This window comes from Ranitomeya variabilis, chromosome 5, assembly GCF_051348905.1.
Source record: "Ranitomeya variabilis isolate aRanVar5 chromosome 5, aRanVar5.hap1, whole genome shotgun sequence".
Classification (NCBI taxonomy): Eukaryota; Metazoa; Chordata; class Amphibia; order Anura; family Dendrobatidae; genus Ranitomeya; species Ranitomeya variabilis.
The window spans coordinates 107,716,179-108,004,536 of record NC_135236.1 but is presented as its reverse complement, the minus strand read 5'-3'; positions in this window follow the sequence as shown (position 1 = coordinate 108,004,536).

Here is a 288,358-nt window from a genome sequence, read left to right as displayed (position 1 = left end):
CTAGAATCAACGTAGGCATGCTACCCGGCCACTGCTAGTTGTGCGTTAGGTTTAGTTCATGGTCAGCTCAGTTCCCATCTTCCAAGAGCTAGTTCCTATATATGCTTATGCTATGTTCTCTTGCCATTGAGATCATGACAGTCGCTCCTCTGTTATTGGGGTTCAGTAATGTCAGCTGTTCCCCAGCTGTGTGTGTGGCAATCCCTCCTCTCTCCTCCACCTCCTCCTCCTCCTTCTGTCCCTGGGCTCCAACACCGCTAGTTGTTGTCCGGAAGTGCTGTCCGCACAGTCAACAGTCGCTCCTCTGTTATTGGGGTTCAGTAACGTCAGCTGTTCCCCAGCTGTGTGTGTGGCAATCCCTCCTCTCTCCTCCACCTCCTCCTCCTCCTTCTGTCCCTGGGCTCCAACACCGCTAGTTGTTGTCCGGAAGTGCTGTCCGCACAGTCAACAGTCGCTCCTCTGTTATTGGGGTTCAGTAACGTCAGCTGTTCCCCAGCTGTATGTGTGGCAATCCCTCCTCTCTCCTCCACCTCCTCCTCCTCCTTCTGTCCCTGGGCTCCAACACCGCTAGTTGTTGTCCGGAAGTGCTGTCCGCACAGTCAACAGTTGCTCCTCTGTTATTGGGGTTCAGTAACGTCAGCTGTTCCCCAGCTCTGTGTGTGGCAATTCCTCCTCTCTCCTCCACCTCCTCCTCCTCCTTCTGTCCCTGGGCTCCAACACCGCTAGTTGTTGTCCGGAAGTGCTGTCCGCACAGTCAACAGTCGCTCCTCTGTTATTGGGGTTCAGTAACGTCAGCTGTTCCCCAGCTGTGTGTGTGGCAATCCCTCCTCCACCTCCTCCTCCTCCTTCTGTCCCTGGGCTCCAACACCGCTAGTTGTTGTCCGGAAGTGCTGTCCGCACAATCAACAGTCGCTCCTCTGTTATTGGGGTTCAGTAACGTCAGCTGTTCCCCAGCTGTGTGTGTGGCAATCCCTCCTCCACCTCCTCCTCCTCCTTCTGTCCCTGGGCTCCAACACCGCTAGTTGTTGTCCGGAAGTGCTGTCCGCACAGTCAACAGTCGCTCCTCTGTTATTGGGGTTCAGTAACGTCAGCTGTTCCCCAGCTGTGTGTGTGGCAATCCCTCCTCCACCTCCTCCTCCTCCTTCTGTCCCTGGGCTCCAACACCGCTAGTTGTTGTCCGGAAGTGCTGTCCGCACAGTCAACAGTCGCTCCTCTGTTATTGGGGTTCAGTAACGTCAGCTGTTCCCCAGCTGTGTGTGTGGCAATCCCTCCTCTCTCCTCCACCTCCTCCTCCTCCTTCTGTCCCTGGGCTCCAACACCGCTAGTTGTTGTCCGGAAGTGCTGTCCGCACAGTCAACAGTCGCTCCTCTGTTATTGGGGTTCAGTAACGTCAGCTGTTCCCCAGCTGTGTGTGTGGCAATCCCTCCTCTCTCCTCCACCTCCTCCTCGTCCTTCTGTCTCTGGGCTCCAACACCGCTAGTTGTTGTCCGGAAGTGCTGTCCGCACAGAGCCAAACACCTCGCCAATGTGTTAGTGGGGTTCAGTAATGCCTGCTGCTCCCCTGCTGTGTATACGGCAACGTGTCATGCGACCGCCATGCAGGCACAACAACTTAAATGTAAGGGAACCTGCCCCCCCCCCAGGCGTTTGTTACTGAAAGAGCCACCTTGTGCAGCAGTAATGATGCAAAAGGGAAAAGTGCCTCTTTTCGTGGTGCTCCTTGCATACGCTGAACCGAACACTTCTGAAATGTGTCCCCTCACACCGTTAAACCGTCCGGTCAGAGGGACTTTCCTTTGTCATGTGACACAGCACAGCCCTCATTCTTACCCCCTTGGCGATGTGCGCCGCCTCCTCAGCGTTGTTTGAATCTGTCCCGGAGCCTGCGCTGTTAGGTTAGCCCTTGGCCATGCACACATTTTGCGCTGCCCGTCTTCTGACATCATTTGGTGTCAGGCTGGCTGCGCCTGTGCAGCCGCGCTGGACGAGATCCCGCCTCGTAGTGTCTTCTGATTTAATCCCACTGCGGGCCTGTGATCCATGGACATGCGCAGTGTATATCTTAACATCCGCCTCTCACTCATCTCCCTCCGCCTTCTTCAGACTGTGCTCCGTCAGCTGATCCCTAATAGCATGCCACGGCCGTGACGCCGCACAGTCTGAAGAAGCTGGAAGGAGGGGAGTGAGAGGCGAAGATATGCACTGCGCATGCCCATGGATCCCAGGCCCGCAGTGGGATTACATTGGACGACACTGCGAGGTGGGATCTTGGCCAGCGCGGCTGCACAGGCGCAGCCAGCCTGACACCAAATGATGTCAGAAGACGGGCAGCGCAAAATGTGTGCATGGCCAAGGGCTAACCTAACAGCGCAGGCTCTGGGACACATTCAAACAACGCTGAGGAGGCGGCGCACATCGCCAAGGGGGTAAGAATGACGGCTGTGCTGCGTCACATGACAAAGGAAAGTCCCTCCAACCGGATGGTTTAACGGTGTGAGGGGACACATTTCAGAAGTGTCAAGTTCAGCGTTTGCAAGGACCATAATTAAAAGAGCTAAGTTTACCTTTTTCTGCATTAGTGCTGTACAAGATGGCTCTTTCAGCTACAAACGCCTGGGGGGGGGGGGGTTAAAGGTTCCCTTTCAACTTGCTCCAGTGCAGGCTTCGGCCTACACTCTGCTCCCCCTGCAGAGCCTGGGCTCTAACACCGCCAGTTGGTGCCCCGAAGTGCTGGCTGCACAGAGAAAAACACCCGCCAATGTGTCAGTGGGGTTCAGCACCGCCAGCTGTTCCCCTGCTGTGTAGCCGGCAACGTGTCCTGCAACAGCCACGCAGACACAAAGCTGCCGCCAGTGCAGGCTTCGGCCTACACTCTGCTCCCTCTCCTCCTGCTGACCCTGGGCTCTAACACCGCCAGTTGGTGCCCGGTACTGCTAGCTGCACAGAGAAAAACACCCGCCAATGTGTCAGTGGGGTTCAGCACCGCCAGCTGTTCCCCTGCTGTGTAGCCCGCAACGTGTCCTGCAACAGCCACGCAGACACAAAGCTGCCGCCAGTGCAGGCTTCGGCCTACACTCTGCTCCCTCTCCTCCTGCTGACCATGGGCTCTAACACCGCCAGTTGGTGCCCGGTACTGCTAGCTGCACAGAGAAAAACACCAGCCAATGTGTCAGTGGGGTTCAGCACCGCCAGCTGTTCCCCTGCTGTGTAGCCGGCATCGTGTCCTGCAAAAGCCACGCAGACACAAGAACTGAAATTGAAGGGAACCTGTCGCCCCTCCCCCAGGTGTTTGTATGTTTTACAGCCACCTTGTACAGCAGTAATGCTGCATGTGTGCAAGGTGGCTCATAAACTTATTCTCCTTGCACACGTGGAACGGAACACGTCTACAATGTGTCCCCTGAGACCATTAAAACGTCCCTGAGGTGTGACTTTCCTTTGTAATGACACGCTGCAACCCCCTTGGTAGCACAGCCCTTCTTCTGACATCATTGTTTGGCTGGCTGCGCCTCTGCGGCCGCCCTGCCCGACCCAACGCCCCTCGGTGTCTTATTTATTTTGACTGCGAGGGTGTGATTGACGGGCATGAGCAGTGCATATCTTTGCCAGGCTGTCACTCAGCTCCTTCCGCCTTCTTCAGACTGTGCGGCTTCATGGCCGTGGCATGCGATAAGGGATCAGCTGACGCCGCAGTCTGTAGCAGGTGTAAGGACACTCTGCTCCCCCTGCAGAGCCTGGGCTCTAACACCGCCAGTTGGTGCCCTGAAGTGCTGGCTGCACAGAGAAATGACAGAAAAAAGACTCGCACATCCTAACTAGTGTGAATAGATGCATACCAGGAGCAGCTACCTCCATACATAAATATACAAAAAAGGTTGCACTCTATCGTGCCAAAGCATGTCTAATATGGAATACTTGAAATTTGAATAGCAAAATGGCTTTTGAACATTAGAAAATTATTTAAGAGACGCTTAGCACAGAATTTGATATAATCAAATAGTGTGTGCCCATCAACCGACGTCAAGGTGGTCTCATAAACTGATGGGTCCCTGACCTCCCTGTCCAAATGTGAACACTTACCAAAGGCCAATGTCTGTATGCCTGGGTGAATGTGAAAACCTCTGTTCAGCACAGCCTACATATGAGTTGGCAGGGACTAAGTGTAATGAGATGCAATTAAAAACCACATGGTGATGGGAGGAGTGCTCAGTCAATAAGCTAGCATTGAAATGACAGAAAAAAGACTCGCACATCCTAACTAGTGTGAATAGGTGCATACCAGGAGCAGCTACCTCCATACATAAATATACAAAAAAGGTTGCACTCTATCGTGCCAAAGCATGTCTAATATGGAATACTTGAAATTTGAATAGCAAAATGGCTTTTGAACATTAGAAAATTATTTAAGAGACGCTTAGCACAGAATTTGATATAATCAAATAGTGTGTGCCCATCAACCGACGTCAAGGTGGTCTCATAAACTGATGGGTCCCTGACCTCCCTGTCCAAATGTGAACACTTACCAAAGGCCAATGTCTGTATGCCTGGGTGAATGTGAAAACCTCTGTTCAGCACAGCCTACATATGAGTTGGCCGGGACCAAGTGTAATGAGATGCAATTAAAAACCACATGGTGATGGGAGGAGTGCTCAGTCAATAAGCTAGCATTGAAATGACAGAAAAAAGACTTGCACATCCTAACTAGTGTGAATAGGTGCATACCAGGAGCAGCTACCTCCATACATAAATATACAAAAAAGGTTGCACTCTATCGTGCCAAAGCATGTCTAATATGGAATACTTGAAATTTGAATAGCAAAATGGCTTTTGAACATTAGAAAATTATTTAAGAGACGCTTAGCACAGAATTTGATATAATCAAATAGTGTGTGCCCATCAACCGACGTCAAGGTGGTCTCATAAAGAGAAAAACACCCGCCAATGTGTCTTCGGCCTGCACTCTGCTCCCTCTCCTCCTGCTGACCCTGGGCTCTAACACCGCCTGTTGGTGCCCGGTACTGCTAGCTGCACAGAGCCAAACACCTCGCCAATGTGTCAGTGGGGTTCAGCACCGCCAGCTGTTCCCCTGCTGTGTAGCCGGCATCGTGTCCTGCAAACGCCACGCAGACACAACAGACCTACAAATGCCTCCAGTGCAGGCTTCGGCCTACACTCTGCTCCCCCTGCTGACCCTTTGCTCCAACACCGCTAGTTGGGGCTCTAGGAAGACAAGCTTGAATAGGTCCCCATCCTGGTTCCAGCACCGTCAGCTGGTTCCGGGCAGAGCCTTTGGCTTAGGTGCCTCCCTCTGGGTATCCGAGTTCCACCAACGTCAGGTGGTCCTTGGTAGTGCTTTCAGGCACGGGTACCTCCTGCTTAGTAACCGGGTTCCAGTAACGTCAGCTGGTCCTCGGTAGTTCCATTGGCTCTTGGACCTTCGGGTAGCCATCCGAGTTCCAGTTCCATCAGCTGTTTCTCGGCATTTTCTCAGCCTTCTTGTACCTTCTGCTACATTTCCAAGTTCAAGACCCTAAAGACGACGACCCGGAAGACCACCCTTAAGATGACGACGACACCAGAGACGACAACCACTGAGATGACGACGACCCTGGAGACGATGACCCTGAAGACCACCCCGATGACGACGACCCCGGAGACGACGATCCTGGAGACGACGACCTCGCCAATGTGTCAGTGGGGTTCAGCACCGCCAGCTGTTCCCCTGCTGTGTAGCCGGCATCGTGTCCTGCAAACGCCACGCAGACACAACAGACCTACAAATGCCTCCAGTGCAGGCTTCGGCCTACACTCTGCTCCCCCTGCTGACCCTTTGCTCCAACACCGCTAGTTGGGGCTCTAGGAAGACAAGCTTGAATAGGTCCCCATCCTGGTTCCAGCACCGTCAGCTGGTTCCGGGCAGAGCCTTTGGCTTAGGTGCCTCCCTCTGGGTATCCGAGTTCCACCAACGTCAGGTGGTCCTTGGTAGTGCTTTCAGGCACGGGTACCTCCTGCTTAGTAACCGGGTTCCAGTAACGTCAGCTGGTCCTCGGTAGTTCCATTGGCTCTTGGACCTTCGGCTACCCATCCGGGTTCCAGTACCGTCAGCTGGTTCTCGGCAGTGTCTTTTGCTCTTGTACCTTCTGCTCCCCATCCTGGTTCCAGTACCGTCAGCTGGTTCCAGGCAGAGCCTTTGGCTTAGGTGCCTCCCTCTGGGTATCCGAGTTCCACCATCGTCAGGTGGTCCTTGGTAGTGCTTTCAGGCACGGGTACCTCCTGCTTAGTAACCGGGTTCCAGTTTCGTCAGCTGGTCCTCGGTAGTTCCATTGGCTCTTGGACCTTCGGCTACCCATCCGGGTTCCAGTACCGTCAGCTGGTTCTCGGCAGTGTCTTTTGCTCTTGTACCTTCTGCTCCCCATCCTGGTTCCAGTACCGTCAGCTGGTTCCGGGCAGAGCCTTTGGCTTAGGTGCCCCCACTGCCGCAGGGCCGAGGGGTACCCGGTACCGGGCCTCTGAGTCTCTGCTCTGGGGTTGTCACGGTGGCTAGGCCCAGTCCGTGACCCTGCCGAGGGGTGTACAGTGAATGAAGTGGATAGATAAGTATGACAGATGATGGTGGTGGAGCTGTAGTGGTGCGGTGCAATAAATAACGAGGACACCAGGTTGCAGTCTCTTTACCTCTTTACTGAAGATCTCTGGGTCCTCAGTCCGGAATCCGGATAACCAGGCTGCGCAAGTCCGGCCGACCCAATGGCACCTCCGGAGTTCTCCTAGCAGGTGGAAATCTGTGCCTTCCTTCTAGCGCTAAGTGTTGTGGTGCTTCCCTGCTGTGCTTACAGAAAGTCCCCACAACTGTTGTGTCTGTTTCTTAAGTTCCCTCACAACTCGATTAGATGATGTTCTGCTAATCCTCCGTCCCTCCCTGGTGTTCTGGTTGGGACGGCACCCGTTTGACGGGTAGGCTCGGAGCTCTTCCGGGACCCTAGAGTCGCCCCTCTCCACAAGTTGCCCCCCAAGACTTCATAGGTGATTTAAGTTAGACAGCCCGCCTTAGACTGACTGTCCTGCCGCTGTTTGGAGTATTGCTTGAAGCTGAATGTTATTATACTCCCTCGGCGTTCCGGCCACCGGTAGTGCGCCTCAGTAGGGTGTTGCTTCGGTCTTACAGCACGACCCCTACTGGTATTTCTCCTTTTGCTTGATCTCGTTTCTCACTCAGCACAATCTATCTCGCTTCTAATCCTTCCTTGGGCACCGCCGCTATCCGGAGCAGGCACGGTCCCGTTACGTTCGTTCAAGTTGCCAAGCCTCTGTCAGGATCCCACCCCTGACAGAGACCCTACTGTATCTTCCCCCACAACACCCTCTGCCACAAGGTGTTGCCTGGTTCCAACCCAGTCAGCTTTCTCCTCTAACTTCCTGCCTGACCCCCAGTTTACCCACTATGGTGGGGAGTGGCCTAGTGAATAGAACCCTTAGCTCCCCCCGGAGGCCCGGCTGTGAAATGTATTGGTGTCTGTGATACCTGATCCGATGAACTCTTTCAGTGCCATCAGACGCACCATAGCTCCCCATAGTGGCGGAGCCACAGTACTGCAACGACCAGGACTCTGGGGCGCTGCACTCCCCCCTGGTTAAACACAGTACTCCGGGACTGAGAAGAGAACAACAATACAAGTTAGCAAAAAGACATACAGTTTTGTTGAGTGCAATAACAATAAGTATACTTAAACAGAGCTTCCCTTTATGGGAGGTGAGGACACTTGAACGTTACAAACATGGTTAGATATCATAGCAACATGCTATAAATAACTTTTCTTACCCAACCGGGTATTCTACTTAGTACAAATGCTCGAACAATAATTTAACATTGCCTTTAAGGACGTACACTCTGAATCCACTAAAGACCTTCTTATAATCACATTATAAGGCAATTTAACTTTTTTCATTCTCCTACTTTAAATCTGCAGGACCGCCTGTCCTAACGGCACCAGACCTTCTGCCTCTCCTTTCTGTTACAGGACCGCCCCGTTCAGCCCGGGCCTACTGCCTTTTCAACTACTATACACAGTATAGAGCATAACATTACTTTCAGTTTAAGAGCACTGAGCCATCTCTATATGGCTCCTAGGAGGACTCAGGGTTCACCTTCTATCCTCGTTGTCTATCAACATTATCAAACATTTTCTATAGAACATTAAACTTCCTTCACTACTTTTCTTACTAACATGTATACAGGACACTATGTCTACCCCTACGGGTCTGCTGCATCTTTCTTCTAGCTTTCACTTATGCAGGACTTTATGTCTACCCCTACGGGTCTTCTGCACCTTTCCAATAATTACTTTATTCCAGAGCACATTATCAACATTTCTTATAATTGTCTAACTGACCACATATAACTCACTAAATCAAAACATTATCACTTCTTCTTTCAAAACATTATTGCCAGCTAACTGTCTTAAGGCAATACTTCTCGTAAGTGCAACATATGAACATCCCCTTTAAGAGAGGACCAAGTCTTTATGAGGTAGCGCAGCTTCTCCAGCTACCAGTCCGTACACAGTAAGGACTCCGGTGCGGTATCTTCGCAAAGAGTCCTTCTTGTATGTAAAACCAGTAAGGAGCCCCTTTAAGAAGGTGCAAACTATTTACAAGCAGTTTGTATCATGCACTGTTCATGATTCAGCAGTTCTTTTCAACAATGAGGAAACAGGAAACAAAAGCAAAAGCAGAGGAAGGGATCCCGAGTAAACAAAGGGATCCCTTTAAGAGTTAACCCTAGTCGGGTTTAAAGCAGCAAAAAGCAGGGAAACAAACAGTTAACTATGTACAGTTTCAGGTTTCCGAGGTTTAGTTGGACGGCTTCCAGGGCTGCACCTGGCACTTAACCCCTCTTGGCCCGGGAAGGGTGAAGTCCAGGGTTGCACCCAGTGCTGGACAAACGCCGTTAATCCGTCTTTCATGTACGGTGAGGTCATGCACAGCGATGGAGGTCTGCGCAGCTTGAGTATGGGCATTTGCTGCAGCAGAGGTAGCGGCTGCTGCAAGATCAGTCACTGGAACGGAGTCAGCAGCTGTGGCACTAGCAGTCGCGGGAGTGGGGTCAGTCATCAGGGCAGGGTCGTCCTTCATACCTGCTTCAGATTCGGTCCCTCCGGTGCCGGTCTGCTCCGTCTCCGCTAGGGTCTGGAACGCTAGCTGCAGGGCCTTGCGCTGCGGCGTTGTCATCTCCGTTTGCAGCACCTTGCTTTCCGGCAGGGCCTTGCTTTCTGGCTTCGGAGCGCTGGAACTTCTTTCTTGCTCCGGACCAGACGAGACTGCCGACAGATGTCTGGTGAGGCTTCCGATGATGGTCTTCTTCCACCCGGCCTCAGTGTTCAGCTGCGTCTGCAGGAGTTGGTGGATCAGCTCGTCCGCTCCGGTCTGCAGGAGGTCACCGTCAACTGTGGAGGTCTGGCTGCGGTGCCTCTCCGGGTAGCTGGGGGAGTCCTCGGCTCCGACCCCAAACTCCGGCTCCTGGCGGCTGGCCATGGCGTCCTCCATATCGCTGACTTCTTCTTCCTGGTCCTTTTCCCGCTCTCTCCTTCATGGGCGGTTTCGTTTTCTCTGTCTCTGCCCACCATTGAGGATCAGGAGGCGGATCTCGGCTGCTGACGAACACGTCCTCAAGGGGCCGAGATATTTAGACTGGGCGGCCATTGTCTTTCCCGCTCTTCAGCTTGTTCACGCCCACTTCCACGCCCTTCTTCTTCTCCTGCGCTCTCCTTAGCGCTATAATGGCGGCGGTTTTGGCGGGAACTTCTGGCGGCAAGTGGCAACACACAGTCTTTGCAATAAGTCACAGTCCAAGCATAATAAATCACAGTTCCAAGGCACACATGACCCGATTCCTCAGGCTTAAGTAGATCCTGTTCGTGACACCAAGTTGTAGCGCCCCCACTGCCGCAGGGCCGAGGGGTACCCGGTACCGGGCCTCTGAGTCTCTGCTCTGGGGTTGTCACGGTGGCTAGGCCCAGTCCGTGACCCTGCCGAGGGGCGTACAGTGAATGAAGTGGATAGATAAGTATGACGGATGATGGTGGTGGAGCTGTAGTGGTGCGGTGCAATAAATAACGAGGACACCAGGTTGCAGTCTCTTTACCTCTTTACTGAAGATCTCTGGGTCCTCAGTCCGGAATCCGGATAACCAGGCTGCGCAAGTCCGGCCGACCCAATGGCACCTCCGGAGTTCTCCTAGCAGGTGGAAATCTGTGCCTTCCTTCTAGCGCTAAGTGTTGTGGTCCTTCCCTGCTGTGCTTACAGAAAGTCCCCACAACTGTTGTGTCTGTTTCTTAAGTTCCCTCACAACTCGATTAGATGATGTTCTGCTAATCCTCCGTCCCTCCCTGGTGTTCTGGTTGGGACGGCACCCGTTTGACGGGTAGGCTCGGAGCTCTTCCGGGACCCTAGAGTCGCCCCTCTCCACAAGTTGCCCCCCAAGACTGCATAGGTGATTTAAGTTAGACAGCCCGCCTTAGACTGACTGTCCTGCCGCTGTTTGGAGTATTGCTTGAAGCTGAATGTTATTATACTCCCTCGGCGTTCCGGCCACCGGTAGTGCGCCTCAGTAGGGTGTTGCTTCGGTCTTACAGCACGACCCCTACTGGTATTTCTCCTTTTGCTTGATCTCGTTTCTCACTCAGCACAATCTATCTCGCTTCTAATCCTTCCTTGGGCACCGCCGCTATCCGGAGCAGGCACGGTCCCGTTACGTTCGTTCAAGTTGCCAAGCCTCTGTCAGGATCCCACCCCTGACAGAGACCCTACTGTATCTTCCCCCACAACACCCTCTGCCACAAGGTGTTGCCTGGTTCCAACCCAGTCAGCTTTCTCCTCTAACTTCCTGCCTGACCCCCAGTTTACCCACTATGGTGGGGAGTGGCCTAGTGAATAGAACCCTTAGCTCCCCCCGGAGGCCCGGCTGTGAAATGTATTGGTGTCTGTGATACCTGATCCGATGAACTCTTTCAGTGCCATCAGACGCACCATAGCTCCCCATAGTGGCGGAGCCACAGTACTGCAACGAGCAGGACTCTGGGGCGCTGCACCTCACTCTGGGTATCCGAGTTCCACCAACGTCAGGTGGTCCTTGGTAGTGCTTTCAGGCACGGGTACCTCCTGCTTAGTAACCGGGTTCCAGTAACGTCAGCTGGTCCTCGGTAGTTCCATTGGCTCTTGGACCTTCGGCTACCCATCCGGGTTCCAGTACCGTCAGCTGGTTCTCGGCAGTGTCTTTTGCTCTTGTACCTTCTGCTCCCCATCCTGGTTCCAGTACCGTCAGCTGGTTCCAGGCAGAGCTTTTGGCTTAGGTGCCTCCCTCTGGGTATCCGAGTTCCACCAACGTCAGGTGGTCCTTGGTAGTGCTTTCAGGCACGGGTACCTCCTGCTTAGTAACCGGGTTCCAGTAACGTCAGCTGGTCCTCGGTAGTTCCATTGGCTCTTGGACCTTCGGGTAGCCATCCGAGTTCCAGTTCCATCAGCTGTTTCTCGGCATTTTCTCAGCCTTCTTGTACCTTCTGCTACATTTCCAAGTTCAAGACCCTAAAGACGACGACCCGGAAGACCACCCTTAAGATGACGACGACACCAGAGACGACAACCACTGAGATGACGACGACCCTGGAGACGATGACCCTGAAGACCACCCCGATGACGACGACCCCGGAGACGACGACCCTGGAGACGACGACGACATGGGAGACCGAGAAGCAGAAGAACAAGAGGCTGCAGAACAAAGAGCAGAAGAACATTAAGCATAACACTAAATATCAGAGCAAAAGATATTATCTAAATTATAAGCAGAAGAAGACTAAGCAGTGTATGGGGGTGAGTCCGTTCCTCCTCGTGGTGCCCCTGGATAAAGCCTGATGCTGCAGGCCAAACTGAACGCGGACAAATGTAACTGTTTTGTGACAGGCAGAACGGAAGGTGTAATCTTCAAACTTTTATAGATAACAACTACGGGAATGCCTGTCACAAATAAGAATATGATGAAGAAGTTGAATATGAAGAAGAACAATAGTTAAATAAAAAGAATATGAACAATGTAAAAAAAAAAAATTATAGGTAGAAGATGAAGAAGATGAATAAGGTGAAGAAGAAGTTGATGTCAAAGATGCTGATGATGATGAAGAAGAAAGTGTGGGAGAAGTAAAAAAGAGGGTGAAGGGCGTGGAAGTAGTGAAACATCAATATCTGACAAAATAAAAAAAATCTTAACATAGTCAATATCTTTGTAACTCCGAACGTCTTTAAAAAAAATTAAAATTCATGCTATTCTATTTGATTGGGCTAAACCTCTATGCCTTTAATGTCTCCGCCACCTCCCCCAATACATCTTACATTATTCTTAGTTGTTTTCCTTCATGTAGAATGAACCTACAAGGAAAGAAAGGGTTTATTTTAATTCCGATATTTTCGTCCCATTGACTTGCATTGGGATCGGGTATCGGTATCGGATTAGATCCGATACTTTGACGGTATCGGCCGATACTTTCCGATACCGATACTCTCCGATATCGGAAGGTATCGCTCAACACTAATAATAAGTCACCAAAGTAAAAATTCTTTAAACAAGGACCAGAATTAAAAAGTACAAGTTTTATTTGTTACAAAATACATATAAAAACATGTAAAAAGAAGTGAGACAAAACACTGGTAAGAAAATAGGGGGATACACCTGTAATAAATAAATGGGTATGTGCTAAATGAGGAGACAATAAGAAAACATTATTTTGCTGTCAATCATTGCAAAAGGTATATACACATTTATCACTGAATACGTCCATGTATAAATACATATAGATGGAGAATGCACTTATATGGCGAAAAGGAGATTTATTGCTACGGAAAATCACAATGCATGTGTCACAAAAAAGGTAATTAATAGTGATGACGAGCGAATATACTCGGTACTGGAGATTTCCCGAGCACGCTCGGGTGTCCTCCGAGTATTTTTTAGTGCTCGGAGATTTAGTTTTCATCGCCACAGCTGAATGATTTACATCTGTTAGCCAGCATAAGTACATGTGGGGTTGCCTGGTTGCTAGGGAATCCCCACATGTAATCAAGCTGGCTAATAGCTGTAAATCATTCAGCTGCGGCTCTGAAAACTAAATCTCCGAGTACTTAAGGCTGAGTCACACATAACGATATCGTTAACGATATCGTTGCAACGTCACGCTTTTGGTGTGACAAAAGCGTTATGTGTGACAGCGACCAACAATCAGGCCCCTGCTGGGAGATCGTTGTTCGTTGGGGAATGATCAGGACCATTTTTTGGTCGCTGATCACCCGCTGTCATGGCTGGATCGGCGTGTGTGACGCCGATCCAGCGATGTGTTCACTTGTAATCAGGGTAAATATCGGGTTACTAAGCGCAGGGCCGCGCTTAGTAACCCGATATTTACTCTGGTTACCATTGTAAAAGTTAAAAAAAAAAACAGTACATACTCACATTCTGATGTCTGTCACGTCCCCCGGCGTCCACAGGGTTAAAACTGCTTTCGGCCGAGAGCTTCCCTGCACTGACTGTGTCAGCGCCGGCCGTAAAGCAGAGCACAGCGGTGACGTCACCGCTGTTACTGCCGGCGCTGACACATTCAGTGCAGGGAAGCTCTCGGCAGCAGCGCGTGCATTAGCAGCGCTCCTGCCGAAAGCAGTTTTAACCCTGTGGACGCCAGGGGACGTGACAGACATCAGAATGTAAGTATGTAGTGTTTTTTTTTTTACTTTTACAATGGTAACCAGGGTAGATATCGGGTTACTAAGCGCGGCCCTGCACTTAGTAACCCGATGTTTACCCTGGTTACCTGGGTGCTGCAGGGGGACTTCGGCATCGTTGAAGACAGTTTCAATGATGCTGAAGTCGTTCCCCTGATCGTTGGTCGCTGGAGAGAGCTGTCTGTGTGACAGCTCCCCAGCGACCACACAACGACTTAACAACGATCACGGCCAGGTCGTATCGTTGGTCGTGATCGTTGGTAAGTCGTTTAGTGTAAAGGTACCTTTACAAATACTCGGAGGACACCCGAGTGTGCTTGGGAAATCTCTAGTAACGAGTATATTTGCTCATCACTAATAATTAAGCCATGACCCCTCAGGAGGAATAGATAAGTAACAATGGTCTGGTTAGTAAATAAAGACATCATATGTATAATGAGCACAAAGGCATTCGGTGCAACAAGACATAAGTAATAGAAAGCACCACAGCAGAAGCTGCTTACCTATGTAATGCAATAAAGTGACAGTGTAAAGCAGCATATAATAATTACATGAAAAGGAGCACACAACGTTACCTCAATAAAACTCAGGAGACCCACCACACCCGACTCACGTTTCGCACTGAAATACTTCATCCAAGTGTCATATATGTATTTTCTAGCAAATAAAAATGGTACTTTTTAATTCTGGTCTGTTTAAAGCTTTTTTCTTTGGTGAGTTATCAAATGCTACATTAGTAAGAAAGATAAAAATGTAGAATATGTTATGGATTTGGTCTAAAAAGTATAACTAAAAATAAAAAGCAGGAAGCCATTATCCATCCAGGTACCACCCCACTGACCTTACAGTGGATATTAAAAGTCTTTGGAAAAGTGTGATTTTGTAGCAGTGCTGATGATATTTGTAAAGTTGCTTGAACTGGGTAATTAACATTTTCTAATACATAGTAGACAAAACACATTGATATTGGAGGGATCAGCCAACGGTCTAATGTCTTAGTCCAAAAATCATTCTCATGCACCACTGGCGGCTCCGGGGCACCTATTTTCTCTTCCCTGCCTGTTCTTACCTCCTCCGGTTCTGTCCTGAGCCAGCAGGGTCACGCTCTGGTCATCCGCCGGCGCTCCGGGGCCCATCCCTGCAGACATGCTGCCCGGGTCCTTGCTCCCATGTCTGCTGCACTTCCTCGTTCCTCTCCCTCTCCTAGGGAGTGCATAGGGGGCGGGCAGGCCAGCTCTCTGGCTTCTTAAACGGCCAGCCCGTTCCTACTCACTGCCCCTCCTCCCGGCCTATCACCTGCAGGCTGGAGGGATAAAAGGATCTCAGTCACTCCTGGACTCCGCCTGGGCAACTTCTATTATCCTGAAGTTGCTGCTCCAGGTCTTGTCCTGCTATGCTTACCAATCCAGTTTGCCTGCCTTACTCTGTGTTCCTTTTTCCCCTAGGATTGTGTCTGGCCTTCTCGGCATCCTGTGTCCTGGATCCTGGACGGTTCCCTGCAGTCTTCAGCCTGCTTCCTAGTTCCACGTTCTGCCCTGTCTTTTCAGTTCATTTCTCCCCAGCCTCCTAGGTCGGTTTAACACAGGTGTCTGCTTCATCGGACCCTCTATTGGTGGTCAAGGGGAAATCCCTGTATAGGGGTCACTCCAAGCCTTGGACTCCATAGAGGCACCCTGGTGTTGTGGTCCTGTGGCCCTCCTTTGGGGAGTCTCCCCTAGTATTTGTATTACTTTACAATAAAGCTTTTAACCTGCTTTCTTGGTCTGGCTCTCCCTTCCTGGTATCAGCAACCGCTGTATTTGCGGTCCAGAGGGTCCACCCGATAGACCCATCTGTAGGGCGTGACAGATTTTGCCCAGGCCATGGACCCCGCTGATGCCAGGTTCGATGCTCAGAGGGAGCTTGCTAGTCTCCGCCAGAGCCAGGAACAGGTTGTTGTGTTCATGCGGACCCTTGAGGCCCGTCTAGGTTCCCCTCAGGGGGTGGATGCATCTTACTCCTCTCATCTTGCAGATCTACATCAAGAGCTGGATCAACAAGGACGGATACAGACCCAGATGCTGGAGTACATGACGTCTGTGGACGAGCGGCTCTCGAATCTACAGCGGTCTCCTCCTGCCCCGGTTACTGCACCCGTGTTGGATCCCGTTGCCGTAGGAGGCGTCTTCTCTTCCCCTCGTCTCTGCAAACCCACCAGGTACTCTGGGGATCCAAAAATGTGCAGGGGTTTCATCAACCAATGTCAGCTGCATTTCAGGCTTCTCCCTCATCAATACCCTACGGATGTGGCGAAAGTGGCCTTTCTGGCATCACACCTGGAGGGCGAGGCCTTGGCCTGGTTCAACCCACTACTGGAGAGAGAGGACCCCATTGTATCTGATCTGCGGTCCTTCTTGGACACCTTCCGGAAGATCTTTGATGAGCCAGGTCGAGTGGCTTCGGCCACGGAGGAGTTGTTCAGCTTACAGCAAGGTACTCTCTCGGTTGGCCAATACGCCATACAGTTTCGCACTTTGGCTTCGGAGCTTCGCTGGTCTGACGAGCCCCTGATCGGTGTCTTCCGGAGAGGGTTATCCAGTCGCCTGAAGGACGAGCTTGCCGTACGAGACCTCCCCGATACCCTGGACGAATACATCTCCCTTGCCGTCCGGATGGACCGCCGCCTACAAGAACGCACCAAGGAGAGAGCCCAGGAGAGAAGACCACCTCGATTGGCACCCTCTTTTCAGAGGCCCCTGTTACCAGGTAACGCCTCGTCTGCCGAAGCACCCGAACCCATGGAGGTGGATCGTCTCCGGCTGAGTCCCCGGGAGCGTGAGGAGAGAGTCGCCCGGAGGTTGTGTCTCTATTGTGGTGGCTCCAACCACTTCCGCCGGCAATGTCCCAGAAGACCGGAAAACTCCTCCACCTAGGACAGGTAAGAGAGGCCATCCTAGGTGAGAGTGATACCTCTCTACCATTAACTGTTTCCATACAGGTGAAAATTGGTGACAGGCGGTTCTCAGAGTTGGCGTATTTGGACTCGGGATCTGCAGGTAACTTTATTCAGCGAGACATGGCTCTCCGCCTCGGCATCCCTATACACCCCCTGCAGCATCCCCGCACCATCACCTCCGTTGATGGGAGACCCCTACAAGACTCCGTTGAGGGCATTACCAGTGAGGTGGAGATTCAGATCGGAGCTCTCCATACAGAGAGGATTGCCTTTCTCGTGCTACCCACTCTCTCCCCACCTTTCTTGCTCGGTCTGCCATGGCTGCGTATGCATGAGCCAGTCATAGACTGGCGAAGTGGGGAGATCCAGCGTTGGGGTTCGGCCTGCCATAGCCATTGCCTGCTGTCCGTCCGGCCTATCCGTTTGCCTCCCTCACCTACGTCCTTGCCTGGACTTCCGGAGGCCTACTGGGCATATGCGGACGTCTTCGATAAACGAGAAGCAGAGGTCTTGCCCCCGCACAGGCCTTATGATTGTCCCATCGATTTGGTTCCAGGTGCCTCTTTTCCTACAGGACGAATCTACCCACTGTCCCCTGCTGAGACTCAGGCGATGTCAGAATACGTCACAGACAGCTTGGCCCGGGGATTCATCCAGAGGTCCACATCCCCTGTCGGAGCCGGGTTCTTCTACGTGAAAAAGAAGGACGGATCTTTGCGTCCTTGCATTGACTACCGTGGATTAAACGCCATCACGGTAAAGAATAAGTACCCTCTGCCTCTTATTCCAGAACTCTTCGATCGGCTCCGGGGAGCCCGATTGTTCACCAAGCTGGACCTGCGAGGGGCTTACAACCTTGTCCGCATCCGGGCCGGTGACGAGTGGAAAACCGCCTTCAACACCCGTGATGGTCACTTCGAATACCGGGTGATGCCCTTCGGACTGTGCAATGCACCAGCCGTTTTCCAGGAGTTCGTGAACGACGTCTTCCGTGACTTGCTGTACGTATGTGTTGTGGTATACCTAGATGACATCTTGGTTTTCTCCCCAGACCTACCCACACACAGAAGAGACGTCCGACGAGTTCTCCTTCGATTACGGGAGAACCGCTTGTACGCCAAGTATGAGAAATGCCTCTTCGAGCGGTCTTCTCTGCCGTTCCTTGGATACATCGTCTCTGACTCTGGGCTGGAGATGGATCCTGATAAAGTGTCGGCCATCATGAACTGGCCTCGGCCGGTCGGGATCAAAGCCATCCAGCGCTTCTTGGGATTCGCCAACTACTACCGGCAGTTTATCCCGCACTTCTCGGATCTGGTCAAGCCCCTCACTGCACTCACACGCAAGGGAACACCTGCTAATGGATGGGCTCCAGAGGCTGAGTGCTCCTTCCAGGCACTCAAACGGGCCTTCTCCTCCGCACCAGCCCTGCACAGGCCCGTCGCTGAGAAGCAGTTCTTTCTGGAGGTGGACGCATCCTCCACAGGTGCCGGGGCCGTCCTCACGCAGAGAGCCGCCTCCGGACGTAAGGTCTCTTGCGGCTTCTTTTCGAAGGCCTTTTCCCCCTGTGAGCGGAATTACTCCATTGGTGACCGTGAGTTGCTTGCCATCAAAATGGCCTTGGAGGAGTGGCGTTACCTCCTAGAGGGAGCAGTGCACCCGGTGGTGATCTACACTGACCACAAGAACTTGGCCTATCTCCACTCTGCCCAGAGGCTCAATCCTCGCCAGGCCCGTTGGTCTTTATTCTTTGCTCGGTTTGATTACCGTCTTCATTTTCGTCCCGCAGATAAGAATGTCAAGGCTGACGCCCTCTCCCGCTCGTTTCTTACCGACGATCATGAGGAGGAACCTCGTCCCATCATCGATCCATCCAAGGTGATCATGGTTGCACCGCTCCGACTGTCGCAGGTACCCCCAGGGAAGACGCTGGTGCCTCAACCTAATCGAGAACGCATCCTCCGCTGGGGACATTCCTCCTTACTAGCTGGGCACGCGGGTCTGACTAAGACCCTACAGTTGATCGGCCGGTACTACTGGTGGCCTGGGATGCGTCAAGAGGTGACAGACTACGTCTCTGCCTGTTCTTCCTGTGCCTGCAACAAGACCCCCAAACGGCTTCCCGCCGGTCAACTCTTGCCCTTGCCTGTACCATCAAAACCATGGCAACACATTGCGATGGACTTCATCACGGATCTTCCTGCATCCTCCGGGAATACTGTCATCTGGGTCGTGGTGGACAGATTTTCCAAGCTGGGTCACTTCGTTTCTCTGCCTGGTCTTCCTTCGGCACCCAAGCTGGCCGAGTTGTTTGTTCTACATATCCTCCGGTTGCATGGGTTACCCTCCAACATTGTTTCCGATAGGGGAGTTCAATTCGTGTCCCGATTCTGGCGGTCTCTCTGCAGGAAACTCGATATTACCTTGGACTTCTCTTCGGCTTATCATCCACAGACTAACGGACAGGTGGAACGGGTAAACCAGGTGTTGGCAGGTTATCTACGGCACTTTGTCAACGCACACCACGACAACTGGACGTCCCTACTGCCTTGGGCGGAGTTCTCGTACAATAATCATGTTGGTGAGTCTTCACGTAACACTCCATTCTTTATTGTATATGAGCAGCACCCGAGGATCCCGACCCCCTTGGACATCGCTACTACCAATCCTGCAGCAGAGGCCGTGGCTCGTGACTTCGCCGACATCTGGAACAAGACTCGTGTAGCTCTTGAGAAAGCATCCCAGCGTATGAAGGACCATGCCGACAAAAGAAGACTTGATGCCCAGATGTTTCAACCGGGTGACAAGGTATGGTTATCAGCCAAGTACGTCCGCCTTAAGGTGCCCTCCTTCAAGCTCGGACCTCGGTACATCGGACCGTTCGAGGTGTCCCGGAGACTCAACGATGTGTGCTATCAGCTACGACTGCCTCCTTCTCTGCGAATACATAATTCTTTCCACCGTTCCCTCCTCAAGCCTGTGATCCTCAACCGCTTCTCCCAGGATCCGGGAGAGCGTCCTCCTCCTATATCGGCCAATGACGAGTATGAGGTCAGTGCCATTCTGGACGTGAAGAAGAGAGGGCGTGCCACATGGTACCTAGTCGACTGGAAGGGGTTTGGTCCTGAGGAGAGGTCCTGGGAACCGGAGGGCAACATCCATGCTCCTCGTCTCCTACGTCGGTTCCTTGCCAGTCGCCGCCCGGGGGGGCCTGGAGGGGGGGGTACTGTCACCACCTCGCGGTCCGGGGCACCTACTTTCTCTTCCCCGCCTGTTCTTACCTCCTCCGGTTCTGTCCTGAGCCAGCAGGGTCACGCTCCGGTCATCCGCCGGCGCTCCGGGGCCCATCCCTGCAGACATGCTGCCCGGGTCCTTGCTCCCATGTCTGCTGCACTTCCTCGTTCCTCTCCCTCTCCTAGGGAGTGCATAGGGGGCGGGCAGGCCAGCTCTCTGGCTTCTTAAACGGCCAGCCCGTTCCTACTCACTGCCCCTCCTCCCGGCCTATCACCTGCAGGCTGGAGGGATAAAAGGATCTCAGTCACTCCTGGACTCCGCCTGGGCAACTTCTATTATCCTGAAGTTGCTGCTCCAGGTCTTGTCCTGCTATGCTTACCAATCCAGTTTGCCTGCCTTACTCTGTGTTCCTTTTTCCCCTAGGATCGTGTCTGGCCTTCTCGGCATCCTGTGTCCTGGATCCTGGACGGTTCCCTGCAGTCTTCAGCCTGCTTCCTAGTTCCACGTTCTGCCCTGTCTTTTCAGTTCATTTCTCCCCAGCCTCCTAGGTCGGTTTAACACAGGTGTCTGCTTCATCGGACCCTCTATTGGTGGTCAAGGGGAAATCCCTGTATAGGGGTCACTCCAAGCCTTGGACTCCGTAGAGGCACCCTGGTGTTGTGGTCCTGTGGCCCTCCTTTGGGGAGTCTCCCCTAGTATTTGTATTACTTTACAATAAAGCTTTTAACCTGCTTTCTTGGTCTGGCTCTCCCTTCCTGGTATCAGCAACCGCTGTATTTGCGGTCCAGAGGGTCCACCCGATAGACCCATCTGTAGGGCGTGACACCCATACATAGTGACTCTGTAGGTTGACGCCATCATGATCTAATCCAAGTGCAGGGATAAGGGACAAAGGACTTCCTAAATACATGAAGGGATTAGTATAATGCTATATGTACCAATGAGGTGCAGTACAACATCATGCAATACATCACATGGTATGTAGGAGTGGATTGAAAGGTCCTTGTCTAGGAGCAAACAAGGGGGGACATTTTGTTATACCACAGTCTAATGTCTAGCGTATGTCCTTAAAGGCTGATATAGACTCAGAATCCCCAACAAAACAAAAAAAGTGTCAAGCTATAAAGTAGGGACCACCACTACAATGCTAATAGAAATATAAGAAATTTTTATTGTCAAACAAAACGACACACCACACTAATTAAAACAATTTAAAACCAAGTACCAACATAGGTTCCATATTTGGAACCTTCCCCTGGACATAGTTGGTGATAGAATGTCAACATAGGTATACAGTTATAGTCTCAAGTTTAATAATTTAAGAGTCTAAATAAGTTTAGGTGGTTATAAACCCCAAATATAGCCAAGCATGAAATTATAAAAACCAGCGTGGCCCAGCTCGCAGCATGATATAATAAGAAATAAACGTAACTATTAGCTGCTAGTCAGTTTTTTTTATGTTTTTTGCATGATGTGTACCTGAAATAACAAGAATCTGATGGATTAAATCTTTGCTGGGAAAACCAAAGGCTCAGATGAAATTCACATGCCCCATCAAACGCTAGGCGGAGGCTATGATGAAAACCCCCCCATAAATTTCCCTTTTATAAAGAGGGGTATACCAAATATACTCTAAAGCTTAAAAACTTGTAGATTTGGAAATATACAGTATAACGGCAGTAACAAATCTTCTTACTAGATAAACCTATGTTAACAGATGTAGTATAGTGGGAATGTTTATGAAGATGCAAGTGATTTGGATGGTGGTATAAGCATTTGCTCCGCTTGATATATTTTGTATTTTTTCTGCTGCAATAACTTCATATGTGAGCACAGAGATACAGTGTAGTGGGGTAATGTGTTGGATTATTTTATCCAAATCACTTGCAACTCTTCCAGGCTGCTTTCTGACTAACTTCCTATCCAACCCCCAGTTTTACCCGTATGTGAGGAGTGGCCTAGTAGATAGGACCTTTTGCTCCCCCTGGTGGCCGGAGTGTGAAGTGTAGTGTGTGACTGTGATACCTGGTCAGGTGAACTCCTTTAGTGCCATCAGACGTACCATCACTCCCCCTTGTGGAAGAGCAACAATACTGCAACGACCAGGACTCTGGGGCGCTGCACTCCCCCCCGTTAAATCCAGTACTCCCGGACTGGGAAAAGAAGAACAACAATACATGTTAGCAAAAGACATACAAAATTTTTGGAATGCTGTAAACAATCAAATATATAAAACAGTGCCTCCCTTTATGGGAGGCGAGAGCACTTGAACGCTGCGAAAATCTTGGTCATGCACAGTTTATGACTCCCAGTTCAGTGTGTGCAACTTGAAACAGCAGGGATCCCGGGTAAACAAAGGGATCCCTTTTGAAAGTTTTGGAGCAATTCACTGTCCATTACTCCATTGTCCATTTTAAACCTGTAACAAAGATATATATACAAACATTTTTAACCAAACAGCAGCACCCATTAATATTTCCAAGTTTTGTAGCGAATTGGGGTTTGATTCTTGGTGCTACGTGTAGACCTCCGCAGTGCCGGGGTTGCTAGTGACCTAACAGGACCCGCTGTGCTTGCTATCGCTGGTGTAGTGCACTGTCTTCTAGCTACACTTCTAGTGAATCTGCGTAGAACTGATATGCTGAAGCTCTCAGGACCGCTGCTACTAATTGTGGGCATGGCAGATTCACCGGTAGCAGAGGGAGGACTTGCTGATTCAACTGTTGGCATGGCATCCTCTGTTGGAATCTGCTGTGGTGGAGTTACAGCCGGAATCGCGTCGGCTATGGGAATCTGTTGGTGCAGAGTCTCTTTTGGCTCCAGATGATCTGGCATCACATTTGGTACCGGCGGCTTTGGCTGACGAAACGTTAAGACAGGTACCATGATGGCCTTATTTATTTGAGTCCAAGACTGGGGAAAATCGCCAAGAACAGTGTGTATCATCTTCTCCTCTTCCGCGGGCGGAGATGTCCCTGGGTCTGTTTCCCCATCTCTCAACTTATCAGGACATATTTTGAGGTGGTCTCTGGATATTGCCATTGAAGTCTCTCCCCCATCTTTGCTGATGAGACAGACCTTTGTATTGTCAAAATCGGATGGCAGGATGGTATATGGTTCCGCCTCCCATTGATCGTCAAGGTTGTGTAATCTTCGCTTCCGTTTGAGCACTTGCTCACCGGGTGACAAGGGAATTGCAGGAGCATGCTGGTTGTAGTCCCTTTCTTGTTTTTGTCGGGCTTGGGTTAAACTTCTTTCCACGCATTCCTGTGTTCTGCGGTACCTGTGCTGCCTTTCTGTATCCCAATCTGCAGCTGGGGAGGTGTCTTCGGGGGTTAGGACCCCCATGTCTAGGTCAACAGGTAATTTGCTAGATCTCCCTCGCATCAGGTAGGCTGGAGTGCAATTGGTGGAATTTACCGGGATGTGGTTGTACATATCTACCAAGTCAGGCAACTTGGCTGGCCACAAGTTCCTTTTTTTCCACAGGTAAGGTCTTCGGTAAGTCGATTACCACTTGGTTCATCTTCTCGCACATCCCGTTAGTTTGTGGGTGATACGGCGTTTTTCTGATCTTCTTACACCCATATAAACTGCAGAATTCCTGGAACACCTCTGCTTCGAATGCTGGCCCTTGATCAGTCAGCACCTTCTCCGGGTACCCATGCGGCCTACAGAAGTACTGCTGGAAGGCTTTGGCAGCCGTTCGGGCCGTCAGATCTTTGACCGACACAACTACCAGGAATCTAGAGTAGTGGTCCACAATGGTAAGAGCGTAGACATAGCCTGACCGGCTGGGTGTTAGTTTCACGTGATCTAGCGCGACCAGCTCAAGCGGCTGTTTGGTGATGATAGGCTGCAAGGGAGCCCTTTGGCTGTCACGGTCCTTCCTGCATAGGCTACATGGGCCACACTCTCGACACCACTTCTCGATGGCTTTCTTCATGCCGATCCAGTAGAACCTCCCGCGGAGTAGACTCTCCAACTTCCTCCACCCAAAGTGTCCTGCCCCATCGTGGTACGCTCCCAGAACCATTGGCGCGTCTTGCCGTGGGACTACTATCTGCCATACCAACTCATGAGTGCGGGGGTCAATGCTTCTTCAGCACAGCTTACCATCGTGAATGAAGAGTATGCCTCTCCCCTTCCACAGTTGTTGCGCCTCTTGTGGATCATCCGGCCGGGATGCGAACCTGCCTGCGTCAGGAGCTCTTTCACCCGACGGACCGCAGGGTAACCATCCTGGTTCTCTGCCCATCCGTGGTGGGGCAGGGGATTTAGCATGGCGTCCTGCTTGTTCTCGCGCCTATTCTTCACATGATGGGAACACTGGGTGGCCTTGGGGCGATGGAACGCGGGCAACTCTATCTCTTCAAGTGCTTCCGAGTCTTCCCCCGTTTCCGGCAAGTTGGGCATCCTGGACAAGGCATCGGCATTCGCATTCTTGTGTCCTGCCCGGTACTTGATGGTGAAGTCGAAATTGGACAACCGAGCCATCCACCGCTGTTCCAAGGCGCCAAGTTTTGCTGTGTCCAGGTGTGTTAGGGGATTATTGTCCATGAAGACGGTGAACTTTGCCGAGGTCAGGTAGTGCTTGAACCTCTCCGTCACTGCCCAAATGATGGCGAGGAACTCCAGCTTAAAGGAACTGTAGTTGTCAGGGTTCCTTTCAGTGGGACGAAGCTTCCTGCTGGCGTAACCAATTACCCTCTCCTTGCCGTTCTGGACCTGGGACTACACTGCTCCCAATCCCACGTTGCTGGCATCCGTGTACAGCACAAACGGTTGGTCATATTCAGGGTAGGCCAGTACGTCTTCTCCCATTAGCGCCGACTTTAAACAAGTGAAGGATCCCTCCAGTTCGTCATTCCAGTCAAATGGGGTATTCCTACACTTGGTCTTCTTGGACTGGCCCACCAACAGGTTTTGCAATGGCGTGGTTTTCTTGGTGAAGTCCTTGATAAATCTCCTGTAGTAGCCTACCAACCCGAGGAACTGCCGGACTTCGTGGAGGTCGCTGGGCTTTGGCCAGTCCTTGATCACAGTGACCTTGTCGGGGTCTGGGGCCACTCCCTCAGCACTCACCACATGGCCCAGGTACTGCACTTTGGGTTTTAGCAGATGGCACTTGGACGGTTTTACCTTTAAGCCGAAGTTGGACAGGGCTTCAAACACCTCGGCTAGGTGCTTCAGATGGTCTTCATAGGTCTTGGAGAAGACAATGACATCGTCCAGATATAGCAGCACGGTTTCAAAGTTCTTGTGTCCCAGACAGCACTTCATCATCCTCTGGAACGTTCCCGGGGCGTTGCACAGCCCGAAGGGTATGTAGTTGAATTCGCAAAGACCCATCGGCATCGTGAAGGCCGTCTTTTCCTTGTCCGCCTCTGCCACGGGAACCTGCCAGTACCCACTGGTGAGATCCAAGGTAGAGAAGTAGTTAGCAGATTTTAAAGCGGCCAAGGACTCTTCTATCCTAGGCAGTGGGTATGCATCCTTATGTGTAATGCGATTTAGCTGCCTATAATCAACACACATCCTCATTGTGCCATCCTTCTTCCTAACGAGGACTAATGGAGCCACCCAGGGGCTACAACTGTCTCTCACTACCCCAGCCTCCTTCATCTCTCGCAACATGTCTTTGGCACACTGATAATGAGCTGGGGGTATGGGACGGTATCTCTCTTTTATAGGTGGGTGATCTCCTGTGGGGATATGATGTTGAATCCCTTTTACCTGCCCAAAATCTAGGGGGTGCTTGCTGAATACCCACTCATACTCATGAACCACCCTGTAGGCCCCCTGTTTCTGGTGTGATGGGGTTGAATCAGTGCCCACGTGCAATTCCCGACACCAATCTACCGTTCGCCCTGCAGAGCCGTTGTTCTCCGCCTGGTTGGATGGACTCAAGGGTTCTGGTGCCTGTACCGCATTATTACCAACAGTAAACAGTTTAGCAAGTGTGGCATATTTGGTTAGGTGGACCTCTTCCTCTCCATAGTTAAGGACACGTACTGGCACCCTCCCCTTGCGGACTTCAACCATTCCCCTGGCGGTCAGGAGGGTAGGCCAGTTATCTGAATACACAGGTTCCACCAGGGCCTGGTAGTCTTTACCCCCGAGGCCTATTGCCGCTCGACACCATATTAACATTTCACTCCTGGGGGGTATTGCAATGGGGGTTGAATCACTCACGGTGACACGACCAATTTCACCACCAGTCAGCTCTACCTGTTGTCTCCGCATCAGGGCCCGAATTTCCTTCTGCAGGGCCCGTTGCTCACTGTAACCAGCTGTTTCTGCTACTTGTTGTAACAAGACAATGACTTCTGCAAGACAATTTTCTATGACATTAGTACCAATGGTCATCATGGGGTTACATTCACGCCGGTCAATATCAACAATTACGATTCCTTGGGCCTCCAATTCTACCCGCCCCACTTTAATGGTGACCTCTTTGTACCCCATTTGTGGCAATGGCTGACCATTACTGGCTATTATGGTGAAATCATCATCGGGGCCACGAGTGATTTCGGTGTCCTCCCAATACCGTGTATAAAGGATGTAGGGCATAGTTGTCAACTGAGAACCGGTGTCCAACAAAGCATTCATGGGAATACCGTCGATCACAATGGGGAGAACTGGTCGTCCTCCTATGTATTTGGCTCTCCAATTTTATGGGCCTGGTCGTCCTACTCCTGGGGGTTGGCCCTCTGCCCCAGGGGTTGCTCGTTTAAATGACAGTACCTTGCGATGTGCCCCACCTGGTTGCAGCGGCGGCAGATGGGTCGTCCGTCCTGAAAGCGATTGCGTCTGGTCGGCGGAACCTTCCTCTGTCGTTGCCAGGGAACATCCTCCGGTCCAGAAGCCAGCTTGATCTTCTCCTTGGGGGCCTCCTGTAGGGACTGGACGGTCCGGGCTAAGGCAGCAACGCTCTTGGTCAGCTCCTGCATCTGGAGGCGTAGTCCTGCAGGGGAATCATCTTCTAGGATCTGGGCATCGGCCTCGGCAGAGACTGGAGCATCTGATGCCACCTCCTGGTGGTACGTGAGGGCTTGACGCCTAGGAAGTACTGCATGGCTGGGCTGTCGCTCCTGGAGCATCTGGATGGCTTTGTCTTTAAATTGCGTGAAGGGCAGGTCAGGGTTCTGCATAGCCATGAGGTGCAGCTGGGCCCTTTGATGACTGCACAGGAGCCCCTCGATGAACCGCTCCTTTAAGAGTTTATCCTCATCTTGCATGCCGTTTGGGTCATCCTGCTTAATGGCCCGTAATGCCTCTTGGAGATTAAGGGCATAGTCCCGTAAGCTATCCTGCGGTCTCTGCTTGCACCCATAGAACGTCAATTTAATTTCTGTGGCGGTGCGGGTGTCAAAGGTGGTTTTAAGCTTTGCAAAGACCTGCTGCGCAGTTCTCTTATCCGCAGCGGGCCAGGACTTTACTTCCCACAGGGCCGCTCCAAATAGTTGGCCCGTTATCATGTGAACTTTCTGAGGCTCGGTCAGGGGATAAAACTCAAGCAGGCTGCAGATCCCTTCTTTAAAGTCAGTTAAGGTATGCGATTCTCCCGAGTATCGAGGGAGCCAGGCTGCTCCAGGTATGTATGGCATAGAGAAGGGCATTATGGCAGCCGTAGCTGCGGCAGGGTCCGGCTGGCTGATGGGGGCGGCAGGCTCTGTAGGAACTGATGGCGGCACCAGGCCCGTGGCTGCACCTACCGCGGGGCCCAGCGGGGCATCTGCGGCTGCGGCCACCGCTGCCTCCCCTTCCAGGTCGGACATGGCCGCTCCTCCCTTCTGCTAACCTGGTGGAAGTCGGGGGTCAGCACTTCGCTGCGTTTCCACTTCCGGCTTTCCCGGCAGCAGTGTGGCGCCCGTCTTCCCGCTTCACGCTCTTTTCAGCCGGCTCCGCCCATGAAGCTGTGGCTCCTCCCCTCGCGCTCCACACTGCGCAGCAATGGCAGATTTTGGCGGCAAGTGGCAATACACAGTCTATGCAATAAATCACGATTCAAGCACACTTCAGACACAGTTCCAAGGCACACATGACCTGATTCTCAGGCTTAAGTAGATCCTGTTCGTGACGCCAAGTTTGGAGCGGCCCCCAAACGCAGGGCAGCGGGGTACTCGGTACCGGGCCCCTTCTGTCTCTGTTCTGGGGATGTCACGGTGGCCTGACCCGGTCTGTGGCCCTGCTAAGGGGCGCCCAATTAAAGGTGTAGGTGGGAGTCTGTCAAGTGTTCGTGACGCCACCTGTGGTGTTCGGTCAGGGTGACCGACGCTGCTAGGGGCCCGCTGGGGTGATGGAATGGCAGCTAGCTGGTGTAACTTCCCACAGGTGAAGTATGTCCCCAGGGCTTCCCTTGATGAGTAGATGGTGATGGTGTAGGTCACAGTAAATGACGAGGACACAGGGTTGCAGTCTCTTTACCTTTTTACTGAAGGCTTCGGCATCCACAATCCAGAGCACTGGTAACATGGCTGGCTGAGACCGGCCGGTCCGAAGGCACATCCAGAGTTCCCTTTGCAGGTGGAAATCAGTAGCCTACCTACTAGCACCTGTGTGTTGTAGTACCTCCCTGTTGAGCACCACGGGATAGTCCTCACAACTGTCGTGTATGTTTCCATTCTCTCTCTCTCTCCGTCCCCCAGATGGTTTGGATAGGACGCACCCGTATGACTGGGTAGGCCTGGAGTTATTTTATAGGGACCCTAGAGATGCCCCTCTCCCACAACTTGCCTCCATTGTCTTCGTAGGTGAAAAAGGTGGACAGCCAACTTGGAATTAGCTGCCCCTGCCGCTATCTGGAGCAATGCGTGTAGTCAGTACTCCCTCGGTGTTCCGGCCACCTGCTACGCACCTCAGAGCGTTGTTGCCGATCTTGGGGCACAACTCCTCCTGGTTCTATCTCCTAGTGCTGTGATCCTGATTCTCACTTCTCCACAAAATACTTTGCTTCTTGTCTTTTCTTAGGAAACTGCCGCGATGCAGTGCAGGCGCAGCTCCGTAACGATCTCTCTGTGCTAGGCCACTGTCAGGATCCCACACCTGACAGGTCCTCCCTGGAACTCTTCCAGGCTGCTTTCTGACTAACTTCCTATCCAACCCCCAGTTTTTCCCGTATGTGAGGCGTGGCTTAGTAGATAGGACCTTTTGCTCCCCCTGGTGACCGGAGTGTGAAGTGTAGTGTGTAACTGTGATACCTGGTCAGGTGAACTCCTTTAGTGCCATCAGACATACCATCACTCCCCCTTGTGGAAGAGCAACAATACTGCAATGACCAGGACTCTGGGGCGCTGCACTGTAGCTGTCAGTAGGGTTGAGTGACTTTTGCTTTTTAAGGATCGAGTCGGGTTTCGCGAAAGCCGACTTTGTCAAAAGTCGAATCGAGTGAAATCGTCCGATTATCGCGCAAAGTCGGGGATCGACCGAAACACGAAACCCAATGTAAGTCAATGGGGAATCAAAGTCGGCAGTGAGTGGAGGACAGGAAAACACCTACAGTGCCCATTTTAATGTCAAAAACATCAATTCTTGTCACTTAAGCTTGTCAATCTTAATTTACCTTATAATAATAGCTAGGCATTGAAAATTGGGGGTCATTTGGCTAAAGTTGTGGGGGGGGGTAGGGCTGGCTCAAGTTTTTCGTGGGCCCAGGAAACGCGGACTACGTCACAGCGGTGGAGCAGGGAGAGTTAAGTATTTCAACTTTGCAAGTGCTGTGATCCTGATCAACCAGGTGGGGCCCACTCGTTCGCATTGGCACTGGCACAGGGCCCCTCAAAGTACGGCGGTGTGTTTGCACGGCGGGGGCGCCTCCCACCGGCAGCGACACTTTTGCGTACTCTGAGAGGCCCTGTGCCAGTGACGTCGCCAACGAGTATGCCCCCCCCACCTGATGAAGGAACCTGCACTTTCATCTGCACCTTCCTCTTTGTCCCCGTGTAAGGTGGTATAGGATGCGGGAAGGGGAACCTGACTTTCAGCAGGGTCAGATTCTGGCTGTGTAGAGTGCAAGGAGAATGTAGTTGTCTGGGTCAATGTACCAGCAGACTCATCTAGCAGTGGATGGGCAATGGGCAGGATGAGAAGGAAACACAGCTAGTAGGCCCAAATAATAAAGTAGGCTAAATGCAATTCAAATGTGGTAACAGGACTAAACAGGCGGCATTGCTTTGTTCAGTGTAGGACAACTGTAATGAGTGGCAGACACAGTTAATAGGCCCAAGTAATAAAGTGGGCCAAATGCAGTTCAAAATTGGTAACAGGAGTAAACTGGCGGCACTGCTTTGTTCAGTGGAGGAGAACAACAAGCAGCGGCAGACACCATTAGTAGGCCCAACCAAACAAGTAGGCCAAATGCAGTTTCATATCTGATCTAGGGCGAAAGCCTGAAGATTGAAGCTCAGCTTTATTCAGTGGAGGAGACAAGCGAGGGGCAGCAGACACCGTTACTAGGGTCCAACCAAACAAGTAGCCCAAATACAGTTTAATATCTGATCTAGGGCGAAAGCCTGAAGATTGCAGCTCAGCTTTATTCAGTGGAGGAGACAAGCAAGGGGCAGCAGATACCGTTACTAGGGCCCAACCAAACGAGTAGGCCATATTTAATATTTAATAATTTAATATTTAAAAAGTAGGCCGAAAGCCTGAAGATTGAAGCTCAGGAAAACCAAACAGGAGAAACACCAAGGTGCGGCAGACACCGTTACTATGCCCACCCAAACTAGTAGCCCAAATGCAGTTTAATATTTAAAATGTAGGGTGAAAGCCTGAAGATTGAAGCTCAGGAAAACCAACACAGGACAACACCAAGGTGCGGCAGACACCATTACTAGGCCCACCCAAACTAGTAGGCCAAATGCAGTTTAAAATTCTAAATACAGGCCGAAAGCCTGAAGATTGAAGCTCAAGAAAACCAAACAGGAGATAACCCAGGAGCGGCAGACACCGTTACTAGGCCCACCCAAACTAGTAGGCCAAATGCAGTTTAATATTTAAAATGTAGGCTGAAAGCCTGAAGATTGAAGCTCAGGAAAACCAACACAGGACAACACCAAGGTGCGGCAGACACCGTTACTAGGCCCACCCAAACTAGTAGCCCAAATGCAGTTTAATATTTAAAATGTAGGCCGAAAGCCTGAAGATTGAAGCTCAGGAAAACCAAACAGGAGAAAACCCAGGAGCGGCAGACACTGTTACTAGGCCCACCCAAGCTAGTAGGCCAAATGCAGTTTAAAATTCTAAATACAGGCCGAAAGCCTGAAGATTGAAGCTCAAGAAAACCAAACAGGAGAAAACCCAGGAGTGGCAGACACCGTTACTAGGCCCACCCAAACTAGTAGGCCAAATGCAGTTTAAAATTCTAAATACAGGCCGAAAGCCTGAAGATTGAAGCTCAAGAAAACCAAACAGGAGAAAACCCAGGAGCGGCAGACACCGTTACTAGGCCCAACCAAAGTAGTAGGCCAAATGCAGTTTAATATTTAAATTGTATGCCGAAAGCCTGAAGATTGAAGCTCAGCTTTATTCAGTGGAAGAGACAAGCAAGGTGCGGCAGACACCGTTAGTAGGCCCAACCAAACAAGTAGGCCAAATGCAGTTTAATATCTGATCTAGGCTGAAAACCTGAAGATTGAAGCTCAGCTTTATTCAGTGGAGGAGACAAGCAAGGGGCAGCAGACACCGTTACTAGGGCCCAACCAAACGAGTAGGCCAAATGCAGTTTAATATCTGATCTAGGCCAAAAGCCTGAAGATTGAAGCTCAGCTTTATTCAGTGGAGGAGACAAGCAAGGGGCAGCAGACACCGTTACTAGGGCCCAACCAAACGAGTAGGCCAAATGCAGTTTAATATCTGATCTAGGCCGAAAGCCTGAAGATTGAAGCTCAGCTTTATTCAGTGGAGGAGACAAGCAAGGGGCAGCAGACACCGTTACTAGGGCCCAACCAAACGAGTAGGCCAAATGCAGTTTAATATCTGATCTAGGCCGAAAGCCTGAAGATTGAAGCTCAGCTTTATTCAGTGGAGGAGACAAGCAAGGGGCAGCAGACACCGTTACTAGGGCCCAAATAAACGAGTAGGCCAAATGCAGTTTAATATCTAATCTAGGCCGAAAGCCTGAAGATTGAAGCTGAGCTTTATTCAGTGGAGGAGACAAGCAAGGGGCAGCAGACTCCGTTACTAGGGCCCAACCAAACGAGTAGGCCAAATGCATTTTAATATTTGATCTAGGCCGAAAGCCTGAAGATTGAAGCTCAGCTTTATTCAGTGGAGGAGACAAGCAAGGGGCAGCAGACACCGTTACTAGGGCCCAACCAAACGAGTAGGCCAAATGCAGTTTAATATCTGATCTAGGCCGAAAGCCTGAAGATTGAAGCTCAGCTTTATTCAGTGGAGGAGACAAGCAAGGGGCAGCAGACACCGTTACTAGGGCCCAACCAAACGAGTAGGCCAAATGCAGTTTAATATCTGATCTAGGCCGAAAGCATGAAGATTGAAGCTCAGCTTTATTCAGTGGAGGAGACAAGCGAGGGGCAGCAGACACCGTTACTAGGGTCCAACCAAACAAGTAGCCCAAATGCAGTTTAATATCTGATCTAGGCCGAAAGCCTGAAGATTGAAGCTCAGCTTTATTCAGTGGAGGAGACAAGCAAGGGGCAGCAGACACCGTTACTAGGGCCCAACCAAATGAGTAGGCCAAATGCAGTTTAATATTTAAAATGTAGGCCGAAAGCCTGAAGATTGAAGCTCAGGAAAACCAAACAGGAGAAAACCCAGGAGCAGCAGACACCGTTACTAGGCCCACCCAAACTAGTAGCCCAAATGCAGTTTAGCATTCTAAATACAGGTCGAAAGCCTGAAGATTGAAGCTAAGCTTTTTTCCGTGGAGGACAACACCAAGGTGCGGCAGACACCGTTACTAGGCCCACCCAAACTAGTAGCCCAAATGCAGTTTAAAATTCTAAATGCAGGCCAAAAACCTGAAGATTGAAGCTTAGCTTTTTCAGCGGTGAGTGGCGCAGACAGACAAAGGTAGTATGTGTTAAATAAAAAAGTTGGCTCTATGCAGTTTTAAATTGGTTACAGGGGTACACAGGCAGCATTGGTGTGGTCAGCGGAGGACGATTGCAAGGAGGGATCGCAGACAGACTTCCTAGGCCTAAAATAAAAAAGCAGGCTCTATGCAGTTTTAAATAGGCCACAGGGGTACACAGGCAGCATTGGTGTGGTCAGCGGAGGACGATTGCAAGGAGGGACCGCAGACAGACTTCCTATGCCTAAAATAAAAAAGCAGGCTCTATGCAGGTTTAAATAGGCTACAGGAGTACACAGGCAGCATTGGTGTGGTCAGCGGAGGACGATTGCAAGGAGGGACCGCAGACAGACTTCCTAGGCCTAAAATAAAAAAGCAGGCTCTATGCAGGTTTAAATAGGCTACAGGGGTACACAGGCAGCATTGGTGTGGTCAGCGGAGGACGATTGCACCGAGGGGCAGACACAGTTAGTAGGGCCAAAAAAGTAATAGGCAAAATGCAGTTAAAAATCGGTTACAGGAATACGCAGGCGGCCTAGCTTTGTTCAGTGGAGGACAACTGTAAGGAGTGTCTGACACAGTTAGTAGGCCAAAATTATAAAGTGAGGTTAATGTGTTGCCACAAAAAAAATTCACAAATAAACAGGTGGCATACCTAGGCACAGGGGTGGGCTCCTCTGCTGACTTGCAGACAGTGGTAGTTGGCGCAAAGTATTAACTGGTGTAAATGTAGGACAGGGCCCCTGAATATTTTTAATAGCATCAATCATGTCAAGAAATTGGTATTGGCAGTGCCATTGAAGGATTTAACAGCACAGACTAGACAGTGGTGGAGCAGTGAGAGGTAATTTTGCAAGTGGTAGAGCACTGTTTGAGCTGGGGGGGGACACTCTCTCGTGGGCGGCGGTACTGGCCCAGGGCCCCTCATGTTACGATGGTGTGTCTGACATTGGGTGTGCACCACCACCGCCAGAGACACTTCATTGTACTATGAGGGACCCTGTGCCAGTGCCGTCACCCAAAAGTGGGCACACCCACCTGTTCAGCCAAACGGCACTCGCACAGGTGCTTGCGCCAAGTGGTGACCACGGCCCCGTGGGGCAAATCAGCCCATTTAGGGAGATGTAAAAATGGCATATGGTGGACATACAGCAGCTGCAAATGGAGAAATTGGAGCAGTCAGTAAGACGAGACCAAAAGCAAGACCTTTTTACAGGAAAGCTAGGTGTCAGCAGGGAAAGGTGGGGCAAAATAATTAGAAATCTATGATTGGTTCATTTTAATGAAGGTTAGATCATCAACATTTTGGGTAGTCATACGAGTCCTTTTTTCAGTCAGTATTGAACCAGCAGCACTGAATACTCTTTCTGATAGCACACTAGCAGCTGGGCAAGCAAGCTCCTGTAAAGCATATTCTGCCAATTCAGGCCAGGTGTTTATTTTGGATGCCCAGTATTCAAATGGGAATGACGTGTGAGGGAGAACATCGATAAGGGCAGAAAAATAGTTAGTAACCATACTGGACAAATGTTGTCTCCTGTCACTTTGAATTGATGCTGCAGTACCTGTCGTGTCTGCGGTCATTGCGAAATCACTCCACAACCTGGTCATAAAACCCCTCTGTCCAACGCCACTTCTGATTTGTGCACCTCTAACACCTCTGCCATGTTGCCCCCTGCAGCTCGTGTGAGAACCATCACCGCCGCTGTGTGCTGGGAATGCCTGAACCAAGCGGTCTACAAGAGTTGCTTGTTTGGTAGCCAATATTTGCTCAAGGTTCTCATGTGGCATGATATTTTGCAATTTCCCTTTATAGCGTGGATCCAGGAGGCAGGCCAACCAGTAATCGTCATCGGTCATCATTTTGATAATGCGGGGGTCCCTTTTTAGGATACGCAAGGCATAATCCGCCATGTGAGCCAATGTTCCAGGTAACAAGTCACTGCTTGTGCTGGGTTGAGGAGCACTTTCTGGCAAATCAACATCACTTGTCTCCCTCAAAAACCCTGTACCTGACCTTGCAACTCCACCAGTTTCTATTGCCCCCTGAGAAGCTTCCTCCTCCCATAAATATTCATCCCCATCATCCTCCTCGTCCTCCTCCTCTTCGTCCGCCACCTCGTCCAGGAGACTTTCCTGAGCAGACAATGGCTGACTGTCATCAAGGCTTCCCTCGTCCTCGGCTGCAGACGCCTGCTCCTTTATGTGTGTCAAACTTTGCATCAGCAGATGCATTAGGGGGATGCTCATGCTTATGATGGTGTCGTCTGCACTAACCAGGTGTGTGCATTCCTCAAAACACTGAAGGACTTGACACAGGTCTTGTAGATTCGACCACTGCACACCTGACAACTCCATGTCTGCCATCCAACTGCCTGCCCGTGTATGTGTATCCTCCCACAAATACATAACAGCACGCCTCTGTTCGCACAGCCTCTGAAGCATGTGCAGTGTGGAGTTCCACCTTGTTGCAACGTCGATTATTAGGCGGTGCTGGGGAAGCTTCAAAGATCGCTGATGGTTCTGCATACGGCTCGAGTGTACGGGCGAACGGCGGATGTGCAAGCAAAGTCTTCGCACCTTCAGGAGCAAGGCGGGTAACCCCGGATACCTTTTCAGGAAGCACTGCACCACTAGGTTCAAGGTGTGAGCCAGGCAAGGAATGTGTTTCAGTTGTGAAAGGGCTATAGCAGCCATAAAATTCCTTCCGTTATCACTGACTACCTTGCCTGCCTCAAGATGTACACTGCCCAGCCATGACTGAGTTTCTTGCTGCAAGAACTCGGCCAGAATTTCCGCGGTGTGTCTGTTGTTGCCCAAACACTTCATTTCCAACACAGCCTGAGACACCTCGTGTGCAACACTGGTGGCGAACGTCTACAGCCAACTGTTTCCTAGACCGTGGGCTAGGCAGAACTGTCCCAATATGGCTGTCCCCTGTGGACCCTGCATCCAGCACATTAACCCAGTGTGCCGTGATGGACACGTAACGTCCCTGGCAATGCCTACTGGTCCATGCATCTGTTGTGAGGTGCACCTTTCTACTGACAGATTGCCTGAGTGCATGGACAATGCGGTCTTTGACATGCTGGTGGAGGGCTGGGATGGCTTTTCTCGCAAAGAAGTGGCGACTGGGAAGGTCATAGCGTGGCACTGCCTAGGCCATCAGGGCTTTGAAAGCTTCGCTTTCAACCAACCGGTAGGGCATCATCTGTAACGAGATTAGTCTAGCAATGTGGGCGTTCAAACCCTGTGTACGCGGATGAGAGGATGAGTACTTCCTTTTCCTAATGTGAGTCTCTTGTAGGGTGAGCTGGACTGGAGAGCTGCATATGGTGGAACTAGCGTGGGTGGTGGTGGACATGGCAGACTGAGAGAGGGTTGGTGATGTTATTCTTGCTGTTGGCCTACATACAGTGCTTCCTACCAAGAACCTGTTGATTCCCTGACTGCTTTGGCCTTGTAACGATACCTCCACATTTGCTGCTGGTGGTGTCCTAACCGGTAGGCTTACAGTGAGGGAAGCAATGTAGCGTTGCTGACTAGCTTCATTCTGAGTGGGTGCAACAACGTTACAGGATGTTTGGTAGCTAGTCCAGGCTTGCAAGTGCATGGTGGTTAAATGTCTACGCATGCAAGTTGTATTTAAACTTTTGACATTCTGACCTCTGCTAAAGGTCCTTGAGCATTTCTTACAGATCACTTTGCACTGATCATTCGGATCTTGGTTAAAAAATTGCCAGACTGAACTCTTCCTGCTATTGAATACCTTTTCAGACATTGCACACTGTGCTACTTTAACCGGATGGCCACGCTGTCCTACAACAGTTTTTGGTTTTGACACACGTTTTTGGCCAGATACGGGCCTGCCAGATGAAAGCTGTTGCGATGTAGATGCCTGCTGCGGCTCCTCCTCCGCTTCAGAGCTACTGCCAGTGGCACCCTGTTGCCCCAATGGCTGCCAATCGGGGTCAACAACTGGGTCATCTATCACCTCCTCTTCTATGTCCTGTGCACCTTCCTCTGTGTCACCGTGTAAGCCGGTGCTATAGCGTTCGGGACGGGGCACCATAGTCTCATCAGGGTCAGATTCTGGCTCGGTACACTGCGAGGGCAATGTTGTGATCTGAGTCAATGGAACAGCATAATAATCTAGCTGTGGCTGTGCATCTGTGCACTCCATGTCCGATTCATCTTGTAATGGGCATGGCCTGTTAACAGTTTCCCTTTCTAACCCAGGCACGGTATGTGTAAAGAGCTCCATGGAGTAACCTGTTGTGTCGCCTGACGCATCCTTCACTGTTGTTTTGGGGGAAGGACACAAGGAATCAACTTGTTCCTGACCGGGAGCATCGATCGAAGACTGGCTACTTTTCAATTTTGAACTATCCGAAGAGGAGGCGAAAGAGCTAGAGGCAGAGTCAGCAAGGAAAGCTAAAACTTTTTCCTTCTGCTTTGGCTTTAACAGCGGTTTTCCTACTCCCAGAAAAGGTAGCGTTCGAGGCCTTGTGTAGCCGGACGATGACGCTGGCTCAACAACTCGAAACTTAGGTGCTATTTTGATTTTCCCTCTACCACCCGATGCTCCACCAGCACCACCACCACCACCACCATCAGCATTACCAGATGGCAATGACCGCCCACGGCCACGACCTCTTCCACCAGCCTTCCTCATTCTTGGGAAAATGTAACCAAACTAACAACCGTTATATGGTACTGAAAAACAAGGTAGAAGGTGTATATTAACTTGTTGTGAATATAAATCTCCTTTTTTATGTGTGGGTGAGTGCTGAATAAATCAGGCCCACTGTATGACAGTATAGTTTCTGTGGCAGAAAATGACTGACAGAGATACCACAGACAGGACTGGCACAGATGCACAGATTTGGCAATGTTATTCTCCCTTTTTTTAATATGGGAGACTAGTGAATAAATCAGGCCCACTGTATGACAGTATAGTTTCTGTGGCAGAAAATGACTGACAGAGATACCACAGACAGGACTGGCACAGATGCACAGATTTGGCAATATTAATCTCCCTTTATTATTATTTTTTTTTTGGAGACTAGTGAATAAATCAGGCCCACTGTTTTACAGTATAGTTTCTGTGGCATAAAATGACTGACAGAGATACCACAGACAGGACTGGCACAGATGCACAGATTTGGCAATGTTATTCTCCCTTTTTTTTAATATGGGAGACTAGTGAATAAATCAGGCCCACTGTTTTACAGTATAGTTTCTGTGGCAGAAAATGACTGACAGAGTTACCACAGACAGGACTGGCACAGATGCACAGATTTGGCAATGTTATTCTCCCTTTTTTTAAATATGGGAGACTAGTGAATAAATCAGGCCCACTGTTTTACAGTATAGTTTCTGTGGCAGAAAATGACTGACAGAGATACCACAGACAAGACTGGCACAGATGCACAGATTTGGCAATATTACTCTCCCTTTATTATTATTTTTTTTTGGAGACTAGTGAATAAATCAGGCCCACTGTTTTACAGTATAGTTTCTGTGGCATAAAATGACTGACAGAGATACCACAGACAGGACTGGCACAGATGCACAGATTTGGCAATGTTATTCTCCCTTTTTTTTAATATGGGAGACTAGTGAATAAATCAGGCCCACTGTTTTACAGTATAGTTTCTGTGGCAGAAAATGACTGACAGAGATACCACAGACAGGACTGGCACAGATGCACAGATCTGGCAATGTTATTCTCCCTTTTTTTAATATGGGAGGCTAGTGAATAAATCAGGCCCACTGTTTTACAGTATAGTTTCTGTGGCAGAAAATGACTGACAGAGATACCACAGACAGGACTGGTACAGATGCACAGATTTGGCAATGTTATTCTCCCTTTTTTAATATGGGAGACCAGTGAATAAATCAGGCCCACTGTTTTACAGTATAGTTTCTGTGGCAGAAAATGACTGACAGAGATACCACAGACAAGACTGGCACAGATGCACAGATTTGGCAATATTAATCTCCCTTTATTATTATTTTTTTTTGGAGACTAGTGAATAAATCAGGCCCACTGTTTTACAGTATAGTTTCTGTGGCAGAAAATGACTGACAGAGATACCACAGACAGGACTTGCACAGATGCACAGATTTGGCAATGTTATTCTCCCTTTTTTAAAAAATATGGGAGACTAGTGAATAAATCAGGCCCACTGTATGACAGTATAGTTTCTGTGGCAGAAAATGACTAACAGAGATACCACAGACAAGACTGGCGCAGATGCACTGATTGGCAATATAAATCTCCCTTTTCAGGTGTGGGACAGTGCAGAAAAACACAGGACCACTGTTTTACACTACACAGTTTCAGGGGCAGAAAGTGGCTGGAAGATATATGAAAAAAAAAGGGACTCTAATACAATTACTATCTCCCTACAATAATCTCTGAAAAGTATGGCAGGCAGCAATAAAAAGGACTGCTGCATACAAAAGTGTGGACAAACAAACAAGATAGCTGTGCAGAAAGGAAGGAGCAACAGGATTTGTGATTTTAAAAAAGCAGTTGGTTTGCACAGCGGCGTACAAACAGCAATGCAGCTATCAGGGAGCCTTCTAGGGCAGCCCAATAAGCTACAGAGCTGATGAAGAAAAATCTAGCCTCCACTGTCCCTGCAAACAAAAGGTGGTGTTGGACAGTGGAAATCGCTACAGCACAAGTGGTTTGGGGGTTAATGTACCCTGCCTAACGCTATCCCTGCTTCCAACGAAGCGGCAGCAACCTCTCCCTATGCTCAGATCGGCAGCAGTAAGATGGCAGTCGGCGTGCACGCCCCTTTATAGCTCCTGTGACGCCGCAGAAAGCAAGCCAATCACTGCCATGCCCTTCTCTAAGATGGTGGGGACTGAGACCTATGTCATCACGCTGCCCACACTCTGCATCCACCTTCATTGGCTGAGAAAAGGCGCTGAAAGCGTCATACGAAACGCGACTTTGGCGCGAAGATCGCCGACCGCGTGGCCGACCCCACACTGGGATCGGGTCGGGCTTCACGAAACCCAACTTTGCCAAAAGTTGGCGATTTATGAAAATGAACGATCCGTTTCGCTCAACCCTAGCTGTCAGCTAAACAAGCATTGACCTTTATATAATTCAATGTTAACATGCAGGAAGAACCAATGATCTCTGTCATGACACCCTCTAAAGGCACAATATGTTTCCAGGTATCAAAGTCATTAAAATTCAAGTCTAAATATAAAAAAGAAAGAAAATTACATGTCAACACAAAATTAAAGCTAAAATGAAGAAGCAGATATCCCAATATCTATGTATTTATATGTATAATTTTACTAACCTTCCAATAGTGAATTAGTATATACTAACTCTTATGAACCCATACTGTATCTGGTGATTATTGGGTGGACATCAAATAGAAAATCAAATGGATTTATTGAACTCAACTTCACTTTCTATTGCGGAAAATGTAATTTACGTGTAAAGCAGAAATTGCTCTTAATCCCCAAAATTTCCAGTAAAATGTTATTTTTTTGTCCACACGGAAACTTCTCATATCTTTGCCAGGAACACAAATTTTAATCTGAATTAGCTGAGCACTGCACAGTGAGAATTCCCTTTTAGTTTGTGTTTTGTTATTATCTCGGATATTGTTCTGAGATTACAAAAACCTTCTGTAGTGATTAAAATCCTTCCGCAGAACGGAGCCTATCCCGCTGCATCTTGTCAATGGCAGAAGCCAGTAGGGGCTGTATTACTTTTATGTTCAAGCTGTGAAGAAGGTTTACTCTGCATATAATAATTAAATCTACCACAGTAGAAAAATTCTCTGCCATGTATTTAGATTCTATTCCAGTGACAGGCCCACAAACTTCTCCACATCCTGCATGTGTGGGGAGACATTGCTGCTCATCAGCTCTGCGCAATTACGATGGCTTTGTGGTTTGGAGTCCTTAATCGATGTTTAACCACAATTAGAAAGAAGAGCTAAACAAAACATAAAAGTGAAAGAATATTTTCTAATCAAAATTCTGCTGTTCCTCTCCTTCTGTTACACTCCTGTGATTTACCAAAATCAATAGTAAAGATCCTCTCCACCCAACGATCCAAGACTGGAACCCTGAGAACAAGGCTCTACAGTTTCATCTTGAATGGAGCAGATGTCAACATATTTGTCCTCTTCTCCATTCATTGACTATTGGATTGCCAAAGAAAGTCATCTATTTCCGGCAGTCTCACGGACAATGAATGGAGCAGACGCCAAGCATGTGTACCTCTGCTCCATTCGACTCTCTATTTCCCCTATTTTGAGAGTAATGAGAGCTTGATGAGAACTCCTGCACTATTATATCTGCCCCTACTTGACAAAGAGAAACAATGGATTTATTACAGACTTTTTAATTTTACAGCTACATTCCCTTGAATTTTAGACATCCTACGGCTCTCTAACTCCAGCAGGACTACAAAATTTGCCATTCATTTTTAATAATTTTGTCAATGTGCACCGGCAGTAAATCTGAGCAGCCACAGGTCTCATAGTCCTGTTTTAAATTCTACAGATGTATCTATAACATGCTTTTTAGTGTTCTCCAGTAGTCTGTAATTATCTTCTCTGGAAGAAGAGGCAGCTGAAATTGAAATGTATACCGCATTGAACTTCACTTGAGTTTTCTCAGAATTCATGGAAGGGGACTGATGAGTTTCCAGAAGTGTTACAAGTCAATTAACAAATTAAACAATGTACTATTGACTTAAACACACTTTTATGGGCCTTAGAGCTCAACTACTCTCAGACATGAGAGTTCTCCTACCTGCTCAGGTCAATAATATTGTACACAGGATAATGCACTGTTGTGTGTAATGAAGTTATCCAAAACTAAAAAATGGGCAAACGCACCTCTTGCTATGAGACCAATGTGTAGGTGCACATTCAGATTGTGGCCATTAACAGGCAAAACTTACAATAAAAACTGTTGTGAATTTGGATTCTGGGCTCCCCCGGTGGCTACTGGTGGAATTGAACTGGTGTTTTCATCTTCTCTGTTCACCTGTTCCCATCAAGATGTGGGAGTCGCTATATAACCTTGCTGCTCTGTTAGTTGCTTGCCGGTCAACAATGTTATCAGAAGCCTCTCTGTGCTTGTTCCTGCTCCTAGACAACTACTAGATAAGTTGGACTCTTGTCCATGTTTGTTTTTGCATTTTTGTTCCAGTTCACAGCTGTAGTTTCGTTACTGTGTCTGGAAAGCTCTTGTGAACAGGAATTGCCACTCTGGTGTTATAAGTTAATGCCAGAGTTTTAAAGTAATTCCTGGATGGTGTTTTGATAGGGTTTTAAGCTGACCATGAAAGTGTCCTTTCTGTCTTCTGCTATGTAGTAAGTGGACCTCAAATTTGCTAAACCTATTTTCATACTACGTTTGTTATTTCATCTTAATTCACCGCCAATACATGTGGGGGGCCTCTGTCTCCTTTCGGGGTATTTCTCTAGAGGTGAGCTAGGACTAATATTTTCCTCTGCTAGCATTATTTAGTTCTCCGGCTGGTGCTGGGCATCTAGAATCAACGTAGGCATGCTACCCGGCCACTGCTAGTTGTGCGTTAGGTTTAGTTCATGGTCAGCTCAGTTCCCATCTTCCAAGAGCTAGTTCCTATATATGCTGATGCTATGTTCTCTTGCCATTGAGAACATGACAGTTTGACCGGCCCACAAAGTGTTAATTGTTTGGGCTGAAGCAGGAGAAAAAGAAGTGTTTAAGGGAATTTTTTTTTTTTTTTTTTTTTTTTCCCCTCAGAGTTTTGCTGCCTAGCCCTTAATTGCTGTCTAGCTGCTTCTTACCTCCTCTTAACCCTTGAATGGCTCTGTGTCCACCTGTTTGTAATGGATCTTCAGAGTGTAACTGCAGGTTTGAATAATCTCGCCACGAAGGTACAAAATTTGCAAGACTTTGTTTGTCATGCACCTGTATCTGAGCCGAGAATTCCTTGGCCGGAATTTTTCTCGGGGAATAGATCTGGGTTTCAGAATTTTCGAAATAATTGCAAATTATTTTTGTCCCTGAAATTTCGCTCTGCCGGAGACCCTGCACAGCAGGTCAGGATTGTGATTTCCTTGCTCCGGGGCGACCCTCAAGACTGGGCTTTTTCATTGACACCAGGGGATCCTGCGTTGCTCAATGTGGATGCGTTTTTTCTGGCCTTGGGGTTGCTTTATGACGAACCTCATTTGGAGCTTCAGGCAGAAAAAACTTTGATGTCCCTATCTCAGGGGCAAGATGAAGCGGAAATTTACTGTCAAAGATTCCGTAAATGGTCTGTGCTTACTCAGTGGAATGAGTGCGCCCTGGCGGCGACTTTCAGAGAGGGTCTCTCTGATGCCATTAAGGATGTTATGGTGGGGTTCCCTGTGCCTGCGGGTCTGAATGAGTCCATGACAATGGCTATTCAGATCGATAGGCGTTTGCGGGAGCGCAAACCAGTGCACCATCTGGCGGTGTCCACTGAGAAGTCGCCAGAGAGTATGCAGTGTGATAGAATTCTGTCCCGAAGCGAGCGGCAGAATTTTAGACGGAAAAATGGGTTGTGTTTCTATTGTGGTGATTCTACTCATGTTATATCAGCATGCTCTAAGCGCACTAAAAAGCTTGATAAATCTGTTTCCATTTGCACCTTACCGTCTAAGTTTATTCTATCTGTGACCTTGATTTGCTCTTTGTCATCTATTACCACGGACGCCTATGTCGACTCTGGCGCCGCTTTGAGTCTTATGGATTGGTCCTTTGCCAAACGCTGTGGGTATGATTTAGAGCCTTTGGAGACTCTTATTCCTCTGAAGGGGATTGACTCCACCCCATTGGCTAATAATAAACCACAATACTGGACACAAGTAACTATGCGTATTAATCCGGATCACCAGGAGATTATTCGCTTTCTGGTGCTGTATAATCTACATGATGATTTGGTGCTAGGATTGCCTTGGCTGCAATCTCACAACCCAGTCCTCGACTGGAGAGCTATGTCTGTGTTGAGCTGGGGATGTAAGGGGGCTCATGGGGATGTACCTGTGGTTTCCATTTCATCATCTATTCCCTCTGAAATTCCTGAGTTCCTGTCTGACTATCGTGACGTCTTTGAAGAATCCAAGCTTGATTCGTTACCTCCGCACCGAGAGTGCGATTGTGCCATAGATTTAATCCCGGGTAGTAAATACCCAAAGGGTCGTTTATTTAATCTGTCTGTGCCTGAACATGCTGCTATGCGAGAATATATAAAGGAGTCCTTGGAAAAGGGACATATTCGTCCATCGTCATCTCCCTTAGGAGCCGGTTTTTTCTTTGTGTCAAAAAAAGACGGCTCTTTGAGACCATGTATCGATTATCGGCTTTTGAATAAAATCACTGTAAAATATCAATACCCATTGCCGTTGCTGACTGATTTGTTTGCTCGCATAAAGGGGGCCAAGTGGTTCTCTAAGATTGACCTTCGTGGGGCGTATAATTTGGTGCGAATCAGGCAGGGGGATGAGTGGAAAACCGCATTTAATACGCCCGAGGGCCACTTTGAGTATTTAGTGATGCCTTTTGGTCTTTCAAATGCTCCGTCAGTTTTCCAGTCCTTTATGCATGATATTTTTCGCGATTATTTGGATAAATTTATGATTGTGTATCTGGATGATATTCTGATTTTTTCGGATGACTGGGACTCTCATGTCCAGCAAGTCAGGAGGGTTTTCCAGGTTTTGCGGTCTAATTCTTTGTGTGTGAAGGGTTCTAAGTGTGTTTTTGGGGTACAGAGGATTTCCTTTTTGGGATATATTTTTTTCTCCCTCTTCCATTGAAATGGATCCTGTCAAGGTTCAAGCTATTTGTGATTGGACGCAGCCCTCTTCTCTTAAGAGTCTTCAGAAATTTTTGGGCTTTGCTAACTTTTATCGTCGATTTATTGCTGGTTTTTCGGATATTGCTAAGCCATTGACCGATTTGACTAAGAAGGGTGCTGATGTTGCTGATTGGTCCCCTGACGCTGTGGAGGCCTTTCGGGAGCTTAAGCGCCGTTTTTCCTCTGCCCCTGTGTTGCGTCAGCCTGATGTTGCTCTACCTTTTCAGGTTGAGGTCGACGCTTCTGAGATCGGAGCTGGGGCAGTGTTGTCGCAGAAAAGTTCTGACTGCTCCGTGATGAGGCCTTGTGCCTTCTTTTCCCGTAAATTTTCGCCCGCTGAGCGGAATTATGATGTTGGGAATCGGGAGCTTTTGGCCATGAAGTGGGCTTTTGAGGAGTGGCGCCATTGGCTTGAGGGGGCCAGACATCAGGTGGTGGTATTGACTGACCACAAAAACTTGATTTATCTTGAGACCGCCAGGCGCCTGAATCCTAGACAGGCGCGCTGGTCATTATTTTTCTCTCGGTTTAATTTTGTGGTGTCATACCTACCGGGTTCTAAGAATGTTAAGGCGGATGCCCTTTCTAGGAGTTTTGAGCCTGACTCGCCTGGTAACTCTGAGCCCACAGGTATCCTTAAGGATGGAGTGGTATTGTCAGCCGTTTCTCCAGACCTGCGGCGGGCCTTGCAGGAGTTTCAGGCGGATAGACCGGATCGTTGCCCACCTGATAAACTGTTTGTTCCTGATGATTGGACCAGTAGAGTCATCTCTGAGGTTCATTCTTCTGCGTTGGCAGGTCATCCTGGCATTTTTGGTACCAGGGATTTGGTGGCAAGGTCCTTCTGGTGGCCTTCCCTCTCACGAGATGTGCGAGGCTTTGTGCAGTCTTGTGACGTTTGTGCTCGGGCCAAGCCTTGTTGCTCTCGGGCTAGTGGATTATTGTTGCCCTTGCCCATTCCTAAGAGGCCTTGGACACACATCTCGATGGATTTTATTTCAGATCTGCCTGTTTCTCAGAAGATGTCTGTCATCTGGGTGGTGTGTGACCGTTTCTCTAAGATGGTCCATTTGGTTCCTCTGCCCAAGTTGCCTTCTTCTTCCGAGTTGGTTCCTCTGTTTTTTCAAAATGTTGTTCGTTTGCATGGTATTCCTGAGAATATCATTTCTGACAGAGGGACCCAATTCGTGTCTAGATTTTGGCGGGCATTCTGTGCTAGGATGGGCATAGATTTATCTTTTTCGTCCGCTTTCCATCCTCAGACGAATGGCCAGACCGAGCGGACTAATCAGACCCTGGAGACATATCTGAGGTGTTTTGTGTCTGCTGACCAGGATGATTGGGTTGCTTTTTTGCCATTGGCAGAGTTCGCTCTCAATAATCGGGCCAGCTCTGCCACTTTGGTGTCCCCGTTTTTCTGTAATTCGGGGTTTCATCCTCGATTTTCCTCTGGTCAGGTGGAATCTTCGGATTGTCCTGGAGTGGATGCTGTGGTGGAGAGATTGCATCAGATCTGGGGGCAGGTGGTGGACAATTTGAGGTTGTCCCAGGAGAAGACTCAGCTTTTTGCCAACCGCCACCGTCGTGTTGGTCCTCGGCTTTGTGTTGGGGATTTGGTGTGGTTGTCTTCTCGTTTTGTCCCTATGAGGGTCTCTTCTCCTAAGTTTAAGCCTCGGTTCATCGGCCCGTATAAGATATTGGAGATTCTTAACCCTGTTTCCTTCCGTTTGGACCTCCCTGCATCCTTCTCTATTCATAACGTTTTTCATCGGTCATTATTGCGCAGGTATGAGGTACCGGTTGTGCCTTCCGTTGAGCCTCCTGCTCCGGTGTTGGTTGAGGGTGAGTTGGAGTACGTTGTGGAGAAAATCTTAGACTCTCGTGTTTCCAGACGGAGACTCCAGTATCTGGTCAAGTGGAAGGGATACGGCCAGGAGGATAATTCTTGGGTGAATGCATCTGATGTTCATGCCTCTGATCTGGTTCGTGCCTTTCATAGGGCCCATCCTGATCGCCCTGGTGGTTCTGGTGAGGGTTCGGTGCCCCCTCCTTGAGGGGGGGGTACTGTTGTGAATTTGGATTCTGGGCTCCCCCGGTGGCTACTGGTGGAATTGAACTGGTGTTTTCATCTTCTCTGTTCACCTGTTCCCATCAAGATGTGGGAGTCGCTATATAACCTTGCTGCTCTGTTAGTTGCTTGCCGGTCAACAATGTTATCAGAAGCCTCTCTGTGCTTGTTCCTGCTCCTAGACAACTACTAGATAAGTTGGACTCTTGTCCATGTTTGTTTTTGCATTTTTGTTCCAGTTCACAGCTGTAGTTTCGTTACTGTGTCTGGAAAGCTCTTGTGAACAGGAATTGCCACTCTGGTGTTATAAGTTAATGCCAGAGTTTTAAAGTAATTCCTGGATGGTGTTTTGATAGGGTTTTAAGCTGACCATGAAAGTGTCCTTTCTGTCTTCTGCTATGTAGTAAGTGGACCTCAAATTTGCTAAACCTATTTTCATACTACGTTTGTTATTTCATCTTAATTCACCGCCAATACATGTGGGGGGCCTCTGTCTCCTTTCGGGGTATTTCTCTAGAGGTGAGCTAGGACTAATATTTTCCTCTGCTAGCATTATTTAGTTCTCCGGCTGGTGCTGGGCATCTAGAATCAACGTAGGCATGCTACCCGGCCACTGCTAGTTGTGCGTTAGGTTTAGTTCATGGTCAGCTCAGTTCCCATCTTCCAAGAGCTAGTTCCTATATATGCTGATGCTATGTTCTCTTGCCATTGAGAACATGACAAAAAACCCTATTACAGTGGTCAAAAAAATAGTAAATCAAACCCCCTTTTATCACGCCTTTAGTTAGGTAAAAATAATAAAATTTTTAAAAATGCATTTATTTCTATTATTCCATTAGGGTTAGGTTTTGGTTAGGGTTAGGGTTTTGGCTGGGGCTATAGTTAGGGTTGGGGCTAGAGCTAAGGTTAGGGTTGGGCTAGGGTTAGTGTTGAGCTAGGATTAAGGTGGGGGCAAGGGTTAGGGTTTGGCTTGGGTTAGGGTTGGGGCAAAGGTTAGGGTTGGGGCTAGAGCTAAGGTTAGGGTTGGGCTAAGGTTATGGTTGGGCTAGGGTTTTGGTTTAGCCAGGGTTGGGGCAAAGGTTAGGGTTGGGTTAGGGTTAGAGTTATTGGGGTTAGGTTTGTGGTTAGGGTTATGGTTATGGCTGGGATTACGGTTAGGGTTGGGATTAGGGTTAGGGGTGTAATAGGGTTAAGGTTGTGGTTAGGGTTATGGTTAGGGTTGGGATTAGGGTTAGGGGTGTTTTTGAGTTAGAGTTGTAGTTAGAATTGGGGGGGTTCCACTGTTTAGGTTCATCAGGGGGTGTCCAAACACGACATGGTACTACCATTGATTCCAGCCAAAAAGTTGAACGGTGCTTCCTCCCTTCTGAGCCCTGCCATGTGCCCGAACAGTGGCTTTCTCCCACATACAGGGTATCGGCATACTCAGGATAAATTGCACAACAAATTCTGTGGTCTATTTTCTCCTGATACCCTTGGGAAAATAAAAATAATTGGTTCCAAAGTAATTTTTTTGTGAAAAAAGTAAAATGTTCATTTATTCCTTTAATTTTGCTTTAGTTCTCATGAAGCATCTGAAAGTTTAATAAACTTCTTGAATGTGGTTTTGCACACCTTGAAGGGTGCAGTTTTTTGAATGGTGTCACTTTGTGGTATTTTCTGTTATATTGACCCCCCAAACTCGCTTAAAATGTGAGGTGGTCTTTAATAAAAATGCTTTTGTAAATTTTGTTGAAAAATTAGAACTCACTGGTCAAATTTAAACCCTTATAACGTCCTAACAAAAAATATATGTTTCCAAAATTGTGCAGATGTAAATTAGACATTTGGGAAATGTTATTTATTAACTATTTTGTGTGACATCACTCTCTTATTGAAGGGCACAAAAATTAAAAGTTTGAAAATTGCAAGATTGGCGAAATTTTTGCCAAATTTCCATTTTTTCATAATTAAACGCAAGCTATATCAAAGAAATTTTACAACTATCATAAAGTACAATATGTCACGAGAAAACAATCTCAGAATTAGTGGGATACGTTGATGTGTTCCAGATCTATAACCTCTTAAAGTGACAGTGGTCAGAATTGTAAAAATTGTCTTGGTCATTAAGTACCAAATTGGCTCTGTCACTAAGGGGTTAAGTGAATTATTATTATTTATTTATATAGCACCATGGTACTGTACATGAGAAGGGGTTACATACAAATTACAGATATCACTTACAATAAGAAATCTAACAATTACAGACAGATACAGATGGGCGAGGAACCTGCCCTTGCGGGCTTACATTCTACAGGATGGTGGGGAAGGAGACAATAGGTTGGGGGACTGCAGCAGCTCTGGTGTTGGTGAGGCGGTAGCTCCGGTAGTGGTGAGGAGGCAGCGGGGTCAGTGCAGGTTGTAAGCATTCCTGAAGAGGTGGGTTTTCAGGTTCCGTCTGAAGAATGCGAGTGTGGTTTACTCCTTAATCCCATATGACGTACTATCCCATCAAGGTGACCTGGGACTTAATTCCCAGGGACGGGATAGTACGTCATAGCGATCGGCCGCGCTCACAGGGGGAGAGCGGCCGATCGTGGCCGGGTGTCAGCTGACTATCGCAGCTGACATCCGGCACTATGGACCGCCCCCGGCACATTAACCCCTGGCACACTGCTATCAAACATGATCGCAGCGTTCCGGGGGCATAGGGAAGCATCGCGCAGGGAGGGGGCTCCCTGCGGGCTTCCCTGAGACCCTCGGTATAAGGCAATGTGCTCACCTTGTGCCGAGCGTCCCCTCCCTGCAGGCCCCAGATCCAAAATGGCCACGGGGCTGCATCTGGGTCCTGCAGGGAGGTGGCTTACCAAGCACCTGCCCAGAGCAAGCGCTGGTAAGCCTGTAGCCCTGCAAGTCAGATCACTGATCTGACACAGTGCTCTGCAAAGTGTCAGATCAGCGGTCTGACCCTATAACACTATAACATGATGCCCCCCCCGGGGCAATGTTATAAAGTAAGAAAAAAATATTTAGATGTGTAAAAAAAAAAAAAACCTAAATAAAGAAAAAAAAATATTGTTCCCATAAATACATTCCTTTACCGAAATAAATAAAAAAACAATAACAGTACACATATTTAGTATCGCCGCGTCCGTAACAACTCAACCTATAATACTGTGCTACTAATTAACCCCTTCAGTGAACACCGTAAAAAAAAAAAACGATGCCAAAAATGCTTTATCATCATACCGCCGAACAAAAAGTGGAATAACATGCGATCAAAAAGACAGATATAAATAACCATGGAACTGCAGAAAACGTCATCTTGTCCCGCAAAAAACGATCCACCATACAGCATCATCAGCGAAAAATTAAAAAAGTTATAGTCCTCAGAATAAAGCGATGCAAAAGTAATTATTTTTTCTATAAAATAGTTTTTATCGTATAAAAGCGCCAAAACCTAAAAAAGATATAAATGAGGTATCGCTGTAATCGTACTGACCCGAAGGATAAAACTGCTTTATCCATTTTACCAAACGCAGAACGGTATAAATGCCCCGCCCCCCAAAAGAAATTCATGAATAGCTGGCTTTTGGTCATACTGCCTCACAAAAATCGGAATAAAAAGCGATCAAAAAATGTCACATGCCCGAAAATGTTGCCAGTAAAAACGTCAACTCGTCCCGCAAAAAACAAGACTTCACATGACTCTGTGGACCAAAATATGAAAAAATTATAGCTCTCAAAATGTGGTAACACAAAAACTATTTTTTGCAATAAAAAGCGTGTGTGACAGCTGCCAATCATAAAAATCCGCTAAAATACCCGCTAGAAAAGTAAATCAAGCCCCCCTTCATCACCCCCTTAGTTAGGGAAAAATAAAAAAAATAAAAAAATGTATTTATTTCCATTTTCCCATTAGGGTTAGGGCTAGGGTTAGGGCTAGGGTTAGAGCTAGGGTTAGAGCTAGGGTTAGAGGTAGGGTTAGGGTTGGGGCTAGGGTTGGGGCTAGGGTTGGGGCTAGGGTTAGAGCTAGGGTTAGACCTAGGGTTAGGGTTGGGGCTAGGGTTAGGGCTAGGGTTAGGGCTAGGGTTAGGGCAAGGGTTAGGTTTAGGGTTGGGGCTAGGGTTAGGGTTGGGGCTAGGGTTAGGGTTAGGATTACATTTACAGTTGGGATTAGGGTTAGGGGTGTGTCAGGATTAGGGGTGTGGTTAAGGTTTTGGTTGGGATTAGGGTTAGGGGTGTGTTGGAGTTAGGGGTGTGGTTAGGTTTGGGGTTAGGGATGTGGTTGGGATTAGGGGTGTGGTTGGGTTAAGGTTTCAGTTAGAATTGGGGGTTTCCACTGTTCAGTCACATCAGGGCTCTCCAAACGCAGCATGGCATCCGATCTCAATTTCAGCCAATTCTGCGTTGAAAAAGTAAAACAGTGCTCCTTCCCTTCCGAGCTCTCCTGTGTGCCCAAACAGGGGTTTACCCCAACATATGGGGTATCAGCGTACTCAGGACAAATTGGACAACAACATCTGGGGTCCAATTTCTCTTGTTACTTTTGGTAAAATTAAAATTTGGGGGGCTAAAAAAACATTTTTGTGGAAAAAAAATGATTTTTTATTTTCATGGCTCTGCATTATTAACTGTAGTGAAACACCTGGGGGTTCAAAGTTCTCACAACACATCTAGAAAGGTTCCTTGGGGGGGTCTAGTTTCAAATATGGAGTCACTTGTGGGGGGTGTCTACTGTTTAGGTACATCAGGGGCTCTTCAAATGCAACGTAACGCCTGCAGACCAATCCATCTAAGTTTTCATTCCAAATGGCGCTCCTTCTCTCCCGAGCTCTGCCATGTGCCAAAACGGTGGTTACCCCCCACATATGGGGTATCAGCATACTCAGAACAAATTGCACAACAACTTTTGGGGTCCAATTCATCCTGTTACCCTTGGGAAAATACAAAACTGGGTGCTAAAAGATATTATACAGTTATAAACTGTAGAGAAACACTTGGGGGTTATAAGCTCTCACAACACATCTAGATAAGATCCTTAGGGGGTCTACTTTCCAAAATGGTGTCTCTTGTGGCGGGTTTCAATGTTTAGGCACATCAGGGGCTCTCCAAACGCAACATGGCGTTCCATCTCAATTCCAGCCAATTTTGCATTGAAAGTTCAAATGGCGCTCCTTCCCTTCCGAGCTCTGCCATGCACCCAAACAGTGGTTTACCCCCACATATGAGGTATCAACATACTCAGAACAAATTGCACAACAACTTTTATGGTACAATTTCTCCTGGTACCCTTGGGAAAATAAAAAATTGGGGGTGAAAATTTCATTTTTGTGAAAAAATATTATTTTTTATTTTTACAGCTCTACATTATAAACTTCTGTGAAGCACTTGGTTGGTCAAAGTGCTCACAACACATCTAGATAAGTTCCTTAGGGGGTCTACTTTCCAAAATGGTGTCATTTGTGGGGGGTTCAATGTTTAGGCACATTAGTGGCTCTCCAAACGCAACATGGCGTCCCATCTCTATTCCAGTCAATTTTGCATTGAAAATTCAAATGGTGCTCCTCCCCTTCCGAGCTCTGCCATGCGCCCAAACAGTGGTTTACCCCCACATATGGGGTATCGAGTACTCAGGACAAATTGTACAACAACTTTTGGGGTCTATTTTCTCCTGTTACCCTTGGTAAAATAAAACAAATTGGAGCTGAAGTAAATTTTTTGTGAAAAAAAATTAAATGTTCATTTTTTTTTTAAACATTCCAAAAATTCCTGTGAAACACCTGAAGGGTTAATAAACTTCTTGAATGTGGTTTTGAGCACCTTGAGGGGTGCAGTTTTTAGAATGGTGTCACACTTGGTTATTTTCTATCATATAGACCCCTCAAAATGACTTCAAAAGTGATGTGGTCCCTAAACAGAAATGGTGTTGTAAAAATGAGAAATTGCTGGTCAACTTTTAACCCTTATAACTCCCTAACAAAAAAAATTGTTTCCATAATTGTGCTGATGTAAAGTAGGCATGTGAGAAGTGTTACTTATTAGGTATTTTTTGTGACAAATCTCTGTGATTTAAGGGAATAAAAATTCAAAGTTGCAAAATTGCAAAATTGTCAAAATTTTTGCCAAATTTCCATTTTTTTCACAAATAAACGCAGGTAATATCAAAGATATTTTACCATTATCATGAAGTACAATATGTCTCGAGAAAACAGTGTCAGAATCACTGGGATCCGTTGAAGCGTTCCAGAGTTAGAACCTCATAAAGGGACAGTGGTCAGAATTGTAAAAATTGGCCCGGTCATTAACGTGCAAACCACCCTCGAGGCTTAAGGGGTTAAGAGTCGGACATGTTGGGGCAAAGAATTCCAGAGGATGGGGGATATTCAGGAGAAGTCTTGGAGGCGGTTGGGTGCGGAGCGAATAAGTGTGGAGGAGAGAAGGAGGTCTTGGGAGGAGTGGAGATTACGTGAGGGAAGATATCGGGAGATTAGTTCAGAGATATATGGAGGAGACAGGTTATGGATGGCTTTGTAGGTCAGTATTAGTAATTTGAACTGGAAACGCTGAGGGAATGGGAGCCAGTGAAGAGATTTGCAGAGGGGAGGTGGAGGAGTAGCGAGGAGAAAGATGAATTAGTCGGGCAGTAGAGTTAAGGATGGACTGGAAAGGTGCAAGGGTGTTAGCAGGGAGGCCACAGAAAAGGATGTTGCGGTAGTCAAGGCGGGAGATGATGAGGGCATGCAAAAGCATTTTAGTAGATTAAAGTTTGAGGAAAAGATGGATTCTGGAAATATTTTGAGCTTGCGGCGACAGGAGATGGAAAGTGCTTGGATGTGCAGTTTGAAGGACAGGGAAGATTCAAGGGTTACTTTCGGGAAGGGGGAAAGCGTGATGTCGTTAATTGCGATAGGTAGGTCAGGTAAGGAAGATCTATGAGATAGAGGAAAGATGATAAGTTCAGATTTGTCCACATTGAGTTTGAGGAAGCAAAAGTAGAAGAAGGAGGATATGGCTGATAGACACTCCGGGATTCTGGACAGCAGAGAGGTAGATCTGAGTGTCATCAGCATAAAGTTGGTACTGGAATCCATGGGACTTTATGAGTTGTCCCAGGCCAAGTGTATAGATTGAGAAGAGTAAGGGTCCTAGAACAGAGCCTTGGGGGACTCCAACAGAGAGAGTGGGATGAGGAGGTAGTGTGAGAGTGGGAGACACTGAATGTGCGATTGGAAAGGTATGAGGAGATCCAGGATAGGGTGAGGTCTTTGATGCCAAAGGAGGAGAGAATCTGTAGAAGGAGGCAGTGGTCAACTGTGTTGAAAGCAGAGAACAGGTCTAGGAAGAGGAGTACAGATTATTGTCTGTTAGCTTTGGCTGTAAGTAGGTCATTAGTAATTTTCGTCATGTCTGTCTCAGTTGAGTGATGGGGGTGGAAACCAGATTGTAGATTGTCAAAGAGCAAGTTAGATGAGAGGTGGGAGGAAAGTTCAGCATGGACGTGCTGTTCCAGGAGTTTGGAAGCGAATGGGAGCAGCTATACTGGGCGATAGCTGGACATAGTAGTTGGATAGAGGGTTGGCTTTTTAAGGATAGGTGTGATTGTGGCATGCTTGAAAGCAGAAGGGAAGGTACCAGAAGTTAGTGATAGGTTGAAGAGGTGGGTTAGGGATGGGATAAGAGTGGCGGTGAGGTTGGGGAGGAGGTGGGATGGGGTCGAGCGCACAGGTGGTGAAGTGCGATTTGGAGAGGTGATAATTAAGCTCCCCTTCAGTGATATTAGATAGGGAGGTTATGGGGTTTGAGCATTGGTCTGGTTTACAAAGGGGTTGTGGTGGTTGAACAATGAAGACATGCCTTATTTGGTCGATCTTATTTTTAAAGTGTGTGGCAGTCCTCAGCAGAGATGAGGGAGGTTGGAGGGGGCAGTGGGGGCGGAGGAGGGAGGTAAAAGTTTTGAATAACTGTTTTGGGTTGTAGGATAGGGAAGATACGAGGGTTGTGAAGTAGGCCTGTTTAGCAAGGGGGGTAAAGCAAATTTGAAAGCGAGTGTTGCCTGTTTTAACGCAGTGAAGTCGTCTTGCGAATGTGTTTTCTTCCAATGCCGCTCTGCAACCCTGGATACATGCCAGAGATTTTTAGTGGTGTTATTGTGCCAGGGTTGTCTGTTGATTAGTGTTGAGCATTCCGATACCGCAAGTATCGGGTATCGGCCGATATTTGCTGTATTGGAATTCCGATACCGAGATCCGATACTTTTGTGGTATCGGGTATCGGTATCGAAACAACATTAATGTGTAAAATAAAGAATTAAAATAAAAAATATTGCTATACTCACCTCTCCGACGCAGCCTGGACCTCACCGAGGGAACCAGCAGCGTTCTTTGCTTAAAATGCGCGCTTTTCCTTCCTTCCGTGACGTCACGGCTTCTGATTGGTCGCGTGCCGCCCATGTGGCCGCGACGCGACCAATCACAGCAAGCCGTGACGTAATTTTCAGGTCCTTCTAGGCATTCAGTATTTTAAAATTACGTTCCGGCTTTGTGATTGGTCGCGTCGCGGTCACATGGGCGACGCGACCAATCACAAGCCGTGACGTCACGGGAGGCTGGACACGCGCGCATTTTAAAATGCGCGCGTGTCCTGCCTCCCGTGACGTCCCGGCTTGTGATTGGTCGCGTCGCCCATGTGACCGCGACGCGACCAATCACAAGCCAGAACGTAATTTTAAAATCCTGAAGGACCTAAAATTACGTCACGGCTTGCTGTGATTGGTCGCGTCGTGGCCACATGGGCGGCACGCGACCAATCACAAGCCGGGACTTAACGTAAGGAAGTAAACGCGCGAATTTTAAGCAAACAACGCTGCCGGTTCCCTCGGTGAGGTCCAGGCTGCGTCGGAGAGGTGAGTATAGCAATATTTTTTATTTTAATTCTTTCTTTTACACATTAATATGGTTCCCAGGGCCTGAAGGAGAGTTTCCTCTCCTTCAGACCCTGGGAACCATCAGGGATACCGTCCGATACTTGAGTCCCATTGACTTGTATTGGTATCGGGTATCGGTATCGGATTGGATCCGATACTTTGCCGGTATCGGCCGATACTTTCCGATACCGATACTTTCAAGTATCGGACGGTATCGCTCAACACTACTGTTGATACGTCGCACTCTGCCATGAATGAGAGGGGCAACAGCATCAATAGCTGAAGCGAGAGTGGCATTGTAGAAAGCAGTAGCACTGTGTGTGTTGTGGAGTGAGGATATGGATGCCAGTGGTAGAACAGTGTCAGAGAGCATGTGGGTGTCTAGGTGTGCAAAGTTTCTGCAAGGGTGCACATGTTGATGGACATGGGTGACAGGTAGGAGGACAGGAATGAGAAAGTGAGTAGATGGTGGTCGTAGAGTGGGAGAGGGGAAGTGGTGAAGTTAGATAGAGAGCAGAAACTGGTGAAGACCAGGTCTATTGCATGTCCGTCTGTGAGGAGGACCACTGAGTAAGTCCGAAAGCTGAAGGGAAAGGAGTTTGGAGGCTGTTGACTTAAGGGTATCAGTTGGGGATGTTGAAGTCACCCATGATGATAATGTTAATGTCAGTGGAAAGAAAGTGAAGATGCCAGGTAGAGAATTGGTCAATAAAGGCAGTGGCGGAGCCAGGAGGTCGGTATATGACGGCCACTTGGAGGTTGGAGGGAGAGTAGATGCGGACAGAGTGGACTTCAAAAGAGGGGCGGATATGGGAGGGTAGAGGTGGGATTTCATTAAAGGTGCAGTTAGAAGAAAGGAGAAGACCCACTCCTCCATCATGTCTGTTGCCAGGGTGAGGGGTGTGGGTGAAATGGAGGCCACCGTAGCACAGCGCAGCAGGGGAGGCGGTGTCAGAGGGTGTTAGCCATATTTCTGTGAGGCTGAGGAAGGCAAGCTTGTGAGAAACAAAAAGGTCATGAATCACATGAAGCTTATTGCAGATTGAGCGGGCGTTCCAGAGTGCTACAGAGAGAGGGAGCAGGGAATTGGGCATCAGGGGCATAGGTTTTATGTTAGAAAGATTGCGGTAGTTCATATTAGATAGGGAGTGGTAGGAGGGGGGAGTAATGGGAGGTTTGAGCTGTGGGGGTCCAGGGTTGGGAGATATGTCGCCAGCAGTGAGGAGAAGTAGAGAAAGGGAGAGTAGGTGGCTTGTTTTATGTTTTATTAGGACATATTTGAGGTTGAGGAGCAGGTCAACAGAGGAGGTCAGGTAGGGAGAAAAGAGGGAAGGGGAGATGATTATTTGGTTAGAGGGTGCTGGGGTTTGGGGATAGCGAAGGAGAGAGAGTGAGGATTAATGGAGAAAACACTGTAAGGGCATATGTAAACATGGAGAAGGAGTAAGATGGGTTAGTAAAAAAGCTACATCCAAGTAATAGGAACTGCTTACTGGGCAGACATACCTTAATGAGACCGATACATAGTGTGGAGTCCTGACTCCTGCCGTAGCTAACTGCCATTGAAATAACTGCAGCTTCACTATACTTTAGCTGCCGTGGTACTTTTGCTGCAGGGAGACCCCAAATGCGTGCACCGCTTAGAATGCTACTAAATATAAAGTAAATAGATGGCAATAGTACATATAAATAACATAGGATACTTATCTGACACTTATTTGACCAAAAAAGCATAAAGCCTAATCAGGATGGCCCCTAACTCTAGTATGTCATCTTTCTATGTGCCAGCAGCCCTCAAAACAGTCTGGGGCAGAGGAGGATCTAGACCTGACTCTTTCACACATGTCTGTGGAATGACAAGATGCAGGTTTATGGCAAACGCGGCGTGATGGAATTGCCAACAACGTAGGCTCCGAAGGCGCCACAAATCTCTAGAGCGCCAACCTGGGGAATGAGCTGTGTACATGCATAACTGGGGTAACTCCAACTGAAAAGTCCCCAGGCTGAGAATAGCCGACATTCGATATGGCCCAATCACCCTGGAACTGCAGGTCCCAGTTGCACACTACCAACTGATGTTTTTGGTGGACACCCATACGTACTTATTCACAAACAGGTCCGGACCTGAATGTTTATTTCCATACATACATTTGCCACAAGATGGTGAATTCTTTGAGGAATTAACAACAGAGGCGTCCCCCTGTGTCACCACACTCACACCCCCACAATGCTCAGAGGGAACCACCACCCTCCCATGACCCCTCCTCCTAAGAGGACTCTGACACTCAGGATTAGCTTGTGGTGAGGGTTTAGTCCTGCCCCTACTCCCTGACAGCACCTCTGCTGCCGCCACTGGAGAAGAAGGGGTAGGTGGTAGGAGGATGGCAGAGACAGTAGCCCCCGGGCCGCAGTCCTCACACAAATAACCCCAGCTGACCACTTCCCTTGACCGCCAATCTATGACCCGGTTGTGTTTTATCAACCAAGGGAATCCCAAAACAATGGGTGCAGGGCCGGCGTCAGCACCCGGCGCACCCGGGCAAGTGTCGGGGCCCTGGCGTGACGGGGGGCCCATTTATGGTAGTACACGTCAGCGGCGTCACTCACTACATCCACATCGCCCGGCGGCGCCTTGGCTGCAGGGGGCACAGACAGCTCTGTCTGAGTCCGTTTCACTGGCGCCCGGCGCTGCGCAGCTGCAATAGCAGCAATACTCACCTCCGCCGGCCCTCACCATGGATACACAAGACACTTCCGGGTCGCTGGGTCATCTCCTCTCCTGTTACATCCGGTCGGCGGGCTCGTCAAACTAGAGCAAGAAGGAGAGGAGTGGACAGAGAGAGACCTGTTCGGAGTCGGAGCGTTCGCTGGCGCTGCTGACTCGCTGAGCCTGAAGCCTTCCAAGTTCCACTCCAGTCCTCCGCCAAGCAGGAGGAGAAGAGAAGACGAGCAGCAGCTGCAGCCTACGGTGAGGACGGTGCACGGTCGGTGCAACCCTCTCCTGCTGTGTCCACCACAACGAGGGGGCGACAGACGGGCACCGGCCCGCGAAGCAGTGAGTGAGTCAGTGAGTGACTCGTCTTCGGTGAGGGGGTGGGGGTCCAGCCGGTACTAACGCTGCGCTTTGCGGGAGTGGCCTATATGATACGTGGGCTGCTATATACTACATGGGCTGCGCTGCTATATACTACTTGTGCTGGGCTGCTATATACTACATGGGCTGTGCTGCTATATACTACGTGTGCTGGGCTGTTATATACTACGTGTGCTGGGCTGCTATATACTACATGGGCTGCGCTGCTATATACTACGTGTGCTGGGCTGCTATATATTACGTGTGCTGGGCTGCTATATATTACGTGTGCTGGGCTGCTATATACTACGTGGGCTGGGCTGCTATATACTACGTGTGCTGGGCTGCTATATACTACATGGGCTGCGCTGCTATATACTATGTGTGCTGGGCTGCTATATACTACATGGGCTGCGCTGCTATATACTACGTGTGCTGGGCTGCTATATACTACATGGGCTGCGCTGCTATATACTACGTGTGCTGGGCTGCTATATACTACGTGTGCTGGGCTGCTATATACTACGTGTGCTGGGCTGCTATATATTACGTGTGCTGGGCTGCTATATACTACGTGTGCTGGGCTGCTATATACTACGTGGGCTGGGCTGCTATATACTACGTGTGCTGGGCTGCTATATACTACATGGGCTGCGCTGCTATATACTATGTGTGCTGGGCTGCTATATACTACATGGGCTGCGCTGCTATATACTACGTGTGCTGGGCTGCTATATACTACATGGGCTGCGCTGCTATATACTACGTGTGCTGGGCTGCTATATACTACGTGGGCTGGGCTGCTATATTCTACGTGGGCTGGGCTGCTATATACTACGTGGGCTGGGCTGCTATATACTACGTGGGCTGGGCTGCTATATACTACGTGGGCTGGGCTGCTATATACTACGTGGGCTGCGCTGCTATATACTACGTGGGCTGGGCTGCTATATACTACATGGGCTGCGCTGCTATATACTACGTGTGCTGGGCTGCTATATACTACATGGGCTGCGCTGCTATATACTACGTGTGCTGGGCTGCTATATACTACGTGGGCTGGGCTGCTATATTCTACGTGGGCTGGGCTGCTATATACTACGTGGGCTGGGCTGCTATATACTACGTGGGCTGGGCTGCTATATACTACGTGGGCTGGGCTGCTATATACTACGTGGGCTGGGCTGCTATATACTACGTGGGCAGTGTTATATACTATGTGGGCAGTGTTATATACTACGTGGGCAGTGTTATACACTACATGGCTGTGTTTATATGCGATCATGAATCGTGGTATGTGTTAAAGAGGGGGCCCACTGAGACTCTTTCGCCCGGGGCCCTCAAAAACCTGGAGCCGGCACTGGGTGTAGGCATTCCTCCCAAGACGTTGCATGACAGGAACTCCTCATGAGGAGTCCCTATATGAGCATCCACCAGATTGACACCTGCTTCACTGTCCACAAGCACCAGTATACACTCAGTTACCCCGCCAACCACCACTTCAGCAGGCAAGTTACACTGACGGGAAGAAATGGAGGAAATATACACTCCCTCATTGACTCCCTCTACACGACCAGGGGGACGCGGCTTCTTAGGTGGTACAAGTATTTTGGCGCACGCTGGGCAGACACCAATGAAATGACCAGTCTGTCCACAGTAAAAACATGCCCCCACACTATGGCGAACCGCAGGCAACCCCTTTTGGGAACCAACTCTTCCCACCTGCTTGGGTTCATCCGCCTGCTCAGGTGTGTCCCCTTCCCTAGCAAGGACTATCGGGGGCACATTTGGTGTATGTCTCTCCCTCAATCTATCTACCTGGATGGCAAGGGACATGGCGGCCTCCAATGACCTGGGGGCGGCGTACTGCACAATAGTATCCGCCAACCTTGGAGAGACCCTGCTTAAAATGGCTCCTAAGGGCAGGGTCATTCAACTGTGTGTCAGTAGCCCACCTCCTGAACTCCTGAGCAGTACTCCTCAGCAGGCCGACCTCCCTGCTTGATTTTACGCAGTCGGGATTCCGCCAGGGAGACGCCATCTGAATCCCCATACACAAGCGCCAATGCTGCAAAAAACTCATCCACCAACGGTAAAGAGGAAGAACCGGCTGGCAGGGAGGAAGCTCAGGATTGGGGATCACCTTTAAGAACTGAGATTATAATCCCCACATGCTGTTCCACACTCCCTGATGAACGAGGGCGGAGCCTGAAGTACAATTTACAGGCTTCCTGAAAAACCCCAAATTTATCTCTTCCTCCAGAGAACCTGTCAGGAAGAGATATCTTGGGTTCTGGTTGAACCTGCACCTGGGCCAAAGCCCAAAACCTCACCAACTGCTGCAGCTGCTGCACCACCTCACCACGCAGCACCTTAAACTCCTCATGAGGGTCTGAAGCAGTTGGGCAAAGGCCTGCATTTGATCCATGGCTCACCAGAAAAAATGGGATAGTTTGTTATAATGTCACAAAGTGACTGTCCTAGCGTGACACGACCTGATGAGGGGACGGTCACAAAACAAAACACACAAGGGTACACTGGGGACATTTTAACAACAGTGGTCCCGGACAATAGGGAACGGGGAATTGGACACCTCCTGCATTCACCTGAGGATATGCCCTGCTCTTACTATCGTCCCTGTACGGGTTCTTTCACCCCGTCGCCAAGCAGCACACCTAATCCCTCACTTGTAGGGAATTGGTAAGTGAAGACACTGGTCCCACCGCTGCACTAAAGCAACACAAGGTAAGGTAAGACAAACACCACGGGGAAAAGGAAACACAAAACAACACTTAGCTTTTCTCTGCTGAAATGCACCGCACAGCAGAGTAAGGAACCAAGTTACAGCATTCAACTGAAGCACCACTGAACCAGCAAACTCCAGTCTTCAGCATGGTTGGTATCCAAAAGGACCTGTATAACCAACAGTCAGCTGTTGCATCAGGTGACCTTTTGAAGGATGGTGGGAGTGGTCACTAACCACATCAGCAGACTAGACTACAATATAATTACACCAGTGGCCACCGGGGGAAAACTGCATTAACCCCCGATGACCTGAAAGGAAAAAAGTTTTAATCTGAGAGGCCAGATCTGCCACAGACCCAAACATGGATCATGATAGATCTTTTCCATCTCCGCTCAGCAACCCTGGAAGCCCGTCTCAGTTATTTGGTCAGGCTGGTCAGCCAGGGCTGCCTGTTGATTGTACGAGTTTTGCTATGTGTGAGGGGGCAGCCAAATCAAGTGTTGCTGTTATTGTGTTTTAAAAAGTGGCAGCAGCATCTGTGTCATGAAGGGAAGCTATTTCTGTAAGAGGGAGAAGAGAGCAATTGCAAATTGAAGTGTTTGAGATTTCTGCGAGGGTGGTTGAGTTTGTGGAGTGAGGGTTGCACACTAAGAGAGGAGAGGGAAGAGAATGTCAGTAGGTTGTGGTCAGATAGGGGGAGGGGTGAGTTGGTGAGATTAGTAAGGGAACAGAGGCAGGTGAAGATAAGGTTCAGAGTGTGGCCATCTTTGTGAGTGGCAACAGAGGGCCATTGAGTGAGGCCAAAGGAGGCAGTGAGCGCTAAAGGTTTAGAGGCAGCTGAGGTGGAAGTGTCAATGGGGATATTGAAGTCACCCATGATGATAGTGGAGATGTCAGCAGAGAGGAAATTAAGTAGCCAGGTGGTGAAGTGGTCGAGAAAGGTGGAGATGGCTAGTTCTGGTGGGCGGTAGATGACAGCTGCTAGAGGCTGGAGGGGGAGTAGATGCGGATGGAGTGCACCTCAAATGAGGGAAGAGTAGCAGAGGATGGTGGCAGAATTGGGGTAAATGAGCAGATATCGGACAGGTTCAAGCCAACTCCTCCACCACGTTTGTTGCTGGGGCGAGGGGTGTGAAAGAGGGGGAATCTGCCATAGGAAAGTGCAGCTGGAGAGGCTGAGTCAGAGGGGGTGAGCCAGGTTTCAGTGATGCCAAGGAAGGAGAGTTTGTTGGTGATGAAGAGGTCATGGATATAGGACAGTTTGTTGCAGACAAAGAGTGCGTTCCATAATGCTCCAGGTAGGGGGACCGGGGGAGTGGGGGCTGGATGAATGGGTATGAGGTTATCATGATTGCAAAAACTTGTAGAGGTTCGTGGCAGGGTGTTAGAAATGAGAGTGGGGATGTGTTGAGGAGGGCCAGGATTTGAGGATACGCCACCAGCAATGAGGAGTAGTAGACAGAGCATTAGAAGGTGGGAGAAGGATAGGACTTGATGTGGCCGTGTGTGCCTGGAGAAAAAGAATTGTATGTGGAGGAACAGTTCTGAGGAGGAAGTGAGATGGCTAGGGAGGATGGAGGTAGAAATTACTAGTTCCTCACTAGGTGGGGGGATAACAGGAGATTGGAAAAATAGAGTATTATGGGGTGATGGTGAAAAGAATCCAAAACATTGTAGTGGTTTTATATTGCGTTACCTTACAGTCAAATTCCAGTCCAATACTAGTCTAATTCAGAGTAGTGTAATTAGAAATCTGTAATTTGAAAGATGCCTGGATCAGACTACGTCTGGGGCAGACTCGTGGCTCTGAATATATCTGGAGCTAACAGCGCTCAGCTGTGATGGGATGTGGGGGTGAGTGGCCAGGCCACATGTTCAGGAGTTAATCAAGGGTCATAAAAGGGGGGTAGGGGTTAGACTGACCACTCAGATATGCATGAAAGACTCAAGAGGAATTAAATACATTATGGATACAAAGTGAAGGGTAAGCAGTGTATACCAGAGAAAACTAAATGCACTTCACATAGACATTCAGGAGCCAGGAAAAGTGGGGGACATTCAGTGCATACCAGAGAAAACTAAATGCAATTCACATAGACATTCAAGAACCAATTTGTCAGGTACATGCTTCTCAGCACGTGACTGGGGGTTGTGCCTGCAAGGGTTAATCTACCTCCTCTTACTCAGTCCAGCATTCATCCTCTGTCCTTTACTGCAATGGGAACATAAATAACACGCCAACACAGATCACACCCCACTTCATAAACGCTGTCACCACTCAAACACACGGGCGATGAGTCCCGGAAGTACTACTACTATATGCCAATCACCAGGGTCACACACTCTAAAGCTATGGATTCTTTTAGAGCGTACAAGGTTCAGACTTATTAAAGTTTCACGCTTTAATAGAAAAGGTACAGTGTTTACAATAAAAGATATAAAAATATCATGCAAACTTTGTGACGTAGACAGTCACAAATAAATGTCTCACTTTTGAGGAATTTTCTTTTATATTAAATAAAAATAGCAAAAACAATTATTATCCTTTCCAAAAAGGATTGTGCAAGAAATGCAAAAACCCAGTACAGCTTAAGACAAGCAAACACACCATCTCTGACTGACATTAATTTTAGATTTTTTTTCTGTAAAAAATATTGTGCTGGTTTGCTTCTACTTACTAGTGCATTAAGAATGAACAAAAAAAATGATTGTAATTCAAATGCAGTAGGACAGTCGCCAGGTGTACCATATCCGCTGTTAGCACCTCTCCTATCTCTCCCTCATTCCATATCAATTGAATGACTGTATTTTTTGCAGACTTCTACATGAATCTTTTTCAGTGCTGCAGTTGTACACACATTACTGTCTGGAGTCCAATGTATTAGGGCTATCACTTCTCATCTCAATTCCTGACCTGTGAACTCTGACATTCTTTCACTATCCTAAAGTATTATAAAATGGCTGCTGTATTCCTTGCCTCGGCTTTTATACCAGCTATCATAGTCACTCCTGATTGGTTGTTCTATACCATGTGATGTGACGTGATAGCTGCAATATATTATGAGAAAGCCCATGCGGTTGCGCATGGAGTCATATAATCTTTAGGAATAGATTACTAAGGTCACCACTTAATACAGGTGGGATCATCCAAAAATATACCATGGACTTATTATGTTTTAAAGAGAAAAAGTAGTGTGCATAAACAATTGAGATCACCTATTTTTTTTATTTGTATCAAATAATAAACAACACTTGCATAAATAAATGTGTTGTATAGTATTGCCTTACTTATATATCCATGTTAGCTTTATTAAGCCCATTTACCCTAGCAGCAAGGTATAATGCCAATACATATACATACTTATAATATAATATCGAAGGGATACATGCCATGTCCATGTACAGTGTAACACATACATAGAGACGGCATGTATGTAACCCCTTCTCATGTACAGCACCATGGAATCAATGGTGCTTTATAAATAAATAATAATAAGAATAAGAATAATGTATCCCTTTGACACTATGGAACACATATTTATGTATATATTACCTTGAATCAAGGAGAAAATGACACCTTTTTCTTTTGTCCCCTTTTTTGGCTATTGGGGGTGTCATTTCACAATATTGCATCTGCAATATTGATAGAATATCAATATTAGTACGCGATATAGACAAACTATAAATCTTTGTAAGTGCGTTGGAGATTGCCTTTTATCCGCGCGTGCGCATAAGCATCCATTGCCTATATTGTAAATGGAATGATATGTATCGGAGGCGTCCCTATGTCATTAGAGGCATACCGATTTTTTGGTGCATATACAGTAATATAGCAAGTATACATCGTGCCATAAGGTGGAGGAAGGAATGGAAGGAAGTGTTTACATTTATTCTGTTGCGTGCATAATTTTAGATATTATTTAGCCTATTTTCTTCAATTTAGAACCTCTCATTCAAAACTCAATTCATCCTCCCACACAATGGAGAAATCTCCCACATTTTTTACAAACCTTTTTAAGATTTTAATGTGGTGTATGGATGAATGACAGGACGACATTAACATGCTAATTGATATTCTGTCTCCTAGCTCTCTTAAAATAAGCTCGGAAAGATGGTTTGTTGATTACACAGAAGATGCTTTAATGCCAGGATAAATTTGCATAAATGCAGATCCGTACTTTACATGAGTGGCTTGTGGGCTTTAATTATGCAGCTAGTTTAATTGTTTACTACGTTTTGCTTTTAGATTCCAGGCAATTCCTGATAGAAAAAAATCGTTATGGAATTGGACATATGATATGACTATTATTGTTTATTCCACAGAATATTGCTGCTGATGCTAATCCTGAAATGTAAAGGTAGACACACGCGTTGTGTTCTTTTTAATGGATTCTAATTTTATGAATAGAAAATATTATGTTACAATGGTTTGCACCGAAATATTGCTTAGCTATGCCATATTATACCTACCACTTGGTGCAATGGGAAAAATGATTATTGGCTTCATAGCATATGGGAATATTCTAAGGCAGATGGAATTGTGTATTTAACAAATATCATATCTGTATGTCCTTGCTGGCAATCGTATGTACTGTAAAACCACAAAACAATATATACTGCCTGCTACATTTTGTCAGAGGTCACAGGCCCAAAAAGGCCACCATGGACAGACATGGTCACTCCGTCTGGCATATACCATAGGAACCCTGACCTTCATCCTTTAACCCCTGAACAGAGATCTTGTCTTAAAACGGGGTCCACTAAATTGCTTCCATGGAAAGGCTGCTGTCCTTGATGAGTGAATTAGGGCAATAGAATGGTCAGGTAGCCGGGTCAACGCCAAGTGGACAACAAAAGTACAAGATCATCAGGCAAGAGAAACATCAATAAACAAGCTGAGGTAAAAAAACTAAATAGGAACAGAGACACATAACTTAAGCGGAGAAACACAAAGCTACATCTGTCAGCTTCCAGCAGTAAGCTGGAAGCTTTAGTAGGGTGTGATGCTTTCCAATTTGATGACTACTCCAGCTGGACAGTACACACGCCTATACTGCCAGACTGGTCAGCGCTGCAGGTCCTAGCCTCTCTAACCTTAGTAGCTGGACAAAACCAGAGCTGCTGGTTACAACATTTCTTCTATCACCAGTCCTGCCTGCTAAATGAATATAACAGTGCCTGGAGACAGAAACAGACATCGCAGGAGCAGGTCCTGGTGGAGATCTGACACTGCCCTTACCTGTTATTTTTAGATCCAGCACTGGAAACAAAGAACCTATTTCCCAACAAAAAGCTGGAAATCAGAATGCCCTTGACATGGCAATAGTATGTGACCAGTGCTTACTGTATTTCCAGATTTCTACCATTTGCAGGTCTTACTACTTGGAGTTTAGAAACAGCCGAAGCAAGGGCACCACACCGATAAATTATAATGGGAACACTAACCTGAGCTTTAAAGCTTCATACCATGATTATGTCGATGCCTAATCCATACTGTATCTCCATTTGCCTCCAGTTTTATAGCCACACAGTATTTTTTTTAAATTAGACTTTGATGGAACACACAAGAAAAAAAAGCTGGTCATGTTCCATCTCACATTGCATCCTCCTTACCATCATTTTAAAGGGAACTTGACAACTGGCAGCCGTGGTCAGCATATATCAGACACTGGCTGTATGATTTCAGCCATATATGTTTGACTCTGAAATGATGTGGCGTATCAGGCTGTAAGCCGGACATTGTGCAACACAGCTATGTGTGTGACTGGTGCCATATACAAGCCTCATCTGTGTGCATATATAATACTTGACAGCACCCCTTCATGAATGGCAGGCATGTGAGTCATTGTTTCATCAGTTTTTTGCACCTTTGCTGCCTCCACCACATTTAATATTGCTCAGTCAAATATTGAAATATCCAAGATAAGAGAATCTTTAATTGTGGCTTGAAAAGGGTCCTTTAAGGCTGAAACGTTGTTAGTGCCAATTTTTGATACGACTAAAACAGAAAATTCACCTGGGAAAACTTTGGTGACATGGACACTTCTACATTGGAGCGATATTTTGGAGATTTGTTGGAAAGTCAGACTAATGAAGCACAAGGTAACAAGAGTGGTGCATGCAAACCCTAAAACAGTATGGGAAGTTTGATGTTGTCACAAAGAATTATTCATCAATAGAAGAATGACAGCAGATGAAGCTCAAAGATATTTCTGGTAACATGCTTTTGATATTATTTTTAAAAAATCACGTTCAACTTCTTTACAGATAATGTCCATTTTTACTAACTGTAGACTAATTTGTATTTGGGTATTTGCCCATTTTGATTTTATCCTAGGTTGTGTTTGATAATGGCCGCCACGTTGCACTTGAACTGATTTGTGCTCCAGCTCATGTCTGTTTTTTCTTCATTTTTTTTTGTATTTTATACATGCAGGGTTTGGCTCCCCCTTTCTGGGCTGTGCATAAGTTTATATAGGTTTCCACACTGGCGGGTGTTTGAGAAGTTGAGCCTGGGTCTTGCTCTACCACAACGTTTGAGTTCTGTTGAAACTTAGTCTACGTTCACATTTGCGTTGTGCACCGCAGCGTTGGCGACGCAACGCACAACGCAAACAAAAACGCAACAAAACGCACGCTAAAACGCTGCGTTTTGCGATGCATGCGTCCTTTTTTGCCGAAAGTTGGACGCAAAAAAAATGCAACTTGCTGCGTTCTCTGCGCCCAACGCTTGCGGCCAAAAAAACGCATGCGTTGCAAAACGCAGCACAATGCATGTCCATGCGCCCCCATGTTAAATATAGGGGCGCATGACGCATGTGGCGATGCTGCGGCACTCGCCGCTGCGGCGCCGAACGCTAATGTGAATGTAGCCTTAGAGGTAAACCAATAGAGATAGGACTGTCCCGACTGGGTGCACCTTGTCTCGGTGGGATGACTTTTGCACCTTTTTGATCAAAGCAGTGTTAACTACATACCCTATGTTATTTACATGTACTATTTCTACTAACTTATTTACTTACTGCAGGGTATTTGCTTATTTTGCTCTTATCCTAGGTTGTGTTTGTTAATGGCCACAGTGTGAATGTGCACCTACACACTGCACTTGTACTAATATGAGCTCCAGCTCATGTCTTTGGTGTAACTTTAGTCTAATGTGTGTGGCCACCTTTAGGTTTAACGTCCCTTACTAAATTACTAGATCAATTTAGTAGATAGTACCTTAGTGACAAAAAAGACTGGCGAAATGAAAGAAAACGGGATAGAGCTATTTCTAGCAAGGATTAAAAAAATACAATTTCTTAATTTGGTCTTAATTTGAAAATGTTAAAGAAAAATATACATTTATTAGGTTTGTAAACTCTGTGTTCTTTTTTTGCTACAAACATCTAGGGATGCAGAAAAAAATCTTTGCCAAAGAAATACTGTAGTTTCACTGCTTCCTCCAGGTGGGAATTGTTCCTGTTGTGTAATGGAGCCCCTAAGAGCAATAATTCCAAGTGCAATAAATTAGTGTAGTCATTTACTCCTGAGCAATTAGTTATTATTAAATGAGCTGGTTGTCTTCGTCCTGTGCGCCATCATCTAGAATATACAAAAACAGATGTCTTCGTACGGCCCGTGTCCTTACTCAAGCATCAAACGCAGCTTCCCGATATATGGTAAAACAAATTCCCTTTTACAGGAGATAGGCTACCTACCCGTTCATCTGTCACCAATCAGTTATTTTATATAGGCCCACATTTGTTAAGTTCTTTTTGGCCACAACAGCACCGCAAAGAGTGGCAAATAGAACAAAAGTCTCTTACTGTGCGTAATAGTTTTAAAAAAAAGTCTCCATCTATGCCAAATATGTAAGACACTTTAGCCAATTTTAATCAATATTTTCTGTTACTTTTCAAATAGCGCAATTATGTTCCACAGCGCTTTACAGATATCATCATCACTATCACAACTGGGGCTCTAAATCTAAATTCCCTATTAGTAGGTCTTTGGAGTGTGGAAGAAAACAAGAGAACCCGAAGGAAACCCACACAAACACGGGAAGAACATATAAACTCCCAACAGGTGTTGTCCTTGGTGGGATTTCAACCCAGGACCCCAGCTCTGCAAAACACTGAGCCATTGTGAAAATTATAGGAGAGGCTATTAAAGCATTTTACTTATTCTTTTTTAAATAATTTGAACATTTAAAAAGTTATTCCTAATATTGAACGTTATCATTATGATAGTGTGAGGCAGTGAGGGGAATCATATACGAGGCTCGTTATGTGTCCCCCAGGATGTGCATAGAAACATACTCAACCCCCTGGAGAGCATTGTAATTACAACCACAGGTGTGCTTACAACGCAAAATATAAAGAGAGTGTGGATTTGGTCAAACTATTTGACCAAGTCAGATTTAGATTTTTATTTTTGGAGAGATCTGGAGGATGGTAGTGGGGCAGATCTCTCCCTCCACTCCAGGTCATGAGAGTGGCCCATGTCCACGATTCCCATTTAAACTTTCAGTTAAGGTGTATCAGTTTTCGGCTTGCAAGTACAGAACAGGAGCTCTGTGTATATCAGGTCTGTGTGAGACTGAACACAGGTCAGAATCAGAGAAAGCCAAGCAATTGACGCACCCACGAGTGATACGGTGGTGCAACGGATTGAGACGGACACTTACAGACGATCTGCCTGTGATCAGAGGATAACGTTTGAGTTATTTTTGTAAGTTACCAAAATAAAGATGTTTATGTTGAACTAACCAAGGTCACTGTTTCATTACCACACTGTTGTAGAAGCCACTGCATTACAAAAGATAGCAATTTTCTTGGTGGTGCACCGTGAGCTCGGATCCCCACCAATCTGAGAGCCTAGCCCTAAATTGCCCTGTAGAAATGGAGCGATGGCCTCGCATGCCACCACTTTCATTCTATATTTGCTCCCCTTCTTCCCAGAGCCATAACTTTTTTTTATGTTTCCTTCAATATGGCCATGTGAGGGCTTGCTTTTTGTGGGACAAGTTGTATGACAACATTGATTTTGCCATATAGTGTACTGGAAAACGAGAAAAAAATTCAGAGTAGTGTGAAATTACAATAAAACATTTTTTTCACAATTTTTTTTTTTTTAACGATGGTCACTAAATGCTAAAACTGAACGGCTATTATTATTTTCCAGGTCATTTGCAGATACCAAATACCATATGTATAGGTTCTTTATTTACGTTGTAGAAAAAAAAAGGGGCCATTTTCTGAGACCCGTTGTGTCTCCATTTTTCGGAATCTGGGGCTGGGTTAGAGCTTATTTTTTGCGCTGAGCTGACGTTTTTATTGATACCATATTGGGGTAGATATGATGCTTTGAAATGTTATTGCTTTTTATTGCAATGTTGCAGCTACCAAAAAATTGTAATTCTGGATTTTTTATTTTTTTCTCATTACACCGTTTACCAATCGGATTAATTGTTTTTACATTTTGATAGATTAGGTGTTTCTGAACCCAGCAATACCAAGTAAGTATATTTTTATTGTTTTTTTTAATGGGGAAAAAAGGAGAGTGATTTAAAACTTTATTTATTTTTTAAAACTGTTTTTACTTGATTTAAGTCTCCTTAGGACATGTGAAGCTGCAATTGTCTGATCGCTTGTGCTACACATAGCTAGGATGCAGCCCTGCTATACAGTGGAGAAAAAAAGTATTTAGTCAGCCACCAACTGTGCAAGTTCTCCCACTTAAAAAGATGAGAGAGGCCTGTAATTGACATCATAGGTAGACCACAACTATGAGAGTCAAAATGAGAAAACAAATCCAGAAAATCATCTTGTCTGATTTGTCAAGATTTATTAATAGCAAATTATGGTGGAAAATATGGTGGTGTTACTATGAGAATTCATATAAGAGAAATTTCCAGAACATAAGAAATAAGAATTCTGAGAGACATCCAAGTATGCTCGTACACATCACTGTGTTGTTAGATTTTGGACCTTTTGGGCATACCTATCACACAGACTACAAGTGACAAAAGAAAGACATCTAGACAGAGTCGGGACTGTTTACAAGTAGAACATAAGACGAGTAACTGATTGATGTAAGGCTACGTTCACATTTGCGTTGTGCGCCGCAGCGTCGGCGCCGCAGCGCACAACGCAAACAAAAACGCGGCAAAACGCACGCTAAAACGCTGCGTTTTGCGCCGCATGCGTCCTTTTTGGCCGAAAGTTGGACGCAAAAAAAATGCAACTTGAAGCGTTTCTTGCGTCCAACGCTTGTGGCCATGCGGCGCAAAACGCAGCACAACGCATGTCCATGCGCCCCCATGTTAAATATAGGGGCGCATGACGCATGCGGCGACGCTGCGGCGCCCAACGCTGCGGCGCTGACCGCAAATGTGAACGTAGCCTATATGAAGAATTAACATGCAGCAAATACAGACATAAACCACTGACTTATGTGACACTGTATTACCTGCTATATAGGAACTTATTCTGCATCTTGTTGGGATCAATTACAGCAGTTTAGGCTTCAATGAACAGGTCGTTATATTGTTTTCCGAACTACATCAACGATTCTAAAAACATGTAAATGAAGAATTGTAAAGAGCAGTAATAAAGGGAAGGATGGATGAGGAGCAGCATAGGGCAGACGTGGGCACGACTGACTCTGAAGTGGGCATAAAGATGTGTGGTACTCCTGGTTTGTGCCTGCTTGTGGGGTCCCACCCCATTGTATATAAAGAATGTTTCATTCCACTTACCAGCCACTGTCTTTACCATCTTTGATCGCTGTTCCCTGCTGGTGCGAACTGGAGGTCAGTTTTCAATGTAAATAACAGAAGAATGATAGTCACTTCCAAACAGAATACAGGTGTGTGCGCAGGTGAAAATTAAGAGCAGCCATCTCTTCTTTTCTTTCTTTTTTTATATAGCGCTAACATATTCTTCAGCGCTTTACAGTTTTGCACATTATCATCGCTGTCCCTGATGGGGCTCACATTCTAAATTCCCTATCAGTATGTTTTTGAAATGTGGGAGGAAACCGGAGAACACCCACGCAAAAATGGAGAGAACATACAAACTCTTTGCAGATGTTGTCTTTGGTGGGATTTGAACCCAGGACTCCAACGCTGCACTGCTATCCACTGAGCCACCGTGCTGCTCCATATATAACCAACAAATAAAGAAGCACTTTGTACCGCTATAGCATGAAAACATAAAATACATGAAATATGAATTTCATTACTGCTGTAGAAGATAGGAAAAATTGAGGATACTTAGAGCATAAATTGGCCAATTCATGTGTACCCAGCAGCAGCGATAAGTTGAATATAGTTGATGGGAACCTATCTAATGTGAATCCTCTCCTAGGCTGAAGCCTGTATTTATGTAGGCAGATAGGATCCTGCTATGATTAAAACCGCTAAAGGCTGAAGGGTGGAGTGCTCAGTCAGAGAGCCTATGTATATGCAGCTCCCCAGAGACCTGGTCGTTGCTGTAACGTCGCTCTTCCACCAGGGGGAGTGATGGTACGTCTGATTACACTAAAGGAGTTCACCTGACCAGGTATCACAGATACACACATTACACCTCACACTCCGGCCGCCAGGGGGAGCAAAAGGCCCTATCTACTAGGCCACTCCTCACACTTGGGTAAAACTGGGGGTTGGATAGGAAGAGCTCGAGAGAGCTGGGAAGAGCTCGAGAGAGGACCTGTCAGGGGTGGGATCCTGGCAGAGTCCTAGAAAGGGACAGATCGTTACTGCCTGATAGTGGCAGACTCCTAAGAAAGGACAAGAAGCGAGGTTTATTGTGGAGAAGTGAGAAACGGGAATACAGCACAAAGGAGATAATACCAGAAGGAGTCGTGCCTCAAGACCAACATCCTTCTGAGGCGCGTAGCCGGCGGCCGGAACGCCGAGGAAGTAAGAGACTCCACGAATTACTTTAAACTACGGCCGGGCAGTTAACTATAGGTTGGCTGTCTCACCATTACACCTAACGAAGACAACGGAGGCAAACTGTGGGAGAGGGGCGTCTCTAGGGTCCCTATAAAATAGCTCCAGGCCTACCCCGTCATACGGGTGCGTCCTAGGTATATCATCTGGGGGATGGAGAGAAAGAACAGAAACATACACGACAGTTGTGAGGACTATCCCGTGGTGCTCAGCAGGGAAGTACTACAACACACAGGCGCTAGAAGGTAGGCACTGATTTCCACCTGCAAAGGGAACTCTGAATGTGCTTTCGGACCGGCCGGTCTCAGCCAGCCCTGTTAGCAGTGCTCTGGATTGCGGATCCCAAAGCCTTCAGTAAAGAGGTAAAGAGACTGCAACCCTGTGTCCTTGTTATTTCATCGTACCATGCACCACCACCTTTAATTGGACGCCCCTTAACAGGGTCACGGACCGGGTCAGGCCACCGTGACAACCCCAAGACCGAGACAGAGAGGCCCGGTACCGAGTACCCCGCGGCCCTGCGTTTGGGGGCGCTTCATATACAAATAACAAAAGACTGACCCTCACTTCCAAACAGAAGACAGGTGTGTACCGGTGCAAACTACAATGTGATTACACTGGGGACAAGACATTTTTTCATCTGTGAATTTTCTTATGTGACAAAATACCCATGCCGTCTCATGTATTTAGGGAAAACCCTTCCCCGCAACAAAAATCTAACATTAGATATGGGAAGACATATTTGCCCCTTTCACATCATTTCTACCACAAGGGACATAATGTCTCACACCTGAAGTCCTGGAACATATCCCTATCCCGGGGAGAGGAATGAAAAGACAAAAATCTTGAAGGTCATGAGAGTTAAACTGAAGGGACACCTAGTCTCAGGATGGAACTACTTAAATGCCACAGTCGATGCTGTTAGCGGCAGGTGTTGGTTGTATAACACATCCGGCACCTTCAATATATAGGTCAGCTCCTGAGCTCGATGCATGCACTCACATCGCACATTTGTCTTACAGGTACGTCCTCTGTCGGGAGAGATTTTTTTTTTAAGAAAACAACACACACATAAGGCACAATTCATTATTGCATGTGCAGTACACAGCTGCGGTCACTATCCTGTATTGTGCAGCTGCAGAACTCAGTACTGCCGGCTCCAGTAACAGCTCGTTGGAGCGGGTGCCGAGTGACGCACCACCTCCAGTCATATATTGATGACCAATCCAAAGCACAATCAAAATAAAAGTCCAGGAAAACCCCCTTAACAAAGGAGGGCACATGGGCACAAGAACCTTCAGTAGTCAAAGGCCAAATTGACATGAATGATTTCCAGCACCTTTTATTTGTGTGGAAAAAAAATGCAAGAGGGTCTGATGGCTTGAATTGTGCCAAAAGAAAGTGTGACACATATGAGCGCAATGTGGAAAGGAGCATGGAACTGCAAATGGAGTCTAAACGTGACCGTTTCCTGTGGTCATAACACGGCCGCCCCTTCATATGAACAGGGGTTGGCCATGCTACGAGTGAATTTGGCCTAAAAATGCCAGAAACTTCCAATGAAAGAAAAAACTGCATGTCTGTAATACCATCATGTGCTTCATTTTACTGTCATTTTATCTGACAGATATTAATTATTTTCAAAGCTTTGCAAATTATTCTCCTTTGACCTAACTAAATACATGGGACTTCTAGTGAATGAGTCTTCAAATGCTCGGTTTAGTCAGATTCCTGGCATCTTCTGTAAAATGTAGTAATGACTGTGAGGAAAGAATCTGCCCGCGCCTTCCCCTAGTGACATACAAACTTCCATTGTCATGAAAAAGTAATAGCTCGCTGCTTTTTTTGTGCTATTTCAGCTGAAATGAACTGTCTCCGTCTGCACCATGGGAGCATTTCTCTTCTGAAAACTGTCTCTGACTGAAGTTGTATATGGCACTAAAAGGACATTGAAGCAGGTCAGGATTGTGCTGTTCCCAGACGGCTATTACTACTGTTTTTCCTGACTTCAAATACAAGTTAAGTGGGCAATATTTTTAACACTTAAATGCATCTTTGCTGAACAGGAGCCAAACACATAAAAGGGAATCATGCAAAATATATAAAATACAAGGATGTGTTGCCATCGCCAGGACTGGGTTACTGAGTAACCAAAAATGGCAACCCTGGAGATCTAAGCAAAATGTGACATAACTTTGGGAGCAGGACCTCTAACACCAGTAATTTTGTTTTTATGGATTTTAAGAAGGGATGGCTCTGCTTTGACTCCTTAATGCTGCACGACTGATATATCAGTCTTGAAGCGGGACAGGATGTGTGGAACGGGCTCAGGAGTTAAGCCGGTTCCACAGATGGTTGTTGCCAGCAGCTCAGCAATGCTACTGTTAACCATTTAGGTGCTGCTAGAAATCTAAAAAATCAAACATACATATTTGGCATTGCTACATCTATAAGCCAATGTCTCCACGTTCAGGATTCTCTGCGCTTTGCACGCAGCAGATACCCTTTTCTGCCCAAAGCGCCACCCCCTGTTGTAGGCGCGGTGATTCCGGATGTGTTCATTGAATACATCCGGAATCACCACATTGTATTCATAGACTGTGTTATTTATCTTGTGGAGACGAAGCCCCTCCGCAAGATAAATAGACATGTTGCGGTCTGGAAAGATGCGCCGCATGTCCAGTTACGCGGGGCCGCCGGATGCGGCCCTGCACGCATAGTGGAGACGGGATTTCATAAAATTCCCTCCACTATGCTGTAACATCAGGACGCTGCGGCTGTACGCAGCATCCAATCCGCAGCAAATTCTGAAGGTTTCCTGACCGTGGAAACATACCCTAAAAGTGCTGTCTATCAAAATGTGAAATTAATTAACCCGTACAGTAAATATTGTAAAGAGATAGAAAAATTCATACTTCAGAATTGCATTTTTTCAGGCACCACTCTTCCCTAAAAAAATACAATAAGAGGTGATCAAAATGTCATATCTATCCCCAAAATGTTATCAATAAAACCAACAGCTCGCCACAATAAAAAAATATAGATGGAAAAACTTCCATTATTATCTCTCGCTTCCTCTTGCTAGAAGAACTGAAGAAAACATTTCCCTCCTGTCCGCTGTGTTATAATCACTAACCATTACCTGTATAGTGAAGCCTGTCTTACCGTATTTGCAGAATTAGCTATTGTACAGTATACCTCATATACCGTGTCCAATTCTGGTATGGCTATAATGAGCTACAGCCCAAGGGAAGGGTAGTCCTTCAGCCAAGCTTTCCTAAAGGTTTTTTCTTTTTTTCCACAGGGAATTTTTTCCTTTCTTAAGCTTTGGTGGATAACCTGAAGGATGTAGTAATAGTAATTCAGGGGTGGGAATGGTGGTTACACACAGGATTCTGGATCATCCACAAAGTCATTAGTGTTTTATAAGTTTACAGGCTCATTTAGTACGTCAAGCCAGTGCATGCTGCCCCTTATGGCTGTCTAACCTGACACTATATGTATCACACAGTATTCATGAATCCTAATGTTGAGGCCCTTCAACTGACTTCTAATGTGATTTAGTTCTGTTATTTTAGAAGAACTGTGACTTTTTTTGGCACACAAAATTATGTGGTTTGTGTATTTATTCTAGTGTCTAGATTTTTCCAGGGTTATGGTTATTTTAAGGTGAGTTGCAGGTCTATGCTATATCTAAACACCAAGAGCAGTGACTTTCACGCTAATAGGTTCAGTGTTTTAACTACAGCATGGGATATAGTTGGCATCACCATTAGGCAAACCTGGCACTTCACAGAACCTAATGGACTGGGAGGATCCTTGCTGCATGCTCATCCGGGTAAATATGTTCTATACTTGTGAAGAAGCTGAACAATATACACTCCCTGACAGAAGTTATGTCGCTTATCCATGTTATGTAAATAAAAGCTTATAACCTGACGTTAAATTCATCCATTCGTTGTATAAATTATTCTTTTGAAAGCTGAAACCCTCTAAAATGTGGTTTAGGTTAAGAAAATAAATTGGCATCAATGCAGAAATATTGATCAGTTAATGGACACAGAATAGTCAGACTTTGGCAAGACAAAAGTTTTGTCGCCCACATAAAGTAATGTAATATTCAAACAAATAATTAACTTAAAATACAAATATATGTTGCATAACATTGGTGAATGAAGTTGTGGTGCTATTAGAGTCATATTTAATATTTTGTGTGACTTCCATGAGCTTGAAGGACTGCATCCATGCAGTTCAATAATGATTCATACAATTTATTAATGAAGTCATCCGGAATAGCAATGAATGCTGTCTTACAAGCCTCCTAGAGTTCATCTAGATTCTTTGGTTTTGTCTTCCAAGCTTCCTCTTTCATCCTACCCCAAACATGCTCACTGATGTTCATGTCTGGTGACTGGGCTAGCCAGTCCTTGAGCACCTTGATCTTTTTTGCCTGGAGGAACTTTGGTGTAGAGATGGATGTATGAGATGGAGCACCATCCTGCTGCAGAATTTGACCCCTTTTATGATTTGGAATATAAGAGGTAGCTAATACTTCTTGATATTTTAGGCTATTGATATTGCCTTCCACCTTGAAAATGTTTTGCACACCCCTATACTGAATGTAACCCCAGACCATGATCTTTCCACCACCAAATGTAACTGTTTTCTGGGTGTATTTTGGATCCTTACTGCTCCAGTAGGTCTCCTGCAGAATTTGCGGTGGCTGTGGTGTAATTCTTCTGAAGATTCATCAGAGAAATCGACCTTCTGCCACTTTTCTAGCGTCCATCTGTTTAGCAGGCTGTGGGACTTTGCAAATGCCACCCGGTTTTTTATGTGCCTTTTGTTTAGTGCTGGCTTCTGGGCACTGATTTGACCATGGAGGCCATTTTGATACAGAATCCTACAAACTGTTCTAGTTGACACAGGGACTTGAGGTGACCAGGCCTATTGGAGCTCTGCTGCAGTGGAAGAGGGGCTTGCTTTGGATTTTCTAACCAACAAACGTTCCTCCTGAGCAGTTGTCTTGTGGGGTCTGCCAGACCTGGGCTTGTCAAACACATCTCCAGTCTCTTTAAATCTTTTTTTTAATTCTTTGTACTTGACGCTGAGACACATTAAAGGTGCCAGCAACCTCTGCAATGGATCTGGTCTTCAGCCTCTTGATAATCCAGGCTTTGGTCACAGGGTGGATTTTTGGCATGTTGCCAGACCTCAAGTTGCAGTTAAAGTGAAGGTCTGGGGTGCTGGGTTTCTTTTTATACACACAAACTAATTAACCGATCATTTACTGAGCACAGGTGAGGATGTAAACTAGGATTGGGTGCATTATATGACCAAGCGACAAAACCTTTGTTTTGCCAAAATCTGACAATTCTGTGTCATTTAACTGATCAATATTTCTGCATTGATGCCAATTTATTTTCTTAACCTAAACCACATTTCGGAGGGTTTCAGCTTTCAAAAGAATAATTTATACAACCAATGGATGAATTTAACATCAGGTTATAAGCTTTTATTTGCATAACATGGATAAGCAACATAACTTCTGTCAGGGAGTGTAGTGTCATGACACACTGCTCTCACTGGTGAAAGTGGAACGCCCGCCAGGGCCGTGGGTCACTCTGTACCGGGTCCAGTACTTAAGGGGACTTGTCACGGCTGCGACCCGGTCCGTGGCCCTGGGTGCCCCTGTAAAAGGGATATTGTTTACAGTTTATGTTCAAGACGCCACCTGTGGTATTCAGTCAGTAGGGACCGACACTGCTTAAAGCGGTCCTCTGGGGTGATGGTATGGCAGCTAGATGGTATAACTTCCCACTGGTGAAGTATGTCCCCAGGGCTCCCCGTGAGTAAGTAAAGATGGTGAGAAGTGCAGTGAATAACAAGGACACAGGTTTGCAGTCTCTTTACCTGGTTTACTGAAGCTTCAGGCAACCACAGTCCAGGGCACCAGATCACAGGACAGGCAGGGTCCGGCCGGCTTGGAAGCGAATCCAGAGTCCCCTTCACCAGGTGGAGATGAAAGCCTTCCTCAAAGCACGGTGGTGTTGTAGTCCTTTACTGCCTATGGCTTCTGATAAGGTCCTCTCAATCCCTCTCTGTCCCCCATAAAGGTTAGACATAACCAATATGACAGGTGAAGCAGGCCTTTTTATAGGGTCTCTATCACGACTCGGGCCCTATAAGTATCACTGTGTCTCCTGTGTGTAAAGGCAGACAGGTAACTTGAAGTTCAGTTGTCCTGCCGGTTTCAGTTATGTGCCGCTTAGAGTTCAGCATGGCCACGGTCTTCCGGCTACCGGAATCAGGGCCAACCAGGGAGGTAGCTAATTCACTGCTCTGCTCCGCTGGTATCACTCTCCTGTACCTTTTATCTCCTGCACACTTTCCACAAGCTTGTTTGTTCTTTCTAAGTTCTCTTTTCTCCAGGAGCTGTAGTACCTCAGACTACATGGCCCCTTCAGACCTTCTGACACTCTATGTCTGTCTGCTCTCTTCCATGTTCTCTGACAGTCTGACTGAAATCTCTTTTTCCCTCCAGACCAGAATGTAGTTATAGGGGAGTTCACCCTAAACCAGGTTTAGAGCTCCCCCTTCTCACCTGGAGTATGAACGTGTTGTGTGTATGTGATTACCTGGTGAAAGATATCCTTCATCACTTCCAAGTGTGACATCATTCTCCCCATGGGGAAAGCAATGCCACTGTGACGACCAGGACCCTGGGGCATCATAAAAGCTTTCTTTTACCCTTCCATTGTAGCTCCTTCTCTCTGTCATTGAGGTATGACAGCAGGCTTCTAATCTTCAATGGTCCTGTCTCTGTGGGAGGGGTACTTTCTAGGATGGAGCTTTCTTCTCTCCATATTGGCAGGCCACCTTCAAAGGAAGTCAAACAGGCAATCTCCTACCTATGATGAGGTTTAAGGCAACATACCTTTCACAACTACAATTCGTAGGCTTGTGCAACACTCCACCTATGCTTTGCATCTGATCCCGTATGGCAAGGAGTTGGTATCTGAGTAACATGGACCACATCTTGAGTGGACACCTGAAGTAACCCACACAGATACAGTCAGAAGTGTATCTAGCTAGGTCTTCTGGCACCTGGGGCAAGAATTAATTTTGGCACCCTTCCCCCACCCCTCAATTCACTAAGCACATATGTGATTTTCACACTTAGTCATGTACTGACGAGCTGCTCTCCGTAATTCTCTCAATGTTCAGTGAAAAACTGAGAGAAGCAGGAAGAAAAACTTGTTACCATAAGTATGATAATAAAGCAATATCTGTATGTGGAATGCAAGTCCTACAGAAAATCCCACTGTTAATTAAACGTATCAAAGCAAAAAAGTGGAAAATAAAACATAACCTTTAATACTCTAAAGTCATAAAAGACAAATCATCACCCAAGTGAACATGTAAAAACGGGGCCAAGTCACTGCCATATAAAATGGACTCTCTGAGAAAGTGACAAGCCCTGAACAGGATTAAAAGATCCCAACAATATATGTGGGATCAAACTGAAATAGAGTATATAGAATGGCTATACAAAAAATATTTTTATTAGTCAGCCACTAACCCTATATATACAGACGCATATGATCATAGTAAACAGTAATAGACATTTGTGAGAAATAATTACTGTAATTATTAGAAAAAAAGGAACGGTCTCACCAATTCCATGAGGCAGGCAAACGGAGCACCGAGTATTCCCCAGTCAGACGAATAGCCGGTTATTGATGGGATGACAGTCCCTATGTCAATCCCTATGGGGCTACAATAGTCTATCCCCGAAACTCCTGCCCTTACAAGGGCAGTCCACAGCTACCCCTGTATAATTATGCCCTGCACTCTCCTTCTGTCGTCCCGACGCGTTTCTTCCAAGCCCAAGTCTTCAGGGGAACTGCTTGTGTGAGGAGATTATGTGCTAAAAAAGAGGGACAAAAAGTCCTGCCACCCTCTATGCTGTCCTGCAGAGAGTGAGCAGGACTAGGGCCATTATTATATAGAAAATGTGCCACATTTCCCATAGGGCAATCAAGATGTTACATCACAGCACGCATAGTAAGAGACCATTCTCATGTGTACTGCCCAAAAAGGTCTTTGATAATGATTTGGCGGTCAGGGTGAGAATTCTCGCCACTATATGGCCACTATATGGCTCCAGCAGTTTCGGACAGCTGGTTCAGAGAACTGCCGACTTCCAGTTGGGGGGGCGGCAGAATGCAGCCGCCTGGGAAGACACATTGGACTGCCGCATTAGGTGCCCCGACTACGCCCTCTCTGCCAGCTGCATCCGGGGCATATGCCTCGGCTGGCCCTCCCAGATATACCTCTGCATATAGTAATGGCCAAACGTGTTGGCACCCTTTAAATTGTTCCACAAAATGAAGTATTTCTCCCCCAAAATTATTGCAATTACACATGTTTTGTTAAATACATGTTTATTTCCTGCGTGTGCATTGAAAATAAACACAAAGAAAAACTGAGGGAAAAAAAGGCAAATTGGACATAAATTTACAAACCCCCCAAAATGGTCAGGACAAAATTATTGGCACCTTTCCAAAATTATGGGTAAACAACTTTGTTTCAAGCATGTGATTCTCATTCAAACTCACCCATGGCAAGCAACAGGTGTGGGCAATATGAAAATCACACCTGAAACCAGATGAAGAGAGAGAAGTTGACTTAATCTTTGCATTGTGTTTCTGTGTTTGCCACACTAAGCATGGAGATCAGAAAGAGGATAGGAGAACTGTCTGAGGACTTTAGAACAAAAATTATTGAAAAATATAAACAATCTCAAGGTTACAAGTCCATCTCCAGTGATCTTAACGTTCCTTTGTCCACAGTGCACAGCATTGTCAAGAAGTTTATGCAGCGCCCCAGAGTCCTGGTCGTTGCAGTACTGATGCTCCGCCGCTAAGGGGGGCTATGGTACGTCTGATGGCACTGAAGGAGTTCTTCTGACCAGGTATCACAGTCACCAATACACTTCACAGTCTGGCCTCCAGGGGGAGCTAAGGGTACTATGTATTAGGCCACTCCTCACAATCTGGTAAAACTGGGGGTTAGGCAGGAAGTTAGATGAGAAGCTGACTGGGTTGGAACCAGGCAACACCTTGTGGCAGAGGGTGTTGTTGGGGGAAGATTCAGAGGGATCCCTGTCAGGGGTCGGATCCTGACAGAGGCCTAGCAAACAGAGAGAATGTTACGGGACCGCGCCTGCACGATATAGCGGCGGTACCCCAAGAAAGGACAAGAAGCGAGGTTTATTGTGCTGAGTGAGAAACGAGATCAACGCAACAAGGAGAATACCAGTAGGAGTCGTGCTGTAAGACGAGGCAACATCCTATTGAGGCGCATAACCGGTGGCCGGAACGCCGAGGAAGTATAGAGCTCCAGGCCAAACTTCAAACCTACGGCAGGACAGTCAGTTATAGGCGGGCTGTCTCACCCAATTGACCTAGGAAGACACAGGGGGGTAACAGCAGGAGTGGGGCGACGCTAGAGTCCCGGAAGAGCTCCGAGCCTCCCCGTCATACGGGTGCGTCCTAACCATAAGATCTGGGGGACGTGAAAGAACATCAGAATCGAGTTGTGAGGGAACACGAGAAACAGACACAACAGTTGTGAGGACTATCCCGTGGTGCTTAGCAGGGAAGGACTACAACACACAAGTGCTAGAAGGTAGGCACAGATTTCCACCTGCAAAGGGAGCTCTGGATGTGCCATCGGACCGTCCAGGCTTGCGCAGCCCGGTTAACCGTATTCCGGATTGAGGATCCTGAAGCCTTCAGTAAAGAGGTAAAGAGACTGCAACCTGGTGTCCTCGTTATTTACTGCAACTTACACCGCACCACCACAACAAACATCACCATTCCCTCCACCTTCATTGTACGCCCCTCAGCAGGGTCACGGACCGGGTCTAGCCACCGTGACAACCCCAGAACAGAGACTCAGAGGCCCGGTACCGGGTACCCCTCGGCCCTGTGACAGTGGGGGCGCTACATTTACAACCCACTCTAGCTAATCTCCGTGGACATGGAGGGCAGAGAAAAATTGACGAAAGGTTGCAACGCAGGATAGTCCGGATGGTGGATAATCAAACCAAATCAAGTGCAAAAGAAATTCAAGCTGTCCTGCAGGCTCATTGTGCATTAGTGTCAGCATGAACTATTCTTCGACATTTGATTGAAATTAAATGCTATGGCAGGAGAACAAATAGGACCCCACTGCTGGCACAGAGACATAAAAAATGTAGACTGCAGTTTGCCAAAAGCATCTTGTGGACAGATGAGTCCAAGATACAGTTTTTTGGTAAAGTGCATCATTCTACTGTTTATGGAAAAAGAAATGAGGCCTACAAAGAAAAGAACATAGTACCTACAGTCAAATATGATGGAGGCTCAAAGATGTTTTGGGGTTGTTTTGCTGCTATGGCACTGGGTGCCTTGACTGTGTGCAAGGAATCATAAAATGTAAAGATTACCAAAAGATTTTGGGTCTCAATGTAGTGCCGAGTGTCAGAAAGGTGAGTTTGTGTCCTAGGTCATGTGTCTTCCAGCAGGACAATGACTCCAAACATACTTCAAGGAGCATCCAGAAATGGATGAAAACAAGGCTCTAGAGCAAAGGTCTCAAACTGCATTCCTCGAGGGCTGCAAACAGGTCATGTTTTCAGGATTTCCTTGTATTGCACAGGTGATAATTTAATCACCTGCACAGAATGATTCCAGCACCTTGTGCAATGCTAAGGAAATCTTGAAAACACGCATGGTTTGAGGCCCTTGAGGAATGCAGTTTGAGACCCCTGCTCTAGAGAGTTCTGAAGTGGCCAGCAATGAGTCCAGATCTAAATTCCATTGAACACATGTGGAAAGATCTTAAAATTGCTGTTGGGAGAAGATACCTTTCAAATATCAGAGACCTGGAGCAGTTTGCAATAGGATAATGGTCCAAAATTCCAGTTGAGAGGTTTAAGAAGCTGTTGATGGCTTTAGGAAATGATTGATAGCAGTTATTTATTCAAAACGATGTGCAACCAAATATTAAGTTGAGAGTGCCAACAATTTTCTATAGCACATTTTTATAGTTTAGTGTGAGACTATGTTCAATTTACCTTTTTTCTGTGTTTTTTTTGTCTGTTGTTGCAATACACACAAAGGAAATAAATGTGTATAACAAAACAATTGTAACTGCAATATTTTTGGGAGAGAAATACTTCATTGTCTGAAACAATTTCAAGGGAGCCAACACTTTCGGCTATGACTGTATGTCTGTGATAAATTACTTAGCTCCCAAGAACCTGGCTCATCTAGGGCATGATGCCCATCGACTCCTCACGCTATCCCTGTGCCCATAGGTTCAAACAAACTCAGGGCTAGCCACCCAGAATATAGTCAACATGACCATAAAATAGTAAATGCCATTGTACAATGTGCGGGGGGGCTGCTAACGAGGCAATAAAAAGGGCTAGTCCATTAGTAAGAGGGGACTATTGCTAGTCCATTTATTTTCAATTCTCTTACAAATGCACAAACTGTATATACTTGTGTATAAGTCAAGTTTTACAGCACATTTTTTTGTGCTGAAAACGCCCCCTCAACCTATACATGACTCAACTGTCCCAGAAGGCTGGCGGGGAAAGGGGACAGCGGAACAGCGGGTCACAGAGGCAGGAGCCAGCGGCTGTGGCTAAAGCCTGTGCCGCTGCTAAAGAGAAATGAATATTCATTTCTCTTAGAGCGTGCACAGAGACACTGACAGCTGCAGCCACCTGCTTCCAGCACACATCATGCTGACCTAGATGCGTGCCGTCGCTGCATCTCATTTGTTCTGGCGCCAACAGCTCTTCTAGCAGAGAGATCAGGTGGCCCCGCTCATTAAGGTAATGAATATGCACACCTCTCCGCTCCCCTAGGCATGGAGTGAATATTCATTACCTTAATGAGCGGGGCCACGTGATCGCTCTGCCGGAAGAGCTGCTGGTGCTGGAACGAATGAGAAGCAGTGACTGCGAGGGCACGCAGGAAGGTGAGTAGGATTTTTTTTTTAATAGCAACTATGCATGCAAGTGTAACAAGGTGGCACGGAGTGGTAGTCATGGGCGAGTTCACTAGGACACAGTCAGTGAGCACCCCGGCCCCTTGCACATGAAAAGTCAGTTCTAATCCCAGTCCCAGATCACTGTTGGTTACCTCCATCACACGGCGGCTCTCCATGTTGGAACAGCATCCCCTGGATGTACCATGCGTCACACTTTTTAGGGCCCAACAGTGGCAACTTGTTTAACAAAGATGAAGTAGAGGAAAAGATAGCAATTCCAGAGCTGTCCCTACTCACATATGCTGCTCCTTTGAAAATAGATGCAGCAGCAGAGGCAGCTGCTCCCATTCGGCTCTCCTGAGCCAAAAGTCCATAGGTGGGCACTGGTGAAGTCCTTATGCCCATCACTGCTGCCCGGCAGTCCATTAGCAGCTCTGTTCCCCTCCAGGGGTATAGCACAGGAGCACATCCTGCTATGGGCAAGCCTGCCCAGACTGCTCCAGAAGCAGGGACTTCCTGCTTCTTTTGGGCTGCTAACCCAGCCCACTGAGTTAACCCCTGCTATCCCTGGCTCTAACATACAGTTTACACAATGAAGAAGCAAAGAAACATTACACATAGCATTGATAACACAGCAATACAATAACAGACTTAATACATTACAGGACAATATAAGAACATACAGGTAGACCACCCGGGCACCACATGAGACAAGTGAGAGGGGGGGCAGATGAGGGTCTGGAGCGCCCCCACACCGCCGCAGGGCCTAGGGGTACCCAGAGCCGGGCCTCTAGGTCTCAGTCCTGGGGTTGTCACGGTGGCTAGACCCGGTCCGTGGCCCTGTCTGTCAGTGGGGGACGTCCGGTGAAATAAGAGGTGTTGTAACGGTGCAGTTGTGGGGTGCAGGTCGCGATAAATAACGAGGACACCAGGTTGCAGTCTCTTTACCTCTTTACTGAAGATCTCTGAGTCCTCAATCCAGAATACGGCTCACCAGGCTGCGCAAGTCCGGCCGGTCCAATGGCACTTCCAGAGTTCTCTTCACAGGAGGAAATCTGTGCCTTCCCCCTAGCGCTATGTGTTGTAGTCCTTCCCTGCTGTGCTTACGGAAAGTACCCCACAACTGTTGTGTCTGTTTCTGATGTTCCCTCACAACTCGATTAGATGATGTTCTGCTAATCCTCCGTCCCTCCCTGAGGTTCGGGTAGGAACGGCACCCGTTTGACGGGTAGGCCTGGAGTTCTTCCGGGACCCTAGAGACGCCCCTCTCCCACAATTGCCTCCCAAGACTTCATAGGTGATTTGAGTTAGACAGCCCGCCTGAGACTGACTGTCCTGCCGCTGTTTGGAGTATTGCTTGAAGCTGAATGTTATTCTACTCCCTCGGCGTTCCGGCCACCGGTAGTGCGCCTCAGTAGGATGTTGCTTCGGTCTTACAGCACGACTCCTACTGGTATTTCTCCTTTTGCATGATCCCGTTTCTCACTCAGCACAATCTATCTCTCTTCTAATCCTTTCTTGGGCACCGCCGCTACCCGGAGCAGGCACGGTCCCGTTACGTTTGTTCTCGTTGCCAAGCCTCTGTCAGGATCCCACCCCTGACAGAGACCCTACTGTATCTTCCCCTACAACACCCTCTGCCACAAGGTGTTGCCTGGTTCCAACCCAGTCAGCTTCTCATCTAACTTCCTGCCTGACCCCCAGTTTACCCACTATGGTGGGGAGTGGCCTAATGAATAGCACCCTTAGCTCCCCCCGGAGGCCCGGCTGTGAAATGTATTGGTGTCTGTGATACCTGATCAGATGAACTCCTTCAGTGCCATCGGACGCACCATAGCTCCCCATAGTGGCGGAGCCACAGTACTGCAACGACCAGGACTCTGGGGCGCTGCACTCCCCCCTGGTTAAACACAGTACTCCGGGACTGGGAAGAAAACAACAATACAAGTTTAGCAAAAAGACATACAGTTTTGTTTGAGTGCAAAAATAATAAGTATACTTGAACAGGCTTCCCTTTATGGGAGGTAAGGACACTTGAACGTTACAAACATGGTTAAATAACATAGCAACATGCTATAAATAACTCTTCTTACCCAACCGGGTATTCTACTAAGTGCAAAAATTGCTGAACAATACTTTAACGTTGCCTTTAAGGACATACACTCTGTATCCACTAAAGACCTTCCTATAATCACATTATAAGGTAATTTAACTTTTTCATTCTCCTTCTTTGAATCTGCAGGACCGCCTGTCCTATCGGCACCAGACCTACTGCCTCTCCTTTTGGTTACAGGACCGCCCCGTTCAGCCAGGGCCTACTGCCTTTTCAACTTCTATACACAGTACAGATCATAACATTACTTTCAGTTTTAGAAGCACTGAGCCATCTACGTATAGCTCCTAGGAGGACTCACTACTTAACCCCTACGGGTTCACTTTCTGTCCTCTGTAACACATTATTAACTCTTTCTTTACAATAACCAACTTACTATGGAGGACTCAGGGTTTACCTTCTATCCCCAGTTTCTTATCAACATTATCACCTATCCCCTTATAACATCAATCTTCATTACTACTTTCTTGCTGAAAACATCATCTGCATTTCTTTACATTTAACCAATCAAATACATATAACTTTTACATGTAAGGACCATCATCACTCTTGTTCATCAAAACATTATTGCTATCCATCAGTCTTAAAGCAATACGGTTCTGCAAATGTAAAACATGGAGGTCCCCTTTAAGAAGGGACCAAGTCTTTAGGAGGTAGCATTTATTCTCTAGCTACCAGTCCATACTCAGCAAAGGCTCCAGTGTGGTATCTTCACAAAGAGTCTCTTTCTAAGTAAAACCAGTAGGAAGCGCCTTTAATAAGGTGCTAACTATTTACAATAAGTTTGTATCATGCACTGTTCATGATTGCGGCAGTTCTTGATAACAGGAAACAAAAAGTGGAAAAACAAACCAAACAATTGGGATCCCGGGTCAACAAAGGGATCCCTTTAAAAGTTAACCCTAGACGGGTTCAGCAGCAAAACAGGAACAAACAGTTAAACGAAGAACTATATACATTTTCAAAGCAGTCATGCTTACTCAGTTTCAGAATCCCCCACGAGGCGCCACCTGGCGGGTGAACCCCTGCAGTCCAGGTTCCAGGTCCACTCCCGCTGCCAGGTACACCCCATGGGTTCGGGTCTGTTGCACAACCAGGTCGTGTGCGGTAATAAAGGTCTGTGTCCCCACTTCTCTCTGTGCTGGCACAGCAGGAACACCGGTCACTAGAGGAAACGCCCCTTTGGTCACTACAGCGGTGGTGGTGGTGGCAAGACTGCAGGTCATGGTCTCCACTAGCGTACAGGTAGGGGTGACCAGGGTGGTCACAGGTCGGTCACACGGTGGCACTTTGGCTACAGGGGCCAGCTTCTCCCTGCGCACGTTCAAAGCAAACCACCCCTTCTCCCCGAAATGCCTGGTGTAGATGACGCTGTCCCCCGGGTAGAGGTCTCGATCAGGGTGACCCTCTCTGAAGTGCGACTCCACATCCCGGCGGTTGACAAAAACCTCCGCATACAGCCCCGGCTCTTTAATGAAGCCCCAGCCTCCTCGGAGCTTAAAGGTGGTGACGATGCCCTGCCTGCGCGGGGCCTGGGGAGCGGTGGGGTCCTTGCGGGCCCGGTCTTTCACGGCCAGGTCCTTCTGATGGCAAGCCTCCAGCCCAGCCTGGTACGCCTCGTCCTTCTCCCTCCACCGCTGCTGTAGCTGGGCCTGATATTCTCCCCAGCTTAGGGCCTGCACCCTCTCTCCCTCCTGGGTCTCCACCCCAGGGAACCCCATAAGATCGGACCCGGGGTTCACCCAGCGGCACACCGTGCGCTCCGCGTGGATCTCACACAGCAGGGGAGTAGGGGTGATTGGGGCTCGCATACGGTGTTCCATGCCCGTGGCTTCCTCCCACGGTAGCAGGCGCTGGAGTCGATGGGTTCCCGGGGAAGGGGGTGCTGCTACGGGACCCACCAGCAAACCCTCGGCCAGCGGGACAGGGTCGGCGGACTCACCAGCCAGTGGAGGTTCTTCTTCCGCAACAGGTTCCTCCGGCGGGGTCAGCAAGGGTCTCAGCGGCTGCTCCGGTAACGGCGCAGGACCCAGCGCCCGAGGGCCTTCTTCCGGCGCTGCCTGGTGCGGAGCCTGGACCTCCACATTCTGTTGGAGAAGTTGGTTGAATAAGTCCTCCATCTCGGCCCTCAGGAATCTGGTGTTGTCCACGGAAGACAGGCTGCTGTGCTCATCCGGGTAGTCGGGGGAGATTTCCACTTCAACCCCACTGTCGGGTTCAGAGCTGCTGGCCATGGCGTCCTCCACGTGGGTCGCTTCCGGGTCTCTTTCCCGCTCTCTCCTTCGTGGGCGGTGTCGTTTTCTCGATCTCCGCCCTCCATTGAGGATTAGGAGGCGGATCTCTGCCGCTGACGGACACGTCCTCACCGTGCAGAAATATTTAGACTGGGCGGCCATTGTTTTTCGCGCTCTCTAACTTGTCTACGCCTACTCCACGCCCCTCTTCTCTTCCGACGCTCTCCTCAGCGCTGCAATGGTGGCGGATTTTGGCGGCAAGTGGCGCAGCACACAGTCTTTGCAATAAAGTACAGTCCAAGCACAATAAGTCACAGTTCCAAGGCACACATGACCTGATTCTTCAGGCTTAAGTAGATCCTGTTCGTGACGCCAAGTTTGGAGCGCCCCCACACCGCCGCAGGGCCTAGGGGTACCCGGAGCCGGGCCTCTAGGTCTCAGTCCTGGGGTTGTCACGGTGGCTAGACCCGGTCCGTGGCCCTGTCTGTCAGTGGGGGACGTCCGGTGAAATAAGAGGTGTTGTAACGGTGCAGTTGTGGGGTGCAGGTCGCGATAAATAACGAGGACACCAGGTTGCAGTCTCTTTACCTCTTTACTGAAGATCTCTGAGTCCTCAATCCAGAATACGGCTCACCAGGCTGCACAAGTCCGGCCGGTCCAATGGCACTTCCAGAGTTCTCTTCACAGGAGGAAATCTGTGCCTTCCCCCTAGCGCTATGTGTTGTAGTCCTTCCCTGCTGTGCTTACGGAAAGTACCCCACAACTGTTGTGTCTGTTTCTGATGTTCCCTCACAACTCGATTAGATGATGTTCTGCTAATCCTCCGTCCCTCCCTGAGGTTCGGGTAGGAACGGCACCCGTTTGACGGGTAGGCCTGGAGTTCTTCCGGGACCCTAGAGACGCCCCTCTCCCACAATTGCCTCCCAAGACTTCATAGGTGATTTGAGTTAGACAGCCCGCCTGAGACTGACTGTCCTGCCGCTGTTTGGAGTATTGCTTGAAGCTGAATGTTATTCTACTCCCTCGGCGTTCCGGCCACCGGTAGTGCGCCTCAGTAGGATGTTGCTTCGGTCTTACAGCACGACTCCTACTGGTATTTCTCCTTTTGCGTGATCCCGTTTCTCACTCAGCACAATCTATCTCTCTTCTAATCCTTTCTTGGGCACCGCCGCTACCCGGAGCAGGCACGGTCCCGTTACGTTTGTTCTCGTTGCCAAGCCTCTGTCAGGATCCCACCCCTGACAGAGACCCTACTGTATCTTCCCCTACAACACCCTCTGCCACAAGGTGTTGCCTGGTTCCAACCCAGTCAGCTTCTCATCTAACTTCCTGCCTGACCCCCAGTTTACCCACTATGGTGGGGAGTGGCCTAATGAATAGCACCCTTAGCTCCCCCCGGAGGCCCGGCTGTGAAATGTATTGGTGTCTGTGATACCTGATCAGATGAACTCCTTCAGTGCCATCGGACGCACCATAGCTCCCCATAGTGGCGGAGCCACAGTACTGCAACGACCAGGACTCTGGGGCGCTGCAGGTCCCCATTACCTCCTTACACCAGGATAGGGGATAAGGAGCCATGCATACAAGGACTGGGATGGAGGAGCCATGCATACTGGGACAGGGATGGGGGAGCCATGCATACAGGGACAGGGAGTCATGCATACAGGGACCGGGACGGGGGAGCTAAGCTTATAGGGGCAGGGACAGGGGAGCCATGCATATAGGGACATGGGGGTTCAATGCATACCCAGCTTGTACTCAAGTCAATAAGCTTACCCAGTATTTTTTGGCAAAAATAGGTGCCTCGGCTTATACTCGGGTCGGCTTATACTCAAGTATATATGGTAGTCTTGTCACAGTACAGGTATTATTCAGAGAAAGATATTTATATATACTAGCTATTGAACCCGTTCTACGCCCGGGTGGCAAGCATTTATATTGGTATATGGTCTCCATCGTGGTATGTGCTTCTTCCATCCTCCGCCCTAATCTTGTCATGTGCTGCTACCATCTTGCGCCCCCATCCTGTCATGTGCTGCTCCCATCCTGCGCCCCCATTTTGTCATGTGCTGCTCCCATCCTGCGCCCCTGTTCTGTAATGTGCTGTTCCCATCCTGCGCCCCCTTTCTGTAATGTGCTGCTCCCATCCTGCACCCCAATCTTATCATGTGCTCCTATCCTGCACCCCCATTCTGTCATGTGCTGCTCCCATCCTGCGCCCCCATTCTGTCATGTGCTGCTCCCATCCATATGCCCCGTACGCTGCTCCATAAAGGTTGATGTCCCCCATAAGATGCTCCATAGTATATGCCTCTTATGCTGCTCCATAAAGGTTGATGGCCCCCGTAAGATGCTCCATAGTATTATATGCCCTGTATGCTGCTGCGATAAAAAAAAGACATACTCACCTATCGTCGCTGGTCGCCGAGTGCCAGGGGCCTGAGCAGGCAGGGGCACCAGCGCGCTATGGGGGTCAGGTGCCAGAGTCACCGCTGGGTTAGGCCCCCGGCACTTGCTATAGTCCTCGAATGGAATGCATACCGTGATCTCCGACGGAGAAGCAGGGACGTGCCAGGAGGGTGAGTATATGCTATATTCACCTGTCCCCATTCCACCGCTGCGCGCCGCTCCATCTTCCGGGTCCTCTGGCTGTGACTGTTCAGTCACAGGACGGCAGGCACTATTCACGTCATCGCACCCTCTGAACTGAACGTCACAGCAGAGGACGCGGAAGACAGAGTGGCGCACAGCGGTGGAATGGGGACAGGTGAATATAGCATATACTCACCCTCCTGGCACATCCCTGCTTCTCCGTTGGAGATCACGGTATGCGTTCAGTGCTTACGCATACCGCGATCTCCTGGGCTGCGTCACTCTGTGGGGTCTAGATTGCGTCGGTGCTTGCGCAGTCTATAAAGGCTTCGGACAGAGTGACGCTTCCAGCGTTATATTATAGATATATATGTATATACTAGATGGTGGCCCGATTTTAACGCACCGGGTATTCTAGAATACATATAGTAGTATATAGCACAGCCACTTAGTATATGGCACAGCCACGTAGTATATAACACAGACAGCCACGTAGTATATAGCACAGCCACATAGTATATAGCACAGCCACGTAGTATATTAGTATATAGCAGCCACATAGTATATAGCAGCCACATAGTATATAGCACAGCCCACGTAACAGACAGCCACATAGTATATAGCACAGCCACGTAGTAGATATAGCAGCCACATAGTATATAACACAGCCCACGTAATATACAGCACAGCCCACGTAATATATAGCACAGCCCACACAGTATATAACACAGGCCATGTAGTATATAGCACAGCCCATGTAATATATAGCACAGCCCACGCAGTATATAACACAGGCCACCTAGTATATAACACAGCCCACACAGTATATAACACTGCCCACACAGTATATAGCAGCCAGGCAGTATGTAACACAGCCCACATAATATATAGCACAGCACACACAGTATATAACACAGCCCACGCAGTAAATAGCAGTGTGGGCACCATATCTCTGTTAAAAAAAAAATTAAAATAAAAAATAGTTATATATTCACCCTCCGGCGTCTACCGAAGATGTTTCGATGCGCGCGATGCTGCCGCCAGCTTCTGTTCCCAGTGATGCATTGTGAAACAGATGACTTAGCGGTCTCACGAGACCGCTAAGTCATCTGGGTAATTTTGCAATGCATCACTGGGAATGGAGGCTGGTGGCAGCATCGCGCACATCGGTGTATCGCGGAAGATGAGCATAGCACAATTTTTTATTTTTTAAAATTATTTTTAACATTATATCTTTTTACTATTGATGCTACATAGGCAGCATCAATAGTAAAAAGTTGGTCCGGGATGGGGCGACACACTGGCACTGACTGGAGGGGAGTAGGGAGGGGCCAATTCGCGGCCGGACTAAGCCTGTCGCAGATTGGTCGCAGCCGGCCGGCCGTGACCTATCAGCGATGCGGAATTTCTGTTACAGACGAAAGTACTCCTTAGCCAATTATATAGATAGATATATTAGGGTGCCAAGGAAATGCATGTTAAAAATTAAGTAGAAAGTTTTTGAAGATCTTACCCTCCTAATTTTGTTCCTTTTTGGTCATAGATATTTTATAATTTTCTTTTAAGATTAGTTATCATTTACTGGTTGCTCAATGGCACATCATATTGCAGTTTTAAATGTTTGTTTAGTATTTATCGTAATGCATATCCCGCGTTATGTATGGTATGTCATGCAGTTTACTGACAAGATTAATTGTTTTTATATTTTGATAGATCGGGCATTTCTGAACGCGGCAATACCAAATGTGTGTGTGTATATATATATATATATGTATATATATAAATAAATATATCTAATATATAAAGCTGAATGTGTGTATGTATGTGTGTATGTATGTCCGGGATTGGCATCTGAACCGTCGCAGCTACAGCCACAAAATTTTGCACAGTCACACGTCTGGACCCCGAGAGCGTCATAGGCTATGTTGTGAGGTGAAATTTTAACCCCACACTTTTCAATTCACCAAACAATTTTGCCCCTATCTACATAATGGGGAAAAAATGAAAGGAAAAGTGTTGGGAGGCAAATTAACAGCTGCCAGATGTGAACAAGGGGGACTTAAAGAATGAGAGCGATGGCGCCAAAGAGTATATCCTGTACAGTTGCTAAGGTGGGGCCCCGACATGGGATAATCACCACACCACCATGGGGATATGAACACACACACAAAATGCGCCACACACACTACCACGTGCTCAAACACATATACCACCCTCAGCGCACATTTCACCACACATACACCAACCTCGCCACATAAAAGTTGAAACACAAAAGTCGCAGCTCAAAACTCGCCACACGCAAAACTCTCCACATGCAAAACTCGCCACACGTGAAAAACTCACCTCATGGAAAACTCACCACACGCAAAACTTGCACACGCGGAAAAATTGCCACATGCACAAAAGTTGCAACACATGCAAAAGTTGCCTCACACAAAACTTGCACATACTCAAAAGGCACCACACATAAAACTCGCCACGCGCAAAACTCGCCATGCGCAAAACTTGCTGCACACAACTTGCTACACTAACCTGTCACATGCAACTCGACACACAAAAAGTTGCTACACGCATGTCGCCACACAAAACTCATCTCACAAAAGTCGCTACATGCATGTCGCCACACGCGACTCATCACACACAACTTGACACGTGAAACTCACCCTAAAACACACACAAGTCTGGTATTATCCTTCAAAAATAAAAATCTGATTAATAAGCAGACAAACTACAAGAGCAACAAACGTACCATATAGGAAATACGGCAGCTGTCAGTCAGATGACCTGTCTATTAAGTGTATGTGTGAGCTAATATATACTGCCCGGGGGGGGTGTCATGGTTCCCAATGGCAGGGACAGGCAAAAACGGACTAGCTCTAGGAAGATGGTAACTCAGATGACCGCGATGCTGAACCTAACACACAAATAACAGTAGCCGGGGGGCGTGCCTACGTTTTTATCCCTAGCCGGAGATCTAGCTACTCCTAGTAGAGGAATACACAGACCTGACTTGCCTCCAGGGAAACCCCAAAAGTGATAGTAGCCCCCCACATATAATAACGGTTAGGTAAGAGGAAAACACGTACGCAGTATGAATATAGGTTCAGCAAAGAGAGGCCCTCTGACTAGATAGCAGAAAATACAAAAGAGGACTTCGCGGTCACCTCAAAACCCTAATCAGCCACCCTGAAATTACTTTAACTCCGATATCAACTCATGACACCGGAGTAGTAATTTCAGATCACTAGAGCTTCCAGCAGCAAGAGTGTATAAATGCGTGCTGGACAAAACAAACACAAAAATACAAAAGATCCAACTTAGCTGAATTGCAGACTTGGAGCAGGTAGCAAGCAACAGAGGTGCTCTGATAACATTGATTGCCGGCACTAGAATGACTGAGAAGCCAAACTAAATAGGAAACTCCCAAACCCTGATGGGAACAGGTGCACTGGAAACAAAAGACAAAAGAAAGCCAGTACCACCAGTAGCCACCAGAGGGAGCCAAAAACAGAATTCACAACAGTACCCCCCCTTAAGGAGGGGGCACCGAACCCTCATGAGAACCACCAGGGCGATCTGGATGCGCCCTATGAAAGGTGCGAACCAAATCAGAGGCATGAACATCAGAGGCAGTCACCCAAGAATTATCTTCCTGCCCGTATCCCTTCCATTTAACCAAATATTGGAGTCTCCGTCTGGAAACGCGAGAGTCCAAAATCTTTTCCACAACATACTCCAATTCACCCTCCACCAGCACAGGAGCAGGAGGTTCAACAGAAGGCACAACCGGTACCTCGTACCTCCGCAACAACGACCGATGGAAGACATTATGAATGGCGAAAGATGCTGGTAGGTCCAAACGAAAAGATACAGGATTAAGAATCTCCAAAATCTTATAAGGACCTATGAACCGGGGTTTAAACTTAGGAGAAGAGACCTTCATAGGGACAAAACGAGAAGATAACCACACCAAGTCCCCAACACGAAGACGATGACCCACACGACGATGACGATTAGCAAACTGCTGAGTCTTCTCCTGAGACAACTTCAAATTGTCCACCACATGACTCCAAATCCGGTGCAGTCTATCCACCACAGTGTCCACTCCAGGGCAATCCGAAGATTCCACCTGACCAGATGAAAAACGAGGGTGAAACCCTGAATTGCAAAAGAAAGGAGAAACCAGAGTGGCAGAACTGGCCCGATTATTAAGGGCAAACTCTGCCAACGGCAAAAAGGCGACCCAATCATCCTGATCAGCAGACACAAAACACCTCAAATAAGTTTCCAGGGCTGATTAGTTCGCTCCGTCTGGCCATTAGTCTGAGGATGGAAAGCAGACGAGAAAGATAAATCAATGCCCATCCTGGCACAGAACGCTCGCCAGAACCTAGACACAAATTGAGATCCCCTGTCAGAAACGATGTTTTCCGGGATACCATGTAAACGAACCACATTTTGAAAAAACAAAGGAACCAACTCCGATGAAGAAGGCAATTTGGGCAAGGGTATTAAATGAACCATCTTAGAAAAACGGTCACACACCACCCAAATGACGGACATTTTCTGAGAAACCGGGAGGTCCGAGATAAAGTCCATAGAGATGTGCGTCCACGGCCTCTTCGGAATAGGCAAGGACAACAACAATCCACTAGCCCGAGAGCAGCAAGGCTTGGCCCGAGCACAAACATCACAAGACTGCACAAAAGTACGCACATTGTTATGACCCCAATGGCGAGGGTCTCAGAGATATCAGCAAGTCTGCAAAGTACAAAAATCCAGCTCATAGGGCAGTGGTAACTGGGTTGACCATATATCTAATCCTAACGCCAACCCTAGAAGTAGCCGGGGAACATGCCTACGTTGGTCGCTAGATGTCTCGCGCCAGCCGGAGAGCTAACTACCCCTAGAAGAGGAAAACAAAGACCTCTCTTGCCTCCAGAGAAAGGACCCCAAAAGTAGGATACAAGCCCCCCACAAATAATAACGGTGAGGTAAGAGGAAATGACAAACACAGAGATGAACTAGGTTTAGCACAGAGAGGCCCACTTACTAATAGCAGAATATAGTAAGATAACTTATATGGTCAACAAAAACCCTATCAAAAATCCACGCTGGAGATTCAAGAACCCCCGAACCGTCCAACGGCCCGGGGGGAGAACACCAGCCGCCCCAGAGCTTCCAGCAAGGTCAGGATACAGATAATATACAAGCTGGACAAAAAATGCAAACAATAACGAATTGCAAAAAGCAAAAAAGCAGACTTAGCTTAATCAAGCAGGAACCAGGATCAGTAGACAAGAGCACTACAGATTAGCTCTGATATCAACGTTGCCAGGCATTGAACTGAAGGTCCAGGGAGCTTATATAGCAACACCCCTGACCTAACGACCCAGGTGAGCATAAAAGGAATGACTGACAAACCCAGAGTCAAATCACTAGTAGCCACTAGAGGGAGCCAAAAAGTAAATTCACAACAGCACATCCCGAGACAGGGAAGGCCACCAGAAGGACCTGGCCACCAAATCTCTGGTACCAAAGATTCCAGGGTGGCCTGCCAACACAGAAGAATGAACCTCCGAGATGACTCTACTGGTCCACTCATCTGGAACAAACAGTCTCCCAGGCGGACAACGATCAGGCCTATCAGTCTGAAACTCCTGCAAAGCACGTCGCAAGTCTGGGGAGACAGCAGACAAAATCACCCCATCCTTAAGGATACCCGTAGGCTCAGAATCACCAGAGGAGTCAGGCTCAAAACTCCTAGAAAGGGCATCTGCCTTCACATTTTTCAAACCCGGCAAGTATGAAACCACAAAATTAAACCGGGAGAAAAACAGCGACCAGCGCGCCTGTCTAGGATTCAGACGCCTGGCAGACTCAAGGTAAATCAGATTCATGTGATCAGTCAAGACCACAACCTGATGTCTAGCACCCTCAAGCCAATGACGCCACTCCTCAAATGCCCACTTCATAGCCAAGAGCTCCCGATTACCGACATCATAATTTCGCTCGGCGGGCGAAAACTTTCGAGAGAAGAATGCACATGGTCTCATCACTGAGCAATCGGGACTTCTCTGCGACAAAACCGCCCCCGCTCCAATCTCGGAAGCATCAACCTCGACCTGAAAAGGGAGCGAAACATCAGGCTGGCGCAACACAGGGGCAGAAGAAAAGCGGCGCTTAAGCTCCCGAAAGGCCTCCGCAGCCGCAGAGGACCAATTGGCAACATCAGCACCCTTCTTAGTCAAATCAGTCAGAGGCTTAGCAACACTTGAAAACCCAGTTATAAATCGACGATAGAAATTAGCAAAGCCCAAGAATTTCTGAAGACTCTTCAGGGAAGTAGGCTGCGTCCAATCACAAATGGCCCAAACCTTGACAGGATCCATCTCAATAGAAGAAGGGGAAAAAATATACCCCAAAAAAGAGATCTTCTGAACCCCAAAAATACACTTCGAACCCTTTACAAACAAAGAATTGGCCCGCAAAACCTGAAAATCCTTCCTAACCTGTTGAACATGCGACTCCCAGTCATCCGAAAAAATCAAAATATCATCCAAATACACAATCATAAATTTATCCAGATATTCACGGAAAATATCGTGCATAAAGGACTGAAAGACTGAAGGGGCATTAGAAAGACCAAAAGGCATTACCAAATACTCAAAATGGCCCTCGGGCGTATTAAATGCAGTTTTCCACTCATCTCCCTGCTTAATCTGCACCAAATTATACGCACCCTGAAGATCAATCTTAGAGAACCACTTTGCCCCTTTAATACGAGCAAATAAATCAGTCAATAGTGGCAAAGGATACTGGTATTTGACTGTAATCTTATTCAACAGGCGATAATCAATACAGGGCCTCAGGGAGCCATCTTTTTTACCCACGAAAAAAAAACCTGCTCCCAAAGGAGATGAGGATGGACGGATATGTCCCTTTTCCAAGGACTCCTTAATATACTCTCGCATAGCAGCATGCTCAGGCACAGACAGATTGAACAAACGACCCTTAGGAAACTTGCTGCCAGGAATTAAGTCTATAGCACAATCGCATTCCCTGTGAGGGGGGAGAGAACTAAGTTTAGGCTCCTCAAAAACATCACAATAGTCAGACAAAAATGCCGGAACTTCAGAGGGAGTAGATGAAGCAATGGAAACCAAAGGTACTTCCCCATGAGCCCCCTGACATCCCCAGCTTAACACAGACATTGTTTTCCAGTCAAGGGCTGGATTATGAGTTTGCAACCATGGCAATCCAAGCACTAAGACATCATGCAAGTTATGCAACACAAGGAAGCGAATCACCTCCCGATGGTCAGGAGTCATACACATAGTCACTTGTGTCCAGTATTGTGGTTTATTCCTAGCCAATGGTGTGGAATCGATACCCTTCAGAGGGATAGGAACTTCCAAAGGCTCTAGGCTAAACCCACAGCGTCTGGCAAAGGACCAATCCATAAGACTCAAGGAAGCGCCAGAATCCACATAGGCATCCACGGTAATAGATGATAATGAACAAATCAAAGTTACAGACAAAATAAACTTAGACTGTAAAGTGCCAATTGCAAAAGACTTATCACTAGTGTTGAGCGATACCGTCCGATACTTGAAAGTATCGGTATCGGAAAGTATCGGCCGATACCGGCAAAGTATCGGATCCAATCCGATACCGATACCCGATACCAATACAAGTCAATGGGACTCAAGTATCGGACGGTATTCCTGATGGTTCCCAGGGTCTGAAGGAGAGGAAACTCTCCTTCAGGCCCTGGGATCCATATAAATGTGTAAAAGAAAGAATTAAAATAAAAAATATCGCTATACTCACCTCTCCGACGCAGCCTGGACCTCAGCGAGGGAACCGGCAGCGTTGTTTGTTTAAAATTCGCGCTTTTACTTGGTTACGTGAAGTCCCGGCTTGTGATTGGTCAGGGCGGCCATGTTGCCGGGACGTGGACCAATCACAGCAAGCCGTGACGAAATTACGTCACGGCTTGCTGTGATTGGTCCGCGTCCCGGCAACATGGCCGCCATTAACCAATCACAAGCCGTGACGTCACGGGAGGCTGGACACGCGCGCTTTTTAAAATGGGCGCGTGTCCAGCCTCCCGTGACGTCCCGGCTTGTGATTGGTTGCGCTGCGGTCAACCAATCACAAGCCGGGAGGCTGGACACGCGCGCATTTTAAAATTTTAAAATGGGCGCGTGTCCAGCCTCCCGGCTTGTGATTGGTTGATCGCGGCGCAACCAATCACAAGCCGGGACGTCACGGGAGGCTGGACACGCGCCCATTTTAAAATGCGCGCGTGTCCAGCCTCCCGTGACGTCACGGCTTGTGATTGGTTGCGTCTCCCATGTGACTGCGACGCAACCAATCACAAAGCCGGGACGTAATTTTAAAATCCTTAAGGACCTGAAATTACGTCACGGCTTGCTGTGATTGGTTGCGTCTCCCATGTGACTGCGACGCAACCAATCACAACGCCGGAACGTAATTTTAAAATCCTGAAGGACCTGAAATTACGTCACGGCTTGCTGTGATTGGTTGCGTCCCGGTCACATGGGCGGCACGCAACCAATCACAAGCCGGGACTCACGTAAAGGAAAGAAAAGCGCGAATTTTAAACAAAGAACGCTGCCGCTTCCCTCGGTAAGGTGCAGGCTGCGTCGGAGAGGTGAGTATAGCAATATTTTTTATTTTAATTCTCTCTTTTACACATTTTTACATTAATGTTGTTTCGATACCGATACCCGATATCACAAAAATATCGGATCTCGGTATCGGAATTCCGATACAGCAAGTATCGGCCGATACCCGATACTTGCAGTATCGGAATGCTCAACACTACTTATCACCCTTTTTTGTGCGTTTAGATCATGCTGATATAACATGAGCAGAATCACCACAGTAGAAGCACAACCCATTTTTATGTCTATAATTCTGCCGGTCATTTCTGGACAGAATTCTATCACATTGCATATTCTCCAGTGCCTGCTCAGAAGACACCGCCAAATGGTGCACAGGTTTGCGCTCCCGTAAACGCCGATCAATCTGAATAGCCATAGTCATGGATTCATTCAGACCTGTGGGCGTAGGAAACCCCACCATGACATCTTTAACGGCGTCAGAGAGACCTTCTCTGAAATTCGCCGCCAGGGCGCACTCATTCCACTGAGTAAGCACAGACCATTTTCGAAATTTTTGACAATATATTTCAGCTTCATCATACCCCTGAGAGAGGGCCATCAAGGCTTTTTCAGCCTGAATCTCCAAATTAGGTTCCTCATAGAGCAACCCCAGTGCCAGAAAAAACACATCCACATTGAGCAGCACAGGATCCCCTGGTGCCAATGCAAATGCCCAATTCTGGGGGTCACCCCGTAACAAGGAAATAACAATTTTAACCTGCTGAGCGGGGTCTCCAGTGGAGCGAGATCTCAGAGAAAGATACAATTTACAATTGTGCTTAAAATTCAAAAAACGAGATCTATCTCCAGAAAAAAACTCAGGTATAGGAATCTTGGGTTCAGACATAGGAGCATGTATAACAAAGTCTTGGATATTTTGAACTTTAGAGGCAAGAGTATTCAGGTTTGAAGCTAAACTCTGGATATCCATTTCTCAACAGCTGAGATCTGAGCCATTCAGGGATTAAGAGGAGAGAAAAAAAACCAAAAAAAACCAAAAAAAACCCAGCAGATTGAAATTATGGCTAGACAGAACTTCTGAGTAAAAAAAAAAAAAAGTGTCAGAAACTTCTTTTTTTCTCTCTTTCTTCAGCCAATACCTTTAATACATTCTGGCCGGCAATACTGTCATGGTTCCCAATGGCAGGGACTTAGGCAAAAACGGACTAGCTCTAGGAAGATGGTAACTCAGATGACCGCGATGCTGAACCTAACACACAAATAACAGTAGCCGGGGGGCGTGCCTACGTTTTTATCCCTAGACGTCTCGCACCAGCCGGAGATCTAGCTACTAGAGTTGAGCGACTTTCATTTTTTTAAGATCGAGTCGGGTTTTGTGAAACCCGATTTTGTCCAGAGTCGAGTCGAGTACAGTTGGCCGATTATCGCTAAAAGTCGGGGATCGACCGAAACACGAAACCCAATGCAAGTCAATGGGGAAGCATAGTCGGCAGTGAGTGGAGGCCAGGAAAACACCTACAGTGCCCATTTTAATGCCAAAAACATCCATTCTTGTTTCTGAAGCTTGTCAATCTTAATTAACTTTATAATAATAGTTGGGCATAGGGAATTGGGGGTCATTTGGCAAAAGTTGTGGGGGGAGTAGGGCCGGCTCAAGTTTTTCGTGGGCCCAGGAAATGCGGACTACGTCACGGCGGTGTTGCAGGGAAAGGTAAGTATTTCAACGTTGCAAGTGCTGTGATCCTGAGCAAGCAGGGGGGGCCCACTCGTTCGCATTGGCACTGGCACAGGGCCCCTCAAAGTACAGCGATGTGTGTTTGCATGGCGGGGGCGCCTCCCACCAGCAGCGACACTTTTGCGTACTCTGAGGGGCCCTGTGCCAGTGACGTCGCCAACGAGTATGCCCCCCCACCTGATGAAGGAACCTGCACTTTCATCTGCACCTTCCTCTCTGTCCCTGTGTAAGGTGGTATAACATGCGGGAAGGGGAACCTTACTTTCAGCAGGGTCAGATTCTGGCTGTGTAGAGTATAAGGGGAATGTAGTGGTCTAGGTCAATGTACCAGCAGACTCATCTAGCAGTGGCTGGGCAATGGGCAGGATGAGGAGGAAACAGATATAGGGCCAAAGAATAAAGTAGGCTAAATGCAGTTCAAAATTGGTAACAGGACTAAACAGGCGGCATTGCTTTGTTCAGTGGAGTAGCAAACCCAAGAGCAGCAGACACTGTTTCAAGGGCCTAACCACACTAGTAGGCCAAATGCAGTTTAATATCTGATAGTATAGGGCGAAAACCAGAATGTGGAAGCTCAGCTTTGTTCAGTTGAGGACAACACCAGGCAGGGGCAGACAGACACCTTTAGTAGGCCGGAACAGCCAATTTTTTAAAAAAACAGCAGTTAGTAAGAGGCAGAAGGTAGAAGCTCAGCTTTATTCAGTTGAGGACAACACCAGGCAGGGGCAGACAGACACCTTTAGTAGGCCGGAACAGCCAATTGCATTTTTAAAAATGGTAATTTGGAACTGAAGGTTGAAGCTCAGCTTTATTCAGTTGAGGACAACACCAGGCAGGGGCAGACAGACACCTTTAGTAGGCCGGAACAGCCAATGGCATTTTTAAAAATGGTAATTTGGAACAGAAGGTAGAAGCTCAGCTTTATTCAGTTGAGGACAACACCAGGCAGGGGCAGACATTCACCTTTAGTAGGCCGGAACAGCCAATTGCATTTTTAAAAATGGTAATTTGGAACAGAAGGTAGAAGCTCAGCTTTATTCAGTTGAGGACAACACCAGGCAGGGGCAGACATTCACCTTTAGTAGGCCGGAACAGCCAATTGCATTTTTAAAAATGGTAATTTGGAACTGAAGGTTGAAGCTCAGCTTTATTCAGTTGAGGACAACACCAGGCAGGGGCAGACATTCACCTTTAGTAGGCCGGAACAGCCAATTTTTTAAAAAAACAGCAGTTAGTAAGAGGCAGAAGGTAGAAGCTCAGCTTTATTCAGTTGAGGACAACACCAGGCAGGGGCAGACAGACACCTTTAGTAGGCCGGAACAGCCAATTGCATTTTTAAAAATGGTAATTTGGAACTGAAGGTTGAAGCTCAGCTTTATTCAGTTGAGGACAACACCAGGCAGGGGCAGACATTCACCTTTAGTAGGCCGGAACAGCCAATTGCATTTTTAAAAATGGTAATTTGGAACTGAAGGTTGAAGCTCAGCTTTATTCAGTTGAGGACAACACCAGGCAGGGGCAGACAGACACCTTTAGTAGGCCGGAACAGCCAATTTTATAAAAAAAAAGCAGTTAATAAAAGGCAGAAGGTAGAAGCTCAGCTTTATTCAGTTGAGGACAACACCAGGCAGGGGCAGACATTCACCTTTAGTAGGCCGGAACAGCCAATTGCATTTTTAAAAATGGTAATTTGGAACAGAAGGTAGAAGCTCAGCTTTATTCAGTTGAGGACAACACCAGGCAGGGGCAGACATTCACCTTTAGTAGGCCGGAACAGCCAATTGCATTTTTAAAAATGGTAATTTGGAACTGAAGGTTGAAGCTCAGCTTTATTCAGTTGAGGACAACACCAGGCAGGGGCAGACATTCACCTTTAGTAGGCCGGAACAGCCAATTTTTTAAAAAAACAGCAGTTAGTAAGAGGCAGAAGGTAGAAGCTCAGCTTTATTCAGTTGAGGACAACACCAGGCAGGGGCAGACAGACACCTTTAGTAGGCCGGAACAGCCAATTGCATTTTTAAAAATGGTAATTTGGAACTGAAGGTTGAAGCTCAGCTTTATTCAGTTGAGGACAACACCAGGCAGGGGCAGACAGACACCTTTAGTAGGCCGGAACAGCCAATTTTTAAAAAAAAACAGCAGTTAGTAAGAGGCAGAAGGTAGAAGCTCAGCTTTATTCAGTTGAGGACAACACCAGGCAGGGGCAGACATTCACCTTTAGTAGGCCGGAACAGCCAATTTTTTAAAAAAACAGCAGTTAGTAAGAGGCAGAAGGTAGAAGCTCAGCTTTATTCAGTTGAGGACAACACCAGGCAGGGGCAGACAGACACCTTTAGTAGGCCGGAACAGCCAATTGCATTTTTAAAAATGGTAATTTGGAACTGAAGGTTGAAGCTCAGCTTTATTCAGTTGAGGACAACACCAGGCAGGGTCAGACAGACACCTTTAGTAGGCCGGAACAGCCAATTTTTTAAAAAAACAGCAGTTAGTAAGAGGCAGAAGGTAGAAGCTCAGCTTTATTCAGTTGAGGACAACACCAGGCAGGGGCAGACAGACACCTTTAGTAGGCCGGAACAGCCAATTGCATTTTTAAAAATGGTAATTTGGAACTGAAGGTTGAAGCTCAGCTTTATTCAGTTGAGGACAACACCAGGCAGGGGCAGACATTCACCTTTAGTAGGCCGGAACAGCCAATTTTTAAAAAAAACAGCAGTTAGTAAGAGGCAGAAGGTAGAAGCTCAGCTTTATTCAGTTGAGGACAACACCAGGCAGGGGCAGACATTCACCTTTAGTAGGCCGGAACAGCCAATTTTTTAAAAAAACAGCAGTTAGTAAGAGGCAGAAGGTAGAAGCTCAGCTTTATTCAGTTGAGGACAACACCAGGCAGGGGCAGACATTCACCTTTAGTAGGCCGGAACAGCCAATTTTTTAAAAAAACAGCAGTTAGTAAGAGGCAGAAGGTAGAAGCTCAGCTTTATTCAGTTGAGGACAACACCAGGCAGGGGCAGACAGACACCTTTAGTAGGCCGGAACAGCCAATTGCATTTTTAAAAATGGTAATTTGGAACTGAAGGTTGAAGCTCAGCTTTATTCAGTTGAGGACAACACCAGGCAGGGGCAGACAGACACCTTTAGTAGGCCGGAACAGCCAATGGCATTTTTAAAAATGGTAATTTGGAACAGAAGGTAGAAGCTCAGCTTTATTCAGTTGAGGACAACACCAGGCAGGGGCAGACATTCACCTTTAGTAGGCCGGAACAGCCAATTGCATTTTTAAAAATGGTAATTTGGAACAGAAGGTAGAAGCTCAGCTTTATTCAGTTGAGGACAACACCAGGCAGTGGCAGACATTCACCTTTAGTAGGCCGGAACAGCCAATTGCATTTTTAAAAATGGTAATTTGGAACTGAAGGTTGAAGCTCAGCTTTATTCAGTTGAGGACAACACCAGGCAGGGGCAGACATTCACCTTTAGTAGGCCGGAACAGCCAATTTTATAAAAAAAAGCAGTTAATAAGAGGCAGAAGGTAGAAGCTCAGCTTTATTCAGTTGAGGACAACACCAGGCAGGGGCAGACATTCACCTTTAGTAGGCCGGAACAGCCAATTGCATTTTTAAAAATGGTAATTTGGAACTGAAGGTTGAAGCTCAGCTTTATTCAGTTGAGGACAACACCAGGCAGGGGCAGACAGACACCTTTAGTAGGCCGGAACAGCCAATTGCATTTTTAAAAATGGTAATTTGGAACTGAAGGTTGAAGCTCAGCTTTATTCAGTTGAGGACAACACCAGGCAGGGGCAGACAGACACCTTTAGTAGGCCGGAACAGCCAATTTTTAAAAAAAACAGCAGTTAGTAAGAGGCAGAAGGTAGAAGCTCAGCTTTATTCAGTTGAGGACAACACCAGGCAGGGGCAGACATTCACCTTTAGTAGGCCGGAACAGCCAATTGCATTTTTAAAAATGGTAATTTGGAACTGAAGGTTGAAGCTCAGCTTTATTCAGTTGAGGACAACACCAGGCAGGGGCAGACAGACACCTTTAGTAGGCCGGAACAGCCAATGGCATTTTTAAAAATGGTAATTTGGAACAGAAGGTAGAAGCTCAGCTTTATTCAGTTGAGGACAACACCAGGCAGGGGCAGACATTCACCTTTAGTAGGCCGGAACAGCCAATTTTTAAAAAAAACAGCAGTTAGTAAGAGGCAGAAGGTAGAAGCTCAGCTTTATTCAGTTGAGGACAACACCAGGCAGGGGCAGACAGACACCTTTAGTAGGCCGGAACAGCCAATTGCATTTTTAAAAATGGTAATTTGGAACTGAAGGTTGAAGCTCAGCTTTATTCAGTTGAGGACAACACCAGGCAGGGGCAGACATTCACCTTTAGTAGGCCGGAACAGCCAATTTTTAAAAAAAACAGCAGTTAGTAAGAGGCAGAAGGTAGAAGCTCAGCTTTATTCAGTTGAGGACAACACCAGGCAGGGGCAGACAGACACCTTTAGTAGGCCGGAACAGCCAATTGCATTTTTAAAAATGGTAATTTGGAACTGAAGGTTGAAGCTCAGCTTTATTCAGTTGAGGACAACACCAGGCAGGGGCAGACAGACACCTTTAGTAGGCCGGAACAGCCAATTGCATTTTTAAAAATGGTAATTTGGAACTGAAGGTTGAAGCTCAGCTTTATTCAGTTGAGGACAACACCAGGCAGGGGCAGACAGACACCTTTAGTAGGCCGGAACAGCCAATTTTATTAAAAAAAAGCAGTTAATAACAGGCAGAAGGTAGAAGCTCAGCTTTATTCAGTTGCAGCTTCTTGGCAATAATATAAAGAAGACGCGACAGGACAACACTCGGTGGATGCCATATCTGTGTTTTCAATGGAAAAAAACCTTTCAGTTAACTACTTGCAGGAGCAAGTTTTTGTAGCTGGTGGACAATTTTTTTTAAAAAAAGCAGTTAATAAGAGGCAGAAGGTAGAAGCTCAGCTTTATTCAGTTGCAGCTTCTTGGCAATAATATAAAGAAGACGCGACAGGACAACACTCGGTGGATGCCATATCTGTGTTTTCAATGGAAAAAAACCTTTCAGTTAACTACTTGCAGGAGAAAGTTTTTGTAGCTGGTGGACAATTTTTTTTAAAAAAAGCAGTTAATAAGAGGCAGAAGGTAGAAGCTCAGCTTTATTCAGTTGCAGCTTCTTGGCAATAATATAAAGAAGACGCGACAGGACAACACTCGGTGGATGCCATATCTGTGTTTTCAATGGAAAAAAACCTTTCAGTTAACTACTTGCAGGAGAAAGTTTTTGTAGCTGGTGGCCAATTTTTGTACTGTACCAGTTTTTTGTTGTATGTGTTTTTGTTTTTAATGTTAAAATGTCTGCATTTGATATCTCTCCAGTATTTTCTTTTTTATAAGCAAAATACTGCAGTTTTACATCGGTTACATGGATACACAGGCAGCTTGGTGGTGAGTGGAGGAGTATTTAAAGTAGGGACCGCAGACAGGCTATCAAAGGCCTAAAATAACAAACAATAGGCTCATGGCAGCTTTACAGCGGTTACATGGATACACGGGCAGGCAGCTTGGTGGTGAGTGGAGGAGTATTTAAAGTAGGGACCGCAGACAGGCTATCAAAGGCCTAAAATAACAAACAATAGGCTCATGGCAGTTTTACAGCGGTTACATGGATACACGGGCAGGCAGCTGGTGATGAGTGGAGGAGTATTTAAAGTAGGGACCGCAGACAGGCTATCAAAGGCCTAAAATAACAAACAATAGGCTCATGGCAGCTTTACAGCGGTTACATGGATACACAGGCAGCTTGGTGGTGAGTGGAGGAGTATTTAAAGTAGGGACCGCAGACAGGCTATCAAAGGCCTAAAATAACAAACAATAGGATCATGGCAGTTTTACAGCGGTTACATGGATACACGGGCAGGCAGCTGGTGATGAGTGGAGGAGTATTTAAAGTAGGGACCGCAGACAGGCTATCAAAGGCCTAAAATAACAAACAATAGGCTCATGGCTGTTTTACATCGGTTATATGGATACACAGGCAGCTTGGTGGTGAGTGGAGGAGTATTTAAAGTAGGGACCGCAGACAGGCTATCAAAGGCCTAAAATAACAAACAATAGGCTCATGGCAGCTTTACAGCGGTTACATGGATACACAGGCAGCTTGGTGGTGAGTGGAGGAGTAGTGCAAGGAGTGTCTGTCCCAGTACTCCCAAAATATAAATAGATGTTAATGTCTCGCAAAACAACCAAAACAAAAAAAAAGGTGGCATACTTAGGTACAGGGGTGGGCTCATCTACTGAGTTTCTGACATAGTAATTTGGCAGTAACTATTTAATGGTGCCAATATAGGACACAGACACAGACTACTTTAAGTTGCATCATAGATGTCTACAAATTTGTATTGTCAGTGCCAGACATTGAATGATGTCAGCGAATAGACTAAAGATTGGTGGAGCTGTGCGACATAATTTTGCACGTGGTAGAGCACATTTTGAGCTGGGGTAGGGGGGAACTCTCTTGAGGCCGGCGGGACCACCCCAGGGCCCCTCATGTTACAACGGTGTGTCTGACGTTGGGTGCGCACCACCACCGCCAGAGACACTACATTGTACTATGAGGGACCCAGTAGCAATGCCGTCAACCAAAAGCAAGCACACCCACCTCTTCAGACAAACAGCAGTCTCACGGGTGCTTGCGCCAAGTCGCGATACCACGGCCCCGTGTGGGGAGTTTTGCCATTTAGGGAGGTGTAAACATGTCGTATGCTGTACAATCAGCTGCAGCAAATTAGACATTAGAAAAGTAATTCACAGGCAAGAGCTTTTCATAGGAAAGCTAGGTGTCGGCCGGGCAAGGTGGGGCAAAAGATTTCGAAATCCAGTTGTGGTTCATTTTAATGAATGTTAGATCGTCAACATTTTGGGTAGCCAGACGAGTCCTTTTTTCGGTTAATATTGAACCTGCAGCACTGAATACTCTTTCTGATAGGACACTTGCTGCCGGGCAAGCAAGCTCCTGCAATGCATATTCTGCCAATTCTGGCCAGGTGTCTAATTTGGAGGCCCAGTAATCAAATGGGAATGACGGTTGAGGGAGAACATCGATAAGGGATGAAAAATAGTTAGTAACCATACTGGACAAATGTTGTCTCCTGTCACTTTCAATTGATGCAGCAGTACCTGTCCTGTCTGCGGTCATAGCAAAATCACTCCACAACCTGGTCAGAAAACCCCTCTGTCCAACGCCACTTCTGATGTGTGCACCCCTAACACTCCTAGTCTGCTGCCCCCTGGAGCTCGTGTGAGAACGATCACGTGCGCTGTGTGCTGGGAATGCCTGAAGCAAACGGTCAACAAGAGTTGATTGGTTGCTAATATTAGTTCCAAGTTCTCATGTGGCATAATATTTTGCAATTTGCCTTTATAGCGTGGATCAAGGAGGCAGGCCAACCAGTAATCGTCATCGTTCATCATTTTCGTAATGCGTGTGTCCCTTTTTAGGATACGTAAGGCATAATCCGCCATGTGGGCCAAAGTTCCAGTTGTCAAATCTCCGATTGTGATTGGTTGAGGGGCAGTTGCAGGCAAATCTACGTCACTTGTGTCCCTCAAAAAACCAGAACCCGGCCGTGACACGCAACCAATTTCCTGTGCCCCCGGGAAAGGTTCGGCATTAAAAATATACTCATCCCCATCATCCTCCTCGTCCTCCACCTCCTCTTCGCCCGCTACCTCGTCCTGTACACTGCCCTGACCAGACAATGGCTGACTGTCATCAAGGCTTTCCTCTTCCTCTGGTGCAGACGCCTGCTCCTTTATGTGCGTCAAACTTTGCATCAGCAGACGCATTAGGGGGATGCTCATGCTTATTACGGCGTTGTCTGCACTAACCAGCCGTGTGCATTCCTCAAAACACTGAAGGACTTGACACATGTCTTGTATCTTAGACCACTGCACACCTGACAACTCCATGTCTGCCATCCTACTGCCTGCCCGTGTATCCTCCCACAAATAAATAACAGCACGCCTCTGTTCGCACAGTCTCTGAAGCATGTGCAGTGTTGAGTTCCACCTTGTTGCAACGTCTATGATTAGGCGATGCTGGGGAAGGTTCAAAGACCGCTGATAGGTCTGCATACGGCTGGCGTGTACAGGCGAACGTCGGATATGTGAGCAAAGTGCACGCACTTTGAGGAGCAGGTCGGAGAACCCAGGATAAGTTTTCAATAAGCACTGCACCACCAGGTTTAAGGTGTGAGCCAGGCAAGGAATGTGTTTCAGTTGGGAAAGGGAGATGGCAGCCATGAAATTCCTTCCGCTATCACTCACTACCTTGCCTGCCTCAAGATCTACTGTGCCCAGCCACGACTGCGTTTCTTGTTGCAAGTACTCGGATAGAACTTCCGCGGTGTGTCTGTTGTCGCCCAAACACTTCATAGCCAATACAGCCTGCTGACGCTTGGCAGTAGCTGGCCCATAATGGGACAACTGGTGTGCAACAGTGTCATCTGCCGATGGAGTGGTTGGCAGACTGCGTTCTGTGGAAGAGCTGTAGCTTCTGCAGGAGGACGAGGAGGAGGAGGAGGAGGGGGTGCGAACGCCTACAGCCAACTGTTTCCTAGACCGTGGGCTAGGCACAACTGTCCCTAAATTGATGTCGCCTGTGGACCCTGCATCCACCACATTCACCCAGTGTGCCGTGATGGACACATAACGTCCCTGGCCATGCCTACTGGTCCATGCATCTGTAGTCAGGTGCACCTTTGTACTCACAGATTGCCTGAGTGCATGGACGATGCGCTGTTTAACATGCTGGTGCAGGGCTGGGATGGCTTTTCTGGAAAAAAAGTGTCGACTGGGTAGCTCGTATCGTGGTTCAGCGTACTCCATCAGGGCTTTGAAAGCTTCGCTTTCAACTAACCGGTAGGGCATCATCTCTAACGAGATTAGTCTAGCTATGTGGGCGTTAAAACCCTGTGTACGCGGATGCGAGGATAAGTACTTCCTTTTTCCAACCAGAGTCTCATGTAGGGTGAGCTGGACTGGAGAGCTGGAGATCGTGGAACTTTCGGGTGTGCTGGTGTACATGGCAGACTGAGAGACGGTTGGAGACGGTATTGTTTCCGCCGGTGCCCTAGATGCAATATTTCCTCCTACAAAACTGGTCGTTCCCTGACTGCTTTTGGCTGGCAAAGAAACCTGCACAGATACTGCCGGTGGTGCGGAAAATGGTGGCCTTACAGTGACGGAAGGGATGTTGCGTTGCTGACTAGCTTCATTGGCCGAGGGTGCTACAACCTTAAGGGACGTTTGGTAGTTAGTCCAGGCTTGAAAATGCATGGTGGTTAAGTGTCTATGCATGCAACTAGTATTTAGACTTTTCAGATTCTGACCTCTGCTTAAGCTAGTTGAACATTTTTGACAGATGACTTTGCGCTGATCAGTTGGATGTTGTTTAAAAAAATGCCAGACTGCACTCTTCCTAGACTCGGATCCCTTTTCAGGGATTGCAGACTGAGCTTTAACCGGATGGCCACGCTGTCCTCCAACAGGTTTTGGCTTTGACACGCGTTTTGGGCCAGATACGGGCCCGGCAGATGGAACCTGTTGCGATGTTGATGCCTGCTGCGGCCCCTCCTCCACCTCCTTCTGAACTACTGCCGCCTGCACCCTGTTCCCCCAATGGCTGCCAATCGGGGTCAATAACTGGGTCATCTATTACCTCCTCTTCGAGCTCGTGTGCAACTTCGTCTGTGTCACTGTGTCGGTCGGTGGTATAGCGTTCGTGGCGGGGCAACATAGTCTCATCAGGGTCTGATTGTGGATCTGTACCCTGAGAGGGCAATTTGGTGGTCTGAGTCAAATGAGCAGCATAGTACTCTGGCTGTGGCTGTGCATCAGTGCACTCCATGTCAGAATCTACTTGTAATGGGCATGGCCTGTTAAATGTTTCACTTTCTAAGCCAGGGACGGTATGTGTAAAGAGCTCCATGGAGTGACCCGTTGTGTCGCCTGCTGCATCCTTCTCTCTTGTTGTAGTTTTTGCTGAGGAGGACAAGGAAGCGACTTGTCCCTGACCGTGAACATCCACAAGCGACGCGCTGCTTTTACATTTACCAGTTTCGGAAGAGGAGGCAAAAGAGCTAGAGGCTGAGTCTGCAATGTAAGCCAAAACTTGCTGTTGCTGCTCCGCCTTTAAAAGCGGTTTTCCTACTCCCAGAAAAGAGAGCGTTCGAGGCCTTGTGTAGCCTGACGACGAAACTGGCTCCACAGCTCCAGACTTAGGTGGAATATTTTTATCCCCACGACCACCTGATGCTCCACTACCACTACCATCATTACCAGCTGACAATGAACGCCCACGACGACCTCTTGCACCAGACTTCCTCATTGTTTTAAAATCTTAACCAAAGTAACTTTATTTGTTGCTGTCAAACAACTTACACGGTGAGCTATAACTTCAGTATGATTTCAATATCCCTTAACAGGTTGGTGAGACCACAAGGAAAATCAGGCACAATGTTACACACTCTGTTTTCTGTGGCACAAAATCACAGAGATGACACACACGCAGGACTGTCACTCAAGCACTAATGTCAATATTAATCTCCCACCTAATTTATTTTATTTTTTTTCTCAGGGAGACTTTAGAAACCAAATAATATTAAAAAAACCAAAAAAATAAATAGGCTTTCTATGGCCCACTGAATGAGAGAGAGAGGTGGCACACCCAGGAGTCAAGACTGGCGCACAAGCTGAAAGGGCAATATTACTCTCCCACTGTTTTTTTAAGTTTTTTTTCTTTTATTTTCAGGGAGACTTTAGAAACCAAATATTATTAAAAAAACCAAAAAAATAAATAGCCTTTCTATGGCCCACTGAATGAGAGAGAGGTGGCACACCCAGGAGTCAAGACTGGCACACAAGCTGAAAGGGCAATATTACTCTCCCACTGTTTTTTTATGTTTTTTTTTTTTCAGGGAGACTTTAGAAACCAAATAATAAGAAAAAAAATAAATAAATAAATAAATAGGCTTTCTATAGCCCACTGAATGAGAGATAGCACACACAGCAGTGGCACACAAGCCCTGACTGAGGCCAATATTTTTCTCCCACTGATTGATGTAGTGTTTTTGTGTTGAGGTAGATTTTAGAACACAAATCAAGGAAAAAAAAATGCTTTCTATGGCCCACTGAATGAGAGAGAGAGGTGGCACACCCAGGAGTCAAGACTGGCACACAAGCTGAAAGGGCAATATTACTCTCCCACTGTTTTTTTATGTATTTTTTGTTTTTTAAGGGAGACTTTAGAAACCCAATAATATTTAAAAAAAAAAATAAATAGGCTTTCTATGGCCCACTGAATGAGAGGGAGAGAGGTGGCACACCCAGGAGTCAAGACTGGCACACAAGCTGAAAGGGCAATATTACTCTCCCACTGTTTTTTTATGTTTTTTTTGTTTTCAGGGAGACTTTAGAAACCAAATAATATTAAAAAAACCAAAAAAATAAATAGGCTTTCTATGGCCCACTGAATGAGAGAGAGAGGTGGCACACCCAGGAGTCAAGACTGGCACACAAGCTGAAAGGGCAATATTACTCTCCCACTGTTTTTTTATGTTTTTTTTGTTTTTTAAGGGAGACTTTAGAAACCAAAATAATATTAAAAAAACCAAAAAAATAAATAGCCTTTCTATGGCCCACTGAATGAGAGAGAGAGGTGGCACACCCAGGAGTCAAGACTGGCACACAAGCTGAAAGGGCAATATTACTCTCCCACTGTTTTTTTATGTATTTTTTGTTTTTTAAGGGAGACTTTAGAAACCCAATAATATTTTAAAAAATAAATAAATAGGCTTTCTATGGCCCACTGAATGAGAGAGGTGGCACACCCAGGAGTCAAGACTGGCACACAAGCTGAAAGGGCAATATTACTCTCCCACTGTTTTTTTATGTTTTTTTTGTTTTTTAAGGGAGACTTTAGAAACCAAATAATATTAAAAAAACCAAAAAAATAAATAGGCTTTCTATGGCCCACTGAATGAGAGAGAGAGGTGGCACACCCAGGAGTCAAGACTGGCACACAAGCTGAAAGGGCAATATTACTCTCCCACTGTTTTTTTATGTATTTTTTGTTTTTTAAGGGAGACTTTAGAAACCAAATAATATTAAAAAAACCAAAAAAATAAATAGCCTTTCTATGGCCCACTGAATGAGAGAGGTGGCACACCCAGGAGTCAAGACTGGCACACAAGCTGAAAGGGCAATATTACTCTCCCACTGTTTTTTTATGTTTTTTTTTTTTTTCAGGGAGACTTTAGAAACCAAATAATAAGAAAAAAAATAAATAAATAAATAGGCTTTCTATAGCCCACTGAATGAGAGATAGCACACACAGCAGTGGCACACAAGCCCTGACTGAGGCCAATATTTTTCTCCCACTGATTGATGTAGTGTTTTTGTGTTGAGGTAGATTTTAGAACACAAATCAAGGAAAAAAAAAAAATGCTTTCTATGGCCCACTGAATGAGAGAGAGAGGTGGCACACCCAGGAGTCAAGACTGGCACACAAGCTGAAAGGGCAATATTACTCTCCCACTGTTTTTTTATGTTTTTTTTGTTTTTTAAGGGAGACTTTAGAAACCAAATAATATTTAAAAAAAAATAAATAAATAGCCTTTCTATGGCCCACTGAATGAGAGAGAGAGGTGGCACACCCAGGAGTCAAGACTGGCACACAAGCTGAAAGGGCAATATTACTCTCCCACTGTTTTTTTATGTATTTTTTGTTTTTTAAGGGAGACTTTAGAAACCCAATAATATTTAAAAAAATAAATAAATAGGCTTTCTATGGCCCACTGAATGAGAGAGGTGGCACACCCAGGAGTCAAGACTGGCACACAAGCTGAAAGGGCAATATTACTCTCCCACTGTTTTTTTATGTTTTTTTTTTTTTCAGGGAGACTTTAGAAACCAAATAATATTAAAAAAACCAAAAAAATAAATAGGCTTTCTATGGCCCACTGAATGAGAGAGAGAGGTGGCACACCCAGGAGTCAAGACTGGCACACAAGCTGAAAGGGCAATATTACTCTCCCACTGATTTTTTTTATTTTTTTTTTTTTTTCAGGGAGACTTTAGAAACCAAATAATAAGAAAAAAAATAAATAAATAAATAGGCTTTCTATAGCCCACTGAATGAGAGATAGCACACACAGCAGTGGCACACAAGCCCCGACTGAGGCCAATATTTTTCTCCCACTGATTGATGTAGTGTTTTTGTGTTGAGGTAGATTTTAGAACACAAATCAAGGAAAAAAAAAAAATGCTTTCTATGGCCCACTGAATGAGAGAGGTGGCACACCCAGGAGTCAAGACTGGCACACAAGCTGAAAGGGCAATATTACTCTCCCACTGTTTTTTTATGTATTTTTTGTTTTTTAAGGGAGACTTTAGAAACCAAATAATATTTTTAAAAAAACAAAAAAAAAAAAGGCTTTCTATGGCCCACAATTAGAGAGAGAGAGGTGGCACACCCAGGAGTCAAGACTGGCGCACAAGCTGAAAGGGCAATATTACTCTCCCACTGTTTTTTTAAGTTTTTTTTCTTTTATTTTCAGGGAGACTTTAGAAACCAAATAATATTAAAAAAAACAAAAAAATAAATAGCCTTTCTATGGCCCACTGAATGAGAGAGAGGTGGCACACCCAGGAGTCAAGACTGGCACACAAGCTGAAAGGGCAATATTACTCTCCCACTGTTTTTTTTTTTTTTTTTTTTTTTTCAGGGAGACTTTAGAAACCAAATAATAAGAAAAAAAAATAAATAAATAAATAGGCTTTCTATAGCCCACTGAATGAGAGATAGCACACACAGCAGTGGCACACAAGCCCTGACTGAGGCCAATATTTTTCTACCACTGATTGATGTAGTGTTTTTGTGTTGAGGTAGAATTTAGAACACAAATCACGGAAAAAATAAATAGGCTTTCTATGGCCCACTCAGTGAGAGATGGCACACACAGGGATGGCACTGTAGCAGAAATGCCAATCTTAATCTCCCACAAAAAAAAAAAAAAAAACAGGGACTGTCCTACAATTACTATCTCCCTGCAGTAATCTAAGCCAGGTATGGCAGGCAGCAATAGGAGTGGACTGATGCACAAATTAAATAAAAAGTGTGGACAAACAAAAAAGATAGCTGTGCAGAAAGGAACAAGAGGATATGTGCTTTGAAAAAAGCAGTTGGTTTCCACAGTGGCGTACACACAGCAATACAGCTATCACGGAGCCTTCTAGGGCAGCCCAATGAGCTACAGCGCTGAGGAAAAAAAAAAAAAAAATAGCTTCCACTGTTCCTGCACACCGAAGGTGGTGTTGGACAGTGGAAATCGCTACAGCACAAGCGGTTTGGTGGTTAGTGGACCCTGCCTAACGCTATCCCTGCTTCTGACGAAGCGGCAGCAACCTCTCCCTAAGCTCAGATCAGCAGCAGTAAGATGGCGGTCGGCGGGAACGCCCCTTTATAGCCCCTGTGACGCCGCATACAGCAAGCCAATCACTGCAATGCCCTTCTCTAAGATGGTGGGGACCAGGATCTATGTCATCACGCTGCCCACACTCTGCGTTCACCTTCATTGGCTGAGAAATGGCGCTTTTCGCGTAATTGAAACGCGACTTTGGCGCGAAAGTCGCGTACCGCATGGCCGACAAGCACAGGGGTCGGATCGGGTTTCATGAGACGCCGACTTAGCCAAAAGTCGGCGACTTTTGAAAATGATCGACCAGTTTCGCTCAACCCTACTAGCTACTCCTAGTAGAGGAATACACAGACCTGACTTGCCTCCAGGGAAACCCCAAAAGTGATAGTAGCCCCCCACATATAATAACGGTTAGGTAAGAGGAAAACACGTACGCAGTATGAATATAGGTTCAGCAAAGAGAGGCCTTCTGACTAGATAGCAGAAAATACAAAAGAGGACTTCGCGGTCACCTCAAAACCCTAATCAGCCATCCTGAAATTACTTTAACTCCGATATCAACTCATGACACCGGAGTAGTAATTTCAGATCACTAGAGCTTCCAGCAGCAAGAGTGTATAAATGCGTGCTGGACAAAACAAACACAAAAATACAAAAGATCCAACTTAGCTGAATTGCAGACTTGGAGCAGGTAGCAAGCAACAGAGGTGCTCTGATAACATTGATTGCCGGCACTAGAATGACTGAGAAGCCAAACTAAATAGGAAACTCCCAAACCCTGATGGGAACAGGTGCACTGGAAACAAAAGACAAAAGTAAGCCAGTACCACCAGTAGCCACCAGAGGGAGCCAAAAACAGAATTCACAACAGGGGGGGGACTTCCTGTTGGCTGGGGATTTTAGCAGGCTGCCAATAGCCACCAATCACAGCTCAGCTTCTATTTTGCTACAGTTAATTAATCTGAGCTCTGGTTAAAAAAGGCAACAAAGGACATTCTCAGTATATCAAAGCTTGTGAGAGGTAATAGCATGTCAGTTAGGGTGTGTTGGTGGAAAGGCTGATGTCAGTCACATTACCTCTATGTGAAAGGATATAGGAACTGCCAGTTACAGGCTATTTTTACCACAATAATGCCTCATAAGAAAAGGAATTCCATGGCACGAATGTCAGCTGATGCGAAAAGAAAAGCTGCATTACAAGCCAATGAAATATGTGAAGACCGAGAAACAAGGCTGACACACATGAGAACAGCAGCTGCTGTTATGATCCGGTGACCTTGGAGCCGCATGAGACTTTCTCAGTAGTAGGTGGAACCTATACTGACCGCAATCCCTAAACTGACACCGCAACTAGAAGTAGCCGTGGGATGTACCTAACAATCCTAGACACCTCGACACAGCCGGAGGACTAAATACCATAATAGATGGAAATGGGAATCCTATCTTGCCTCAGAGCAGAACCCCAAAGGATAGACAGCCACCCACAAATATTGACTGTGAGTATTAGAGGAAAGACACACGTAGGCAGAAAACAGGGTTTAGCAAAAGAGGCCACTCTAGCTAAACAGGAAGGGATAGGACAGAATGCTAAGCGGTCAGTAATAAAACCCTCAAAATATCCACAGCAGATAATACAAAAATTCCACCATCTAACTAAAGACATGGAACGTATATCTGCATCTCCTGAGAATCCAACTTGACAGGAAAAATCCAGGCACAGTCTAAGCTGGACAAGAAAAAACAATGAATAGCACTGATGTGAAAAGCACACAGTATGTGTGCAGCAGAAACAAAAACCAGACACTTATCTTTGCTGAATTGGCAGCAGGGCAGGAGGAACCAGACTGAGATCCAAACCTTCCAAGAACAATGGACAACTGGCAAGGACTAATGAATCCTGCAACCTTAAATACCCCAGTCAGCACTGCAATCAGCAGGGACACCTGCCCAGGATTGCAACCCAGGGACAACTGTATTACCACCAACAACCACCGGAGGGAACCCAAGAGCAGAATTCACAACAAGCTGCTTCCTCAATGAACTTTCTGAGGAGAGGAAAGCGAGGCTTGCAGACATGAAAACAAGAGCTGCTTCCTCAAGGGCCAATGAACTTTCTGAGGAGAGGGAAGTGAGGCTTGCAGACATGAAAACAAGAGCTTCTTCCTCAAGGGCCAATGAACTTTCTGAGCAGAGGTAAGTGAGGCTTGCAGACAAGAGAACAAGAACTGCTTCCTCAAGAGCCAATGAACTTTCTGAGGAGAGGGAAGCGAGGCTTGCAGATAAGAGAAGAGCTGCTTCCTCAAGGGCCAATGAGTCATCTCAGCAGAGAGAAGGCCGACTTGCCACTAAGAGAATTGCTATTTCTTCCACCAGGGCACAGGAAATGGTTGGAGATTTGAAACATGATGCCTTTTGTTACCAGTCAGACATAAACTATCAGCATAATCCTAAAGTTCAGATAGGAAAAATGGATGTGGTCTGCATGTACTGCAGTGCCCTGAAATGGAAAGATGAACCGCCAGGTTTATGCTGTGCAAATGGCAAGATAAAACTTCCACCTCTCCTGTCACCACCAGATCCCCTAAAGTCTCTGATGACAGGTACCAGTACAGTATCAAAGCATTTCTTGGACAACATCAGGAAGTACAACTCCTGCTTCCAAATGACATCATTTGGTGCAACAAAATAAATGTTTACAACAGGATTTATGCCAACATTTAAAGTTCAAGGACAGGTTTACCACTCAGTTGGCTCAACCACTGGACAGATCACCTTCCCAAGCAACTTTTGTTGCATTGTGACTTCCATTGAGGAGTTGAAAGCTAAGGTTTTTCCAACATTCAACTCCACTTCAAAAAGTCTGGCTGGCTGTGGAAAGGGCTATTCTAGCTCCCAAAAATGACAGTGTCAACAAGATCAATCTTCAAATCTCCTTCCTGGTGTGTGCACAACCTACAAGTCAGTGGATACAGTAATAGACCCTGCTCAAGCATTATTTTATCCAACTGAGATCCTCAATTCCTTGGAGCCACAAGGACTTCCTCCTCACAACCTCTTTCTAAAACCTGGAGCACCTATTCTGCTATTGAGAAATTTGGATCCACCAAAGCTGTGTAATGGAACAAGACTCTTGATTAAGAACCTGTTTCCACATGTAATTGAGGTAACCATTTTGACAGGATGTGCCACAGGAGAAGATGTTTTCATTCCAACAATTCCTCTCATTCCATCTGATTTGCCTTTTGATTTTAAACGCCTCCAGTTTCCTGTTTGACTGACATTTGCTATGTCCATTAACAAGGCTCAGGGACAGTCCTTGAAAGTAGTTGGAATCGATTTACAATCTCCATGCTTTTCTCATGGTCAACTTTATGTGGCCTGTTCAAGAGTTGGAACAGCCAAAAATCTGTTCGTCTTTGCACCTGATGGAAAAACTAAGAATGTCGTTTATCAAAAGGCTCTCAAATAGTAGAAGATTTCTTCACATTACTTGGCCAATTTAGTTAAATCTGTGTGGAATATCTCTGGTGTTGAAATATATGTTGTGAAATACTTCTATTAGCTTAGTTTTTGGCCTTTTATTAATTACATTTCTATCTATTTGTTTTGTGGTTTTTGTGTGCAGAATAAATTTTTGTTAACACATTCTATTTTGCTAACAGCAGTTATTAAGTAGTACAGCTAGTATATATATATATATATATATATATATATATATATATATACACCTTAAGCAATTGTATAAACATCTTTATTAATACAACGATATTAAAAGCAGAATAATCAGAACAGGTGTTTACAAAACAACACATGGGTGGGGGGTAAAAAGGAAAGCAAACTGCGTTTCGCAGCGTCGGGGCTCATCTACCGGCGGGACCCCCTTCTCCCTTTCTCTCCCATGCCAGGGTAAGCTTTTCTCTGCCAACCATTGCAAGTGCTACATATGGGGTTACTTATTACAGCTTGCGGCATGCACTTATCTCAGGCTGCCTGATTCATGCACAGAGCAATGATTGAGCTTTCAGCTTCCCATGCTATTACTAGCCCCTGCATAAGGGGGGCTGTTATGACCCCAGTGGACAGGGTCTCAGAGGAACGTGTAAGTCTGCGAGATTCAAAAATCCAGCTCATAGGGCTGTGGTAACTGGGTTGACCAAATAGCTACTCCTAACGCCAACACTAGAAGTAGCCGGGGATCATGCCTACGGTGATAGCTAGATGACTCGCGCCAGCCGGAGAATCTAACTACCCCTAGGAGAAGAAAACAAAGACCTCTCTTGCCTCCAGAGAAAGGGACCCCAAAGCAAGATACAAGCCCCCCACAAATAATAACGGTGAGGTAAGAGGAAATGACAAACACAGAAATGAACCAGGTTCAGCAAAGAGAGGCCAGCTTACTAATAGCAGAATATAGCAAGATAACTTATCTGGTCAACAAAAACCCTATAAAAATCCACGCTGGAGATTCAAGAACCCCCGAACCGTCTAACGGTCCGGGGGGAGAACACCAGCCCCCTAGAGCTTCCAGCAAAGGTCAGGATACAGATTGGAACAAGCTGGACAAAAATACCAAACAAAACAAAAGCAAAAAGCAAGGAAGCAGACTTAGCTTGAAATACAGGAACCAGGATCATAGGACAAGAGCACAACAGATTAGCTCTGATTTCAACGATGCCAGGCATTGAACTGAAGGTCCAGGGAGCTTATATAGCAACGCCCCTGAACTAACGGCCCAGGTGAGGATATAGGAAAAGACAGAAGCTCCAGAGTCAAATCACTAATGACCACTAGAGGGAGCAAAAAGCAAAATCACAACAGTACCCCCCCCTTAGTGAGGGGTCACCGAACCCTCACCACGACCACCAGGGCGATCAGGACGAGCGGCGTGAAAGGCACGAACTAAATCGGCCGCATGAACATCAGAGGCGACCACCCAGGAATTATCTTCCTGACCATAGCCCTTCCACTTGACCAGGTACTGAAGCCTCCGCCTGGAGAGACGAGAATCCAAGATCTTCTCCACCACATACTCCAACTCGCCCTCAACCAACACCGGAGCAGGAGGCTCAGCAGAAGGAACCACAGGCACAACGTACCGCCGCAACAAGGACCTATGAAACACGTTGTGGATAGCAAACGACACAGGAAGATCCAGGCGAAAGGATACAGGATTAAGGATTTCCAATATCTTGTAAGGACCAATAAAACGAGGTTTAAATTTGGGAGAGGAAACCTTCATAGGAACAAAGCGGGAAGAAAGCCACACCAAATCCCCAACACGTAGTCGGGGACCCACACCGCGGCGGCGGTTGGCAAAGCGCTGAGCCCTCTCCTGTGACAACTTCAAGTTGTCCACCACAAGATTCCAGATCCGCTGCAACCTATCCACCACAGAATCCACCCCAGGGCAGTCAGAAGGTTCCACATGACCCGAAGAAAAACGAGGGTGGAAACCAGAGTTGCAGAAAAACGGCGAAACCAAGGTGGCGGAACTAGCCCGATTATTAAGGGCAAACTCAGCCAACGGCAAGAAGGTCACCCAATCGTCCTGATCAGCAGAGACAAAACACCTCAAATAAGCCTCCAAAGTCTGATTAGTTCGCTCCGTCTGTCCATTAGTCTGAGGATGGAAAGCAGACGAAAACGACAAGTCAATGCCCATCCTACTACAAAAGGATCGCCAGAATCTGGAAACGAACTGGGATCCTCTGTCTGACACAATATTCTCAGGGATGCCGTGCAAACGAACCACGTTCTGGAAAAACACAGGAACCAGATCGGAAGAGGAAGGCAGCTTAGGCAAAGGAACCAAATGGACCATCTTGGAGAAGCGATCACATATCACCCAGATAACAGACATGCCTTGAGACACCGGAAGATCAGAAATGAAATCCATGGAGATATGTGTCCAAGGTCTCTTAGGGACAGGCAAGGGCAAGAGCAACCCGCTGGCACGAGAACAGCAAGGCTTAGCTCGAGCACAAGTCCCACAGGACTGTACAAATGACCGCACATCCCTAGACAAGGAAGGCCACCAAAAGGATCTGGCCACCAGATCTCTGGTGCCAAAAATTCCTGGGTGACCTGCCAACACCGAGGAATGAACCTCGGAAATGACTCTGCTGGTCCACTTATCAGGCACAAACAGTCTGTCAGGTGGACAAGAATCAGGCCTATCAGCCTGAAATCTCTGCAACACACGTCGCAGATCTGGAGAAATAGCTGACAAGATAATACCATCCTTAAGAATACCAACAGGTTCAGCGACTCCAGGAGCATCAGGCACAAAGCTCCTGGAAAGAGCATCGGCCTTCACATTTTTTGAACCTGGTAAATACGAGACAACAAAGTCAAAACGGGAGAAAAACAATGACCAGCGGGCCTGTCTAGGATTCAGGCGTTTAGCAGACTCGAGATACATCAGATTTTTGTGATCAGTCAAGACCACCACACGATGCTTAGCACCCTCGAGCCAATGACGCCACTCCTCAAATGCCCATTTCATGGCCAACAACTCCCGATTGCCCACATCATAATTTCGCTCCGCAGGCAAAAACTTCCTAGAGAAAAAGGCGCAAGGTCTCATAACAGAGCAACCAGGGCCTCTCTGCGACAAAACGGCCCCTGCACCAATCTCTGAAGCATCCACCTCAACCTGAAAGGGAAGCGAGACATCAGGCTGGCACAAAACAGGCGCCGAAGTAAACCAACGTTTCAACTCCTGGAAAGCCTCCACGGCAGCAGGAGCCCAATTAACCACATCGGAGCCCTTCTTGGTCATATCCGTCAAAGGTTTCACAATGCTAGAAAAGTTAGCGATAAAACGACGGTAGAAGTTAGCGAAACCCAAGAACTTCTGAAGACTCTTAACTGACGAGGGCTGAGTCCAATCAAGAATAGCTCGGACCTTGACTGGGTCCATCTCCACAGCAGAAGGGGAAAAAATGAACCCCAAAAAGGGAACCTTCTGTACACCAAAAAGACACTTTGAGCCCTTGACAAACAAAGAATTTTCACGCAAAATTTTAAAGACCATCCTGACCTGCTCCACATGCGAGTCCCAATCATCAGAAAAAAACAGAATATCATCCAGATAAACGATCAAAAATTTATCCAGATAGTTCCGGAAAATGTCATGCATAAAGGACTGAAAAACTGAAGGGGCATTAGAGAGCCCAAAAGGCATCACCAAGTACTCAAAATGACCTTCGGGCGTATTGAATGCGGTTTTCCATTCATCCCCTTGCTTAATGCGCACAAGGTTGTACGCACCACGAAGGTCTATCTTGGTAAACCACTTGGCACCTTTAATCCGGGCAAACAAGTCAGACAACAGCGGCAAAGGATACTGAAATTTGACAGTGATCTTATTTAAAAGCCGATAGTCAATACAAGGCCTCAAAGATCCGTCCTTTTTAGCCACAAAAAAGAATCCCGCACCAAGAGGGGAAGAAGACGGACGGATGTGTCCTTTCTCCAGAGACTCCTTGATATATGAACGCATAGCGGTATGTTCAGGTATCGACAGATTAAACAGTCTTCCCTTAGGAAATTTACTGCCTGGAATCAAATCTATTGCACAGTCACATTCCCTATGAGGAGGCAATGCACTGGACCTGGACTCGCTAAAGACATCCTGATAATCAGACAAATACTCCGGAACTTCCGAAGGCGTAGAAGAAGCAATAGACACAGGCAGGGAATCCTCATGAATACCACGACAGCCCCAACTAGACACTGACATAGCCTTCCAGTCAAGGACTGGATTATGGGTCTGTAACCATGGCAGCCCCAAAACAACCAAATCATGCATTTTATGTAGAACGAGAAAACGTATCACCTCGCGGTGTTCAGGAGTCATGCACATGGTAACCTGTGTCCAATACTGCGGTTTATTTTCTGCTAATGGCGTAGCATCAATACCCCTAAGAGGGATAGGATTTTCTAATGGTTCAAGAATAAAACCACAGCGCTTAGCAAATGAGAGATCCATAAGACTCAGGGCAGCACCTGAATCTACAAACGCCATGACAGGATAAGATGACAGTGAGCAAATCAAAGTTACAGACAGAATAAACTTAGGATGCAAATTACCAACGGTGACAGGACTAACAACCTTAGATATACGTTTAGAGCATGCTGAGATAACATGTGTAGAATCACCACAGTAGTAGCACAAGCCATTCCGGCGTCTATGAATTTTCCTCTCATTTCTAGTCAGGATTCTATCACATTGCATCAAATCAGGTGTCCATTCAGACAACACCATGAGGGAATTTGTGGTTTTTCTATCACATTGCATCACATCAGGTGTCTGTTCAGACAACAACATGAGGGAATTTGCGGTTTTGCGCTCCCGCAACCGCCGGTCAATTTGAATAGCCAGGGACATGGTATCATTCAGACCTGTGGGAATGGGAAAACCCACCATAACATTCTTAATGGCCTCAGAAAGGCCATTTCTAAAATTAGCGGCCAGTGCACACTCGTTCCAATGTGTCAGCACGGACCATTTCCGAAATTTTTGGCAATACACCTCAGCCTCGTCCTGGCCCTGAGACATAGCCAGCAAGGCTTTCTCTGCCTGAATCTCAAGATTGGGTTCCTCATAAAGTAAACCGAGCGCCAGAAAAAACGCATCAATATCAGCCAATGCCGGATCTCCTGGCGCCAACGAAAAAGCCCAATCTTGAGGGTCACCCCGTAAGAATGAAATAACAATTTTTACTTGTTGAGCAGAGTCTCCAGACGAACAAGGTTTCAGGGACAAAAACAATTTACAATTATTCCTGAAATTCCTAAACTTAAATCGGTCTCCTGAAAACAGTTCAGGAATCGGAATCTTGGGTTCAGACCTAGGATTTCTGGTAACATAATCTTGTATACCCTGCACACGAGCGGCAAGCTGGTCCACACTTGTAATCAAGGTCTGGACATTCATGTCTGCAGCAAGCTTAAGCCACTCTGAGGTAAAGGGGAAAAGAAAAAAAAAAAAAAAAAAATGAGAGAGGGAAAAAAAAACACTCAAAACTTTCTTTCTTATAATCCCACTTCTGCAATGCATTAAACATTTAATACTGGCCTGGCATACTGTTATGACCCCAGTGGACAGGGTCTCAGAGGAACGTGTAAGTCTGCGAGATTCAAAAATCCAGCTCATAGGGCTGTGGTAACTGGGTTGACCAAATAGCTACTCCTAACGCCAACACTAGAAGTAGCCGGGGATCATGCCTACGGTGATAGCTAGATGTCTCGCGCCAGCCGGAGAATCTAACTACCCCTAGGAGAAGAAAACAAAGACCTCTCTTGCCTCCAGAGAAAGGGACCCCAAAGCAAGATACAAGCCCCCCACAAATAATAACGGTGAGGTAAGAGGAAATGACAAACACAGAAATGAACCAGGTTCAGCAAAGAGAGGCCAGCTTACTAATAGCAGAATATAGCAAGATAACTTATCTGGTCAACAAAAACCCTATAAAAATCCACGCTGGAGATTCAAGAACCCCCGAACCGTCTAACGGTCCGGGGGGAGAACACCAGCCCCCTAGAGCTTCCAGCAAAGGTCAGGATACAGATTGGAACAAGCTGGACAAAAATACCAAACAAAACAAAAGCAAAAAGCAAGGAAGCAGACTTAGCTTGAAATACAGGAACCAGGATCATAGGACAAGAGCACAACAGATTAGCTCTGATTTCAACGATGCCAGGCATTGAACTGAAGGTCCAGGGAGCTTATATAGCAACGCCCCTGAACTAACGGCCCAGGTGAGGATATAGGAAAAGACAGAAGCTCCAGAGTCAAATCACTAATGACCACTAGAGGGAGCAAAAAGCAAAATCACAACAGGGGGCTGTGGTGCCTACTTATTAAGGACATTTTCCTCTGTCATATTTACCAAAGGGCATGTACTGATTTCAACTAGTTACATTTGGCACCGCCCTTATTACTGGGAGTTTTGGGATTTTGGGGTTTGCTTTCCTTTTTACCCCCCACCCATGTGTTGTTTTGTAAACACCTTTTCTGATTATTCTGCTTTTAATATCGTTGTATTAATAAAGATGTTTATATAGTTATTTACTCCTGGCTCCTGGTTCTCCTGTTTCTAATATTAAGTAGTTGGAGCAATGGCTTAATAAATCCGGGTTACTATTATATGTACACTGGTACTTTCCCCTGGATTATTTAGCATGTATTCGGACTTCTGGTCATTACCTTAAGCAATTGGTAAATCTAACTTTTATGTTAACATATTTTACATGGTGAATCCTTATGCCAAAAGGAACACATTTGAGTGGTAAGACCTACCCATTTGCAAAGTTCAATTTTCCTTGGCACCCTAATATATATATATATATATATATGTATATATATATATATATATATATATATATATATATATATATATATATATATATAAATAATACGACACATAGCCATGTAACAACAATTCATAAAATATGCTGCAGAGAGATTGACTTAGATATTGGAAGTAGTGATGAGCGCGTATACTCGTTGCTCGGCTTTTCCCCGAGCATGCTCGGGTGTCCGCCAAGTATTTTTGTGTGCTCGGAGATTTAGTTTTTATTGACACAGCTTGCCTGTTTGTTAGGGAATCTGAGCACGCCAAGATACTCTGAGACCACCCGAACATGCTCAGGAAAACCCGAGCAACGAGTCTACTCGCTCATCACTAATCGGAAGCATTGACAGAAATCATTTACGACAAAGGCAGTTCACTAGCAGACTAGCACCCCATTATATATCACAAATATGATGGATTTACTCCTAATTAGTGTTGAGCGATACCTTCCGATATCGGAAAGTATCGGTATCGGAAAGTATCGGCCGATACCGTCAAAGTATCGGATCTAATCCGATACCGATACCCGATCCCAATGCAAGTTAATGGGACGAAAATATCGGAATTAAAATAAACCCTTTATACACTTGTAGGTTCATTCTACATGAAGGAAAACAACTAAGAATAATGTAGGATGTATTGGGGGACGTGGCGGAGATATTAAAGGCACAGAGGTTTAGCCCAATGTAATAGAATAGCAGGATTTTGCGTTTTTTTTTATGACGTTCGGCGTTAGAAAGAATTTGACTATGTTAATTTTTTTTTTAATGTCAGATATTGATGTTTCACTGCTTCCACGCCCTTCACCTTTTTTTTTACTTCTCCCACGCTTTCTTCTTAATTATCCTCATCATCAGCTTCTTTGACATCAACTTCTTCACCTTATTCATCTTCTTCTTCATCTTCTACCTATTATTTTTTGGGTTACATTGTTCATATTGTTTTTAGTTTACTATTATCTTCATCATATTCTACTTCTTCATCATATTCTTATTTGTGACAGGCATTCCCGTAGTTGTTATCTATAAAAGTTTGAAGATTACACCTTCCGTTCTGCCTGTCACAAAACAGTTACATTTGTCCGCGTTCAGTTTGGCCTGCAGCATCAGGCTTTATCCAGGGGCACCACGAGGAGGAACGGACTCACCCCCATACACTGCTTAGTCTTCTTCTGCTTATAATTTACATAATATTTTTTGCTCTGATATTTTGTGTTATGCTTAATGTCCTTCTGCTCTTTGTTCTGCAGCCTCTTGTTCTTCTGCTTCTCGGTCTTCCAGGTCGTCGTCGTCTCCAGGGTCGTCGTCTCCGGGGTCGTCGTCATCGGGGTGGTCTCCGGGGTCGTCGTCATCGGGGTGGTCTTCAGGGTCATCGTCTCCAGGGTCGTCGTCATCACGGTGGTTGTTGTCTCTGGTGTCGTCGTCATCTTAGGGGTGGTCTTCCGGGTCATCGTGTTTAGTCTCTTGAACTTGGAAATGTAGCAGAAGGTACAAGAAGGCTGAGAAAATGCCGAGAACCAGCTGATGGAACTGGAACTCGGATGGCTACCCGAAGGTCCAAGAGCCAATGGAACGACCGAGGACCAGCTGACGTTACTGGAACCCGGTTACTAAGCAGGAGGTACCTGTGCTGAAAGCACTACCAAGGACCACCTGACGTTGGTGGAACTCAGATACCCAGAGGGAGGCACCTAAGCCAAAGTCTCTGCCCGGAACCAGCTGACGGTACTGGAACCAGGATGGGGAGCAGAAGGTACAAGAGCAAAAGACACTGCCGAGAACCAGCTGACGGTGCTGGAACCCGGATGGGTAGCCGAAGGTCCAAGAGCCAATGGAACTACCGAGGACCAGCTGACGTTACTGGAACCCGGTTACTAAGCAGGAGGTACCCGTGCCTGAAAGCACTACCAAGGACCACCTGACGTTGGTGGAACTCGGATACCAAAGGGAGGCACCTAAGCCAAAGGCTCTGCCCGGAACCAGCTGACGGTACTGGAACCAGGATGGGGAGCAGAAGGTCCAAGAGCAAGTGTCTGCGTGGCTTTTGCAGGACACGTTGCCGGCTGCACAGCAGGGGAACAGCTGGCGGTGCTGGACCCCACTGACACATTGGCTGGTGTTTTTCTCTGTGCAGCTAGCACATCTGGGCCCCAACTGGCGGTTTGTTAGAGCCCAGGGTCAGCAGGAGGAGGAGGAGCAGGAGCAGGGGGAGGGGAGTGTAGGCCGAAGCCTGCACTGGCGGCAGCTTTGGGTCTGTTGTGTCTGCGTGGCGGTCGCAGGACACGTTGCCGGCTACACAGCAGGGGAACAGCTGGCGGTGCTGGACCCCACTGACACATTGGCGAGGTGTTTGGCTCTGTGCAGCCAGCACTTCCGGACAGCAACTAGCGGTGTTGGAGCCCGGGCTCTGCAGGGGGAGCAGAGTGTAGGCCGAAGCCTACTTGAACCAATTTCAAAGGTAACCTTTAACCCCCCCTCAGGGGTTAGAAAGTAGAAGAGCCACAGCTTATGCAGCAGTAGTGCTGCACAAGTCAAAGGTTGCTCTTTTAATTTCGCTCCTTGCACACGCTGAATGAAACACGTATAACATTTAGCCCTTTATACAGTCAAACTGTGTTGGAGGCGCGAGTTCCCTTTGTAATGAGACGCAGCACAGATGTCAAGAATCCCACCTTGGTGCTGGGTGCAGCCTCCTGAGCGTTGTTATTTGCTGTACAGGAGTCTGCGCTGTCGTGTTATCCCCTGGCCTAGCGCTGTTAGCGCTGCCCATCTTCTGACATCATTTAATGTCGGCCGGTGCGTTTCGCGATGACCATGAATCCCAGCCCCGCAGTGTCTTAACATTGTCAAAACACTGCGGGGCTGGGATTCAGGGCCTGGCGCAGCACATATGTTGGCCTCTCACACTCGGGTCCTTACACCCGCTTCAGACTGTGCGGCGTCATCTGATCCCTTATCGCATGCCACGGCCATGAAGCCGCACAGTCCGAAGAAGGCGGAAGGAGAGGAGGGACAGGCGAACTGATGCACTGATCCTGCCCATCAATCACACCCTCGCAGTCCCAATAAATAAGACACCGAGGGGCGTTGTGTGGGTCAGGGCGGCCGCAGAGGCGCAGCCAGCCAAACAATGATGCCAGAAGACGGGCAGCGCTACCAAGGGGGTTGCAGCGTGTCATTACAAAGGAAAGTCACACCACCGGGACGGTTAAATGGTCACACAGAGGACACATTGCAGACGTGTTTTCAGTTCCACATGTGCGAGGAGAATACGTTTCTGAGCCACCTTGCACACATGCAGCATTACCGCTGTACAAGGTGGCTGGATAACGTAAAAACGCCTGGGGGAGGGGGGACAGGTTCCCTTCAATTTCAGTTCTTGTGTCTGCGTGGCTTTTGCAGGACACGATGCCGGCTGCACAGCAGGGGAACAGCTGGCGGTGCTGGACCCCACTGACACATTGGCTGGTGTTTTTCTCTGTGCAGCTAGCAGTACCGGGCCCCAACTGGCGGTGTTAGAGCCCAGGGTCAGCAGGAGGAGCAGGGGGAGCGGAGTGTAGGCCGAAGCCTGCACTCGAGCAAGTTGAAAGGAAACCTTTAACCCCCCCCCCCAGGCGTTTGTAGCTGAAAGAGCCATTGTGTACAGCACTAATGCTGGAAAAGGTAAACTTAGCTCTTTTAATTATGGTCCTTGCACATGCGGAACCTAACAGTTATGAAATGTGTCCCCTCACAGCGTTAAACCGTCCGGTAGGTGGAACTTTCCTTTGTCGTGTGACGCAGCACAGCCATCATTTTTACCCCCTTGGCGCCGTGCGCCGCCTCCTCAGCGTTGTTTGAATCTGTCCCGGAGCCTGCGCTGTTAGGTTAGCCCTTGGCCATGCACACATTTTGCGCTGCCCGTCTTCTGACATCATTTGGTGTCAGGCTGGCTGCGCCTGTGCGGGTGCGCTGGCCGAGATCCCGCCTCGCAGTGTCGTCTAATGTAATCCCACCGCGGGCCTGTGATCCGTGCCCGTGCGCAGTGCATATCCTCGCCTCTCACTCCCCTCCCTACGGCTTTTTCAGACTGTGCGGTGTCACGGCCGTGGCATGCTATTAGGGACCAGCTGACATCGCACAGTCTGAAGAAGCCGTAGGGAGGGGAGTGAGAGGCGAGGATATGCACTGCGCACGGGCACGGATCACAGGCCTGCGGTGGGATTACATTAGACGACACTGCGAGGCGGGATCTCGGCCAGCGCACCCGCACAGGCGCAGCCAGCCTGACACCAAATGATGTCAGAAGACGGGCAGCGCAAAATGTGTGCATGGCCAAGGGCTAACCTAACAGCGCAGGCTCCGGGACAGATTCAAACAACGCTGAGGAGGCGGCGCACGGCGCCAAGGGGGTAAAAATGATGGCTGTGCTGCGTCACACGACAAAGGAAAGTTCCACCTACCGGACGGTTTAACGCTGTGATGGGACACATTTCATAACTGTTAGGTTCCGCATGTGCAAGGAGCACCACGAAAAGAGGCACTTTTTCCCTTTGCATCATTACTGCTGCACAAGGTGGCTCCTTCAGTAACAAACGCCTGGGGGGGGGGGGGGGGGGGACAGGTTCCCTTAAAGTAAACTTGTTGTGACTGCGTGGCGGTCGCAGTACACGTTGCCGTATACACAGCAGGGGAACAGCTGGCGGTGCTGAACCCCACTAACACATTGGCGAGGTGTTTGGCTCTGTGCGTACAGCACTTCTGGACGGCAACTGGCGTTGTTGGAGCCCAGGGACAGGTGGAGGAGGAGGAGGTTGGAGGAGGTAGGAGGGATTGCCACACACACAGCAGGGGAACAGCTGACGTTACTGAACCCCAATAACAGAGGAGGGACTGTTGACTGTGTGTACAGCACTTCTGGACGGCAACTGGCGGTGTTGGAGCCCAGGGACAGGTGGAGGAGGAGGAGGTAGGAGGGATTGCCACACACACAGCAGGGGAACAGCTGACGTTACTGAACCCCAATAACAGAGGAGGGACTGTTGACTGTGCGTACAGCACTTCTGGATGGCAACTGGCGTTGTTGGAGCCCAGGGACAGGTGGAGGAGGAGGAGGTTGGAGGGATTGCCACACACACAGCAGGGGAACAGCTGACGTTACTGAACCCCAATAACAGAGGAGGGACTGTTGACTGTGCGTACAGCACTTCTGGACGGCAACTGGCGTTGTTGGAGCCCAGGGACAGGTGGAGGAGGAGGAGGTTGGAGGAGGTAGGAGCGATTGCCACACACACAGCAGGGGAACAGCTGACGTTACTGAACCCCAATAACAGAGGAGGGACTGTTGACTGTGCGTACAGCACTTCTGGACGGCAACTGGCGGTGTTGGAGCCCAGGGACAGGTGGAGGAGGAGGAGGTTGGAGGAGGTAGGAGGGATTGCCACACACACAGCAGGGGAACAGCTGACGTTACTGAACCCCAATAACAGAGGAGGGACTGTTGACTGTGCGTACAGCACTTCTGGACGGCAACTGGCGTTGTTGGAGCCCAGGGACAGGTGGAGGAGGAGGAGGTTGGAGGAGGTAGGAGGGATTGCCACACACACAGCAGGGGAACAGCTGACGTTACTGAACCCCAATAACAGAGGAGGGACTGTTGACTGTGCGTACAGCACTTCTGGACGGCAACTGGCGGTGTTGGAGCCCAGGGACAGGTGGAGGAGGAGGAGGTTGGAGGAGGTAGGAGGGATTGCCACACACACAGCAGGGGAACAGCTGACGTTACTGAACCCCAATAACAGAGGAGGGACTGTTGACTGTGCGTACAGCACTTCTGGACGGCAACTGGCGGTGTTGGAGCCCAGGGACAGGTGGAGGAGGAGGAGGTTGGAGGAGGTTGGAGGAGGTAGGAGGGATTGCCACACACACAGCAGGGGAACAGCTGACGTTACTGAACCCCAATAACAGAGGAGGGACTGTTGACTGTGCGTACAGCACTTCTGGACGGCAACTGGCGGTGTTGGAGCCCAGGGACAGGTGGAGGAGGAGGAGGTTGGAGGAGGTAGGAGGGATTGCCACACACACAGCAGGGGAACAGCTGACGTTACTGAACCCCAATAACAGAGGAGGGACTGTTGACTGTGCGTACAGCACTTCTGGACGGCAACTGGCGGTGTTGGAGCCCAGGGACAGGTGGAGGAGGAGGAGGTTGGAGGAGGTAGGAGGGATTGCCACACACACAGCAGGGGAACAGCTGACGTTACTGAACCCCAATAACAGAGGAGGGACTGTTGACTGTGCGTACAGCACTTCTGGACGGCAACTGGCGGTGTTGGAGCCCAGGGACAGGTGGAGGAGGAGGAGGTTGGAGGAGGTAGGAGGGATTGCCACACACACAGCAGGGGAACAGCTGACGTTACTGAACCCCAATAACAGAGGAGGGACTGTTGACTGTGCGTACAGCACTTCTGGACGGCAACTGGCGGTGTTGGAGCCCAGGGACAGGTGGAGGAGGAGGAGGTTGGAGGAGGTTGGAGGAGGTAGGAGGGATTGCCACACACACAGCAGGGGAACAGCTGACGTTACTGAACCCCAATAACAGAGGAGGGACTGTTGACTGTGCGTACAGCACTTCTGGACGGCAACTGGCGGTGTTGGAGCCCAGGGACAGGTGGAGGAGGAGGAGGTTGGAGGAGGTAGGAGGGATTGCCACACACACAGCAGGGGAACAGCTGACGTTACTGAACCCCAATAACAGAGGAGGGACTGTTGACTGTGCGTACAGCACTTCTGGACGGCAACTGGCGTTGTTGGAGCCCAGGGACAGGTGGAGGAGGAGGAGGTTGGAGGAGGTAGGAGGGATTGCCACACACACAGCAGGGGAACAGCTGACGTTACTGAACCCCAATAACAGAGGAGGGACTGTTGACTGTGCGTACAGCACTTCTGGACGGCAACTGGCGTTGTTGGAGCCCAGGGACAGGTGGAGGAGGAGGAGGTTGGAGGAGGTAGGAGGGATTGCCACACACACAGCAGGGGAACAGCTGACGTTACTGAACCCCAATAACAGAGGAGGGACTGTTGACTGTGCATACAGCACTTCTGGACGGCAACTGGCGGTGTTGGAGCCCAGGGACAGGTGGAGGAGGAGGAGGTTGGAGGAGGTAGGAGGGATTGCCACACACACAGCAGGGGAACAGCTGACGTTACTGAACCCCAATAACAGAGGAGGGACTGTTGACTGTGCGTACAGCACTTCTGGACGGCAACTGGCGTTGTTGGAGCCCAGGGACAGGTGGAGGAGGAGGAGGTTGGAGGAGGTAGGAGGGATTGCCACACACACAGCAGGGGAACAGCTGACGTTACTGAACCCCAATAACAGAGGAGGGACTGTTGACTGTGCGTACAGCACTTCTGGACGGCAACTGGCGTTGTTGGAGCCCAGGGACAGGTGGAGGAGGAGGAGGTTGGAGGAGGTAGGAGGGATTGCCACACACACAGCAGGGGAACAGCTGACGTTACTGAACCCCAATAACAGAGGAGGGACTGTTGACTGTGCGTACAGCACTTCTGGACGGCAACTGGCGGTGTTGGAGCCCAGGGACAGGTGGAGGAGGAGGAGGTTGGAGGAGGTAGGAGGGATTGCCACACACACAGCAGGGGAACAGCTGACGTTACTGAACCCCAATAACAGAGGAGGGACTGTTGACTGTGCGTACAGCACTTCTGGACGGCAACTGGCGTTGTTGGAGCCCAGGGACAGGTGGAGGAGGAGGAGGTTGGAGGAGGTAGGAGGGATTGCCACACACACAGCAGGGGAACAGCTGACGTTACTGAACCCCAATAACAGAGGAGGGACTGTTGACTGTGCGTACAGCACTTCTGGACGGCAACTGGCGGTGTTGGAGCCCAGGGACAGGTGGAGGAGGAGGAGGTTGGAGGAGGTAGGAGGGATTGCCACACACACAGCAGGGGAACAGCTGACGTTACTGAACCCCAATAACAGAGGAGGGACTGTTGACTGTGCGTACAGCACTTCTGGACGGCAACTGGCGGTGTTGGAGCCCAGGGACAGGTGGAGGAGGAGGAGGTTGGAGGAGGTAGGAGGAATTGCCACACACACAGCAGGGGAACAGCTGACGTTACTGAACCCCAATAACAGAGGAGGGACTGTTGACTGTGCGTACAGCACTTCTGGACGGCAACTGGCGGTGTTGGAGCCCAGGGACAGGTGGAGGAGGAGGAGGTTGGAGGAGGTTGGAGGAGGTAGGAGGGATTGCCACACACACAGCAGGGGAACAGCTGACGTTACTGAACCCCAATAACAGAGGAGGGACTTGACTGTGCGTACAGCACTTCTGGACGGCAACTGGCGTTGTTGGAGCCCAGGGACAGGTGGAGGAGGAGGAGGTTGGAGGAGGTAGGAGGGATTGCCACACACACAGCAGGGGAACAGCTGACGTTACTGAACCCCAATAACAGAGGAGGGACTGTTGACTGTGCGTACAGCACTTCTGGACGGCAACTGGCGTTGTTGGAGCCCAGGGACAGGTGGAGGAGGAGGAGGTTGGAGGAGGTAGGAGGGATTGCCACACACACAGCAGGGGAACAGCTGACGTTACTGAACCCCAATAACAGAGGAGGGACTGTTGACTGTGCGTACAGCACTTCTGGACGGCAACTGGCGGTGTTGGAGCCCAGGGACAGGTGGAGGAGGAGGAGGTTGGAGGAGGTAGGAGGGATTGCCACACACACAGCAGGGGAACAGCTGACGTTACTGAACCCCAATAACAGAGGAGGGACTGTTGACTGTGCGTACAGCACTTCTGGACGGCAACTGGCGGTGTTGGAGCCCAGGGACAGGTGGAGGAGGAGGAGGTTTGAGGAGGTTGGAGGAGGTAGGAGGGATTGCCACACACACAGCAGGGGAACAGCTGACGTTACTGAACCCCAATAACAGAGGAGGGACTGTTGACTGTGCGTACAGCACTTCTGGACGGCAACTGGCGGTGTTGGAGCCCAGGGACAGGTGGAAAAGCAGAGGAACACAATGTAGGCCGAAGCCTGAGAAAGTCGAAAGGGAACCTTTAACCCCCCCCCAAGGCGTTTGTAGCTGAAAGAGCCAGCTTGTGCAGCACAAAAGATGCAAAAGGAAAAGGTGGCTCTTTTCATCATGCTCCTTGCACACGCAGAACTAAACACTTATAAAATGTGTCCCCTGCAACCGTAAAACCGTCCCGGAGGTGGGACTTTCCTTCGTAATGTGACGCAGCACAGCCGTCATTCCTACCCCCCCGGCGCCGCGCACCGGCTCCTCAGCGTTGTTTTATTCCGTCCCGGAGCCTGCGCTGTTATGTTATCCCGTGGCCAGGCACACTTAGCGCTGCCTATCTTCTGACATCATTTGGTGTCAGGCTGGCTGCGCCTGTGCGGCCGCGCTGGCAGAGAGCCCGCCTCGCAGTGTCTTCTGATTTAATCCCACTGGGGGCCTGGGATCCATGGACATGCGCAGTGCATATCCTCGCCTCTCACTCCCCTCCCTACGGCTTCTTAAGACTGTGCGGTGTCACGGCCGTGGCATGCTATTAGGGACCAGCTGACACCGAACAGTCTGAAGAAGCCATAGGGAAATGAGTGAGAGGTGGAGGTTCAGATATGCACTGCGCATGTCCATGGATCCCAGGCCCCCAGTGGGATTAAATCAGAAGACACTGCGAGGCGGGCTCTCTGCCAGCGCGGCCGCACAGGCGCAGCCATCCTGACACCAAATGATGCCAGAAGACGGGCAGCGCTAAGTGTGCCTGGCCACGGGATAACATAACAGCGCAGGCTCCGGGACGGAATAAAACAACGCTGAGGAGCCGGTGCGCGGCGCCGGGGGGGTAGGAATGACGGCTGTGCTGCGTCACATTACGAAGGAAAGTCCCACCTCCGGGACGGTTTTACGGTTGCAGGGGACAAATTTTATAAGTGTTAAGTTCTGCGTGTGCAAGGAGCTAAACAAAAATAGCTACCTTTTCCTTGTGCAGCATTACTGCTGCACAAGGTGGCTCTTTCAGTAACAAACGCCTTGGGGGGGGGGACAGATTCCCTTACATTTCAGTTGTTGTGTCAGCGTGGCGGTCGCATGACACATTGCCGGCTACACAGCTGGGGATCAGCTGACGTTTCTGAAACCCAATAACACTGGGTCGTATGTTTTGACTGTGCAGACGGCACTTCTGAGCCTCAACTGGCGGTGTTGGAGCACAGGAATTTAAGTTCAGGTGGTAGAAAGATGAACACAACAGGAGACCTGGATAACGTATACAGTGACCTAATTATTTAATCAGGAGGAGGAGTGGCAAATTCCTGCGAGATCCAGGCCTTGTTCATTTTCAGGAAAGTAAGCCGGTCAACGTTATCGGAGGATAGTCGCATGCGACGGTCAGTTAGTACACCACCTGCAGCACTAAAGACACGTTCCGATAATACACTGGCCGCAGGGCAAGACAGCACCTCCAATGCATACTGGCTTAGCTCTGGCCATGTATCCAGCTTTGAGACCCAAAACTTGAAAGGGGAAGAGCCGTCTGGGAGTACAGCAAGAGGGCAAGACATGTAGTCTGTCACCATCTGACGGAACCGTTGCCTCCTGCTGACTGGAGCCGTCTGTGATGGTGTAGACTTTTGTGGGGGGCACAGAAAACTGTGCCACAGTTGGGCCATACTGGTCTTGCCTTGGGCAGAGGCACTGCTTCTGCTCCCTCTTTGTGCAGAGCCTCCACCACTGCCTGGACGCACTGAGCTGCTTTGGAATGCACTAGCAGCACTTCTCTCAGTTGGAATGGAGAAGATGATGGAATTGACCAGTGTGTCTTGGTACTCCCGCATTTTTCGCTCACGGTTCAACGGTGTGATGAGGCTTTCTACGTTGTCCCGGTAGCGAGGATCGAGGAGGGTGAACACCCAATAATCAGACATGTTGAGAATGTGGGCGATGCGGCGGTCGTTTCTCAGGCACTGCAGCATGTAATCCACCATGTGCTGCAGACTGCCAACTGCCCAAGAAACGCTGTCCCCTGCTGGAGGCGTGATCTCTGCCCGCTCGTCATCACCCCACCCTCGCTGTACACACTGAGTACTGGACAATTCGGTAACTCCCTCCTCTGGACGGACGTCTTCCTCCTCCATTGACTCCTCCTCATCCTCCTCACAAACTGTCCCCTGCCTAAGCGTTTGTGAGGAACCACGTGGCGCTGACTGTCCAGAAGATGATGGAAATGGTGAATCCTCATCCTCCACCTCTTCCACAACATCATCCCTTAGCGCTTGCAGTGATTTTTCAAGCAGGCAGATAAGGGGGACAGTCATGCTGACTAGTGCATCATCTGCACTCGCCATCCGCGTGGAATAATCAAAGGGACGCAAAACCTGGCAGACGTCATTCATAGTGGCCCACTCTGTGGTTGTGAAGTCTGTACGGCGCTGAGTGCGACTTTTTTGCGCCTGAAGCAGCTGGTACTCCATTACAGCTTGCTGCTGCTCACACAACCGCTCCAACATATGTAACGTGGAATTCCACCTGGTAGGTAGGTCACATATGATGCGATGTTCCGGCAGGCGGTGTCGGCGCTGCAGAGCCGCAATGCGCGCTTTTGCCGTGCTGGAACGCCGCAAGTGAGCACACTCTAGGCGGACCTTGTGCAGCAGTGCATCAAGATCCGGATAGTCCCTCAAAAAGCTCTGCACGACCAAATTGAGCACATGTGCCAGACATGGGATGTGAGTGAGGTTGCCGAGGCCCAGAGCTGCCACCAGATTTCGGCCATTATCACACACTACCATGCCTGGCTGGAGATTCGCTGGCACAAACCACACATCGCTCTCCTGTTTGATGGCATTCCAGAGCTCCTGCGCTGTGTGGCTACGATTCCCCAAAAAAATTAATTTCAACACGGCCTGTTGACGTTTGGCCACGGCTGTGCTCATGTCGGTCGTAACAGGTACACGTTCATCACGGGTCCATGTGGAGGTGGACTGTGACGGCTCCTGCAGCGATGATTCTGAGGAACTGGTGTAAGAGGAGGAGTCAATGCGTACAGAATGGATTCCTGCAATCCTTGGAGTGGGCAGGACACGTCCTGCGCCACTCGCACGGTCTGTACCCGGCTCAATGACATTAACCCAATGGGCAGTGAGGGAAAGGTATCGCCCCTGTCCATGTTGACTGGTCCACGCATCGGTGGTGAGGTGGACCTTGCTACTGACGGCGTTCAGTAGCGCGTGTTTTATGTGTCCCTCCACATGCTTGTGCAGGGCAGGGACGGCTTGCCTGCTGAAGTAAAAGCGGCTGGGCACATTGTACTGTGGGACTGCCAATGACATCAAGTCACGGAAGCTGTCAGTCTCCACCAGCCTGAATGACAGCATTTCCAGTGACAGAAGTTTGGCAATGCCTGCAGTCAGAGCCTGTGCTCGTGGGTGGTTTGACGAGAAAGGCCGCCTTTTCTCCCATGCCTGTACTACCGATGGCTGTAGACTGGGCTGGGAGTGTGTGGATGACTGGGAAAGTGGTGCTGCGGGTGGAATTACAGCGGGTCTCTGGACAACAGGGCCAGAGGTTCTTCCACGGCGATCCTGGGAGGAAGCCGAACCAGCTGCGTGTGAGCTAGAGGAAGAGGCAACACGAGCTGAAGAGGTGGTAGCTGCCGCTGTTGGTTGGCCTACCTCTTCAGTGTGTTTTTCTAACAACGCCGGGTGCCTGGTGCGCACATGTTTCCACATGTTGGAGGTATTGAGGCTGCTGACATTTCGACCTCTTTTGACTTTGTGATGACACACGTTGCATCTGACATAGCAAATGTCATCTGCAACTGTGTCAAAAAAGGACCAGGCACTGCAAGTCTTGGGAGCGCCCTTTTTGGCTTTTGGAAGAGACATGCTCCTAACGGGTGCCAAAGCGGAGGCTGCAGGATCCGCAGTCTTCCCCCTCCCTCTCCCTCTTTGGGCCGTACGGGGAATCTCTTCCTCAGAGCTGCTCCCACCACCTTCCTGTCCCTCACGCCAAGATGGGTCGAGGACCTCATCATCTACACTACCCTCTGCCCCCAACTGCTCCTCCTGGGTAGTCTCAGCAGCAGAGCACGCACCAGTAAGTGGCACCTGAGTGTCATCATCAGCTGATGCGGCCTGCGATGTGGTGACCGGAGCCACTGGCCCACCCGCCTCTTCAGAGGAAGACAGAAAAAGCTGTTGGGCATCACTGCACCCTGCCTCTTCTTCCATTTCTCCAATGCTGCTTGGCTGGCCCCCTGTTTCCAAGCCAAGAGATTCAGAGAACAGAAGTAGAGACGGCTCCTGTCCTGGGCTCTCTGTCTGCCTGGGCAATTTGGCAGGTGGTGAAGAGACAGATGGCTGCTCTCCAGTGCTCTGTGTCTGAGAGGATGTGGCACTAATGGAAGTTGATGCATTAGCTGCCATCCATCCGACAACGGCTTCAATTTGGTCTTCACGCAGCAGCGGTGTACGGCGCTCTGACACAAAGCTGCGCATGAACGACTGTTGCCTGGTGAAAGTGGGTGCTGATGAGTCACCGGTGCCCGCAGCAGGCACAGAATCCCCACGTCCCCTCCCTGCTCCGCGCCCACGCCCACGTGCCTTACTCACTGCCTTCTTCATCTTGGTTGACTGATAAAGATAAGCAGAAAAGTACTAACGGATTTGTGTGCTTATTCCTGAGCAACTCCTCCTAACAGGTATAAGAAACACTAATTTTCTAAAGTGTGGACTAGACTTTAATATGAGCTAATGTGGCCTACACAAATGTAAAGTGGTGTAACTGGTGTGTTTGGTGAACTTTATTATTTATTTCTTTTTTGGGGGCTGAACTGACAACAGATAGAGCTGCAGTCACACAGAGACCGTGCAGACAGACGTAAACGGCGCTGCAAGGCCCAAAAACCCTCCTCTACTTTATCCTATGTAGTGTTTTTCCACAAATTAGCTGGAGACGGGTGGAAAGACACTAATAGGATTTTTTTAAATTAATTAGCAGCAGACTACACTACTTGAAAAAAAATTAAAATTGATTTGGCGGTATGACGCAGTGAACAACCCTGAGCTGGAGACAACCAGGCTACGGCTGCTCACAGACTACAGGGCGAGCTGCAGTCACACGGAGACCGTGCAGACAGCCGTAAACGGCGCTGCAAGGCCCAAAAACCCTCCTCTACTTTATCCTATGTAGTGTTTTTCCACAAATTAGCTGGAGACGGGTGGAAAGACACTAATAGGATTTTTTTAAATTAATTAGCAGCAGACTACACTACTTGAAAAAAAATTAAAATTGATTTGGCGGTATGACGCAGTGAACAACCCTGAGCTGCAGACAACCAGGCTACGGCTGCTCACAGACTACAGGGCGAGCTGCAGTCACACGGAGACCGTGCAGACAGCCGTAAACGGCGCTGCAAGGCCCAAAAACCCTCCTCTACTTTATCCTATGTAGTGTTTTTCCACAAATTAGCTGGAGACGGGTGGAAAGACACTAATAGGATTTTTTTAAATTAATTAGCAGCAGACTACACTACTTGAAAAAAAATTAAAATTGATTTGGCGGTATGACGCAGTGAACAACCCTGAGCTGCAGACAACCAGGCTACGGCTGCTCACAGACTACAGGGCGAGCTGCAGTCACACGGAGACCGTGCAGACAGCCGTAAACGGCGCTGCAAGGCCCAAAAACCCTCCTCTACTTTATCCTATGTAGTGTTTTTCCACAAATTAGCTGGAGACGGGTGGAAAGACACTAATAGGATTTTTTTGAATAAATTAGCAGCAGACTACACTACTTGAAAAAAAAAAAAAAAAAAAGAACAGTATGAGGCAATGAACCACCCTCCCTGAACTGAATACAACCAGCTATGGATGGCCTATGTGGCTGCACTCAGACTAGAGAGTGGGCTGCACTCACACACACACACACACACAGACCTTGCAGATCGCTGTGAAAACAGCGCTACAAGGCAAAAGCAAGGTGAATAGTAGGTGAACACAGCGGTTGCTAAATTAGCCTTTGGAAAGCACAAAGAAGCAAATCGCTATCTCTAAACTGTCCCTCAGTCAGCAAACAGCGTCCTGTCACTAACTGAATTCACAGCAGAGTGATCGGAAAATGGCGCCAGCGACTTTTAAACTGCATCATGACATCATTTCAGCAGCCAATCACAGCCTTGCCAGTAGTTTCATGCCCTCCATGCTAAACAGGATGTGCCCACACTTGGAATCATTCTCATTGGCTGAATTTCTGCATTTTGAATCTTGGAACTTCCGATTCCGGTATCCGATACGCGGCAAGTATCGGAATACCGGTATCGGAATTCCGATACCGCAAGTATCGGCCGATACCCGATACTTGCGGTATCGGAATGCTCAACACTACTCCTAATTTTATGATACAGGCAGAAGTCATAAAAATGATTTATTTTGCATACAGTAGCTGCATTCACTATTCTAAAATGAAAATTAATTTATTCTTTTGACATACACTTTGAAATACTTAGTTACAAATTTATGTGCTAACTAAGAGTTCTGCTTTCAGAATATCAATTAGCCAGAATAAACATCAGGCACAAAGAGTGTTTCTCACCTTGGAGGACCTTTTTTAATTTTCATTACTACTGTATTACTTGGACAGCCTTTTTACTTTTAAGACTGTGTGCACACATTGCAGATTTGGGTGCAGAATTTTCTGCACAAAATCTGCATCTCCAGGCAGAAAACGCAGCTGCGTTTTTGATGCGTTTTTTTTAATGTCATTATTGTCCAACCTCCTCTTTTACATTTGTCCAACCCACACTCCATTATACACACAGATAGATAGATAGATAGATAGATAGATAGATAGATAGATAGATAGATACTGTAGATAGAGGGAATGAGATGGATAGATAGATCTACATATAGATAGATCTATAGATGCATACATCTATCTATTCATATATCTATATATGGATAGATATACTATATCTATTAATAGATGTATGGATAGCGTAGGGTATGTGTCCACGTTCAGAATTACATCAGGATTAGCTGCGGATTTAACACTGCGTGCAGCCGCAGCGTTCAACTCGCAGTGTCCAGATGTTACTGCATAGTGGAGGGGATTTTATGAAATCCCGTCTCCACTATGCGTGCAAACACGCATCCGGCGGCCCTGCGATTCAGGACATGTGGCATGTCTTTTTAGAACGCAGCATGTCTGTTTACCTTGCGGCGATGCTCCGTCGCCGCAAGGTAAATCACAGGGTCCTATGTATGGGGTGCGGAGATTCCGGATGTGTGCAATGAACACATCTAGAATCACCTTATGTACAGAAGGGGGCGGCGCTTTGGGTGGAGCGAGTTTTCCACTCCGTCCAAAGCGCCGGCAATCCGGCCCGTGCAGGGCCGGCGTCAGCACCCGGCTTACCCGGGCAAGCGCCGGGGCCCTGACGAGACAGGGGGGCCCACTCACACAGTCATAGATCCATCTGGCCGCTTTAACCCTTTCTACCCTTTCAATTTGAGCTGGCACAAGCATCTTCTCACTGTCAGTGCAGGGCCAGGCACGTAGGGGTTAAGGACACAGCCAGCATGACATTGTGGGCGGAGAGATCTCCTGCTCTGCTCTCAGTGCTGAACTTATCAGGCACAGTCAGGCAGATTCCGGAGGAGACGGAGTTCCTACCAGCACCTGAGTGAGTGCAATGCAATGCTATATCGCTGTATGTTCTGACAGTGTGGGTGATCTGGGGCAGCCATGGGCTGGGCGGCTGCAGCTGACATATATATATATATATATATACACTACAGCAGCCGCCCAGCTCAGGCCCCCAGCACAGCCTGTATAGATACAGTGTATATAATATATATACAGGACAGGTGCTGGGGGCCTGGGCTGGGCGGCTGTTGAAGTATATACACTGCACAGTACCTCTCCCCTGTATATATACACTGCACAGTACCGCTCCTCCTGTATATATACACAGCACAGTACCACTCCTCCTGTATATATACACTGCACAGTACCACTCCTCCTGTATATATACACCGCACAGTACCTCTCCCCTGTATATATACACCGCACAGTACCTCTCCCCTGTATATATACACTGCACAGTACCGCTCCTCCTGTATATATACACAGCACAGTACCACTCCTCCTGTATATATACACTGCACAGTACCACTCCTCCTGTATATATACACTGCACAGTACCACTCCTCCTGTATATATACACTGCACAGTACCACTCCTGTATATATACACCGCACAGTACCTCTCCCCTGTATATATACACTGCACAGTACCTCTCCCCTGTATATATACACCGCACAGTACCTCTCCCCTGTATATATACACTGCACAGTACCGCTCCTCCTGTATATATACACAGCACAGTACCACTCCTCCTGTATATATACACTGCTCAGTACCACTCCTCCTGTATATATACACTGCACAGTACCACTCCTGTATATATACACCGCACAGTACCTCTCCCCTGTATATATACACTGCACAGTACCTCTCCCCTGTATATATATACCGCACAGTACCACTCCTGTATATATACACTGCACAGTACCACTCCCCTCTATATATACACTGCACAGTACCGCTCCTCCTGTATATATACACAGCACAGTACCACTCCTCCTGTATATATACACTGCACAGTACCACTCCTCCTGTATATATACACTGCACAGTACCTCTCCCCTGTATATATATACCGCACAGTACCACTCCTGTATTTATACACTGCACAGTACCACTCCCCTCTATATATACACTGCACAGTACCACTCCTCCTGTCCTGTATATATACACTGCACAGTACCACTCCCCTCTATATATACACTGCACAGTACCGCTCCTCCTGTATGTATACACTGCACAGTACCACTCCTCCTGTATATATACACTGCACAGTACCACTCCTCCTGTATATATACACTGCACAGTACCACTCCTCCTGTATATATACACTGCACAGTACCACTCCTCCTGTATATATACACTGCACAGTACCACTCCTGTATATATACACCGCACAGTACCTCTCCCCTGTATATATACACTGCACAGTACCTCTCCCCTGTATATATACACCGCACAGTACCTCTCCCCTGTATATATATACACTGCACAGTACCGCTCCTCCTGTATATATACACAGCACAGTACCACTCCTCCTGTATATATACACTGCTCAGTACCACTCCTCCTGTATATATACACTGCACAGTACCACTCCTGTATATATACACCGCACAGTACCTCTCCCCTGTATATATACACTGCACAGTACCTCTCCCCTGTATATATATACCGCACAGTACCACTCCTGTATATATACACTGCACAGTACCACTCCCCTCTATATATACACTGCACAGTACCGCTCCTCCTGTATATATACACAGCACAGTACCACTCCTCCTGTATATATACACTGCACAGTACCACTCCTCCTGTATATATACACTGCACAGTACCTCTCCCCTGTATATATATACCGCACAGTACCACTCCTGTATTTATACACTGCACAGTACCACTCCCCTCTATATATACACTGCACAGTACCACTCCTCCTGTCCTGTATATATATATATACACTGCACAGTACCACTCCCCTCTATATATACACTGCACAGTACCGCTCCTCCTGTATGTATACACTGCACAGTACCACTCCCCTCTATATATACACTGCACAGTACCGCTCCTCCTGTATGTATACACTGCACAGTACCACTCCTCCTGTATATATACACTGCACAGTACCACTCCTCCTGTATATATACACTGCACAGTACTGCTCCTCCTGTATATATACACTGCACAGTACCGCTCCTCCTGTATATATACACTGCACAATACCGCTCCTCCTGTATATATACACACTGTACAGTACCCCTCCTCCTGTATATATACACTGCACAGTACCACTCCTCCTGTATATATACACTGTACAGTACCGCTCCTCCTGTATATATACACTGCACAGTACCGCTCCTCCTGCCCTGTATATATACACTGCAGAATTTACAATAGCTATCACTCATGTAAGAAGTGAAATCTGGCATTGTACTATACCTATATTTCTCTGCTGTATCTGGGCATCATGAATCGTGGTATGTGTTAAATGGGGGGGGGCCCACTGAGACTCTTTCGCCCGGGGCCCTCAAAAACCTGCAGCCGGCCCTGGGCCCGTGGACACATACCCTATAGATATATGGATAGATATAGATAGGCCAATGTTTATTGATGAATGTTTAATTTTAAAAAAACTGTAAAAAAATGGCGTGGGCTCCCGTGCAATTTTCTGCACCAGAGGGGGAAAGCCGATGGCCGGGGACCAATATTTGTAGCCTGCTATGAATATCAGCCTGCAGCGGACCCGATAAATGATGGCAAAAACACAGGTGCAAAAAATACCGATGAAACAACCACTTTCAATCCAGTGTTGGCTGTTTGGCATTAGTGCACAAAGAGATAAACGATAATAGTCTGTATGTGGCATTGTTCACACAGGCAATGCAGACCAAGATGGCTCTGTAAACTGTAGGCCTCTATTCACACAGCATGCATTTTGTAGCACTGGGCAGCCCGCCTGTATGTGTGTTAGTAATAGGCTGTAGACCAGATGCTCTGCATTGCTTGTGTGAACAGTGCCACATACAGACTATTATCTCTCATCCTGTTGTGCACTAATGCCAAACAGCCAACACTGGATTGAAAGTGGTTGTTTCATCGGTATTTTTTGCACCTGTGTTGTTGCCATCATTAATCGGGTCTGCTGCACCCTGATGGTGCATTTGTTTGGAGGCTTCAGCAGGTAAACATCTCTGCTTTTTTCTCTGTGATTTTTTGAAATTTTTTGGAGGATTTTTAAGTCCTCTTTTTGTGTCTGTGAGCTTTAGCTTAATGGCTCCCCGGCATCGCACTCCTGCGCAGGTGTACTTATCTGCCCTGTTGAGGGCAGAGCAAAGTACTGCAGTGTGCAGGCGCTGGGAAAGGTCAGAGAGGCCTGCGCAGGAGCGCAATGCCAGGAAGTCATGAAACAAGCAGGAGGGCGGCATCGCAAGAAGATGGGAGGCGCCGGACCAGGACCTGCCACACTCATTGGACCGGACCGCTCCCCAGGTGAGTATAATAAGTTATTTTTCTTCTTTTGCAGGTTAGATCGGGGGCTTATATACAGTATTATAGAATGCTGTAGATAAGCACTGAAAGGCGGTGTCCATAACTCGTATCAGCCAAACCTGGCGACAGGTTCCCTTTAACATGTGCACGACACTTCAGGTTTCTCATTTACTTTCCTGGTATCTGGATTGCTTCAGGTTTTGCTAGCAAATCTGCATGGCAAAAATGCAGCAAAAACGCACCAAATCTACAAGTGGACAAGCCCTATTACAAAAAAAATGGCTCATGAATTAGAAGTAATATAACAAACCAAAGTGAAGATAAGTTAAAAATATTCACTCTCCTTTTAAAATCTGGCAAGCATACCAGTGGGGAGGAAGGGGAGGGCGTAATGGAATACATCTCATTTCAGTCACAGCAGGATGATGTAGCCTTTGACCCACCATGAGCTGGAGTCAGTGTTCTGCTCAGTCCACCTCCTCCGCCGCCATAGCGCTTGATATTATACATATCATTTCTATCAATGACACCTGTTCCTGTTCTGCCCCTTAGTTCCCTAATTTACAGCACCACTGGGGCCAATGAAGATCCTACATCAGATCAACCTCTTCCTTTTGACTATTTGGCAAATATGAACAGTCAACCTTTGTACTGGGATGACATGGGGCTCGAGGAGCTAGAGGACATGATTCTTATGCCAAGCAGTTTTTTGGTTTTGTGAGCTGTGGTAGAAGGGACACAGGCAATGATAGTTGCAATCTGAGCCAGGACAAATCTCAAGATGGGAATCAGGTGGAGGTGAGGGGAAAGGAGGACAAAGTGCTCAGATCAAATCATTGTGCCGAGGAGGTGAAGAGGGAGGTGGAGTCAGCATTAAAGAGAAAAACTGATTGCCAAAAAGATCTTCTGGGGTAAATTCTGCTTGTTTTGCGGTTTTCTTGGAAGCAGCTGATGTTGGTGTAGGATGCTCAACAGTTCCTGAAAACTCTGGTGGTGTTGGCAATTTCTACAAATGGGTATCTTGGGTCTGGGAATTATTTTCCTCATAGAGGAAGAGGACAGTGGCATACCGCTAATGGCAGCAGGCCACAAGAGTGCTATGGGGCCTGATAGGCGAGGGGGCCGGTGTGGTCCGGCGGCTGTGCTGTGTGTTTGCCTTTTGTTAAATGTCAGTGCTGCAGCTGCCGTGTACCTCCTTGCTCCTCCTCGTCCTCATAACTCTCCCAGCTCTGCCGTCGGCTCCGCTCTCTGGCTGGATTTGCATGAGCATGCCACGGCTCCTGTCTGACGCAGCTTTCCAGCCAGAGAGCAGCTGCACGCAGGGCCCAGAAGCCCGAAGCCATTTGCGCATGTGATGAATGGGGAGCACTGCCTGTGGAGACGCAAGACGGTGAGCCGGGCCCGGCGGTGATACTAAAATTAACTTGATTTTATTAATGTGTCTCCTTGCCACTTCCCTAGTTTTTTCTGTTCCTAAAAAGCTGATCCAGATACTTGGGAGAAGGGGATAAATATTCTGGGTGCACAGTTTGCACATTAAAGGGAGAGAGATGAGATGTGTTGATAATGAAGATACAGCCAGCTATTGCTGCATGTTATATATGTCTGTGAACCCTCTTCACATGCACAGCACTCTGAAATTAAAGGGGTTGTCCTGTCTTAAGCTAGCATAGAATGACTGCAGACTTGTGAATCCTCACATCATGTGCATTGCCTGCTGCTGTCAGGATTCTCCTGGAGTGGGTGGGCATGTGACTGCAAGTATGTGATTTCAATACATGCCCTCACAAGCCGACTACATGAGTGTGGCCTCGCTTAATACAAGGGAATTGAGTGAAACTGGACACAGTCTAGTTGGAATGTGGCAGGGAGTATCTATATCATATCACTGCAAGCACATGACCTCTGCTCCCAGCACCAAGGACTCCTGACAGCAAGCACTGCATGTGATGCTAGTATTCACAAGTCTGCAGGTACATAGAGTGACGGCAGACTTCTAGCTTAAGACTGGACAACCCCTTTAATGGTGCTTTAAAGGGAATCTGTCACCTGATTCATGCTGCCTAAGCCACGGGCGGCATGAATCACAGTTGGCAGCACAATTGCAGCTAGATACTGTTTATTATTCTCTGAAACCATAGCTGGAGTAGAGGCCTGCATCTGACTGGCCCTTCCCAGCACCACAGCAGGTGATTAACAGGGCTCTTCTTATGTAAGAAGAATGTAAGTCCGCAAGGACAGGGTCCTCTCCCCACTGTACCTGTCTGTCATTGTAAATTCGTTTACTGTAAATTATATCTATAACCCCTTTATCATGTACAGCACCATGGAATTAATGGTGCTATATAAATAACTAATAATAATAATGTACAGTACATGTGAAGGAGAGACCTGTCAATCACTAGCTGCAGAGTTGGGAGAAGACAGCCAGGTGCCGTGCCGGACCAGTCTTATCTCTGACTACGGTTCCTGTCTAGCTCTTCAAAGAACATAATACATCTTTGCTGCAATTGATCAGCGTGAATCAGGTAACAGGTTCCCTTTAGAAATAAATCATAGTGATAGTAATGTCCAGCCAGCTTTGTATGGGTGACATGGCAAGCTGAACCATGTATTATGGCACATGGCCCAATGTATTATGGCACATGACCCAATGTATTATGGCACATGACCCAATGTATTATGGCACATGGCCCAATGTATTATGGCACATGGCCCAATGTATTATGATGGCGCATGGCCCAATGTATTATGGCGCATGGCCCAATGTATTATGGCACATGGCCCAATGTATTATGGCGCATGGCTCAATGTATTATGGCGCATGGCCCAATGTATTATGGCGCATGGCCCAATGTATTATGGCGCATGGCCCAATGTATTATGGCGCATGGCCCAATGTATTATGGCACATGGCCCAATGTATTATGGCACAATGTGTTATGGCATCAATTTTTTTCATCAGATTTTAATCCTGAATCTGCCTTGTCAAGGAACAGATCACAACTGGGAATTCAGTTAACAAATTGAATAAGCTGATCGGAGACCCAGAGTGTGTACTTGACCACAGCAGAAAGCAAGACATCTTTCGAGCGACTGTAAAGGTACCTTCACACGAAGCGACGCTGCAGCGATAGCGACAACGATGCCGATTGCTGCAGCGTCGCTGTTTGATCGCTGGGGAGCTGTCACACAGACCGCTCTCCAGCGACCAACTATGCCGAGGTCCCCGGGTAACCAGGGTAAACATCGGGTTGCTAAGCGCAGGGCCGCGCTTAGTAACCCGATGTTTACCCTGGTTACCAGCGTAAAAGTAAAAAAAACAAACAGTACATGCTCACCTGCGCGTCCCCCAGCGTCTGCTTCCTGACACTGACTGAGCTCCGGCCCTAACAGCACAGCGGTGACGTCACCGCTGTGCTTTCACTTTCACTTTCGGGCCGGCGCTCAGTAAGTGTCTGGAAGCAGACGCTGGGGGACGCGCAGGTGAGCATGTACTGTTTGGTTTTTTTACTTTTACGCTGGTAACCAGGGTAAACATCAGGTTACTAAGTGCGGCCCTGCCCTTAGTAACCCGATGTTTACCCTGGTTACCAGTGTAAAACATCGCTGGTATCGTTGCTTTTGCTTTCAAACACAACGATACACGGCGATCGGACGACCAAATAAAGTTCTGGACTTTATTCAGCGACCAGCGACATCACAGCAGGATCCTGATCGCTGCTGCGTGTCAAACTAAACGATATCGCTAGCGAGGACGCTGCAACGTCACGGATCGCTAGCGATATCGTTACAAAGTCGTTTCATGTGAAGGTACCTTTAGGTTGGATTTGGATGCAATATGCTAATTAACTTGTAACATTTAACGACTATCAATCGGCTACTTGTTTTCTGATTGTTGGTCGCTTGATAATTTAGGCATTTCTTGTGCTCAAAGGATTATCAGTATAGATTGTACTGTGTGCATAGATTATCATACCGGTTACAAAGAAGGATATGCTACTGAGAATGATGATTTTAAAGCCAGATTTAAAATCATTTCAGCCAACAATGGTTTTGTTCATTGTTTTGGGCAATCAGCAGTCTGTTTACACTAAATGATTATCGTGAAATAAGCTTTTCTAGGAATCATGCAGTGTAAATCCAGCTCTCTACTAAGGGCTCATACCCATATGTGATTAAAAAAACGGTCCGATTTCCGGACTGAAAAAACGGACGAGTGTTATGCAAATACAATACGAGTACAATGCGATTTTTACACCTAGCATCCGATTTACATCTGAGTGCATTGCGATTGCTATCCGATTGTAATGCGATTTTAACATGAGCTTTTACATACAGCAGTTCTCTGTATGTAGAAGCTCATGTTAAAATCGCTTTGTAATACACAATTGTACACATCCTTTTAAAACCAAATATTCTTCAAAACATACAGTATAGACCAAAAGTTTGGACACACCTTCTCATTTCAAGATTTTTCTGTATTTTCATGACTATGAAAATTGTACATTCACACTGAAGGCATCAAAACTATGAATTAACACATGTGGAATTATATACTTAACAAAAAAGTGTGAAACAACTGAAAATATGTCTTATATTGTAGGTTCTTCAAAGTAGCCACCTTTTGCTTTGATGACTGCTTTGCACTCTTGGCATTCTCTTGATGAGCTTCAAGAGGTAGTCACCGGGAATGGTTTTCACTTCACAGGTGTGCCCTGTCAGGTTTAATAAGTGGGATTTCTTGCCTTATAAATGGGGTTGGGACCATCAGTTGTGTTGTGCAGAAGTGTGGTGGATACACAGCTGATAGTCCTAGTGAATAGACTGTTAGAATTTGTATTATGGCAAGAAAAAAGCAGCTAAGTAAAGAAAAACAAGTGGCCATCATTACTTTAAGAAAGGTCAGTCAGTCCGAAAAATTGGGAAAACTTTGAAAGTGTCCCCAAGTGCAATGGCAAAACCCATCAAGCGCTAAAAAGAGACTGGCTCACATGAGGACCGCCCCAGGAAAGGAAGACCAAGAGTCACCTCTGCTTCCGAGGATAAGTTTATCCGAGTCAACAGCCTCAGAAATCACAGGTTAACATCAGCTCAGATTAGAGATCAGGTCAATGCCACACAGAGTTCTAGCAGCAGACACATCTCTACAACAACTGTTAAGAGGAGACTTTGTGCAGCATCCTTCATGGTAAAATAGCTGCTAGGAAACCACTGCTAAGGACAGGCAACAAGCAGAAGAGACTTGTTTGGGCTAAAGAACACAAGGAATGGACATTAGACCAGTGGAAATCTGTGCTTTGGTCTGATGAGTCCAAATTTGAGATCTTTGGTTCCAACCACCGTGTCTTAGTGCGACGCAGAAAAGGTGAATGGAAGGACTCTACATGCCTGGTTCCCACCGTGAAGCATGGAGGAGGAGATGTGATGGTGTGGGGGTGCATTGCTGGTGACACTGTTGGGGATTTATTCAAAATTGAAGGCATACTGAACCAGCATGGCTACCACAGCATCTTGCAGGGGCATGCTATTCCATCCAGTTTGCATTTAGTTGGACCATCATTTATTTTTCAACAGGACAATGACCCCAAGCACACCTCCAGGCTGTGTAAGGGCTATTTGACCAAGAAGGAGAGTGATGGGGTGCTACGCCAGATGACCTGGCTTCCACAGTCACCAGACCTGAACCCAATCGAGATGGTTTGGGATGAGCTGGACCGCAGAATTAAGGCAAAAGGGCCAACAAGTGCTAAGAATCTCTTGGAAGTCCTTCAAGATTGTTGAAAGACCATTCCCGGTGACTACCTCTTGAAGCTCATCAAGAGAATGCCAAGAGTGTGCAAAGCAGTCATCAAAGCAAAAGGTGGCTACTTTGAAGAACCTAGAATATAATACATATTTTCAGCTGTTTCACACTTTTTTGTTAAGTATATAATTCCACATGTGTTAAATCATAGCTTTGATGCCTTCAGTGTGAATGTACAATTTTCATAGTCATGAAAATACAGAAAAATCTTTAAATGAGAAGGTGTGTCCAAACTTTTGGTCTGTACTCTCTCTATATATATATATCTCTTTACAATGCATAGAGATATAGATAGAAGATTAGCTGTTAATTCATTTGTTTGCTTCTATAAAATCAATGCAGGAGCCGACAGGATAGGAGACATGGTTTACATACAGTAAATCCATACAGAATAGTTACATACACTCACCGGCCACTTTATTAGGTACACCATGCTAGTAACGGGTTGGACCCCCTTTTGCCTTCAGAACTGCCTCAATTCTTCGTGGCATAGATTCAACAAGGTGCTGGAAGCATTCCTCAGAGATTTTGGTCCATATTGACATGATGGCATCACACAGTTGCCGCAGATTTGTCGGCTGCACATCCCAAAGATGCTCCATACAAGGCAGGATGGATCCATGCTTTCATGTTGTTTACGCCAAATTCTGACCCTACCATCCGAATGTCGCAGCAGAAATCGAGACTCATCAGACCAAGCAACGTTTTTCCAATCTTCTACTGTCCAATTTCGATGAGCTTGTACAAATTGTAGCCTCAGTTTCCTGTTCTTAGCTGAAAAGAGTGGTACCCGGTGTGGTCTTCTGCTGCTGTAGCCCATCTGCCTCAAAGTTCGACGCACTGTGCGTTCAGAGATGCTCTTAGGCCTACCTTGGTTGTAACGGGTGGCGATTTGAGTCACTGTTGCCTTTCTATCAGCTCGAACCAGTCTGCCCATTCTCCTCTGACCTCTGGCATTAACAAGGCATTTCCGCCCACAGAACTGCCGCTCACTGGATTTTTTTTCTTTTTCGGACCATTCTCTGTAAACCCTAGAGATGGTTGTGCGTGAAAATCCCAGTAGATCAGCAGTTTCTGAAATACTCAGACCAGCCCTTCTGGCACCAACAACCATGCCACGTTCAAAGGCACTCAAATCACCTTTCTTCCCCATACTGATGCTCGGTTTGAACTGCAGGAGATTGTCTTGACCATGTCTACATGCCTAAATGCACTGAGTTGCCGCCATGTGATTGGCTGATTAGAAATTAAGTGTTAACAAGAAGTTGGACAGGTGTACCTAATAAAGTGGCCAGTGAGTGTATATATATGTGTGTGATCAATACAATTAGTACAGTGTGTGTGCAAATTAGGGGACATGTATGTATTTAATAAAAGATTTTCAGGGAAAAAAAGGCGTGGGCTCCTGCGCAATTTTCTTCGCTACAGAGGGAAAGCCAGTGACTGAGGGCAGATATTAATAGCCTAGGTAGGGACCTTGGTTATTGCCCCCCCGGCTAAAAATATCTGCCCCCAACCACCCCAGAAAAGGCGCATCTCTAAGATGCACCAATTCTGGCACTTAGCCTCTCTCTTCCTGCTGCCCTGCAGTGGTGGTATATGGGGTAATAGTTGGGGTGTTGATGTCACCTTTGTATTGTAAGGTGACATCAAGCCGGCTTAGTAATGGAGAGGTGTCAGTAAGACACCTATCCATTACTAATCCTATAGTTGGTAAAGGGTTAAATAAAGACAAAGCCAGAATAAAGTCTTTAAATGAAATAAAACACTAAACACAGTTTGACCATTTTATTGTTTCTGCTAATCCATGCGATGCCCTCAAGCTCCTGTAATGAAGAAAAAATCACAAACCAACAATATACCATACCTGTCAGGCGTTCAGTCCCACGCCGTAATACATATCTATGGAATATACAGTTTGCAACCGGGAGCGGTGCTAATGCGACCGCCCCGGCTGTAAACTACTGGGGAATGAATGAGAAGCTGCCGGCAGCAGCATAAATGCGGCTGCTAGACAGCCTGAATAAATGTGGGGATTCCCTAACAAACAGTCAATCCCTGCATGTGTTCAGGTTGTCTAACATGCAGCTGCGGGGACTCAAACATAGTATGCGAGCATGCACAAGATACTCGAAGAACACCCGAGCATGGTCGGAAAACTCGAGTAATGAGCTCACCTACTCATCACTAATAGCCACTTTTGCTTCCTGCCTATTTTTGCATTGTCACAGCAGAAAGATTTAGAGGGCAGTATGTTGGCTCAGTGGTTAGCATTGCAGCACTGGGGTCCTGGGTTCAAATCCCACCAAGGACAACATCTGCATGGAGTTTATATATTCTCCACGTGTTTGCGTGGGTTTCCTCCAGGCACTTCGGTTTACTCCCATATTCCAAAGACATACTGATAGGGAATTTAGATTGTGAGCCCTAACGGGGAATGTGATGATAATGTGTGCAAACTGTAAAGCGCTGTGGAATATGTTGGAGCTATATAAAAATAAAGATTATTATTATTATTATTTGAGCCAGTTATGAATTGTTCATTTCACTCCAGATAGGTGAGCATCTCTGTGGTGCATGGCCACCGCTAAGGTGGGTAGACGAGAGGCTGTGCTAAATTTTTTGCTGTAGCCAACATTAGTCTTTTGCCATTTCTTCAATGAAAGAAGCACTTCCATCAAAATTTTAATTATCTTAATACATTGCAATCATCATATCATATAGCACTGTGTACTTACAATTGCTCATTTTGCCCTTCCATCCAGACAATTATTTTCTTTTCCATTAGGTCTATGACATCATGTGATTAAAAACTGACAAGCTGAATCCTTCTAAACTCTATGTAGAAACAGGAGGTCAATTTTTCCTTTATGAGCCGTAAGTCAAAGGTAAAGTCCCTGACACTGGAAGGACGGAGCAGCTGGGTCAGAAGTTTAAGAGGGGAATGAAAAATACAGGAAATAGAGACTTCCTGTTTCTACAGAGAAAAGAGAAGAATTAAGTGGGTAAAAAATGCAAAATAAATGAGCAATTGTGAGTTCACAGTGCTATATAATATGATAACAGCAATATATTAAGAGATTAAAAACTTAGATGGGAGGAGGAGGAGTGCTTCTTAAACTTTCATTCATTACAGCTGCAATAAAGCACACATAGTAAATGCAGAAGAAAATTGGACATCCCATATGGCCGCCTCCAAAGAAATCACTTCCAGGAGACATTTTGTTTATACAATTCCAAATGTGTTATATGCTGAACAGCTAAGGCCTCTTTCACATTTCCGTCGGTACGGGGCCGTCGCAAACCGCCGGCACGACAAACCGACGGACGTTGTGCAAATAGTGCACAACGTGGGCAGCGGATGCAGTTTTCAGACGCATCCGCTGCCCATTATGAGTTCCGGGGAGGAGGGGGTGGAGTTCTGGCCGCGCATGCGCGGTCGGAAATGGCGATTCCGACGGACAAAAAAATGTTACATGGAACGTTTTTTCTTCACGAAGGACCTCAAAAACACAACGCATCCGTTGCACGACGGTTGTGACGTGTGGCCATACGTCGCAATGCGTCGCTAATGCAAGTCTATGGAGAAAAAACGCATCCTGCGGGCAACTTTGCAGGATGCGTTTTTTCTCCAAAACGACGCATTGGGACGTTGGCCAAACAACGAAAGTGTGAAAGAGGCCTCATTTGTATATTTTATAAGCTTATTAGTATATTTTATAGGGAAAAAACCCAAAACAATAACCTTTTAAGTGTGAAAGGTAAGAAGCCCCAAGTTACCGACTACATGAAGGTATACTAATGAGGACTCATTCCTGGTGACAACACACACGTGTCCATTTCTCCAGCTAACAAGACTTGCTTGTAGTAATTCAATGAGCTTTTTCCAAGCTAAATCCAAGAATATGAACACAACATAAATTTATACCAAGCACATATTTATCTCATGCTGGTTTGATTTTCTGAGTTCACAGGTCAACGCTAATACAATTTCTTATCTGGTGCTTTTGCCTGGGCTCTCTATCAGAAGTCAGTCATTCAGAGGAGAAATCATGGGCTTAGGTAATATGCAGCTCCTGTGAAAGGGGTTGCATGTGATCCCCTAAGAGATTATGTATCTTGAAATTAATGTTTAGTTTTTACGTATGAGAAAGTTGACCTCGTGAACTTGCCTTTAATCCTTATACTGTAGGAAATGTGAGAGAAAATAATTGGAGGATGCATTTTAATAGTGAAGTAATGTAAAATTGATGCACACATGACTATTTTGTACTGTTTTAATCAGTAGATAGAAAGATAATCAAGACTGAAAGTCTTCAGTATTTGATACCTTTTAATGGCTAACTGAAAAGATGATGATAATTAACCCCTTCACGACCTTGCCCTTTTACGTTTTTGCGTTCTCGTTTTTCACTCCCCTCCTTCCCAGAGCCAGAACTTTTTTATTTTTCCATCAATATGGCCATGTGAGGGCTTGTTTTTTGCGGGACAAGTTGCACTTTTCAACGACATCATTGGTTAGTTGTCGTGTACTAGAAAACGGGAAAACAAATTCCAAGTGCGGTGAAATTGCAAAAAAGTGCAATCCCATACTTGTTTTTTGTTTGGCTTTTTTGCTAGGTTCACTAAATGCTAAAACTGACCTGCCATTATGATTCTCCAGGTCATTACGAGTTCATAGACACCTAACATATCTGGGTTATGTTTTATCTAAGTGGTAAAAAAAAATTCCAAACTTTGCTAAAAGAAAAAAAAAGAAAATTGTGCAATTTTCCAATACCCGTAACGTCTCCATTTTTCGTGATCTGGGGTCAGGTGAGGGCTTATTTTTTGCATGTCAAGCTGGTGTTTTTAATGATACCATTTGGTGCAGATATGTTGTTTTGATGGCCTGTTATTGCATTTTAATGCAATGTCGCGGCAACCAAAAAAACTTAATTCTGGCATTTCGAATTATTTTCTCACTAGGCTGTTTAGCAATCAGGTTAATCCTTTTTTTATTGATAGATCAGTCGATTCTGAACGTGATGATACCAAATATGTGTAGGTTTGATTTTTTTTAAATTGATTTATTTTGAATGGGGTGAAAGGGGGGTGATTTAAACTTTTATATTTTTTTTTATTTTTTTCATATTTTTTTTTAACTTTTTTTTTTTTTTTACTTTTGCCATGCTTCAATAGCCTCCATGGGAGGCTAGAATCTGGCATAGCCTGATCGGCTCTGCTACATAGCAGCGATCATCAGATCGCTCCTATGTAGCTTAATTGCAGGCTTGCTATGAGCGCTGACCACAGGGTGGCGCTCACAGCAATCTGGCATCAGCAACCACAGAGGTCTCAAGGAGACCTCTGGTTGCTATGCCGATGCATCGCTGACCCCCGATCATGTGATGGGGGTCGGCGATGCGCTCATTTCCGGCCACGCGGTCAGAAGCGCTGGTTAAATGCCGCTGTCAGCATTTGACAGCGGCATTTAACTAGTTAATAGCGGCGGGTGAATCGCGATTTCACCCGCCGCTATTGCGGGCACATGTCAGCTGTTCAAATCAGCTGACATGTCCCATCTTTGAAGTGGGCTCAGCATCAAAGCAGGGGATCCGACCTCTGCAGTAATAGTACGGCGGAGGTCGGTAAGTGGTTAGCAAGCTTTCGAGACTAATCAGGTACCTTCATGAGGCTTAGTAAAACACAAAATCTGAAAAGAGAAATATTTATGTACAGCAGGACACAGAAATAATGCAATAGATAAGACAAGTGATTGATAGAGATGGTCGGAGACCTGGATGTTCGGGTCCGGCGGGTTTGGCTGAAGAGTTACAAAAAGTTCGGGTTCAGGTACCAGAACAGTGTATTGTTAATAAAATGTAAACACTTTATTGCAAAATCCAAAGACGTCTTCAGTGCGGCTGTTACTTCTCTCGGGTACCAGAACTGTACCCGGACCCCCTCCGACCCAGCATCCAGTTTGTGTCACGCTGTCATGTGCATGTGAAAACACTGCTTTTGATCGGCGGTAAAATCATTACCGCTGGTCAGACAGCCACGGTGCAAAAGACAGCGCGAGCGTGCAGCTGTGATCGGAGGTAAAAAGTTTACCACCGGTCACTGGTGTCTGCTGATGGGACAACTGCTTCCATCAACCGATGCCTGCTGCCGCTAATGACAGTGAGAGCAGGAACGGCTGATGGGAGAATTCATCAGCCGGCACCTGTGATGTAAATAAATAATAGAAAAAAAATCTGCTTGCGTTTCCCTGTATTTTTGATACACCAACGGATGAGGCATCCACCTCCATAATAAATGGCCTATCTACATCGGGGCGATGTAGGATGGGAGCGCTAGTGAAGTGTGACTTAATCGAGAGAAAGGCCTTGGAGACCTCCTCCGACCACAACTTGGGATTTGCCCCCTTCTTGGTGAGGGCAACCAAGGGAGCTACCAAAGTTGAGAAGTGGGGAATGAACTGGCGATATAAATTAATGAACCCCATAAAGCGCTGCACCGCTTTGAGAGAATGGGGTTCCTGCCAGTCCATCACAGCCTGTAGCTTGGCAGGATCCATAGCCAATCCCTGGGCAGAGATGATATAGCCAAGGAAAGGCAAGGATTCCTGCTCAAACACACACTTCTCCAACTTGGCATAGAGGGAGTTAGCGCGTAGGAGGTCGAAGACCTTGCAAACATCTCTCCGGTGGTAGTCTATATCTGGAGAGTAGATGAGAATATCATCCAGATAAACTACGACCGAGGTGGAAAGCATATCCCAGAAGATGTCGTTTACAAAGTCTTGGAAAACGGCTGGGGCATTACAGAGCCCGAAGGGCATCACCAGATATTCATAGTGCCCATCCCTGGTGTTAAAAGTCGTCTTCCATTCGCCCCCCTCACGGATGCGAATCAGGTTGTAAGCACCCCGCAGATCTAATTTAGTAAATACCCTTGCTCCCCGTAGCCTATCAAAAAGCTCAGATATGGGGGGCGTGGCCTGACCGCTAATGGAGCAGGTCGCATAGTGCGGGAGCTCCGTCTCCAGGAACCTCTAACCGGCCCACAATGACTCACTTCTGGCGCCTTCAGCTCCGTGCCCCTCTGCCACATTCCCTCACCCGCCGGTGAGTACATGGGGAAGTCCAAAATCAGATCCCGGGACCCCACCAGGCGCATTGTGGATTTCTTTGCGGCCTCCCCTCAGCCGCACCAAACACCTAAGATGGCGCCGCTGTCTCCCAGACCCTCCCGCTCAACGCGCCGAGGCTCACATTCTTCCTCCTCGAGCGCGTCGGCAGCAGCTCTCACTGACACCCCGGTCACAGCATCCCTACTAATGGACATGTTGGGTGAAATCCGTACCTCATTGCAGGAGGATATGCGCTCTATGCTAGCAGATCTTAAAGGGGAGGTGGAGGAGCTTGGGAGCCGCACAGATCACCTTGAACAGAAGATGTCTGAGCTTGTGGCTTCTCACAATGAGCTGTGGGATGCACATGAAGAATTACAGTCTCTTGCTACCAAAATCCACTCTAAGACCCTGGATCTGGAGGACAGATCCAGGAGAAATAATGTAAAACTCAGAGGTATTGAGGAATCAGTGGGCTCAGAAGATCTTAAACCCTTCTTGCAAGACTTTATTCTGACAGTGCTCCCCAAGACAACTAAGGATGAAATTGTGATTGACCGCATCCATCGGATCCCTAAGCCTTCAGGTCTCGGACCTTCGGTCCCTAGAGATGTGCTAGCCCGCATCCACTTTTTTGTCATGAAGGATGATTTTATGCAGGCGCTGAAAAACAAACCGACGCTGCCTGAACGGTTTGCAAATATCTCTGTCTTCCCTGATCTGTCGCCTGGCACTCTAGCTCTGCGTAGAGCCTTTCTGCCCTATACTTCAGTCTTGAGGGAAAATGGTATCTTATACCGCTGGGGTTTTCCCACGAAGCTCTGCATCCGCAGAGATGGCTCGATCACCACGTGCCTAACCCCCTCACAAGCCGTGAAAATGCTGTCCCAATGGGGACTGAAAACTCCCGGTTCCCCTACTACATCTCTACCTTCTACCAGACCCGGAGTCCCTAAGTCTGGAAGACCCCGGATTGTTCCTGACTGGAAGGTTGCCTGAAGTTCTATATATACTGGTTCCTGGATGGATCTTTTTCCTCTTCCCGCACTTTTTTGCTTGTTTTTTTCTTTGTTTTTCCTTTCATTTTTTCTTAATTTTTTCACTCTGGATTTTTTTCTGCTGAGGTTGAGCCTCATGCGGGTCTCGCCCCAGCACTATGCCCCTTAGGTGAATTGTTTGACTTTTTATCACATTTTGGATTCAGGTGTCGCCTGAATGGACTGCCATGTTCCGGTTTCAATGTTGTTTGCCCTGTTTTCCCTTCTCTTCCCCCCTCCCTTCTTCCCTCCCCCTCCCTTACCATTTTACTTATTGGCTGTATTTTTTTATTTACTGTCTTGTTGTAGGTTACTACAGTTTCGCAGAAGGCATAACCTAGTCTGCAGTTCTCTTAACAATAACGATGAGTATTTCACTTTACTCCATTAATGTTAATGGTCTCAATTCTCCTGGGAAGCGATCATTAGTTTGGCACCAACTTTCTAAAGGCCACCATGATATCATATGCATACAGGAGACTCATTTATTAGAGCGTGATAATACCAGAATGCACTCAAACCTGTACCCACACCAATTTTTTGCCAATGGCAAATCCAAAAAGGCTGGGGTCGCTATTTTTGTTAGCAAGGCGAATTCTTTTCAATTGCTTAGTTCTATGGCTGACCCCTTGGGTAGATTTCTTATAATACTTTGTTTAATTAATAATATCCCCTATACTATTGCCTCTGTCTATGGTCCAAATTTCGGACAAATCACATTTTTGAACTCCTTTTTCCAGAAACTATGTGGCCTCCAACATGGTTATAAGCTGATCGCGGGTGATTTCAATATTCCTGTTGTTAAAAATCTAGACTGCTCGTCCTCCTCCATGTCTAGGGGTGAAGCGACTCAAATTATTAGTTCCTTCAATCTCCACGATATTTGGAGATATTTCCATTGTAATGAACGTGACTATACGTTTTGGTCACCCAGACATGGGTCTTATAGCAGAATTGACTATATCTTGGTGGATGATGTGGCTCTTCCCCATTGCATCTCTGCAGATATAGGTAACATTACCTGGTCTGACCACGCGCCTGTCTCGATCTCCCTGAGTGACCCACTTGCAATTAGGCCTCCTTCGCAGTGGCGTCTTAATGAGTACCTTCTAACTGACCAATCTAATTCCCAATTAATAGAGGATTCTCTGAGGGAGTTTTTCTCCATCAATGACTCAGGGGACATTTGCGATGATTCTCTCTGGTTTGCTCACAAGGCTGTGATCAGAGGCTACTTTATCAAACTGGCTGCCGTGGCTAAGCGGAAACATGATATGAATCTTCAGTCTGCCTTGAGTACAATAGCTCGTCTTGAGGCCCAACATAAATCACTTCCTTCTTCACATTTATTGTCCGCTCTCTCCACCGCCCGACTTCATCTCTGCCAGCTGCTCCTCTATAAAACAGAGAATGCAATCAGGAAATCCAGAGCCAAATTCTACTCAATGGGTGATCGGGCAGGTGCGTTGCTCGCTAGGCGTGTTAAAAAGAAAGAATCCCAGTCTAAAATTCATTACTTACTGAAATCAGATGGTACCCGCATTTATAACCCAATCCATATAGCGGAGGAATTCGCGTCATACTACTCATCATTATACAACCTTAAATCTGATGCTAACACCCCTCAACCAACTCAGGCCTCCATAACTGCCTTCCTAGACAAAGCAAATCTTCCCTCGGTTAACCCAGAGCAGCTTTCCTTCCTTAACGCCCCGATTGAGGCCTCTGAAATATCTCAAATCATTAAAGAATCCAAAAAGCATTCTGCCCCGGGCCCAGATGGTTTTTCCTTCTCTTATTACTCTCAATTTCTCTCTGTCCTATCCCCCTTCCTTCTCCGGTTATTCAACTACTGGCTTTCTGTAGGGAATATTAGAAGTGAAGGCTTAGAGGCCTCTATTGCAACCCTCCCCAAACCTGGGAAGCCTATGACCTCCCCAGGTAATTTTCGCCCTATTGCTCTTTTAAATTGTGATGTCAAACTCTATGCTAAGATCTGGGCTAATAGGCTAATGGCTGTCCTTCCCTCTATTGTTTACCCTGATCAGGTTGGGTTTGTTCCAGGGAGGCAAACTAGAGATGGCACGAGGCGCTTGATTGATCTGCTGGACGTGGTGGAGAGGGGTAGCCTCCCCAGTGTATTCCTGTCCCTTGACGCAGAAAAAGCGGTTGACAGGGTGCACTGGGGTTACATTAATCTCACCCTTCAGAGATTCGGCTTGTCGGGCCATATTTTGAAGGCTATTATGGCCCTATACTCTAATCCATGTGCCTCTGTCCGCTCAGCTGGATTTAAATCCCGCACCATTCCCATTAACAAGGGCACTCGCCAAGGTTGCCCTCTCTCCCCCATCGTCTTTGCCTTGATCATGGAGCCTCTCGCTGCTGTCGTTCAACAGTGTCCGGAGGTGGAGGGGGTGGTGGTGGGAGATCACGAACATAAAATAGGCCTATATGCCGATGACGTAGTGCTTACTTGTTCTGCTCCTATTGCTTCACTTAAAGCAGTTTCCACTATTCTTACCCAATTCGCTGATGCCTCCTATTATAAGCTAAACTTATCCAAATCCGTAATCTTCCCTTTATTCTTATCTGCCCCTCATCAGCGCCATGTTCAAACTAATTACCCCTTTATTTGGTCTCCCCTTGGGTTCACTTATCTAGGTTTAAAAATAACCCATCTTAAAAGCATTGTCCGTGTCAACTGCGACACAACCCTCTCTGAAATCAAAAAGGACATAGATCAATTCTCTGCTTCCCAGCTTTCATGGATGGCCAGAATCCAAACCTCTAAAATGCTAATTCTCCCTAAACTTATTTATCTTCAGGTACCTCCCGCTAACTATTCCCTCTAAGTATATTTCAGCTTTCCAATCAATAATTGACCGTTTTATTTGGAATAATAAGCCCCATAGAGTTAAACGTTTTTTAATGTCACTCCCTTATGCCAAGGGCGGTCTTGGCGCACCTAAGATTCATCTTTACCACAGAGCTGCCCTCCTTGAACCTATCAAAATTTGGTGGGAAGGTAGTTCTTCTCTTATGTGGTTTAACATTGAATCGCACTACGCCCCCAAGAAGTCTCTCAAAACATTGCTGGAACTTTGCTTGCTCCGCCCTACCCCTTGCAGTTCTTATCTTAGATCGATGTATTCTGCCTCCAAAATCTGGTCAGAATTATGTCCTATCCATTTCCCCTTCATATACCACTATGTATCTCTGCATGCCTTAGACTGTGCTAATGATGGACTGTCTCTCTCTGCCTGGAGGGGGTGCGGGGTGCTTCGGGTGGCTGATTTATTCAATGCCGAAGGTATGATCCCATTCCTTGATCTGGCTGCTCGGTATTCTTTGCCTGGCAACTGCTTTTTCCAATATTTTCAAATACGCAGTTTCTTAAGGCGTGGTGGCCTATTTGGAGCGCCCGCTTCCCCCCTGGGTGAGGAGACTCCAATTCAGAGATTCTTTAGGCCTAACACCTTGATTCCACATGGTATCTCCATTATTTACAAATCCCTCCTGACTCATAATTTAACAGACAAACTTCCCTTTATGTCTTCTTGGGAGACCACTCTCTCATTTGAGGCTCCCCTTGAAGACTGGTATTTCGCAATGTTACACCCATCTAAATTCTCATCATGTGTTGGTCACCTTGAGCAGATTAAAAAAATTCATCTTCAATGGTACTTTACGCCTGCTTAATTAGCTAAACTACACCTCTCTTCCTCTTCCTTGTGTTGGAAAAATTGTAATTTTAATGGTTCGTTAGCCCATGTCTGGTGGGACTGCCCCTGTATACAACTGTTCTGGTGCCAAGTTGAGCTCATTTTATCAGAGGTTACCCTCCTTCCCTTTGTTTTATCTGGTCCCCTTGCTATATTGGGTATCTCCCTTCTAAATTTTCCTCGGCCTCTTCAGCCCATAATCTCTAATGTTCTTGTTGCAGCGCGGCTCTGTATTACAAAATATTGGAAATCCCCTTCTGTTCCCTCTAGAGAAGAGCTTATTGCGAGGATTAATCTTCACTATTGCTATGAAGCAGCAACGGCTGACCGCCTCTCTACCAAAAATAAAGTTTTTGCAAGATGGGACCCCTGGATTACATCCTCCTTTATATCGGTCCCTGCCTCACTCCTCCCTCCCCCTCTTAGCTAAGTATTATATCTTCTCATGGTATTGCCTTCATAATACTGTATTAAGTTGCAGCGCCCCAGAGTCCTGGTCGTTGCAGTACTGTGGCTCCGCCACTATGGGGAGCTATGGTGCGTCCGATGGCACTGAAGGAGTTCATCTGATCAGGTATCACAGACACCAATACATTTCACAGCCGGGCCTCCGGGGGGAGCTATTCATTAGGCCACTCCCCACCATAGTGGGTAAACTGGGGGTCAGGCAGGAAGTTAGATCAGAAAGCTGACTGGGTTGGAACTAGGCAACACCTTGTGGCAGAGGGTGTTGTAGGGGAAGATACAGTAGGGTCTCTGTCAGGGGTGGGATCCTGACAGAGGCTTGGCAACGAGAACGAACGTAACGGGACCGTGCCTGCTCCGGGTAGCGGCGGTGCCCAAGAAAGGATTAGAAGAGAGATAGATTGTGCTGAGTGAGAAACGGGATCACGCAAAAGGAGAAATACCAGTAGGAGTCGTGCTGTAAGACCGAAGCAACATCCTACTGAGGCGCACTACCGGTGGCCGGAACGCCGAGGGAGTAGAATAACATTCAGCTTCAAGCAATACTCCAAACAGCGGCAGGACAGTCAGTCTCAGGCGGGCTGTCTAACTCAAATCACCTATGAAGTCTTGGGAGGCAATTGCGGGAGAGGGGCGTCTCTAGGGTCCCGAAAGAACTCCAGGCCTACCCGTCAAATGGGTGCCGTTCCTACCCGAACCTCAGGGAGGGACGGAGGATTAGCAGAACATCATCTAATCGAGTTGTGAGGGAACATCAGAAACAGACACAACAGTTGTGGGGTACTTTCCGTAAGCACAGCAGGGAAGGACTACAACACATAGCGCTAGGGGGAAGGCACAGATTTCCTCCTGTGAAGAGAACTCTGGAAGTGTCATTGGACCGGCCGGACTTACGTAGCCTGGTGAGCAGTATTCTGTACTGAGGACTCAGAGATCTTCAGTAAAGAGGTAAAGAGACTGCAACCTGGTGTCCTCGTTATTTACCGCGACCTGCACCCCACAACTGCACCGTTACAACACCACTTATTGCACCGGACGTCCCCCACTGACAGACAGGGCCACGGACCGGGTCTAGCCACCGTGACAACCCCAGGACTGAGACCCAGAGGCCCGGCTCCGGGTACCCCTCGGCCCTGCGGCGGTGTGGGGGCGCTCCAAACTTGGCGTCACGAACAGGATCTACTTAAGCCTGAAGAATCAGGTCATGTGTGCCTTGGAACTGTGATTTATTGTGCTTGGACTGTACTTTATTGCAAAGACTGTGGATTGTCACTTGCCGCCAAAAGTTCGCGCCAAAACCGCCGCCATTGCAGCGCTGAGGAGAAGCGCAGGAGAAGAGAAGGGGCGTGGAGTAGGCGTAGACAAGTTAGAGAGCGCGAAAAACAATGGCCGCCCAGTCTAAATACTTCTGCACGGTGAGGACGTGTCCGTCAGCGGCAGAGATCCGCCTCCTAATCCTCAATGGAGGGCGGAGATCGAGAAAACGACACCGCCCACGAAGGAGAGAGCGGGAAAGAGACCCGGAAGCGACCCACGTGGAGGACGCCATGGCCAGCAGCTCTGAACCCGACAGTGGGGTTGAAGTGGAAATCTCCCCCGACTACCCGGATGAGCACAGCAGCCCGTCTTCCATGGACAATACCAGATTCCTGAGGGCCGAGATGGAGGACTTATTCAACCAACTTCTCCAACTGAATGTGGAGGTCCAGGCTCCGCACCAGGCAGCGCCGGAAGAAGGCCCTCGGGCGCTGGGTCCTGCGCCGTTACCGGAGCAGCCGCTGAGACCCTTGCTGACCCCGCCGGAGGAACCCGCTGCGGAAGAAGAACCTCCACTGGCTGGTGAGTCCGCCGACCCCGTCCCGCTGGCCGAGGGTTTGCTGGTGGGTCCCGTAGCAGCACCCCCTCCCCCGGGAACCCATCGACTCCAGCGCCTGCTGCCGTGGGAGGAAGCCACGGGCATGGAACACCGTATGCGAGCCCCAATCACCCCTACTCCCCTGCTGTGTGAGATCCACGCGGAGCGCACGGTGTGCCGCTGGGTGAACCCCGGGTCCGATCTTATGGGGTTCCCTGGGGTGGAGACCCAGGAGGGAGAGAGGGTGCAGGCCCTAAGCTGGGGAGAATATCAGGCCCAGCTACAGCAGCGGTGGAGGGAGAAGGACGAGGCGTACCAGGCCGGGCTGGAGGCTTGCCATCAGAAGGACCTGGCCGTGAAAGACCGGGCCCGCAAGGACCCCACCGCTCCCCAGGCCCCGCGCAGGCAGGGCATCGTCACCACCTTTAAGCTCCGAGGAGGCTGGGGCTTCATTAAAGAGCCGGGGCTGTATGCGGAGGTTTTTGTCAACCGCCGGGATGTGGATTCGCACCTCAGAGAGGGTCGCCCTGATCGAGACCTCTACCCGGGGGACAGCGTCATCTACACCAGGCATTTCGGGGAGAAGGGGTGGTTTGCTTTGAACGTGCGCAGGGAGAAGCTGGCCCCTGTAGCCAAAGTGCCACCGTGTGACCGACCTGTGACCACCCTGGTCACCCCTACCTGTACGCTAGTGGAGACCATGACCTGCAGTCTTGCCACCACCGCTGTAGTGACCAAAGGGGCGTTTCCTCTAGTGACCGGTGTTCCTGCTGTGCCAGCACAGAGAGAAGTGGGGACACAGACCTTTATTACCGCACACGACCTGGTTGTGCAACAGACCCGAACCCATGGGGTGTACCTGGCAGCGGGAGTGGACCTGGAACCTGGACTGCAGGGGTTCACCCGCCAGGTGGCGCCTCGTGGGGGATTCTGAGAATGAATAAGCATGACTGCTTTAAAAATGTATATAGTTCTTCGTTTAACTGTTTGTTCCTGTTTTGCTGCTGAACCCGTCTAGGGTTAACTTTTAAAAGGGATCCCTTTGTTGACCCGGGATCCCAATTGTTTGGTTTGTTTTTCCACTTTTTGTTTCCTGTTATCAAGAACTGCCGCAATCATGGACTGTGCATGATACAAACTTTTTGTATATAGTTAGCACCTTATTAAAGGCGCTTCCTACTGGTTTTACTTAGAAAGAGACTCTTTGTGAAGATACCACACTGGAGCTTTTGCTGAGTATGGACTGGTAGCTAGAGAACAAATGCTACCTCCTAAAGACTTGGTCCCCTCTTAAAGGGGATGTTCACGTGTTGCACTTAAAGAAATGGTATTGCTTTAAGACTGATAGATAGCAATGATGTTTGATAAGAGAAAATGATGATGCTTACATGTAAAAGTTATATGTATCCAACTGGTTAACTGTAAAGAAATGCTGATAATGTTCCTTAGAAGAAAGATTGAGAGACAGAAGGAAGATGCAGTAGGCCCATAGGGGTAGACAGAGTGTCCTGCATAGTCGGAAGTAAGAAAGTATTAATGAAGGTTGATGATCTAAGAAGATAGTTGATAATGTTGATAAGAAACTGGGGATAGAAGGTAAACCCTGAGTCCTCCATAGAAAGTTAAGAAGAGTTAATAATGTGCTACAGAGGACAGAAAGTGAACCCGTAGGGGTTAGGTAGTGAGTCCTCCTAGGAGCTATACGTAGATGGCTCAGTGCTTCTAAAACTGAAAGTATGTTATGTCCTATACTATGTATAGCAGTTGAAAAGGCAGTAGGTCCTGGCTGAACGGGACGGTCCTGTAATAGAAAGGAGAGGCAGTAGGTCTGGTGCCGATAGGACAGGCGGTCCTGCAGATTCAAAGAAGGAGAATGAAAAGTTGATATGCCTTATAATGTGATTATAGGAAGGTCTTTGGTGGACGTAGAGTGTGTGTCCTCTAAAGACAATGTTAATGTATTATACCAATGTTTGCACTAAGTAGAATACCCGGTTGGGTAACAGGAGTTATTTATATCCTGTAATTTATAATGTTTTAATATTTAACCATGTTTTGTAACGTTCAAGTGTCCTCACCTCCCATAAAGGGAAGCTTGCTCAAGTATACATATTGTTATTTGCACTCAACAAAAATTGTATGTCTTTTTGCTAAACTTGTATTGTTGTTTTCTTCCCAGTCCCGGAGTACTGTGTTTAACCAGGGGGGAGTGCAGCGCCCCAGAGTCCTGGTCGTTGCAGTACTGTGGCTCCGCCACTATGGGGAGCTATGGTGCGTCCGATGGCACTGAAGGAGTTCATCTGATCAGGTATCACAGACACCAATACATTTCACAGCCGGGCCTCCGGGGGGAGCTAAGGGTGCTATTCATTAGGCCACTCCCCACCATAGTGGGTAAACTGGGGGTCAGGCAGGAAGTTAGATCAGAAAGCTGACTGGGTTGGAACCAGGCAACACCTTGTGGCAGAGGGTGTTGTAGGGGAAGATACAGTAGGGTCTCTGTCAGGGGTGGGATCCTGACAGAGGCTTAGCAACGAGAACGAACGTAACGGGACCGTGCCTGCTCCGGGTAGCGGCGGTGCCCAAGAAAGGATTAGAAGAGAGATAGATTGTGCTGAGTGAGAAACGGGATCACGCAAAAGGAGAAATACCAGTAGGAGTCGTGCTGTAAGACCGAAGCAACATCCTACTGAGGCACACTACCGGTGGCCGGAACGACGAGGGAGTAGAATAACATTCAGCTTCAAGCAATACTCCAAACAGCGGCAGGACAGTCAGTCTCAGGCGGGCTGTCTAACTCAAATCACCTATGAAGTCTTGGGAGGCAATTGCGGGAGAGGGGCGTCTCTAGGGTCCCGGAAGAACTCCAGGCCTACCCGTCAAACGGGTGCCGTTCCTACCCGAACCTCAGGGAGGGACGGAGGATTAGCAGAACATCATCTAATCGAGTTGTGAGGGAACATCAGAAACAGACACAACAGTTGTGGGGTACTTTCCGTAAGCACAGCAGGGAAGGACTACAACACATAGCGCTAGGGGGAAGGCACAGATTTCCTCCTGTGAAGAGAACTCTGGAAGTGTCATTGGACCGGCCGGACTTGCGTAGCCTGGTGAGCCGTATTCTGGACTGAGGACTCAGAGATCTTCAGTAAAGAGGTAAAGAGACTGCAACCTGGTGTCCTCGTTATTTACCGCGACCTGCACCCCACAACTGCACCGTTACAACACCACTTATTGCACCGGACGTCCCCCACTGACAGACAGGGCCACGGACCGGGTCTAGCCACCGTGACAACCCCAGGACTGAGACCCAGAGGCCCGGCTCCGGGTACCCCTCGGCCCTGCAGCGGTGTCGGGGCGCTCCAAAGTCAATTCGCTGTAGTAGCTTATACTGCCGTTCCTCTCTGTTATATGTTAATGGTGATAATTTTTCCCTTGTTCCCTTTCCCCCTTTTGGTCTTATCTGTTATTGTAAACTCCTTTTACTCAATAAAAATCTAATGGTTAAAAAAAAAAAAAAGCTCAGATATCAGGGGTAGTGGGTACTTATTTTTAACGGTGATGGCATTAAGACCCCTGTAGTCTATGCATGGACGCAGTTCTCCACTCTTCTTCTGTACGAAGAAGAACCCAGCCCCTGCAGGTGACACTGACTTCCTAATGAATCCTCTTGCCAGATTCTCTCGGATATACTGTGACATTGCCTCCGTCTTCAGGAGAGACAAAGGATAGACTCGACCCCGGGGAGGCTCAGCACCAGGCAAGAGGTCAATAGGGCAGTCATAGGGGCGGTGAGGCGGAAGGGTCTCCGCAGCCCTTTTGGAGAACACGTGCGCATAGGGCCAATATTGCTTGGGAAGAGAGGATAAATCTGCGGGTACCTCAGTAGTAGCAACCTGTACGCTCTCCCTCTGACATCTACCCCCACAAGATTCACCCCATCCTAAAATTCTGCCTGTGGACCACTCGATATGAGGAGAGTGATACCGTAGCCAAGGCATCCCTAACAGGATCTCATCAATTCCCTCAGGAATGACGAGCAGAGATATAATCTCCTGATGAGATGGCAACAAGGACAGAGTGAAAGAGATGGTTTGGTGTGTTATCTGTGAGGGCAGTGTTGACCCATTCACCACTCGTACAGTTACTGGTTGAGCTAGCATTACCAGGGGTATTGCGTAACGCTGGGTGAAGGCAGAAGACATAAAATTGCCCTCCGCTCTAGAATCCACGCAGAGCTCTACCAAATGAGTGAATGAGCCTATTGTAATTGTCCCCTTAAAGGACAATTTGGAGGCAAACGTCGCCATGTCTAGTGTACCTCCACCTACTACCACTAGACGCTGATGTTTCCTCGACTGCTGGGGACATCCAGTGGCAAGATGTCCTAACTGCTGGCAAACATGACAAACCTGGAGTGCACGAGCAGTCCGGGACTTAGATCCCGCTCGTGACACTTCCATGGCCTCATGTGACTCAGGGGCCTGGACTGGAGATTCCAAAGGTTTGGCGAAGGTGGGAGCCAGCCAAAACCTCTGCCTACACTGGGCTCGCTCTAACCTCCGCTCGTGAAAACGGAGGTCAATACGAGTGGAGACTGCTATTAACTCCTCCAGTGTGGCGGGAATCTCCCTAGTGGCCAGGGCGTCCTTCACGTGGTCAGCCAGCCCCCTCCAAAATATCGGAATAAGGGGTTTATCCAACCACTCCAGCTCAGATGCTAGGGTGCGGAAGTGGATGGCAAAATGGCTGACCAAGGACGAGCCCTGAGTCAATGCCAACAGTTGGAGCGCCGTATCATGGGTGACACAAAAAGACCTGCTTCAGAGTGCTCAGGAACAACAAAGCACTCTGCACCACATGATCGCCACGCTCCCACAGTGGCGTAGCCCACTCCAACGCCCTGTCCGACAGGAGAGACACAATAAACCCCACCTTAGCCCGCTCTGTAGGGAAACGAGAGGCCAGAAGCTCGAGATGTATAGAGCACTGACTCACGAAACCCCTACAAGACTTACTATCACCAGAAAAATTTTCTGGCAGCGGGAGGCAAGATAGAGTCGGTACAGGCGTAGCAGTGGACAAGGTTGCTGCAGCCACGCTAGCAGCCTGAACAGCAACTGCGGTTACATCCACATCTGAGGTCGTGCGCTCAAGAGCCGCCAACCTACCCTCCAGCTGCTGGTTGTACAGCAAGGATTGCTGTTTGTCCGTCATTACAAGCCAGACCCTGGCGCTAGTTTAATGTTAGGGCTAGCGGAACGTACCAAATAATTAGAATAGATAGAGTAAGATGCGTTCGCAGCCCGGGGTCCACCGTGCAGAGATGGAACCTGCTGCTAAGTAATGATGGACTATATGGCGGTACAATGTGGATACACACATGGGTTAACCTCACCCTGTGTGAAGGAAGCAAACCCTGTTGCGTCACAGGGCCACAGTACCGCACCAAGAGCGCAAGCAAGGAGTCTCAGAACTCAATCCCAAGACACAGGATTTGAGTTCATATAGACCTCTTGCGCTCGACACCGCAACTGAGGTGTCAGAGTGAAGAAAATAATATTAATAAAGACGCACTGGCGGACGCCACTAACCACCCATGTGTAATAAAACCTGGCACTCAACTTATATATGAAAGCGGTTTTTATTTTCCAGCAACAACATATAAAAACCGCTTTCATATATAAGTTGAGTGCCAGGTTTTATTACACATTACTAAGGTGTTGGAACCTACCTAGGCACCACATCCCATAAGTTGTGCACACGTTTATCTACTTACTTGCCACTAACCACCCAGGCTTGGGTCAGGAAAGCGCTGTGAAAGCGCACGGTGCCGCCCTGGCGGTCACAGCAATAGACGCTGTTTTGTGTGTTACGTGCTGATGGCTAAGTCGGGCGCTAGAACGCAAACATCCTCCTTACGCGAGCAGTCATACCATAGGGATGGGATATTTAAGGACGACTTGCACTCATCAACACACAGACATATACAAATGTACACTAGCCCATGGCCGTGCGGTCATGTGAACCTTTTATAGCTGCAGCATGTACAGGACCCTCCCAGAAGGACCAATAGGAAGCTGCCACAGAAGTTGAGCACCTTCAGGACCTTCCTGGAGGACCAATGGAATCTGCTGCAGTATCTGAGCATGTGACCCTCGATCTCCAATGGAAGATCTTGCCCTGGGCATGCTCAGAAGGGGAAAAGCAGGACTTGGCCCCAAAAGCGTCTGCTCGCCGCTGCCCAGCACTGGCTTCAATAGCAGAAGCTGGAAAAGCAGCAGTAACCCTATGCACAGAGTGAGACTGAGCAAGATTCTGGGACCGACGTCTCCGCTGAGCAGACTCCACTGCAGCTGGAGAAGAATGGGAGACCGCAGCGGAGATGGTTTGAGATTCCCCCTGTGCAGAGGCAGGAACTCAACACCTAACAATAGACTTTCTTCAGCTCCATTCTCATGCCAATCAATTTGTCTTTGGGCAACCGGCATTCCATCGCAACCGTATCAATCTCAATGCCCAAAAAACTCAGTGACGTCACCAGACCCACCGTCTTGTTAGCCGCTAATGGAACACCGAACATTTTTGACACACTCTCCATCGAGTGAAGCAAAATCGAACAGTCTGCGGAGTGCGCTGGACCAACAAACAAAAAATCATCAAGATAATGTATGCAGGACCGGAGTCCAGATACATCCTTTACCGTCCATTCCAAAAATGTGCTGAACATCTCAAAATATGCACAGGACAGAGAACACCCCATCGGCAGACAACGATCAACGTAAAAACCCCCATTCCAGAAACACCCTAGCAAATGCAAACTATCTGGATTGACAGGTAGCAAGCGAAACGCGGCCTCGATATCGGTCATAGCCAACAAAGCTCCCTGCCCACAGTGTCTAACCCAATCCATAGCCGTGTCAATTGACATATATAGAACCGAGCACAGCTGAGGGTCAATTGCATCGTTAACAGACAAACCTTTTGGGAACGAAAGATGGTGAATCAACCGAAATTTGTTAGCCTCCTTTTTGGGAACTACCCCCAATGGGGAAACTCTCAAATCCTTAACAGGGAGAGACTGAAATGGACCAGCCATTCTCCCGAGCGACACTTCCTTGGTCAATTTGTCCGTAACCACTTCGGGAAATTCATAAGCCGATTTTAAATTCTTTGCTGACCACTGCACCTTAACATCCGCAAAAGGAATCGAAAAACCATCCCTAAAACCATTCTGTAAAGTCGATGCCGCCTTTTTTTCCGGGTATCTACTTAGAAACCGCTCCATCTCTGCTAGACGCACTGGCGTCACTCCTTTTGTCAAACCCGTCTGACCCCTTTTGATTCCCTGCTCTAAAACATCTCGCTGCCCCGTGACTACCTCCACATGATGAACATTCGCGCTTAAATTTACACTTAGCCCCAAATCTACAATTCCATTCGTTAAAGGCGAAACACAGTCCCTTCTGCATTACCACCGAGTGCCCTGACTGTCCTGAACCCCCGGTGCCCCCAAGAAATGACTGAGATCCCTGACCCGACCTGACTGGTGCTGTCACCCTCATCCATAAGGAAATATCTTAATGATCCCAACGGATATTTGGACGTACCGCTTTTCGTTGGCGAAATTGCTCGTCGTATCTAATCCACCCCTGACCCCCGTAAACCCTGTATGCCTCCCCATTGATGACTAAGTAGAAAAAACAAGGGTGCACAAGTCTCCGGTGATTTCTCCCCTATAACACTGGGGAAAATTGCAAAAGCTTGTAGCCAGTTAGAGAAAGTACGTGGGACCAACCTGAACCTTCTCCTCTCCTCATCCTCTTTTTTGGAATCGTCCCTGCGGGCTTTATCCAAATTGAAACGCCCTAATGGGAGCAGCGAAAATATTTCGACGTACTCCCCTTTCCATATTTTTTCTTTTACCTCGAGTTTCAGATGGGCTCCTAAAGGCCCCTCAAAACACATGTACACCTCCCCTTTTGCCGCATCATCTACCTGTGCCGAATCGTCCCTATCCTTGTCCCCACTCTCGGCAGGTGCCGTGGATACCTGCTGTGACACCTCGCTACCTCCCACCGATGTTACCCCAGTAACCATTGGAGCCCCCTGTGAGGTACTCGATCCTGACCTAAAACAATCCCTGACCCCGTCAGCCCCCAGAACACCCCTATCCCGAGCGTTGCCCAGCCAAGCCGACAGCGGTGATGGTTCATTCTGTCCACTCCTTGTCTCCCAAAGCTGAAACAAATCTCTCAACCCCTGCATTAAAATACCAGCGCCAAAACTAACCCCCCCTACAGAAACCTCCCCTCTTCCGGTATCAACATTAGGAGCTAGTGATGGCTATAAAGAAGGAAAAACAGCACTCTCACCTAGCTGCCTGGGTGCTGTGTTCCCAGCAGCCGCCGATCCGACATCCAGATGCGATCCTTCCGTTTGTGATCCTCCTTGGCAGTGCATGCTCGCGGTTCCATGAGCCTCCATGAGCCAGTCCTGTGAGGATGTTGCACTGGTGGGTCCCATAGAGTTGTTCCGTTCTGAGGTGGGCCCCACGGCGGTTCATGGCGCGCAGCGGTCGACATTGCGCAGCCGACCTGTCCCTGCTCATCACGATGTCCCCCCTATGCTCCATCCCGCCCGCCGCAGCCTAAATCGCCCCCGCACGTACCCCGTCCCTGCTGGATCCCCAGGGGTCCGGGGGAGCTGCAGCATCTAATGAGCTGTGTGCATTATCATCATCAGCAGCCAGCAAGTGGGCGGAGCTAAGCCGACGCCCATCACTGACTGCTCTGCACTCTGGGGCCTGCACTGCCGCTGCCTGCAGGCTTTCCTCACAGCGCCGAGCGGAGGCCCAGATGACTGGGCCCCCTGCCGCTCCCGTACCTGGCTCCTGCCCCATCGATGCGACCGGTAAGTGGGCGGACCTCCTCCGCCACGATGAAAGTGGAGGCGCCCGCCGTGCAGGCCCCTGAACACTCCTCTGTGCTGACCCACGCTGTTGAGTTGGGCCCGTTCCCAGCTGGGCAACCGCTGCTCCTCTACCAGGTTCCTGAGGTAAAGTAGTTGCTCCGGATGAAGGGGAGGCCGACACCTCCCCCCGCTGCAGGCCCCGCCGAGTTGTGGGATTCCTCCCGGCTCCCTGGCAGCGCTCGGTATGATTGTGGCCTGCTGCTGTAGCCGGAGGGTCCCCGGAGGGGCTCCTCATCCGGTGCCGGGCCCGGGGGGTAACCTTGGGGCTCAGGCGCTCCGGAGGCCGAGACCTAAGAGGCCGGTGGCCCACAGTTAGTGAACTAGATGGCCCAGTTCCCCCTTCAGGAAGCAGGCCTTGTAATGACGCCTGCAGCCAGCCTGCGCCCCTGGTTCTAGCTGCATCCCAGAGGTGCTGTAAAATCGCCTCAACCTCCATTGTATGGACCCCCTGCAGAGCTTGTTCTATTGCTAAGAGGGCACCAAAATGGTTGCTCCTCTAAGATGGGTGCCCCTTTTTATAATCGTCACCCCCTTTTTGCCCACCTACTTTCCACCTAACCAATCCGTGAGCCCCGATTCAAATCAAATCACCTCTTCACTCTACACTAATAGCCCCTTCCTTCTGTTCACTCCCTATATGCCCACTCAACCCTGTCATGTTGTCCTCCCTTAAAGGCCTGCGGCCCAGTACGTCCTCACTGGAAGTTTCTGACAATTATGTTTTAGGCAGCCCCTGGAATTTAAGGAGCATTATTGTCAGAAGCTCTCTGTGCTCAATAATATTTTATTTAAGAACAGTGAACATGGCTTCCGGCAGTTGACACTGCTGTCCACTTGCCACACTACTAGCTATAAACTTTATTACCAATAGCAATTATCAAATAAACATTTGGGATTAATATTATTGCATTTCCTTAAAGAGAATCTGTCAATAGGATCGATCCTACTAAGGCTAGGTTCACATTGCGTTAGGGCAATCCGTTTAGCGCTAGCGCTAGCGGATTGCGCTAACGCAATGTTTATTTAGGGGCCGTGCTAGGGGTCGCGTTAACATCCCCGCTCTCGCAGATCTGCGAGAGAGGGGAACGGACCTCGGGCGCGCCGCGGACGCTGCAAGCAGCGTCCGAGGCACGCCACAGAAGAACGGCACATCGCTAGCGCGAGCCGAAAAAGGCACCCGCTTGTGATGCGCTAGAGGGAAACTTCACATTGCTGTCAAAGGGTGCGCTAACGGACCCGTTGCACGGCGTTAATTGCGACATTTTCATCGTGCAACGCTGTCCATTAGCGTGCACACATTAACGCAATGTGAACCTAGCCTTAGCCATCTACATGGGCATATAGGTCATAGAAAGTTGAATAAAATGATACTTGTCTGTGCAACAATGTCTTATTCCAGAGAAGTCCACAGTTTTCTTAACATGTAAATGACATGTTAAGATCTATGGGCCGGACATAGATCTCCGTGAGATTCTGCCTGCAGAGCTTATTTGCAATGAAGGGAGGAGTTACCAGTGTGAGACATGTAATGACTGACAATCTGCTCTCCTGATCTACATGTCTCACACTGGTAACCTTGTAGAAACAAACCATAGAAACAAGTATTGACTTTGAAAAGTGCACGTACTAAGTTTTAGCAGACAAAGTTATATAATTTTGAAATTGGGATTAAGAAAAGTAATCCATGTCAGGTGAAGTCTGGAACATCCGTAAAAACTTTTTAAAGGTGTCTTGTTTTTGCAGGACAATATACCTACAACACTCAATGAAGTCGACTTTGACATTGTCAATCATCTGCTATATTCCCCTAACTTGCCCAAATCTGACTATTGTCATTTTCCCAAACTCAATCATTGAAAGGACGAAAATTTCTATAAACGAGATGACAATTGATTATGTGAAGTCGTAGTTTGCAGAATAGGATATCAATGTTGTTTCTAAAGGATTCAAATTACTTTTTGATTAATGTATTAAATATAAAGAGTTGAAAGGTGATTATGTTAAATAAAATATTACTTCGAAAACATCCCGTGATGAAGCAACAGGGAAAAAAGCGAAACGCGCATTGGGTGCATGTAATGGGCACACTCTATAATATACTGTATCCTACTCTGACTTTACTATTGGTGTGGGAGTTTGATCAAAGCATTACTGATTTTATTACTTATTTGTTGGATCCAGTATCTGCACCCCATATGTTACCGATCTCTATACATTTGTCCTATGATCTGAAATATCATCTTAAATATTTCCTAGTCTTGTGGCAATCATAATTAAGTACAATATAAATTGCCTTTTGTCATTATACTATAATGGTGTCGCTATTTACATATCTTGGTATATTACAGAGGCTTTTTATATAATTATTCATATTCCCAGCTCCTTACTTTACATGGGATATTCAAGATGCCGACAATTCCGCACTCCTCCAAAATCAGGGAAGGGGATCACAGAGTTCAGAAGAGTTGCATAATTTATTCATGGCTATAAAACTAGGCGTTTCGTGGACGTCCTCTCTACTTCCTGGTCTGAAAAAAGATTTTTAATCTTAGCAGACTTTTTATTTCCTTTCTTTTCAATTTTATTTGCAGAAAAATCTTACATTTTAATGTCATATTTTTATGCTAACAAATTTCATTTTTAATCACTGCTGTATAGATATGCAACAAATTTATGTTTGTATTTTAAATATAACTGCAGGATTCAGGGCGCCAGGTGTGTTTGACGCCCATTTTTTCTATGTCCTGCCCACCCTATATGGCCGGCGTCACACTCAGCGTATGAAAATATGGTCCGTTTTTTACGGCCGTAATACGCAGAAATGTTCCCAAAATAGTGATCCGTATGTCATCCGTAGGCAGGGTGTGGCAGCGTATTTTGCGCATGTCATACTCCGTATGTAATCCGTATGGCATCCGTACTGCAATATTTTCTCGCAGGCTTGCAAAACCGACATCTAATGGATTTATGGGCTCAAAAGTTCGTTAAAACATATATACAGTATCTATCTATATATATATATATATATATATATATATATATATATATATATATATATATATATATATATGTCATTGAGACACATATATATATATATATTTATATTTAATTCAGCGCTAGATAGCATAAAAGCCGGTAATTCAATTGCCGGCTTTTGCTATCTCCTTCCCAAACCTGACAGGATATGAGACATGGTTTACAGTGGCGGTGATGCGCCCTCTGCTCATGTTCTCACGCTCGAGTTCATATGAGGACATCCAGCAGAGGGCGCATCACCACGACTCAAGGTAACTACAGGACATTCCCCTGCACTCCATTAATTCCCCGTATTTTTACAACCACGAGCACAGCTGCTTTAGCAGAGCTCCTGGGTGTAAAATGATTTAACCCCTTCAGATGGATTTACATCGTGGGACGTGACCAGAACGACGGAAGGTATGGGATATTGTTGATTTTTTATTTTTCCTTTTCTACAGAACGAGGGTCTTCAGGTGGATTAAGAGTATAATAAAATATTACAACAACATGTGTCTTTATTTCATTAAAGTACTTTGTAATAGTGTGTGTGTGTTTTATTAACCATTTCGTAATATTGGATTAATAATGGATAGGTGTCATAATTGACGCCTCTCCATTATTAACCTGGCTTAATGTCACCTTACAATAGCAAGGTGACATTAACCCTTCATTACCCCATATCCCACTGCTACACGGGAGTGGGAAGAGAGTGGCCTAGTGCTAGATGTGCCTTTTATGGGGTGTCTGGGGGCAGATGTTTTTAGCCAGTGGGGGTCAATAACCATGGACCCTCTCTAGGCTATTAATATCTGCCCTCAGTCACTGGCATTACCACTCTGGCGGAGAAAATTGTGCGGGAGCCCACGCCAATTTTTTCCGCAATTTAACCCTTTAATTTAATAGCTAGAGCGCCCAAATTTTGCACATACACACTACTATCATTAGTAGTGTGGAATCTGCAAAAAAAAAAAAGGGATATGAGATGGTTTACTGTATGTAAACCATGTCTCATATCCTGTCGGGTTTGAGAAGGAGATAGCAAAAGCCGGCAATTGAATTACCGGCTTTTATGATATCTAGCGCTGTATGAAATATATATATAAATATATATACTGTGTGTGTCTCACTGACATATATATATATGCCTATTCTATGTGTAGACATTTATTCTACCTATTCTATTCTATTCTATTCTATTCTATTCTGTCAGTGTGATTTTACTGTACACCGCACTGAATTGCTGGCTTTTCTCTATAACACCGGTGCGTATTTCTCGCAAGTCACACGCATGGTCCGTGTGTAATCCATATTTTTCTCGCCCCCATAGACTTTTATTGGCAATTTTTTTGTGCAATACGGTGAGAAACGCAGCATGCTGCGATTTTCGACGGCCGTACAAGGCTGTATAATACGGATCAGTAAAATACAGCAGATAGGAGCTGGGCCATAGAGAATCATTGTACCGTATGCAATCCATATTTTCTGCACCTCTCATACGTCCGTAAAACTCGCTAGTGTGACGCCAGCCTATATGTGAGCATTACCATGTGGTTAGTATTGGCTATGTACCTGAGGAAGCAGACAGGACATCTACGAAACGCATAGTTTTATAGCCCTGAATAAAGTATGCAACTCTTCTGAACTCTGTGATTCCCTTCCCTGATTTTGGAGGAGCGCGGAATTGTTGGCATCTTGAATATCCTATGCAAAATTTCTTGAAAATCCTTCGTGAGTCCGGTGCCATCTGCAGCCCTCGTATCATACTTACTATATGTGTTGTGCATACTCACAATGTATAAAGGTAAGAATTTTACCTTACAGTAAACTAATAGTTATTTTGGTAACTGTGCTATTGCGCCCCTCTCTTTACCGTTTCTACAGCTCTTTACTTTATAATAGGGGAGTGATATTTTTACTTTAGAAATGTGTAGTTGCGACACCCACTTGGGCCGTGGGGTACTCGGAAACAGTTCGGATGGTTCTTAAAGGGGTGGTCACGGCAGCAGCGACCCGGTCCATGGCCCTGAGCGCGCAATAAAAGGAGAACAGGGAAATGTTTGTTGGGGATAAAGGAAATTGTTTGTGACGCCACCTGTGGCACTCAGCCAGGGACGGCCGACACTGCTTAAAGGGATCCTCTGGGGCCAATGGTGATATAGCTTAGATGGTTTTGCTCCCCACAGGTGGAGCGGAGGCCCCAGGGCTCCCAGGACAGTCTATGAGGGGTTGTAGATGTTGGGATGCAGGAATCAATGGACGACACAAGGACTGTAGTTTCTTTATCTTTTAATTGCAAGTGCAGTCCGGAATACTGGTGACAGGTGATCTTGGAAATACGGGCAGCCTGGAAGCGGTTCAAAATCCCCCTAACCAGCTTCCTGCTGCACTGTTTGAGGGGTTCTTGATGCCTTAAGTTTTCCTCAAGTCCCTCTCTCAGTCTGTCCCTCAGGTGGAAGGCTACCCGCATGGCAGGCAGCTCGAGCCTTTTTCAGGTGTCCCTCTCTCATGGTTATACAGGGTTTTGGCTGCTGTTGTGCCTTTGGGTGTCAGTTGTGGCCAGGAGACCTGCAATCTCCTGTCGTCTGGATTCAGTTGTGGGGCATGCAGCTCCCACACAACCACGGACTCCGGTATCCGGTTTCCTGTGCTCAGTCCTGGGGTGAGCTCAATCGCAGCTCCACTCCCAGTATCTCTCCTCACGTGCTTCCTCTCCCTTCACTGTCTCACACAGACTGACCTCTAACTCCTCCTCCAAGCCAGAACTTATAGGGAAGCTCCCCTGAAACCGGGTTAGAGCTCCCCCTTCTGGCTTGGAGGCAGGAAAGTGTTGTATGCCAATGTTACCTGCCAAGGGGATTCCTTCTTGCTTCCAGGCATGGCATCACCCTCCCCGGGAGGCAGGTGATACCACTGTGGCAACCGGACTCCTGGGGTGCTACATAATTTCTTTCTAGGATAAATCATATATAGATCAATACCACCTCGTACATGTAGTACATACATTGGTTTTTTGGATCGGGGGCATTTAAAAATCCACAGTAGTGTCATTTTGTTTGAGATTTGTTTTTATTGTTTTCACTGTGCGGTTTATATGTCGTTAGCTGTATTTGTAGGTCATTATGATGATGTCAGTATCACATGTATAAAGATTTTTTTTAGTTTTGCGCCATTTTCATAATGAAAACAGTTTAAGAAAATAATTGATTTTCATGCCAATGCGTTGCGTTCCATAACTTTTCCTTTCACCGTAGTGGCACAAGGGCACATCCGATTCACTTCTACATAGCAGTGGACTTCGCATTAGAGCTTTCTAATTCTCGACAAGACCACCTAATTCATTAACATGACAACATGGTGGGCAGTGGAGATGGGAGAGCACAACAAAGCCCGAGCATCACAATTCTTGTTACTTTTTGGATATTTCTATGATTCTTTTTTCCTTAGCCTGTTGGTTTATGCCTGGTACACCTTTTCAAAGAATAGCACAATGATGAGAGTGGTTAGATGCTTGTCAATATGTACAATGACATCTCCAAGTGTTATAATCTTCCCTGTTTAGACGATCATTACTTGCAGACAGGAAAAACCAACTGTCAGAATTTTTGATCAATGGAAGCTGATCACTTTTATATTTTCTTAAAGAATTCAAAGACTTTTCTTTTTAGGCATATGAAACAGGTCACCACAGGAATCCCCTCCTGCCTACACATTGCCAATTAGACCTAAACAGAGGTATTGAAATCGTGGATTAACCAGTAAATCTTCACAGGGGTGTTGTTTAAGGCCATGGAGTACAAGAAACATTAAGTGATACCATGGGTAGCCGCTAGTCTGAGATATATTGAAAAGGCAGATCAATACATTGAGTGACTGTTTTATCATTTATACTAAGTCCACCTTGAAATTGCAAGATATAGAATGACGAAATGTCTGAGAAAATAGAACTGCTGGTGATACTGTTACAACTTATTGCCTATGGTTATCATCATCTCATGACACTGCCTCAGCCTTTCAGTTCCATTTCACAATATATATTTATATCATCATTTATATCATCACTTTCTTCATACAAAGCTTCATAATATCTAAGATGCGTAGACATAGTCACAAAAATAACATAATATCTTCCTGCAGGTACCACTAGAGGGAGCACAAGAGCTTATGGCATATTACATAGAGTTCAATGTGTAATATAACATACTATCTCCCTGCAGGTACCACTAGAGGGAGCACAAGAGCTTATGACATATTACATAGAGTTCAGTGCATAAAATAACATACTACCTCCAAGCAGGTGCCACTAGAGGGAGCATAAGAGCTTATGGCATATTACATAGAGTTCAGCATGTGAAATAACATACTACCTCCCTGCAGGTGTCACTAGAGGGAGCACACGAGCTTATGGCATATTACATAGAGTTCAGTGCATAAAATAACATACTACCTCCCTGCAGGTGTCACTAGAGGGAGCACACGAGCTTATGGCATATTATTATTATTTATTTATACAGCACCATTAATTCCATGGTGCAGTACATGTGAAAAAGGGGTTACATACAGGGTTATAGATATCGTTAACAGTAAACAAATTTACAATGACAGACTGGTACAGAGGGGAGAGGACCCTGTCCTTGCGGACTTAAATTCTATTACATAGAGTTCAATGAGTAATATAACATACTTTCTCCCTGCAGGTGCCACTAGAGGGGGCACAAGAGCTTATGACATATTACATAGAGTTCAGTGCATAAAATAACATACTACCTCCAAGCAGGTGCCACTAGAGGGAGCACAAGAGTTTATGGCATATTACATTGAGTTCAGTGCATAAAATAACATGCTACCTCCCTGCAGGTGCCACTAGAGGGAGCACAAGAGCTTATGGCATATTACATAGAGTTCAGTGCATAACGTAACATACCTCCCTGCAGGTGCCATTAGAGGGAGCACAAATACTTATGACATATTACATAGAGTTCAGTGCGTAAAATAACATACTACCTCTCTGCAGGTGCCACTAGAGGGGGCACAAGAGCTTATGACATATTACATAGAGTTCAGTGCGTAAAATAACATACTACCTCTCTGCAGGTGCCACTAGAGGGGGCACAAGAGCTTATGACATATTACATAGAGTTCAGTGCATAAAATAACATTCTACCTCCAGGCAGGTGCCACTAGAGGGAGCACAAGAGCTTATGGCATATTACATAGAGTTCAGTGCATAAAATAACATACTATCTCCCTGCAGGTGCCCCTAGAGGGAGCACAAGAGCTTATGACATATTACATAGAGTTCAATGCGTAACGTAATTTTCTTAAAGGGGTAGTCCCATCTCCATACCAAGTTCCATCTTGGTATGACATGATTTTGTAAAACAAACACGACAAGCACTCACCCTCCCCGGGACCAGCCATGGCTCTCTGCCATTGCTCTATTCTCTGAGTTTTGGCTGCAGTGCTATAGTCACGACTACAGTGCACATCATTGCAGCCAATAACTGAGCCCATGTTGTCTACATGATCAGTAGCGGTGAGCTCAGCGATTGGCTGATGTGGTGATGCGCCCTGTAGTCATCATGACCTCACTGCTGCAGCTAAAACACAGACCGGTGCAGCACTGGAGATTCGACAATGGACCCAGGAAGGGTGATTACCTGCTGTGTTTGTTGTTTTACAACTGGGAAACCTTCTGAGCACCACTTTTGTGAAATTGGAAAACCCCTTACCCCGTAACAACTTTAGCATGTAAGGCAAGCTACGAGTATTTAAAAATTATTTTACACATCTTGATTGAAAAAGTAGAGAAAACAGATCAACAAATAGGAATTCTACAAGGTACTGGAGATCATGTCATACCAAGCAGATGCCGAAAACCACCACATCAAAGCTCTTACTGACCCCACAATTACATGGCCACCAGGCCACAATCATCTGTGGGGTTAGGAATATTCATGAGCTGGTGCTGTACACATGATCAGCATTCTGAATTACTCTCCAACGAATAACTGTAATTATAAATTCTAGAGAGGTTAAACATTTTTGTACTAATTTCTATAATGTTGTTCTGGGATTATAAACAATGGATTTTACTAGTGACTTGAAGTGAGGCAAATCGAATTTGCCTTGAATTTTTTTGCAATGCACTTTAGAAGAATCCAGCAAAATAATCTCCCCTTTTACTGGATATTAGAGCTGGTCCTCCTGTGGCTCTTTTTCTTCTATCTTCCAACCCAGTCTTCTTGAGTTGACTCACATCAATGATGTCCATCATGCCCAGCAACAAACGTCAATGCCCGGGGTCTAGTGAACGAAATACTTTTTATTATGCTTTGCTTATATAGCGCCGTTAATTCCACAGCGCTTTATAGACATCATCATCTCTGTCCCCATTGGGGCTCACAATCTAACAATCTACAATCTCTCTGTGTCTTTGGAATATGGGTGTCATGATCCATTTTTGGATTTGCGGCAGCTCTGGTTCCACTCAGTTTGAACCTTTTTTCCTTTTGGACCTGCGGTGTCGGGTTACGCAGCAGCTTCAGCAGTTGACGGGGATCTGGGCCTCGGCTCAGTTGCAGGCTCAGCCGGAACCCAAAATATCTCTCCCTGACTGTTTCTCTGGAGGGAGAGATAAGTTTATAGTATTTAAAGAAGCCTGCAAGCTGTATTTCATGCTTCACCCTCGTTCTTCAGGGAGTGAGGATCAGCGTGTGGGGATTATAGTCTCCTTTCTCAAGGGTGATCCCCAATCCTGGGCCTTCTCCCTGCTGACCGGTTCACCATCTTTATGGCAGGCAGACGAGTTTTTTGCAACATTGGTGTGGTGTATGGAGATCCTGATGGCGTCTCCCTGGCTGAGTCTTGACTCTGCAAAATCAAGGAGGGGGGCCCGCTGGCTCAGGAGTACTGCTCAAAGTTCAGGAGGTGGGCCACTGACACGCAGTGGAATGACCCTGCCCTTAGGAGACATTTTTGTCAGAGTCTGTCACCTAGGCTACAAGATACTCTGGTGCAGTACACTGCTCCCAGGTCGTTGGAAGACGCTATGTCCCTTGCTTTCCATGTGGATAGAGGCCTCAGGGAGAGACATACACCAAATCTGCCCCCTGTTGTCATTTCTAGGGAGGAGGACACAGCGGTGCAGATGGACGAACCTATGCAGATGGGAGGAGTGTCATCTCAAATGAGTTTGCCTGCGGTTCGCCGTGGTATGGGGGCATGTTTTTACTGTAGGCAGACTGGTCATTTTATCAATGTCTGCCCAGCTAGCACCATCACCATCTCCCCAAAGTACCATCACCATCTCAAAAGTCGTGTCCCCCTGGTCAAGTGGAGGGAGGCAACCAAGGTGTGTATATTTCCTCCATATTCTCGTCTCAGTGTACCATACCTGCTGAAGTGTTGGTTGGCGGGGTAACTGAGACGGTACCGATGTTTGTGGACAGTGGAGCAGAGTCAATTTAGTGGATGCCTTCTTTGTTCAAACCCATGGTCTGGGGGGTAGGATGCTAGCAGGACCCCTAAGCGTTCAGTCCATTGACTCAGTCCCACTCAGTCAAGGTAAGGTGACCCAAGTTGCAGATGATATACATCTGCGTATAGGGACTCATCATGAAGAGTCCCTGTCGTGCTACGTCTTGGGGGGTATGCCAACTCCCATCATTTTAGGCCTCCCTTGGTTGAAAAAACACAACTCCGTTATAGATTGGCGTTCCAGGGAAGTAGTCAACTGGGACCAGTCGTGTAAGGACTGCTGTCTTTCTGCAACCTACCCCTTCATCTCAGGTGGGGCAGCAGAGGTGCTACCAGGGAATAGGGGCAAGACTCAACTCTCACCACAAGTAAATCCTGTGTGTTGGAGTCCTCTTAGGAGGAGGGGTCAGGGGAGGGTGGTGGTTCCCTCTGTGCATAGTGGGGGTATGAGTGTGGTCACACAGGGGGATGCCTCTTTTGTCTGTTCCTCAAAGAGTTCACCATCTTGTAGCAAGCGTATGCATGGAAATAACGTTCAGGTCCGGACCTGTATGTGAATAAAATAAATATCATACGATCTCCCTGCAGGTGCCATACGTTTGTGAGTTGTGCTGTCCGTTGACCGACCACCCGTTGGGTCGGGTTACACCATGACAGTGGGAGAAAGCTGGGGTACCAGGAGGAAACCCAAGCAAACATGGGGAGAAGATACAAAGTCCTTGCAGATGTTGTCCTTGGCTGGAAGTGGCCAGAGACCTGCAAATAAAATAGAATAAAGAAGGTAAAAGACAAAAGAACTGATCTATGGACCAGTTGCGCTGAGAAACGTATTGGGAGTGCTGAGGAGAATGTGAGTATCACAGGTTTTTTTGAAAAATTGAGTGAATCTGCCAATATCTGGGTGGTACTAAGCAATAATTGACAAGTGTGAATGCAGAAGTAACCCTCAAACACCAATTTGGACCTCCTACTTGACTTCCAAGCTTGGAAATGAGCAAGGACTTCAGTACCTAAAATAAGCAGGGATTTAGATCAATAATTACAAGTTATTCTTAATCCTTTCTTTGAAAACTATATATTAATCAGCTCTGCTAATCCCGCTCCTTAACCTCAAGCCTGCAGAACAGACTGCATTTTCATTGTGACAGGACCCCTTTAAGCTCACTTTTTGTTCCGTTAATACTTATTGCTTGTGCTGTAATTCCTTCCCACTCTGTTTTCCTCCAAAGTTAATTAAATTAAATCTTATTATTATAAATATATCAAAGAAATGAAATAAAAGAAAAATCAAAAGGCGATCAAACACAATCAGCTAACAAGCAGTGCCAGAGAACAACGCTGTATTCAGGGGGGTCATGGTCCATGTATGCAATCAAGTTATATTCCCCCATGCAGACTTATTCCCTGCCATGTGTATAAGTCAAAGTGGCCAAATCTCCCTCTTCTCTTTTCTGTTTATTGATTTGAAAAGACTAAATTCATCTATTTTTTTAAAGCTAAACCCATTATTTTACATAATGATTTTGAAGTGTATATAAGAGGACATCACAGCGGGGGACTCAGATGGCAACTTCCAGGAATTCTATTGTAATTACCATAATTTACAGTTTGTTTTGTGTGAATATTGATCTTGATGGTGAGAAATGAAAGCGTGCACATATGTGTAATAAAGTTACAATAAAAAATAATAGTTTTTTTCCTCTTTTCTAAAGATCTATTGAACAGCATCCTCATACTGAGAATATTCCTTTTAAGATATAGAAATACTTTGTGGTTTTAGAAGCCCACCGAACCACAAGGTTTAATGGTCAATGTGTGAGGATCAAACTAGAATAAAAAAGTATACAGGAATATAAATAGAAATAAAATCTGTGCATCACCATATAAAGCACGATTGTCTAGAACATCCATTAAAATCGGAACCTACTTAAAGAAACACTGCCATTAAAGTTTTATCTTAATATTTTGCAGAAATCATATTGTGCAGCACTGTGTACTTACAGTTGCTCATTTTGCCTTTCTACCAAGTTAAAGCGAACCTGTGAGCAGGTTTGGCCAATATAAGATACAGCCACCGCCTTTCAGGGTTTATATACAGCATTCTATAATGATGTAGATAAGCCCCCGGTCTGACCTGAAAGATAAGAAAAATAAGTTTTATTATACTCACCCAGAGGGGCAGTCTGGCCCGACGGGTGTCACAGGTCCGAGTCCAGCGCCAATGCCGCCCTCTTGTTGCTTCTTCGCTCCCCGGCATCAGGCTCCTGCGCAGGCGTACTTATCTGTCCTGTTGAGGGCAGAGTAAAGTACTGCAGTGCGTAGGTGCTGTGCCTCTCTGACCTTTCCCTGTGCGGTAAGTGGCAGCTCAGCAGTCCAATCTGGGGCAGGGGCATGCTGAGTTGTTAGTATTGTGATAAACAGCTGAGCCATCCAACCTGAGGCTGGGGCATGCTGAACTGTCAGTGTTGTAAGTGACAGATAAGTCGCACAATCAGGGCCAGGGTGTGCTAGGTTTCTACAGGTGTCTTCTATCCTGATTGATTCCCTGGCTATTTAGCTGTCTGTCTGCCTCTGATTACTGCCAGTTGTAGCGTTGCTCAGTTTGCCTTGTTCTTCAGTGTTCTGCCACTGGTCTATAGTGGCATGACCTTGGACCTTGCCTCTGACCATCCTTTTGCCTAGCCCCTTTGTCTTGATCTGCTACTTTTCTGGAATTCTGACCTCGGACTGTGACCTGACTATGCCTTTGCTTTGCCTTACACCTTTCTCTATGATAAGCCCTTTTGATATCTGACTCCAGACCTTTTGATTACCAAGCTTGTTCATGCGTAGTGACTACCATCACAGCCACCTTCTAAACAACCGGTAAAGAAAAAAAGATACATTTATATATAATGTACATTCATCAATAGTCATATATACAGGTCAAAAAAATAAACTAGTGAGTAGTCTTAGAGTTGACCAAGCAGTCTGTTGATAGATAAAAAGGGCAACTAATAGTAGCAGAAATACTGCAGAAATAAAGTGTACAGTAATTCACGCTTCTTACTCTGAGACACCCAACAACCATGACACGTGCAAGAATTTATATGGAAAATTTTTCAAACAGAGATATATTAAGCTTCTCTTATCACTTCAGCAGCTTCATGCCAGAATGGATGTTTTCAGCGTTGAAAATCTGATTACTTTATGTATAATTATTTTTTTTATCTTCAATTCATTTTTTATTACACGCTGTGAGCTGACAGGCATTGCTGTAAACATTTCTTCATTCCAATGCAAAACAATAGGTGCTATGGAAATGGTGACATGGAGTCTATTAATCATTTAGAAAATATTATTGTACTACAAAGGACAAAGGCGCATTGGGAAAAAATAATTCACCTGAGGAACAAACTCTTCAGACAATTCTTGTCATGTCTTACATTGTCTTAGTAATAATACAAGGAGTATACAAGTAGGCTGGCTAATTTATTCCCACTGCAATCTATGGTGTGAATGAGATGAGGAGCAGCATGATCTGCCTAGATAAACAATGAATGAGCTGCAGCCCCTTTATTGTTATGACTGGTGGGGTCATTCACATGTATGGGAGGCAACATGCAGTACCTTTCATGGCCACTACAGAGCTAATCAGGTGATCGGAAAGGATGGAAATATTAGAAAACCAGTCAACCTGCCGAGAAGTTAGTGCTATGTGCGATTGTTTTAGAAGATAAACTCTTATGGCAATAAATATACAGTGCATTTGCTAAATTGTTTGACACCTTTCTAAATGCATATAATAATAATAATTTTATTTATATAGCGCCAACATATTCCGCAGCGCTTTACAAGTTATAGAGGGGACTTGTACAGACAATAGACATTACAGCATAACAGAAATCACAGTTCAAAATAGATACCAAGAGGAAGGAAACTTACAAACTATGAGGAAAATGGGAGACACGAGAGGTGGATGGTAACAATTGCTTTAGTTATTCGGACCAGCCATAGTGTACACTATATACACTAATATGGATCAAAAAACTGGGAAACCTTAACATTACACCCATAGGACTTCCCATACCAAATCTATAGGCATTAATATGGAGAGTCCTCCTTTTACCATCACTAAACCATCTTCCTCTATTCTGGGAAGGTTTTCTATAAGATTTTGGAGGTGTCTGTGGATATCTTTGCCCATTCAGCCAGAAGAGCATTTGTAGGGCTTCTTTTACACTTGCCGTGATTTTGAGGCCCGTTTTTGCCGCCCCAATAGTTTTCTATAAGGCCGCAGAAATGGGCCGCAATAATTCCATGGCGCGCCATGTGCCATATGGCCGTGAGCGCCGTATTTATGCCCGTGAAAAAAGATCGAGCCTCATCGATCTTTTTCACAGCTTACAGACACGGCCCCCATTGTAAATCAATGGGGCTGCAAAGACAAAGGAAGGTTGTTTTTGCGGTGCACCGTGACTTCCGGTTTTGCGGACCGCCATTTTTTTTCCTCCTACTTTGGCTATAGTATTAGGAACCCGAAAAACGGCGATCTGAACGTTTTTTAAGGTCCGTTATTGTGGCAGACCATGAAAATTGTGGCGATACGGCCCGTAAAAAAGGCCCGCAATAACAGGCCGCAAAAAACCCGGTACGTGTAAAAGTACCCTAAGAAAGCACAAACTGATTGCTATGGTGCTCCTTGTAGAGAGTACTGAGCATACAGTGGCTTGGAGCATTTAACCATGGCTTTAATAACAGGCATCCAATATGAATGAATATTGCCAACAGGAATACTTTTCCACAAATATATGCAGCCTCTGGACTTGCTGCTCTCCCTGGTGCACCTGAGCATGCGCCACAACCATGCAACCACCAGACTTGTGAAATCTCTTTCACTTATGGTCTCACCTTCTAGACCAGTGTGCCCAATTCACCAGAAGAGGGAGGAGATCCAGAAGCACTTGAAGAAATCGAGTTCCAGCCTTCCACCGCCCAGTTGCGGCCCAACATTCCCATTGTGTGAAGGACAAGCACCATGTCATACAAGGGCCCAAGCTTAATCCATTGCCCCACCATGGATGGGCAGAGACACAAGATAGCGACCCAGCAGTCCGCCTGGTAAAAGAGCTGCTGACACAGGCTGATTCTTACAATGGCCCAGATGCTCCACAGGAAATGCAACAGTTGTGGAAGGAGAAGGGCAGGTTGTTCATTTATGAGGGAAAGCTGTGTCGGAGGAAAATCAACTCATGCACCCATGAACTGATCTAGCAAGTGGTTGTCCCGAAGCGGAATGCACCAATGGTCTTAGCGTACCACGATGGAGCAGGACAGTTCAGATGGAAGAAGTTGGAAGTCCTACTTCATGAGAGATTCTACTGGATTGGCATGAGAAGAGCCATTGAAAAGTGGTGTCGAGAGTCTGGCCCATGCAACCTGTGCAAAAAGGATCGCAATAGCCAGAGGGCTCCCCTACAGCCCATAGTCACGAAACAGCCACTTGAGCTGGTAGCCTTAGACCACGTGAAGCTAAACCCAAGCCGGTCAGACTATGTCTACACCCTGACCATAGTGGACCAGTACTCCAGGTTCCTGGTAGTCATGCCTGTCAAAGACCAAACTGCAAGGACGGCAACCAAGGCATTCCAACAACACTTTTCTCGACCACATGGCTACTCTGAAAAGATACTCACTAACCAAGGCCCAGCCTTTGAAGCAGAAGTGTTCCAGGAGTTCTGTAATCTGTACGGATGCAGGAAAATCAGGACAACACCGTGCCATCCACAGACAAATGGCATGTGTGAGAAGATGAACCAGGTGGTATTTGACTTACTGAAGACCTTGCCCTTGGAAGAGGGAAACCTGTGGCCAGAGAAGTTGCCGGACTTGGTAGGTCTGTATAACCATATCCCAGTGAATTCTACCAACTGCACTCCAGCCAACCTAATGAGAGCAAGACCTGGTAAACTACCTATTGGCTTGGACATGGGAGTCTTAACACCTGAAGTCACATCACCAGATGCAGACTGGGATACAGAGAGACAACAGCGATACCGCAAAGGGCAAGAGTGTGTAGAAAGAAGTTTGTCTCAAGCAAGACAGAGGCAAGAGAGAAACTATAATCAACATGCCCCTGCAATTCCCTTGTTACCTGGAGAACCATGTTCTAAAGCGAAAAAGAAGCGTCCACAAACTTGATGATCAGTGGGAGATGGAACCATACACCGTCTTACCATCAAAATTTGATAACACCAAGGTGTGCCTCATAAGTCAAGATGGAGGAGAAACCTCAACAGCGGTGTCAAGAGATCTGAAGGTATGCCCTAATCAGTTGAAAAACCAGGAAATGGATCAAGATATCTCTCAACCTAAGGAAGAAGAAGAAAAGAAAATCCATATCATTCTTGGAGACTTTCCTCAGTCATGGACACAAGTGAACCAAGCCATCATAGTGCCTGTCTTGACCATTCCCCAATTAGTCATATCAGAAAGAAATGTGACTCAGGACCAACCTGAAAACCAATGGGCTCAAGCAGCAGATACCATACCAGCAGTCGAACAAGAGAATCCACTCCTTGCTATCATTGAATCTGTCATGCCCACAGTGAGTAGAAGTATTCCTAGGAGATCAATTATACCTGTGCTACATAGAATTATTAGAAGTGTAGCCATGAGAGAGTGCACTACACCAGTGGTAGCAAGAATAGTGAATCTTGGCAGGTCACAATCAATCCCTGTACTGCGTAGATCTACCTGTAGTACCAGCGGTCAGATACCAGCCCGTTACAGGGACTAAAATATAAGATGTCAATAATTGTTGTTACCTGTTTAAAAATGTTTGGTTATGCTTATTGAAAATCTTAAAGGGACAGTAGGGTAATGGATGGTGAATTGGTCAAAAACTTTACTGTAAATAGTTTGCACCTCTTAACCCCTTAACGACCGCCGATACGCCTTTTAACGGCGGCCGCTAAGGGTACTTAAACCACAGCGCCGTTAATTAACGGCGCTGTGGAAAAAGTGAATAGCGCCCCCCAGAGTCGGATTTTCTCTGGGGTCTCGGTTGCCGAGGGTAGCCGAGACCCCAGAGAACATGATTCGGGGGGTTTTTACCGACCCCCGAGTTGCGATCGCCGGTAATTAACCGTTTACCGGCGGTCGCAACAAAAAAAAAAAAAACGCGATTTGCCGTTTAATTTCTCTGTCCTCCGATGTGATCGCACATCGGAGGACAGAGAAATGTGGTCCCCGATGGCCCCCAATAGCCCCCCAATACTTACCTACCTCCCCCGGTGCTCCTCGTGTCTCCCCATGGGCGCCGCCATCTTTTTTCCGGGAAAAAATGGCGGGCGCACGCGCAGTGCGCCCGCCGCCCGGCACCCGGATGTTCTTTGGGGTCTCGGCTGCCGGGGGTAGCCGAGACCCCAAAGAACATGATCGGGGTCGATTTGCACCGACCCCTGCTTTGCGATCGCCGGTAATTAACAGTTTACCGGCGACCGCAAAAAAAAAAAAAAAAAAAAAGCGATCAGTTATTTCTCTGTCCTCTGATGTGATCGCACATCAGAGGACAGAGAAATAGGGGGATTCGGGGACCCTATCATACTCACCCGGGGTCCCTGGGTCCTCTTCTGTCTTCTCCTGCCAGCCGGCTTTTTCATCATGGCGGGCGCATGCGCAGTGCGCCCGCCATCTGCCGGCCGGCAGGAGAAGACAAGTTGGGGCTAAAATTAGGGTTAGGGTTAGGGTTAGGGTTAGAGTTAGGGTTAGGGTTAGAGTTAGGGTTAGGGTTGGGGCTAAATTTAGGGTTAGGGTTAGGGCTAGGGTTAGGGTTAGGCTACTTTCACACTAGCGTTTTTTGGCTTCCGTCGCAATGCGTCGTTGGAGAAAAAACGCATCCTGCAAAAGTGCTTGCAGGATGCGTTTTTTCTCCATTGGCTTGCATTAGCGACGCATTGCGACGGATTGCCACATGTCGCATCCGTCGTGTGACGGATGCGTCGTGCTTCGGCGGACCGTCGACACAAAAAAAACTACATGTAACTTTTTTGTGCGACGTGTCCCACATATTTCAGTGCCACGTGCCACGTATTTAAGTGACACGTGCCACGTATCAAAGTGCCACGTGCCACGTATCAAAGTGCCACGTGCCACGTATCAAAGTGCCACGTGCCACGTATCAAAGTGCCACGTGCCACGTATCAAAGTGCCACGTGCCACGTATCAAAGTGCCACGTGCCACGTATCAAAGTGCCACGTGCCACATATTTCAGTGCCACGTATCAAAGTGCCACGTGCCACGTATCAAAGTGCCACGTGCCACGTATCAAAGTGCCACATATTTCAGTGCCACGTGCCACGTATCAAAGTGCCACGTGCCACGTATCAAAGTGCCACGTGTCACATCTTTCAGTGCCACGTGCCACGTATTTAAGAGACACGTGCCACGTATCAAAGTGCCACGTGCCACATATTTCAGTGCCACGTGCCACGTATTTAAGTGACACGTGCCACGTATCAAAGTGCCACGTATCACGTATTTCAGTGCCACGTATTTAAGTGACACGTATCACGTATAAGTGCCACGTGTCACGTATTTAATTGCCACATATTTAAGTGCCACGTATCAAGATTTTCCATGGAGAACAGACACATCCAGAGATATGTCTGCTCTCCACGGCTGCAGCAACACACTGACAGGAGCCATAGTTCCTGTCGGTGTGTCACTGCGCATGCGCGAGCGAGTTTACCGGCGGTCATTGACCCCGGCACTCTCGCTTAACGGCAGTGCTGCGTGGGAAAGTTCAACGCAGCTGTACTGCTGTTAACCGAGACGCCGGAGTAATTGAACTCCGGAACAGTACGCGATACACTGCTAGGAGCTTCGCTCCTGGCAGTGTATCGCCGGAGAGCAGCCGATCGGCGTGGGACACTCGTTTTATGGATTCTGCGGACAGGGAGTATGAATTTTGGTTTATTATTTTTGGATTTTTTCCTGGAGGATCGAGGGCTTCGCCTACAAGTGTGCTGTTGGTGAGTATATACTCTGTGTTATATGTTGTATGTACTGTGTGTCATGTATGTGTATTGTGTGTAGGTGTTTTGTGTAACTTTACAATTGTGCTAAGTCGCCGGACACAGGGACAACTCTCCCATCCTAATACCGGATGGGAGTAGTAGTCCCATACGGCGACTTAGCACAATGGTGGCACTAGCGTCGCATGGGGACACATGTACCGACGCACGTTGTGAAAATTGTGCACAACGTGGGCAGCGGATGCAGTTTTTCAACGCATCCGCTGCCCAGTCTATGTCCTGGGGAGGAGGGGGCAGAGTTACGGCCACGCATCCGCGGAAATGGCGGACGCGACGTACAAAAAAAAGGTTACATTGAACTTTTTTTGTGACGACGGGGGCTAAAGTTATGGTTAGGTTTGGGGCTAAAGTTAGGGTTGGGGCTAAAGTTAGGGTTAGAGTTGGGATTAGGGTTAGGGTTTGGATTAGGGTTGGGATTAGTGTTACGTTTGGGATTAGGGTTGGGATTAGGGTTAGGGTTGGGATTAGGGTTAGGGGTGTGTTGGATTTAGGGTTTTGATTAGGGTTATGGTTAGGGTTGAGATTAGGGCTGTTTTTGGGTTAGGGTTGTGATTATCGTTAGGGTTGTGATTAGGATTATGGATCGGGTTGAGATTAGGGTTAGGGCTGTGTTGGGGTTAGGGTTGGAGTTAGAATTGGGGGGTTTCCACTGTTTAGGTACATCAGGGGGTCTCCAAACACGACAGCCAATTTTGCGCTAAAAAAGTCAAATGGTACTCCCTCCCTTCTGAGCTCTGCCGTGCGCCCAAACAGTGGTTTACCCCCACATATGGGGCATCAGCGTACTCGGGATAAATTGGACAACAACTTTTGGGGTCCAATTTCTCCTGTTACCCTTGTGAAAATAAAAACTTGGGGGCTAAAAATCTTTTTTGTTGGAAAAAAATATATTTTTTTATTTTCACTACTCTGCATTATAAATTTCTGTGAAGCACTTGAGCTTTCAAAGTTCTCACCACATATCTAGATAAGTTCCTTAGGGGGTCTAGTTTCCAAAATTTGGTCACTTGTGGGGGTTTCTACTGTTTAGGTACATTAGGGGTCTGCAAACGCAACATAACGCCCGCAGACAATTCTATCAAAGTCTACATTGCAAAATGGCGCCCCTTCCCTTCCGAGCTCTGCCGTGCGCCCAAACAGTGGTTTACCCCCACATATGGGGTACCAGCATACTCAGGACAAATTGGACAACAACTTTTGGGGTCCAATTTCTCTTGTTACCCTTGTGAAAATAAAAATTTGGGGGCTAAAAAAAATCTTTTTTGTGGGAAAAAAAATATTTTTTATTTTCACTACTCTGCATTATAAACTTCTGTGAAGCACTTGGGCATTCAAAGTTCTCACCACATATCTAGATAAGTTCCTTGGGGGGTCTATTTTCCAAAATGGGGTCACTTGTTGGGGGTTTCTACTGTTTAGGTACATTAGGGGTCTGCAAAGGCAACATAACGCCCGCAGACAATTCTATCAAAGTCTGCATTCCAAAATGGCACTCCTTCCCTTCCGAGCTCTGCCATGCGCCCAAACAGTGGTTTACCCCCACATATGGGGTACCAGCATACTCAGGACAAATTGGACAACAACTTTTGGGGTCCAATTTCTCTTGTTACCCTTGTGAAAATAAAAACTTGGGGGCTAAAAAATCTTTATTGTTAAAAAATATATATTTTTTATTTTCACGACTCTGCATTATAAACTTCTGTGATGCACTTGGGCATTCAAAGTTCTCACTACACATCTAGATAAGTTCCATGGGGGGTCTAGTTTCCAAAATGGGGTCACTTTTGGGGGGTTTCTGCTGTTTAGGCACATCAGGGGCTCTCCAAACGCGACATGGCGTCCGATCTCAATTCCAGTCAATTTTGCATTGAAAAGTCAAATGGCGCTCCTTTGCTTCCGAGCTCAGCCATGCGCCCAAACAGTGGTTTACCCCCACATATGGGGTGTCGGCGTACTCAAGACAAATTGTACAACAGCTTCTGGGGTCCATTTTCTCCTGTTACCCTTGGTAAAATAAAAATTTGGAGGCAAAAAGATCATTTTTGTAGGAAAAATGCGATTTTTTTATTTTCACGGCTCTACGTTATAAACTTCTGTGAAGCACCTGGGGGTTTAAAGTGCTCACCACACATCTAGATAAGTTCCTTAAGGGGTCTAGTTTCCAAAATGGTGTCATATGTGGGGGGTCTCTACTGTTTAGGCACATCAGCGGCTCTCCAAACGTGACATGGCGTCCGATCTCAATTCCAGCCAATTCTACATTGAAAAAGTAAAACGACACTCCTTCTCTTCCAAGCTCTGCGGTGCGCCCAAACAGTGGTTTACCCCCATATATGGGGTATCGACGTACTCAGGAGAAATTGCACAACAACTTTTGTGGTCTAATTTCTCCTGTTACCCTTGTGAAAATAAAAATTTGGGGGCAAAAAGATCATTTTTGTAGAAAAAATGAGATTTTTTATTTTCACGGCTCTACGTTATAAACTTCTGTGAAGCACTTGGGGGTTCAAAGTGCTCACCACACATCTAGATAAGTTCCTTGGGGGGTCTAGTTTCCAAAATGGTATCACTTGTGGGGGGTTTCCACTGTTTAGGCACATCAGGGACTCTCCAAACGCGACATGGCATCCGATCTCAATTCCAGCCAATTCTGCATTGAAAAAGTCAAACGGTGCTCCTTCACTTCCAAGCTCTGCGGTGCGCCCAAACAGTGGTTTACCTCCACATATGGGGTATCGACGTACTCAGGAGAAATTGCACAACAACTTTTGTGGTCTAATTTCTCCTGTTACCCTTGTGAAAATAAGAATTTGTGGGCGAAAAAATCATTTTTGTGAAAACAAATGCGATTTTTTATTTTCACGGCTCTACGTTATAAACTTCTGTGAAGCACTTGGGGGTTCAAAGTGCTCACCACACATCTAGATAAGTTCCTTGGGGGGTCTAGTTTCCAAAATGGTGTCACTTGTGGGGGGTTTCCACTGTTTAGGCACATTAGGGGCTCTCCAAACGCGACATGGCGTCCGATCTCAATTCCAGCCAATTCTGCATTGAAACAGTCAAACGGTGCTCCTTCACTTCCAAGCTCTGCGGTGCGCCCAAACAGTGGTTTACCTCCACATATGGGGTATCGGCGTACTCAGGAAAAATTGCACAACAAAATTTGTGGTTAAATTTCTGTTTTTACACTTGTGAAAATTAAAAAAAATGGTTCTGAAGTAAAATGTTTGCAAAAAAAAGTAAAATGTTAATTTTTTTCTTCCACATTGTTTTAGTTCCTGTGAAGTACGTAAAGGGTTAATAAACTTCTTGAATGTGGTTTTGAGCAGCTTGAGGGGTGCAGTTTTTAGAATGGTGTCACACTTGGTTATTTTCTATCATATAGACCCCTCAAAATCACTTCAAAGGTGATGTGGTCCCTAAAAAAAACATGGTGTTGTAAAAATGAGAAATTGCTGGTCAACTTTTAACCCTTATAACTCCCTAACAAAAAAAAAAATTGTTTCCAAAATTGTGCTGATGTAAAGTAGACATGTGAGAAATGTTATTTATTAACTATTTTTTGTGACATATCTCTCTGATTTAAGGGCATAAAAATACAAAGTTTGAAAATTGCAAAATTTTAAAAATTTTCGCCATATTTCCATTTTTTTCATAAATAATCGCAAGTAATATCGAAGAAATGTTACCACTAACTTGAAGTACAACATGTCACGAAAAAACAATCTCAGAATCAGCGGGATCCGATAAAGCGTTCCAGAGTTATAACCTCATAAAGTGACACTGGTCAGAATTGTAAAAATTGGCTCGGTCATTAAGTACCAAATTGGCTCTGTCACTAAGGGGTTAAGGTGCATCCTATTATTATTATTATTATTATTATTATTTATTTATATAGCACCATCGAATCCATGGTGCTGTACATGAGAAGGGGTTACATACAAATTGCTCTATATCACTTATAGTAAACTAACAATTACAGACTAATACAGAGGGGCGATTATACCCACATTGCCAGCGTGGGTAGGGCTTTGTTTGTCCATAAGAACAAAGAAAAACTGTTTTACAAGGCCCAAAGCCTACGTTGGGGGTTTAGAATGGGTCCCTCACATCATTACTGTTGTGCTGCACAAGGACACCCTGGTACTAAAATGACTGTAAAATGTCTGCACCTTTGTAAACATTCAAGAAAAACAGCCTCCCACAAAGGGAAGAAAAGTTTATGTATCTGTTGAAATGCAAAATGTTTGCATTATCTAACCAATTTATTGTTGTTTTTGTTTTCCCAGTCCGGGAGTACTGGATTTAATGGGGGAATTATTGCACCGCAGGTAACCGGATGCTACAGTGGCATTGCTTTCCTCACAGGGAGAGTGATGTCATGCTTGGAAGCTAGGAAGGATCCCTTTGACAGGTATTCAGCACATACAACATTGTTCTGACTCCAGGCCAGAAGGGGGAGCTCTACACCTGACTACAGGGGAGCTGCTCTCTTTGGTTGGGAGGAGGAGTCAGTTGTTAGGCAGTTGGAGTTAGACAGTTGGAGAGAGGAGAGAGGAAGGAAAGCTGGGGTCCGTGGAGATGAGTGATTCTGCGGCTCCTGGGAAGGAAAGAGAAAGCAGAGCAGTCTGTAAAGCAACTGATTGGGGAAGTGGAGCGCAGGAGAGTGAAGAGCTGGAGAGAGAAGCTGCAAGTGGGCTTCCTCCACACTGAGTGCAGATACCGGTAGCCGGAAGAGCGAGGTTGTGCAACACTTTATGTATCACAGCAGAAACCAGCGGACGGCTGGACTTCAAGTCACCCATCCACCATTGACACCTGAGGACACAGTAACAAATAGAGCCTGGATCATGATAGAGATCCTGTAAAAAGGCTTGAGTTACCAGTTATACAGGTTAGTGTCCTATCAAAAGGGGGACAGAGAGAAAATGTGAGGACCTTGTGTGAGGCCTAAGGCAGCAAGGGACTACAACACCACAGCGCTAGTAAGGAAGGCTTCCAACCCCACCTGATTAGAGGGAATCCCAAGTCGCTTCCAAGCTGGCCGGACCACAAGAGAATCTGTGATCCTATACCCTGGACTGTGGCTGCCTTAAACCAAGTAAAGAGGTAAAGAATCTGCAACCCTGTGTCCTCTGGTTTCTTACTACACCACCGACCACCATCTCCTCTACTACACCGGGAGCCCTGGGGACCCTGTTTCACCTGTGAGAAGCCATACCATTCCAACTGCCACAACATCACCTCAGAGGACCCCTTTAAGCAGCGTCGGTCATCCCTGACCGAATACCACAGGTGGCGTCACAAACTTTTATTACCCTTTAAAGACCTTTCCTTTAACATGGGCACCCAGGGCTGCGGACCGAGTCACCGCCGCCGTGACATACCGCTTTAAGTACCAGACCCAGTACCGAGTACCCCGCGGCACTCGCGGGCGTTCCAACAGTCTTTATCAGGGCTGTTTATTCCTTCTCTCCTTTACTGGAGGCTAGTCTCCAACACCCAGGACAGTCATACGGAAGCAATCCTTCCCCGTACACACACAGATCAAAATGTCCCAGTCAAATATCTGCCTCATTCTGTGCATGCTCTCTACACTGAATGACAAAATCTGGAAAGGACCCCCAGCCCCTATATAACCTCTGTATTTCACACACTCTGTCTGCCCAGCCCCTCAGAATCCCCAAGAGAACAGACAGACTTAAATGCCTAGGCTTCTGCAGTACTAGAGTGACTTAGGCACACAACACACAGAATGCACTGGAAAGGATAATTGAAATATAGACCAGTGCACTGAACATAAATCCATGTGAAAACTGGAAACACATAAATTCCACAGGCCTTCTTCTTCCGTGGCATGTATTCTGTGGTTTGAACTGGACTGGAGTCGGAAGCAAGCAGCTGGAGAACACATGGCCACATGACCGCTCAGGAGCACAGCAGAATTTTAACAGAAAATAAATCATGATTAGTGTTGAGCGATACCGTCCGATACTTGAAAGTATCGGTATCGGAAAGTATCGGCCGATACCGGCAAAGTATCGGATCTAATCCGATACCGATACCCGATACCAATACAAGTCAATGGGACTCAAGTATCGGACGGTATCCCTGATGGTTCCCAGGGTCAGAAGGAGAGGAAACTCTCCTTCCGGCCCTGGGAACCATATTAATGTGTAAAATAAAAAATTAAAATAAAAAATATTGCTATACTCACCTCACCGAGGGAACCGGCAGCGTTGTTTGCTTAAAATGCGCGCTTTTCCTTCCTTTCCGTGACGTCACGGCTTCTGATTGGTCGCGTGCCGCCCATGTGGCCGCGACGCGACCAATCACAGCAAGCCGTGACGTAATTTTCAGGTCCTTCTAGGCATTCAGTATTTTAAAATTACGTCCCGGCTTTGTGATTGGTCGCGTCGCGGTCACATGGGCGACGCGACCAATCACAAGCCGTGACGTCACGGGAGGCAGGAGACGCGCGCATTTTAAAATGCGCGCGTGTCCAGCCTCCCGTGACGTCACGGCTTGTGATTGGTCGCGTCGCCCATGTGGCCGCGACGCAACCAATCACAGCAAGCCGTGACGTAATTTCAGGTCCTTCAGGATTTTAAAATTACGTTCTGGCTTGTGATTGGTCGCGTCGCGGTCACATGGGCGACGCGACCAATCACAAGCCGTGACATCACGGGAGGCTGGACACGCGCGCATTTTAAAATGCGCGCGTGTCCAGACTCCCGTGACGTCACGGCTTGTGATTGGTTGCGTCGCCCATGTGACCGCGACGCGACCAATCACAAAGCCGGGACGTAATTTTAAAATACTGAATGCCTAGAAGGACCTGAAATTACGTCACGGCTTGCTGTGATTGGTCGCGTCGCGGCCACATGGGCGGCACGCGACCAATCAGAAGCCGTGATGTCACGGAAGGAAGGAAAAGCGCGCATTTTAAGCAAACAACGCTGCCGGTTCCCTTGGTGAGGTCCAGGCTGCGTCGGAGAGGTGAGTATAGCAATATTTTTTATTTTAATTCTTTCTTTTACACATTAATGTTGTTTCGATACCGATACCCGATACCACAAAAGTATCGGATCTCGGTATCGGAATTCCGATACAGCAAATATCGGCCGATACCCGATACTTGCGGTATCGGAATGCTCAACACTAATCATGGATTCATGATGTTTCTTCATAGCAGTCTTTACAATGCTTTAAAAAGAATCTGTCACCATGTTTTTATACTTCATCTGAGGGCAGAATGATGCCGGCAAAGAGACACCGATTACAGCGATGTATCACTTAGTTTACTGGGTGCAGCATTTGTGATACAATCAGAGTTCTTAAATTTAGTAATACAACAGAACTGACAAAGCTGCCCCTGCCCATACCAGGCTCTGTATTTACATAGTTTATTGGCAGAGAGCTGCTTATCAGAGGAGGGGGAGGAGTCAGACGAGTACCTTCATGCCAGCTAGTCACAGCAGTGATAATGTCCTGGTTGTAAAACCTTCATTCTAAGTAGACAACAGCACACAGCTTTATAAGTGACACATTGTTGAAATCTGTAATTTAACCCCTACATCATGCTGCCCTCAGATTACATAACAAAAACCTGCTGACAGATCCCCTTTAAGAACCTGTCAACTCTGGAAACCTGTTTAAAGCACCAGTCCTGCTTTTATTTTATTTCAGCACTAGAGTGGTGCTACTAATCTATGTTCCTTGACCCTATTATACTGGTCAGCCTTCTTCAGCTCTTCCCGATGCCGCTTCAGTCCCGATGCCGCTTCAGTCCCGATCCACCATGTTGTGAACGCAACTTCTGACTGACCGGAAGTTAGAGGTACTGGACCCAAGCTCTCAGTGTAAGTCTATGAGAGCCTTGTTCTGTCCTCATTATGGCTCTCATAGACTTACACGGAGTTATGACTTTCAGCTCCTCCAGAAAAAACTGGAGCAATCCGGCAGGTGACTAGTGTTGAGCCACCCCCCAGTGTTCGAGTTCGGTTCGTCGAACTGGGACGTGTTCGACGAATGTTCGTCGAACGTTCGACGAACACCGTCGAACCCCATTGAAACCAATGGCAGGCAAACACAAACACATACAAACACATGGAAAACACATAGAAAACACCTTAAAAGGTGTCCAAAAGCTGACAAACTGCTCAGAAGACACAACAAACACATGGAAAAGTCACAACTACATATAGTCATGCGAAAAGAAAAGAGGTGGAGGAGTAAAAGGAGGAGGAGTCACAGATATAGGCATGTCATGCCCTTCTAAAATCAAGAAAGGCTGAAGTAAAAATCTAAAATCACTCTACCAACACCCAGACGACGTTAAAAAAAAGAAAGAAATATCTTTAGGTAGAATGGCGGCAGGTCCATTCAGAACACTTTCCTTAGAAGACGTAGTAGTACCGCCGTTGAGAGTTGTGCCAAAAAAGAACCCAATACATGCAGACTAATCCACCATTTGTCATATCCAAGGGGCAGGTCAGTAAACGACAACATTGATGCGGAACCAAGTACAGTACTATGTACTGTACCTCCTTTGACGAGGCAATCGGGCGGGTCAAGAAGTTGGGAAGGGGCACCCTAATGGCCAAAACAGACATTGAGGGGGCGTTCCGGTTACTACCTGTGCCTCCGAATGGTGTCCTCCCATTGGGCTGCTTCTGTGAAGGAGCATACTACATAGATCGCTGTTTGCCCATGGGGTGCTCCATATCCTGCTCACTATTTGAGGCGTTTAGTTGCTTCCTCGAATGTGTCGTCATGGACTTTTGTAAGGAGGCACATATTATCCATTACCTCGACAACTTCTTATGCCTGGGCCCAAAAGATTCGCCACAGTGTGAATACACGCGGTAGTCCACCTGTGAGAAGGAGAGAGCTGGAGGGAGAGTGGACACCCCAGAGCCGAGGGGTTAAATTGAGAAAGGAAGAAGGCGGTGTAGCTTGCTTCATGGGTGGGGTACTCTGCTGAGTAGCAGAAATTGCTACTAGGCCCAAATGGATTTCCTGGGCCAGATGCCGTTACAAAATAGTACTTAGGTAAACAGGTGGTGTAGCTTGCTTCATGGGTGGGGTACGCTGCTGAGTAGCACCAAATTCTACTAGGCTCAAAAGGATTTCCTGGGCTAGATGCTGTTAAAAAATAGTACTTAGGTAAACAGGCGCTGTAGCTTGCTTCATGGGTGGGATACGCTGCTGAGTAGCACAAAATGCTATTAGGTACAAAAGGATTTCCTGGGCTAGATGCAGTTAAAAATTAGTAATTAGATCAACAGGAGGTGTTGGTTGCTTCACGGGTGGGCTCCTAGGCCCAAAACTATTTACTGGGTTAGATGCAGAAAAAAAAATAAAGATACACTGGCAGTGTAGTTAGCTTCACAGGCGGGCTACTCTGCTGACGTGCAGACACTGCTCCTAGGCCCAAAACTATGTACTGGGTTAGATGCAGGACAAATTTAGATACACAGGCGGTGTAGCTAGCTTCACAGGCGGGCTACTCAGATGACTATCAGACAATGCTACTAGCCCAAAAGGATTGGCTGAGCTAGATTACACCAAATGCTGTGACACACACTTGCACAGCACTGGCACAGACCTGCCTGGCAAAAAGTGCTAGGAACTGCTGTAACCTACCCTGAAAAGGGCTGATATTACAACTAGTCCCGACTCCTCCTGACTCCCTAAACTTATCTCTTTCTATCCAACAGAAAATTCGCTCGCAAAAAACACTCTTAAAATGTATAGCGCCCACAGCAGCAGCGGTGCCGTCTAACACTAAGCTGCAGCAGTGAGGAAATGGTGGCGACGGGGCAAATGGCTGGTTCTTATAGGGCAAGGACATGTGACATACACAGCCAATGACACATGCCTTTGCTTGTGTGCATCACATGCACATTGCTGTGTGTGTGTGCACTGCTGATAGGCTGAGAGACTGCACCGCCCCTCTGTAAATGCGGGAAAAAAAAAAAGGAGATCGGCGTTATTTCAGCACAGATCTATCCCCCTCCCCCCCTCCGCCCACTATACACTGAAACAGTTTATTAACAATGATAAACAGTTTTAATGTGCAAATCAAGTTAGGCTTTTGGTGAACGAACAGTTATCGAACAGAAACTCGAACAGCCGAATTGTAAGCAAATTGTTCGAGTTCGATGAACGACTCGAACACCGCCCAAAACAGCTCAAATTTGAAATTGGCGAACAGTTCGACTCGAACACCGCTCATCTCTAGTGACAACCTGCAGAAGACTGGAGAGACGACGATATCAAATCAAAATGGCGAGACCAGTCCAATGCACAAATTTCTATAAACGTTCCCAATGAGGAGGAGCAAACTCATCTTAGAAGCTAAGACATGTTAAAAAACAGACTTTGGAGCTATGAGCAGACTGTCCCTATATACATCAGAATTTTTGGCCAACCAACCAAATATAGGCATCAGGTTTGGCCACCATATATCTAATTTCCATTATAATACCAAACGATGAGATCAATTTCATGAAACTTCTGTGTTCTGTGACTGGAGTAACAATTCCCAAGATCTTGAGCAAATAATTTTAACAGAAACTAACACAAACTTGGAATTATTATTAACTTGTATGATGAGCCGGCAATATTACTAGAATGCAAAAATAAGAATGTGAAATAATAAGTAATGGTACCAAAAATGAACTAGAAGCAAAGCATAGCAGTGAGTCAGCAATCTACACAGCCTACATGTATAGCCCGGTTTCTTTAAAAAGAGATGCTCGTCTTAGAATCTGACATGATCAATGTATGTGTTGTGCCTAGAGGCTTCTTTTCCATGTGTCATATTTCAACCTTGCATGCTAAGTGTGATCATAAAATAAGATTCATATTTTTCTTTAAAGTAAATCCTTTTCTTCTGCAATAATGTATTGATTTATTTATTTTTGCTATCAATCATATACCAGGGGAATGCATACCATGAATGTAGTCCAAGTGTCTGCTATTGGGAAATGGAAATAAGGAGTTTTTTGGCCTTACCTGGTGAAGTGGCTTAGACAATTGTCTGGCAATGATGCACTTGATTAATAAATTTAGCAATGTTTTAGATATGTCATACTGTAAGGGAGTGGAGAGGTTGCCCAAGCTCCCCCTTGAAGATTTGATGGTTATATAATGCATTGCTATGTTTTGAAATGTTTATCTTTTTTCTGACCAGCAACAGTGGGTTACCAGCAGGCAGGGTTAAAAGTTGGGGAACTGCCCATGAAGGGAGACGTTATATATATATATATATATATATATATATATATATATATATATATATATATATATATATATATATATATATATATATATATATGTTTGTTGTCAGATAGAGCTAAACATTGACAAGTTGGAGACCTATGGTCTAGCTACTTGCAGGCGTGCAAAGAGGGAAGACCAAAATATCTCAGATAGTATGTTCTGAAGGCAAGCAAATATTCAGTGGCAGTGGAATTGCGGATCTCAGTTTGGGAGCCTAGCGGAAACAAAGAGCAGGATGAGGTCCTTAGCAAAGGCCTTGAAGCCTTGTAAAGGGATAGAAATTCATTCAGTTGAGCAGTGGGATGGGATACTTAGTTCAGGTCAAGAGGCCTACTTTAATGGTTTGGAATCTTGCCCAGAGGGAACAGAAAGCTCGGATTTGCAATTAAGGGGGAGTAAACCGAATGAAAGATTCCTTATATCAGATATACAGGACTTAAGCATTAAATTATCTATACTAGACAGAAAGCTACATGGTCTCCATATTGGAACATGAGTTCTCCTACAGAGAGCTGAAGATGCAGTGCTACAGCAAAGAGCCTGTGACCCTCATCAAATGGACTTTAAAAAAACTAGGGAGGAGTTGTACCGGCGTACTTCAGCCAGTGATGTCCTAACTAATAAGCTGGAAGCTGAGAGAAGCTGTAAGGGGCCATAGAGACACATCCTGACTTGCGTGGCCCAACAGGGGAAGATGGACCTTCCCGTAATGGTTTTCTGGACTGTTATGACTTGTAACAATGTAATGCAATGTGTAACCGTACAGTTCTTGTCTTTGCATAATACATAAGAAGCATTAATGAAGTGTTGTACCTACTATCTGATGTATATACTTCTCATCAAGTTCTTGTTAAGTAAAGAAAAGGTTATTTTTGGATTTTGGTCTCCCTCATTCATCCCCATATCATCTCGTCCTTGCCAGCCAAGTACCACAGTATGTGGTCTGCAGAGGCGTATCGCCCGTGTTACAACAGCACACATACATAGCCAGGACCCCCATTTTATGTAGCGTGGCAGGGCACAGAGGATCCTCCCCTCACCCACGATTGCCAACCGACACTATGTTACAATACCATACTCAAACTGAAATGGGTACAGTGTACCCCAATGGTTTTACACACGTTCGTATCCTTTAAAGAGAACCTGTCAGCAGGATTTCGCAAAGTACAATACACACTTAGCCATATTGGCTCTGAGATAGTGATTAAAATTACACCTGCCATGAAGAAATCCGTTTGGTGGTTTATATGTAATCTTTTTGTGAAGTTTTCATTTAATATCTTCATGCATGACTGTGGGCAGGGTCTTTTCTTAGTGCTCTGGTCCCTTATTCATCCTCCTGTTCTGTCAGTGACTTGCCTCCTATTATAAATATTGTGCCGCCACAGTAATTGCTGTGATCTCCAAAAACAAAATGAATGCGCAGTTGAATCTACAAGTTATCCCCCTTGTTCTTAATCTGCGCATGTGCTGCCCGCCGCCTTCATGAGCAAGATATTTTGAGCAGTAGCGATATATGTCTTCTCTTCGGCATGCTCCTGCTCTGGTCCTCTGCACAAAGTGTACGCACCAAAAAGAAGATATATATCATAGGGTCGTATATATGTAGGAGCAGGGACCTTGATTTCAGCAATGTTTCACTTAATGGGCTCCTCGCTATAGTTTTGATTAAATTACAGTTTTTTTTGCAGCAAATCAAAGTGTTATCTGAATGCTGAGCTCTCTCCAACCCCACCCACATCATTGATCGACAGCTTTATGTGAGCACTGTGCATAGGCAGAAATGTGCCAATCAGTGAAGGGGCGGGGCTATACAGTGTTCATAAATATTAAGGATTACATGGCCGCAGGTTACTAGTCCTCAACTGATAAAACATTTATTTTATAAAAACTGCAGCAAAAAGCTCAGTAACGCTAGTTTCACATTAGCGTTCGAATCCGCAGCGTTTAATCCGCATCCGCAAGTGCAGGAAAAAACGCATGGAAACATGTACAAACGCAGCGTTTTTTAGCCCCATGCGGGAACGCATGCGGTTAAAAAAACGCTGCGTTTGTACGCTTTTCTATGCGTTTTTTCCTGCGTTTGCGTTTTTGGTGCGCATGGTGACAAATTTTACAGGAGAAAAATCTAGATAACCAGAAACCGCCAATGGGACTACAGAGGGCGTGTATTATGGGATCTCTATATATAGACCCTTGAACAGCTGAAATCTTCAGATTTTGCTCCTGTTTGCTGTGTCAGAATGGATCTTCGTATGGAGAGCTTTTATTTCAGCCTGGATTTAAGCATCAAGCTGTTTCTTGCCTGTGCGTTTGCTTGGGAGCAAGACAGAAATCGCGAAAGATGGAGAAGGATACGGCGTAGGCGTTTTTGGAGACACCCCATTATCGAACTACGTGAGAGCCGTGGAGCCTATCACACGCTGTATGGCGAGCTTAATGCCAACCCGGAGAAATGACATGAATATACAAGGATGTCGTAATACTCTTTCCGGGATTTGCTTGCTCGTGTCCAAGGAGCCATACGGAGACAGGACACCCAGTTCCGTAGAGCGATTCCACCGGAGGAATGTCTGCTGGTTACATTAAGGTACGTTCCAAATCTAAACCAATGACATGTATTTTTGGGGTATTTTCCTTTCTGTCTTTAGCGTAACCACACCATAAATAGAATAGATTGTAATTTTTTGTTTGTTTTTCTTACAGATTTCTTGCAACCGGAGAGAGTTTATCATCCCTCCACTTCCAATACCGGCTTGGAATTTCCACCCTGTCCGGAATAGTTGCGGACACCTGCCGGGCTTTGTGGAATGTACTCCGGGATGAGTTTATACCCATACCCACCTTGGACATGTGGCTTGAAATTGCGGAAAAATTCTGGAGTGTGTGTGATTTCCCAAACTGTTTGGGAGCGGTAGATGGAAAGCACATTCGCATTATCAAACCAGCTAGAACAGGATCGGAGTATTTCAACTATAAAAAATATTTTTCTGTTGTGCTCATGGCAATAGCCGATACGGACTGTCGCTTCATCGCCGTGGACATTGGAGCTTTTGGCCGTGGCAACGATTCCCAGACTTTTAAGAACTCTGATATGGGCCGCCGTGTGTATGATAAAAATTTTAATTTTCCACGGCCACAACTGCTCCCCAACAGTCAAGGTCCACCGATGCCATTTGTTATGGTTGGGGATGAGGCCTTTCAGATGTGTGAAAACCTACTGAAGCCATATTCCAGTCGTGACTTGAACCACACTAAAAGGATCTTTAACTACAGACTGACCAGGGCACGAAGAACTGTAGAGTGTACGTTTGGGATTCTAGTCTCAAAATGGCGCATTCTTGCATCAGCCATAAATCTAAAAATGGAGACAGTTGACGAGGTGGTCAAAGCCTGTGTGGTTCTGCACAATTACATTATGGCTAAGGAGCGGCCCAACATTGAACTAGATGAACCAATTGCACACCCACTGCCCGATTATCAGCATCACCCCCTGCGGTCAACTGCTGATGTTGGTCAAATGCGGGACCAATTTGCTGCCTTTTTTGATTCTGATATTGAACGTGTGTCATGGCAGGACATTGTTGTGTAAATGTCCTGTTGTAATTTTATCTGTACCAGTAATTTTCTTAAATGTTAATAATATTTCTCATTAATAAACTTTATTTTTGGTTGTGTTGACCGTGTCTCCTATGTATTTCCGCTACAAACCAAGGCTGTCCTAAAACTAGCAGTATTTGGTCTATATTTAATATCAGTATTTGTAATCCAAAACCAGGAGTGGGTGATAAAGGCAGAGGTGCTAGTTATTATGTTAATATTATAATTTACCTCTAATTGTTCCACTCCTTGTTTTGGCTTACAAATACTGATATAAAACACTGACCACATACTGCTAATGTGACGGCAGCCATGTTGCTTTAGTGGTAAGCTTGTTGATGTCATTGCGTCCTGATTCTGTTCTGCAGTATCTATTGGACACAGACTGAAGAGACAATGACTGTCATACTAAAGAGATGTATACTCATCAATAGGGTTGAGCGACTTTCATTTTTTTAAGATCAAGTAGGGTTTTGGGAAACCCGATTTTGTCCAGAGTCGAGTCGAGTGCAGTCGGCCGATTATCGCTAAAAGTCGGGGATCGACCGAAACACGAAACCCAATGCAAGTCAATGGGGAAGCATAGTCGGCAGTGAGTGGAGGCCAGGAAAACACCTACAGTGCCCATTTTAATGCCAAAAACATCCATTCTTGTTTCTGAAGCTTGCCAATCTTAATTAACTGTATAATAATAGTTGGGCATAGGGAATTGGGGGAAAGTTGTGGGGGGAGTAGGGCTGGCTAAAGTTTTTCGTGGGCCCAGGAAATGCGGACTACGTCACGGCGGTGTTGCAGGGAAAGGTAAGTATTTAAACGTTGCAAGTGCTGTGATCCTGAGCAAGCAGGGGGGGGCCCACTCGTTCGCATTGGCACTGGCACAGGGCCCCTCAAAGTACGGCGGTGTGTTTGCATGGCGGGGGCGCCTCCCACCAGCAGCGACACTTTTGCGTACTCTGAGGGGCCCTGTGCCAGTGACGTCGCCAACGAGTATGCCCCCCCACCTGATGAAGGAACCTGCACTTTCATCTGCACCTTCCTCTTTGTCCCTGTGTAAGGTGGTATAACATGCGGGAAGGGGAACCTTACTTTCAGCAGGGTCAGATTCTGGCTGTGTAGAGTACAAGGGGAATGTAGTGGTCTAGGTCAATGTACCAGCAGACTCATTTAGCAGTGGCTGGGCAATGGGCAGGATGAGGAGGAAACAGATATAGGGCCAAAGAATAAAGTAGGCTAAATGCAGTTCAAAATTGGTAACAGGACTAAACAGGCGGCATTGCTTTGTTCAGTGGAGTAGCAAACCCAAGAGCAGCAGACACTGTTTCAAGGGCCTAACCACACTAGTAGGCCAAATGCAGTTTAATATCTGATAGTATAGGGCGAAAGCCAGAATGTGGAAGCTCAGCTTTGTTCAGTTGAGGACAACACCAGGGAGGGGCAGACACCTTTAGTAGGCCGGAAAAGCCTATTGCATTTTTTAAAATGGTAATTTGGAGCAGAAGGTTGAAGCTCAGCTTTATTTAGTTGAGGACAACACCAGGCAGGGGCACACAGACAGACACCTTTAGTAGGCCGGAAAAGCCTATTGCATTTTTTAAAATGGTAATTTGGAGCAGAAGGTTGAAGCTCAGCTTTATTTAGTTGAGGGCAACACCAGGGAGGGGCAGAAGCCGTTAGTAGGCCCTAACCACCATTTTTTTTATTAAAAACCACTTAATGAGAGCCGGAAGGTTGAAGCTCAGCTTTATTTAGTTGAGGACAACACCAGGCAGGGGCACACAGACAGACACCTTTAGTAGGCCGGAAAAGCCTATTGCATTTTTTAAAATGGTAATTTGGAGCAGAAGGTTGAAGCTCAGCTTTATTTAGTTGAGGGCAACACCAGGGAGGGGCAGAAGCCGTTAGTAGGCCCTAACCACCATTTTTTTTTTTTAAAACCACTTAATGAGAGCCGGAAGGTTGAAGCTCAGCTTTATTTAGTTGAGGACAACACCAGGCAGGGGCACACAGACAGACACCTTTAGTAGGCCGGAAAAGCCTATTGCATTTTTTAAAATGGTAATTTGGAGCAGAAGGTTGAAGCTCAGCTTTATTTAGTTGAGGACAACACCAGGCAGGGGCACACAGACAGACACCTTTAGTAGGCTGGAAAAGCCTATCGCATTTTTTAAAATGGTAATTTGGAGCAGAAGGTTGAAGCTCAGCTTTATTTAGTTGAGGACAACACCAGGCAGGGGCACACAGACAGACACCTTTAGTAGGCCGGAAAAGCCTATTGCATTTTTTAAAATGGTAATTTGGAGCAGAAGGTTGAAGCTCAGCTTTATTTAGTTGAGGGCAACACCAGGCAGGGGCACACAGACAGACACCTTTAGTAGGCCGGAAAAGCCTATTGCATTTTTTAAAATGGTAATTTGGAGCAGAAGGTTGAAGCTCAGCTTTATTTAGTTGAGGACAACACCAGGCAGGGGCACACAGACAGACACCTTTAGTAGGCCGGAAAAGCCTATTGCATTTTTTAAAATGGTAATTTGGAGCAGAAGGTTGAAGCTCAGCTTTATTTAGTTGAGGGCAACACCAGGGAGGGGCAGAAGCCGTTAGTAGGCCCTAACCACCATTTTTTTTTTAAAAACCACTTAATGAGAGCCGGAAGGTTGAAGCTCAGCTTTATTTAGTTGAGGGCAACACCAGGGAGGGGCAGAAGCCGTTAGTAGGCCCTAACCAAAGTTGAAGGCCAAATGCAGTTTAATTTCTTATACTATAGGCCGAAAGCCAGAAGGTGGAAGCTCCAATTTAGACAGTGGAGGACAATTTGAATTAGGGACTGCAGACAGACTTAGTAGGCTGTCCCCTGTGGACCATGCATCCACCACATTAACCCATTGCGCCGTAATGGACACGTAATCTTCCGTGGCCATGCCTACAGGTCCATGCGTCTGTTGTCAGGTGCACCTTTGTACTCACAGATTGCCAGAGTGCATGGACAATGCGGTCTTCTACATGCTGGTGGAGGGTTGGGATGGCTTTTCTCGCAAAAGAAGTGTCGACTGGTTAGCTTGTAGCGTGGTACAGCGTAGTCCATCATGGCCTTATTAATAGTAAATAAAATATATAACTAGGCTCTATGAACTTTTAAATAGGTTCCAGGGGTACACGGGCAGCATTGGTGTGGTCAGTGGAGGAGTATTGCAAGTAGGGGCTGCAGACAGGCTATCAAAGGCCTAAAATACCAAACAGTAGGCACTCATGGCAGTTTTACATTGGTTACATGGATACACAGGCAGGCACTCCAGGCAGCATTGTGGTCAGTGGAGGAGTATTGCAAGTAGGGGCCGCAGACAGGCTATCAAAGGCCTAAAATAACAAACAGTAGGCAGTCATGGCAGTTTTACATCGGTTACATGGATACACAGGCAGCTAGGTGGTGAGTGGAGGAGTATTTAAAGTAAGGACCGCAGACAGGCTATCAAAGGCCTAACATAACAAACAATAGGCTCATGGCAGTTTTACAGCGGTTACATGGATACACGGGCAGGCAGCTTGGTGGTGAGTGGAGGAGTATTTAAAGTAGGGACCGCAGACAGGCTATCAAAGGCCTAACATAACAAACAATAGGCTCATGGCAGTTTTACAGCGGTTACATGGATACACGGGCAGGCAGCTTGGTGGTGAGTGGAGGAGTATTTAAAGTAGGGACCGCAGACAGGCTTCAAAGGCCTAACATAAGAAAATGGGCTGGCTGTAGGCACTTTATAATTGGTTCCAGGGGTACACGGGCAGCAGTGGTCTGGCCAGTGGAGGACTAGTGGAAGGAGGGACCGCAGACAGGCTTCAAAGGCCTAAAATAAAAAAATGGGCTGGCTGTAGGCACTTTATAATTGGTTCCAGGGGTACACGGGCAGCAGTGGTCTGGCCAGTGGAGGACTAGTGGAAGGAGGGACCGCAGACAGGCTTCAAAGGCCTAACATAAAAAAATGGGCTGGCTGTAGGCACTTTATAATTGGTTCCAGGGGTACACGGGCAGCAGTGGTCTGGTCAGTGGAGGACTAGTGGAAGGAGGGACCGCAGACAGGCTTCAAAGGCCTAAAATAAAAAAATGGGCTGGCTGTAGGCACTTTATAATTGGTTCCAGGGGTACACGGGCAGCAGTGGTCTGGCCAGTGGAGGACTAGTGGAAGGAGGGACCGCAGACAGGCTTCAAAGGCCTAACATAAAAAAATGGGCTGGCTGTAGGCACTTTATAATTGGTTCCAGGGGTACACGGGCAGCAGTGGTCTGGTCAGTGGAGGACTAGTGGAAGGAGGGACCGCAGACAGGCTTCAAAGGCCTAACATAAAAAAATGGGCTGGCTGTAGGCACTTTATAATTGGTTCCAGGGGTACACGGGCAGCAGTGGTCTGGCCAGTGGAGGACTAGTGGAAGGAGGGACCGCAGACAGGCTTCAAAGGCCTAACATAAAAAAATGGGCTGGCTGTAGGCACTTTATAATTGGTTCCAGGGGTACACGGGCAGCAGTGGTCTGGCCAGTGGAGGACTAGTGGAAGGAGGGACCGCAGACAGGCTTCAAAGGCCTAACATAAAAAAATGGGCTGGCTGTAGGCACTTTATAATTGGTTCCAGGGGTACACGGGCAGCAGTGGTCTGGTCAGTGGAGGACTAGTGGAAGGAGGGACCGCAGACAGGCTTCAAAGGCCTAAAATAACAAACAATAGGCTCATGGCAGTTTTACAGCGGTTACATGGATACACGGGCAGCTTGGTGGTGAGTGGAGGAGTAGTGCAAGGAGTGTCTGTCCCAGTACTCCCAAAATATAAATAGATGTTAATGTCTCGCAAAACAACCAAAACAAAAAAAAAGGTGGCATACTTAGGTACAGGGGTGGGCTCATCTGCTGAGTTTCTGACATAGTAATTTGGCAGTAACTATTTAATGGTGCCAATATAGGACACAGACACAGACTACTTTAAGTTGCATCATAGATGTCTACAAATTTCTATTGTCAGTGCCAGACATTGAATGATGTCAGCGAATAGACTAAAGATTGGTGGAGCTGTGCGACATAATTTTGCACGTGGTAGAGCACATTTTGAGCTGGGGTAGGGGGGAACTCTCTTGAGGCCGGCGGGACCGCCCCAGGGCCCCTCATGTTACAACGGTGTGTCTGACGTTGGGTGCGCACCACCACCGCCAGAGACACTACATTGTACTATGAGGGACCCAGTAGCAATGCCGTCAACCAAAAGCGAGCACACCCACCTCTTCAGACAAACAGCAGTCTCACGGGTGCTTGCGCCAAGTCGCGATACCACGGCCCCGTGTGGGGAGTTTTGCCATTTAGGGAGGTGTAAACATGTCGTATGCTGTACAATCAGCTGCAGCAAATTAGACATTAGAAAAGTAATTCACAGGCAAGAGCTTTTCATAGGAAAGCTAGGTGTCGGCCGGGCAAGGTGGGGCAAAAGATTTTGAAATCCAGTTGTGGTTCATTTTAATGAATGTTAGATCGTCAACATTTTGGGTAGCCAGACGAGTCCTTTTTTCGGTTAATATTGAACCTGCAGCACTGAATACTCTTTCTGATAGGACACTTGCTGCCGGGCAAGCAAGCTCCTGCAATGCATATTCTGCCAATTCTGGCCAGGTGTCTAATTTGGAGGCCCAGTAATCAAATGGGAATGACGGTTGAGGGAGAACATCGATAAGGGATGAAAAATAGTTAGTAACCATACTGGACAAATGTTGTCTCCTGTCACTTTCAATTGATGCAGCAGTACCTGTCCTGTCTGCGGTCATAGCAAAATCACTCCACAACCTGGTCAGAAAACCCCTCTGTCCAACGCCACTTCTGATGTGTGCACCCCTAACACTCCTAGTCTGCTGCCTCCTGGAGCTCGTGTGAGAACGATCACGTGCGCTGTGTGCTGGGAATGCCTGAAGCAAACGGTCAACAAGAGTTGATTGTTTGGTTGCTAATATTAGTTCCAAGTTCTCATGTGGCATAATATTTTGCAATTTGCCTTTATAGCGTGGATCAAGGAGGCAGGCCAACCAGTAATCGTCATCGTTCATCATTTTCGTAATGCGTGTGTCCCTTTTTAGGATACGTAAGGCATAATCCGCCATGTGGGCCAAAGTTCCAGTTGTCAAATCTCCGGTTGTGATTGGTTGAGGGGCAGTTGCAGGCAAATCTACGTCACTTGTGTCCCTCAAAAAACCAGAACCCGGCCGTGACATGCAACCAATTTCCTGTGCCCCCGGGAAAGGTTCGGCATTAAAAATATACTCATCCCCAACATCCTCCTCGTCCTCCACCTCCTCTTCGCCCGCTACCTCGTCCTGTACACTGCCCTGACCAGACAATGGCTGACTGTCATCAAGGCTTTCCTCTTCCTCTGGTGCAGACGCCTGCTCCTTTATGTGCGTCAAACTTTGCATCAGCAGACGCATTAGGGGGATGCTCATGCTTATTACGGCGTTGTCTGCACTAACCAGCCATGTGCATTCCTCAAAACACTGAAGGACTTGACACATGTCTTGTATCTTAGACCACTGCACACCTGACAACTCCATGTCTGCCATCCTACTGCCTGCCCGTGTATCCTCCCACAAATAAATAACAGCACGCCTCTGTTCGCACAGTCTCTGAAGCATGTGCAGTGTTGAGTTCCACCTTGTTGCAACGTCTATGATTAGGCGATGCTGGGGAAGGTTCAAAGACCGCTGATAGGTCTGCATACGGCTGGCGTGTACAGGCGAACGTCGGATATGTGAGCAAAGTGCACGCACTTTGAGGAGCAGGTCGGAGAACCCAGGATAAGTTTTCAATAAGCACTGCACCACCAGGTTTAAGGTGTGAGCCAGGCAAGGATTGTGTTTCAGTTGGGAAAGGGAGATGGCAGCCATGAAATTCCTTCCGTTATCACTCACTACCTTGCCTGCCTCAAGATCTACTGTGCCCAGCCACGACTGCGTTTCTTGTTGCAAGAACTCGGACAGAACTTCCGCGGTGTGTCTGTTGTCGTCCAAGCACTTCATAGCCAATACAGCCTGCTGACGCTTGGCAGTAGCTGGCCCATAATGGGACAACTGGTGTGCAACAGTGTCATCTGCCGATGGAGTGGTTGGCAGACTGCGTTCTGTGGAAGAGCTGTAGCTTCTGCAGGAGGACGAGGAGGAGGAGGAGGAGGGGGTGCGAACGCCTACAGCCAACTGTTTCCTAGACCGTGGGCTAGTGTTGTGAATTTGGATTCTGGGCTCCCCCGGTGGCCGCTTGTGGAATTGGACTTGTCATCCTCTTTCCTGTTTCACCTGATTCCATCAGTAGTGGGTGTCGCTATTTAAGCTCATTTCTCTGGTGGTTTCTTGCCGGTCAACAATGTTATCTGATGCCTCTCAGTGCTTGTTCCTGCTTCTAGACAACTACTGATAAGTTGGACTTTTGTCCATGTTTTGTTTGCCTATTTGTTCCAGTTCGCAGCTGAAGTTTTGTTACTGTGTCTGGAAAGCTCTCGTCGATCAGGGATTGCTACTCTGGCGTTATGAGTTAATGCCAGAGTTTAAGGTAATCTCTGGATGGTGTTTTGTTAGTATTTTTCTGCTGACCATGAAAGTATACTATCTGTCTTCTGCTATCTAGTAAGCGGACCTCAAATTTGCTAAGACTATTTTCCTGCTGCGTTTGTTGTTTCATCTGAACTCACCGTCATTATATGTGGGGGGCTACTGTCTTCTTTGGAATATTTCTCTAGAGGTGAGCCAGGTCTTATATTTCCCTCTGCTAGCTATTTAGGTCTTAGGCCAGAGCTGGGCATCTAGCGATAAATAGGAAATGCTACCTGGCTATTTCTAGTTGCGCGGCAGGCTTAGTTCATGGTCAGTATAGTTCCATCTTCCGAGAGCTTGTTCCTCTATAGGCTTGCTATGATCTCTGCCTGCAGAGATCATGACAGTTTGACCGGCCAATAAAGTGTTAAAGACCCAGGTTGAGAAAGGAGAGTTATAAGAAGTCTGCTGGAATTTTTTTTTTTTTTTTTTTTTTTTTCCTCCAGTCTGCCTTGCTGCAGTCTTTTTTCTCTCTCTCCTCCTAAACTCTGTATGCGCTGTGTGCACCTGACAATAATGGATCTCCAGAGTGTAACTGCGGGTTTGAATAATCTCATCACGAAAGTACAAAATTTACAAGATTTTGTGGTACATGCTCCGGTATCTGAGCCGAGAATTCCTTTGCCGGAGTTCTTCACAGGGAATAGAGATAGCTTCCAGAATTTCCGAAATAATTGTAAGCTTTATTTGTCCCTGAAGTCTCGTTCAGCTGGAGACCCTGCTCAGCAGGTTAGGATTGTGATTTCCTTGCTCAGGGGTGACCCTCAAGATTGGGCCTTCTCATTGCCAGCAGGGGATCCTGCGTTACGCGATGTGGATGCGTTTTTTCTGGCCTTGGGCTTGCTTTATGAGGAACCTCATTTGGAACTTCAGGCAGAAAAAACTTTGATGGCACTATCTCAGGGGCAAGACGAAGCTGAAGTTTTCTGCCAAAGATTCCGTAAATGGTCTGTGCTTACTCAGTGGAATGAGTGCGCCTTGGCGGCAACTTTCAGAGAAGGTCTCTCTGATGCCGTTAAGGATGTTATGGTGGGGTTCCCTTTGCCTGCAGGTCTGAATGAGTCCATGACAATGGCTATTCAGATTGATAGGCGTCTGCGGGAGCGCAAACCGATGCACCATCTGGCGGTGTCTATGGAAAAGACGCCAGAAAGTATGCAGTGTGATAGAATTCTGTCCAGGAGCGAGCGACAGAATTTTAGACGGAAGAATGGATTGTGTTTCTATTGTGGGGATTCTACTCATGTTATATCGGCATGCTCTAGGCGTACAAAGAAGCTTGATAAGTCTGTTTCCATTGGCACTATTCAGTCTAAGTTTATTTTGTCTGTAACCCTGATTTGCTCTTTGTCATCCATTGCCACGGACGCCTATGTTGACTCTGGCGCCGCTCTGAGTCTTATGGATTGGTCCTTTGCCAATCGTTGTGGTTTTGATTTAGAGCCTTTGGAGACTCTTATTCCTCTGAAGGGGATTGACTCCACCCCATTGGCTAATAATAAACCACAATACTGGACACAAGTAACCATGCGTATCAATCCGGATCACCAGGAGATTATTCGTTTCCTGGTGCTGTATAATTTACATGACGATTTGGTACTGGGATTGCCATGGTTGCAGTCTCACAACCCAGTCTTGGACTGGAGAGCTATGTCTGTGTTGAGCTGGGGATGTAAGGGTATTCATGGGGACGTACCTTTGGTTTCTATTTCGTCGTCCATTCCCTCTGAAGTTCCTGAGTTCCTCTCTGATTATCAAGACGTCTTTGACGAACCCAAGCTTGGGTCGTTACCTCCGCACCGTGAGTGCGATTGTGCCATAGATTTGATACCGGGTTGTAAATATCCAAAGGGTCGTTTGTTTAATTTGTCTGTGCCGGAACATGCTGCTATGCGGGAATATATAAAGGAGTCTTTGGAAAAGGGACTTATTCGTCCATCTTCTTCTCCCTTGGGAGCTGGGTTTTTCTTTGTCTCAAAAAAAGACGGCTCTTTGAGACCATGTATTGATTATCGGCTTCTGAATAAGATCACTGTTAAGTATCAATACCCATTGCCATTGCTTACTGATTTGTTTGCTCGTATAGAGGGTGCTAAGTGGTTCTCTAAAATTGATCTTCGTGGGGCGTATAATTTGGTGCGGATCAGGCAGGGGGATGAGTGGAAGACCGCATTTAATACGCCCGAGGGCCACTTTGAGTATTTGGTCATGCCTTTTGGTCTTTCTAATGCCCCTTCAGTTTTCCAGTCTTTTATGCATGATATTTTCCGCGATTTTCTGGATAAATTTATGATAATATATCTGGATGATATTCTGATTTTTTCTGATGACTGGGACTCTCATGTCCAGCAGGTCAGGAGAGTTTTTCAGGTTCTGCGGTCTAATTCTTTATGTGTGAAGGGGTCTAAGTGCGTTTTTGGGGTCCAGAAAATTTCCTTTTTGGGGTATATTTTTTCTCCCTCTTCCATTGAGATGGATCCCGTCAAGGTGCAAGCTATTTGTGACTGGACTCAGCCCTCCTCTCTTAAGGGTCTTCAGAGATTTTTGGGCTTTGCCAACTTTTACCGCCGATTTATTGCTGGTTTTTCGGATGTCGTTAAACCACTGACTGATTTGACCAGACAAGGCGCTGATGTTGCTAATTGGTCCCCTCATGCTGTAGAGGCCTTTCAGGAGCTTAAGCGCCGTTTTGCCTCTGCCCCTGTGTTGCGTCAGCCTGATGTGAATCTGCCTTTTCAGGTTGAGGTTGACGCTTCGGAGATCGGAGCTGGGGCAGTGTTGTCGCAGAAAGGTTCCGACTGCTCCGTCATTAGGCCTTGTGCCTTCTTTTCTCGCAAATTTTCGCCCGCAGAGCGGAATTATGATGTTGGGAATCGGGAGCTTTTGGCCATGAAGTGGGCGTTTGAGGAGTGGCGCCATTGGCTCGAGGGGGCTAGGCATCAGGTGGTGGTATTGACTGACCACAAAAATTTGATTTATCTTGAGACTGCCAGACGCCTGAACCCTAGACAGGCGCGCTGGTCTTTATTTTTTTCTCGCTTTAATTTTGTGGTGTCATACCTACCGGGTTCTAAGAATGTTAAGGCAGATGCCCTTTCTAGGAGTTTTGACCCGGACTCTCCTGGTAATTCTGAACCCACAGGTATCCTTAGGGAGGGAGTAATTTTGTCGGCCGTTTCTCCTGATCTGCGGCGGTCCTTGCAAGAGTTTCAGGCGGATAGACCGGATCGTTGTCCGCCTGATAGACTGTTTGTTCCGGATGATTGGACCAGCAGAGTCATCTCTGAGGTACATTCTTCTGCATTGGCAGGTCATCCCGGAATTTTTGGTACCAGGGATTTGGTGGCAAGATCCTTCTGGTGGCCTTCTCTGTCACGAGATGTGCGAGTCTTTGTGCAGTCATGTGACGTTTGTGCTCGGGCCAAGTCTTGTAGTTCTCGGGCTAGCGGACTGCTGTTGCCCTTGCCTATTCCTAAGAGGCCTTGGACACACATCTCGATGGATTTTATTTCAGATCTGCCTGTTTCCCAGAAGATGTCTGTCATCTGGGTGGTCTGTGACCGTTTCTCTAAAATGGTCCATTTGGTTCCTCTGCCCAAGTTGCCTTCTTCTTCTGAGTTGGTTCCTCTGTTTTTTCAGAATGTTGTTCGATTGCACGGTATTCCTGAGAATATTGTTTCTGACAGAGGTACCCAATTTGTGTCTAGATTTTGGCGGGCATTCTGTGCTAGGATGGGCATGGATTTGTCTTTTTCATCTGCTTTTCACCCTCAGACTAATGGCCAGACCGAGCGGACTAATCAGACCCTTGAGACATATCTGAGGTGTTTTGTCTCTGCTGACCAGGATGATTGGGTTGCTTTTTTGCCATTGGCAGAGTTCGCCCTCAATAATCGGGCCAGTTCTTCCACCTTGGTGTCCCCGTTTTTCTGTAATTCGGGGTTTCACCCTCGATTTTCCTCCGGTCAGGTGGAATCCTCGGATTGTCCTGGAGTGGATGCGGTGGTGGAGAGATTGCATCACATCTGGGGGCAGGTTATGGACAATTTGAAGTTGTCCCAGGAGAAGACTCAGCGTTTTGCCAACCGTCATCGTCGTGTTGGTTCTCGGCTTTGTGTTGGAGATTTAGTGTGGTTGTCTTCTCGTTTTGTCCCTATGAGGGTCTCTTCTCCTAAGTTTAAACCTCGGTTCATCGGCCCTTATAGATATTGGAGATTCTTAATCCTGTTTCTTTCCGTTTGGACCTCCCTGCGTCCTTTTCCATTCATAACGTTTTTCATCGGTCGTTATTGCGCAGGTATGAGGTACCTGTTGTACCTTCTGTTGAGCCTCCTGCTCCGGTGTTGGTTGAGGGTGAGTTGGAGTACGTTGTGGAGAAAATTTTGGACTCTCGTGTTTCCAGACGGAAACTCCAGTATCTGGTCAACTGGAAGGGTTACGGCCAGGAGGATAATTCTTGGGTCAATGCATCTGATGTTCATGCTTCTGATCTTGTTCGTGCCTTCCATAGGGCTCATCCTGGTCGCCCTGGTGGATCTGGTGAGGGTTCGGTGCCCCCTCCTTGAGGGGGGGGTACTGTTGTGAATTTGGATTCTGGGCTCCCCCGGTGGCCGCTTGTGGAATTGGACTTGTCATCCTCTTTCCTGTTTCACCTGATTCCATCAGTAGTGGGTGTCGCTATTTAAGCTCATTTCTCTGGTGGTTTCTTGCCGGTCAACAATGTTATCTGATGCCTCTCAGTGCTTGTTCCTGCTTCTAGACAACTACTGATAAGTTGGACTTTTGTCCATGTTTTGTTTGCCTATTTGTTCCAGTTCGCAGCTGAAGTTTTGTTACTGTGTCTGGAAAGCTCTCGTCGATCAGGGATTGCTACTCTGGCGTTATGAGTTAATGCCAGAGTTTAAGGTAATCTCTGGATGGTGTTTTGTTAGTATACTTTCATGGTCAGCAGAAAAATACTATCTGTCTTCTGCTATCTAGTAAGCGGACCTCAAATTTGCTAAGACTATTTTCCTGCTGCGTTTGTTGTTTCATCTGAACTCACCGTCATTATATGTGGGGGGCTACTGTCTTCTTTGGAATATTTCTCTAGAGGTGAGCCAGGTCTTATATTTCCCTCTGCTAGCTATTTAGGTCTTAGGCCAGAGCTGGGCATCTAGCGATAAATAGGAAATGCTACCTGGCTATTTCTAGTTGCGCGGCAGGCTTAGTTCATGGTCAGTATAGTTCCATCTTCCGAGAGCTTGTTCCTCTATAGGCTTGCTATGATCTCTGCCTGCAGAGATCATGACAGGCTAGGCACAACTGTCCCTAAATTGATGTCGCCTGTGGACCCTGCATCCACCACATTCACCCAGTGTGCCGTGATGGACACATAACGTCCCTGGCCATGCCTACTGGTCCATGCATCTGTAGTCAGGTGCACCTTTGTACTCACAGATTGCCTGAGTGCATGGACGATGCGCTGTTTAACATGCTGGTGCAGGGCTGGGATGGCTTTTCTGGAAAAAAAGTGTCGACTGGGTAGCTCGTATCGTGGTTCAGCGTACTCCATCAGGGCTTTGAAAGCTTCGCTTTCAACTAACCGGTAGGGCATCATCTCTAACGAGATTAGTCTAGCTATGTGGGCGTTAAAACACTGTGTACGCGGATGCGAGGATAAGTACTTCCTTTTTCTAACCAGAGTCTCATGTAGGGTGAGCTGGACTGGAGAGCTGGAGATCGTGGAACTTTCGGGTGTGCCGGTGTACATGGCAGACTGAGAGACGGTTGGAGACGGTATTGTTTCCGCCGGTGCCCTAGATGCAATATTTCCTCCTACAAAACTGGTGATTCCCTGACCCTGACTGCTTTTGGCTGGCAAAGAAACCTGCACAGATACTGCCGGTGGTGCGGAAAATGGTGGCCTTACAGTGACGGAAGGGATGTTGCGTTGCTGACTAGCTTCATTGGCCGAGGGTGCTACAACCTTGAGGGACGTTTGGTAGTTAGTCCAGGCTTGAAAATGCATGGTGGTTAAGTGTCTATGCATGCAACTAGTATTTAGACTTTTCAGATTCTGACCTCTGCTTAAGCTAGTTGAACATTTTTGACAGATGACTTTGCGCTGATCAGTTGGATGTTGTTTAAAAAAATGCCAGACTGCACTCTTCCTAGACTCGGATCCCTTTTCAGGGATTGCAGACTGAGCTTTAACCGGATGGCAACGCTGTGCTCCAACAGGTTTTGGCTTTGACACGCGTTTTGGGCCAGATACGGGCCCGGCAGATGGAACCTGTTGCGATGTTGATGCCTGCTGCGGCCCCTCCTCCACCTCCGCTTCTGAACTACTGCCGCCTGCACCCTGTTCCCCCAATGGCTGCCAATCGGGGTCAATAACTGGGTCATCTATTACCTCCTCTTCGAGCTCGTGTGCAACTTCGTCTGTGTCACTGTGTCGGTCGGTGGTATAGCGTTCGTGGCGGGGCAACATAGTCTCATCAGGGTCTGATTGTGGATCTGTACCCTGAGAGGGCAATGTGGTGGTCTGAGTCAAAGGAGCAGCATAGTACTCTGGCTGTGGCTGTGCATCAGTGCACTCAATGTCAGAATATACTTGTAATGGGCATGGCCTGTTAAATGTTTCACTTTCTAAGCCAGGGACGGTATGTGTAAAGAGCTCCATGGAGTGACCCGTTGTGTCGCCTGCTGCATCCTTCTCTCTTGTTGTAGTTTTTGCTGAGGAGGACAAGGAAGCGACTTGTCCCTGACCGTGAACATCCACAAACGACGCGCTGCTTTTACATTTACCAGTTTCGGAAGAGGAGGCAAAAGAGCTAGAGGCTGAGTCTGCAATGTAAGCCAAAACTTGCTGTTGCTGCTCCGCCTTTAAAAGCGGTTTTCCTACTCCCAGAAAAGAGAGCGTTCGAGGCCTTGTGTAGCCTGACGACGAAACTGGCTCCACAGCTCCAGACTTAGGTGGAATATTTTTATCCCCACGACCACCTGATGCTCCACTACCACTACCATCATTACCAGCTGACAATGAACGCCCACGACGACCTCTTGCACCAGACTTCCTCATTGTTTTAAAATCTTAACCAAAGTAACTTTATTTGTTGCTGTCAAACAACTTACACGGTGAGCTATAACTTCAGTATGATTTCAATATCCCTTAACAGGTTGGTGAGACCACAAGGAAAATCAGGCACAATGTTACACACTCTGTTTTCTGTGGCACAAAATCACAGAGATGACACACACGCAGGACTGTCACTCAAGCACTAATGTCAATATTAATCTCCCACCTAATTTATTTATTTTTTTTTCTCAGGGAGACTTTAGAAACCAAATAATATTAAAAAAAAAAAAAAAAAAAAGGCTTTCTATGGCCCACTGAATGAGAGACAGAGGTGGCACACCCAGGAGTCAAGACTGGCACACAAGCTGAAAGGGCAATATTACTCTCCCACTGTTTTTTTATGTATTTTTTGTTTTTTAAGGGAGACTTTAGAAACCCAATAATATTTAAAAAAAAAAATAAATAGGCTTTCTATGGCCCACTGAATGAGAGGGAGAGAGGTGGCACACCCAGGAGTCAAGACTGGCACACAAGCTGAAAGGGCAATATTACTCTCCCACTGTTTTTTTATGTTTTTTTTTTTTTTTTCAGGGAGACTTTAGAAACCAAATAATATTAAAAAAAACCAAAAAAAAAATAGCCTTTCTATGGCCCACTGAATGAGAGGGAGAGAGGTGGCACACCCAGGAGTCAAGACTGGCACACAAGCTGAAAGGGCAATATTACTCTCCCACTGTTTTTTTATGTTTTTTTTTTTTTTTTCAGGGAGACTTTAGAAACCAAATAATAAGAAAAAAAATAAATAAATAAATAGGCTTTCTATAGCCCACTGAATGAGAGATAGCACACACAGCAGTGGCACACAAGCCCTGACTGAGGCCAATATTTTTCTCCCACTGATTGATGTAGTGTTTTTGTGTTGAGGTAGATTTTAGAACACAAATCAAGGAAAAAAAAAAAAATGCTTTCTATGGCCCACTGAATGAGAGAGAGGTGGCACACCCAGGAGTCAAGACTGGCACACAAGCTGAAAGGGCAATATTACTCTCCCACTGTTTTTTTTATGTATTTTTTGTTTTTTAAGGGAGACTTTAGAAACCCAATAATATTTTTTTTAAAAAAATAAATAGGCTTTCTATGGCCCACTGAATGAGAGGGAGAGAGGTGGCACACCCAGGAGTCAAGACTGGCACACAAGCTGAAAGGGCAATATTACTCTCCCACTGTTTTTTTATGTTTTTTTTTTTTTTTTCAGGGAGACTTTAGAAACCAAATAATATTAAAAAAAACAAAAAAAAAATAGCCTTTCTATGGCCCACTGAATGAGAGAGAGAGGTGGCACACCCAGGAGTCAAGACTGGCACACAAGCTGAAAGGGCAATATTACTCTCCCACTGTTTTTTTATGTATTTTTTGTTTTTTAAGGGAGACTTTAGAAACCCAATAATATTTTTTTAAAAAAATAAATAGGCTTTCTATGGCCCACTGAATGAGAGGGAGAGAGGTGGCACACCCAGGAGTCAAGACTGGCACACAAGCTGAAAGGGCAATATTACTCTCCCACTGTTTTTTTATGTTTTTTTTTTTTTTTCAGGGAGACTTTAGAAACCAAATAATATTAAAAAAACCAAAAAAAAAATAGCCTTTCTATGGCCCACTGAATGAGAGAGAGAGGTGGCACACCCAGGAGTCAAGACTGGCACACAAGCTGAAAGGGCAATATTACTCTCCCACTGTTTTTTTAGGTTTTTTTTTTTTTTTCAGGGAGACTTTAGAAACCAAATAATATTAAAAAAAAATAAAAAATAAATAGGCTTTCTATAGCCCACTGAATGAGAGATAGCACACACAGCAGTGGCACACAAGCCCTGACTGAGGCCAATATTTTTCTCCCACTGATTGATGTAGTGTTTTTGTGTTGAGGTAGAATTTAGAACACAAATCACGGAAAAAATAAATAGGCTTTCTATGGCCCACTGAATGAGAGAGAGGTGGCACACCCAGGAGTCAAGACTGGCACACAAGCTGAAAGGGCAATATTACTCTCCCACTGTTTTTTTAGGTATTTTTTTTTTTTCAGGGAGACTTTAGAAACCAAATAATATTAAAAAAAATAAAAAAAATAAATAGGCTTTCTATAGCCCACTGAATGAGAGATAGCACACACAGCAGTGGCACACAAGCCCTGACTGAGGCCAATATTTTTCTCCCACTGATTGATGTAGTGTTTTTGTGTTGAGGTAGAATTTAGAACACAAATCACGGAAAAAATAAATAGGCTTTCTATGGCCCACTCAGTGAGAGATGGCACACACAGGGATGGCACTGTAGCAGAAATGCCAATCTTAATCTCCCACAAAAAAAACAAAAAAAAAACAGGGACTGTCCTACAATTACTATCTCCCTGCAGTAATCTAAGCCAGGTATGGCAGGCAGCAATAGGAGTGGACTGATGCACAAATTAAATAAAAAGTGTGGACAAACAAAAAAGATAGCTGTGCAGAAAGGAAGGAACAAGAGGATATGTGCTTTGAAAAAAGCAGTTGGTTTCCACAGTGGCGTACACACAGCAATACAGCTATCACGGAGCCTTCTAGGGCAGCCCAATGAGCTACAGCGCTGAGGGGAAAAAAAAAAAAAATAGCTTCCACAGTCCCTGCACACCGAAGGTGGTGTTGGACAGTGGAAATCGCTGCAGCACAAGCGGTTTGGTGGTTAGTGGACCCTGCCTAACGCTCTCCCTGCTTCTGACGAAGCGGCAGCAACCTGTCCCTAAGCTCAGATCAGCAGCAGTAAGATGGCGGTCGGCGGGAACGCCCCTTTATAGCCCCTGTGACGCCGCAGACAGCAAGCCAATCACTGCAATGCCCTTCTCTAAGATGGTGGGGACCAGGATCTATGTCATCACGCTGCCCACACTCTGCGTTCACCTTCATTGGCTGAGAAATGGTGCTTTTCGCGTCATTGAAACGCGACTTTGGCGCGAAAGTCGCGTACCGCATGGCCGACAAGCACAGGGGTCGGATCGGGTTTCATGAGACGCCGACTTAGCCAAAAGTCGGCGACTTTTGAAAATGATCGACCCGTTTCGCTCAACCCTACTCATCAAGTCAGGTGTCAGAAATAATGAATTCATGATGCACATATAACAGCTTCATGAATTCACTATTTCTGACACCTGTGCAGGTGAGCATAGATATACCGTGTGTGACAACCATCGTCCCTTCACCTTGTGTGGAATAGATTATGTACACAGAAGAGAAAATGGAGGTTATACAAGGCAGTTCTCTACTCACCAGGTCAGCTGTCCTAACTAATGAGTTTTTGGACACCTGACCTGTTGAGTATAGTTCTGCATTGTATTTCCGCCATTTTCTCTTCAGACTGCAACGCTAGTCACAGACTAAGCAGAAGGAAGAGATGATGGAGATAATACATGAATTAATTTTTTGGCCAACCTCATATCTCTATACTAAAGACACACAAAGCTGCAGTCTTTTATTTGCTAACTTCTGGAGATATGATGTGGCCAAAAATAAAGTGTGTGGCGAAGTTTCTTATTTGGCGCACGGTGTGTGTTGCCAGCGGCGAAAGATACAATAAACCAAACATAATTGGGGCAAAAAACCTTGTATTTATTTTTTAACAACAAAAATATTTGTTTAACTGCGCCGGCTTGGAGTAGAGTGATGTAAACGGTGTGAAGCACTGAGGCATGGCTAACCGTGGACGACGCAGAGGTGGCAGGAGAAGGGGCAATGAAACTAGTGGGGTCTGGTAGTTCGGGGATAGGGCTTGACACATGAGAGGCTTGAGACGCACTGGAAGGGTGAGACAAACCTGACATTACAGACACACTGGGAGGTGAAGGGCGAGGAATACTAAGAGTCTGCTGTTTTTTTTTGTTGTTTTTTTTGTCATTGCCGGGTTCTAGGAAGCCTCGGTGGGCTCATATGTCGTGGCATGGTCGTGGTGGGTGACCTGTCAGGGTCCGGCTGCACTCTGTCAGAGTCCATAGTGCTCGTAGAGCGTGCAGCCATGCCAGAGTCCATAGTGCTCGTAGAGCGTGCAGCCATGCCAGAGTCCATAGTGCTCGTAGAACGTGCAGCCATGCCAGAGTCCATAGTGCTCGTAGAGCATGCAGCCATGCCAGAGTCCATAGTGCTCATAGAGTGTGCAGCCATGCCAGAGTCCATAGTGCTCGTAGAGCGTGCAGCCATGCCAGAGTCCATAGTGCTCGTAGAGCGTGCAGCCATGCCAGAGTCCATAGCGCTCGTAGAACGGAAGGCCATGCCAGGGACCTGCTGCATCATGGTGGTGGTACGGAAGGCCATGCCAGGGTCCTGCTGCATCGTGGTGGTGGCGGTACGGAAGGCCATGCCTGGGTCCTGCTGCATCATCGTGTCAGTGGAGGAGGTCCAAGCAGGAGCAGCGGTTGTCATGGTGGTGGCGGTGGGCTGTCCAACAGCACTCAGCATCGTGGTGGTGCTGTACTGGTGTCCAGCAGTGCTAGGAATAGAGGTGACCGTGCAGTGGTATGCAGCAGAGGTCGGCATTGAGGTTAATCGTGACAGTGAAGGCACAGGTGGATATGCCGCCACTGTCTGCTGAAAATACAGACTCTGCTGCATAGACTGCACGTAAGCAGCATTGCAGGCCTGCATGACACTCAGATGGAGATCAGGAGTAAGGTGTTCCGACATGCCCTGCTAAATTTGGTTAAAAAAATGATGTGCTGGCCTCTGGAGGTCGGCTTTTATTTGGTCAAGGCTTTTGGTGACCTCCTGGATACGTGTATTCATGTGGCTAAGTGAAATATCCATTCGGTCACCCAAAGCCTTGAGTCCTTCGTGAAAAACCGAGCTCAAGTGCAAAAACTCGGGCATGAGGGACCTGTCTGATGCCCTCTGCTGCTGCCGGGAGGAACCCAAAAAAGGGGCAGTGGCAGAGGACTGGGAAAGGGGAACACCTGATGGACAAGCTTCCTGCTCTCCAGTTAGTGTGGCAGGCCCACTTGCTGCAGCGCTGCTGGATGGCTGGGATGGGTCCGTGGCTCTCTGATGAAGGACCACTCCAGAACATGGGCCAACAGTAGTGCTCCATGTGCTGTGAAAAAAGTGAAAAGAAAATTAATACCAAAAATTACCTGATGCAAAATCCTGTGGAATAGAAATATACAGATTATGGCAATACAATACAACCTAATGCAAGGGAAAAATACTTACGTTCTCTGGGCAAGGACCGGTCTTAAAAATGCCAGAATGGGATGGTATTTGTATTTTCTGATCCTTGCTCCTGAACCACCATCTTGACGCAGGTCCTTGTTGAAGCGGTCCTTCATCGAACGCCAACGTGTTTTGACTTTGGCCACTGTTAACAAAAACCATTATGGTCAGAAAATGGACTTTTGGCCGTGCTCACACAACTGTGTGTGATGAGAGAAACTCCTGAGAGTTTCTTTCATCACACACAATTGTGTGAGCACGGCCAAGGTCTCTGCTGCTTCACACTGCGTTGCAATACTTACCAAATGCAGTTCGGACCCGATTCGGGGCGTTGTCCCAGCCATCCCACATCGCTTTGGCCACCTCATTCCATAGGCACCGGATCGTCACGTTGTTTGAGTGCAGTGGATCCCGGGTGTCCCACAACGGGACTCGCTCCTGGACCAAAGAAAAATGTAAAGAAATAGGAATGTAAAGAAAGGAAGATTCAAGAATACTAAAGTGAGGATACAGTAAACAGTCAACCTTGTATACGTACACGCTGCCGCCTTGCCACCCGACCTTGACTCTGCTGCTCCTGCCCAGTCTCTGCCACAGTAAAAGAAGAGCTCTAAAAAAATGAAAAACAAAAATTGTCATATGTGTAGATGTGACAGTGAATACCTACCAATCTGAGGAGGCAAGTACTCACCTCACTGACATGTTCTACTTCAGAAAGCCCAGGACGTTGCTCCTCATCAGAAAAAGAAGACATTCTGATGCATGCATGCAGAAAGAAATGGCAGAAATTAGGACATGTAGAGATAGAAAATAGAAAATAAAGGCATTGGATAGGATATACTCACATTGTTCAGTGTCTTGTTTTCCTCCAAAGATGTAGCCTGCGTCTCGTCTGCTTCAGTGTCTGCTGAGTAGTGACCTGCAAATGTCCACTCCCTCCCTTTATCACCTTGTATGTGGGGGGTGGCTTATCAGTGTCTAGACATGTTTTTCTCTTGTGGAACGCATGCGTTCATGAGCGCAAGCAAACGCATGTGCTTGTGAATGCATGCGTTCATATAGACAGCAATGCGTTTTTTTGGCGCATTCCTTGCGCAATCGACCGCATACGTTTCCAGGCGGCAAATTGACGCCTCTAAAAATTACTACATGTTGCATTTCCGCTAAAAGCTGCAGACGACGAAATGACGCATGCGTCGTCAAACGCGGCAAAACGCGAACGATCACAGACGCAGGCGTCCCTAATGTTAAAGATAGGAATACACAACGCATGTGGATATTTGCGGAAAAAACGCTGCAGACACAACCGCAAATGTGAAACCGGCCTAAGTGATACATTGCTTTATTCGAGGTCTCCGCCTCTACACATGCTGCTTTAAGATGGAGTTGCAAACATATAGGAATAATCTGCAAACGTCATGCCCCACGACTTGCGAATCATTGTTGCTATGCAATCAGTATTGCTTCTTTTAGCAGTTTGTCCCTTCTCTCTTCCTGTAGCCCAGCTCTGATGTCAGTAACCCGTCCCTTCTTCCCCAGTTAATGTTTGTCAGCCATCTTGCTAGGTTCATCTCTGGTTCAGAATTGTCTTTTTTTCTGCCTCAGATGTTGCAGCTGCTGCTACTATTGTGCACAATACAAGATTTCAGTCTGAGAATAAACGTCTTCTGGAATATTCACACATGCCTCTGCTGTGGAGTTAATCTATCTGACGAAGTTCTTCGGATGATTACTGGTTGAGGCAGACATCCAAAGAATCACTGTCAAAGGAGCCCCACACTTGCAGCCTAGTTATGGTGTCAGAATTGCAGTTAAATAACATTTCAATTCTGACTTTAAAGAGAGGTGTGCTGTCAGCACTTACTTCTATGGTTAGCTGAAATTGATACCTACCTGGGTGTAGGCTGGACACTAAACAACTGAGGAAATCCAGGTGCACACCAAAAAAAAGAAATCAATTATAGTCCAAAAACAGAGAAAAAGGTGGCACTCACCGACCGGTAAAACATTCCTTTATTTAGCCCATAACAAGGGTACAGATGAGCCTTCTTCCACAGAAGGTTTCCGCTCCTCTCCCGCTGTACCCATGTTATGGACTAAATAAGGCTAGTTTCACACTAACGTTCGGCAGGGCTTCGCCAACCGCAACAAAATGCAACATGTTGTGTTCAACGCAGGTTAGCGCAGCGTCAAAACGATGCATGCGGAGGCATCCGCATAGATTCGCATGGCCTACGTACCCAATGTTTAAGATAGGGTATGCAGGATGCATGCAGACATAGGCAGAGCTAAAGGAAGAGGCGTGGCACTGGGCAGGGCTTAACAGAGGAAGAAGGCTGCCATCTGCAGCCCTTCCGAACGCAGGTCTGAAACCAGCCTTAAAGGGAACCTGTCATCCCCCAAAATCGAGGGTGAGCTAAGCCCACCAGCATCAGGGGCTTATCTACAGCATTCTGGAATGCTGTAGATAAGCCCCCGATGTATCCTAAAAGATAAGAAAAAGAGGTTAGATTATACTCGCCCAGGGGCGGTCCCGATCCCGGTCCGGTCCAATGGGTGTCACGGTCTGGTCTGGAGCCTCCTATCTTCATCAGATGATGTCCTCTTCTGGTCTTCACGTTGCAGCTCCGGCGCAGGCGTACTTTGTCTGCTCTGTTAAGGGCAGAGCAAAGTACTGGAGTGCGTAGGTGCCAGGTCTCTCTGACCTTTCCCAGCGCCTGTGCACTGCAGTACTTTGCAGGGCCTCATCCTATGAAGACGCCCACCAGATCGGACCGCCTGCCCAGGTGAGTATAATATAACATCTTTTTCTCATCCTTTAGGATACATCGGGGCTTATCTACCGCATTCCAGAATGCTGTAGATAAGCCTCTGATGCCGGTGGGCTTAGCTCACCCTCGATTTTGGGGGTGACAGGTTCCCTTTAAGGAATGTTTTACCGGATGGTGAGTGCCACCTTTTTTTCTGTTTTTAGCATTTAAATTCTGATTAGTAAGATCACGGGAGCAGTGGCTGCAGTTGCAAAATGTACGACCTTCAGGTATTAATGGCAGACACTATGACAGCTTTTAAAAAGGGCTGGATGATTTCATCAATACACACAAACATTGTGGGTTATAGATAATTTAGTGACAAATGTACAATTGGTGGAGAAAGGTTAAACTCAATGGACCATTTTTTTAATTAAAGTGCAAATGCAACATTACACCGGTAGCTGTCACCATAGATCCATATTGATTGCAAGTGTATAAATCCTATTTGAATGATAAGATCCTCTATTTGTAATTTAGGCACAAGGGACAGGGTATTAATAGGAATACTGAGAAGGAACATATAAGAGTATAAGAAGTAATACAAAAGTAAAATATATCTTACACTTTAATTGTTTATTCAAGCCCACTTTTTTTTTTTTTTTTTTCACTTTTTATTTTCATCAATTTTTAAATCTATTTGTGATTTCTTCACTTGTTTTGATTTATTTTTATCCTATATTTATGGTATACTCTGTTGTGAATTTGGATTCTGGGCTCCCCCGGTGGCTACTGGTGGAATTGAACTGGTGTTTTCATCTTCTCTGTTCACCTGTTCCCATCAAGATGTGGGAGTCGCTATATAGCCTTGCTGCTCTGTTAGTTGCTTGCCGGTCAACAATGTTATCAGAAGCCTCTCTGTGCTTGTTCCTGCTCCTAGACAACTACTAGATAAGTTGGACTCTTGTCCATGTTTGTTTTTGCATTTTTGTTCCAGTTCACAGCTGTAGTTTCGTTACTGTGTCTGGAAAGCTCTTGTGAACAGTAATTGCCACTCTGGTGTTATGAGTTAATGCCAGAGTTTTAAAGTAATTTCTGGATGGTGTTTTGATAGGGTTTTCAGCTGACCATGAAAGTGTCCTTTCTGTCTTCTGCTATGTAGTAAGTGGACCTCAAATTTGCTAAACCTAATTTCATACTACGTTTGTTATTTCATCTTTATTCACCGCCAATACATGTGGGGGGCCTCTGTCTCCTTTCGGGGTATTTCTCTAGAGGTGAGCTAGGACTGATATTTTCCTCTGCTAGCATTATTTAGTCCTCCGGCTGGTGCTGGGCATCTAGAATCAACGTAGGCATGCTACCCGGCCACTGCTAGTTGTGCGTTAGGTTTAGTTCATGGTCAGCTCAGTTCCCATCTTCCAAGAGCTAGTTCCTATATATGCTTATGCTATGATCTCTTGCCATTGAGATCATGACAGTTTGACCGGCCCACTAAAGGGTTAAATTCCTTGGCTGAGAAAGGAGAGAAATAAGAAGTCTGCTGAGAATTTTTTTTTTTTTTTTTTTCTCCTTCTAATCTTTGAATGGCTCTGTGTCCACCTGTTTGTAATGGATCTTCAGAGTGTAACTGCAGGTTTGAATAATCTCGCCACGAAGGTACAAAATTTGCAAGACTTTGTTTGTCATGCACCTGTATCTGAGCCGAGAATTCCTTTGCCGGAATTTTTCTCGGGGAATAGATCTGGGTTTCAGAATTTTCGAAATAATTGCAAATTATTTTTGTCCCTGAAATTTCGCTCTGCCGGAGACCCTGCACAGCAGGTCAGGATTGTGATTTCCTTGCTCCGGGGCGACCCTCAAGACTGGGCTTTTTCATTGACACCAGGGGATCCTGCGTTGCTCAATGTGGATGCGTTTTTTCTGGCCTTGGGGTTGCTTTATGACGAACCTCATTTGGAGCTTCAGGCAGAAAAAACCTTGATGTCCCTATCTCAGGGGCAAGATGAAGTGGAAATTTACTGTCAAAGATTCCGTAAATGGTCTGTGCTTACTCAGTGGAATGAGTGCGCCCTGGCGGCGACTTTCAGAGAGGGTCTCTCTGATGCCATTAAGGATGTTATGGTGGGGTTCCCTGTGCCTGCGGGTCTGAATGAGTCCATGACAATGGCTATTCAGATCGATAGGCGTTTGCGGGAGCGCAAACCAGTGTACCATCTGGCGGTGTCCACTGAGAAGTCGCCAGAGAGTATGCAGTGCGATTGTGCCATAGATTTAATCCCGGGTAGTAAATACCCAAAGGGTCGTTTATTTAATCTGTCTGTGCCTGAACATGCTGCTATGCGAGAATATATAAAGGAGTCCTTGGAAAAGGGACATATTCGTCCATCGTCATCTCCCTTAGGAGCCGGTTTTTTCTTTGTGTCAAAAAAAGACGGCTCTTTGAGACCATGTATCGATTATCGGCTTTTGAATAAAATCACTGTAAAATATCAATACCCATTGCCGTTGCTTACTGATTTGTTTGCTCGCATAAAGGGGGCCAAGTGGTTCTCTAAGATTGACCTTCGTGGGGCGTATAATTTGGTGCGAATCAGGCAGGGGGATGAGTGGAAAACCGCATTTAATACGCCCGAGGGCCACTTTGAGTATTTAGTGATGCCTTTTGGTCTTTCAAATGCTCCGTCAGTTTTCCAGTCCTTTATGCATGATATTTTTCGCGATTATTTGGATAAATTTATGATTGTGTATCTGGATGATATTCTGATTTTTTCGGATGACTGGGACTCTCATGTCCAGCAAGTCAGGAGGGTTTTCCAGGTTTTGCGGTCTAATTCTTTGTGTGTGAAGGGTTCTAAGTGTGTTTTTGGGGTACAGAGGATTTCCTTTTTGGGATATATTTTTTCTCCCTCTTCCATTGAAATGGATCCTGTTAAGGTTCAAGCTATTTGTGATTGGACGCAGCCCTCTTCTCTTAAGAGTCTTCAGAAATTTTTGGGCTTTGCTAACTTTTATCGTCGATTTATTGCTGGTTTTTCAGATATTGCTAAGCCATTGACCGATTTGACTAAGAAGGGTGCTGATGTTGCTGATTGGTCCCCTGACGCTGTGGAGGCCTTTCGGGAGCTTAAGCGCCGTTTTTCCTCTGCCCCTGTGTTGCGTCAGCCTGATGTTGCTCTACCTTTTCAGGTTGAGGTCGACGCTTCTGAGATCGGAGCTGGGGCAGTGTTGTCGCAGAAAAGTTCTGACTGCTCCGTGATGAGGCCTTGTGCCTTCTTTTCCCGTAAATTTTCGCCCGCTGAGCGGAATTATGATGTTGGGAATCGGGAGCTTTTGGCCATGAAGTGGGCTTTTGAGGAGTGGCGCCATTGGCTTGAGGGGGCCAGACATCAGGTGGTGGTATTGACTGACCACAAAAACTTGATTTATCTTGAGACCGCCAGGCGCCTGAATCCTAGACAGGCGCGCTGGTCATTATTTTTCTCTCGGTTTAATTTTGTGGTGTCATACCTACCGGGTTCTAAGAATGTTAAGGCGGATGCCCTTTCTAGGAGTTTTGAGCCTGACTCGCCTGGTAACTCTGAGCCCACAGGTATCCTTAAGGATGGAGTGGTATTGTCAGCTGTTTCTCCAGACCTGCGGCGGGCCTTGCAGGAGTTTCAGGCGGATAGACCGGATCGTTGCCCACCTGATAAACTGTTTGTTCCTGATGATTGGACCAGTAGAGTCATCTCTGAGGTTCATTCGTCTGCGTTGGCAGGTCATCCTGGCATTTTTGGTACCAGGGATTTGGTGGCAAGGTCCTTCTGGTGGCCTTCCCTGTCACGAGATGTGCGAGGCTTTGTGCAGTCTTGTGACGTTTGTGCTCGGGCCAAGCCTTGTTGCTCTCGGGCTAGTGGATTATTGTTGCCCTTGCCTATTCCTAAGAGGCCTTGGACGCACATCTCGATGGATTTTATTTCAGATCTGCCTGTTTCTCAGAAGATGTCTGTCATCTGGGTGGTGTGTGACCGTTTCTCTAAGATGGTCCATTTGGTTCCTCTGCCCAAGTTGCCTTCTTCTTCCGAGTTGGTTCCTCTGTTTTTTCAAAATGTTGTTCGTTTGCATGGTATTCCTGAGAATATCATTTCTGACAGAGGGACCCAATTCGTGTCTAGATTTTGGCGGGCATTCTGTGCTAGGATGGGCATAGATTTATCTTTTTCGTCCGCTTTCCATCCTCAGACGAATGGCCAGACCGAGCGGACTAATCAGACCCTGGAGACATATCTGAGGTGTTTTGTGTCTGCTGACCAGGATGATTGGGTTGCTTTTTTGCCATTGGCAGAGTTCGCTCTCAATAATCGGGCCAGCTCTGCCACTTTGGTGTCCCCGTTTTTCTGTAATTCGGGGTTTCATCCTCGATTTTCCTCTGGTCAGGTGGAATCTTCGGATTGTCCTGGAGTGGATGCTGTGGTGGAGAGATTGCATCAGATTTGGGGGCAGGTGGTGGACAATTTGAGGTTGTCCCAGGAGAAGACTCAGCTTTTTGCCAACCGTCACCGTCGTGTTGGTCCTCGGCTTTGTGTTGGGGATTTGGTGTGGTTGTCTTCTCGTTTTGTCCCTATGAGGGTCTCTTCTCCTAAGTTTAAGCCTCGGTTCATCGGCCCGTATAAGATATTGGAGATTCTTAACCCTGTTTCCTTCCGTTTGGACCTCCCTGCATCCTTTTCTATTCATAACGTTTTTCATCGGTCATTATTGCGCAGGTATGAGGTACCGGTTGTGCCTTCCGTTGAGCCTCCTGCTCCGGTGTTGGTTGAGGGTGAGTTGGAGTACGTTGTGGAGAAAATCTTAGACTCTCGTGTTTCCAGACGGAGACTCCAGTATCTGGTCAAGTGGAAGGGATACGGCCAGGAGGATAATTCTTGGGTGAATGCATCTGATGTTCATGCCTCTGATCTGGTTCGTGCCTTTCATAGGGCCCATCCTGATCGCCCTGGTGGTTCTGGTGAGGGTTCGGTGCCCCCTCCTTGAGGGGGGGGTACTGTTGTGAATTTGGATTCTGGGCTCCCCCGGTGGCTACTGGTGGAATTGAACTGGTGTTTTCATCTTCTCTGTTCACCTGTTCCCATCAAGATGTGGGAGTCGCTATATAGCCTTGCTGCTCTGTTAGTTGCTTGCCGGTCAACAATGTTATCAGAAGCCTCTCTGTGCTTGTTCCTGCTCCTAGACAACTACTAGATAAGTTGGACTCTTGTCCATGTTTGTTTTTGCATTTTTGTTCCAGTTCACAGCTGTAGTTTCGTTACTGTGTCTGGAAAGCTCTTGTGAACAGTAATTGCCACTCTGGTGTTATGAGTTAATGCCAGAGTTTTAAAGTAATTTCTGGATGGTGTTTTGATAGGGTTTTCAGCTGACCATGAAAGTGTCCTTTCTGTCTTCTGCTATGTAGTAAGTGGACCTCAAATTTGCTAAACCTAATTTCATACTACGTTTGTTATTTCATCTTTATTCACCGCCAATACATGTGGGGGGCCTCTGTCTCCTTTCGGGGTATTTCTCTAGAGGTGAGCTAGGACTGATATTTTCCTCTGCTAGCATTATTTAGTCCTCCGGCTGGTGCTGGGCATCTAGAATCAACGTAGGCATGCTACCCGGCCACTGCTAGTTGTGCGTTAGGTTTAGTTCATGGTCAGCTCAGTTCCCATCTTCCAAGAGCTAGTTCCTATATATGCTTATGCTATGATCTCTTGCCATTGAGATCATGACAATACTCCTCTTTATGCATTTATGTATTCATGTCTAAATTATTATTTGACAATTTGGCACTTACATGTTCAGTTTTTCTATTCTGAATACGCGTCCTTGTTCTCCAAGGAATTTTTAATGACTTTTTAGTGACCATTTTTACAACTTGATTCTGTTATCTACATTGTTGTTTTTCCTCTATTTCACCTGATTATACATAATCTAATACATTTATCCTGATTTTCTAATACAATATTTTGGACTTCATGGTCGGTTTCTCCCCTTTTTGTTTGTGTCTTTTGATATTTTTTCTGACTGTCCACAATTGCATTTTAAGTCCTAACTTTAAGACCTGGCCTCCACAGTCACCAGACCCGAACCCAATCGAGATGGTTTGGGGTGAGCTGGACCGCAGATTGAAGGCAAAAGGGCCAACAAGTGCTAAGCTTCTCTGGGAACTCCTTCAAGATTGTTGGAAGACCATTTCCAGTGACTACCTCTTGAAGCTCTTTTGTTAAGTATATAATTCTACATGTGCTAATTCATAGTTTTGATGCCTTCAATGTGAATGTACAATTTTCATGGTCATGAAAATATAGAAAAATCTTTAAATGAGAAGGTGTGTCCAAACTTTTGGTCTGTGCTGAATATATGTATTTATATTGCACAGAAGGATAGAACAAAAGCTGTTAATTCAACTGCTGGATTTTGTAAAATCACTGCAGGAGCCGACAGGATAGAAGAGATGGATTACATACAGTAAATACATATAGAATAGGTAGATATATACTGTAGATGTCAGTGACAAATATAATTAGCACAGTGTGTGCAAATTACTGGACATGTATTTCATTAATAAACGATTATTTATTGGAAAAAATGGTGTGGGGCCCTGCACAATTTTCAAAACCAGCAGAGGGAAAGCCAGCAACTGGAGGCAGATGTTTATTGCCTGGGAAGGGGGTAATGCCCATTCCGCTTCCCAGGCTATTAATATCAGCTCACAGCTGTATACTTAGCCTTTACTGGCTATTAAAATGGGAGACTCCCCCAAAAAATGGCATGGGGTTCCCCCATAATTAATAACCAGCAAAGGCCATGCAGCCAGCTGCAGGCTGATATTAATAGCCTAGGAAGGGACTATGGATGTTGGCCCCCCCTTGCTAAAAACATCAGCCCTCAGCCGCCCCAGAAAAGACGCATCTGTAAAATATGCCAATTCCGGCACTTAGCCTCGCTCTTCCCGCTTGCCATGTAGCAGTGGCAAGTTGGGTAAGGGTGGTGTCACCTTTGTATTGTAAGGTGACATCAAGCCGGCTTAGTAATGGAAAGGTGTCAATAAGACACCTCTCCATTACTAATCCTATAGTTGGTAAAGGGTAAAATAAAGACACAACCAGAATAAAGTCTTTTCATTAAATAAAACACCACACAGTTTGACCAGTTTATTGTTTCTGCTAATCCATGCGACGCCCTCGATCTCTTGTAATAAAGAAATAAAATAACAAACCAACAATATACCCATACCTGTCTGGCATTCAGTCCCACGCTGTAATCCATATCTAGGGGATAAACAGTTTACAACCAGGAGCGGTGCTAATGTGACCGCCCCGGCTGTAAACCACTGATGAATGGATGAGAAGCTGCCGGCGGCAGCATCAGTGACTACTGTAGTGCTGATGTCACTGATGCTGCACTGCCTCACAGCTTGAACCGTGGTGAACTCTTGAGCGTGGAAAAATGAACTGGTATTTTCCCACGCTACAGAGTTCACCGCTATGAAAGGTAAAAGCTCTCATTGCAGGAGAATGAAAAAGCGAATCAATAGCAAACCTGCTTACTTCACGCTGAGTAACTAATTCAAGCATTTTAATAACTTGAGGATACCTCTTTAAATGCTGTTACTTGCATATTTCCCTTATATCTGTAGGGAAATAGTATATCTGGAGTTGATAGTTTCCCTTTATTGGGCCAAAATTAGCCTGTCTAAATGGGCAACTATAAATGTCATTAGAGCAGGGCAAATTTATCTTGTAGCTGATGCTGCTGTACAGCATCCATTGCAGTAGAACAGTATAGTATAAAAAAATAAAGAGACAAATGTTAAAAAGAAAAAAAAAAGTAAAAAGTAAAAATAAATTAAACCATTAAATATAAATAAAATAAGTCACCCCAAATAAAATAATCCCTCCACCAATTTCTGCCGCTAGCTGAGTCTCAGTTACTCTAAATTCTACATGTAATACATCAAGATTTATGGTTGCCAATGGGCTTTATTACTTTTATGTCTATTTTTTAATCAAGGTATTACAATTACTGCTGTGTGTTAAGTCCTTCTCAGTCCCTGGCTTACTAGAGGTAGGGATCCGAGTGAAATGACACGCAGCACAAAAGGTTGTGTGATCATATACAGGGATAGCCCTGGAGCACGTCTGACTCACTGGGCTCTACCCCCTCCTTTTTATAGAAAAGAGTCATACATTTACAGACATGCGCACAAGCGCTCATATTTCACATCCTTTTACAATAACAGTCTATACTAGAGATAAGGTTCAGCTTCTAGTATGTAGGTAAAAGGTTACAATGTCAAAAAGGAATGCGTCCATAAAAGGAAATGTCAACTTTGCTTAAGTTTCTTGAAATAAGCCAGATGTCTCAGGAGAAAGACACAATGGATTCTTTCAGTCTGATCTCCACAATTCCCCCCTTTGACATATTCTTTTATTTTTATTACCACAGGGCTAAAGACAAAGCCTTTATTTTTGGTATTACACATGTACATGCTTGTATTCAATAAGAGAATCAAATCTAGTATTAATTCTTCTATCGCAAATTATTTTCTTCTTTAGCAGTATACTAAAATATAAAAACAAAAATTAGTACGGTAATATTAATTTATACTCTTGCATCTATTACACAAAATTTATCTGTGCATACTGATCTCTGAGTCGTTGTACGTCCTTTAATTTAAATGTCATACTCATAGTACTATTCATTACAAACCAGGTTCCCCGGTTTGCTTGTACAATCGCTTGCATTACCTTGAGGGAACAACTCAGAATGTTCCCAATTTCTATTGTGTATGTATCTTTCCAATACTACAGGTTTGAAAGCATCAGAGGGATCGGCGGTTGTACTGAAACTGAGCTGTAGATTTTCAGTGGGGACCTGTCCTAGATCAGTTAATCCAGTCTTATTCCTAGGTACCCATTTTCCTCCCTTGAATGCTAAATATTGTAGATGTGTATTACTCCCTGAGAGATTACCCTGCCACCAAGGAAATTCTACCCATCCCACAATTGGTATGGCGATTGTAGTATTCCACAGCCTAGCATTACCAGTTTGGTTATTGGCCAGTTTGTCTGAACAATTAGGCCAAGCGAATATTTCTTCTGCTAATACGGGAACTGCTAGAAAAGGTATACTTGTGGCTGATACCGGTGAATGGGTACAGATCCAACAATCTGTCAGGGTTTGTGTATTGTTTAACAAGTCATGCACTAATTTTCTATGATGTTGTACGAATCTATTGTTCAAAGGGGTTAGAGAATTTAGTCTTTCCCATGCCTTTGTCGTGGTTAATACTATTAACATCAATATCATGAGTTTATACTGCTTTTTTTGCAATGGCTTGCATGTATCCATGATGCCTTTCCTTCAAGCTTGACTGATGTAGGTGTTGTCAACAGGACTTGGAAGGGTCCGTCAAATCTTGGTTCAAGAGCCTTTCTGGTGTGTCTTTTTACATAGACTTGATCACCTGGTTCCAACTTGTGACTTCCTTCAATGTTGTCAGGATCTGGAAGGGAAGCAAAAACTTGTGCATGCACCTTAGTTAATTGTTTCTGAAGATTTTGTACATAAGAAGTCAATGACTCAATATTTAACACAAGTTGCTGTGGAAAATAACATCCTAAATTGGCAGTCCTACCAAACAAAATTTCATATGGAGACAGTTTAGTCTTACCCCTTGGGGTATTGCGTATTGAGTAAAGGGCCAGTGGAAGGCATTCTGTCCAAGGCTTTCCTGTTTCAGCCATGGCTTTCTGTATTTTTAATTTTAAAGTTCCATTCATGCGTTCCACCTTACCAGAACTTTGAGGATGGTACGGAGTGTGTAACTGACTTTCAACACCCAACATTTTCAGTACATTTTGAAATATTTCTCCAGTGAAATGAGTACCCCTATCTGACTCGATCACTTCAGGAAGACCGTAACGGGGTATCAGTTCGGCAACTAGCTTTACAGCAGTGTTTTTAGCTGAAGCCTTCCGAACTGGATAGGCCTCTGGCCACCCTGAGAACATGTCCACACACACCAACACATACTCATACCCATTACTTTTTGGCAGCTGGATAAAGTCTATTTGTAATCGCTGAAACGGATAGAGAGGTCGGACGTGGTGCTTCATAGGGGTCTTTGTTGTGTGTCCGGGATTATGTGCCAGGCATATAGCGCATGCAGCACAATAGTCTCTTGCATAGTTGCCAAAACCTGGAGCCAACCAGACTTGCTTTGCCAGTAGTGTCATTGCATTTGCAGACACATGAGTAGGGTGGTGTAGTCCACCAACTACAATCGGGTACCAGGCTCTAGGTAGACATATTAGTCCATCTTTCTTCCAAATTCCTGCTTGTTCTTCTGCCCCTTCCTTTTTCCATCTATCCCTCTCCTCTTCTCCTGCATCTTCCTGTGCTTGTCTCAGTCTATCTTCAGTATTTTCTGTGAGGTTTACAGTATGAACCTGTCGTAAGGGTTTGACTGCCGCTGCTTTAGCTGCTTTATCAGCCCTATCATTTCCCCTAGATTCCCTAGTGTCGAGTCTCACATGTGCAGCTACCTTAATTACTGCTACTTCTTTTGTTTCTTGTGCAGCCTCTAAGATCTGTTTGATCAAAGAAGCATGTTTTACAGGTTGTCCTGATGCTGTCATGTAACCTCTAGCTCTCCAGATTACTCCAAAATCAAACACAATACCATGTGCATACCTAGAATCAGTGTATATATTAGCTGTCTGATTCTCAGCTATTTTTAGCGCTTCGATCAATGCTGTTAGTTCTGCTTCTTGTGCAGACTGTTTTGGTGGAAGTGGTTCTGCTTTGAGAGTTTCAGATTCTGACACAACTGCATACCCTGTATGGAAGTTACCTGTGTCATCTGCAAACCTACTACCGTCTATAAACAGCTCTAAATCTGGATTTTGAAGTGGTGTTTCGGATACATTGGGTAAGCCTGCTGTTTCTTGTAAAATGAGCTCTGTACAATCATGTGTGTCTGTAGGGAAAAAATTTGCGTGTGGATCAGTGTCCTTATTCCCCCCTTCAGACTCGAGAGGTAGCAGTGTTGCTAAATTAAGAGTCTGAAGCCTTGCAAATGTGATAGTAGAGGGGAGCAGCAAAGAACACTGTAGCCGCAAATGTCTGGCCATGGAAATGTGTTTTGGTTGGACCTGGTTTAATATCCCATAAACATCATGCGTAGTTTGAACTGTGAGTGGATACTCTAGGACAATTTCTGATGCTTTGTCCAACAATAGTGAGACAGCAACAACTACACGTACACAGGTTGGCGCTGCTCTAGCTACGGGATCTAACCTTGCTGAAAGATATGCAATTGGTCTTTGTTTCCCTGCATGCTTCTGGGTAAGAACTCCTGTAGCATGAGAATCAACTTCTGCAGCCATAAGCTGAAATGGTTTGGTGTAGTCTGGTAGCCCTAACGCTGGAGCTGAAACAAGGGCATCTTTTAATTGTTGGAACGAAATCTGACCTTCTTTTGTCAACAAATAAGGTTCACTTTTTACACAGTCATACAGTGGTTGCATTAGTTGACTGGCATGTATAATCCATTGTCTACAATGAGACACTATTCCTAAAAATGCTCGTAGCTGTTTATGATTTCTAGGCTCATTCATCTGTCTTATTGCTTCAGTTCTTTGAGGTGTAAGATGCTTTTTACCTTGAGAAATGCAATGACCTAGAAAGACCACTTTGATCTGACAAACTTGTAGCTTTTGTCTATTCACTTTACACCCTTCTTTTTCTAGAAAACATAGTAAACTCACAGTGGACCTTTCTGCAGTTTCTAGATCTGGGCAGCAAAGTAGTATGTCATCCACATACTGTAAAATTACTACCTGTGGTTCGGGTTCAAACCTTTGAAGAACTGTTTGTAGGGCATTTGAATAAAGAGTAGGGGAGTGTATCATTCCCTGTGGAAGGCGTGTCCACGCCAACTGTTTGCCCTTAAATGTAAATGCAAACAAATGCCAACTATCTTGGTGTAAAGGAACCGAGAAAAATGTATTTGAAAGATCTATTACAGTAAACACTTGAGAACTGGCTGGTATCTGTGATAGTAACGTATGAGGATTGGGTACAACTGGGGTGATTGGATCTAGAACTTTGTTTATTTCTCTTAGATCATGTACCATACGATATTTGGGCATAGAACCCTTATCAAGAGTTCTCTTCTTGACTGGATACAGAGGAGTGTTAGCAGGTGATTGTATCTCTACCAAAACTCCTTTCTCTCTATATCCCTCTATCTGTTTTGTAATTGCTAATTCCTGCTGGGCACTCACAGGGTATTGTCTGAGCTGTGGGAGAACAGCTCCTGGTTGCACAGATAATTTTACAGGAGAGATATGCAATAATCCCACATCAGTGTCACCCTGTGCCCACAGTGTTTCTGGGATCATTGAGAGATCTAGATCTGTAGTGTACTCTTTTTCTTCAGTATAATCCTCAAAAGCCTGAATTCTAACATATTGTTCTAATGTTTCTGCATCATCAGGGATAGTCAGCATAACTGTGCCATCTTCCCTAAAATTGATGTTAGCTTCTAATTTCTTTAGGACATCAGTTCCTAACAGACATGTTGGGGCACCTCTGGCATACAAAAATCTGGATGCAAAACATTTAGGTCCTAATGAGACCTCTAGGGGCACAGTATATGGCAGTGTTCGAATTACCCCATCATAACCCTCAGCAAAAGTTGTTTGTTCTGAAATATCTTCCGGATTCGGAAGAAAATCTTGATTCAAAATTGAGGAAGTTGCACCTGTATCTATCAAAAATGGAATCTCTCTCCCCCCCACATTCACCTGTATCATAGGTCTTCTAGCTGGTAGGGAAGTTTGTAACACATCGAGTCAATCTGAATCTGGTATGGGACCATCTATGATGGTAGATTTCTGCTGGTTGTCCGTTTGGGGAGGGTTATTTCTGGGAACAAATTTGCCTGACTTTATATCTGCCAACTTTTTCCTGCATTCTCTCTGAAAATGTCCTGGCTTTTTACAGTAGTGGCAAGGAAAATTGTGTCTCACTCTTCCTCCTGTATTAGCTTGTGCTATTCTAACAGGCTTACGATTCTCTCTCATATCCATGGCTATTCCTAAACATCGTTGTTTCACAATATTTGGTTGTTCAATTGTTCTCCAATCTGGAGTAGAGGATTTAAATTTTTCTCTGATTTTCGGATCTAGCCCCTCTATTAATTGTTTTGTAAAAAGTCTCCTTACTGAAGCATCAGTCAAATCCAATCCTTCATCCCTAAAGCTATTTTCTAGTTCTTGACTATATTCTTCAATACTTTGCCCAAATTTCTGCATAATCACACCTGTAGACCCCCTTTCCCTCTGTTTTCCTCTCATGAAAATTATTAATGCCTCTGTGAACTGGGTACCTGATGCTTCTGTCTGTAAGGCACCCCCTTCTGCCACTGGTCTATTGGGCTGTAGGTGTGTCAATAATTCCTGAAAAAGTCCGGGGGACATTTTCATTCTACATAATTCTTCCCCGTCTGCCCAGACCCCAGCATGAGTCTGCATGATTTGTTGTATATACTGCGCAAATCGGATAGGATATTGAGTGGGATCAGGCGCATTATGCAGGAGGGACATACCCTCAGCAGGGGACCAAGGAAAGTATCGTCTGGTCTGATGATATCTGGTGTTCATTACCCCGTCAGCACCAGGTTCCCTAAAGGGTCTTGGTACTACCCTAACAGGGGCAAGTACAGCACCATATCTAGGTGTACCACAGGCTAGGCAATCATTTCTCCAATCTGGATTTTGTTGTCCACAGTGTGAACATTCCCATCCTCCTACCCCACCAAGATTGGGATACAAGGCTGGAAATTGTTTTCCTCCTTCTGCTCTTCCAGATGGTACAAATGATTGGGCTTTTGGATCTAGGTAAGGTGGCGGGATTATGTCACAACTTTTTCCCTTCCCCATGATCCATTTGGAAGTGTCTGGATCGTACTTCCAATTCTCCTCTTTAGCTGTTTTTGAGACCTCTATCATACAGTGTATGATTTCTTCCCACCCATTGTCTTTGATAATTCCACCTCGTTCTTTACTCAGTTTTTCCCATTCTGTACTGAACATAAGTGCTTCTGAAATTCCCAATTTTTCTCTTACCCTTCTAATCTGCCTTCTGACTGTCTTTCCACATCTTTCCTGTATGATATCTGCTGCTTCCACTTGTCCTAAGACGGTTTTTGTCTGTTTATTTCCCATTTTTCTTTTCAATATTAGCTATGACTACCCTAGGTGACGTTTGGACAACCACTTCCTCTGTTGGTGGCGTCTCGTTGCCTTCTCTCCTAAGGAGCTAAAATATTGAAGGGCTGATCTGCTCCGTTCTTTCTAATGTGCAGAATAAACTTGATTCCTACAATGCACGCAAACAGGATCAGCAACACCAAACAGATCACAAAACTCTCAGTCTCAGATATCATACTTGTCCCAGGCTCATGAAACCGCGTCCTGGGCTCATTCTATCAAACCTTATCCAGAAATGAAGGAGGTTAAGCACTTAATGAGAATCAAGCATGGGCGGAGGTCTCCCAGAAGGACGCAACAACATGACCCAGTTAGGCTGACTTCCGTGTATAAGGCTTATACCCCAACTATTTCGGCTTATTTTTCTACGCACTTTTGCTCTTCTTTCACAACATACCACAACCTTCACACTGTTCACACACTGCCAGGGACAGGACTCATAAATCTATACAATATGGTAACCCGAGTTTTATAGGTATCTACTCACTACTAGACTAACCCAGCGTGACACGGCTCATAGAGATCTTTCGGATAATACAGGGCAGATAAAAGAGAACTAATAATGTCTCTTACCTGGCCAGGTTTTTCAGTTCATTTGCCGTCCATTATCCCAGATCTCCCTTGTCCGTATCCGCAGGTAAATCTCGAGCAAATACTCTCACCTCAGGTCCCTGTTCGGTGCGCCAAAGTAATGTTAAGTCCTTCTCAGTCCCTGGCTTACTAGAGGTAGGGATCCGAGTGAAATGACACGCAGCACAAAAGGTTGTGTGATCATATACAGGGATAGCCCTGGAGCACGTCTGACTCACTGGGCTCTACCCCCTCCTTTTTATAGAAAAGAGTCATACATTTACAGACATGCGCACAAGCGCTCATATTTCACATCCTTTTACAATAACAGTCTATACTAGAGATAAGGTTCAGCTTCTAGTATGTAGGTAAAAGGTTACAATGTCAAGAAGGAATGCGTCCATAAAAGGAAATGTCAACTTTGCTTAAGTTTCTTGAAATAAGCCAGATGTCTCAGGAGAAAGACACAATGGATTCTTTCAGTCTGATCTCCACATGTGATATTGTAGAGAAGCGAGGTGTTCTCACTGGATGATATGATAATGGAAGTCTGATGTGCAGAGAATTCATCTTGTAACAGATTCCTGTTCAGCTCAGTAGTACATTGCACTACGTCTTTCAATGCTTTGTGTGTTGCGTCAATACGTGTTTAATTATTATGCATGACATGATACACTTACTACCAATCTCCTCGTACTTAAAATGTGTGAATTAATGCGGCATAAAATATGAGCACACTAGTGATATATGCTGAGATATATGAAGATGTTCCCTTGCTCTGCCCGTGGGGCAACACACCAATCTTATGCCATTATCGTCCATGACCAGTAAGCATGATTCCCAGAGTTTTCCAACTCCCACCACCTAATAAATTCATGCTGCCTTATTTCAGATGACTTGTGAGTTATTTAATGCCCCTGTGTCATTGCCCTTCCACCTTAAAAAAATAATATTTGCACAATTCAATTGCAAAGAATGGTGTCCCTTGAGCATAAATTTGCTTTCAAAGGGAACAGAGCCTGCGAGTGCGGCTCGTTGATTTTTATGACTTAAGATTTTTCCCGAATATTACAAAACACAGCAAGAGGCTTCAAAGAAGAAAGACAAAGGTTCTTTGCAGAAATCACAACCACTCTGCAATGAGTTATTTCTTTTCTTCCTGCTTCGATTTTTTTTTTCTTTTTTCCTTTCTAGAATAAAATGTTTGAAGATGGTAATGTGTTTGTTTCCTTTTTTTCAATTTAAAAAGATAGTGGATTACTGGAGTCATGTTGTGGGGCACATTACTGAGGAACATTAATGTTTGTAAAAAAAAATATAAAAATTTACGCAATAAGATTGGGCTGTGGAAGTTCACAACACTGGCAGTCTAATGCTTCATGCACACAGCCATATAACGATCGTAAAGAACTCTACATGCGCCTATAGTTGTCTATCTGCTTTATTGTTCATCTATATACCGTCAATTGCATATAAAACCATACAGCTTTGTTCTTAGATTTGGAGCAGCACTATACCACCACACACAGTTTGGAGAATTATGGACTTGATATTCTTCTTCATTCACCATGTACATGAAAACAATTTACTGAGAGGATTAGATAAATCAATGTGAATTAATGGCCAGGATGTACAAAAAATCAGAAGCCATTGTCTACCTGACTAGTTTTCTCACTGACTCTTAGACACTGAGATCTAGTATCTAGTACCACCTCTGGATCATCCGTGCAAATTAGAGATAAGCCGATCTTTTGAAATTCAAATTCATCAGCTTTGCTGAATTTTTCCCCCAAAAATAGATTTGCGGCAAATACATTTGCATGAATCTCAGTACTGGAAAGCTTGCAATTGTTCTGAAAATACATGTGGAAGAGAAGAGAAATAGAGAGAGAGAGGACCCCTCTAATCCAAAGAGTTTACACGTTACAGGAGAGAGTGAGAGATAAGACCCTGCTGATCATAAAGGCTTACACTCTACAGGAGAGAAGGAGAGAAGATCCCACTGACCATAAGAGCTTACAATCTACAGGAGAAAGGGAACCCCACTGACCATAACAGCTTACACTCTACAGGAGAGAGAGAGAGAGGACCCCACTGACCATAAGAGCTTACACTCTACAGGAGAGAGAGAGAGAGGACCCCTCTAATCAAAAGAGTTTACACGTTACAGGAGAGAGTGAGACATAGGACCCTGCTGATCATAAAGGCTTACACTCTACAGGACAGAAGGAGAGAAAATCCCTCTGACCATAAGAGCTTATATTCTACAGGAGAAAGAGAACCCCGCCGACCATAACAGCTTACACTCTACAGGAGAGAGAGAAAACCCCGCTCACCATAACAGCTTATACTCTACAGGAGAGAGAGAGGACCCCACTGACCATAAGAGCTTACAATCTACAGGAGAGAGAGACAACCACACAGATTAAAAGGGCTTACACTCTATCGGAGAGAGAGCCCTGCTGACCGTACACTCTGCAGAAGAAAGACTTACCAAGTGACTGGAGATGGAAAATTACTCTGCTGTGTAAACTGTGCTCTACTGGCAACCGCTGATCTGTGATAGCCAAGGTACTGGCCACCACTGTTAAGGTATGATAATCCACTAGATGTCAGAGATGCAGGGGAATACTGGGATGATTCAGCAATGTGGGAAATGGTGTCGGTCAAGTTTTTTTTTGCAAACCATGAACCTAATCTTGGTGTTTGAATTAGTTTGAAACTGTTAATTTTAGGAATTTCGACTTGAACTCGATACTCCACAGATCAATCTGCTCATCTATACAGTCAATCACTAAAAGCAGAGGTGTCATCCAGGTATGGACTGGGACTGAAATTCAGCCCTGGCATTTGCAATCACACAGGCCCACGTTGTCCCCCCTTTCCAAGCACCAGATGGGATATATTACTAATATTACCCTGAATGGAGGAAAGGAAGATTTACTACAAGATTAATATTTCTAATGATACTTGTGGCCTGCTGGGGTAAGTGACGGAGTCAGTGACTTTGTGCTCCATCACAACTGTTAACCATATGGGTGTCTTGAGAACACCGATTATGTTAACAAAGTAGCAGACAAGGCAGCCCATGACCAGACAGCCCCTTCTGGCATTTGCCAGAATTGCCAGATGGCCAGTCCGGCCCTGGTGTCATCCCAACTGTCAGAAATTTCCTTCTACACAAAAGAGATCTTAACTATTGCCCCCACTAAAAAAAGTATGTTATCGGACCTTTGTGCCACAATCAACTTACCACATGAGGCTAAGCTGTTGTGTTTTAAGTCCCTGGTTACAGCCCTTAAAGAGGTCCAGCAAATCAGAAAGTGTGATCTGTTTTAAACAGGAACATTTTAAATGAAATTTGTGCTTTGGATCTGAGAGCTGTTTTTTTCCACTTTGGCCCTGACAATGGAGAATGTTTTCCTTTTGGCATATCAGTGACATGAATGAAAGAGGCTCTCTATCTGGCTTTTGTTTAATAGCTAAGCCAGCACCACTGTTTGATTCAGACACATAGAAATGGTCTGGCTTATCTATTAGACTGAGGCAGTTAGCCACCATCATACAGATTACTTTTCATGCGCCAATGTGGGGGGGGGGGGGAAACTCTCTACTGTATTTTGACCAAAGCCAAACTGAAGCTGACATGTGTGTGACTGCCTTCACTGCTAGAACTCTCACAAGAACAAGGAATCTTTCTCTCCATTTGAATGGAACGCCAGACTCTCATGCCGAAAATGTGTCCAATTGTTTCCATCAGCCCTTTAGACTGTCACCACACAAGACCCCCCATTCGTATTCATTGATGGTCCCAACAGTCCAACTGATCGTATATTCTGTGGATAGGTAGTAAGGTGCAATTACACACGTGGTCAAAATTGTTGGTACCCCTCGTTTAATGACAGAAAAACCCACAATGGTCACAGAAATAACTTGAATCTGACAAAAGTAATAATTAATAAAAAAAATCTATGTAAATGAGCAAATGAAAGTCAGACATATCTTTTCGACTATGCTTCCACAGAATTAAAAAAATAAATAAAACTCATGAAATAGGCCTATCTTTCCCAACTCCCCCATACTGTATGTATAATTGTGTTGCTTGGCTGAGCCTTCGTATGTTGTCGAGGGTGAGGGAGAAGACTCTTCTAGCATCGGCTTATCTCCCCTAAAAACAACAGTAAATTCCAACTACCAAAACCTCCTTTACAAAATGTTATCTTCAGGGGAAAATTGGAAAGTCTGCATACATATGCATCAGAAGGTCAGCAAGTCCAGCAAAAAACAGCAGGCTCAAATACATTCCATTCAATGTGTATGGAGACCTTAAGTCAAGTAATTTGGTGATCCTTAGGTTCATGTCCCCATATGGTATTTGCTACAGCCACCTTATGCGCAGAACCCATGATACTTGTGTGAACAAATCCCTACTGGTGTATTTGTAGGTGAGGATTACTGGCCTATAATGTTTTAGCCACCTTCTACTAATGTATACAGTTATATGTATCTGTAAGGATAATTAATAGATAAAATAATTTTCAGCTGTCTTGGCGGAAAGAATAAAACTGAAAAGGAACATTGTAAAAAATCCAAAATATTAATCAAATGTTAAATAACAGTTTTCTTAAATCAGCAAGATCTGCTTGTGAATATCTAATGTAAGTGCATTTAAAGAATCCTTCTACTTGTTATTAAAGGGGCTGCCCACTGCTCAGACAACACCTTCTAAACCCACTTAATCTCACCTCAGATGCCGTGCCAGCGGTGTCGGCAATGGCTCTCCTGGGAATCTCGTGACATTATGTCATACGATCACTATTGTCAATCAACGCTGGCTTCACACTCCCCATTGTCGGACGTATCACGCACATCCGGAGGAAGCGAGAGCGCAGGAGTACTCACTTCCTCTGGATGTATGTGATTTGTCCAAAGGCAGGGAGCGTGAAGCCAGCTGTAATTTGCCACAGGGCTTGCATGGCATTATTGTGTCATGCGATCCCTGGGAGAGCAAATAATGTCGACACCGCTGGAATGGAATGACTCTGGCATTTAAGGTGAGTAAGAGGTTGACAAATTTTTTAAGAAAGAGTCTGTTTTTTTTAAGAAACAGTATCACCTTTCTGAATGGGCTGTCAGGTATTGCAGCTCATCTCTTTTCAATTTGAAGGCTCTTAACTGCAATAAGATGCATTGCTTAAAGACCAGAGTGTCACTATTTCTTTAAAAAATAAAGAACAGAAAAAAAAAACCGCAGATTCTTTTTTTCTAATCCTGTACAGCTATATTTAAACCCATGGAGAGATGCTCTACAATGCTCACTGGTTGATAAAGAGCCCTACTTATAATTATAAATTGGAATGAACTTGAAACTTAAGGCGTGTAATTCCATTTCTAATAATAAAAATGTGTAATGAACGCTGCATTGAGTAGCAATTATAATAGACCTATTTATTGGATTTAATACATATTTAATATGTCTTGTAGCTCTAATGTTGATAAAGAACGGCAGGATATAAACTTATCACTTTATAAATTGATTCCAACAGTTCCCTCCAAATATATTAGAGAGCAGAAGAGTCAAACCAATAATTAAGAAAAAGTATCTTAAGAACCTTTTTAATTTTATTTTTTACTGTGTCAACTAGTAAAACGTCTTCAATTTGGAATTTGCTATTTGCTGAAGGTTACATCTCACCGGGGTATTTTATTTAGAGATTATTAATGCCTAGTACTACTGAGACTGAAGCTACACAAATTAGTTTGGATAATAGAAATGAAAGGTTAATATTTAGGCAAGAGGTACAATTATCCATGTCAGATTGTGGCAATAGAAAAAGTTAATTACTGCTTTATCTAAAGGCAAATAAATGCCCACCTGGAGACATTAACCTCTACCAGACCAAATCCCAATAATTCATTTAGGGGCAATCACATGGAATCACGTACATGGTGGGAATTATTTTAGAGTGAAAATAATTCCCATCATTGTACAGAAAATATCTAGAGAGGGGTGAACCAGAACAGTAAAGTTCGGTGTGTATACCAAACACTTACTGTTCGGGCACGGACCCCGAACACAGATTTCATCAGAAAGTTAGTGTTACTGTTCGGGTTCGGCTGCTCGAACACTGGGTGTTTGTTGCACTGTCATGTGCATGACAGCTTGAGAAACACCACTTCTGATCGGCGGTGACATCATCCCTGCCGGCCAGAGAGAGCCGCAGTTCCCACACTGTCAAAAGACAGCTTGAGCTCTCAGCTGTGATCGGAGGTGCAAAGTTTACGTCTGGTCACTGGTGTCAGCGGATGGAACTATAGCTCTATTAGATGCACCAATTCTGGTGCTTTGCTCTTCCCACTTGCCTTGTAGAGGTGGCAAGTGGGGTTAATATTTGTGGGGTTGATGTCACCTTTATATTGTCAGGTGACATCAAGCCTATGGCTTAGTAATGGAGCGGCACCTATAAGACACCTATCCATTATTCCCATTGCTAAACCTATAGTTGTATTGTAAATAAAGACACAGTCAGAATAAAGTCTTTTATTAGAAATAAAACAAAACACACTTTTACTTTTTTATTTAAAAATAACAAACACAGTCATACTCACCAAACGCCTGTTCCACCGAAGCCCTCGTTCTCCTCTAATAAACCAAAAATAAAAAACAACAATATCCCTCACCTATCCATCGTTCTGTCCCACACCATAATCCGTGTCTGAGGGAAAAACAGTTTTCAACCTGGACGGTGCCAAGATGCAACCGTCCAGGCTGAGAACCATTGGTGAATAAGCTGTTGCGATTGCAGACTTAGTGACTGGCGGTGACGTCATCGAGGTTACCTCCGGACACTGAGGCTGTGTATCCAGTGGGCTGAACTGCAGTAACCTCAGTGAGATCCCTGTTAGTTTTAAAATAAAACTATAAGTAATGCACTGAATCTCCACAGCCTGTATACATGCTCACAAGGCAAGATTCCACTGCTGATCAAGCGCCTTTAAAGTTTGCTCAACAACATTTAGGCAAGCCTGTGAAATACTGGGAGAATATAGTCTACTCAAATGAGACCTAAATTGAACTCTTTGGATGCCATAATACATACCATGTTTGGAGGCCAAAAGGCACTGAATATCACCCCCAAAACACCATACCAACAATGATGTATAGAGGTAGGATCATCATAGTGTGAGGTTGTTTTTCAGCAAACATGACTGGAAAATATCATATCATTGAAGGAAGGATGAATAGACAAATGTACAGAGATATTCTTGATAAAAATCTGATGCTATCTAGCAGGATGATGAAGATGAAATGAAGGTTGACATTTCAGCGAGACAATGATTCCAAACACTGTTCTGTAGCGGATTCAAAGGATTGTGATGAATAAGAAATGCTCACACAAGAATTGAGTAGACTAAATTGAATTTACTTAATAAATGATAAGATTAAACATTAAACTAAAATAAATACATGTGCATCAAAACAAGCACTATTCTTACATTACTTTATTATGGTAGAAGTTCATCAGGCTGTCTCTGTCTCTGTATGTCACATCTCCAATCTCTGCTGCATCTGTGTCTGTGTGTCCCCAAGGTTACAATCATCTTTTATATATTTTTATATATTATACTGTCCAATGAATCTCACTAAAGAAACTTTGATATTCATTGGAATGCCAGGAAGAAACCTCCTTAAACCGGTCAGTTACTGACAACAAGTAGCTGGTCAGTTACTAACAACATTTACTAATAGCAAATAACTGGTGATTTACTAAACAACAAATGACCTTCTGCTACCCTCCCTGAAAGTAAGGATATATATTATATATTAAACTGATTGAACCCTATAAAAATTAGTACTGATTAATTGAAGTGTTGAAACCATTAAAAATAACTCTTACTACACAAACACACAGCCAAGTAAAGTGTCAATTGGTGTCATAGAAAGAAAATAAAGCTTCTAGTATGACCCAGTCAAACACCTGACATAAATCCAATACTAAATTTATGGAAGGAATTACATTTCATAGAAGGAGCCCATGGAACCTTCAGGATTTCATGAGTGCTTGAGTGGAAGAATGGGGCAAAATCACACCTGAGCAATGCATGCGACTAGTTTCTCCATATAGGAGGCATCTTGAAGCTGTCATCACTAACAAAGGCTTCTGTATGAAATATCAAACACATTTCAGTAAGTGTGTTCAATACTTATGTACTTACCTGTGTCATTTCTCATTATAACACACAACTTAACTTAAGTTAAGAACATCTATGGTTTGATTTATTTGCCTGTGTGGATTGGATGGGTTGTTACCAACATCTCGTGAGAATTTCACATCAATAGCACATTTAGAAATATATTTACTTAGAAAATTGATGATGTGTTCAATTTTTATTTAATTGAGAAAATATATTGTGTCATGTCTGCACAAAGCTTGTTTTGGTGATTTAAGTTGTGCGCGGTACTTAAACCAGGTATTATGTGATGTAGAAAAGACATAGATGCCCCTATTTATCATAAGAGCTTAGCCTTTTCACCATTTCCAATTTTATTTGCTCATTTCCTTAAATGTGTTGTCTCCAAAACCTTTGTCAGCTCAGTCCTCAGCTTTGTCCCCCCCAAAAAAAACAATTTATTGTCTGGATGTCAGATACATAGTTTCCTCATATGGATTCATGCTATCTACTAAGGAAGTGACAACGCTCCCCATCTATGTTCCATCTCTGGTCGAGTGCCACAGAGTTACCTCCATGGACTATGTCATATGGATTTTGTTTTGTTATTGTTTTTGGTTATTGTTTCATTCCTTCCTTCCTCCCACATTTTCCACGTCCCCTCCTAATCCCTCCCTCCTCTTTTCCATAACCCTCCCCCCTTTCATTTTTTTTAAAGATTTTACATATGTGGGTTTTACAATGTCCTGTTACTTATTGAAGCTACTGTATACCCTCTTCAGTAAGTGTGGTCCCTATTCATTTTTATAATCACACCTCTTGTAAAATAATTAAGGTATTCACTCATATTGTTTGCTATTCATATATTGATTCATGCCATCTTCAATAAATCATATTATTATCACCAGTATTTCTTTACTGTTTAATTTTTTTGTCACTCACTCTCGCAATTTATATACATCTTTTCCACCTCTTTATTTCAGTATATTTTGTTTTTTTCTATGCATCATATATTCTCTATTTGCCTCTTGGTAGGCTTGTATACTTCATTGCCATGTATTGAGTGTATATAATTTTGTTTTTTGCATTCACGTTGGCATCATGTATCATGTTTTCTCACTAATTCTTTTAGTTTACATATTTCACTTGTTATTTGCCCGCACTTGTACTCTAATCTTTGCACTTACCCATGAATTTTATACTAGGGTGCATACAACTGTTTTATATTGAGTTTCATGTTTTTTCTTTACCAACGACAGGTGACAGATGTGCGCATGCACACTCTGCGCCCCAGATTCCCCCTCCACCTGTGTCTCAATGTGGCCTGGGTTGCCTGATTATGTGATTCATCAGGCGATGAGTCACATGTCTGGTGATGCTCACGGCCTCATGCCGCTGCTGCTGGTGGAACTTCTTAGACTGGATGCGCTGTATATCCCTGCTCCTCTTTCATTGGCTGTGGGTTGTATTTTAAGAACACATCCCCACTTGGCTGCCACCCCCTGATGAAGGTCTGGTACGAAACGCGCGTCGGGGTTTTGGCGCCACCCTTCACAGCACATTACCTTTGTGGTATGCTTTCTAACATTATGTTATTTCTACTGAACATGAGTCTGTGACCCAGATAGATTAATGATGAAATATGCAGCACTGATTTCTTTTTTAGTCCATATTTTTTCTTGATTGATGCAAGGTTTATATTTGTTACAATATTGATACCACTCTTTAGCTTGATAGATTACCTGCACCATTACTGCCCCTGAATCTAAGTGGATTTATATATATATATGTTATATATATGTTACTCTTTAGCAGTGTATACTTATGTTCTGATATACATTTTTCCCATAGATATTGTCCTATGTATATACATTGTTTGGATATATTACCTTCAGTATTTGTGTCTCCTGGACAACAGGTATCCATAGTTCTATCGATGTGGGCTTTATATTATACAATATGCTAATTATTTGGATTTATAGCCTATAACAGCTGAATTATTTAGTCTGCTTAGTGCTCATTGGATATATGTAATTTCTATAAGTGTTGATTCATATTGTTTCCATTTAGTCTTTTTTCCTGCTAGCACTTTGACAATTAATGGTGAGTATATGCTGTTTTTAATTATTCATATTTATTTATGCCATATAATTTTATATTTCTGCGAGTGCCTTCAGTGCCACCCCATGCCGTGTTTTGCAATAAAGGCAATTTTTTATCCAATATTTGTCCTGCTGTTTAAAATATTTTTGCCTGTATCTCGGCAATTTCCTTTTTTTGGTTGTCTAGTTCAATCCAAGTGGCCTCCATTTCTGTCTGCAGGTACATCAAGATATAGTTAATATAAACCTTTTTGCATTTATTAATTACAATTAGTATCTATATCTGTAGGTGTCGCTTTGTCCTTGTTCATATTTGTTCTATTTATTGTTTGGCTGCAGTGATATCATGTTGACACCGCTGCAGTCCATCACTGGTTCTGCCGTGAGCTCAGTAACTGTTGGCCTGACATCACCGCTGCAGCCTGTATACAATAACGAAAAAGAGAGCGCCATTGAAGGCACTGTGCTGAACTGGGAAATACTGCGCAATTTGATTTTTTACAACGAACTTAGCCTGCCGGAGAAACAATTTCCGAAAGGAGACAATCCCTTTAATCTTTTTCTGGAGATGATTCATTAAGTTTGGCGTAGAGCACACCAGTATTGTGAAGCGTTCTCTAGATTACACTGACCTGATTCATTAAGTGGCGTGCACCACTTATGGAACCTGGCACATCGAATATTCAATGTGCGCTGCCACCAGCCGGGAGGCTGGCATATATTTCTGTAATAATAAGTTGTGCCAGTATAGGGGTTTCACTTATGATCAATTTTGATGGGCGGGTGTAACAACAACATGTTCCGACCATGCGACTCCTGTATTGGTGTGGCTGGCCAGGACTGGTGTATGAATTGGCAAAAATTGAAATATTTGTATGCAACGGTTGAGTTGCTCAAAAATTATTGTGACTTTTTAAGGTGCTTACACCAGATTTTTTTCATTTTTTAAGCACCTTAAGGAATCAGACGCTATTTTTTAAATTTCACACCAGGATCATTGCTTGTGTAGCATGCAGTTTTGTCTTTTTTTGGCATAAGCCCAAAGTTACAAGTCTCATACTTTATATATGTATTTATGTGTCCTGGTAATAGGCTATTACCTTTTGAAATAAAGATTTTTCTCAGTGAAGGATACTTTTCTATATCTTCCTTCTCCACTACTGCTACGCATTACTGAATTAAATTGACAGATGAACCTATAAAAGTGTAGATAAATGGCTTTTCGACTACCACAATATTTTTAAACGGATTATATTCTCTTGGCTGCAAGCAGTCAGATTATATTAAGGCAGCACCTAGGAACTTGACATAAGTCATGTGCACAGGTTCAGAGAGCACAGAGAGAATGTGCATGCCCTGTGTAAATTGGCTGACACTTATAGTAGATCATGTCACTTACTGTTGATAGCCTCCACGCCTGTAGGAAACAACTTATTAGAGGAGCCGGACAAGCATCATCCAAGTTCTATTCTAGCATAACTAAGTTCTCGGGTCGATATATACAATATTGCTGAACAAATTATTAAAGAAGCACTCCCATCAAAGTTTTTATCCTCTTACTATATTACACTCTTCATATTACACGGTACTGTGTATTTACAATTGCCCATTTTGCCTTTCTACCCAGCTAATTATTTTCTTTTCTCTGTTCTATGTAGTAACAGAAAGTCTCCTGCCCCTGCATTTATCATGCCCCTCTACAACTCCTGGCTGAGCTGCTCCCTCTCTGCCAGAGACTTTTGCAGTGATTTATGACTCATAAAGGAAAAATTAACCTCCTGTTTCTACATAGAGCTTGGAAGGAATCAGTTATTTACTTTTTAATTACATGATGTAGACCTAATGGAAAAGAGAAGAATTTACTGAGTAGAAAAGCAAAATTTACAATCGCAGTAAGTACACAGTGCTATATAATATGTTGACTGCAATTTATTAAGAGGATGGAAGGAGGAGGAGTGCTTCTTTAAATATCTAGTGCTGAAATATTGTTTTTAATATTGTCTATAGACACCATTAACCCCTTGACTCTGAAGCCTGTTTTCACCTTCCTGACCAGGCCAATTTTTTTCAATTCTGACCATTGTCACTTTAAGAGGTTATGACTCTGGAACCCTTCAACGGATCCCACTGATTCTGAGACTGTTTTTTGACATATTGTACTTCATGAAAGTTGAAAAAAAATGTTTGATATGACTTACGAATATTTATGAAAAAGTCAGATATTTGGCAAAAAATTGTGTTAATTTCAAACTTTTAATTTGTATGCCCTTAAATCAGAGAGTCATGTCAAACAAAATAGTTAATTAATAACATTTCCCACGTCTACTTTACTTTAGCACAATTTTTAAAACTTTTTTTTTTTTTTTTAGAAAGTTATAAGGGTTAAAAAGTTGACCAAAGATTTCTAATTTTTACATAAAAATTTACAAAACCATTTTTTTAAGAGACCACATCACATTTATAGTGACTTTGAAGGGCTTATATGACAGAAAATAAACAAAAGTGACACCACTCTAAAAACTGCACCCTTTAAGTTGCTCAAAACCACATTCAAGAAATGTTTTAACCCTTCAGGTGCTTCACAGGAATTAATAGAATGTAGAAGGAAAAATAAACATTTAACTTTTTTTCACAAAAATCTTCTTTAGACCCATTTTTTTTACTTTCACAAGGGTAACAGTTTAAAATGGACCATACAGTTTGTTACACAATTTCTCCTGAGCATGCTGATACCCCATATGTGGGGCAAAACCACTGTTTGGGCGCACGGCAGGACTTGAAAGGGAAGGACCGCCATTTCTAAATGTTTAGAGAACCCCTGATGTGCCTAAACAGTAAACTCCCCCCCACAAGTGACACTATTTTGGCAACTACACCCCTCAGGGAACTTAACTAGATGTGTATTCAGCACCTTGAAACCCAAGTTGCTTCCCTGAAGTTTATAAAGTTGAGCTGTGAAAATAAAAAAAATCACGTTTTTCCCACAAAAATGTTTTTTTAGCTCCAAATTTTGCATTTCCATTAAGTAATAGGAGAAATTGCACCAAAAATTTTGTTTTGCAATTTCTCCTGAGTATGCCGATACCCCATATATGGGGCAAAACCACTGATTGGGCGTACGGCAGGGCTCAGAAGGGAAGAAGCGTCATTTGACTTTTTGTATGTAAGATTTGCTTGAAAAATTAGTGGATGCCATGTCACGTTTGGAGAGCCCTTGTTGTGCCTAAACATGGGAAATGTGGCACCCCAGGAGTCCGGTTACCACAGTGGCATTGCCTCCCTCACAGGGGCTGATGTCATGCCTGGAAGCAAGGAGGGGTCCCCTTACCAGGTAACACCAGCATCCAACACATTCCTGACTCCAGACCACAAGGGGGAGCTCTAGCACCCGGTTTCAGGGGAGCTTCCCTATAAGTTCTGGCGTGGAGGGAGAGTTAGTTAGTCAGTAGTCTGAGTCTGATAGGAGAGGAGAGAAGTCGAGGAGAACCTGGGGAGTGGAGCTGTAACTAAGCTCACCCCAAAACGGAGTGCTGACAAAATAGGATGCCAGAGTCCTTGGCTGTGTGGGTGCTCTACACCCTGACAGCTGAATCTGGAGGGCAGGGAACTGCAAGTTCCCTGGCCACACCATACATCTGGAGGCACCACAGCAGACCAAGAGCCCGGGGCTGCCAGTGAAAAGGCAGTGCTCGTGATAGGCTCACGCTGTCTGCCATACAGGTTAGAAGCAACACACAGGAGAGGAACTTGAGCAGAGCTTAAAGCAGCAAGGACCTAGCAGAACAGCGCAGAAGGAAGGCATCCGAACCCACCTGGTTAGGTGGATCCTAAGTTGCTTCCAGGCTGCCCAGAGCCCATCATCACCTGTTACCTGTGCCCTGGACTGCACCTGCAACTAACAAGTAAAGGTAAAGGAAACTGCAGTCCTTGAGTCCTCCAGTCATTTCCCGCACCCTCAGTCCTGCACCCCAACGTCTACGGTCCCTTACCAACTATACCGGTAGCCCTAGTGCCCCGCTCCACCTGTGGTGAGCAGAACCATCCCAGCTGCATCACCATCGGCCCCAGTGGTCCCCTTAAGTACCGTCGGCCACTCATTGCTGAACACCACAGGTGACGTCACAAACTAATCTCCCATAAACTTTATTCCCCTTTTAATTCACTTTTATTGGATGCCCAGGGCCATGGACTGGGTCACTGCTGCCGTGACAATCCCCTTGAAGACCCGTCTGGCCCGGCCCGAGTACCCCTGAAACCCACCACAAGTGACATCATTTTGGAAACTAGACCCACCACGGAACTTATCTAGATGTGTATTGAGCACCATGAACCCCCAGGTGCTTCACAGAAGTTTATAACATTATATAGTTACATACCTAAATAGGTTGAAGAAAGACCTAGGCTCATTAAGTTCAACCTTTCTCCATCAATTGTTCATTTTGTCACTAAATTAACGATAACCCAGTGTTATATGTATTGAGGAAATCATCCATCCCTTTTTTAAAAGCTATGATAGCGTTTGCCATTACTACCTCTTGTAGTTGAGCCGTGAAAGTAAAAAGAAATCTAATTTTTCCCACAAAAATGTTTTTAGCCCCAAACTGGACCCCCAAATATGTTGTACAATTTCTCCTTAGTTCCCCTAAACCCCATATGTGGTCGAAAGCTACTTTTGAGGCACAGCTCAAAGCTCAGAAGGGAAGGAGCACTCTGTTACAGTGCAGATTTTGCTGCACTGGTTTGAGGCTGCCATGTCACAATGGCAGAGCCACTGAGGTACCAGGACAGCAGAATCCTCTTAAGTGACCCAATTCTACAACCTACACCTCCCAATGAATTAATCTAGGGGTGCAGTGATCATGCAGTGACAGCACAGGCATGTCAGAATTTTATACCATTGGGTAGTGAAGAAAAAATACTTTACATTTTTACCACCAAAATTGTGCGTTAGCCCCAAATTTTACATTTTCATACTGGGAAATGGGTAAAAATGGCACCAAAATTTGTCCCACAATTTCTGCTGAATGTAGAAATACCCTATATATGGCTGTATCAAAAAAGGAAAGGTATCCAGCAACAGATTCATCTGTGAATAATTGTTTAAAAGCAAAAATCTTTAATGTATAACATGGTTAAAATTATGGTATAAACCATTAGTTTAGAAAAAAGCAAGCAACCTGGGAAAATCATGGCCTAAGGTGTTTCAAACTGACTGGTTCTTAATCATCCAAGTAAATCTATAGAAGAGATCAGCGCAAAATAGGGTCTTATTCGAGAAATATAGTGCGCTTTGCGATCAGATTAAACTCACTGCAATATCAGCTGCAGCAGATCCTCAGGTCAGCTAGTGAACATCACACATCAATAGCTTAGAAGGGGATATATGTTTTAAATCCTGTCAGCAGCGCGGAGACTATCCACAAACCCCATCTATCCTATTGTTTTTTAATCATAGTTCATATGGTTGTACAGTACTGCTTAGCAACACAGAGAGACTCGGGAGGAACAAAGCGCTATTTGCCTCCTGGAGTGTAGATTTTCTTAGAATAGTTTGCAGAATCCATATACAGAGCCCCTAAGTGCTAGAAAAGCAGAATCCACTCTCAAGTGACCCCATTTTGGAAATTATACCCCTTTGGGAATTTATCTATAGCTGTAGTGATGACTTTGACTCCATGGGTGTTTTCCAGAAACAAGCAGTAGTGGATGCTGCTGAGTGAAAATTGCAAACTGCTATTGTAGTGACCAGTATTTTGAAGTGACCAGAAAGTTATAGTGATCAGTACATTATGTCGAGCTCATGCTTCTGGATACTAGCACCCATAAACGGAGGGGGATTCGTAGCAGTTTTCCATCAGGTTTACAGTACCATGTAAACCTACTGAAAACCAAATCCGCTGTGCCCATGGTGCGGAAAATACAGCGCGGAAACGCTGTGTTGTATTTTCCGCAGCATGTCAATTCTTTGTGTGGATTCCGTTTTACACCTGCTCCTCAATAGGAATCCGCAGGTGAAATCCGCACAAAAAACACTGGAAATCCGCTGTAAATGCACAGGTAAAACGCAGTGCCTTTTACCTGCGGATTTTTCAAAAATGGTGAGGAAAAATCTCACACGTATCCGCAATGTGGGCACATAGCCTTAGGGTTAGGGTTGGAATTAAAGTTAGGGTTGGAATTAGGGCTAGGGTTGGAAATAGGGTTAAGATTAGGCTTGTGGTTAGGGTTAGGGGTGTGTTGGGGTTAGGGTTGTGGTTAGGGTTGGGTGTTATGACCTGGTGGTTACGGAGTGGTACTGAGATGACCTGGTGGGTAAAACCAATCATGGACAAGCTCAGAGGAGGTGGCAGCTCCACAGACAGTAATCACCAATATGACCTAGTGATTACGGAGCAGCACTGAAATGACCTAGTGGGTAAAACAAATAATGTACTAGCTCTGAGGAGGTGGTAGCTTTACTGACCGCAATCCCTACTCCTAACACCAACACTAGAAATAGCCGTGGAGCGTTCCTATCTCTGCCTAGACGCCTCTTCACAGCCTAAGAACTAGCTACCCCTGAAGATGGAAATGGAAAACTATCTCGCCTCAGAGAAACCCCCAAAGGAAGGATAGCCCCCCACAAATATTGACGGTGAGTGGAGAGGGAAATGACAAAATCAGAAATGAAAGTAGATTTTAGCAAAGGAGGTCAACACTATCTAAATAGACAGAGATAGAAAAGGCTACTGTGCGGTCAGTATAAAAACTAAATGTCCACGCAGAGTTTACAAAAATAACCTCCACACCGACTCACGGTGTGGAGGGGCAAATCTGCAACCCCAGAGCTTCCAACTAGCCAGAATATTTCATAATGACAAGCTGGACAAAAGAGACATAACTTAAACTGAACAGAAGGTCATAAGTAGGGAAACACCCAAAAACTAGCAGAACTTATCTTAAGCTGAAATGGACTGGCCAACAGAGAACTTCCAGGAAAGGACTGAATCCACAGGAAGAAACATTGACAGCTGGCCTCAACTACAGCCAATAGCCCAGTTAAATAACAAGGCCAGGGAACCGATTAGTGAAGGCAGCTGCTAAGTTCCACTTGAAACCACCAGAGGGAGCCCAAGAGCAGAACTCCCAAAAATACCATTCGCAACCACAAGATGGAGCCCAAGAACGGAATTCACAACAGTTGGGATTAGGGTTGTGGTTAGGGTTGGGATTAGGGTTAGGGTTGGGATTAGGGTTAGGGGTGGGTTGGATTAGGGGTGTGTTGGGGTTAGGGTTATATCTAGAGTTGGGATTAGGGTTTGGGGTATGTTGGGGTTAGTGTTGGAGTTAGAATTGAGGGGTTTCCACTGTTTAGGCACATCAAGGGTCTCCAAACGCAACATGGCGCCACCTTTGATTCCAGCAAATCTTGCGTTCAAAAAGTCAAATGGTGCTCCCTCCATTCCGAGCCCCGACGTGCGCCCAAACAGTGGTTTACCCCCACATATGGGGTACCAGCATACTCAGGACAAACTGGGCAACAATTATTGGGGTCCAATTTCTCCTAATACCCTTGCGAAAATAAAAAATTGCTTGCTAAAACATAATTTTAGAGGAATGAAAAATTATTTTTTATTTTCACGGCTCTGCGTTATAAATGTCTGTGAACCACTTGGGTGTTCAAAGTGCTCACCACACATCTAGATAAGTTCCTTGGGGGGGGTCTAGTTTCCAAAATGGGGTCACTTGTGGGGGGTTTCTACTGTTTAGGCACATCAGAGGCTCTGCAAATGCAACGTGACACCCGCAGACCATTCCATCAAAATCTGCATTTCAAAACGTCACTGCTTCCCTTCCGAGCCCCGACGTGTGCCCAAACAGTGGTTTACCCCCACATATGGGGTACCAGCGTACTCAGGACAAACTGAGCAACAACTATTGGGGTCCAATTTTTCCTATTACCCTTGTGAAAATAAAAAATTGCTTGCTAAAACATCATTTTTGAGGAAAGAAAAATGATTTTTTATTTTCACGGCTCTGCGTTGTAAACTTCTGTGAAGCACTTGGGGGTTCAAATTGCTCACCACATATCTAGATAAGTTCCTTGGGGGGTCTAGTTTCCAAAATGTGGTCACTTGTTGGGGGTTTCTACTGTTTAGGCACATCAGGGGCTCTGCAAACGTAACATGATGCCCGCAGACCATTCCATCAAAGTCTGCATTCCAAAACGTCACTACTTCCCTTCCGAGCACCGGCATGTGCCCAAACAGTGGTTTACCCCCACATATGGGGTATCAGCGTACTCAGAAGAAACTGGACAACAACTCTTGGGGTCAAATTTCTCCTGTTACCCTTGGGAAAATAAAAAATTGTGGGCTAAAAAATCATTTTTGAGAAAAGAAAAATTTTTTTTTTCATGGCTCTGCGTTATAAACTTCTGTGAAGCACTTGGGGGTTCAAAGTGCTCACCACACATCTAGATAATTTCCTTGGGAGGTCTAGTTTCCAAAATGGGGTCACTTGTGGGGAAGCTCCAATGTTTAGGCACACAGGGGCTCTCCAAACGCGACATGGTGTCCGCTAATGATTGGAGCTAATTTTCCATTCAAAAAGCCAAATGGCGTGCCTTCCCTTCTGAGCCCTGCCATGTGCCCAAACAGTGGTTTACCCCCACATATGGGGTATCATCGTACTCAGGACAAACTGGACAACAATATTTGGGGTCCAATTTCTCCTGTTACCCTTGGGAAAATAAAAAATTCCGGGCTAAAAATCATTTTTGAGGAAAGAAAAATTATTTTTTATTTTCACGGCTCTGCGTTATAAACTTCTGTGAAGCACCTTGGGGTTTAAAGTGCAAACTATGCATCTAGATGAGTTCCTTGGGGGGTCTAGTTTCCAAAATGGGGTCACTTGTAGGGGAGCTCCAATGTTTAGGCACACAGGGGCTCTCCAAACGCGACATGGTGTCCGCTAACGATTGGAGCTAATTTTCCATTCAAAAAGTCAAATGGCGCGCCTTCCCTTCTGAGCCTTGCTGTGCACCTAAACAGTGGTTTATCCCCACATATGAGATATTGGCGTACTCAGGAGAAATTGCACAACAAATTTTAGGATCCATTTTATCCTGTTGCCCATGTGAAAATGAAAAAATTGAGGCTAAAAGAAATTTTGTGTGAAAAAAAAGTACTTTTTCATTTTTACGGATCAATTTGTGAAGCACCTGAGGGTTTAATGTGCTCACTATGCTTCTAGATAAGTTCCTTGGGGGGTCTAGTTTCCAAAATAGGGTCACTTGTGGGGGAGCTCCAATGTTTAGGCACACAGGGGCTTTCCAAACGCGACATGGTGTCCGCTAACGATGGAGATAATTTTTCATTCAAAAAGTCAAATGGCGCTCCTTCCCTTCCGAGCCTTACCATGTGCCCAAACAGTGGTTTACCCCCACATGTGAGGTATCGGTGTACTCAGGAGAAATTGCCCAACAAATTTTAGGATCCATTTTATCCTGTTGCCCATTTAAAAATGAAAAAATTGAGGCTAAAATAATTTTTTTGTGAAAAAAAAGTACTTTTTCATTTTTCCATATCAATTTGTGAAGCACCTGGGGGTTTAAAGTGCTCACTATGCTTCTAGATAAGTTCCTTGGGGAGTCTAGTTTCCAAAATGGGGTCAATTGTTGGGGAGCTTCAATGTTTAGGCACACGGGGGCTCTCCAAAGGCGACATGGTGTCTGCTAAAGATTGGAGCCAATTTTTCATTCAAAAAGTCAAATGGCGCTCCTTCCCTTCCGAGCCCTGCCGTGCGCCCAAACAGTGGTTTACCCCCACAAATGAGGTATCAGCGTACTCAGGACAAATTGGACAACAACGTTCATGGTCCAGTTTCTCCTTTTACCCTTGGGAAAATAAAAAAAATGTTGCTAAAAGATCAATTTTGTGACTAAAAAGTTAAATGTTCATTTTTTCCTTCCATGTTGCTTCTGCTGCTGTGAAACACCTGAAGGGTTAATAAACTTCTTGAATGTGGTTTTGAGCACCATGAGGGGTGCAGTTTTTAGAATGGTGTCACTTTTGGGTATTTTCAGCCATATAGAACCCTCAAACTGACTTCAAATGTGAGGTGGTCCCTAAAAAAAATGGTTTTGTAAATTTTGTTGTAAAAATGAGAAATCATTGGTCAAATTTTAACCCTTATAACTTTCTAGCAAAAAAAAAATTTGTTTCCAAAATTGTCCTGATGTAAAGTAGACATGTGGGAAATGTTATTTATTAACTATTTTGTGTCACATAACTCTCTGGTTTAACAGAATAAAAATTCAAAATGTGAAAATTGCGGAATTTTCAACATTTTCGCCAAATTTCCGTTTTTTTCACAAATAAACTCAGAAATTATCGACCTAAATTTACCACTATCATGAAGCCCAATATGTCACGTAAAAACAATCTCAGAATCGCTAGGATCCGTTGGAGCGTTCCTGAGTTATTACCTCATAAAGGGACACTGGTCAGAATTGCAAAATACGGCCAGGTAATTAAGGTCAAAATAGGCTGGGTCATGAAGGGGTTAAGAATCACATTTATCCAGCGCTCTATGCTGAGCACTTACTTTGGGGTTTCCATCTAAATCTCTGAGTGACATGATAGATGAAACCCCAAGGGAGCCTTTCACTATAATGTGGCAGCATAATTACTCTGGAATCCATCTGTGTCATGAATCCCCAATGGCTAGGGATAGCACAGGACAAGCAAAGTATAATAAATATCGGACGAGCTCTAGGGTGATGGAACCTGGGCTGACCGCTGCCCTACGCCTGACCAAACGCAACTAGAGATAGCCAGGGAGCGTGCCTACGTTGGTTCTAGACGCCACGCACCAGCCTAAGAGCTAACTAGTACTGCAGAGAAAACAAAGACCTCACTTGCCTCCAGAGGAATTAACCCCAAAGGTATAGTTGCCCCCCACATGTATTGACGATGAAATGAGAGGAAGGCACACACATAGAGATGATGTATATAGCTTTAGCAAATAGAGGCCCGCTGAAAACTAGAAAGCAGAATGACACAAAAGGGGACTGAGCGGTCAGCAAAAAACCCTAATCAAAAAAACCATCCTGAGATTACAAGAACCCATGTGCCAACTCATGGCACATGGGGAGAACCTCAGTCCACTAGAGCAACCAGCTAACATAGAGACATTCTAAGCAAGCTGGACAAAAAAACAAACAACTGAAAATCAGCACTTAGCTTATCCTGAAAGATCTGGGAGCAGGTAGGCAGGAACCCAAACAGAGCACATCTGAACACATTGATAGCCGGCAAGGGAAATGACAGAAAGGCCAGGTAAAATAGGAAACACCCAGCCTCTGATGGACAGGTGGAAACCAAAGGCCGCAACCCACCAAAGTCACCCAGTACCAGCAGTAACCACCAGAGGGAGCCCACAAACAGAATCCACAACAGTACCCCCCCCTTGAGGAGGGGTCACCGAACCCTCACGAGAACCCCCAGGGCGATCAGGGTGAGCTCTATGGAAGGCGCGGACCAAATCAGTCGCATGAACATCGGAGGTGACCACCCAGGAATTATCCTCCTGACCATAACCCTTCCACTTAACCAAATACTGGAGTTTGCGTCTGGAAACACGAGAATCCAAGATCTTTTCAACAACATACTCCAATTCTCCCTCCACCAGCACCGGAGCAGGAGGCTCGACCGAAGGAACCACGGGCACCTCATACCTCCGCAACAACGACCGATGGAACACATTATGAATAGCAAACGATGCTGGGAGATCCAAACGGAAAGATACAGGGTTAAGAATCTCCGAGATCCTATAAGGACCGATGAACCGAGGCTTGAACTTAGGAGAAGAGACCTTCATAGGGACAAAACGAGAAGACAACCACACCAAGTCCCCAACAAGAAGTCGGGGACCCACGCGGCGACGGCGATTAGCAAACTGCTGAGTCTTCTCCTGAGATAACTTCAAATTGTCCACCACCTGATTCCAAATCTGATGTAACCTGTCCACCACCACGTCCACTCCAGGACAATCCGAAGATTCCCCCTGACCAGAGGAGAAACGAGGATGAAACCCCGAATTACAAAAAAAAGGAGAGACCAACGTGGCAGAACTAGCCCGATTATTAAGAGCAAATTCGGCCAGTGGCAAAAAAGCAACCCAGTCATCCTGATCAGCAGAAACAAAACACCTCAAATAAGTTTCCAAGGTCTGATTAGTTCGCTCCGTCTGGCCATTCGTCTGAGGATGGAATGCAGACGAGAAAGACAAATCAATGCCCATCTTGGCACAAAACGTCCGCCAAAATCTAGACACAAACTGGGATCCCCTGTCAGAAACGATATTCTCCGGAATCCCATGCAAACGAACCACGTTCTGAAAAAACAAAGGAACCAACTCAGAGGAGGAGGGCAACTTAGGCAAGGGCACCAAATGAACCATCTTAGAAAAGCGGTCACACACAACCCAGATAACGGACATTTTCTGTGAAACCGGGAGATCAGAAATAAAATCCATGGAAATGTGCGTCCAAGGCCTCTTCGGGATGGGCAATGATAACAACAACCCACTAGCCCGTGAACAGCAAGGCTTAGCTCGAGCACACACTTCACAAGACTGCACAAAGGTACGCACATCCCTAGACAAGGAAGGCCACCAAAAAGACCTGGCCACCAAGTCTCTTGTACCAAATATTCCAGGATGACCAGCCAACACAGAAGAATGGACCTCGGAGATGACTCTACTGGTCCAATCATCCGGAACAAACAGTCTTTCTGGTGGACATCGATCCGGTTTATCCACCTGAAACTCCTGCAATGCGCGTCGCAAGTCTGGGGATACGGCGGACAATATTACCCCATCCCTAAGGATACCAGCAGGCCCAGTGTCTCCAGGAGAGTCAGGCACAAAACTCCTGGAAAGAGCATCTGCCTTCACATTCTTTGAACCTGGCAGGTATGAAACCACGAAATTGAAACGAGAAAAAAATAACCAACGAGCCTGTCTAGGATTCAAACGCCTGGCAGACTCAAGGTAAATGAGATTCTTGTGATCAGTCAAGACCACCACACGATGTTTAGCACCCTCAAGCCAATGACGCCACTCCTCAAATGCCCACTTCATGGCCAAAAGCTCCCGATTACCCACATCATAATTGCGCTCGGCGGGCGAGAATTTTCTAGAGAAGAAAGCACATGGCTTCATCACCGAGCCATTAGAACTTCTCTGTGACAAAACCGCCCCCGCTCCAATCTCGGAAGCATCAACCTCCACCTGAAAAGGAAGTGAAACATCTGGTTGACACAACACAGGAGCAGAAGAAAACTGGCGCTTAAGTTCCCGAAAGGCCTCCACGGCCGCAGGAGACCAATCAGCAACATCAGCACCCTTTTTAGTCAAATCAGTCAAAGGTTTAACAATACTGGAAAAATTAGCAATGAACCGACGATAAAAATTAGCAAACCCCAAGAACTTTTGAAGGCTCTTAACCGATGTAGGTTGTGTCCAGTCACAAATAGCCTGAACCTTAACGGGATCCATCTCAATAGTAGAAGGAGAAAAAATGTACCCCAAAAAAGAAATCTTCTGGACTCCGAAGAGACACTTTGAACCCTTCACAAACAGAGAATTGGCCCGCAAAACCTGAAACACCTTCCTGACCTGTAGAACATGAGACTCCCAGTCATCAGAAAACACCAAAATATCATCCAAATACACAATCATAAACTTATCCAGATATTCACGGAAAATATTGTGCATAAAGGACTGAAAGACTGACGGAGCATTGGAGAGTCCAAAAGGCATTACCAAATACTCAAAATGGCCCTCAGGCGTATTAAATGCGGTTTTCCACTCATCACCCTGTTTTATCCGCACCAGATTATACGCACCACGAAGATCTATTTTAGTGAACCACCTAGCCCCCTTAATGCGAGCAAACAAATCAGTAAATAATGGCAATGGATACTGGTATTTGACTGTAATCTTATTCAGAAGGCGATAATCTATACAAGGCCTCAGGGAACCATCTTTTTTTGCCACGAAAAAAAAACCTGCTCCCAGAGGGGACGAAGATGGATGAATATGTCCCTTTTCCAAGGACTCCTTAATATAATTCCGCATAGCAGTATGCTCTGGCAGTGACAGATTAAATAAACGACCCTTAGGGAACTTACTGCCAGGAATCAATTCTATAGCACAGTCACACTCTCTATGAGGAGGGAGCGAATTGAGCTTAGGCTCCTCAAAAACATCCCTATAATCCGACAAAAATGCAGGGATCTCCGAAGGAGTAGATGAAGCGATAGAAATCGGAGGTGCATCATCATGAACCCCCTGACGTCCCCAGCTTAGCACAGACATTGTTTTCCAGTCCAGGACAGGATTATGAGTTTGTAACCATGGCAGACCAAGCACTAGTACATCATGTAAATTATACAGTACAAGGAAGCGAATCACCTCCTGATGAACGGGAGTCATGCGCATGGTCACTTGTGTCCAATACTGCGGTTTATTCATAGCCAATGGTGTAGAATCAATTCCCTTCAGAGGAATAGGAACTTCCAGAGGCTCTAGACTAAAACCGCAGCGTTTAGCAAATGACCAATCCATAAGACTCAGGGCAGCGCCTGAATCCACATAGGCATCGACGGAAATGGAAGACAGTGAAAAAATCAAAGTCACAGACAAAATGAACTTAGACTGCAGAGTATCAATGGCAAAAGATTTATCAACCCTTTTTGTGCGTTTAGAGCATGCTGATATAACATGAGCTGAATCACCACAATAAAAACACAAACCATTTTTCCGCCTATAATTTTGCCGTTCACTTCTGGACTGAATTCTATCACATTGCATAGTCTCAGGTGCCTGTTCAGAAGACACCGCCAACTGGTGCACGGGTTTGCGCTCCCGTAAACGCCGATCAATCTGAATGACCATAGCCATAGACTCATTCAGACCTGTAGGCGCAGGGAACCCCACCATAATATCCTTAATGGCCTCAGAAAGACCATTTCTGAAGTTTGCAGCCAGGGCTGTTGTGAATTTGGTTTCTGGGCTCCCCCGGTGGTCACTGGTGGTACTGAACTTGTGTGCTTCATCGCCTCTGTTCACCTGTTTCCATCAGGATGTGGGAGTTGTCTATTTAGCCTTGCTCCTCAGTCATTTCTATGCCGGCCAACAATGTTACCAGAAGCCTTTCTGTTGCATGTTCCTGCTCCTAGACTACTATCAGTTAAGTTGGACTTGTAGTCCTAAGTTTGTTTTGCATTTTTGTTCCAGTTCTCTGTGATTGTTAATTTCTGAGGCTGGAAGCTCTTGTGAACTGAAATTGCCACTCTGGTGTCATGAGTTGATATTAGAGTTTTAAAGTAATTTCAGGATGGTGTTTTAAAAGGGTTTTCAGCTGACTGTGAAGTTCCCTTTTCTGTCTTCCTACTATCTAGTAAGCGGACCTCAATTTGCTAAACCTATCTTCATACTTCGTATGTCAATTTCCTCTGAAATCACCGACAATATATGTGGGGGCTACTGTCTGGCTTTTGGGGAAAATTTCTCTAGAGGTAAGCCAGGTCTGTATTTTCCTCTGCTAGGGTCAGTCAGTTCTCCGGCTGGCGCTGGGCGTCTAGGGATAAAACGTAGGCACGCTACCCGGCCTGTTATGGTTCTCAATGGCAAGAGAACATAGCCCAGCAAACATAAGTACTAGCTCTTGGAAGGATGGAACCTAAACTGACCATGAACTAAACCTGCCGCACAACTAACAGTAGCCGGGTAGCGTTGCCTACGTTTTTTATCCCTAGATGCCCAGCGCCGGCCGGAGGACTAACTAATCCTGGCAGAGGAAAATATAGTCCTGGCTCACCTCTAGAGAAATTTCCCCGATAGGCAGACAGAGGCCCCCACATATATTGGCGGTGATTTTAGATGAAATGACAAACGTAGTATGAAAATAGGTTTAGCAAAAATTGAGGTCCGCTTACTAGATAGCAGGAAGACAGAAAGGGCACTTTCATGGTCAGCTGAAAACCCTATCAAAATACCATCCTGAAATTACTTTAAGACTCTAGTATTAACTCATAACATCAGAGTGGCAATTTCAGATCACAAGAGCTTTCCAGACACAGAAACGAAACTACAGCTGTGAACTGGAACAAAATGCAAAAACAAACGAGGACTAAAGTCCAACTTATCTGGGAGTTGTCTAGCAGCAGGAACATGCACAGAAATGCTTCTGATTACAATGTTGACCGGCATGGAAGTGACAGAGGAGCAAGGTTAAATAGCGACTCCCACATCCTGATGGAAGCAGGTGAACAGAGGGGATGATGCACACCAGTTCAATTCCACCAGTGGCCACCGGGGGAGCCCAAAATCCAATTTCACAACACCGGCCACTGTTATTTGTGCGGTAGGTTTAGCTCACAGTCAGCTCGAGTTCCCATCTTCCAAGAGCTAGTCCTTTTTGTATGCTTTACTACGTTCTCTTGCCATTGAGAACCATGACACAGGGCGCACTCATTCCACTGAGTAAGCACCGACCATTTCTGAAATTTCTGACAATATATTTCCGCTTCATCATGCCCCTGAGAGAGGGCTAATAAAGCCTTTTCAGCCTGAATCTCTAGGTTAGGTTCCTCATAGAGCAATCCCAATGCCAGAAAAAACGCATCCACACTGAGCAATGCAGGATCCCCTGGTGCCAATGCAAATGCCCAATTCTGAGGGTCGCCCCGTAGGAACGATATAACAATCTTGACCTGTTGAGCAGGGTCTCCAGAGGAGCGAGATTTCAAAGAGAGAAACAATTTACAATTGTTCCTGAAATTCAAGAAGGTAGATCTATCTCCAGAAAAAAACTCTGGAATAGGAATTCTAGGTTCAGACATGGGAGTGTGAACCACGAAATCCTGTATGTTTTGAACCTTTGCTGCGAGATTACTCAGGCTGGAAGCCAAACTCTGGACATCCATGATAAACAGCTAAGATCAGAGCCATTCAAGGGTTAAGAGGAGGTAAGAAGCAGCTTGACAGCAATTAAGGGCTAGGCAGCAAAACTCTGAAGGAAAAAAAAAAAAAATATCCCTTGAGCACTTCTTTTTCTCCTGCTTCAGCCCAAACAATTAACACTTTGTGGGCCGGCTATACTGTCATGAATCCCCAATGGCTAGGGATAGCACAGGACAAGCAAAGTATAATAAATATCGGACGAGCTCTAGGGTGATGAAACCTGGGCTGACCGCTGCCCTACGCCTGACCAAACGCAACTAGAGATAGCCAGGGAGCGTGCCTACATTGGTTCTAGACGCCACGCACCAGCCTAAGAGCTAACTAGTACTGCAGAGAAAACAAAGACCTCACTTGCCTCCAGAGGAATTAACCCCAAAGGTATAGTTGCCCCCCACATGTATTGATGGTGAAATGAGAGGAAGGCACACACATAGAGATGATGTATATAGCTTTAGCAAATAGAGGCCCGCTGAAAACTAGAAAGCAGAATGACACAAAAGGGGACTGAGCGGTCAGCAAAAAACCCTAATCAAAAAAACCATCCTGAGATTACAAGAACCCATGTGCCAACTCATGGCACATGGGGAGAACCTCAGTCCACTAGAGCAACCAGCTAACATAGAGACATTCTAAGCAAGCTGGACAAAAAACCAAACAACTGAAAATCAGCACTTAGCTTATCCTGAAAGATCTGGGAGCAGGTAGGCAGGAACCCAAACAGAGCACATCTGAACACATTGATAGCCGGCAAGGGAAATGACAGAAAGGCCAGGTAAAATAGGAAACACCCAGCCTCTGATGGACAAGTGGAAACCAAAGGCCGCAACCCACCAAAGTCACCCAGTACCAGCAGTAACCACCAGAGGGAGCCCACAAACAGAATCCACAACACATCTGGCCTCTGATCAGTGTTGTCCTTTTCAGAAGTGCACAAAACTGTGGTCGCCTGCGCTTTTATGCTTGCCTAAAAAGACAGACTTTATTGGATAACAAGTCCTATGGCGTCCACAGTGACTCCATCTGCCTCTTTAAAGAGAATCTTCTGCTGGGGGTTCAGTCTGAATCATGTATTTCACAAACTTACATGTAAGTGCTCAGCGCAGACTACAGGATAAATGTGAGCTGAGCCTTACTGCGATCTTTGGGAGGCAGAATGAACAAATCAACAGCAGGTGGAGAATTGGTTTTATTTATTTTTATGCCATGCCTTGTGCATTAGTGATTAGATGACTTTATTCTTCGGGTCTGTTCGATTACAGCAATACCAGATTTCTATCTGGTTTTTATGTTTGGCTGCTGTCACACACTAAAATATACGTTTTTTGCAAAAACAACTTTTTGCATCCCCATATTTAGACAGCTATAATTTACACATATTTCGGGAAACAGTCACGTGACAGCTTCTTTTTTGCAGGACAAGTTGATGTTTTCCGTACCATTTTCAGGCACATGACATTTTTTGATCGCTTTTTATTCCAATTTTTGGGAGGCAAAATGAACAAAAAACAGCAATTCATTTTTTTTTTTACTGCACCGTGTGTGGTAAAATTGTTAAGGCAGTTTTATTTTGGGGGTCAGTATGATTACAGTGATACCCCATCTATATCTATTTTATGTTTTAGCGTTGTTACACAATAAAAAATATTTTATTGAAAAAATAATTATTTTGAAAGCTATAATTTTTTTTTTCCCGCTGACAGAGCTGTATGGCAGCTTTCATTTGCAGGACAAGATGACATTTTCAGCCAGTGGCACCATTTTTATTTAGATTCGTTTTTTGATCTAGTTTTATTGCACTTTTTGTTCGGCAGTATGTTGCTAAAGCACAGTTTTTTCCTTTTTTTTTAAAGTGTTCACTGAATATAAACAAAAAAGTACTCATATTTTGCATTGATGTGCCCTGAACGACACACTCTATAAAACTGTCCTACTAGTTAACCTCTAGTAGGGCAGTTTTATAGCGTGTGTCATTCAGGACACGTCAATGCAAAATATGTGCACTTTTTTGTTTAGATTTTTTTTACATAAATAAATGTATTTATTGTAATAAAATAGTTTATTTTTTGTTCTTTATTTGGGGATTTTTTAAAACACTTTTTAATAACTTTATTTTACTTTTTTACATTGTCTTAGTATAAGCCGTCATGGCCACACAAAGCCCATTCATACAATAAATGACACTTGACACAAGAGTATGGGAAAAAATGGCCGTGTTATTTATTTTAGAGTTACTCAAAGATTCCATAACATCTATTATGACCTTAAAAATTAAACTCTTAAATTAACCTGATGTTTATACCATCACCATAACCAATCCACCCGAAAGGGCGATTTTCCTCACAAAATAACTTAAGACGACAGGGTAAAACCAAATAAAGGGTGGGAGGGCGGGATCTTCTGCTCCTTCGGTTCACCGACGGCTGAGGTGAAATTCAAATTGCAGGGCTTTTTATAGCTCCCAAAAAGCCCGCCAACCAGCGTTAACCAATAGCAACGCTCCCTTTGAGCGCCAACCACGCTGTTGCTAACCAAATAAACATTGCTTCTGGCAGAAAAACAGCCAAAGCTTACTTAAGCCCTTGTTAATAAATATAATTAAAATACCTGCTAAATATTATTCAGGGCTTGTGAGGCCATGAGACCCCCCCTATAATTTCTTATTATTGACGGGGGAGGGCTAACATGGCCACACAAAGCCCATTCATACAATAAATGACACTTGACACAAGAGTATGGGAAAAAATGGCCGTGTTATTTATTTTAGAGTTACTCAAAGATTCCATAACATCTATTATGACCTTAAAAATTAAACTCTTAAATTAACCTGATGTTTATACCATCACCATAACCAATCCACCCGAAAGGGCGATTTTCCACACGCCATGTTTCAAAGAAACCTGGCCCCTCCACTAAGACACAGCCATTTTTCCACCATTGACTGAAGGTTCAAGTTAAAAATGTCCAAACCAATATCTGAAAGGTGAACCGAATCATGACCATAAAGACCCGGCAGAAAACCTTCCAAATCATCGTGCCTAAAAGAGAAACCATTCAACATAGGGAGAAATTTTGCCATTGTTCGGTTAACTCTCTTTCGTATTTTCTCTATAAAGGACAATTCGACAGTGTTCCATAGCAACCTAGGAATGATTTCCGAAAAAACAAAATCGGAACGAGGAGAAAACTGCTTAAAATGAACAAGATCCGATCTAAAAAGAGCTAAAAGTTCCAGAGTTTTGTTTTTTCCAATATCATTCCCTCCTACATGAAAAATTACTAAATCTGGATGAGGAAATTTAACAAAACATTTTTTAAACTCCGTATGAAGGTTATACCATGACATTCCTCTTGTGCTATGCCAGAAAACTTGAGCAACATCCTGGTTGAAAGAAAGATTTTCAGAATAAAAGCGAAGCCTAGCTCTCTTCTGAGCCCAAAACACATATGAGTGTCCAATTATCCATACAATCTTGGAACCTGCAATAAAATCAAATTTGATTATCATATAATTCATGCCTTACATACAGCCTGAACCTTCCCGATTCCCATCTTCCCATTCGCATAATTTGCGAGTCCTGTAAACCCGCCCTAGACGCCTCTGTCGCCGCACCTATGCGGAATGAGTGGGAGGTAATTCTTAAATGATCCTTATTTTAAACTTTCAGACACTTTTTTAAAACCGAACTGAACTGAAAGATAGTTGCTGGACTACCATCGGAGTGAACAAACAAAGGACCTGTAATATTAGGCCTAACTTTCAACCATTCCTTAAGATTCTTGACAGGGCAAAAATTTTTGCCCGGTATAGCATCAAGTTTCAATCTGAAACCCCTGCCCAACTGATCAGCCTTGGATCTTCTTATAAATAAAAATAAATGAGAATCCAAAAACGTAACATCTGAAAACAATAAACCCGATACAAAGCCTTTCTTTGTCGATACTATTTCACCGACCCGTAGAGCACCGAAAAATGCTAAAGAAAATGCCGAAGAAAATAAGGCTGCCTCAAAAGAATTAGAGCAAACATTCTGAAGGGATAAACATAAATCCCTTAAAAGCGGAAGGGAAATCGGGCGTCTATTGTCCGGTTTAAAATTGGTAGTCTAAACCCCTTCAAAAACTGTTTGACAGGAAACAAGCCCGTCAATGGGACCTCACCGAATAATTTTAAGAAAAATGACACCCCCGACAAGGATTTCGCGACCGCCGAATATGACAACCCTTTTTTACACAAAAATTCAGCAAATTTCAAACCAGGAATGGGACTGGAGCGATTAAAAACAAAACTATTCAACTCACAAAATTTAATCCATTGTTGCCATGTGGCTGAATTGTTGTGAAATTGGATTTTGGGCTCCCCCGGTGGCCACTGGTGGAATTGAACTGGTGTGCATCATCCCCTCTGTTCACCTGTTTCCATCAGGATGTGGGAGTCGCTATTTAGCCTTGCTCCTCTGTCTCTTCCATGCCGGTCAACATTGTAATCAGAAGCCTTCTGTGCATGTTCCTGCTGCTAGACAACTCCCAGCTAAGTTGGACTTTAGTCCTCGTTTGTTTTTGCATTTTGTTCCAGTTCACAGCTGTAGTTTCGTTTCTGTGTCTGGAAAGCTCTTGTGATCTGAAATTGCCACTCTGATGTTATGAGTTAATACTAGAGTCTTAAAGTAATTTCAGGATGGTGTTTTGATAGGGTTTTCAGCTGACCATGAAAGTGCCCTTTCTGTCTTCCTGCTATCTAGTAAGCGGACCTCAATTTTGCTAAACCTATTTTCATACTACGTTTGTCATTTTCATCTAAAATCACCGCCAATATATGTGGGGGCCTCTGTCTGCCTTTCGGGGAAATTTCTCTAGAGGTGAGCCAGGACTATATTTTCCTCTGCCAGGATTAGTTAGTCCTCCGGCCGGCGCTGGGCGTCTAGGGATAAAACGCAGGCAACGCTACCCGGCTACTGTTAGTTGTGCGGCAGGTTTAGTTCATGGTCAGTTTAGTTTCCATCCTTCCAAGAGCTAGTTCTTAAGTTTGCTGGGCTATGTTCTCTTGCCATTGAGAACCATAACAGTTTGACTGGCCAGAAAAGGGTTAAATTAATTGACAGAGAAAGGAGAGAAAAGAGAAGTCTGCTGAAGATTTTTTTTTTTTTTTTTTCCTTCAGTTCTGAGTGTGCTTGTAATTGAATCTCTTGCAAGTCTGCCTATATTGCAGCCTTTCTCTCTCTCTCTCCTTCTAATCCTGGAATGGCTCTGTGTTCACCTGTTTAAAATGGATATTCAGAGTTTAGCTGCAGGTTTGAATAATCTCACCACGAAAGTTCAAAATTTACAAGATTTTGTTGTTCATGCTCCTATATCTGAACCTAGAATTCCTTTGCCTGAATTTTTCTCGGGGAATAGATCTTGCTTTCAAAATTTCAAAAATAATTGCAAGTTGTTTTTGTCCCTGAAATCTCGCTCTGCTGGAGATCCTGCTCAGCAGGTCAGGATTGTGATTTCCTTGCTCCGGGGCGACCCTCAGGATTGGGCTTTTGCATTGGCTCCAGGGGATCCTGCGTTGCTCAATGTGGATGCGTTTTTTCTGGCCTTGGGGTTGCTTTATGAGGAACCTCAGTTAGAGCTTCAGGCGGAAAAGGCCTTGATGTCCCTATCTCAGGGGCAAGACGAAGCTGAAATATACTGCCAGAAATTCCGTAAATGGGCTGTGCTTACTCAGTGGAATGAGTGCGCCCTGGCGGCGAATTTCAGAGAGGGTCTCTCTGATGCCATTAAGGATGTTATGGTGGGGTTCCCTGTGCCTGCGGGTCTGAATGAGTCCATGACAATGGCTATCCAGATCGATAGGCGTCTGCGGGAGCGCAAACCTGTGCACCATTTGGCGGTGTCTACTGAGAAGACGCCAGAGAATATGCAATGTGATAGAATTCTGTCCAGAAGTGAACGGCAGAATTTAAGACGAAAAAATGGGTTGTGCTTCTATTGCGGTGATTCAACTCATGTTATATCAGCATGCTCTAAGCGTACTAAGAAGCTTGATAAGTCTGTTTCAATCGGCACTTTACAGTCTAAGTTTATTCTATCTGTGACCCTGATTTGTTCTTTATCATCTATTACCGCGGATGCCTATGTCGACTCTGGCGCCGCTTTGAGTCTTATGGATTGGTCCTTTGCCAAACGCTGTGGGTATGATTTGGAGCCTCTTGAAACTCCTATACCCCTGAAGGGGATTGACTCCACCCCATTGGCTAGCAATAAACCACAATACTGGACACAAGTAACTATGCGGATTAATCCGGATCACCAGGAGATTATTCGCTTTCTTGTGCTGTATAACCTACATGATGTGTTGGTGCTTGGATTGCCATGGCTGCAATCTCATAACCCAGTCCTTGACTGGAAAGCTATGTCTGTGTTAAGCTGGGGATGTAAGGGGACGCATGGGGACGTACCTGTGGTTTCCATTTCATCATCTATTCCCTCTGAGATTCCTGAATTCTTGACTGAATATCGTGACGTTTTTGAAGAACCTAAGCTTGGTTCATTACCTCCGCACCGGGAGTGCGATTGTGCCATAGATTTGATTCCGGGTAGTAAATACCCTAAGGGTCGTTTATTTAATCTGTCTGTGCCTGAACATGCTGCTATGCGAGAATATATAAAGGAGTCCTTGGAAAAGGGACATATTCGTCCTTCGTCATCTCCCTTAGGAGCCGGTTTTTTCTTTGTGGCTAAGAAAGATGGCTCTTTGAGGCCGTGTATTGATTATCGGGTTTTGAATAAAATCACGGTTAAATATCAATATCCGTTGCCACTGCTGACGGATTTATTTGCTCGCATAAAGGGGGCCAAGTGGTTCTCTAAGATAGATCTCCGTGGGGCGTATAATTTGGTGCGAATTAAGCAGGGGGATGAGTGGAAAACCGCATTTAATACGCCCGAGGGCCACTTTGAGTATTTGGTGATGACTTTTGGTCTTTCAAATGCCCCTTCAGTCTTTCAGTCCTTTATGCATGACATTTTCCGTGATTATTTGGATAAATTTATGATTGTGTATCTGGATGATATTTTGATTTTTTCGGATGACTGGGACTCTCATGTCCAGCAGGTCAGGAGGGTTTTTCAGGTTTTGCGGTCTAATTCCTTGTGTGTGAAGGGTTCTAAGTGCGTTTTTGGGGTTCAAAAGATTTCCTTTTTGGGATATATTTTTTCCCCCTCTTCCATCGAGATGGATCCTGTCAAGGTTCAGGCTATTTGTGATTGGACGCAACCCTCTTCTCTTAAGAGTCTTCAGAAATTTTTGGGCTTTGCTAACTTTTATCGTCGATTTATTGCTGGTTTTTCTGATGTTGTTAAACCATTGACTGATTTGACTAAGAAGGGTGCTGATGTTGCTGATTGGTCCCCTGCTGCTGTGGAGGCCTTTCGGGAGCTTAAGCGCCGCTTTTCTTCCGCCCCTGTGTTGCGTCAGCCTGATGTTGCTCTTCCTTTTCAGGTTGAGGTCGACGCTTCTGAAATCGGAGCTGGGGCGGTTTTGTCGCAGAGAAGTTCTGATTGCTCCGTGATGAGACCTTGTGCTTTTTTCTCGCGTAAATTTTCGCCCGCCGAGCGGAATTATGATGTTGGGAATCGGGAGCTTTTGGCCATGAAGTGGGCTTTTGAGGAGTGGCGTCATTGGCTTGAGGGGGCTAGACATCAGGTGGTGGTATTGACTGACCACAAAAATCTAATTTATCTTGAGTCCGCCAGACGCCTGAATCCTAGACAGGCGCGCTGGTCGTTGTTTTTCTCTCGGTTTAATTTTGTGGTGTCCTACCTGCCGGGTTCTAAGAATGTTAAGGCGGATGCCCTTTCTAGGAGTTTTGAGCCTGACTCCCCTGGTAATTCTGAACCTACAGGTATCCTTAAGGATGGAGTGATATTGTCTGCCGTTTCTCCAGACCTGCGGCGGGCCTTGCAGGAGTTTCAGGCGGATAGACCTGATCGTTGCCCACCTGGTAGACTGTTTGTTCCTGATGATTGGACCAGTAAAGTCATTTCTGAGGTTCATTCTTCTGCGTTGGCAGGTCATCCTGGAATCTTTGGTACCAGGGATTTGGTGGCAAGGTCCTTCTGGTGGCCTTCCCTGTCTCGAGATGTGCGAGGCTTCGTGCAGTCTTGTGACGTTTGTGCTCGGGCCAAGCCTTGTTGTTCTCGGGCTAGTGGATTGTTGTTGCCCTTGCCTATCCCGAAGAGGCCCTGGACGCACATCTCGATGGATTTTATTTCGGATCTTCCTGTTTCTCAGAAGATGTCTGTCATCTGGGTGGTGTGTGACCGTTTCTCTAAGATGGTCCATTTGGTTCCCCTGCCTAAGTTGCCTTCTTCTTCCGAGTTGGTTCCTCTGTTTTTTCAAAATGTGGTCCGTTTGCATGGTATTCCGGAGAATATCGTTTCTGACAGAGGAACCCAATTCGTGTCTAGATTTTGGCGAGCATTCTGTGCTAGGATGGGCATAGATTTGTCTTTCTCGTCTGCTTTCCATCCTCAGACTAATGGCCAGACCGAGCGGACGAATCAGACCTTGGAGACATATTTGAGGTGTTTTGTGTCTGCAGATCAGGATGATTGGGTTGCTTTTTTGCCTTTAGCGGAGTTTGCCCTCAATAATCGGGCCAGCTCTGCCACCTTGGTGTCTCCTTTATTCTGTAATTCGGGGTTTCATCCTCGATTTTCTTCTGGTCAGGTGGAATCTTCGGATTGTCCTGGAGTGGATGCTGTGGTGGAGAGGTTGCATCAGATTTGGGGGCAGGTAGTGGACAATTTGAAGTTGTCCCAGGAGAAGACTCAGCTTTTTGCCAACCGCCGGCGTCGGGTTGGTCCTCGGCTTTGTGTTGGGGACTTGGTGTGGTTGTCTTCTCGTTTTGTCCCTATGAGGGTTTCTTCTCCTAAGTTTAAGCCTCGGTTCATCGGCCCGTACAAGATATTGGAGATTCTTAACCCTGTGTCCTTCCGTTTGGACCTCCCTGCATCTTTTTCTATTCATAATGTTTTTCATCGGTCATTATTGCGCAGGTATGAGGTACCGGTTGTGCCTTCCGTTGAGCCTCCTGCTCCGGTGTTGGTTGAGGGCGAGTTGGAGTACATTGTGGAAAAAATCTTGGACTCCCGTGTTTCCAGACGGAAACTCCAGTATCTGGTCAAATGGAAGGGATACGGTCAGGAGGATAATTCTTGGGTGACTGCCTCTGATGTTCATGCCTCCGATCTGGTCCGTGCCTTTCATAGGGCTCATCCTGATCGCCCTGGTGGTTCTGGTGAGGGTTCGGTGCCCCCTCCTTGAGGGGGGGGGTACTGTTGTGAAATTGGATTTTGGGCTCCCCCGGTGGCCACTGGTGGAATTGAACTGGTGTGCATCATCCCCTCTGTTCACCTGTTTCCATCAGGATGTGGGAGTCGCTATTTAGCCTTGCTCCTCTGTCTCTTCCATGCCGGTCAACATTGTAATCAGAAGCCTTCTGTGCATGTTCCTGCTGCTAGACAACTCCCAGCTAAGTTGGACTTTAGTCCTCGTTTGTTTTTGCATTTTGTTCCAGTTCACAGCTGTAGTTTCGTTTCTGTGTCTGGAAAGCTCTTGTGATCTGAAATTGCCACTCTGATGTTATGAGTTAATACTAGAGTCTTAAAGTAATTTCAGGATGGTGTTTTGATAGGGTTTTCAGCTGACCATGAAAGTGCCCTTTCTGTCTTCCTGCTATCTAGTAAGCGGACCTCAATTTTGCTAAACCTATTTTCATACTACGTTTGTCATTTTCATCTAAAATCACCGCCAATATATGTGGGGGCCTCTGTCTGCCTTTCGGGGAAATTTCTCTAGAGGTGAGCCAGGACTATATTTTCCTCTGCCAGGATTAGTTAGTCCTCCGGCCGGTGCTGGGCGTCTAGGGATAAAACGCAGGCAACGCTACCCGGCTACTGTTAGTTGTGCGGCAGGTTTAGTTCATGGTCAGTTTAGTTTCCATCCTTCCAAGAGCTAGTTCTTATGTTTGCTGGGCTATGTTCTCTTGCCATTGAGAACCATAACACTGAATACTCAGCCCATGATCTCGCTGACAATGAATTTTCGATGAAGTGAGGAATTAACTCAAAATCACGTCCCAAAGCTCCTGTGGGCACGGTGTTGGATCCAAGTCTGCTGTGGGTACCTGTTGGCGAAAAATATCCCATTTTTGATAACACAGAGAATCCGAGATTGACTCTAGACCATTTTTTCCAACTTTCGCTTTCAGCCAAATATTTTGTTTTAGGCATAGTAATACAACTTGCCGAAGAATTTTCATCGCCCACAGGTTCTTAGAAGAGAGTGTGTTAATCCCTAACAAAACACCTTCATTGTTAGACAGAATTAAAATCCTATTATTACTCATTAAGTGACCCCACAAATATAGGCCTGAGTAAATCGAAAAAAGTTCCATTACCATGGAATTACCGACTAGATTATTTTTGACGCAACCTTCAGGCCATAAAAGAGACACCCAATGAGGGGAAAATAGGATCCCCATGCCAAATTTGGCGTCAGAAGAAAACGAAAAATTAATGGTCTCTGATAAAACGAAATCAGATTGCCAACAAGATCTCCCATTGTAGCCTTCCAAAAATGAACGCCAAATTCTGGCGTCTTCCTTTAAATCTGTTGAAACTCTAATATGCGATTCTGAAGATGAAATACCCATCGTAGAGTTATAAAGACGTCTAGAAAAAATTCTACCCATCGGGATTACTCGTAAAGCGAAGTTTAATAGGCCCAACAGGGATTGCATGTCCTTCAGAGTTATCTTCTTTTTAGCCAGGAATTTATCCAAAGCTTTGAATAATTTTGAAATTTTATCATCCGGGAGCCTACATTCCATCTTGACAGAGTCAAGGGTAATACCGAGGAATTCAATAACATTTGTGGGTAAGAATGTTTTTTCCCGAGCTAAGGGAACCCCAAATTTTTCGCAGATGGCTATGAAACAATTTAAAGTATCCCGACACGAATTGGAAGAAGAAGGACCGACAAAAAGAAAATCGTCAAGGTAGTGAAGTACCCCAGCCTGATGACAGCTGGATTCCACTACCCAGTGAAGAAAAGTAGAAAAACTCTCGAAGTAGAAGCAGGATAGGGAAAAACCCATAGGTAAACACATATCAAAGAAAAATTGATCATCGAAGCAAAAACCCAAAGAATTGAAGCCTGAGGGATGAACCGGAAGTAAGCGGAAGGCCGATTTGATGTCTGACTTAGCCATAAGCGAGAACTTGCCAAATTTTTTAAGCAGCTCAATCGCTGAATCGAAAGAAGAGTAGGAAACTGAACATAGGGATTTATACACTTCGTCATTTAATGAGGAACCTGGAGGGTATGATAAATGATGAATCATACGGAAGCTGCCACTTTCTTTTTTTGGCACGATCCCTAGTGGAGAGATTCGAAAATTCTCAAATGGGGGGGAAGAAAAGGGGCCCGCGATTCTACCCAAACTCAATTCTTCCAAAATTTTCTTCCTAGCCACTTCTTGATGTAAATTTAGAGATAATAAATTCTGTACTACCACACACCCTGGGCCTTTGAATTGTGGAACTTCAAAACCATAGCAAAAACCGTCAAAAATTAACTTACTGGTTGCTTGATTTGGGTAGATGCTTAACCACCATAGCATTTCTGATAGTTTCACCGGGGTCTGAGCTTTTTGGAACTGCCTCTCTGGTAAGTGTCTGAGGTGTTTGTTTACGGAAGAACTTGGACCCAGGGTGCTGGTTCCCGCAAAAGGAACATTCATGTCGAAACCTGCATGAATTGCCCCATTTGCATGAGTTCTCATTAAATGAGAAGCATACTCCTTTCCTTTGAAAACCGGAAACTGTTTGTCTCATAGGGTGTTGTCTTTGTGGAAGCATGAGGTTAATCCACAACCCTACATCTTTAACGCCCCAAGAAATATTGGGGTGAACTGCTAACTTCTGCCGAAACGCTTCGTCGTAGTGGAGCCATGCAGTGCCCCCAAAATTGCGAGAGGCCTCTAGAATAATATCTATGTGCTGAAACAGCTTACTGCAAAGATTGGGGGACTTTTCCCCCAACACAGCTGAATAAATACAAAATGCCTGTAGCCAATTATTAAATGATTTTAAAGGGCCACGCTTGGAGTCGTCTTCAA